This window comes from Anabrus simplex, chromosome 1 (genome assembly GCF_040414725.1).
Source record: "Anabrus simplex isolate iqAnaSimp1 chromosome 1, ASM4041472v1, whole genome shotgun sequence".
NCBI lineage: Eukaryota > Metazoa > Arthropoda > Insecta > Orthoptera > Tettigoniidae > Anabrus > Anabrus simplex.
Window position 1 is genome coordinate 687,002,551 of NC_090265.1, and position 288,358 is coordinate 687,290,908.

The following is a 288,358-nucleotide window of genomic DNA, read 5'->3' on the forward strand; positions in this document are numbered from 1 at the left end:
ACCAGCTTTTACAATCACTGACAGAAAGTTGTGTACCATAATTATTGTATTTCCAGTTTCAGATTGGTTTAATATGTTTGTTTGTTATTGAGAATTTATAGTAATGTGCTAATCTGTTTGTTTTTTACTGTGTAGTGAAAGGATATTGTTGTGTAACTTTTTGTACTTCGAATAGAAAAAAAAAATAAGCAAAGGGACACTATCATTTCACAAATTTCGTACAGACAAGGACAATTATAATGAGAGGCTCAAAGAGATTTCTCGTGATAACTTTGTCTCAAACAGTAATTCTGTAACCTGTAAGCAAAATTAAGAGAGGTTGTGTATCCTAAATATAAGGGGACTAGTACCAAGAGTCACAGAAGAAAAATCACTAAAACCACACCACCCTCATCCAGGAAACTAAAACAAAAAACCCACACAACTCTCACCCAAGAAACTCAAAAGAGCTGAAGCTGCTTTAGAATTTCAAAACCCCAATGCAAGCAGTTCAAAAACCAATAATTAAGGTACACACAATTTTGAATCTAAATTTGATAAAGGGGTAAGCCATACATCCATCCATCAATAATAATACTAGAAGCATGTGGCCTCCGGATAAGCCTGGTGCAGGTCTTTCAAGTTGACGCATTTAGAGGACCTACGCATCGAAGAGGATGGGGCCCATTTTGACTGAGCACAAATGAGTCTGGCTTGAGTCTCTCCAGGCTCATTCATTTACAATTCTGTTTCTGTTTGTTCCAGCAGCGACCTCATTCTCTGACCAAATGAGCTGGGCAGTAGAAGTGGAGATGAAATGAGCTCAAACAAGCTCATTGCATGGCTTGCTTTCAGAATTATTGTAAATGCATTCAAGAGAATAGAGCAGCTTCTCAGAATTCCAGAAAGTTCAAGACCACTAATGCCATACGTCAAAAGGCTTATCGTGAATGTCTCGAAGTTATCGCGCCCAAGCATTGGGAGGTGAGTTTCGCGCTACTCGAGCCACAGCTGAGCACATCTACTTCCCCAGCGGAGAAATTTTCAAACCTACACTGACTGACTACGTATCACACAGCGCTTATTCTATGTCAAACCTCGCAGCCGTGATTCCGACACAACAACCTTTCATTTTAAAAATTTAAAAAGACAGGAGTTTCAGACGTCGTTTCATTCTTTACATATAACACAGCTGGAAACTTCATCCTAAAGTCAGCTGATATAACATGTACCGTGCATGTACAGCAGTGATCTAATTTTGTCCACTACAGATTACATATTAGTCATTCCTAGGAGGGGTGAAGACGGTGCATTGTTTGTAATATGTAATATTTCAACTGTTTTTTTAATTACAATAAACACAGAAGAAGAGGAAGACGAAGATGTTAAGTTGAACACCAAATCAACAACAGATAAACTACAGAAGGCAGAGAAGATTTTTTTTTTGCTAGTTGCTTTACGTTGCACCGACACAGATAGATCTTATGGTGACGATGGGATAGGAAAGGCCTAGGAGTTGGAAGGAAGCGGCCGTCGCCTTAATTAAGGTTCTGCCCCAGCATTAGACAGGGAAGAATCATTAGAATAATCATCATAACATGTTTTTTAAACACCAGAAACAGAATGGCGATTACTGACGAACAAAGTGGTATACTAGGAAAGTAGTCAATAACAGACACAATGTGAAAAAGGAGAGTAGCCTTTATCTGCCACATATCAAGATTGCCAGAAACCAGGATTATGAAACAACTATGTAACTACTTTTGGAGAAATAAAACAAACAACAATTGGTTTAAAGAGATCAACGATGGTTTGGAAGAGTTAGGTTAGGTATAAAAATGCAACAAAGTGAAGGCAAAGAAGAGAAGAGGATTCTGAAGAACAGAGACATAAATTAAAAACGTTTCAACAAAAACAATAGGCCTACACCATAACTGTCAAATAAAGCCCAGCCAGGTCGGAAAGAATGGAAATGTTCTGGGAGAAGAAGAGGAAGCTGAAAGCCAAATCTCTAACAAATACTCCGAAGACTTAAATGTATATGGACTGATTCAAGTGTTCCAATGTACGTGTAAAACACGTAAATAAGCAACTGCATAATGTTGTTAAATTTAAACACAGGTGTTCATTTGATTTCAGTGTTTAATTGGGAAGCAATCAAGGAAGAAACTTTTGAAACTTGACTAATGTTATCCTTTAATTGGTGAATAAAACTCCAAGTATTTGTAACTATAAATCACACTTCGTTACACTGTCATGATTTTTTTGTTTCTCTTTTCTTTTTTGGCAATATTATTGAAACTATTACACACCTAGTTATTGAACTGAACATTGTAACTAATTAGGTTATGTATGCCCATTTACATAAGACTATTATTTCAATTTGATTTACCCCTCTCAAACAGTCCTAATAATAGCTAATAAATGCTATTTCTTCAAATAATTAATACTATAAAATGTTTTATATCACATTTGCTATAAATAGAAAAAATAATGCTACAATTTTATACTTCTAAACATCCGGGTTTCACAGTTTCACATGTTAAATTTCATAGAAGTATGATATAAAAGACGAAGAAAAATAGAATGAGACATTCAGGAAGAAACAAAACTGGAAATGTTGAGTGATAAATAGATTTAAAAGGTATGCACATATAAAATGGATGAATCTCGGATACACACTAGGGAATTCCAAATGATAGGAAAGAGAGTACAAGGAAGACGTACAGTGCAATGGATGGATTTGGTTAAGTGCAACATGATAATAGCCGAGGACCAGTGGAAAGATGGGATCAAATGGAGAAGAACCACATTTACCCAGACACAGGATAATAGGTACAAAAGGAAGGATCAAGAAAAAATTATGAAGATATTTAACCGTTTCCCTGCTGCAACTGAGTTTACATGATCCATGCTGCAGCCAAGTTTCTTGATTTGAGTGTACCACTCTCAGTGTTGCTGTCAAATAAACTCAATTTACTTGAAACCTGGCTGTATGCTGCTGCAGTCTGTTGGCTACATTTTCAACTACTCTGTTTATGTATAGAAGATGGTCGTGGGATCAATATATTTATATTTTGTTAGCTACATGTAAACACTCTGCTGTGCATCGTGGCTTCCACATGCGACAGTAGAACACACCCCAAGAAAATTCTTTTGTTTTAGAAACAGATTCATTCAGATGTGGATTTCAATAGTGATGCAAGTGATGTGCGGTATGTTGGAGAAATGTTGAACAGTTATAGTGGCAACAAGATGCCATGGAGAGGGAGAGAAGAGGTCATGAAGTTGATGTGCCATTCGGATGGTGTCTGATGATGAGTTTGTGCCAAGAGTAAACGACTTCCAGAAGCCAAACCCAGGTATCACTCCAGAATCTGCAAAATTAGAGCATTTGAACTTTTTTGTGAACCAGAAAATATTAAAATCCATTGAAATCAGTGTTTACACAAGTTTATGCACTTCCTGTATGTCTTGCGCTATTCTTCCTTTGCAGTACAGAGTACTAGAGGAGCGAGGACTTAACATATTAATATTAACAGGCTGAAAATTGACTTTGGTGATGTACTATAAGCACTCTTTGCCACCATCATACCTTTTTCATATAAAAGTGCATCCAGAAATATAACTTATTTACAGAGAAAACATACTTCAAAAAAATGAAATACAAAACCAATATCAAATAGACGTTCATAAGAAAATAAAACTACAGTATATCACAAGACAGGAACTAGCAGAATACTATTGGAGTGATCATGTGTTGCCGTCACCACCAGGAGCTCCTACGATGAACCAGAGGGACCGTGCTCTCACAGCTTCTCTACGAACAAGACGTTTTGGATCGTCCAGACACTTTCCCAGCTGTTGGACCACCTGTTACATACAATAAGACATAGTGATTATTAGGGAAGGGATTTTAAGGAGGAAGGTAGCGTCAGAAAAGGGGGAAACAAGGTTCGGAAAATACATACAAAAAGGTGTTGATAAAATCATTTCACCAAGGTTTAAACCAGTTATGTGAACTTTCTTTATACCATTTACTGGGTTCTGAAAGTTAATAAACTTGTTATATTGGATTACATACAACATTTCAATGTTTTTGACAGTCAATTGCAATATTTACTTCACAGACAGCAAATCAAAGAATGAGGCCATCAGTTTCGATAAATTGCATCTTGAATTCTTCTGAAAGTACATATAACTTCTCGTCTTTAACCTTTGGAATGATTTTGTGTTGAGAAAAATGTTCTTGTCCGGACTGGTAAAATACTAACATGGCAACAAGAGAGTAGGGGAGAATAGGGCAAGTTGACGATAATAAGCTTCTTTGGTGAAGACTACAAGTATAAGGCATACAGCAGACTAAAAACCTCCAATGATTCATCTTTTAATAATGGTGTAATTCTTACCTAACAAGAATATATTGCAAGTTTAATCTTCTAATTCATTAATATTCATATGAACATTTATACTTTGATAAATAACTTGACACTATCGTAGCAGTGTTAGAGCAATATAAATAGTCCGTTATTAGACATTATAAATTTTCCAGCTTACTCATTACTGGTTGCCAGCGTTTCGTATTATAAATTTACTCATTTGGGACAAATATTTCAGGTTCCCTAGGGGAATGAACATCTATGTCAACTAGCAGTGTTAGAAAAAACGGGAAATTTTAGCCCAATCTTACAATTTATTGGCAAATTACTATGCCTTGGGGATCAACCTCCTGTGATTAACATCTAGTCTATTATAGCCCTATTTTAATTGTTACTTCTTCCTGTTTACTTTTTATGTAGTAATGATATTTTATTGTGTAATAACATTTTAATGAACAAATAATTGTAAAATAAGGTTTAATATAATGACTCAACCTTGAGATAATCGTACAAAATGGCTGAAGATGCTTGACACAACGAGCGAAACATGTCCCATTTAATGTTTGTATTGTAGTAAATGTCCTTTTAGAGACAATAAACATTTTAAAGTATTGAATAAGGTGGATAACAAGAATTTGTAACTCTCCTTGCACTTCTCCTCCAACCATTGTTCCTTAGGTACGTTGCACTTTCTATCCACTTCATTCTTTGATCGCCTGTATTCTTTTCTGCCCTCTAATTTCTTGCATTCTTGTATTTTTGACGTTCATCAATCAGGTCTATGAGTTATCCACTGATTCTTAGTTGAACTTTTCTTTCTTCCTAACATTTCTTCAGCACCCCTACTGACTTCATTTTTCATGACTATCCACACTTCCTCTATTGTTTTTCCTTCAGCATTTTCATTTACTCCTTGTGCAACATGTTCCTTGAAACAATCCCTTACATTCTTTTTCTTTCAACTTGTCTAGATCCCATCTTTTTGCATTCTTTCCTTTCTTCAATTTCTTCAACTTCAGATGGCATTTCATGACCAACAAGTTGTGGTCAGAGTCCATGTCTGCTCCTGGGAAAGTTTTGCAATCCAACACCTGGTTTCTGTATCTCTGCCTAATCATAATGAAGTCTATTCGATACCTTCCAGTGTCACCAGGTCTCATCCATGTATACAGCCACTGTTTGTGGTGTTTGAACCAAGTATTGGCAAGGACTAAATTATGATCAGTGCAGAATTCAACCAGCCGACTTCTTCTTTCACTTCAGTTTTTTTTTATCACTCAACACAATAAACTGAAGGTAAAGTGGTGTACCATTCATACAAAAATACAAACTGGTAGTTGACAGTTGGCACGTTTATTCACCAGCGAGTCTGTCCGAACCAATGCCGAGTATTGCCGAAGTTTCGTGTTCAAGATGGCCGAAAGCGATTAGTTGCGAATGACGAGTATAACCTTGCGAGAAATTCATGCTCGAACAAAGTGACCAGAAAACAGTGTTTAATTACTCACTGGTCAGAAACATAAGACTTCAACTAACGGCTGCATGGTTACTAGAGTTACACTTCCGTTACACATTTTGTGGCGGTAACTTCTGTGACGCATAATTTCGGATGAATCCCGGCCATAAGCCATGTATGTCAACAGGACAGCTTTGAAAATTCAGTGCTCCTAGCTGCAGTGGAATGTATTACTATGCTTTAACCTAGCAATGTCCTGTCTTGTTCTAGTGTACAGTCTTTGCAGCCAATCAATGACACAAAACTCAACTTTACCTAAGCTAACAACTTGCCCCTCGAAGGCGCAATATACTCGGTGTTCGAGAATTCAAGGTCATTTCCTCTCATCGTGCAACTTTCTCCGACCGACCCGTGGCCCTATCTCTGTTGGAAATCGCATTCTGTAAACAAGGGATGAAAAAGAACATTTTCAGATCTGGCGAATATATGATTGTACTAAGTGGTAAAGGCGAAAAATCGTGACGTGTTAAGTGAGGGATTTTTTTATACAGATTTAATACGATGGGCGTCGGGACTTCAAATTTATGACGTGCTAAGCGAGAAAACATGTTAATGAGGAAAGTACTAATGAGGTTTCACTGTACAGAAACAAACAGCTGTTTATTTCATTCATAGATTTCAAAAAGGCTTATGATTGTATACACAGATCCACACTTTTAAAAATCCTCAGACCATATGGCCTTCATCCTAAATTAACAAAAATTACTGAACTAACTTTAACCAACACAATTTCAAAGATAAACTTCAGGGCAAAAATGTCAAATGCTTTTACAATAAATACAGGTCTCAGACAAGGTGATGGATTATCTCCACTGCTTTTCAACTTGGCTCTAGATTACGTCATGAAAATTTGGCAAAAAGAAAACCCACGTAAAATCAAAATTGGAGCAAAATTCTCAATAAAGACAAACTGCCTAGGCTTTGCAGATGATTTAGCTCTCTTAGCTCTTGACATGGAAGAAGTCTGCGCTCAGATCTCCAGTATCCAGAAAATTGCATTAAAAATTATAAATATCATTTGAGAAAACTGAGATATGCCGATGAAACCCCTCAACATTAACGAAGTCATCATAAATGCATCAAGAAATTAACATAATCCTACAATTTAAATATCTTGGAGAAATCATTATGCACAACTTAGGCGAGAAAGCAACATGGATAAATAGAACCAACAAAATGAAAAAAAAAAAGACAATTTTTAACCTGGTCAATTTATAACAAAAAATGCTTGTCAATAGACACTAAGATCCAACACTACAAAACTGTAACTTTGTCCGAAGCCACTTACGCTTGCAAAACCTTGTTCCAAATTAAAAATGAGAGACTGACCCAGTTACCAACGCGATGAAGAAGAAAAGAATCTCTTATTTCTTTCACATCTTACAATTACCAGAAAACAGGAATTTACGACAACTGTTGATGGGAAATCTGGGAAAGAAGACAGGATGAAAGAAATTCAAGAGGCTCTTAAAACAGTTTGACACACAATTACAGATGCAGAGAACAAGAATAAAATTATTGCCCTTCTTACGAATCACAAATTTTCAACTGAAATGATGCACTGAAGGCCTGTAGAGATTTCAGACAAATTAAGAACACTGCGATCAGAATGAATGAAGAAGTACTGGGCAGATAAGAAGAATCAAACAGTACAACCTTCAGAGAAAAAGTGTACATGGAATACTCAAGTGGTCCAAATAATAATAATAATAATAATAATAATAATAATAATAATAATAATAATAATAATAATAATAATAATAATAATAATCCCATGTGGGGATTTACCGGTTACCTCCATCGGGCGCGTCCCATGGGAATTGGGGAAGCTCGCTGGCTCTGCCGCCAGCAGAGTCAGAGGGTAGTAGGGAAATAAAATACCACCGTGAAAAAAAAAACTGGTCCCTTGCCAGGGAAGACTGGTAAATGACCAGAAGCCGAAAAACATCTTGAGGCAACCTCTAGGGCTAACAATCCTAGTTCTAAAAGGATGGGTACCCGTCCAAAGCAAAGTCAAGTCAAAAAGCATGATGGCACAACATTTTGAGAAACATACCCCAGGGGGTAAATCTTCGGATAAATCCCTCTTTGTGAACGCCACGGCGCACGAGTCTCGTTCGGATTCTGGGGGAGACTCGACATCATGCAAGAGACGAGTCGGAGCGTCTCGGTGTACCCCGAAGAGTCAAAAACTCAGGCCAAAATCTAAAACCTTTCTAGCAACTTTCAACATAAATTCACTTACACAAACTGGCAAGCTGAAAACCCTCACCAAAGCTCTTCACAAAAATCAGATATCCATAATGGCCCTACAGGAAACAAGGTACCCAGATGAAGAGATTTTTGAATACGAAGGCTACCGAATTTTCAAGAGCAAAGCGCAAAGAGGAATCCTCAATGGATCTGTGATGCTTGGAACCGTGTTTGCTGTTAGAACCAAGATCCTTAAATCGGTTGCAAATTTCGAACCTGTGAATGACAGTTTGTCTATACTCACAGTTAAATGTGCGAACAAAACCTACGCCCTAGTTAACGCACATGCTCCTACAAACGATAAGAACAAGTCTGATCCAGACGAAGTTGATAATTTCTGGGACCTACTGGATGAAAAAATAACCAAAATCCCCAAACACCATGTCAAGCTTCTTTTGGGTGACTTCAATGCCCAACTAGGTCGTGAACAGAAGTACAAGAAAGTTATAGGAAATTACCCTGCTCACAAAAGAACCAATCCCAACGGCAAAAGACTGGTGTCCATTTGCGAAAATCACAACCTGCAGGTCATGTCGACCCACTTTCGCCATCTACCCAGAAAGCAAATGACTTGGCGTTTTTCCGTCCAAGCTCTCGGAGAGTTACAAATTGATCATGTTGCAATCTCCAGGAGAAACAGCCCTGAGATTATGAATGTCAAGGTAAAGAAAGACATCAATGTGGCCTCAGATCATTATATGTCTCTTATCAAATTCAAACCAGTTCCCGCAAACACAAGGAAGACAACCAAACAGATCACACGCTTTGACAATGATAAACTTCGGCAAAGGGTCGAGGAGTTCCAGGAGAAGGCTAGACCAAATGACTGTGACTTTAACATCGCCAAATTCTCCTTGTTGAGGCCGCTAAAGACGTTGCAGAAATCAAGAGAAGCAAAAAGCATGCCTGGTGGAATGGTACCTGCGAATCAGTCCTCCAAGAAAGACTCAATGCGTGGAAACAGTACTACTCTACGAAATCAGAAAATGATTGGGAAACCTACAAAACCCAACGTGCCCAAGCAGCTAGGGTGTTCAGAACTGAGAAACGTAAATACGAAAAATCTCTCATTGAAAATATAGAACAAAACTTTAGGAAGAATGAAAGCAGAGAGTACTACAGAGCCTTCAAACGCAAACTCAGTGGCTATAAACCACCATCTCTATGCTTTGAGCGAAAGGACGGCACACTGGCGACGTCAAATGAAGAAAATTGCAGCATTCTGGCAGATTACTTCAAGAATTTACTTAATTGCTCTAAACCGCAAAGCGCCATTGAGACCAAGGAACCCTTACTCAGATACCCAGATTCCAGACCACCCGACAGAGATGAAATCAAGCACCACATTGCCCGTCTCAAAAATAAAAAAGCGCCGGGGGAAGACTCAGTAGTAGCAGAACTATGGAAATATGCCCCAGAAGAATCACTTGATATCTTGCAAAAGCAAATAGAAGAAATTTGGAACAAGGAGACCCTACCCGAAGATTGGAAAATAGCTTTGATCCATCCATTACACAAAAAAAACCAGCATGAAGAACATCAACAACTACAGAGGAATATCTTTGCTACCCGTGACTTACAAAATTCTATCACTTGCCATCCTGGAGCATTTGGAAGCACAAGTCAAACATCAAATAGGTGAATACCAAGGAGGGTTCAGAAAAGGTCGCTCAACAGCTGAACAGATCCAAAATCTCGAAACGATCATCAGCTACTGTAAACTAAGGTCCAAGCATTATGTGTCTGTCTTTGTGGACTTTAAGAAAGCGTACGACTCCATTGACCGGGAAGTCCTGCTAAACATCTTAAATGAATTTGGAGTTGATTTGAAACTGCTGGCATTAATTAGAGCCACCCTGACCGATACAAAATCCAAGGTGAAGTTCCACGGATGTCTCTCGCATTCCTTTGACATCAAAACAGGAGTCCGACAAGGTGATGGGCTATCCCTGATACTCTTCAACTGTGTTCTTGAAAAGGTCATCAGAACCTGGCGGGTGAGATTACAGGAAACCAACTATAGTCCATTGAGAATAGGAACCAAATCCAAGGGGATCGCAACAGACTGCTTAGCATTTGCCGATGATATTGCTGTTCTCTCAAACGATATAGAAACCGCTAGAGCTCAAGTTGAAATTTTAAAGGAAATTGCCGAACAAAGTGGTTTGCAGATATCGTTTGAGAAAAAAGTAATGACTAACATCAAAGAGGCTCCACCAAAACTCCATACAAAATACGGGGACATCACCCGAGTAGACAAATTCAAATACCTGGGTGAGATCATCATGAAAAGTGGACTGGACAAAGAAGCACTTCAGGAGCGAGTACGCAAACTGGAAATAGCCTACCAAACATCCCGCACAATCTACAACAAAAAATGCCTTTCCCAGAACACCAAGATACGCCACTATGAAACAGTTCTGAAGCCAGTAGTTCTATATGCAGCCGAAACACTGTCTCTAAATGCCAACAAAGGACTCCTTGAAGAACTGGAGAAAAGAGAACGCAAAATTGTGAGAGGAATCTTGGGATCAAAGTACAGAAATGGAATCCATCAAAAGAGATCCAACAAGGAAGTCTACAGCAAAATAGAGAAAATTACCGACACAATCAGAAAAAGACGGGCACGATTTTACGGTCATCTGAAAAGAATGGACGGAAGAAAGTTAACTAAAGAAATCTTTCACTTTTTTGATTCAAACCCCAAAACCACAATTCCCTGGTTTAGAAATACCAAAGAAGACCTGCAAATGCTACATATCTCAGCTGAAGACGCCCTTAACAGAGATCTCTTCCGCAAGCAATTATTGACGAACGGGCTAAACCGAGACGAGCAACCGAAGAGAAGACATGATGCCCCTTGGACAGAGGAGCGTAAGCAGGCCCACTCACAAAGAATGAGGGAAATTTGGGCTCTAAAGAAGGCCAAGTTCAGTGTCAAATGCAACAAGACTTAACGTGGTCCTTGATGGCCCCAGTGAATTATATAATAATAATAATAATAATAATAATAATAATAATAATAAAAAATAATGTTCAAATAATGCACTTGGATAAATCATTGACAAACATAACCTCATGCAACGAAAGAAAAAAATCACACGATTCAAAGACGAGGATAAACTATGCTGGTTCCCCAGTGCAATTTCATTATTTTTTTGGATTACTCTATCGTTTGCATTTTTAGATGCGTTGTACTTGCACGGAAAGTGCCCGACACCCTTAAAACTTTGTGGCTTTTCAAACTTTCCTATGATGAGGGGAGGAATTCTCTTGCTTCCGTGTGCATTGCAACAGTCTAATGACCCCAACCCCCAACCTTGTACGATTTTCCGGTTGACACTTTCTCCTTTAAAACCATAAGACCGTCTGGGCTCGGCATTAAAAGAAAGCAATGCAATTTCATCGGCAATGACTATATTGTTTGATGCCTACGATTTGATTATATGAGCCACGCTTTTTCGCCAACTGTTGGCATTGCCATTGTTCGCGGATTCTGTTTCTCTGCACACTACCTGCTGCGTGATATTACGGCGTTCCTTAAAACGTTGAATACTTAAGAATTCTGATTTCACTCAAAGTTAGCAATTATAAAGCACACTTTTGATACACCAAAGTGTGTGAAAGTGCAGAAAGCTACCCCTGCACGTTCCGGACGACACGTTCTGTCATGATGCGGATAAATTTTGAATTTAAATTACTCTGTAACATACACTATTGTTTTAAAAAGTAAAGGCAGTTTCGGATTAAAAGTCTGAATTTCGGTAATGGGGCGACATTGTACTTCGAATTACAAATTATCCATATTTTGAATTAAACAATTTAAATAACCTACAAAACCATATCTCATGTTTCCGGGGACGAGAGCTTCTTCGAATTAGGCGGCATTTTGAATTAGCCGAATTCGAATTATCGGGGTTCTACTGTAGAAGGATGTACAAGGTACAGAGATTAATATGGAACAAAGGTGCACCAATGAAGGTTAAAAAATGTATAACAAGGGAAAATGGAAAATCCGGGAGCGAATTAAAACCATCAACAATTTGGCTAAATATCACAATAATTAAATACTGTATGCATAATTATAATGTTACAAACACTCCTAAAACAAACCAAACTACAGCCCTAATAGGTATTGGCCTACCAAGCGACCGCTGCTCAGCCTGAAGGCCTGCAGATTACGAGGCGACGCATGGCAGTGCGACGAATCCTCTCGGCCGCTATTCTTGGCTCTCTAAACCGGGATCGCCATCTCACTGTTAAGTAGCTCCTCAATTAACGGTAATCACATAGGCAGAGTGGACCTAGTACCAGCCTTCATGTCCAGTTTAAAATGCCCGACGTAGCCAGGAATTGAACCCGGAGCCTCCAGGTGAGAGGCAGGCAAGCTAGACCCTGCAGCCGGCTTCAGACATTAATTACATGACTTAAAATCTTGATACGCATTCAGTTTTATCGGGGAAACTTCGTCAGTTTCCCTTGATATCTTCTTTCATGTCAGCAACTTTCATCAGCTAAGCTCATTGAAAAAAACTAATAACACCAAGCTGAACAACAGTCAATCACAAGAAGTTTTTAATTCTCTAACCTAATTTAATCAAATAGAACACATCAGATACAAAAGCATCCAACATGATGGCGAAATCCCTTCTTTTCTTATCTTCCATTGTAATTTGGTCACCGGTATACTGTTTGTAGTAAGTTTCCGGAAATCTTGTACCGAGTAAATTAGGCCTACATCGACTTTTAAAGGTTATGTTGAACTCAAGCATGAATGTCTGTGTTGCTTCTTTAAAGTCCTCCAATGCATTAAATATTCAATTCTGTCATTCACTAATCACAAACAGATTGGTAGGAGAAGAAAAATTATCATAACTTCAGAAATTTCATTTTATTCGTGACCTACAGCCCAGCTAGAAAGCGTGCTCGCTGCACAAGCCAGTGTGAGTGGAAAATGATACAAACTTTTTTTTTTGTTACTTTGCAAAAATAAAATGAGTGCTGTTTTTGTAAGGACATTTGAACATAAAAACGTAAACATAAAAATCCCCGTCTTATATTAGGACCAAAACAGTAATGGCTTTATGTAAGGTGCAACGTCTCTTCTGGTCTTGAGAGCATAATCATATCTGATCATATTAAAAAACTAGGTTCGTGTTAGGAAGGAGCAGTTTCAATTTCTGTTTGAAAGCCCAGTGACTGTTCGGCAGTACACCGAAAAAGGTAAAAAAATAAACATCTAACCCTGAACATAATGTAGATGTTTTACAATACGGATACTTGAAGCAACTCGTTCCGTCTTCAAGTAGAACTGTCAAAATGCGCTCTGTCTCCCTCCAATTGTTGTGGCCATTCTGCTTCATGATTTCCGAGGATTACCTAAACAATACCAGCCAAATGAAATGCCAAGATGGTCCTCCCCTATGCAAGTTCGCTGCCAATCGTTTTTCCAGTACTTGCAGTAATTATCGTAGTGACAGGATGTTAATGTCAAGATCTGTAGGTACGTCGTAGCTGTCCTTTCCTGAGATACTTTTTATTGAAGAATGCTTGATCAAAGATTTAGCATTTATGGGACTGAAATATATGGACCACTGATCGGGGAAATAGTTTCTTCGATGTACGGATAATGCAGGATTTTTACAACACTATTTAATTAGGATATTCGTGGGACCACATAATTAGAATGAATAATCTGGGAAAATGTAGTTTCCGTAAACGGATAATCGAGGTTCCACTGTAATGTACAAGGTATATTATTTACCTATAATGACATATGCAGCAGAAACCTGGACAATGACTCAGACAGATGAGAGGAGAGCACATGCAGCTGAAATTAAATTCCTGAGGAGTATGGCATAAAAGTCGTGGGATAGAGTGAGAAATGAAGACAAACGAAAAGAGCTACATGTGCAAAAACAAAATGACAAACTGGAACTGAACAGACTGAGGTACTAAAGCTCATTTTTGGTAACGATTTTTTTTTTTTTTTGAACTTGCGATACAGAAAACAAACTAGTGTCAGCAGCAAACTGCTTCATTACATAAAATATTCCCTAAAAGCCCGAAGTGGTCTGAAGTAACTAGCAAGGAAAGACAGAATTTTTTCCTTTGTTTGTATATTGATGGGACACGTAAAGAAGTCACAAGCAATGGAAAACAGAGTGACACGAGGTATATCAGCACAACTTGTAGCACATCCCTTCACAGACATCATTGTTAAACAATCTACCACACCAGAAAACATTATCAGGACTCTTTCAGAAGACCTCCAGTAAACTGAATCACAATCAGTACAAGGATAATGAAGCCAGGCTCATTTGATACTATGCTTGCACTTCAGCATGAAGTTGCTCAGGAAATTGTCAGGCACAGGGATATGCAGTGTGAGGAGCACCCGGTCAGCAATATGTTAAGGCAAAATTAATTTTTTCATACGATTGCAGTTCACATACCAACAATATTATGAAATGGAGGCCTGAGATTTTTCCTTGTGCTTCAAAAACTGAAGAGTACCTTTTCCATGATCAAACCAGCAGACTTGAGAATATAAGCTCGATTCTCTACCCCTGATCCACCAAGGCAGTTGGATGGATCCTAAAGAATGTATCAGGTATCATACGAGATTATAAGGAACCCCCAAAAAGACGGGAAGGGTGCCAAATTGTATTTTCCATTAACTTCTTCCATGCTACGGACAAGATATCTCGAGGATCAAGCCAGTGAAATATGCTATATGACGTAACTTGTGAAAACGTGTGTTTTCTGTACACGTTAGCTCATTCTTTTCCTTCCATCACATGGAAGTAACGCTTGCCTGACTTCTACTGAGGCTTTAGTCAACCGTTTTGATTTTCAGGTGACTTAGTAATTGATTAGAACCGATAAAGTAAACTTTTTGAGGTGAGCTGCATGTGCCATTTTCACTACATGCCAGCCCTCCTGCCATTCTTAAATTTCTAGCAGTACCAGGAATCGAACTCAGGCATCCGAGGACAGTAGCTAATTATGCTACGGAGGCGGGCATTAGACATGATAATCGATCTTTTCAAATATGTTTATCGACTGCCTATGTAAACCACGGCTGACCAGACAAAGTTCATTCATCTGGAACATGCATTTTACTTGGAAATACTCTTTCAGATGCCCATATTACAGACTTGGTGAGTCTAGAAGAATCTGGTGATGACTTTTCAGGCTTTGATGATGGTGAATGAATTCAAAAGTACAAGTAACGACAGTGAAAGTGAGATCGAGGTGAGTTAGAAGAGACACAGAAATTGTAGTGAGATATAGTAGCATAAAAGGGACAGAATTTTTAATTTTTTTTTTTTTTTTTTTTTTTTACAAGTTGCTCTATGTGGCACAGACACAGATAGGTCTTATGGTGACAATGGGACGGAAAAGGGCTATGAGTGGGAAGGAATCTTTTTTTTTTTTGCTAGGGGCTTTATGTCGCACCGACACAGATAGGTCTTATGGCGACGATGGGATAGGAAAGGCCTAGGAGTTGGAAGGAAGCGGCCGTGGCCTATATTAAGGTACAGCCCCAGCATTTGCCTGGTGTGAAAATGGAAACCACGGAAAACCATCTTCAGGGCTGCCGATAGTGGGATTCGAACCTACTATCTCCCGGATGCAAGCTCACAGCCGCGCACCTCTACGCGCACGGCCAACTCGCCCGGTGGGGAAGGAATCAGCCATGGCCTTAATTAATGTACAGCCCCAGTATTTGCCTGGTGTGAAAATGAAAATCATGGAAATACATCTTCAGTGCTGCCGACAGTGGGGTACGAAGCCACTATCTCCCGAATACTGGCCGCATTTAAGCGACTGCAGTTATTGAGCTTGGTGGACAAAAAACAAAATTGTGTACAATCTTGACAGTTACTTATCAAAAAGAAAGTGGATCTTGTTGCAGGAAGCCAAAGAATGATGATGATGATGATGATGATGATTGTTGTTTAAAGGGGCCTAACATCTAGGTCATCGGCCCCTAATGGTACGAAATGAGACGAAATGGAATGACATATTAAAAGTCTAAAATTCTCCACTGACCAGAATTCAAAAGCGTGAGAACGAAGAATGAATGGATGGACATGAATTTAAAACAATCAGTGGATGCGACCCGCAAGGTCTCACATTCACATAAACTGACGTGACAAAATAGTATTACTGACCAAGGGACTATTGCTATAGCATAACACAATCGATTATGCGTGCAGTCAACAGGGCGTCCTAAATCGAAGTTATCGGCTCCTCATAACGGTACTGATGGCTAGCAAAGTAGAACCATGGTATTTGTTCTGTTGCAGTACTAATCAAAAGTAGCAGAGACTTGCGGTATTCCACACACTATTGTACTACTCAGAGCTTATGGAATCCGACATAGAATACAGACCTATGTTTTTCTCACTTTGCGGCGCCATTTACAGGCAACGCAAACCTATGGTGTTCATCACAGAGTACTAACCACAGGGACCTCTCCCTATCCCGTGGTGTTCCTCATATAGTGGGCACTAATCATAGGCAAGGCAGAACCATGGTAGCTATCATCCCATGGTCCTGCTCATATGGTGGTACTAATCACAGGTACTGCAAAAGCCGACCGCACGGTGCTCCTGTGTGCTACTAATCACAAACCAATTTCGTACCCAATGTAGTGGTACTACGCACAAGTAAAAGCAACCCTTGGTGTTCTCCGCGTGGTGGTACTAATCACCAGTAGTTTCATGGTTCTAATACAATCAACCCTTGGTCGCCCCTTTTAGTCGCCTCTCACGACAGGCAGGGGATACCGTGGGTGTATTATTCATCAGCCTCCCCCACCCACAGGGGGTGTGTGTTTGGTCCGCGAGAGGTATTTTATTTCCCTCAAGTCCGCCGACAAGCCGGTTAGGACCCCCCTATCCGCCACCTGGGACGCGCCACGTGGGAGTATCACCTCTCCCCCTGCTACGCCTGCGTAGCAGGTTCGTGGAAGCCAAAGAATAGTGTACTTTTATTTGATGGTACCTTGAAAGCTAGTTGATTTTATTCAGAAACACATGAAATTTCATAACACTTTTTGAAACAAATAATCGTGTAATTATCTTCCAGTTCAAGGTTTTGGAATGGGAAAGAACCTGATGTCAATTATATTTATGTCTTTCTACGATTGTGTATGCTTAAGACTTGAAATAACCAATCAGAATTACATGAGTATTGGTTGAAGGATGAAATGATTTATTCGAAGATGACAAAATGAAATGGTGTACGGCTTTTAGTGCTGGGAGTGTCCGAGGACACGTTTGGCTCGCCAGGTGCAGGTCTTTTGATTTGACGCCCGTAGCCGAGCTGTGCATTGTGATGAGGATGAAATTATGATGAAGACGACACATACATACACCCAGTCCCCGTGCCGGTGAAATCAGCTGCAGTCATATCCAATCATCATTTTATCATGAAATGAATTCCTAGTGTTATGTCAACTTTTGGTCAAAAAGTATTCAGTAGACGGTTCTAAGCAGACAATTACAAACTTAGCATGCAAAGGTTTAAACTATAGTCACCACCACCACATCACCAAAACTTGTCTTGGAAAGGTGTAGCAATTTAACTGATGAAACTCACTGCTACACTAGGGCAAAACCCAGTAACTTGACAATTGAAAAGGCCTAGAGCTTGGATGTTTTTATTATTATATATATTACTCAATTAGTTAAAAATAATTTTCTCTCTCTTAGTATTACATGACAGATATTATAATACATCACCTCTTAAACTGACCTTTGTTTTGAACGGAAGAATCTTCTCCAACGGAAACTTGCAGAAGTGGTAGATGCACTTCAATGCCTTAATTCGTACTCTCTGCAACAGGAAAATGTCCATAGTTAAGCTGTGATGTTTATTGGAGAAGACAAATTGCTACCTCTATTAATAAGTGATTACACATAATAAGGGATTACATTTTATACACTAACTCAGGAGATGATATACGGATCTAGCTGAACGTTACTAAGAAAAGTTTTTTGTTTTGTTAACATCTCCAGGTTGTATGCTGCAGTACAGTGCAAATTCACTGGGTCAAACAGGAAAATTACAAACAAAAACAAAATATTATAATACGAACATCTCTTTTACATTTCAATAAGAAATGTGAACTGCTTTCACTTTAATCACATCTTTTGCCCTGTGACAGGTTAAATAAATTATTTTCTAGCACATTCCCTTGACTACTGGGTCATTATACCAGACTTGGATGACACTTTCAATCATCTTAATTTGGGTGGTGCAGTTCAACCTATGGATCCTAGCCTTTATAATGGCCCACAAATATTCTATGTGGTTCAAGTCTGGTGAATTCCTCAGCCAGCTCAACACTGTCAACTTGTGTCAACTGCCTGAAGATGATGTGGCTGAGAGCCAGATCTTGCTGAAACAGCATGTCACCATCAAGAAACTGGCGACACATTTTTGGAATCAGTTTTCTCTGCAGCACTTGGATGTACTTCTTGCTGTACATGGGTGAAGTGTCTCTGGTCCAGAAGCCATGAAACAGCTCCTAAACATCACCTCTGGTTATTTGGATGCCTGCTCAACTGTGGCTGGGTTCAATAGGTTCCCCAGGTGAGTACCAAACAAAATTGGTCCTGTATCCATGAACTTCAAAATGCATCTCATCAGAAAAATCACTTTACAGCTCCACAGTGCAGTCTTTGTATTTCTCCGCCCAGGACAGCCTTTTCTTCCTCACAAGGCATATCTGGAGCTAACAGGGCAATGTGCGCAGCAACAGCAAATGGTGGAAGCATCCACATCCATCACAAGATGTCACCGCTGATCATCTTTTTCACATCAAAGCATCATCCCTGGCCGTAGCTTTGCCCCTTCTTCCACATTGCCCTTTTCTTGACGTGTCCACAGCCCCTGAATCTTCATGCAACTTGACAATCCTTGAAACACTTGATTTCCCAACTCCATCTGCGTTTGCTATCTTCCTTATGTTCATCTACCTATTTTCACTGACAATGAAATTCTATGACTTTCCTGCTTCTGATTATCATGATACTTAGTAATAATGCGAGCACTGTGGTAAAGGAAAATTTTCAAATTCCTCCTCAAAAGATTACAACATATATCCAACAGATAAAGGAGCATGTTGGAAATAATAACACTGACGAGATGAATGTTTACAATACAGATCAAACACATGCTTTTAGTACAAACTTGCTGGAAACATGACTTAAAATATATACAGATGAGAAGATTTGTGAGGCAGTTGTAGTGTCTATCATAGGCTTGCATAAGTAGCTGCTGTTTGGCAATGTGGCCCTTACAATGCTCAGTGCAAACTCAGGGCAATTTCCTTCACGCTGATAATCAAACAAGGTAAACAAGCACAAGTTCACCTGCCTGCTGCAGGGGGCCGGATTGCTACTCTTCCTCATTCTGTGGTGGACTAGCATGACTCACAGCTTTGGCAAGTCAACAGGGGTCAAACTGATGGTATATAGGAGGCACACATGTCCACTGTCAGACAGATTAGAGGTTAGGGTTCTGGAGAATAGTCTGTCATTAAAGGTGCGAAATGTACAATCCAATTCAAACAATGCAGCATAAATTAGAAATGTTTAAAGTCCTCTAATATTCTTTTGTAGAGCATAAGTTGTATGAAAATAAATCTTTTTAGGAATTTCAACCATTCAAATGAAAATAAATAAACTATGAAACATCTTTGGCAATAAACATAAATTTGAATATTATCTAAAAATAACACAACTTGAATATTTTCGTGCAGAATTTTAAATGCTGATCTCAAATTATATGAACTAATAACAAGCAACGTTACTGAAATCACCATAAAGGTAAAAACCACATGCATTATTACTCATACAAAACATTTAAGTACAACATCTGAACAGGTGCTGCAACTTCCTGTGTAAGTACACAATATCTTGGGATAATATGCGTCAAATAATTGAATTTATGAGCAAGGGCAGGACACACTCCACTAAATTAAGAAGAGTGCAGCAAATTATTTTTCCTAAATTTAATGATGCTACAAAATGTGGAATGTCACTGCATTACTGGCACTTGATGCAATGGCCTATGCAAGCTACTATGGAGTTAGATATGAAATCTTTCAAGGCCAGTAATACATTTATTAACTCCTTTAAACAACGGTACAGAATATCTTTTTGAAAGGTTACAAAATTGTGTCAAAAAAAGAGACACTGCATGGGAGTACATTATTAAAGTGTGTGTTGCTGTATTTGGCCATAGAAGAATAGGAACATTTATACTGACACTACTCACCATGAAGTCTGGAAACTGAGCAAGGTTTAAGATCCGTGGAATAAATGTTTGAAGGTGATCCTCCAAGGCATTGTGTTTCTCTTCCAAAATACTTTCAAGAGTCTCGAGAGTTGTTAGCAAGAGAAGGCTTTCTGACTGGTCCAACGACTCCACAAGTAAGGGAACCATCTGAAATATAATTCATACATTAAAGCTACTAAGAAATGAGAGTAAGAAGTCACTACATGATCAAACAGCATTACTGTATTGACCTGAATATAAGATGGCCTTGCATATATCCTGAATTTTTGGAAGGGAAGAAAAATTTTAAAAATGCATGTAATTTCAATATATACAGGCTCTTCTTCTTCTTCTTCTTCTTCTTCGTTTTGCCTCATCACTGAGGCGTCAGTACTATCATAATATTCAGCCCTCTAGCCGATGAACCATACTCTGCCAAGCTCTACTATAAGACAATTCAATAAGTTTTAAAGTAAATCTAACAAGGGAATGAAACCTAGTATACTAGATACTGTTGTTACTGGTTGGAGAGCCAAAGCATGTGCATTACAGAGAAAGTTATCAGAGATGTCGATATACAAAATTTAACCCATTGCCATACTTTGACGGAACCTTCCATCCTGCGATCGTAAGGTGGTAACATACTTTGACGGACACTTCCGTCCTCGTGCATGGAACATTTGTAAGTTCATTATCATGGTTAGCAGGTCAGAGAGATTTATTCTGTTTGTTTTGCAGCCCACCCGATAGATGTCAGATGATACCTGAAGCTATTTTCTCTATGGAAATAGTAACTCTGAACTGAAATATGGAAAATAAAAAGCATCTCAGTTTGCCGTTAGCTGTAAACAAACATGGTGACATCCAAGTGCAGCATGGATGAGGCTATTTGTAACTGACTTGAAAATACTGATGTTGAAAGTGGAAATGATTTTCTGGAGAGTGAAAATTCTTCTTCTTCTTCTTCCAGTGATAAAAGTGATTCCAAATTCAGTTCCGAGGTAATAGTGCCAATCAAAACTACGGGACAAAACCCGAATGCAACAAGAGCGGGTGAGAACTCTAGTAATGATACTTGGAATTGGGATCTTGTTGACAATAAGCCTGTTTCTGTAACACGCAAACGAGTTTCTGAAATTCACTCTATAGTGAGGAGGAGGTTGGGGAATAATCCAAAAGAAATGGACGTAGTGAATGAATTTCTAACTCCACAGTTCTGGGATGACGTTACAAAGGAAAGCGATGTCCATGCCTCTACATTTCTTGCTAATTTATCTGCTTCCCTTGAAGCCAGTAATACTTACGAACAAAAACATTGGTTTCCTGTTACTATAGATAAACTAAAAGCTCACTTTGCTCTGTGTATTCTTGTTCTTACTGTAGGTATGTGATTCGTCAAATTTATGCTAAAGTGACTGAAAAATAAATAAATGGTATGTAAGGGAATACTTCCTTTCACAAGTAATGGTACACCAAAGGGTTAAGGTGCAATGGTCAACATGAAGAGACAATACAATCATATTCATGAGCACTGTGAGATATACTATACGTAAGTTACAGTATATAGCGAGAGAGATAGAAACACACAATAGGACAAACACAATGGCAGGTCGGTGTGCGAACAGGAAGCAACAAAAAGACGATACAAGGACAAACATAAAAAAGACAAACACCATCTCCACGACCTCATACAATGCTAATGCTACCTTCATAAAAATAGACTGCCGGGCTGAGTGGCTCAGATGGTTGAGGTGCTGGCCTTCTGGCCCCAACTTGGCAGGTTCGATTCTGGCTCAGTCCGGTGGTATTTAAAGATGCTCAAATACGTCAGCCTCGTGGCAGTAGATTTACTGAGACGTAAAAGAACTCCTGCAGGACAAAATTCCAGCACCTCGGTGCCTCCGAAAACTGTAAAAGTAGTTTGTGAGACGTGAAGCAAAATAACATCTCCTATCAATCCCAGTTCTTCTATATCCATCTCTCGTTTCTGTTTCCCCAGCTTCATCAGGACGCAGGTATCAACACTCATTGAAGGGCCATCTTAACAGATATTCAGTCCTCATGTAGGAAGTGCAGGAAATGAAGATGACCCTGATTAGAGAATGCAGTATTGTGAGTGGTTTTGGAACAAGGTGCAAGAGGATGAGGCCTTAGCAGAGAAAGTTGTTTGGTCCGATGAGGCACAATTTAAGTTAAGCAGAACTGTTAACCGGCATAACTGCGTCTTCTAGTGTGCAAACAATCCACAAGTTTTTGTGGAAAAGGCTGGTAATTTACCTGGAATTAAAGCTTGGTGTGGGTTTTCATCTAGTGGTCTAACTGGACCATTCTGTTTTGAAGGAACAATAACTGGCCAAGTGTACCTGAACATGATACACACATCCGTCTTACCCGCCATCCGCAGACTCTATGGAAATGAGGAATTTTGCTTCCAACAGGATGGTTTACAACTACGTTACCACCAAGATGTCTGTGCGTACCTTGGACCTTGATGACAATCTTCCAGGGCAATGGATAGGATGAAGAGGTCCGAATTTTCCACCACGTTCTCTGAATCTAAATCAGTTGGACTTATATCTATGGGGAATTTTTAAGGATATTGTATACCGTAGAAAACCACTTACAATGTTAAAGTACTCAGAAGTGTATAGATGCCGATAGTGAGCGTTTTGAGCAACTGTTGTAACTGGAAAACTTGGTAGGTTGAAGATGATTAGTTGCTCATCATTTTTTGTTTGTGTGAATTCAACTCGTTATGTTAACACAGTTTTTTTCTTTGCTTGAAATGTGTGTACATTTTATTGGCACCCTTTGTATTATAAACTAACACCTGAAAACAGTGAAGCACAATGCTGTATATTGGGAAGTATCACATTCATACTTAATTTCAGTACCTAATATTTAAATTAAGCGATCGTTTTCTTCAGCCTTTATTTCTAACAGGTTAACAATTGCTATCAGCCACATTATTTACACATTTATTATGAAAACATGTTCTCCCCATTCGTTTCAAACTTGAATGTCTGTTTACACAAAATAATGGGATTTATTAATCGACTTAGACAGCACTTTTCAATGTCGATGAGAAATCTCGCTAGTGCACAACAAATCGATACCGAAGGTTATCAATCATGTTCAATATAATAGCTTGAGTGCATCAATATTCATAACAGAAGAAAATAATGCATGCTAATTCACTCGTAATAACAGATGAAAGGGTTCTTGTCGTAACCGAAGGGTGTTACACAGTTTAATAGAAACAAAACAACTATCATTACAATGGGGTTCTCGTTATATGCCGCACTCGTAGCGGATTTCTACTATGGTTGTTAATTTTAAAACCAAGTTACAGACAAATGTTTTGAAGAAAAAGAGTATTTTGACGCTGGTAATGTTGCTGTTCACCCCTCAGGACAAAAATCACATGGCTATTCAACCTGGAATATGTTTTGTGGTATTTAAATTTAAAGAAGTAGTTTAGGTCAAAAATTTAATTTCATCATAAGATTCATTTTCATTGTAAAGAGAGAGAGAGAGAGAGGAAAAAGAAAGAAATTGAAATTGTTTGTGTTTTCAACATAGGTACACAGTAATGACAGAGACCATTTTATATAAGGGGACTGGGACATAAAGGATGCTCGTAATAATGTGGGAGCAAAGATATTCAACACTCATTTACAAATTAACTACCAGAAAATGAAATGCCATTGTCAAAAATCACAAACAAATGATAACAAATCAAGCTGGGTAATTACCAAAATTTACTTCCAACTTTACCTTTGTGTGCTGCAGGTAGTCACAAGTGGAAGTTATGAAATTTTGAAAGCTAGCCAACCATACATAGTCAGCCACTGATGCCAATCATTTCAGTAAGAGAAGAAAGGAAGTCCCCAGTGAAGTAACACTTAAGACTGGCGTCGTCGGCTGTAACTCGATCCGAGTATATATAACTTCTTCCTGCATACATTGGCCAGTTCAACTCAGTTTATGGATGTGTTTACGACCAATCCTGACATAAAACATACACCCCCACAAATCACACTGAATGGATGGAGGAGGGTGGGGTTGTAATTGACGGAGTTTTCCTGCTTGTCGCTTGGCCTCTTGATGCCTGCGGCATTCTCTTTCAAACAAGTTGACAGCGGTGAATGTAGTGTTCCACCACAGTGAGCGATCCACAGCACGTTCTTCCCATGTCTGTATGTCTATACCAGTTGTTTTCATGATGTGTTTCAGCTGGTCCTTAAAACGCTTAAGAGGGGCTCCACGAGGTCTTACTGCTGGAGCAAAGTTCACCATAAAGAATTTGGCGGGGAAGCCTGGTATCACCCATGCGGTGAACATGACCTAACCATCTCAGTTGATGAGCGATGATTGTTGCCTCAATGCTATTTAGCTGCGCTTTGTCGAGAACTGCTGTGTTGGTCACGTAGTGCTGCCACTGGCAATCATTCTAGAAAGGAGGGCAATTTTATCATTGAAGGGATGTTAGTGTGATACTATTTTGGTGAATGTTGTAGGTTTTATAACTAGGGATGTTCACAGAACACAAGGAGCAGGAGTGGACGTTCAAAAGGTTCAGCAGAAAGAAAGAAAGAAAGAAAGAAAGAAAGAAAGAAAGCTGTATTCCACCTCTGTGTGACATTCTTCACACTCCATTAGTAACCTACATCTTACCTGTTGGAAGTCCATGAGCAGAACTTCCTTAGGCACACCTTGAAGTAGATGAGCGAGGGCTACGAGGTAGTTCACTTGAACTGACTGGGATGCACTGCGAAAACTGGATACCAGCTTGGGCGTGACCATGAAGAACCTCTGTTTATACAAAATTCTACAAAGAGAATATTAGGAAGTTAAAAGCTCAATCAAACAAGTCAACACAAAGTGGCATACATCATGTTTCAGTTTCTTTATAAATACTCAATGTACAGAGTGTAAATAATCATATACTTTCTACAATTCATTCATGGCCATTGGAATTTAAAGTTTAGACCTTGTAATGTTATTGGTTTTATATCTGAGCACGTAAGCGTAGTCATTAAGGGACCAAGCTAATTCTTTCCCTGTTAATACTGAAGGTGCTAATTTATACTTATTTTCTAAATGCTGGGTTTGATTGTGTTGCGAACCATACAGTTTAGGGACCCTACTTGCCGATACGACGTCTCACAGTTACCGTTCATCTCGCATGTTGGCAGTATGTAGTCGTATTTCTTTTCGTGGCTTGCGAGATTATTTGTACTGTCATTGCCGTATTGTAAAAATCACTTGTTACATTTGCGAATATAAGTAGAGCATATTTTCTTTTTCTGTAGGATTGTAAATCTATTTGGATAAGACCAGGTAAGTAGAATTGTGGTGTGTTTGAATAATGCGTTTAGTAATGTACACTAGAATCCAAAAGTTAAACATAAGTTACGAGTAAGCAGGGCAACAGGAAATAGACCACAAATCGCAAGACATATGCACCTGCCAACCTTATGTGTGAAAGGAGTGTTCCCTGCTTTCACTACTGGCATAACCGCAAGATAAACACAGCCAGTGCCTGCACCCCATATTCCCTCAGTCGTGTTTGCCCTGTTATAGTGTGTGGAGTGTAGCCTTGTGGTGAACGTGACAACACAATGGCACGACGACACCATTTGAACTCCGACTTGCCACCTGGAAGCAGGCCAGACACAGACCGAAGTCGCTGTATCCTTGAATGTGACACAAAGTGTCATTTCCAGGCTTTGGAGATGATTTTGAAGCACAGGAGATGTTTGTCGAAGGCCAGTAACAGGTCGACCAAGGGTAACCACCTCACAGCAGGACCGATACCTGGCCTTAACCGCCCGACAAAATCGGAGTGCACCTGCAAGACAATTGTCGGCGGAGCTTGCAGGCGTCTCAGGGGTTGCCATTTCCTGGCAAACTGTGTATCGGAGGCTCAGAATAGCAGGGCTGTTTGCCCGACGTCCAGGGGTGTGCGTCACGCTCACTCCAGCACAGAGACGGACCTGTTTACTGTGGAGCCATCAACATCGAAACTGGACCATGAATGAATGGAGGCATGTGCTCGCTTCACAGATGAATTTAAAGTTAAAAACTTCATGATTGTTCCGTATTGAATAGAGAAATAAGAAGATGTACAATATTATAGGGAAGGATCCACCTTTCAATACTCCGTAGTAAGTTGAACTAAAAAGTAGTTACAACCTGTTTATTGGGACCGGTTTCAACACATTTCAAGTGTCATCATCAGCCAATTAGCGAAGATCTTAAAACAACTAATATATTGAACACAGGCAAAAAATTAACATTGTATCATATCGTAGCAATTCAGTTAATGTTCAATATATTAGTTGTTTTAAGATCTTCGCTAATTGGCTGATGATGACACTTGAAATGTGTTGAAACCGGTCCCAATAAACAGGTTGTAACTACTTTTTAGTTCAACTTACTACGGAGTATTGAAAGGTGGATACTTCCCTATAATATTGTACATCTTCACAGATGAATCCCACTTCAGTTTCCAGAACGATTCCCATCGCACATTACTCTGGAGAGAACGGGGTAGCCGATACAACTACAGGAACATTGTGGAATTGGGACCAGTATGGTGGTGGTCGCGTCATGGTGTGGGGTGGCATCATGTTGAAAGGCTGTATGAACCTGCACATCTTCATGGGTGATCCGAGGAACACTGTTAACACTCGGAGATACAGGGATGAGGTACCGAGACCACATGTTCGAATATTAGGAGGAGTGGTTGGTCCAGGCTTCCTCTTAATGGACAATAATGCCCGACCGCACTGCTCTGTTGGATGAATTTCTGGCTGGGGAAGATATTCATTGCATGGACTGGCTAGCGAGGTCTGCAGATCTGAATCCTATAGAACATGCCTGGGATGCATTGGGGAGGCGAATTGCATCCCGTCCGTCTCCACCATGGACCCTCTAAGACCTTCGCATTGCCCTTTCGAAGGAATGGGATCGACTGCCACAAGAGCTCTTGGGCAATCTGATAGAGAGCATGCCATGTCGCTGCGAAGCACGTGTAGCCGTTAGGGGTAACTATACGCCCTATTAACAGCTTATTTTGTTGTGGAAGACATTGCCAAGTTTAGTTAGTTGTTGTCAAAGGTGTACCTTAGCTATCAGAACCTTTCTGACACCGTTTTTTTGGACAAGTCGTGTGACATATGGTGTGTGAATCAGCTTCCGTTTGTTCAGCAATCCGTCTGATATTTCTATCAGGCGGTAAGGCCTCGTTTAGTGATTATGCTTAACTTTTGGACACTAGTGTAGTTGGTGTGAAATGACGAATGCAGCATTTTATTAATATGGTATTATTTCATCTAATTCTTCTTTTACTGCTCCTTCTTTTACAAAAACATTTGTGCAAAAGAAAGGAAAGACATTAAGTAAGTTCTGGAACTTTTGAAAATCACACCACAAAGATTTATTAAATAAACTGCATCGTTCAAAACATATCCCTCTTTTCATATTAACCTGCTGGGCTGAATGGCTCAGATGGTTGAGGTGCTGGCCTTCTGAACCCAACTTGGCAGGTTTGGTCCTGGTTCAGTCCAGTGGTATTTGAAGGTGCTAAAATACGTCAGCCTCGTGTCGGTACATTTACAGGCACATAAAAGAAATCCCATGGGACTAAATTCCGGCACCTTGGCATCTCCGAAAACCAAAAAAGTACTTAGTGGTACATAAAGCCAATAACATTATTATTAATATATTAACTTTACATATACAATGCAAAACGCATGCATGATGAAAAAAGTATGAAGTGTTTCCAAATTTTGTTGGGTAGTTTTTAATTGGATCATCATCATCATCATCGTCATAATTTCCCCTTATCCAGCTCCTGCCGGGTGGGGTATTTATGGCACTTCTCTATCTTCCTCTTTCCTTCAACCATTCCTCTTCCACGATCTTGTCCCAGACTAAATTTAGTCTTCTTATGCCGCTCTTCACTGATTCAATCCATCTTTGTTCTAGGTCTTCCTCCCACTCTCTTGCCCTCACACTTTGCCTCCAGTATCTGTCTTGGAATTCTATTCTCCTCCATCCTCTCCACATGTCCAAATCAGCTTAGTTTATTCTTTTCAATTCTCTCATTTAGCTTTCCTATCCCAACTTCCTTCCTAACGTCTTCATTTCTCAATCAATCAATCAATCAATCAATCAATCAATCAATCAATCAATCAATCAATCAATCAATCAATCAATCAATCAATCAATACTGATCTGCATTTAGGGCAGTCACCCAGGTGGCAGATTCCCCATCTGTTGTTTCCTAGCCTTTTCTTAAATGATTGCAAAGAAATTGGAAATTTATTGAACATCTCCCTGGTAAGTTATTCCAATCCCTAACTTCCCCTCCAATAAATGAATATTTGCCCCAATTTGTCCTCTTGAATTCCAACTTTATCTTCATATTGTGATCTTTCCTACTTTTAAAGACACCACTCAAACTTATTCATCTACTGATGTCCTCCCACGCCATCTCTCCGCTGACAGCTCGAAACATACAACTTACAAGTAATAAATCTCATTGTAGACCGTATTGGACATCAGATTATGAACATTAAAATAAGAATAATAGTTAACACCACCTTTCCAATACTTTCCTTATATTTAGGAAATAAACATTACAACAGGCGTTGTAAGATGGGACATGTTTTGCTTAACTGTCGTAAACATCATCAGCCGAAAATAAATCTTAGCCTAAAGTTTGGTCAGGGCCCCGAACCTAGTGTCCTTAAAATATATGCTACCCTAAGAAACAACATTTACATTTAGAAAATCAAATAGGCTTAAAACTAGTGTGAAAAAAACAACATAAAAGACACACAAACGTGTTGAAATAGAGGATAAAAACAGAAAGTACAATACAGAGCTGGTAGTGAAATAATTAAAATCATTAAGGTATCATTGCTACCAGTCAGTCAATCAGAATGTTCAAACATGAAACAAGAGTGAAAATATATAAGTGTTCATCATGGCTAAGTGAAAAAAACACGTAATCGTGTTGCCAGAGGTTAAAAACATAGGGTACAACACAGAGCTGGCAGTGTAATAATCAAACTCATAGCTGCCAGTCAGTTAATAAGAATGTTCATCATGACAAAAAATGATGATTATATTCTTTTGAATGAAAAAATAATTAAATCACACTCTTGTATAGATACGTGAGACGGGCAAGAGAAACCACATATTGTAGCAGATATGGAATAGTAACACTTCAAACAGGAATTGATCACGCCTGAAGCCGCTTCATTTTTACTGGGAGTTCAAGATCGAAACGGATAAAGTTTTTTTTTTCTAGGGGCTTTACGTTGCACCGACACAGATAGGTCTTATGGCGACGATGGGATAGGCAAGGCCTAGGAGTTGGAAGGAAGCGGCCGTGGCCTTAATTAAGGTACAGCCCCAGCATTTGCCTGGCGTGAAAATGGGAAATCACGGAAAACCATCTTCAGGGCTGCCGATAGTGGGATTCGAACCTACTATCTCCCGGATGCAAGCTCACAGCCGCGCACGGCCAACTCGCCCGGTAACGGATAAAGTAAGATGCCAAGTGTGTGAACTGAGATCTATTATGTTGGATGAGCGTTGACTGGAGACATTAGCCGTTCGAGGGGGTGTATCACGCAGCAACGGGCATACGTTTAACAGACCCCCTCGAACGGCTAATGTCTCCGGTCAACGCTCATCCAACATAATAGATCTCAGTTCACGCACTTGGCATCTTATTTTTTCCGTTTCGATCTTGAACTCCCTGTAAAAATGAAGCAGCTTCAGGCGTGATTGAAGTGTTTCTACTCCATGTCTGCTACAATATGTGATTTCTCTTGCCCGTCTCACGTATCTATACAAGAGTGTGATTTAATTATTTCTTCATTCAAAAGAATATAATCATGATTTTTTGTCATGATGAACATTCTTATTAACTGACTGGCAGCTATGAGTTTGATTATTACACTGCCAGCTCTGTGTTGTACAAATCTACCAGTCCACATTTTAGGTACACTCGAGAATGTGAGCTTTTCGATATTGAATATTTCAATTACTTCCAATGAGAATACTGTTATACATGAAGCACATATTTGAAAAGAGTCATTTGTACAGTTTTCTCTTATAAAATTCTTTCCTACAGTTGGATTTCTTGCAAATTCCATTCAACTCATTAATTTAAACTTTGAGATGTAACACTTATCTGATACATGATTCACTGACCAATGACCTGAATTTATCTTGGGCAGTGTAACCAAAGGATTGATGCCATATTGATCAATACTTCTGTATCTACATTCATGCTTGAGTGCAATTTCAAGAAAAGTATTCACTTCCACCCATGAAACTTATAGCCACATAAGGCCTACACATGAAAAAGTATGATACTATAGGACTAACTCAGCCAGAAAAAAGCATGGGAGAATATCAGATAAAAGTTATGAGATGAATACAGTAGAACCTCGATTATACGTTCCCGGAAACTACGCTTTCCCCTACTATTTGTTCAAATTACGTGGTCCCGCGAGCATCCTAATTAAATCACGTAAAAATCCTGCATCATGCATCCCTTGAAGAAACTATTTCCTGGATCAAATATCCAGAAATTTCAGTCCCATCAACGCTAAATCCTCGATCATACATTTTTCAAGAAACTGTATCTCACAAAAGGACGGCTACGGCATACTCAAGGATCTTGGTGTTAATGTCCCGTCATTGCGATAAATAGAGGAAGTATTGTACTGGAAAAGCGATCAGCGGTGAACTTGCATAAGGGATCATCTTAGCATTGCATTCGGGTGGTATTGGTTAGAGAATCCTCGGAAATCATAAAGCAGAGAGTGGCCACAACAATTGGAAGGAGACAGAGCACATTTCGACAGCTCTCCTTGAAGACTGAACCAGTTTCGTCAAATGTTCGTACTTGCAAAATGTCTACATTTTTATTTTTATTTTTTACTTTTTTCGATTGTATCGCCAATCCCTTGGTGCACTGTATAGTCACTGGGCTTTCCAGCAGGAATCTAAACTGCTCTTTAAGTAACACAAATATAGTATTTTAATATTATCGTATACGATTATGTTATCGAGACCAGAACAGATGTTGCACCTTACATACCTAAAGCCATGGGAGGTTTTAGGATTGCCTATCACTGTTTTGGTCCTAATATAAGACTGGGAATTTCATGTTTTTTGTGTTAAAATGTTATAAAAACCGCAGTAGTTTTATTTGCGCACGTTACATTTAAAAAGTTTGCATCATTTCGCACTCATACCGACTTGTACAGTGAGTGCGCTTTCCAGCTGAGCTCAATGTCACGAATAACCGTAATTTCTGAAGTTTTGATGATTTTTTTTCTATTCCCAATTTGATTGTAATTAGTGACGGGCAGAATTGAATATAATGCATTCAAGAACTTTTGAGAATCAATACTTGCATTCAAAACCATACTCTCAAGTTCAGCATAACCTTTAAAAGTAGATGTAGGCCTAATTTACGCAGTACAAGATTTCCATAAACTGACCACAAACAGTACACCGGTGACCAAATTCCAATGGAAGATTAAAATAAGGAATTTTGCCTTCATGTAGGGCGCTTTTGTATCTAGTGTGTTTTATTTTACTAGATTGGAGAATTATAAAAAACTACTTGTAGTCGATTGTTGTTTGGCTTGGCATTACCTGTATTAGATTTTTAGAAGAGTTTGATGAAAGTTGCTGAATTGAAAGAAGGTTACAAAGGAAACTGATGAAGTTTCCCTGGTGAAACTGAATGTAAAGTTTTGAGATTTTTAAGTCGTGTAGCGGTAATTAATGTCTGAAGCCGGCCCCGCGGTCTAAATTGCCTGCCTCTCATCCGGAGGGCCCGGGTTCGATTCCCGGCCAGGTCAGGCATTTTTACCTGAATATGAGGGCTGGTTCCAGGTTCACTCATTCTACGATTACCTTTAATTGAGGAGCTATCGAATGGTGAGATGGCGACACCAGTTTAGAGAGCCAGGAATAACAGTCGAGAAGATTCGTCAAACTGACCATACGTTACGTCGTAATCTGCAGGCCTTCAGACCGAGCAGTGGTCGCTTGGTAAGCGGAAGGCCCATTGGGGCTGTAGTTTGGTTTGGTTTAGGTGTGTCTGTAAGATTATACATATTTAATTATTGTGATGTTTAGCCAAATTGTTGATGGTTGAGTCTTTCCCAGATTTTCCACTTTCCCATGTTGTACGGTTTTTTTTTTTCCGTGGTCCCTCCAAAAACGGAGAATCAAGGTTCCACTGTATAGGGAGAATTCCTTCTTGCAAGGAGCTCCTGTTTATAATAAGCAGTGAGGTTGGACTTGTTTTTAGTGTGGAACAAAAGGATCTGTCTTTGTTGCTTGGATGGAGTAAGTATAAAGGTTACAGTGAGAATTAGTTTAAAGAACAGATTTCTGTTTCTAACCTTATAATGCAATAGCTGGAGGGGTTTAGGTATTCCTCATTCTGTTCCATGATCAATTTGAAGCCTGCCGCTGCTTCCATCCCCACCACCTCGTGGGCAAGAAGCTCAAGCAGGTAGTCCACCCACAAGTCCATCTGCTCGTAGCCACGCATCACAAGAGCTTTGGTAACCCACACACACAAATGAGTTGCGTTCAGCTTCTGCTGCCTTGATGTGTCACAACTGATGGAAGCTTTCACCAAATCAGACACTTCACAGAGTAACCTGGACAGCTCCTCACCTACATATAACATAAATCACTGCTTGTCAAATAATTAAGGTATAATTTCAAACAATGTAAGAGTTATGTCAATTGAAGAACATGAAAAGTTCTCTCCCAATGACTGGTCAATTGGATTAGACACCCCTTACTGTTTCTAGTTGCCATTTCCTTAATCACTCGCTTATCACAAAAGATTCTGCATTTACTTGCCTATAACACCTCCCTCGCCTATTTATATAACCCCCTTGTTTTTCAACTATTATCAAGAAAAAAAGGTATTTAAAAAACACAAAAAATCTTTCAAGTGACCAGGCAGTAATTACAACTTTTCAGTCAACGGTAAAACCCATGCTTCTGCACCACCTGTGTACTGGCCTTGGCCACCCACTCTTTTCCACTACCAAAGATTTCTCAATTACCTTCCAGCTCCGAGCTCCGTGTCACATGGCTGCATGTAGTGTGCAATTAGAAGGATTTGATACACAAACAGGAGTAGAAATGAGCTAGAGAACAAATTTAAAGTTATAAGAGCGGGAGTCATAAATATGAATAAAGGCATATAACCAGAGAGACAAATTACTGGGAGCAAAAAAAATCTAATTCCTTCTGTGGTGCAAAGAAAGGAAAATAAGAAAAAATAAATATAAAAGTTCTGGAGTGGGTTAGAGAACCAAGATACAATGGAAATGCTGTAAATCATGAAATGATGCAGTTTCAAGTGCGTGAAACTGCACAAAGTCTTGGAATTGTGGGGAAGGATTTTAAAGCAAGTAGAGGTTAGTCAGAACACTTTATGCGCCAAAATGGACTAAGTTTGATGAGGACATCACTGTGTCAATGGCTGCAATCAGATTATAACAACACAGTGACAGAATTTTATGGCTTAGTCATACGACTTCGGACATTCCATAGCACTGAACTCCATTCAGCACAGGGCAGCTGTGGTGCAAGCGCAGCATTTAGTTGTGACCAGTCAGCTGTGGTAATACAGGAGGGGCTAAAACAAAATTGTTCACAATGTGCTAATATCACATTTTTGTAAATAAATAATTTTGTATGTTGATGTAAAGGAGCTACATGCCTTTTCCTACTTTTAAACCATGTCGAACTAACTAATATTATGCAAAATTTTCACCTATTATATCCTCCCCAACATTTGAAGTTGAAAATGACAGAAAAAGGGGGTGTTATATGGTATATACAGACCAGAACTTAGATATTTATTACTACATCCTAAAACCAACTTTAATGGTGAAAAAAAAGTTTCAATCTTCTCATTAGGGCTGGTTAAGTGAAATGATTTTTTAAAAATCAGACTTCTTTAAAAAATCAGATATTAGAGATTTTAATCATTAATTTCAATTCAACCTGTGCACTAGGTTCTACACACTTGAGTTTTTTTTAACGTGTATTTCAATGAACTGACAATTTTGATTTGTATGCATATTCATTATATGTGAGTATGAAAATTAAACGTATATTATACCAATCAAGAGTACTGATATTTCTAGGGTATGAAGTTACAATAATACCCAAAAAAAAGTTCATATACCATAGAAGAGCATTAAATTATTTTATTAAAAGTAATTATTATATTACTAAAAAATACTAAGAAAAATCCTGAGGAAAACCCTAGGGCCTAGGAAAGTGGGGCAAGAACTTTGATGGCGACTAAATGTGAAGGAAAAAAAAAAAAAAAACCCAACAGAAAATCACATAATCGTTTAAAAAGAGAAGACTTTGTTTCGTGATAATGAAGTTATTTGCTTTACGTTCCATTAACTACTTTTGCGGTTTTCGGAAACGCCAAGGTGCCGGAATTTAGTCTCATAGGAGTTCTTTTGTGCCAGTAAATCTACCGGACAAGGCTGACATATTTGAGCATCTTCAAATACCACCAGACTGAGCCAGGTTTGAACCTGCCACGTTGGGGTCAGAAGGCCAGTGCCTCAACCGTCTGAGCCACTCAGCCCGGCAGACTTTGTTTCTACAGACACATCAACAGAATGCCACAAGAGAGAACAGTTAGGACAATTCTAGAATATATGGAGAGCAGGAAGACCCAAATTAACTGGCTTAAAGGAGTCAAGGACTGGGCGAGTTGACTGTGCGGTTAGGAGCGTGCAGCTGTGAGCTCGCATCCGGGAGATAGTGGGTTTGAACCCCACTGTTGGCAGCCCTGAAGATGGTTTCCCGTGGTTTCCCATTTTCACACCAGGCAAATGCTGGGGCTGTACCTTAATCAAGGCCATGGCCGCTTCCTTCCCATTCCTAGGCCTTTCCTGACCCAGCGTCGCCATAAGACCCATCTGTGTCGGTGCGACATAAAAAAAAACAGCGAAAAAAAAAAGGAGTCAAGGAGGACATGGAGGAAAATAACATAGTACAGGATGTTGTACATAGTATTTTATTAAAGGAAGATCATCAGCAAAGTTATGATATTCTGAGATCAAATGATCAACGAAGTTCACACAAGTAGGAAACGGCTCGGCAACACCTGGTCACAAGAATGTAAACAAGCTCATTCCAAAAGGTTGAAGAAATACTGGGCTGATGAAAAGAAGAATGAGAAATGAATTATGCTTAACATGGTCCACTGTAGACCCTAATGAAGAAAAAACCTATAGATTTCTTTTTTATGAACTCAATCCACAAAATCACCTACTGGCATTTCTTGATGAACACAGTGGCCAATTGCAGAAACGATGACTAGTTTTAAGCCTCAGACAACGTCTACCTAAACAACATCTAAGTTGTGGACGACATTCCATTGCATAAACAATGTTCAGCCAGTGTTTAGCTAAACGTTTAAAGTTTCAATATTGGTTCGAAAATGGAAATAAAAGTTTCTTTCATGGAATTCTTCACTTGTCGCAACCAATGAAATTCGTCAGTGCGCACGCCAAACGTTAGTCAGCTATTATCTTCCTACACATTACTGAAATATGGCTAAGTATGAACATGACTTGGCCACAGTTAAGAATATCGTTTTCAGTGAAAATTAAATCTCAAAATATTATCGGCACGCCACCATACGATGAAGTGTAGCTTGGATTATTGTGTTGTTACAGTGAGTGTTATCTAAATAGCTTCAGCGAAGGGAAGGTGAAACAATAGTACTGTGTAAGTGAATGAGTTGTATGGGCTATATAGATGTAGCTTGCATTCTGGAGATTACAGATTCGAAATGCACCACTGGCAGCCCTGAAGATTGTTTTCTGTAGTTTCCCCATTTTTACACCAATAGTATTTAAATATTTTCTTATTAAGGTCCACCTTTTCAATACAAACTGTTCAATGTTTCACATTACATTTACATTCAGGGACTAGTTTCGACCTAACTGTAAGTCATCATCAGCCTTATAGCAAATCACACAAATATATCGAAGAAAATAAACAATGTATAGACATAAGGGTCTTAAAAAACTGTATGCACAACTCATAGAATTGAAGTTAAGACTGGTTACATAAAATAAAATTCTGTTGAAAGTTCAAGCATTTTAAGACAGTGCAGTGTCAATGAGATAAAAGTGATATATACATACCATGTATTAATTACGGTAATGTTCAAGAGATGCGCGCTGCACAACGTTAAAAAGTTGCTACTTGAAAGAGATTCATAAAAAGCCGGTGCGCTGCATTACATTAAAAAGTTGCTTCTGATAGAGATCCTTAAAATGCTGGTCAAGGATGATGCATCCAAGTTCAATTAAGGCTGGCTCCTTAAATATGCTGCCTTCTATTCAAAGTTCAACTGAGCCAAAGTCAAGCTGCCCTCTTAAGATATTCATATATTCAGTATACAAGAATGCGATGCATGTTGATTGTTGTGCATGGAGGTCTAAATATATAGCAGTAACTAAAGGTGGTTGGATTTTGCAGTTCAATGCAGACCGTACAGTTGACCTGGATAAATGACAACTAAGATAGAAAGAGTTACATTAGGGGGAAGACTATAATTAAATGATGTATGTCGTAGGGGAAACGCCTCGTGCTGCAACGTGCTACACCAGGCAAATACTAGGGCTGTTATTATGGCCACGGCTCTTCTTTCCCAGTCCTTACATTTTGCTATCTCATAGTTGCCGAAAAACGTATCTGAATAAGCACAACGATTATAAAAATAAAATAAAAATACTTTCACAACCTACTTAAGCAAATATAAGTGAATCGCCACTGGTTAATGTATGTGACAGCCCTCTGATGATCAAGACAAGTAATTCTGATATGGATGTAGTCAAAGTAACCTATAATTCCATGGAAATTGTTCCACGTAAATAAAATATATTGGTTGCCAAGAATTGCAGTCAAGTTGTCAGTTACCAAGCTGTCGCTTACGTCAGTCTCAAGAAACAAGTCTCATGAAAAGCAAGGATGTATTTTAAACTGTACCTCACCATACATTTCAAATGAATTACTGCGATCTCACAGCAGACAACCCGCAGAGAGGCCGTCGGACTAAACTTTCTTCCCAGAATTGTCTCAACATGATAATACAAATGATATGTCTCATGGTACATAACCTCTGATTGTGATTCACTCCTCACATGTGAGGTTAAACAGTGTTCTCGGAAGTGTTTAAACATGGCCGGTTGAACATTGGTTTTAGACATTGTCTAAGTCATAATTAACATCTTTGCAATGCGGCAGCCATACGTAGACATTGTCTAAACAGCTGGTTGTTTGTATCAGTCCCATTTTTAGCCATGACAAGATGGAAGCTGCTCAGTAATGATGTTATGAAGGGCGCTACTCACAAGGTGGGTCATGCTGCAACAGAACTTTCTGGCTCAATGAGAAAGGCAACGACAAACTACCTCACTAGTCATCTTGCCTAGGCACGCCTCATTTTAGTGCCAACATTGGTTTCCGTGGTTTCCCTATAACCACATAACCTTACGTGATGTTATCTGGGAATCCAACCAGCCTCTGGACTGATGATTTAACCATATTTTGGGGCTGCATACTCATCAAACTAACTGTTATTGTGTTCCATTATACAGGGTAGCCAACAATCTTATCTTTTCAAATTCAAGGTTTTCCCCCCAGTATTCCAAGATGAAAAGGTAACCAATTATTATTATGATGATGGCTACGGCCTTTCTGGAAAACATTGGATCTACAGACCCTTTCGTAAGATATGGAAAAAAGGGGACATACCAGCTGATTCGAAAACAGGCTTCAATTTTAAAGAAATAAGAAATATTTCAACTATAGAGGCATCATTTTTAACATCTCAAGTTGGTAAACTTTATGAGAACTTTGGAAAGCATCGAAGAAGGAGAGAAGTTTAAAGACTGGAACTGGCAGAGAAGCCTCATTCGCCAACCAATCGCTTAAGATGGAACGATGTGGGGTATGCATGTATGTATTGTAACGTGTTGGCGGGGTAAATAAGTAAATAAATGCGCACAGAACCTGGTAGCAAAAAAAAAACACAGAGAGAGAGAGTCATCGATTATTTACACTACAATCACTCAGACACATTCGTTAGCGCCGCCACGGTCCATAGCCTACATGTCAGTCTCGCAGGTTGGGATAGTATCCGCTGTTCACTCAATCAGTCAAACTCCGCAGTCTTCACACGTCGGTACCCAGTGTTCCCTTCGCGCTACTCCAGAACACCCAAGGTTCTTCTCCAGCAGCCGGCCCCAAGAGATACATACACACACGACGTCAACGAAAGAGGAACGAGTCCTTGGCTCCAACAGGCAGATACTCCATCAGGCCGACACCTCAACCCAAGCTACCATTGACTGTGCTCTTTGCTAACTCACACCAGCGAATTCAATCTCGCTCTCACACACTCACTCCGTCTAGCTCTCACTAACTGCAGGCAGATCGTTCCTCTCTTATATACCTGCACTGGCCCTACTAGAATCGTCTGGATGTTCGATGGATCCAGGAACCTCGTGAGATAGAAGACTCCAGATTAACAGTCTAGTAATTTCCGTCGTCCCATGCGGCGCGACCACAGATAGAAGAGAGAAGGGCCGGCCCAGCGCTTAAGTGATGCCCGCGATTGGTGCGGTCGAGCGCGTAAGGGGGGTGGGGCAATGGGTGACGCCCCCGGCGCGTAGCGAGTTGGCATGGCAGACGCTATAATCATTACAGTATGTATGTATGTATGTATGTATGTATGTATGTATGTATGTATGTATGTATGTCTGTATTCCAATATGTAATGGTTTTTCTGGTTTTCTTCCTAGTTATACCCCAGCATCTTCACATTAATTGCCAATTTATAATGTGTTGAAATTTTTTCACTGCCAAGTGTAGGACTTCATTGTTATCATAAGGTAAACTTCAAAACATAAATTTATTTGAATATTTATTGCATGATTACACCAACTTTTTGCTTAGTAATACATTCCAAGTCATGTAAATTACCATACCATACATGGACTTCAGAATAACATTTTTTTTTTTAAAGGAACCAATTATTATTATTATTCACTATATTGACCACATTGGACCACTTGTGTCATTACATGCTCATTTTCTCTTTGAAGGTTATACTGTTTGGTTCTTACAATATGCCCAGTACTTTTTTATTTTTTAGATTGTAATTTTCTCATTTCATTTGTAATCTCCATAACCCCTCTATGTGGAATTTCTGCTAGAGGATGGCTGCCTAGATGTACTTCCTCTTAAAACAATAATCACCACCACCGCAGTCATTTCTGCTGAAAATCTGTGAGTCATAAGAAGAGTGTTAATTTTATTTTTGTCCTCTGCATCTGCTACCTCGAGTCCAACTGCTTTGATATCTAGGGCTCTCTAAAGACTAGGTATGCTCGCCCGCCATTATGGTTCATTTCTGCACTACGTTGGTAAGGCAGTTGACCGCCTCAGCCTTGTATATCCCTCTTTATTACTGTTCTCCGTGCTAGAAAACAATGCTAAACTAACATTCTGTAAAAATACTCATTCTCAGTATTACTCAAACGGTTACTTAACATGAATATTAGTATATTTTGTACATTACTGTGTAATTTTTACTCGAGACGGTGACTGTAAAAGCAAGGTCGTTGATAAATTACCTTTTAACAATCAAACTAGACATGTACTCTCACTGGAGCAATATTAGAAAAAATAGCTTACTAATAAAGCGGTTTATTATTATTATGCGTGAATGGTCCCTTTCGGAACACACGAAACTTTATTTATGATTTCGTTTGCAGAGGATCCAGGATGCTTTTATCTGTTGACTAAAGATCCTCTTCCTTTCTTACGCCCACTTGGTAACTGCTCTTTTTGGCACTTCGTTCTTCGGAGTAACTTCCCACTTGTCAATTTCCTTTCTGTATATATTTAGATTCAAAATTTCTTCAGGTTGAATTTATGCGTTCTTCATGTCCACTTTTGTTTGTCGTATTCAAGGGAAATTCTTCAGTTTATCAACTCTTTCAAGAACTTGGTGGGTTAGTCTGTTTTCTGGAAGCCTCTTAACATGTCCATAAAATTTTTGCCTCCTATTCCTGAGGTCTGCCACATTATTATTATTATTATTATTACTGATAAGTAGAATGGGTTGTTCATAAGCTATGCGCCACGGTATCTTCAAATGAAATGAGGGACACCGTGGTATTGATATAGGCTGCTGTCATTCTTAAATCATGGAATCTGACGTGGTACTCGGTCAGTGTCGAAGATACATAAATTGTGATCGAAGATTTTGATACCATACTTGCACGAACTTGATTCAGCGCTATTTTCAATGTTTATCAATTAAGATTATTAAAATTTTATTAGTCAACCTATTCAATACAAATGATATTTGCAAAATTAGGACTTACATCCTAAACTAAGGTCTAAAGGGACATGTTTCGCCCTTTAAAAGGGCATCATCAGCCTTTTTACACTCATGCTAAAGGTAAAAATCAGGATCCTGATTGTCGATATAAGGAAAAGTATATAAAATGAGAATAAAAATTAGAATGAATATTATACAATATGTGCAATTGTGAGTTCCCAAATGACAATTGACAATTAAAAATCATTTAAAATGTTTGCGAAAAATTAAAAGGTGGTACGGTAATTACATCAGCAATCTTAAAATGATCTTACAAAACTGTACAAACTAGGCCTTGACCAAATAAATAATAAAGTCTATGGCTAAAGTTGCCGTATCAAGGTTCATGAAATTCGGCTGGAAACAACCTGATTTTAAATAGAGAGCAAATTAGAATCCAATAGCCACTCAAGACAACATAGAACCTCTCTCGTTGAAAAGTCGTAATGAAACTGTAGTATGGCACATGTAGATTATAAAGTTGTGTCCAATCAATCCATTTATCTCATATTTTACGAAGTGGGATCGCGATCTCAGTATTTTTGTTGAAGGAATTGTGAGAAGTTAACTAATAAGTGCCGCTGTACAAATTTTGTCAACTCGTATACCGATGGTTAAATGGGAACATTCTTATGTGTTGGCCGTAGTTTTGAATGTGGATTGACTATTGAAGAATATAGTGCAGAATGTTCTCGGTTTTTGCGGTATGAACTTACAAGCAACAAGTTCACGACTTTTCAACGAGAGAGGTTGTTGTCTTGAGTGGCTATTGGATTCTAATTTGCTCTCTATTTAAAATCAGGTTGCTTCCAGCCGAATTTCACGAACCTTGATACGGCAACTTTAGCTATAGACTTTCTTATTATTTATTTGGTCAAGGCCTAGTTTGTACAGTTTTGTAAGATCATTTTAAGATTGCTGATGTAATTACCGTACCACCTTTTAATTTTTCGCAAACATTTTAAAGGATTTTTAATTGTCAATTGTCATTTGGGAACTCACGATTGCACATATTGTATAATATTCATTCTAATTTTTATTCTCATTTTATATACTTTTCCTTATATCGACAATCAAGATCCTGATTTTTACCTTTAGCATGAGTGTAAAAAGGCTGATGATGCCCTTTTAAAGGGCGAAACATGTCCCTTTAGACCTTAGTTTAATAGGATGTAAGTCCTAACTTTGCAAATATCATTTGTACTGAATAGGTTGACTAATAAAATTTTAATAATCTTAATTGATGTACATTTTCAATACGGACCAAATATGAAGTTTGTAACATGTAATTTTCAATGTTGTCGAAATAATAAGAAAAATATTCTTCGAACTAAAAATAACGCTGAAATGTGATGTACGAAGACGAACACACCCAAGTAACTGGGATTCTTTATTTCTCTTCTAAAATCAAGTCCCTTTTCTTATTTACCGCCAACTGCCATAGCCGTGTTGAAACACAGGATCCTGTGAGATCTCCGAAGTTAAGCAACATTGGGCGTGGTCAAGATTTGGATGGGATGCCATGCGCTGTTGGTGGGGGGTAAAGGAATGGAGGAGCGGAAAGGAACTGGCCACCCTACCGTACGTAAACTCCGGCTCAGACACACCTCTGCGGAGGTTCGGACCTGCCTGCGGGCAGAATACACCCTTACCTTTACCTTCTTATTTACCAGTATTTTAAAAGAGACATTCTATGTGCAAAATAAACTTTTTGATGAGTGTTATGAATCTCATCAGTTTATGCAGTTGTAATGAACGAGGATTTTAGTTTATTCAACCGAATATTCATGAAACAAATGTAATATTATTATAAATTACATTCACGAAGAGAATAGAAATAGAGTAACTACTTCTATAGCTGAATCTTCTCTCCCAACCTGAAGTATTGCACTGATAATCAGTTACCAGTGACTTGTAAGGAGAGTGACCCACGAGCTGTTGAAAATATTTTTAAAAAATTTACTTTGGCAAAGTTAACAGTACTTTTTTTTAACAGAGATTCCTCTGGTTTGATAAGAAGTAGCATGATTTCACCTTATTAAACTTGAAGGGGTCGCAACATTGGTTAACTTGCTCAGGCGGCACATTAAAAAAAAAAAAAAATTAAGTAATATTTTACAAATTGACTGTCTTCTTTTATTACAATATTTACAAAACAATAACATTCCATTCCTTGTTTACATTTTTCTCTTGTTTTCCGAAGTAGTCCCATACATTTTACCTCATTTCCGTACATTCTTGTTAAAGTCCACAACAGCATAGGATCGAATTTTGAAGAAGTGTCTAATATTTTTTTCTTTTAAATTACAGCACGTTGGAGAACATGTACTGGTACATTTATCATTCAAAATTTTCTCCATTACAAGATTTGCACCATTTTGCATTATATAATGCTTATAGTCCCTATAGAAGACCTCACAGTTACAAATTAATTTCATAACTTCACAATTTGATTTCTTTAGACCACCCAAATTAAAAAAAAAACGAATGTTTCAGAGCTTGAGCCAGAAAGCTCATAGTTTAAAACCTGTTTGTATATAGGCCTACCACAGATCTTTGTTTACAAGAATGCATTTGTTGTACTACCACCAATGTTAAACAAATTATTTCTGTCATATGAAGTTAGTTTTGACAAATATTGTAACTGTGGTGTTTGGATGTTGAACTCCTGTTGCCGGACTTTGGGGCAGAACCGAATATTGAATGATCAGTGTGACTGAATTAAGGGGTGTAGTAATGTAAGTGGGAGCTGGATGCAGGTTTAAGTCACTAGTTGAAGTAGAAGGTGTAGCAGAGGCAGTGGAGGCATAATGCAGATCAGAAGCAAATCTAAACAACCTGTATCCCGCAGCAGAGACATTACTATAATTAGGTGCAGAACGACCCACGATTATGTAATAAATATCCACACAAATATAGCACTATTCTGTTCCTGCATGCGGTGATTAAAGCAGTGACGAAGCGAGCGCTCGTAGGAGAAACTAGAGTTTGATCACATGGCCCACTGCGGATGTATGAACCAAAATGGCGGCTAAGCATACCCATCTTATATAGAGCCTTATTGATATCTTGCTGAATTTCATGGATCTGATCTGTTGTCCTCCTGTCTTCTTTCCACGATTTCTCATCACTAATCACTATAAAATCCAATTTCCTGGCAGTCGCAAGATGTGAAAGATATACTACAACATTTTTTCCTTTTCATTTTGTTGACAATTGGGTCCATCTCTCGATAAACAGGTTCGATTTTTCTATATAATTTTTTTTATTTTTTTACTTTTTACTATTTTCCTTTACATCGCACTGACAACGATAGGTCTTATGGGATAGGAAAGACCTAAGAGTGGGAAGAAAGCAGCCATGGCCTTAAATAAGATACAGCCCCAGCATTTGCCTGATGTGAAAATGGGAAACTATGGAAAATCATCTTCAGGGCTGCCGACAGTGGGGTTCGAAACCACTATCTCCTGGATGCAAGCTCAAAGCTGTGCGTCCCCAACCAGAGGCCAACTTGATCGGTGGACAGTTTCATTGAGAAGGATTCTGCAGACTCCTTCAAGCTGGTATTTTTTTTTTTAATGAATATAATCTACCATGAAATTAAGCATTCTAATCTGTTTGATACACAATTACCACTAAGCAGCAGTATAGAAGATCCTAACTGACAATTAAGTTCCAAAAACATTGCTAATTCTATTGATTCCAGTCTGCTGGTAAAAAAAAATATATACTTGGCAGACAATCCTATTTGGTTTGATTTGATTCAACTCGTGGTGATTGCCATTTCTGTCTTAAATTTAAAAACAGGGTAAAAACCACTGAGCTAGAAAGCGGTTTGATTCTATACCATTCCATTCCACTTGGTAGGAATAGTTCTTTACTTGTTCACACCAAATAAAATTGGTTTTCTTTAACCAAAGGGAATGCGAGAGATGCAATTGAAATCGACACTTGTTATCAATCACCAATAGAGTTCCTCTAGGAAGGACTTTAGTTAGTGAAAACACACATTAAAATTAAATATAAAAAAGTGCAAAATACACTTTTTAAACAAATTAAAATTTACCATTCATATAAATAACATTAAATTTTACCACATATATATATGTGTGTGTGCAAATACCTCCCCTGTGAACCATGTCACCTTGTTGCGGTAGGGAGGCTTGCGTGCTCCAATGAAGCAGATAGAAGAGCTGAAGATGCAACCATACCGGATGGGTATCTGTCGAGAGACAAAACTAATGAATGGTTCATCGAAGGGGGGGTAACAGACTTTCAGAAGTTACAAGGGCGGCAGTCTAGATGACTGACTGATATTCTCTTGTAATAATATTCAACATGGCTTAGCTGTGTTGATACTGCTACATGGCTGAAAGCAACGGAAAACTACAGCCATAACTAACTCCCGAGGACATGCAGCTCTCTCTGTATGAGTGATGTACTGGTGATGGCTTCCTCCCAGGTAAAATATTCCGGAGGTAAAACAGTCCCCCATTCGGATTTCCGGGTGGGGACTACACGAGAGGGGGCAATTATCAGGAAGATGGATACTGACATTCTGCGAGTTGGAGCGTGTAGCGCTAGAAGTTTGAATTGCTATGGGAGGTTAGAGAATCTGAAAAGGGAGGTGGATAGACTAAAGTTAGATGTAGTTGGTATAAGCGAGGTATGTTTGCAGGAAGAGCAGGATTTTTGGTCAGGTGACTACAGAATTATCAACACAAAATCAAACGGGAATTGCAGGAGTTGGTTTAATAACGAATAAGAAAATAGGGCAGTGGGTAAGCTACTACGACCAGCATAGTGAAAGGATTATTGTGGTCAAGATAAACACAAAGCCAATATGATATGTAAAAGGAGATGAGAATCTAATTGTGATGGGAGATTGGAAATCAGTGGTAGGCAGAGGAAGAGAAGGTAATACAGTAGGAGAATTCCGATTGGGACAAGGAAATGAAAGAGGAAACCAGCTGGTTAAATTGTGCACCGATCATAATTTAGTCCTTGCTAACACTTCTTTCAAACACTACAAACGGCAGCAGCATACATGGACAAGACCTGGAGACACAGGAAGGTATCAAATAGACTGCATTATGATTAGGCAGGGATTCAGAAATAAGGTGTTGGATTGCAAGACTTTCCCAGGAGCAGATGTTGACCTTGACCACAACCTGTTGGTCATGAAATGCCAACTGAACTAGAGCTGGGACAGATACAATGCAACCATTTTATCACAGTCGTTGAGCTAATTTAGTAGGTGACTCCAAATGATAGTGTCAAGTTCAGTGGCATGGCAGAGGTTATGCTGGTGGTTAATCGTAAAAGAAAATTTTACAAAGTTCAAAGAGAATCATCTCAACTTGATTACAGACAGTTATATAGGTCCAGTAAGGACCATGCTGAAGAGCCTCCATGGCTCAGGCAGCAGCGCGCCGGCCATTCATCTCTGGGTTCTGTGGTTCAAATCTCGGTCATCCCATGCGAAATTTGTGCAGGACAAAGCAGAGGCAGGACAGGTTTTTCTCCCGGTATTCCGGTTTTTGCTGTCATTTTCATTCCAGCAACAATCTCCAATATCATTTCATTTCATCTGCCAGTCATTAATCATTACCCCAAAGGAATTCGACAGGCTTCGGCAGCCGGTACGATTACTATCCTTGCCGCTAGATGGGGGCTTCATTAGCTCCATTCGTGACCCGGTCAGATGACTGGTGAAAGGTTGTGGATTTTTCAAGGAACATGCTGAATGGTTAGCGGAGCATTTCCTTGTGCACTCCAAAGAAACAAGTGGTGGAGCACTAACAAATGAGGAAAACATGTAAATCTTCTTGCGTTATGTTGGTGACCCTGGGTTTCAGAGTGAAGTTGAAGGCATCTCGGAGCACTGCGTCAAAAACATTTTTGCAGGTTTTAACATGAACATAAATGAAAGCAGACTGATAGATAAATTCCAACAAATGTTGCTTAGATGCAGGAAGCATGGGCTAAGTGAAAAGAACGTTTTAGCTTCCCTTATGCTGTCGGAACTGTAGACTGTACTCATGTAGAAATTCAGAAGCCACATGTTCATGGAAATGACTACATTTATAGAAACGGCGTCCCTAGCATTAATGTACAGGCCACTTGCAATGGAAAGGAAGAATTCAACCAGTGTAGATGTATCACGGCCTCGCTCTGTCTATGTCTCCCAAATTTGGAGGAACTCCGATGTTTGCAGAGTTATGACACCTCTGTAGGAAGTCGAAGGGATGACAACTTCTACAGATCATACAACTTGCTTTACGTCGCACTGACACAGATAGATCTTATGGCGACAATGGGATAGGAATGGCGTGGGAGTAGGAAGGGAGCGGGCGTGGCCTTAATTAAGGTACAACCCCAGCATTTGCCTAGTGTGCAAATAGGAAACAACAGAGAGCCATCTGCAGGACTGCCGACAGTGGGGATCGAACCCACTAACTCCCGGATGCATGCTCATAGCTGCACGCCCTTAACCGCAGATCTGGCCCTGCAGATCTGGCTCTTTAGAAATGGCATTCAAATGTCAATATATATTATTTTCATCATCATTAATTTTTGTTATTTACCTTATATCATTTTCCTCAATTTATTAATGTCATAATATTCAGGCTATGATTTCCTACCTTTCAAAAGGCCAATGGTAGAGTTATTCTCCCCCTGCATCAGATTCATCAGCCGCTTCTCCCATCATTTTAATGATACACATTTGTTTCCCGTACGCTTTAATTCTACTTTATATTTCAGTCTTGTTTTCATGTTTTGTAATTTTTTACCAACAGTTGTTGGACGGAAATTCTTCTTCTTATACTACCACTTTTCCAACCTACGTGAGGTCGCAGGTGCGAATTGTGTCGCACATGTGGATTTGGCCCTGTTTTACGGCCGCATGCCCTTCCTGACGCCAACCCTAGAAGGAGGGATATAATCACTATTGCATGTTTCTGTGGTGGTTGGTTGCGTAGTGTGTTGTGTGAATATGAAGAGGAAAGTGTTGGAACAAACACAAACACCCAGTCCCCGGGCCAGAAAAATTAATCAGAGGCGATTAAAATACCCGACCCAGCTGGGACCCTCTGAATCGAAGGCCTCAGTGCTGACCATTCAGCCAATCAGTCAGACAGTTGTTCGGCGGAAATGTTTAAGTTAAATTTAACAAGTAGTTCACAATGAACTGCATTTATTGCACTTGTTTTCTTGTGCTTCTTATCCGGTAACTGTGACTTTGAAAACATAATTGTATGTTCCTTTAAAATGGAGATAAACGTGGACTGGAATTCCACACTGTCGTCTGCCATGTTAAGCACTGAACTACCCGGAAGTCATCGAAGTGTTATCACAGTCTAAGGTGTTATATACATGGCAAGTGCACGACCTTGATCAGTGACACTGCGTGGCTGCTCCAGACACTCAAGTTTACGCCCTGCTTCCGCTCTACATTTTTATTCACCGCAAATACTGAGAGGAAGCTCATCGGCAGGAAGACACTCAGGCACTCAGCGAGCACACGCTCACTCGCTTAGACTTATTTTTATTCACACCATCCAATATTGTTAGTTATTTAAATTACACTCCACTCAGTCATGAAAAATAGAAGTAATGGATTTTTAGATGCCATAACATTTATCATTTAAAATTAATACGATAACACAATATGACTTCAAATCTGACTCTGTAATGACAGACACACTCACGAAGGCTATCATGAAGTTGAGAATCAATATTCTGGGTGTATGCCATGTCAAGAAAATAAGGTGAAATTCTTTACATTTCGCAGAGAAAGTACGGGCCTAAAAGCATCAACGGCAACATTAAAAACCTCTATGAGTAGGATACATTTAAGAAGGCTTCAAAATTCAGCAAATTAAGGAGGAAGAAGTCTATTCTTCCCAACTGTGTGAAACTCCAAAAGCTAGGAGAATACATCAATGCGCTAGCAAGGCTCTTGTAATCGAGAGAGTGCATTACACTCGTAAGGAACTGGACTCAGTCTCCCGAGAGTTGTTTCGTTTACACTTGCTGTTAAGCAACACCCTCTCGCAGGAATTGTGGTTATCTTTCAATCGCATTACTGCTATAGAGGCTGAACGCAAATTCAACCAGGTGTCATGCAGACAGAAATCTAAGTTCCTCCGACTAGCTCAGAAACAGGTGGTCTCTTGGACGAACCTGGATGCTAGTAAAACTCTCGACAATCTTTCCAAGAAATCCTTGGACAAGAACCAAACAGCAGCTCTAGCTAGGGGTCTTAATTTCACTGTCGCTGCCTCTACAATTCCCACTGAGCAGTTAATTACTTCCGTTGAGGCAGCCATCCACAAACTACCTACAGATGAGGCTGAGGAGTTAAGACAGAAATGTGCGAGACTCATAAGGTCCGCTGTTGTACCCGCGCACAATTTAACAAGAGGCGAAAGGAGAACTCTGAAGGAACTAAAAAATGATTCTGAACTGACCATTCTCCCAGTTGATAAGGGTGATGCGGCAGTGGTTATGGACACTGACGAGTATAAGAATAAGATCTTGGCTATATTGCCACAGCCTCTTTACAGACTGAGCTCACGTGATCCTACCACTCGTGCCACCGTGAAGCTCTTAAAGCAATCTTCAATCCCAAAAGAGGGGGCTAAACATCTGTCCCCGGGGGAATGCAGTGCCACCTAGATTCCTAAGATCCATAAAAAAGATGTTCCCCTCAGACCTATTGTTAGTGCGATAGATTCTCCCACGTATACTCTGGCTAAATACCTAAGCAAATTGCTTCAGCCACACACAGGACTACTGAATCATATGTCAGGGACTCTTGGTATTTTGTCAACAAGCTGTCAACCATAACCCTTCGACCTAATGGATTTTTGGCGAGTTTCAATGAGGAGTCCTTGTTCACTAGAGTGCCGACTGACTCGGTCATATCTCTCATTGAACACCTGTTCCCTGAGGACATTACTAAGCTATTTTACCACTGCATGACTTCCACTTATTTCTCGTAGGGTGGGAATTTTTACGAACAGATGGGCGGAGTGGCTATGGGAATTCCACTTTTGCTCGTAGTAGCTAATTTCTTTATGGAGCATTCTGAGGAGGAGGCTATTGCTTTGGCGGTTGTCAAACCTATGATATGGTGGAGGTATGTTGATGATACATTTGTGGTCTGGACAGAAGGTCCTGAGAAACTTCATCTATATCTAAACCACCTAAATCAGCAACATCCTTCAATTAAATTCGCTACGGAGATGGAGCAGACGGATGCCTTCCTTTCTTGGATGTTCTAGTAAGAAAGAAACCGGACGGCTCCTTAGGACAAACCGTCTATCGTAAGTCTACCCACGCAAATCACTATCTTCAAGCAGAGTCTCACCACCATCCAGCACAAAAACAAGGCATTCTCATGACACTCACTAAGAGGGGGAGACAAATTTGTGAGCCATCAAATATCCAGGTGGAGATGGACACACTCAAAGTTACGTTAAAGGGTAATGGTTACAGCGATTTGCACATTCATAGAGCCCTGCATCCCAGAGAAACGACCAAGCAAAGCCCACAGAAGGAAAAAGTGAAGGGAACTGCCTACCTCCCTTACATTCACCACACCACAGATCGAATTGCCAAGGTGCTCAACAAACACAATATAAAAACTGTGTTTGGTACAGTCACAAAAATTGCTCACAGTCTGGGTAAAACCAAGGACAAATTGTCCCCACTTTTACATCCTGGGGTATATGAAATTCCCTGTACTTCCAGTAAGGTATACATTGACCAAACATGCCGGTCCATTGGTACTCGTATCAAGAAACATGAACGTAATATTCGTCTCAACCAGCCAGACAAATCAGCAATAGCTGAGCACGCTCTATCATCGGGTCATGATGTCATGTTCCAAGATGCTCGAGCTCTTACCCACACTAGACACTACAGGTCCAGGATTATACGGGAAGCTGTGGAAATATGTAGAAATCCTAACATTTTCAACAGGGACACTGGCTATCAAGTAATACCTGGTTGCCAGCCATTAAGAATTTACGTAGGCAGTTCCCTACCCTCTCCCTTCACTATTGTTATTTCGTTTTGGTGTTTTCCAAATTCATACGTTCCTCATTACCAGATGTTTCATTCCAGGCTTATGTCAATGTCATAGCTTCATATGTGCGTACACCTGTTATGTCATGTAACTCTTGCAGACTGATTCTGACGGTTCCGTCAGCTTCCGCTTCGAACGCTAGCGCTGTACCATATCTGGGGAGCCATCTGGTGACAAACAAACGTACCTTTTCCACTTCTATTATAACATCTAAATTCAAAGCTCATTGTTTAAGAAGCTTTACTTGTGGACAGTCAAGATTTTCTTCTGATGACGCAGAGCAAAGTTCTCTACGAAACGTACAGAATTTCACCTTATTTTCTTGACATGGCATAAACCCAAAAGCCTATATCATGTCTATAAGTATGGGCTGTGAAAGCATCAACAGCAACAACTGAGAACATCACCATGGTACAGTTTCAGTTTCCCGGGTACTGTTAATGAGCCTCTCCACTTCTTCCTGTCCATATACAACTTGTCATGGAGAACATCATCCACTGTCCATCCTCTGGCAACTAGATCAACCTTTATCATGTCCATGCATCAGGTTTTAGTTCTTCCTGCAGGTCTTTCCCCTCCGCCTGTCTTTCCAAATTTATTCTGGCTGTTTTTATAGGCTCCAACCTCATCACATGCCCGTACCACCATAGTCTGGATGTGCCGATTCTATCTAATAGGGATGTCTTTATTCTGAATTCTTTCCTCACCTCCTCATTTCTTAACTTGTCCATCTTGGTCTTCTGGATGGTGGATCTAAGAAATTTCATCTCTGATGATTGCAGTGTTGATGAATCTCTTTTCATGAGAGTGCATGCTTCAATACTAGGTCAATATTGGTATGAAATAGCTGTTAAACATCATCAGTTTGGCCAGTTTTGAAATCTTGTCATCCCATAAAAGTGTTCTTACTTGTTGGTAGAATTCTGATACCTTTTGCACTCTGTAATTTCCTTTCTGACCAAATTATCACTGGAGATCACACTTCCAAGGTAAGGAAAACTATCCACACACTCTAGCTGGTGGTCTCCTAGTTTTACACTTGCTGGACGCCCTTCTCTGTTGACTGCCATCACCACTGTCTTGGTCTTGCTGATGTTAAGGTTATATTCCTGGAACTGGGATTTCCATACATTGAGTCTGGTCTGTACTTCCTCTTCTGTTTCACCCCAAATCGTGATATCATCAGCAAAGGCCACTGCTTCCTTGCTGAATTCCACTCTTGGACTCAAACCATGATGATTGACCTTCCCCAATTTGTACACAGCTAATACAGTCTTTGTACAACATCTGAATTTTCCTTACCAGTCCTTCAGGCACATTTCTTTTCCTCAGGCACTCCCAGATCTTATCTCTTTATAACACTATCATAAGCCTTTTCTATATCTAGAAATACAATGACCAGGTTCTTGCCTTTCTCCCAATCCTTTTCCATCAGCATGTGGGTGCTAAAAATTAGATCCACTGTTAATCTCTTACTTCTGATTCCATATTGCTCCTCCTCTAACTGTGGTTCAATGATGGTTCTCAATCTCCTTTCTATGATCTTCTCTAGAATTTTTAGCCCATGAGACAGCAGTGTTAATCCTCTATAGTCAGTGGGTTTCTGCCTGCTGCCTTTCTTAAACAGGGGAATTATAATGCCCTTGCTCCAATCTGCAGGTATTTTGCTGTCTGTCCATATGGCATTTAGTACTCTGTGCAGCCGAACAATTAAGAATATAGGTATTAATCACGGCATAATACTTTCACAGTTTAATGAAGGAAGAGAAATATGAGCATTATTCCACTTGTAGGTCACAGAAAGTACAACAGAAATTTGAGATTATTTCATTATGAATTCGTAAATTATGTTGATATTCAGATATAAATATTTGTAATTTCTATGATTTATAGTAGATTTTTAAGACTTTTCATTGGGGAGTAGGTATGGTATTAACTCGTTTTCATGTTACATCGTTTAAATTTAAGGAGACTGACAGTCCTCTCGTTCTCTGGATAAACTATTAGTAAAGGTTTACGTCACACCGACACAGATACGTCTTATAGATGGGATAGGAAAGTGCTAGGAGTGGGAAGGAAGTGACCGTGGCCTCAATTAAGGTTCAACCCCAGCATTTCCCTAGTGTGAAAATGAAAAACCATGGAAAACCATCTTCAGGGCTGCCGACAGTGGGGTTCAAATCCACTATCTCCCAAATGCAAGCTGATGCTTACGTGACCCAAGCCGCATAGCCACTTGCTCGGTGAATAAAGTTATATCCCTACTGTGGACCAAACTATTATGTTCATTCGAGTTTGGAGGTTATTTATGAAATACCTAATAGGCCTATAGAATATCCATTATTTCACGTTTGTCATGTACGTTCAGAGTTTAAAATGTATACTTTAATAAATGTTATGATAGGTGGAATGCACAAAGTGCCCATTTTTAAACATGTTTCAACCATATGTCAAGTTTAAGAAAGTACAGTATTTCTCAAAAACATGTTATCTGATCAAATCTAAATTTTAACACAATATACAATAGAATGTTTTATATATTGTTTATAAATTTCAGAATTTTATGTTCCCAAAGAAAAAAAGCTGTTATCAATTTTGTAAGGCAACTTTCTCTCAGCTCAGGGTGGTTGGAAAATTGCATTCTTGGTCTCGCGTTGTAATCTTTATAATTATACCCAATGGTTATGCTGTATGACTAAGAAATATGTAAATGAATTCAATTCCTTTATATCAGTTTGTATTTTTATTGGATAGAATGATATGCACCACTGGCTGGCCGGTACAAGGAACGACGTGAGATGTTGCCACGGTTTATGCACTACCTCATTTGTATACAAATCGGTAGAAGTACGTTATTTTGCAAACATTTTATACAAAGGTTGTCTGCGTGCAACGGTTTCGGCGACAACCATTGTCTAAAAGCAACTGTTATGCCCAGTACTAATCTGAAGCAGAAGAAATTGAAGAAAGGAAGGAATGAAAGGAGATGGGAGCTAGACAAGTTGAAAGAAAAGAGTGTGAGGGATTGTTTCAACGAGCATGTAATACAAGGAGTAAATGAAAAGGCTGAAAGGAAATACAGTAAAGGAAGAATTGAGAGAGTCATGAAGAATGAGAATGGTAAGGCTGCTGAAGACAAGTTAGGAAGAAAGGAAAGATCAACTAAGAAACAATGGATAACTCAAGAGATACTAGACCTGATTGAAGAATGATGAAAGTACAAGAATGCAAAAAATGAGGAGGGCAGAAAAGAATACAGGCAAATAAAGAATGAAGAAGATAGAAAGTGCAGGACAGCTAAGGAAGAATGGCTGAAAGAAAAGTGCAAGGATGTTGAAGGTTATATGGTCCTAGGAAAGTTAATGCTGCATACAGGAAAATCAAGGAAACATTTAGAGAAAGGAAAACTAGGTGTATGAATACTATAAGGCCAGATGGAAAACCACTTCTAGGGAAAGAAGACAAGTCAGAAAGATGACAGATGAAAGATGATACAGTTGTATCAAGGCACAGAAGTAGACGATTGGGTTCTGGAAAAAGAAGAGGCTGTTGATGCTTATGACATGGGAGAATTTTGAGGTCAGAATTTGACAGACCTTTGAGAGACCTAAGTAGGAACAAGGCACCTGGAGTTGATGACATACCCTCACAATTAAAGACTGCCTTAGGAGAAACCAGCATGGAGAGGTTATTCCATTTAGTGTGTAAGGTGTATGGTAACTGAGAAGGGCCATCCAATTTTCGGCAGAAAGTTGTTATACCTATTCCCAAGAAAGCCGGTGATGACAAGTATGAAAACTACTGCACCATTTGTTTAGTATCTCATGTCTGCAAAATTTTAACACGTATTATTTACAGAAAAATGGAAAGACAAGTTGAAACTGAGTTGGGAGAAGATCAATTTGGCTTCAGAAGAAATGTGGGAACACATGAAGCAATCCTGACTTTACGTCAGTTCTTAGAGGACCGAATTAAGAAAGACAAGCCCACATACATGGCGCTCGTAGATCTAGAAAAGGCATTACATAATGCTGATTGGACCAAGCTGTTTGAGATTCTGAAGGTGATCAGGATCAGATACCGAGAAAGGATCTATACAAAAATCAGTTTGCAGTGATAAAAATCGAGGGCTTTGAAAAAGGGGCAGCAATCCAGAAAGGAGTGATGCAAGGCTCCAGTTTGTCTCCTCTAGTTTTCAATGTTTACACAGAACAGGCATACAGGGAATTAATCTTGGGCACAGGACAAAACTTGGAAATTAAATGTCTGGCTTTTGCTGATGATCTTGCTCTCTTAGCTCAAAACAAAGAGGATGCCCAAAGGATGCAGGAGCTTCTTCATGACACTGCGAAGAAAACAGGTCTCAAAGTCTCCTACGAAAAGACGAAGTACATGGAGTACCGACATCAGGGAGAGAAAAGCATGGAAGTGAAGTGTGGAAAGGTTAGAAGAGTAGAAAAGTTTAAGTATTTGGGAGAACTGCTCCAACCTAATGGACTAGACAAGAAGGCAAACAAGGAAAGAGCTAGAAAATTAGACTGGCCTACAGACTGACACAGAACAGGTACGATAAAAGGGTAATATCCTAAAAGCCAAAATTAAACACTACAACGTTGTTGTAAAACCGGAGGGCTGTACGGTTCAGAATGCCTTACCTTAAATAAAAAAGGGGAACTGAAAGAAATTGAGAAGAAGGAAAGGAAAATTCTGAGGAAAATTCGTGGACCTCAGAAAACGACGGATGGTACATGGAGGAAAAGGAGAAATGAGGATCTCTACAAGTCTTCCGAAAAGATCACAGACACAATGCGAAAACGAAGACTGAAATTTTACGGACATCTCATCAGAATGAATGACAACCGTCTTACTAAAAGGATATTTAAATATATAATTGGATTGAGGAGGACAACAAAATGGGTGGAGGAGGTTAAGAAGGACGCAGAAGAAATTAAAATAACACCAGAATTGATAATCCACAGAAAGAAGTTCAGAACTCAAGTAGATGACCACAAATTCCATGAAGAGCAGTGGAAGAACAGGCCCAAATTTCTAATATCTGAGGAGCAGAGAAAAATAAGGAGTGAACGAATGAAGAAGTTCTGGAAAGAGAAAAGAAGAAGACTGGCCAGAAAGCATTAAGTTTCATGCGGTCCACAGTTGGACAAATTCGGAAGCAAGAAGAAAGGAAATCGAAGAGGAATTTGGAAAGGGAATCAAAGTCCAAGGAAGGGAAATCAAAACCCTGAGATGTGCCGATGATATTTTTATTGTATCTGACTCTGCAAAATATCTGGAGAAATTGCTGAATGGTATGGACAGAGTCTTGGGGAAGGATAAGATGAAAATAAATAAGTCCACAACAAAAGTAATGGAGTGCAGTCAAACAAAGTCAGATGATGCAGGAAATATAAGATTAGGAAATTAAGTCTTAAAAGAAGTAGATGAGCATTATTACTTGGGTAGTAAAATAATCAATAATGGTAGAAGTAAGGAGGACATAAAATGCATACTAGCACAAGCAAGGAAGGCCTTTCTTAAGAAAAGAAATTTGTTCACCTCAAACATCGATATAGGAATGAGAACAATGTCTTTTGTCTGACTTTTGTCTGGAGTGTGGCATTGTATGGAAGTGAAACATGGATGATAACTAGCTCAGAAAGAAAGAGAATAGAAGCTTTTGAAATGTGGTGTTATATAGAAATGAAAATGTTAGCACAGGATAGGGTGGCATGGAGAGATGTATCAAACCAGTCTATGGACTGATGACTCAAGCAACAACATACGCAAATAATCCCTGCATATTTTTCACCAAATCTGGGGTGCAGGTATTACTGTATTAGCGTCAAGATCAGTACAGGCATTTTCCCACCCACTCTCTTGCTAAATCTATTCCCACCATAAGTGAGGAGCGTGCCACGTATGTATTACGTAATTTTCATGATGTGCGTTTAAGCAGTATTACATATTTAGAATAGTCAGCATGAATTCTTGTTATAGGTCATTCACAGCTGCACATTACTGAACAGGCAGAGCAAATTGGTAATCGCACTGCAGGAAGAAAGTAAGATGTGGACAAGAGTTCCAACGTGACTTGAGGAAAAATAAAGTCTGCTCAAACAAACAGTAACGGCCAAAACTTTCACAGACAAAAAAAGTGAAGTCTTCAGAAACTGAAAACCTGATATGCAAATATGCGACTGGAAAGAAACAGTTTGGATATGCGACGATGAGAGAAATGCGACAGTTGAAAGCTACAAATATAGCAAGATTCAAAATTCAAAATTACGCTAGACGTGGATCACTTGTGCACGTTTCTGAACTAAATAACTACCATTTTCATAGGAAAACTAGTATTACTTGACAACTTCCAGTCGATTATGAAGATAATATTAAGAATTTCCCACATATGCTATCAGTCTGCACCAGAGAAATTTCTTTTTATTCTTGCAAATTGGTGATGCAGATTAGACATATTTACTGTACTGCAGTATTTACGGTTTTTAATATTAACACTTAACAAAGCTTTACATTTACAATTCTTTTTCTTCCAACATTTCAATTTCTAAAATCAAGGTGCGGAAATTATTTGCACATCAACAGTAATTATAATAGCAAAATAAAACATAATTTAATAATACAAACAAACTTACCACATTCAGCTTTGTTGATAAGGTTGGAAACTAGACGTCCAGCACTCTTTTTGGTTATGTCATGAGATGTGAGCATAGTAACCTGTGCCAGCATAACAACAAGCTGGCGGAATGAAAGGATCTTCACTTCTCTTCTAACTGACCCCAGAAGTGCTTCCAGCAGCACAACCTGGAAACAGAACATGAACTGCTATAAAGAATGTTCTTGCTCCTCTCACACTGTCCTCTTGTACAAAGATAAAATCCCATGTTCTGCTACTGAAATATCCTGTTCTAAAGCAGTCTTGTACATACATATGTATACATACACTGATCAGCCAGAACATTATGATCACCTAAATAATAGCCGGTATGTCCACCTTTGGCACGGATAACAGCAGCGACGCCTCTTGGCATGGAAGCAATGACGCCTTGGTAGGTCGCTGGAGGGAGTTGGCATCACATCTTCATACACAAGTCACCTAATTTCGGTAAATTCTGGGGAGGGGGGTGATGAGTTCTGATGCCACGTTCAATCACATCAGAGATGTGTTCGATCGGATTACGATGTGGCGAGTCGGGGGGGCTAGCACATCAACTGCAACTCACCACAACGTGCCTTGAACCATATCATACTCATGGCCTTGTGACATGGCGCCTTATCTTGAAAAATGCCACTGCCATTGGGAAACATGATCGTCATGAAGGGGTGTACGTAGTCTGCAACCAATGTACAATACTTTTCGGCCGTAATGGTGCCTTGCATGAGCTCCACTGGACCCATAGATGCCCACGTGAATGTTCCCCAGAGCATAACTGAGCCACCGCCAGCTTTACCTTTGTCCTGCAGTATAGGTATCAAGGAGCTGTTCCCCTGGAAGACGACGCATTTGCACCCTCCCATTGGCATGATGAAGGTATCAGGATTCATCAGACCATGCAACGCTCTGCCACAACACAAACGTCTAGTGACGATGGTCACGCACACATTTTAGTCATAGTTGCCAATGTCATGGTGTTAACATAGGCACATGCATGGGTCGTCAGCTGCAAAGGTTCATCCTTAGGAGGTTCTTTTTTTTTTTTTTGCTTCACGTCGCACCGACACAGATATGTCTTATGGCAATGATGGGATAGGAAAGGCCTAGGAATGGGAAGGAATCTACGTCGCACCGACACAGATATGTCTTATGGCGACGATGGGATAGGAAAGGCCTAGGAATGGGAAGGAATCGGCCGTGGCCTTAATTAAGGTACAGCTCCAGCATCTGCCTGGTGTGAAAATGGGAAACCACAGAAAACCATCTTTAGGGCTGCCGACAGTGGGGTTCGAACCCACTATCTCCCAATTACTGGATACTGGCCGCACTTAAGCGACTGCAGCTATTGAGCTCAGTCTTAGGAGGTTCAATGTACTGTGTGTTCAGACACACTTGTACTCTGCCCAGCATTAAAGTCTGAACCGCCATAGGTTTTTTTTTTTTTGCAAGTTATTTACGTCACACCGACACAGACAGGTCTTATGGCGACGATGGGACAGGAAGGGGCTAGAAGTGGGAAGGAAGCGGCCATGGCCTTATTTAAGGTACAGCCCCAGCATTTGCCTGGTGTGAAAACGGGAAACCACAGTAAACCATCTTCAGGGCTGTCGACAGTGGGGCTCAAACCCACTATCTTCCGAATACTGGATACTGGCCGCACTTAAGCGACTACAGCTATCGAGCTCGGTCTGCCACAGTTTGCCGCCTGTCCTGTTGTACCAGTCTGCCCAGCCTACGACGTCTGACATCTGTAATGAGGGGTGGCCGCCCAACCCCTCGACGTTTGGACGTGGTTTCAGCTTGGTTTGGTCACTTGTTGAGGACACTCACCACAGCACTCCTCGAACACCTGACAAGTTGTGCAGTTACTGAAATGCTCGTGCCGAGCCTCCGCGCCATCACAATCTGCCCTCGGTCAAACTCAGATAGATGGCACGCCTTCCCCATTCTGCACACGGACAGCACATTCACTGATATTACATGAACCGTTTGTGTGTCTGACTAGCAGTCATTCCCCATCAGGTGACGCTGCTATCGCCTGGACGGGTTTATTTCAATAGAAGGTAGGTGGTCATAATGTTCTGGCTGATCAGTGTAAATATACATGCAGTAAAACATCATTAAGACGTTTTTTCAGGGGACAAGCAAAAGGAATGTGTTAAGTGTGAAACCGTACTACTGAATTAATCACGAAGGAACAAGAGTACATTGAGAAAACCGAACAATTTTTTTGAAATCACATCCAAAAAACAAAAAAAATAAGAAGATCCAACCAATAATATCCCCCCAAAAAACTTAAAACAAGTTCTGAAGAATACATCCGTCATCCTAAATGACCAAGAAACCTGTAAACTTATAAACATGAATCCCAGTATCCCTCTAGCAAGATATTTGCTTAAATTTCATAAGAAAGGCATTTCCATTAGAAATATTTACTATTAATTTTAAAAATAGTCCTCCAACATACAAAACTTCAATATACCTGTATACTCTAATATACCTGTTAAGAAAACTATAAACTTAAATCAAAATAATCTTCTTAAAACAGAGAATATTAGGCAGAAATGAAATTTATGAGTTTATAAATATTCTGAAGTTCGTTTTATCCAATAATTATTTTTCTTTCAACAACACGTTTTACCAGCAAGAAAGTCTACCTACGGTAGCTCCCACTTTGGGAATACTGGCCGAAATGTACATGGACCACTTAGAAAAGACCAAAAATCTCAATAACATTACAGGAATATTTTTCTGGGCCAGATTTTTTGACAATGTTTTCACTATAGTGAATGAAAGGGAAACAAATAGTGAATGAGACACACCCATGCGTTAGGCTTAGCAGGTCAGCAGATGAGTAAATTTGTACTTGCTTTCAACTATAATACAAGCCTCAGATGGAAGTTTAAAAATGGAAATTGAATTGACAAGTCTCTGGCTACAGTTGCACAGTATAATGGTAATGCTGAAGTTCGTGCAAGTGATAGATCAGAGAACAAAACCAGATTTGGAACAATAAATATTTTAACAATGACTGGGAAGGAAAATTAATTGATTGACCTAATGGAGAGACAAAAACTCGACATCCTGGGATTAAGTTAAGTAAAATGGAAAGGGAAAGGAATAAAGAAACTAAGAAAGGGGTACACCTTGTACTGGATAGGTAACAGTAAAGTGAAAATAAATGGAGTGGGATTTATAGTGGATCAGAATGTTGAACCAATAGCTGAAGTTGAGTATGTAAATGAAAGAATTATAATAATGCACATACATGTAAACAAGGAACTACTGAAGAAAGTACAGGTGTATGCTCCACAGACAGGATGTAGCATGGATGAAAATGATTTCCTCAATGAACTGGAAACACATATTGTTGGAGATGGGATCATGATAATGGGAGATCTGAATGCCCATGTGGGAACTGATAGAATGGAAAATGAGAATGTTCTGGGCCCACACGGGTGTGGCGATAGAAATGAAGATGGAGAGAAACTGTTGGACTTTTGTATCAGAAATAACCTGATAATAAAGAACACATGGTTTATGAAGAGGAATAGCCATAAGATCAGCTGATATAGTTGGGATGGACAGTATGGAACACTCATCGATTTTATAATACCAGACTAAGAATGGGGAAGATACGTCATGAATACAAAGACAATCCCCAGTGAAAGTATGGAAGGCGATCATAGATTATTAATTGTGGAATTGAAACAAGTAATAAACCCTAAAATTGTACTGAAGAAGAAACCAAAGATCAGGATTTGGGAATTGGAGGAGGAGGATAAAAGAATGGCATTCCAAGAATGTACAAAAAGGAAGTTGTCTAACATAGAAATACGAAGTGGTGAAGAAGAGTGGGACAATTTAAAACAGACATTTGTGGAAGCAGCAACTGAGGTATGCGGAAAAACAAAAGCAAAAGTTAAGGGAAAGGAGACACGGTGGTGGACAGACAAAATAAAAAAAGAAATAAATGAAAGGAACAAGATGAAGAAAGAAATAGATAAAGAAAAGCGAAAAACATATCAGAGGGATGAGAATATCATAGAAAGATTACATTTGCAATACAAAAGATTGAAACTACAAGTAAATACGAGTATCAAGGAAGAAACGGAGAAATGTTGAGGAGTGTTTACCAACAAAATTGAGCAAGATAGTCGAGGAAATCAGAAACTATTATAGAGAGTAATAAAGAAAAAATCAAGGCATTAGAGAGAGAAGATGGATCCATAGTACATGACGGAAAGGGCCTTCCGAAGGTGATCACAAAATACAAAATACTTTGAAGAACTTTATAATGAGGATGACTGCTCAGAGGAAGAAGAAGATAAGAAACAGGAAATACTAGATGGAGAAAAAGAAGAGAACCCAATAACATGGTTGGAACTTGAAAGGGCAGTGAAAGCAATGACCGAAGGTAAAGCGAGTGGAAAAGACAAATTCAATGCAGATATAATTAAGGCAGGAGGAAGCAGTGGACTACAGTGGCTATACCTAGCCCTCAATGCCATATGAAGATTAGCAACAAGGAAACATTGTACCACTGTTCAAAAAAGGAAATAGGAAGAAATGTGAAAATTATAGAGGTATAACTCTATTATCACACGGGCTAAAAATAATGGAGAAAGTCATAGACAAAAGACTGAAGGATATAATAGAAACACAGTTAGAAGAAGAACAATATGGCTTTAGACCAAACTGATCATGACTTTAACCACACCCGGGTGACTGGAGTGGGTCATTGATGATGATGATGATGATGATGACCGAATTGATCAACAACAGACTTGATATTTACAGTAAGAACGATAATGAAAAGACACCTGGAAAGAAACAAGGAAATCATCTTCAAATTTTAGGATTTGGAAAAAGCTTATGATACAGTTAAGAGAAAACATGTATGGGAATGCCTACGGAAAATAAATGTACCAAAATCATTAATTAACAAGATAAAAATGTTGTATCATGAGAGTAAAAGCAGTGTACAAGTGGGGAGTGGTGACTCTGAAACATTTTATACAATGAAAGGTTTCAAGCAAGGAAGTGCACTGTCGCCATTATTGTTTATTATATTGATGGATGAAATCATGAAACGTGTAAAACAGAGTCTCAGTAGTGAGGAAGTGAATGCTTTGGTATTTACAGATGACATGGTGATTTGGGGAAAGGAAGAAGAGAAAAGGAAATACAAAGCAGACTGGACATTTGGAATGAAAATCTGAAGGAGTTTGGAATGGTAATTAGTAAAAAGAAAACTGTAGTCATGCACTGTGGAAAAGAAAGAGAAGCCAAGTGAACATAGATGGAGAACAGTTAGAGAATGTAGAACAGTTTACATATTTGGGTAGCATTATTAGTGGAAGTAATGAAATCAACCCTGAAATTAATAACAGACTAAGAAAAGGTACAACATTTTATCATCACGTCAGAAAGCTTTTATGGGATGACAAAGTACCCAAGAGAACTAAATTAACATTATATAAACAGTATTTCATTCCAATTGTAACACACAGACTAGAAACACTGCTAACTAATAAGAAATAAGGTAGTAAGATCCAAGCAGTAGAAATTAAATTTTTAAAAACACGGTTAAAAAGACAAGAAGAGATAGAATCCAAAATAATAAAATCAGAGAAGAGCTAAATATAGAACCGTTAGTACAGAACATACAGAAAGCAAGACTGAGATGGTTCGGACATGTAAAAAGCATGGGAAAGGAACGGGTATCAAGAAGAGAATTAGAAAGAGAAGTTAAGAGAAAGAGACCAGTTGGAAAACCGAGAAGAAGGTGGATGGATCAGATTTGAAGGACATTAGAGAAGCTAGATTGGATGTGGCAGAAGTAATGGAGCAGGAAAAGTGGAAGGACAGAAAGGAGTGGAGGAGGGTTGTCAACCACACCCGGGCGACTGGAGTGGGACATTGATGATGATGATGATGATGAAGATGATGAGAGACAAATAAGTTAAATTCACATTGGAATCAGAAATCAACAACTCAATCAATTTTTTGGATGTAAGCAGATGGAACAACACATTTTCTTTCAAAATATTGAGGAAACACACACAAACTATCAACACTATTAACACTAGAATATCAGAAGGGGTCCAAATGACACCCACCTTCAATTTTTCTTTAATAACGTGGGCACTCTTGTATCATTTCTCTTCAAATATCTTGACTTTTCATCGTTTTTCGCCCCAAAATTTACATTTTCATTGATTTCTGATATGGCAAACCCTGGACAGCAGGAGGGGTCATTTTGACACTTGTATAATATTCCTTATTACAGCAGTTTGCACTGTCAGACAACAGTGTATATCCGGCCATTATTATTAGTATTGTTGAGCTCTTACTGTCAGATAAGCCGGGCTGAGTGGCTCAGACGGTCGAGGCGCTGGCCTTCTAACCCCAACTTGTCAGGTTCGATACTGGCCCCGTCCAGTGGTATTTGAAGGTGCTCACATACGTCAGACTCGTGTCTGTAGATTTACTGGCACGTAAAATTCCGGCACCTTAGCGTCTCCGAAAACTGTGAAAGAGTAGTTACTGGGACGTAAAGCAAATAACATTATTACTGTCAGATGAGTGTTCCAGTTAGCGGGATTATTGTATTCATCTCATCATTTAGAAAGTGTTCTTCTTACAGGCATGTCGTGCTACAATTGTCTTTCTGCTGACGAGATGTCTCGTATGCTAGAAAATTCAAACGTTCAGTCTGAAGGTGAACTATCCGGTTCAGATGGTGATTTTTTGCTTGAGACAAGAGAGACAAGTGAGGACGAAGATAACAACAAGACAGAGGATGAATTATCCACAGGAGAAGTTGAAAATGCTAATCTATTTCCGAACTCGCCCCAAATGTCTCGGTCTCAGGTGTTTCATCAGTGAAGATGGTTGCCTGAGACGGAACTGAGTGGGAGGTCTTGGATTCAAACTCTTCACCTGGAAGGCGGGCTTCAGTGAACGTCCAGAGCGAGCTGGGAGGTCCCACAACATATTCTTACCACTAAGTTCACGACTCAGCCATTAGTGCCTTCGTCTCCTCCATCTCCTCTTTGTTGAATCGATGCTTCGTCTAATGAAACGACACACAGAATCAAATACTCAGAAAGAACTTCACAGACTGGACCAAGTCGCTCGAGGAGTTGGAGGCTATGATTGTCATCATGTATACCCGCAGTGTCCTGTGTTCGAAAGATGTGTCTGTGGATGAACTATGGTCGCGTTCTTGTGGACAGCAATTCATGAAGGACACAATGTCAAGAGATAGATTTCGAGAGCTTCTCAGATTCCTCAGTTTCGACGAGAAATCAACCTGAGCTGAGCGCCTGCCAGCTAACAGGTTTGTTCTTGTCCCTGAAATCTAGGATAAATTCGTGGAAAACTGCTTTCAATGTTACCATCCAAGTGAAAATATTACAGTCGATGAACAATTACTTCCCAGCAAAGCCAGGTGCAGATTAACCCAATTTATGACAAACAAGCCCGAGTGGTCGACCAAATGTGCTGTAAGTATATCACCAAGGATGCATGCAGGAGGTGGCCAATGTATGTCTTTTACAATATCCTAGACCTAACAGCTATGAATGCTTGGGTCATTTACAAGCAAGTAACGGGTAGGAAGATAAAGTGCTTCTTGCACACAAACTTTCTGAACGGTTTAACGTGCATGGGAGACTCCTAGCTCTACTTAATAGCTTTCTGAGAGAAAGAATACAGTGCATGGTCCTTGTTGGATGCAGTTCTTCTCCCACCACCACCCTCTCTGGTGTCCTGCAGGGCAGTGTCCTAGATCCACTTCATTTTGCCCTGTTTATTGATGACCGTGTCGATACTGTTTCCCAGCATTCATGTAAAATCCTTCTCTTTGCAGATGATTGTAAAATCTTCAAACAGATTGATTCTCCTACAGATACAATCCAACTGCAAAATGCTCTTGATTCACTGTCAGGTTGGTGTACTACATGGCGTCTTAAACCTCATCCCACCAAGTGTTCCACCATTTCGTTCACACTTCGTAAATCCCCTGTCCTACAAGAATATCACCTAATGAACCAACCGATTGCTCTTGTTGACAATCAAAAAGACTTAGGAGTATATTTTGACAGTAAATTGTTGTTTGTCTCGCACATAAACAGGGTTACCTCACGTGCTATGTAACTCCTTGGTTTACTCTACAGGTTTTCTGACATCACAGATGTAAATGCCCTCAGAGCATTCTACGTTTCCTGTATCTTACCTACTGTTGAATATGACTCTCCAGTCTGGTCCATTTCTGCTTCTTCAAATCTCAGCCACCTTGACCGTGTACAATCTTTTTTCTGTGCTATCGTCAGAGCCAGGGTCCCTGCATGTCTCAACTTAAGCACTATCCAAGTGCTTGGGAAACTGAAACTCAAGACTCTTTCTACTCTGAGAAAAGTAGTCGACCTAAAGCTGCTATACAAAGCAGCTTATGGTCTATTTAGGTCTCCAGATCTAGTTTCCTTATTCCCCCTCCACGTCCCACTCCGTAATACCAGAATGAAGACCCTATTCCATAGTCCTTACTCCCGGCTTTCTCTCACCCAAAGGTCCCTTTCTGTACGTTTAATGTTTAATACATTATTTATCAACAAGAACCTAGACATCTTCGTAACATTTCCTTCCTTCTGTCATGATATTTCTCATATAACTTAATTTTCCTTCTTGTTCTTTCCTGTTCTGCTCCTGTATTTACTGTAAATGTATTTTTCTTTGTTAATATCGCTGTTTATGTAAATATTATTATATTATATGACTGTACAGTTTTTATTGTCTATATCTGTGTCCTTTGTAATTATTTATATATCTTTCATTTTAGATTCATATCTATTGTACATAGCTCGGATCTTTGCAATTCGGCATTTTGCTGTTGCTGATCCTGAATACATAAATAAATAAATAAATACCTGAAACTAGTCCTATTCGTAAAAAATATACTGTATGTATTGATTAGGCGGAATAAACATCAGGTAACAAACTAGTATTGTAAAGAGTGAGTTACACCCATCAAAACAGGCAAAAATTAAAATAATAGCTTACATAATAAAATCTATCAAATTACAAACTATTCACAGTAACAATAATAAATACATGAACTCTGGAGTATACTATACAAAATAAATTGCTTACAATGTCAAGACCAAATGGGACATAATTTTCTTATTCTTACAAGGAACACACAAACGCCAAGAAGCACAATAGATTTTCTGTCATGAGCTCCCACATGTCGGACTCAAACCATTCTTTTTCTATAACAGAACAAGATCTTTCCATCCTCCAAACTGCTAATAAAGGTACCTTACTCAACATTTACGAAAATAATTTCGTCAACATAGAGCAAAGAACAAAACAAAACCCAACGACAATAAAAGCCCACTCTACTTCTTCCCCCACTCACCATTCCCCTCGACCCTCTCAAGGATTCCCCCACTTGGCTGTTACCTACAGCCATCAATAGACAACAATCCAACTTGTGTAAGAGTCCTTGTCATAGTTGCGTGATAACAGGAAAAGGCCTTGAAACTTTTAGAAATCTCTCTAAATCACAGGAATAAGTTATGCTGTCAGGATCAGCAGCACTATTTCCTTAGAATTGTGTGAATATGAGCATAATCCTTTGTTTTATAAGTGTAATGTCTGAAGCACTGAAATTAGATTGCATGATCCTTTCTAGCAGGTAGCATTTGTGATGGTGATAAAATAGTCGGCACAACTGCACTATATGTACTGCAGGCGAGACTACTACAGACTCCTGCAGTTTGATGCTCTTTTGTTACAAGCAGATTGTAGCTCACAAGTCTGTCAGTCATTCTATCAACTGTTAACAAGATGCCTCTTAGTGATAATTCAGATTGTAGCTCACAAGTCTGTCAGTCATGCTATCAACTGTTAACAAGATGCCTCTTAGTGATAATTCAGATTGTAGCTCACAAGTCTGTCAGTCATGCTATCAACTGTTAACAAGATGCCTCTTAGTGATAATTCAGATTGTAGCTCACAAGTCTGTCAGTCATGCTATCAACTGTTAACAAGATGCCTCTTAGTGATAATTCAGATTGTAGCTCACAAGTCTGTCAGTCATGCTATCAACTGTTAACAAGATGCCTCTTAGTGATAATTCAGATTGTAGCTCACAAGTCTGTCAGTCATGCTATCAACTGTTAACAAGATGCCTCTTAGTGATAATTCAGATTGTAGCTCACAAGTCTGTCAGTCATACTATCAACTGTTAACAAGATGCCTCTTAGTGATAATTCAGATTGTAGCTCACAAGTCTGTCAGTCATGCTATCAACTGTTAACAAGATGCCTCTTAGTGATAATTCATTGGTCTACACTCTTAGTGACTTTTTTTTTTTAATGCTTTGTTTTAATACAAGTAAGAAGCTTTAATAGTTCCATTACAACATCCGTAAAGACTTGAAATCAAGTTGAAATATTTAAGAATACACTCAAATATTCTATTAAAGGATCCCCCTGTTCAATACATATTGTTACCCTTACTAGTACATGTTTCGTCCCCTAGGTGACATCATCAGCTAGAGTATGGCCAATTCCAGGCATCACGTATTTACATTTGTACATTTCTTTTTAACATAAATATGAGACTTACCATCTGTACACATTGGGATTTATGAGTAATAACGTCTAGATGATACTTGAAAATCCGTCCCATGTAAACACCGATCGCTACGTTTAAAATTTTATAAAATCACATGCATTATGTTTACAACAATGAAATTTGTGGAGGTTATTAACTTCACATACCTTTACAGTACGATTTTCTAAATTCTGCGAATTGTGGTAACTTTTATTGGTAATGTTAAGATATTGTTTACAAGAAGGACAAAGGTACATTCTGAAAAAAAATGTGCAAGCTGCGTAATTTCTGCGTAATATAGTTAAAAGTGCTCGCCGCATGTTTACTAGACAGCATCCCGGGATTACACACACAAATCAGTGCTATGGTAACATGGCATGCGGGGCTAATAAACCTTAAACTCCGCATCAAATACGATCACTGAATGATAAAATGTATATTTAATATTGCAATAAATAATAACGGAGAAGGGGTGCGATGACGCAGCGGCCAAGCTGCTTGCAACCATCATGACGAACTGGGTTAGAGTCCCAGTTAAGGCATGTGTGATTTTCAATATGAAAGTCACGTCCAGTGGTTCGGATTTCGCGTAAATGATGATGTCCCATGGCTTATGATCGCAAGATTATCAGCCACGTAAAACTACAAGCTTCCTTCCTCCCAATCATAACAATAATACTGACATGTGGCCTACTTAATAAAGTGAAGTGCTTTTATGAATTGTCACACATTTCACACTAATAACTGCGAATATAATATGAACTAGAACATTTTAAAATACTGAACATTCAACGCTTAATGCAGTTTGAATGAAAGCTTGATCAGAAATACCAAATACAGTATAATAAAATGAAAAAAAAAAAAGAAACAATTTTTGTTCATTCTGCTTCCAAGACTTGTAGAACAGGAAGTAATTGTTAATAAGCCCTGAAGTTTCTTCTGAGCTCTGTGTGTTTCTTCACCGATTTTCGTACCTGTTGGCGGCATACGCGTAACTGGACACGTGCCATCTTCCTTCTCCTTGCATGGCTTTCCCTTTCCTTTCTTTTAAAATCCTCATCGTCCTTTTTTCTTCTCGCGATACCGTTTACAACGTTCCCTGTGAGTAAGTGACATTAAAATTCACCTCAGCCTGAACACAGAAAGCTGTTCTAAAATATTTCCCTTACAAGTGTGGGTAATGCAGAAACTGAATCCTGTGGGCAGCGTATTTCATCATAATGCATTCCTGTATACACGCGGCTCCAAGTGACAGGAAACTCCCCGGTCGCCTGCTTGCGAAAGCATCGTAAACACGCGACGTGTTTTACCATCAGCTTCGCATAAAACCATTTGAAATTTTAAACAAATGATAGAGCAGTATGAAAGGGTGTACAGTATCGGCTTTTCATAACAAATTTTATTAAAATTGAGCCACACACTTTTCGTCTACAGAAACTTTCATACTTTTTTTGTCGTGTGTTTACATGGCCTGCAGCAATAAATTTGTCGCCTTATTATACCTTATATAAACTGTTAATATCCTAAATAAGTACTTTATTACGAAGAGAAAGAGCATTAGAATAACATTTACCATAATTATTTTGATACCTTTTCATCATAATAAACAGCAATTCCTAAAACATTGAGAAATATCAAATGAATTTAGACCGCACATAAAGGTTCAATTAACCACACAATCAAAAATCGAAAGATCAAAGATCAATACATATCATAAAATTAATAAAATTGAATGTTTTATCTATCATAAAAACATTATTAAAAAACATTATTAAAAATCACCTCAGTCTGAACACAGATTGCTCTTCTAAAATATTTCCCTTAAAAGTGAGGGTAACGCGGAAACTGAATCCTGTGGGCAGCGTGTTGCATCATAATGCAATAAGAAATCCAAACAACTACAGAGGTATTTCCATCCTTGACTGCATGTATAAGATTTTCTCTAAGATACTGTATAATTGGATTGATCAAGAGTTAGGTGAATACCAGGGAGGCTTCAGACCTTGGAGAAGCTGCTCTGAACAAATAATAACTTTGAAGCTAGTCATGGCATATTACAGAAAACAAAACAAGCCCCTTTCAATAACATTTATAGATTTCACGAAAACTTACGACTCCATCCACAGTCCATCATTATTAAAAATTTTAAGACATTTCGGACTTCATCCAAAGCTAATCAAATTGATTGAACTTACTCTAACTAATACAATTTCTAAAATTAAGTTCAGAGAAGAACTTTCTGAACCATTCTTGGTAACAACTGGTTTAAGACAGGGTGACGGATTGTCACCTCTTCTTTTTAACTGTGCACTAGAGTACGTTATGAGGGACTGGTACAAGAACAACTCAAAAAATATAAAAATTGGAACCCAGACGGATAACATACATTTGAACTGTCTAGGATTTGCTGATGATCTAGCTCTTCTGGCCAATGATATTCAAGAAACAAAACAACAAATAAAATCTTTACAGGATATATCTCAAAATATTGGTTTGAAAATTTCGTTTGAAAAAAAAAAAAAAAAAAACAGAAATTATGCTAATTCAACTTCCTCTTGCAAACAAAATCAGGCTGGGAGACCAAGAAATAAAAATTGTGGAAAAGTTTAAATATTTAGGTGAAATAATCACATATAACCTGAACGAGAAACCAGCATGGCAAAATAGAATAGATAAACTGGTTACAGCACAGCATGTTACAAAGGATACACATTATAAAATGTGTCTCTCAATAGCAACCAAATTGAAACACTACAAAACAGTCACCCAGCCACAAATTACATATGCAAGTGAAACATTATTCAAAACAACAAACACAGTTGCAATAGACAAAGTACTCAAGTTAGAAAGGAGAATAGTGAGGACTTGTTTAAATAAAAATTATCAAGTAAACTGAGTCTGGACACTAGCTTCCAATGAGATAGTTTATAAAGAAATAGAACCTGTGACTAGCACAATGGAAAAGAAACGAATATTATTCTTAGGCCAGCTAATGTGGTCACCAGAAAATAGAATCAATAGAAAAATAATAGAAAAATAATGGAAGAGTAAGAGTAAGAATAATATTAGATGGATCACAGAACTTAAAGAAGACATGAGAGAGTTGCATATTGCAATAGAAGATTTAAAATACAAAACCAATACACTCAAAATATTGAAAGATAAACACACTAGACTACAGACAAAAATCAACAAGCAGAGAATAGGAAGATTGATTCCAGAAGCAGAAAGAAAATTACGTTCAGAAAGATGAAACAGTATTGGGCTGACAAAAAGAAGAAAAACCTCCATAAACCTAAGTAGTCCTATGTTGGCTAAAAACATTAAATAAAAATAATAAATAATAAAAACCAATTGTTGAGTTTAAAATAAAATTCTATTTTTTTCCTTCTTGGGTTGACAATTCTCTGGAATCAGCTGTATACAAGAAATAAAATTTATAAAAATGGTGACACACAAGCTAAAAATCATGACATGAAACATAACATTTAAAAACTGGATGATAAATTGTGAATCTTAAAATAAAAGTTCTGAGTCCTCCTGTAGTTGAACTATGTTAATTTTTCATTAAAGTAATCAATATTGGTGGCTCCATAAAATTCTTGATACAGGACTTGAAGTCTGTTGATTACATTAAGGTACTAAGTTTAATGTGATGTTTACATTAGAGAAGAGCAATATTGCTGATTAAATTTCTTCTGTGTTTTAACATGTTGAATACACATACAAATAGCTTCAAAAAATTATTGTTGGGAAAATAGCTTCTTAAAATTATTGTTGAGATACACTCCGTAGGAATTTCTTTCTTGATTTATTTCTTGATTTGAAGTCAAAATGAAATGCGATGATAAGAAAATGGGCCATGGGTCCTTAATTGGAGTGTGTTTTCTCTGTTGTTGGGCCGGACGAAAAATGTGAACTCACCTCATGTATTGAACAAGCGGATCCTTTAACCCTTAGCCCTCCCTTTTTTCTGAATACTCCTGCCTCTCCAGCTCCATTTAAGGATCTGCTTGCAGAGGGATAAGTGACAGCACAAACATACTGACAGCATATTTATAAAAATCAACTAAAGCAAATACAAAATAAATATAATACAAGTACAATACAGTATTTAGGTGCAATGTTCAGCATTTTCAAACCTGTCTCAGACAGTCACTTTTTGTCTGTAATAGTGCACTGTGTGGACTTCCCAAAACACTCGCCGGGATGAATCCAGGCATTTTTCTACAAGTATTGCTGAAAAGCACAGTCTCACATCGTAATTCAGGATTACTGTTCATTGCCATATTTAGGATTGTGCCTAAAATGCTTTGAATTGAGGAAGAACATCTATCCACGACCTCCTAATAGACTCACGTGTGAGGGGCGGAACCTTTTGAATGTTTACACTACCATACCGGTTAGTCTCGCGCAAAAATTCCCAACAATAACTCGCCAGTCATGAATAATTTGAAAAATTCATGTTCACTCAACCTTGCGGTAGTTTATAACCTGTCATACCTGTGAATGGGCTTCTTTTGAAGTCCAAGTCAGTGTCATGATATTCCAGCCATTTAGCATAATTTTCTCATTATCGGGATTTTCATCACTCAACTCACCAACACAATCTCGTTCCGCAATATATTCCTCACCACTTAATTGGAAATCACTCTTACTATCGCTGAAATCAATGTCACTTTAACCTAAAAGTCTCGCTATTTCTTTCTTTCTCATGCTGCTCGAACGACGCCATGTTGCTAAGCAACGTCTGTTTGCAAACTCACATGGTCTTCGAAGAACGCGCACAAAACCTGATTTCAAAGAAATTACAGCTATACATGGCTTCAAATTGTCGTCGAAGGATGGCAGTAGCTTACTGTACTTGTAAATTCATGCACGCGTAACCCAACAAAGGAGTTATATAGGGAAGAACATATATGCGGGATATTCTCGTTGTCGGGCATGGCCCGCCGTGTGGGTGCTAAGGCTTAATATTTGAGTGTATTCTTAAATACTTCAACTCTAATTTGCTTTACATCGCACCAACACAGATAGGTCGTATGGTAACGCTGAGATAGAAATGGAAAGGAAGTGGTCATGACAATTAAGGTACAGCACCAGCACTTGCCTTGTGTGATAATGGGAAACCACGGAAAAAACAGTGGGATTCAAACCCACTATCTCCTGAATGCAAGCTTACAGGTGCAATCTTTGTGACATACCAATGGTCCAACTCATCAGATTCCACGATAAGGGGCCTACCCGATGACAGAGGGTTGTGGCATAGTTATGCACATCATTTTAACAGAAGCTTTAGCCGATTCGTTTGTCACAGTTGGCAATCAAACCTATTTGTAACTGAATTCTGGGAGTGGCATTGTTCTTCAATGAATGACTGCCAATGACAAATGACAAATGAAAAATGTTATGGATTTTATAATATTTTGGTATAAAAGTATATTTCTTGGGGTGGGATGGTGCCAATTCTGACTCAGTCTGGTGCTTATTTGATGGTGCCTATATATGTCAACCTCATATTAGCAGATTTACTGACATGCAAAAGAACTCGTGCAGGACAAAATTTGGCAATCCCAAAAACCGTAATATGTAGTAGTTAGCAATACGTAAAAATCTATATTATTATTTATCTTTTTAAGACGTTTCTGTAGGGGACAAAGAAAGAGAATATGTTAAGAAAGAAAATGTGCTATTAAATACACAAACACTATCCAACAGGGATATGTTAACACTCAGTACTTTTTTTTTTTTTTGACAGGCATGCATTTTACATCGTGTATGTACGGGTACAGTGTAAAATATACGCTATCTATCGTTTCTTAGAGTCCAAAGAGAGTATTAAAAGGAGCAAAAAAAAAAGAGGACAAATACGATAATTTTCTTCACTGGGGCTTATTAAATAACAACAAAGGTGTGTAAAACACCAGACAACAAATATGAAAGCATTTGTTCTGGGGCCCATAGAGTATCAAAGTATCTTGCAGAACATATTCTTTCCCAAACAAATGTTACCTGAAGACTTATTTTTCAAACCAGTGGGTTATTAAAAATTGTATTCCGGTCACACTCTTTGACAAAAAATTATTTGGAGGTTATTCGGCCGTGTGCGTGACAATGACTTTGACCACTATCTTGAATGTGACAGCACTTCGAATTGCTTCAATCCACTACAGTCGAAATTCGAAGGTGCAAGTTTCAACATATGCACCTCCGCTGAAAGATGTGGATGCCTGTCCACTTCCTGGATTTCAATTTTGTCTTCATTAGTAAGTGATTTCACAACTTTTTCAGTATCCATAACTGGGCTACCACAAGACAAATAAGCAGCAGGCTAGTTAACTTCACACCGAGCTCGATAGCTGCAGTCGCTTAAGTGCGGCCAGTATCCAGTATTCGGGAGATAGTAGGTTCAAACCCCACTGTCGGCAGCCCTGAAAATGGTTTTCCGTGGTTTCCCGTTTTCACACCAGGCAAATGCTGGAGCTGTACCTTAATTAAGGCCACGGCCGCTTCCTTCCCACTCCTAGCCCTTCCCTGTCCCATCGTCGCCATAAGACCTATCTGTGTCGGTGCGACGTAAAACAAATAGCAAAAAAAAAAGTTAACTTCACATGATTACTCGATTATTCAGCAATATCACTGAAAATCGGCAAACAAAACTGAACTCTCCTGAGGCTAACAGCTTATTCCCTGATGGTGAAATTTACCCTGTAAAGTTCAGGAATTCAGGACCATTTCCCATTTTTGTGCAACTTTCCCTGAAATGCCTCCACTGGCGAGGGCTGTTACCTGTGTTGAAAATCACGTTCTTTTCATAAGGGATGACAAAATACATTTTCAGGGCCAGGAAAAATGTGATCATACTAAGCGATAATAGCAAAAATTTGTTGATGTGATAAGTGAAGTTTTTTTATATAGATTTAACATGATGTGAATCAGGACTTCAAATTTATTATTTGCTAAGCGAGAAAATGTCTTAATGTGGAACGCACTAATGAGATTTCACTGTCTTATATCAGTCTCCTACATGTAATGTGAGGTACGATTTATATGATTTACTTTAGAAATGATAATGTAGTTTAAGCTGTACTGAGTATAGTACAATTTTACATCAAATAGTCTTTCCAGGTTGTGTCAATGTTATCCAAATGACAAAAAAATAAATAAATGAAGGTTTTGTTAGGCACTTACAAGCTGTGTATGCTCCCACGGAGAAGAGGGATTTAAAGGATTTATCTTGCAGTCTTGCGAGTCTGAGTTGATGAACAATGGTACATGTTCTACCACCACTGCTGTCTGGGACCTAACAACATACAATCATGATGATGATTAAACAAAATCTTCATCCTCACATGCATCTTTAGATAGACACTGATGAAGTGCACAGATGATGAATGATACTCACTCAGTGGACTGAACTCTTAAGATGACATTGATGATTTTCGCAGTGTGTTGCATGAGCTCGACATGACCAAACAAGAGTGGTAGAGCTCCTTGCCTCACCCCTTCTGTCCACCACAGCAGGAGTCGAGACACTGTATTACATTTCAGGTACAAGTAATTCAATATACTGACGTCTGTCCCTGCACTTTCCACAAGCTTTCTGGAAAAGTATAAGATTTTATTTTAAAAACATTACTATCTAGGTGGAAATAACTTCTGAAATTATTTCTACTTTTCTGTCCAGTAACATAGCAAGCTATTAAAATGACCACGTAAACAAACTGTTGTGTCTTGATAAGTGAAAATGTCCCTTTATTATTATTATTAATTTTTTTTTTTTTACAATTGGCTTTATGTCGCACTGACACAGATAGGTCTTATGGCGACAATGGGACAGGGAAGGGCTAGGAGTGGGAAGGAAGCGGCCGTGGCCTTAATTAAGGTACAGCCCCAGCATTTGCCTAGTGTGAAAATGGGAAACCACGGAAAACCATCTTCAGGACTGCCGACAGAGGAGTTCGAATCCACTATCTCCCGAACACTGGATACTGGCCGCACTTAAGCGACTACAGCTATCGAGCTTGGTAAGTCAGTCTTTCTCTGCACACTGAGAGAGGTGGTGGTGTTGGTAATGTATTACTGAACAACGGACCTTTCTTAACCCAGCAGAGATGCTAATCGGAGGAAAGCAATGGAAGAGTTTGGCCAGTTGCAGAATGAGGGTACTGGCGAAAGAGAGGAAAGGACCATGAGCAGTGAGGAAATGAAAGACACCCTAGGCCTCCCAAACCTAATGTTGCCAGTGTCAGAAGAGAACAAGAGTGAGATAAGAAAGCTGAAAGTAAGGAGGCTGGCACAAGTAAATTCAGCTAGGGACTTTGTGGTCACAAAACCATGCTCCCAAAATAAGAAGACCTAGAGTTTCCCATTCTAGTCATCTCTCATTTTTTTTTTGCTATTTGGCTTAACGTTGCACCGACACAGATATGTCTTATGGCAACAATGGGACAGGGTCTAGGAAGTGGAAGGAAGCGGCCGTGGCCTTAATTAAGGTACAACCCCGGCATTTGCCTGGTGTGAAAATGGAAAACCACGGAAAACCATCTTCAGGGCTGCCGACAGTGGGGCTCGAACCCACTATCTCCCGATTACTAGATACAGGCCGCACTTAAGTGACTGCAGCTATTGAGCTTGGTAGACATCTCTTAGGACAGGCAGGAAATACTGTGGATGTTTTCTACCGCTCCCACCCACAGGCAGAGCATCAAGAGAGCTATAGTGAAGTGTATGAACTGTAGTAGGTTTAAGATACTCCACTTAGTCAAGCTTCCTCCATCAATTAGTGGCCTCTGGATCGATCCCTAGTTCACAGGATCAAACACTGCAGGGGAAATCAAATTTTTGAAGGGTAGGAAAAAAAATCTGTATGGTACTCCATGTTGTATAAAGTCAGCATGTCAAATACTTCTGATGACAGCTGAAAAAATATACTGAAACTCGATATCAGGTGTCCAATAGAGTACTGGTTTCTCTGCCATTTTGTACTATAAAATGAAACTTCAAAACTAAGAACCGGGCAGCTCAAATCGTGTAAACTCTAAATGCCTGCACATGGTAACTGACGTCAAACCACTACAGCTACTACTACTACTTATTACAAGAACAAGAAGAACGATGCTGCTACAGTAATGATAAATTCAGGGGATGAATCATGGTGGATTGAACAGTGTGATGAAGCTCCGAAAAAAAGTCTCAAGCCTGGAATTGCTGGATTGAGACAGGAAACATTGAAGGATTCTTTGTCCAACATAAAACGGCAGCTAAAGTGGTCCCTGAAGCAAAACGTGCTTATTACCAAAACACGCAACCTCAGACAATTGAAATAACCTTCAGAAGGAACAACACGCATGATTTTTACCATACTTTCAAATGACTGGGAACAGGTTGTGAATTTTCATTTTTACTCTCATTTTAAAAGCTCTCACTTGTTATGCCAATGGCCGTAGCCGTGTTGAAACACTGGATCCCGTGAGATCTCCAAAGTTAAGCAACACTGGGCATGGTCAAGATTTGGATGGGTTACCACGCGCTGTTGGTGGGGGGTAAGGGAATGGAGGAGCAGAAAGGAACTGGCCACCCTACCACACGTAAACTCCGGCTCAGGCACACCTCTGCGGAGGTTCGGACCTGCCTTCAGGCAGAATACACCCTTACCCTTACTCACTTGTTATGAGAAAGTGCATTTGTCTCGAGTGCCTAACACCAGAATATCCCAAAAAAATTCTTGATCTCCTCATAACTCAAAAGTGTGCCACTCCACAGGCAACCCCAGTGAAGGAGGATCTCACAGGTGTCTCTGAGACACTGGCTCAAGAAAGAAGTAAGTTCAGGACCTGGGTACATGGGATAAAGGATTTTTCAGAAAGAGGAAGAAGACGACATGGCGCTAAGTGGTCCCAAGAGTAAAAAAAACTGCATACTCGATCCAGATGAATGAGTAATTGAAATCCAGAAATTGATAACCATGTAAATTATAAACAGGAGAGCTTTCCACCTATTCAATACATAGTTGTATTTACAATCTTATTTACATTACAATGTAATACAACTATATATTGAATAGGTGGAAAACTCTCCTGTTTATAATTTATATGTTATCTCAGTTCAATACAGACTAACAACATGAAGTTCATAACATAATTATTAAATTAATGTAGTAATGGTCCACCTTTCAATACTATAATATGCAATAATCTAAATTACATTAATTAGGGACTAGATTCGGCTGGGGCTGGCCATCTTCAACCTTAATGTAAAATATCTAATAACTAAACAATTGTACATGCACACAACTGACATTAAACAAATGAAACAAATATATACAAATTGACATTAAAAACTGGGATGAAATTATGAGTAAATTTGAAAATAACTAGGTTCTAGCATCTTGAGGATGCTCATCATCGAGATTTTTATGTATTAACATACACAGAACTGTTAGTTCTAATACTGCTAATCATTAATAATTCAATTGTAAATGGGAACTGGTAAGTGTTGATCCCGTAGTTCATCACCAAATCTATTTGAGTGGTGTTAGCTATATGCAAGTCATTGGACACTGCTGTAAATAACCACTAGCTGACGGAGAACTGTTAGATGTTGTTTCATCATCACTCAAAGTAATAAACTGAGATGCTCTCATGGTGCTTGTTAAATCATGCTGAAATGTTGTTGGACATTGTCAGGACAGCACATGACGGCCTAGAAACTTGCAGGTTGCAGACTAGACACCTTAGTAAACTGCAGGCCTGTGAAATGAAATTTCTCAGGAATGCCACATAGAAAACACGGCATGATCATGTGAGAAATGAGGATATCAGATCATTTCTGTGAAAGGAGCACTCCCTGGAAGAAATACTAATGCCTGCGAGACAAGGGCAAGGGTAAAAAAGACATGACAGAAAGGAAAAAGAGAAAAAATACATAATCCTCCAACATTTTGATAATAAATCTTCATCAATGAAAAAGTTGAATCCTGTCTAACTTTAACTCACGAGTCAAATCAAGAAATATACATAAAGATAGGTGTATAAAAAGTAACACATAACAAACAGGACAGTGGGAAGCAAAATGAGCTCCTGGGGGCTGAGAAGAGATAGATATAGAAGAACTGAGATTTTTAAGGAGATGGGCTATCTACTCGAAAATGTGGAGACTGTCCTTACGTGACTTGAAGTTAGTCCTAGAATCCTCCTTCAGTTGCTCCCTTTTTCCACACTAACCTGACATTGTTTCGATCCTATTAAGTATTCCATTTCATGTTACTAGCTTTCTACTTATCTTTTGATTTGTCACTCGTTTGTTCCTTTCCACTGTGTCATAGAACAGACCGTTATATTACTTACCTTAAACATTTCACTCCTATCAAGCACTTGTCTAGCTGATAAGACTCTGTAATGCACTTCAATATGTGAGGTAAAACATAGCTTGTGAAGGGTTCTCTGCTTGCAATTTCACACAGCGCATCCATACACAGGAACATCTCAAGCCCATTGGTCCCATTCAAAGGCTCAGATTCTAAACAAGAGATAAGAATTATAATTTACTATCCAACAAGAAAAGCCACATACTACACAGAATACCAACAAGAACTTACCTAGTCCTGTGTTCAGCCCAGCCTGCACAATTGTAGTCATCACTTCCTCTGGATAAACCCTGGAAAGTTCCTTTAGGCAAGCAAGAACTTCTCGTCTGTTAACAACGTAACACATTGACCATTACTTCCAATTACAGACTTATTACCAAAAAGAATATTTACCTTAAATATAGCCCATATAGAAAAATATCTACAACGGAAAGGGTATAAACAAGTATACAAATAAACAGTAAAGACAAGAAACTGGGATGGTGGATAATAATGAGCCCAATGGATAAATAGGCATATCATACATCTGGGATTAGCCCAGACAGCCTCGGTTTTGGAATGGAGTCCTGGGCAATGTCCAGGTTTTCGGGAATCTGAATACTGAAAATACAGTAGCTGATGAATGTTTGTGACTCACAAGGAAAGTTGAAAGAAAGAATATTTTTAATTACGGGAAATATTTGGTCTGCAGAAAGAGGAAGACTTCTAGCGTCCACTGATAAACATTTGCTAACCGTTACCAATAAATTCAAAACTTTCATGTTGTGAATTTTATGATGCTATTACGAGTGTTGCAAGGCTGAAGTGGCTAGGACACATTAAGTGGGTGCAGGTGAATCGAACACCAACAAAATATTTTGAAAATTGGTCCAGGACGAAGACCAAATGGACGCCCTAGCAAAAGGTGGTTAATTAAATCAGATGAGAGAAGATGTAGAGAAGAGAAGAGAAGAGAAACATGAGATGTCCTAGAGAGAGAGAAAAAAAAGCATACCAAGACCACAATAAATGGAGGCACATCGTTCTTAAACATCCTACCCAGCTCACTGGAAGGAATCCATAATGATGATGATGATTACAACAGATACCTAAAATAGAATGGTAGTGCGGTCAGCATCTGTTTCAGAGATCTTTGCTAGAAGGGAATTCATTGCTAAGGGCATTAATTCATTTAAACATATGAGAATTGATTGATTATAGATGTTAATTTTTTTATTTATTTTGCTCACAAATTCTAAGTCAGGTGATTTTGCAGCCCAATCGAGATGTAACAGGGTGGGGGAGTGTTCATAAAACCAGTCACATACGTGTACAGCCCGATGAACTTTGCTGCTGTCATCTTGAAAAATCAGGGTATCAATAGCATACTCATGCAGATGTTGACTGAAAGGCAACACCTGATCATCCAGAATGTTTAAACAAACATGCTGGTTCATGTTAGTGGTTACCTCAGTGAGCAGGCCCTATCCATGATACAAAAAACCCAAAACATCACAGACCCACCTCTGGCTTGAACCTGACCCTGCACACATCCAGGATGAAATGCTTCATTTGGCCTTCGGTGCAATCGACGATGTGAGTCATTGCAATACAGGCAAAAACTTGATTCGTCAGACCACATCATGTTCCGCTAGTCAGCTACTGTCCATGTTCAATGATTTCTAGCCTATTGAAGGCGTGCAGCTTTATGTACCTGTGTGAGAAATGGCCTCACGCGAGTAACTGACTATACATGTTCAATGCATGCAGTTCCCGTCGCAATGTTCTCTTGTTAACAGGTTGGGATGGCTTCACTCCCTAACTGCAGTAACTCCTGTCGGGTTTGGAAGAGATTTTGATTCACAAGTCGTGAAACGTGTCTCCGGCCCCCTCAGTCAGGATCTTTTTCCGACCACAATTCTGACGTTGCGTTTTGTGGCCATGTGTAGCACACCACTGCTTGTAGACACGGTGAACAGTCTGCTACAAAACACCAACAAATCCAGCAACTTCACGCACCCTATGGCCATGGGCACGGCCAAACATGATTGCCCACTTTTGCCACTCTGTCACATCCTTACATCTATCCATTTTGATGTACATTGTTCGCTTGAAATATCACTGTCTCATTGATCACTACTACCTCATGCTCATGTAGAGGCAATGCGCATGTGGTTGAGCATAGGACTCATTCATTGCGCCATCTGTACATGCTTAACGATCCATCTGAGCATGCGCATTAGGGTGACTAAACTTTTTTGTCCGGTGGACTTATCTACCTTAACTGTTCACTTGTTATCAAATAAACATGTTAAGTAAAAAACATAAGTTATTTTTGTAATATTAGGAAAATCAGTAAAAGTCTCTAAAAATACTGAGGATAAATTCAGCGGTAACAAGTCAATCACAAACGTATCTGGTGTTAAACCCCCAAATACAGGGTAAGCCCATAAATATAATGACCAGTACGAGTAAGGAGAGTTTTCATTCCAGCATCCTACAGTAGGTAGTGTGTGGGGAATGGTTCCTCTCCATTTAAAACTCTACCCAGCACTCCTGGTCCATTAACATATTTGAGTTAAAATTCTGTTGACTTACACTGTTCTTAACTAGATCTTCCTAACACTGTCTGAATCTTCATCAGCCTCCTTTTTCTTTTACCTTTCCTCATATTTATCCAACTTCTGACTAATCCTATACTTCCCATATTAGCCCATTCACATAATTTGATGAGCTGTGGCGGCGCGCAATGTTTTGGTGCATGAATAAAATGACGAGCTGAACTCACAATGATGCAGCGTCATGCTTATCTTTGTATAACAGACTCCCTTTGCAATATAAGCTCTCACAATACACACTGTAAGGAACTAGAGGCATGTATTGTTGGTAAACAATGCAGTCTGTATTTGTGTGTGACACTGGGATTGTTGAACAACAGTTTATTTTCATCGGTATTCAATATGCAATAGACCCACATCGCAGTAATGATGACAAGAGTTTGAAAGTGCTTTAGATGGAGATTATGGCAAAAATGACGTTTTGGAAAATGAATTAGAGTTCGAGAGTAGTGATAGCTACAGAGAAAGTTACTCAAGTGTGAAGAGCATTGAAGAAAGTGAGAATGAGCGCCAGGTCCTTCTAAATGTGTGTGCGTGGTGAAATTAAAGAACCGTAGTGACTGGAAATTGGAGAATAAAGACAATAATTTTATATATATATATATATATAATATCCTTTTGGTGGATATAGTGGTGTTTCTGAAATACTTACGAATAATTTAGGTTCTGCCCACCGCCAGAACTTGCAAGGTTTTTAGACTACGCAGACCTGCTCTTTATGAAATGATTTCAAATGAAACATTAGTATGATAGCCAGCAGTAATTAAAGGAATGAAGAATGGGTAAGTCATAACTTTCAATGGCATGAATGTGCAATCTGAATCTATTAGTTTCATTCAACGAGCTAGAAAGAGGACTATAGAGTGGCTAACATGGCTGCTACAGCGCTCTGGGTGGTGCCAAGGCGAAATAGCGACTCCATAGTTTAAGCGCCATTCTTCCGCTTACGATGCGTTACTTTTAATAGATTAGATCGAATAAATTATGCTCTCTACGTGCGTGGCAAGCTAATGCATAAATCGTAGAAAAAACACGAAGAATGTAATCATATTTCAACTAAGATTTTTTTTTTTTTTACTAAAGTACACAGTTACGGGCGATTAGCAGAATTACGTTGCCTGTGTAGCACAATCCAGCACGTGTAGGGTAGGCCTAATCTTATTTTCTTGTAGGAACTGACCAGACAGCCAGACACGATAAACTGTATCCTGCCTGGCTGAGTGGCTCAGACGGTAGAGCGCTGGATTTCTGAGCTAAGTTGGCATATTTGGTATTTGAAGGTGCTCAGATACGTCATCCTTCTATCAGTAGATTTACTAGCACGTAAGGGAACTCCGGCGGGACACATGTCCACCACATCAGCGTCTCCGAAAACCGTACTAAGTAGTTGGTAGGACGAAAAACTAATAACACTATTTATTATTACATTGTATCCTACAGAGCACATTTCCCCAGCATTTTGAAAAAGAAGTAATGTGAACAAATACTTATTTTTCGTAAATAATTATTAGATTTACGTCCTACTAACTACTTTTTCTGATAAGCCGAGGTGCCTGAATGTAGTCCCGCAGGAGTTCTTTTGCGTGCCAGTAAATCTACTGACACGAGGCTGAGGGATTTGAGCACCGTCAGATACCATCGTATTGAGCTAGGATCGAACCTGCCAAGTTGCTTTGTGTCCGACTCCTTGGCTGAATGATCAGCGTGCTGGCCTTTGGTTCAGAGGGCCCCGGATTCGACCGAGTTGAGGATTTTTACCGGGTAGATGACAGTTAATTCCTCTGGATCGGCGACTGGATAACCTTCTTCATCTACACACAACAGAACATACTACAAACCACCACAGAAACACGTAATAGTAAATACATTACCCCACGTAGGGTTGGCGTCGTCATCAGGAAGGGCATCCGATCGTAGAATTAGGCTTAATCCATACAAATGCCAAATCCAGGTAACTGGCAAAATACCAGGATTTATTATTATTATTATTATTATTATTATTATTATTATTATTATTATTATTATTATTATTAGGTAAGGGTTATACTGCCCGAAGGCAGGTCCGAACCTCCGCAGAGGTGTTTCTGAGCCGGAGTTTACGTGCGGTAGTGTGGCCAGTTCCTTTCTGCTCCTCCATTCCCTTACCCCCACCAACAGCGCGTGGCAACCCATCGAACTCCTGACCACGCCCAATGTTGCTTAACTTCGGAGATCTCACGGGATCCGGTGTTTCAACACGGCTACGGCCGTTGGCATTATTATTATTATTATTATTATTATTATTATTATTATTATTATTATTATTATTATTATTATTATTAGGTAAGGGTTATACTGCCCGAAGGCAGGTCCGAACCTCCGCAGAGGTGTTTCTGAGCTGGAGTTTACGTGCGGTAGGGTGGCCAGTTCCTTTCTGCTCCTCCATTCCCTTACCCCCACCAACAGCGCGTGGCAACCCATCGAACTCCTGACCACGCCCAATGTTGCTTAACTTCGGAGATCTCACGGGATCCGGTGTTTCAACACGGCTACGGCCGTTGGCATTATTATTATTATTATTATTATTATTATTATTATTATTATTATCATCATCATCATCATTATTAAAGTTATAGGAGCCTCCGTGGCTCAAACGGCAGCGCGTCGGCCTCTCACCGCTGGATACCGTGGTTCATATCCCGGTCACACCATGTGAGATTTGTGCTGGACAAGGCGGAGGCGGGACAGGTTTTTCTCCGGGTACTCCGGTTTTCCCTGTCATCTTTCATTCCAGCAACTCTCTCCATTCTCATTTCATAGCATCCATCAGTCATTAATAAATCACTTTGGGAGTGGCAACTCCATCGCACTAACAGCCTATATCTGCTTCATTCATTACATTCCTGACCCGGTCAATGACTGGAAAACAGGTTGTAGGTTTTCATTTTCATTAAAGTTATATGAATTATTTCTCAATGTTGTTATATTACTTTGTTCAAGGTTTTCTGTTCTATATTTTCATTCCCTGTATGTAGGTCTCAATTTGTTTAATGGCAATGTACTATTGTGATATGTTTTGTAATTTAGGGCTACCGTACTGGAAATTCACTAATTTTCTTTCTTTATACAATATGTAAGATGGAGCTCGATAGCTGCAGTGGCTTAAGTGCGGCCAGTATCCAGTATTTGGGTGATAGTGGGTTCGAACCCCACTATCGGCAGCCCTGAAGATGGTTGTCTGTGGTTTCCCATTTTTACACCAGGCAAATGCTGCGGCTGTACCTTAATTAAAGCCACGGCCGATTCCTTCCCATTCCTAGCCCTTTCCTGTCCCATCGTCGCCATAAGACTTATCTGTGTCGATGCGTCGTAAAGCCAATAGCAAAATAAAATAAAATGTAAGTATGTAGTCTGTACCTTGTATTTCCAATGTCCTTTTAAACAGGCATTATGCATCTTTGAGTGCTTCTCTAATAAAGAAAACTGTGAAACTGTATTTATTCCCGCAGCTTCTGTACTTGCTTCATCACACGCCCACTCGATTTGGTCGCTTACAATATGGTGGACGTGGCTTTCAAGTAGATTCAAATATGGCGGTCCAATAGCCACTCTATAGTCCTCTTTCTAGCTCGTTGGTTTCATTACTTAGTATTTTATGCATGTTTCTATGTGACAGGTACGCTCAAACTACTGGCAGGCAAATTAAATCTGATTCCACAGTCAACAATGTGACCATTTATTATCACCTGAATGGGTTAATACTGAAGATCTCCCAACAATAGCCTACTAATTTCCCCGCACTCATTGATCAAGTCTGGAAAGTAGAAACAAATCTGTCAGGGGATGAGAAGAAATGGATAAGCACAGAGTGAGATTGAAGAGAAAAGAGTTCATTCATGAAGGCATAATAAGAGAACTTGCAGTTTTCCAAAACTGTTGATATTGAGTTCATAGCCAAGGAAATCCGAATCATTTTCATCTTTCCTGACCTAAAACCCCCGGTGAACTCTTGTTCCTTTCTGACCACAATGATATTACATTAGCGAGGCCTAGGGAGTCGTTTTCACGTTCTTTGTCATCCTTCCCTTTCTTCATTCTTTGAAGAGCTGGACCTTTTTTCTTGTCTGATAATAAAGCGCTAAGGAAGAGATGGTCGCATAATTAAACTACTCCTTAAAACAAAAAAAAGAACAACCACCAACCTCAAACACATCAGTGTAATCTTAGATGCATTTGTCATAGATATTTGAACTGAAAATCTCTTTTCGTTAATCCGAAAGTCCGGTTAATCCGAACTGAAATATTCAATTTTTTTTTTTAATTCTCCTTATTAAAATGAAAGAACATACTATAGAATGAAGATTTACTTGCATTTTATTAGTCATATTTTACTACAATAACTTAATGTAAACATACTTACACATCATAAACCATCAATCACTGGTCGTTTATCTTTACAAAGTCTGTTAGTTTCTTTTGTCGTAGTGATTGGAACCTACTCGAAGACACAGTGTTAAACCAGCGTCTCATAAACATTACATCAATGGGCGTAGCAGCGGAGTGTTGCTTGACGTAGCGTACGGCACGTTCTAAGGCGGCCGCGGCATTTGAATGTGGCACTAGTAGTTCATTGTGGTCTTCTCCGTCGTCACTCTGTTCCTCATCAACTCCAGATTCTTTCTCCACTATAGCTACAATTTCTTGGTCTGTTTGTAATCGATGACAGTCAGCTTCCATCCACTCGCTAATGTCATTTTCATTGTCGTTTTCTTCTCTACGGGTTCTTAACTACCCTACTGTAAATTTATACAGTATTTTATTAATGCAACTGCTGAAGAATGGACATTTCAAATTACAGTATGCACTGTACTGTATTGTAGAAACTATTTTCCTCAGACAGTTGAGGCGCTCGCATTCTGACTCCAACTTGGCAGGTTCGATCCTGGCTCATTTAGGTTGTATTTGAAGATGCTCAAATACGTCAGCCTCGTGTAAGTAGATTTACTGGCACGTAAAAGAACTCCTGCGGGAGAAAATCCCGGCACCTAGGAGTCTCCGGAAACCGTAAAAGTAGTTACCGGGACGTAAAAACAATAACATTATTATTAGAAAATATTTTCCGGTTAATCCGAAAATTTCGTAATCCGAACAGACTCCTGTCCCAATTAGTTCGGATTAATGAGACTCTACTGTATTTAAAATAGTTTGTGTTGGGTTCAACTTGTCAATACTTGAAAATTATTTATTTATTCATTCATACATGTTTCAGGAACATTATGCATTCCCTTCTTGAGTGAAGTTGAATCAAAGAATAAAAACAATATAACACTATCTTTTTTTAGCCCACAGTTTAACCCTTTGAGGTGAAAGGAACATATGTATCCTAAGCTTTATTTCATTTACAGTTCACATATTACAGTAAATTAATCAGCTTGGTGAATGATGCTGCGATGCTGTAGTCTCATATTTAATATATCTGTCACTTTTGTTGACTATATTGAATCTTAATACTGTTTTAAAAACAACTGAAATTATAGATTATTCAATCAACTGGAAGTGAATCATTCTACAGTCACTATTCATTGTTGGAGCTACTGTTAACACTAAGGTTAATCATATTATAACTAACAGTCTTGTGAATGTTTATTTCAATCATTTTGAAGATAATCCACGTATACTTCAGGTAATTGCACCTAAAATTACTCACTGGGACACCAATGTCCCTGTGTACCATAAAGGTAAGTAACCGTATCCTTGTTAACATTTAAGTGTGTAATGTATGTACTGAATGTATGTGTTCATAATTATACCGAGGGATAGAACTGATGATAAACTCATACGGCTGGTAGTTTTTGTTTTCTAAGTTTTCACTTCCTACCTGAAGAACTACAGTATATCACAGTCTTGAAAACTGTACAGAAGAGATGGATGAAATATTTTTTACTGTGTTCCAGAAAATGTCCTGACATCGTGAATTCCTTATAATGGATGAAGACATAATTCAGTTTTTGGAAGCTGAGACCAGTGATGATAAAAACTCTCTCACCTTTGATGAAGACCAACTGTTCATTGTGAAGATATTGAATCATGACTGTAAAATAAATATAGAGAACTTCTTCAGCTCGCCTAATCTGCAATTTATTCCTGCAGAAAAATATTGAAAGCTTATGGAACAGTGCGCATAAACACAAAAATGCCAAAAAATTTCCTGGAGGACAAAGTTATGAAGAGAGGGGATAATCACTTTCTGACTAGTAATTGCATGTCTGGCCTCAAGTGGATGGACAATAAGCTAGTGTATCTAATATCCAATTTCATATCATCACTTGAGGTAACTACAGTAAAACGGTGCATGCAGGGTTCCTCTGATTCAGTTTTCGTTCCCTGTCCTGTCACGGTTACTAAGTATAACAAGTGTATGGGGGGTGTAGATGTCGAGGATCAGAAAAAGTTATGAAAGTGACCGCAATGAAAAAATTAACTACCACCTTCAGACTTTTCTTTGAACTGACAGACATTGGAGTGAATAATTCATGTGTAGTGTACCTCAGACTTTGCAAGGTTATTGGCCAAAATTCAGAAATACCATTGACCTCACTGGAGTTTTGCCAGGGTATCGCTTGAGGATTGATCGGCAGGAGAAAATTATTACTCATCGTGGCAAAAACCAGAAAGAGTTGTAGATTTTAAAACACCAGAACAATGCAGGACAAACACCAAAAACAGGAAACAGGAACAAGAAAATCGCACTAATAATCTCTGCTCAATCTGTAATATTCATCTTTACTCTGTGGCGGGACAAAACTGCTTCCAAGAATACCATGCCTAAAACTTTATTGTTGAGAATGATATGTATAGAAATAGTGAATAATAAATACAATATATACCCTTAAATAACAAGTATACTTTTCCTGAAATCCTGCCAATTTGTTACCTCTGACATACATATATAGACATGTATGTCCCAATCATTTTTTCAGAAAATGGGATATTTCCTTCAAAACAAATTATTTCATAATTTAAGTTGGTCCCAAATAGACAAGTATATCATAAAAATGCCATGAATATATACAGCAGTTTTCTTGTGCACTTGAAATGGTTAAAGAAGTATTATATCATAATTCACCATACCAATTAATAAACAATCCTATCCGACTCCCTTGGTCAAGTCATGTTCTTTTCCAACCCTGACAGTATTAGAGCATTAGGCTTAGGGAGTCTTTCATTCTCACCCTTTGTGGCCCTAGTCTTCCTTTGGCCAATACCTTCATTTTTCGAAGTGTCAGACCCTTTCTATTCCTTTCTCTGAATCATGATGATTGCCTACTTGTACTTCTTCTTAAAACAATCATCACCATCACCACCACCACCTGGAATTAATGTCATGAATTTCCCGACACCACTGCAACCATGGCAACCAGGGTTCATCATCTATGTATTCTAGGTCAGTAGCATCATCTATACGTTGATTTCAGAATGCAATCTCTTAGTTCAACTCCAACGTCCGTAGCCGTGTTGAAACACCGGATCCCGTGAGATCTCCAAAGTTAAGAAACATTGGCAGTGGTCAAGAAGTGGATGGGTTGCCACGCGCCGTTGGTGGGGGTAAGGGAATGGAGGAGCGGAAAGGAACTGGCCACCCTACCATACGTAAACTCCGGCTCAGGCACACCTCTGCGGAGGTTCGGACCTACCTTAGAGCAGAATACACTGTTACCTTTACCAGACAATAATGAACTTCTAGAAGCATTGCTTCTCGCTAAGCAACACATTCTACTGTGAATGGAGGAAAACTATTTTGCACCGGGCATAGCACAGAAATCAATTAGTTTTAGTGTTCTCCCTAGAACCTTTCTAATGGGCAGATTGCCCTGCTCTTTTTACAGACCGTCCGGCTAACATAACCCAAATATGTGCTAGTTCCATAATATTAATATATATTTGAGTCATTGGGTGTTCCAAATTTAAATACCGTAAAACAGTGTATTTAAATGACAAATTTTCATTATTGACAGAATAATTGCATCAACTACATCGGAGTTTAAATGTTTAGCTTGACTACCAGATAGTGTAGTGCGTGAGCAGTGCCTGGATTAGCGTGGAATCGCGTGCAATTCCGCATGACGTAACAAACCTGTATGGCACTCCACACCAACGAAATGGTAAGCCCCCGTGTTACGTGATTTGAACGAACAGTAGAAGTTCAAAATACTCTGTTATGCCTTGTTTGTGATAACACTAAAATAGTTCAATTTTGCAGTTAATGTTTACCTGCCTGATATCATTAATGCCCAAATTTTATCATAACCCTTTTTTACGCCCTATTTCTCGCCCGGCTACTCATTCCTGACACACAGCTGACGAAAATTTCTGGAGAGAAAACTGTATAATGAACATGCCTAAGAGCTTTCGTTCCTATGTATCTACCTCAGTGAACTGTTTATCATGACTACGAGTGAAATTCGTAGGTGAGACAGACGCTGACTGAAGCCTGAGCATGTCTTGTACATGGCCATGACCGAAGGTCTGTCTGCCACATTCAAAACCACTGGTGATACAGCAAACCTTACTCGTGCCGAGGTACAAGACAAGAAGTTTGTGGAGGCCTGTATTGAACAGAATCCCTTGTTCCTCAAATCGATTCCCAACTCGACAGAGTAATGGATGCAGTAGAAGGAGGACGTGTTTGCTATGATTCGTTAGCTAAGTAAACCCACTGCATTCTTAACTTTGAGCACAGAATTGTGGATATGAACTCACTCTCTCATCTTCTAAGCCCAAAAACATATCCACGATTCTATGCCTTTCCATGTAGCGGAGAAAATGTACAAGTGTGAAGATTTTTGAACCATAATTTATCAAATAGGAGTCTCTGCAGTCCTTGTGTTTCATCACAGCTCAATTGTTTACTTCTGAACAATGATAGGAGCCAAGGGAGTATTGTATTCGTGCAAAAATTCAAACTCCAAAAGGTTTTTCAGAGGAACTTGACATTTCCTGATCCCTAGGCACCAATAAAGTAGGTTTCACAACAAATCAGTAATTTAAGAGGTAATAGGGGTGCCTTTCAAGGCAATTCCAAGGAAAATCTGGGAGCAATTCAAGGGAAATCTGAGTCACAGACCTCGTCTAAAACTACATTACATTATTTGCCCTACTTCACTCTGTATGAAAATAATGAATTTTTTAAATGAAAATAATGACTTGGTTCATTCCATTTCATTGGTCCAGATCCCTTTAATAGCCTATGATTAAGGTAGACGCACCAGTAGCTGATACTTTAATTTTTTTTTTTTTACATAATCCAGGGAAAAAAATTTGCTGAACATGTCACACATTATCCTTATGTACCACCAGATCTCTTTATGCCCAACAAGATGCATAAAAAGAAAATATTAATGTAATCAATAATTATCCCTTAAAATTAATTTTTAAAATGTGTGTTTTCATACCGGTAACTGTCACCTCACTTTTCCTCATCTCCTAAGGCTGACACTTCTTTCACCTACAGCTGACAGATTATATACTGTATGATATCACAAAATATATTACCCTTTAATCAACTATTCATAGTTTATAAGTTACAGCCTAAACATTACAGATATCCTGTACATATAGTAGAAGTCCGTTATAGTGAGAATTCACAACAGCGAAAAATTTACTTGCTATAGCGGATTGTCATTATATCCGATTTTTGTATAAAAGTCGGAAAACACCCATACACATGAAAATCGGTATGAAATGGCAATCAGTTTGTTCAAAACCTGCATTTCTGCGGATGATACCCACACTATGACTTACTTGTTTGTTATTTTCCGAAATCTGATACTATGTGAAAGTGTATGTTTAATTTCATTCTGAAAAAATTACAGTACCGGTACCGTATTTCTCCGAATCGAAGACGAACCCCACTTATTCCTTCAAAACATTTAAATCAGGCTCAAAAAGTGCTTTGTAAAATCATATGAATGCCTATGTTGTAGAGTACGCATTTTTAGACGCCGAACATTGGCTTTCATTATGCCGCATTTTTTTTGCGGCTGCACAATTATTCTTTATTTCTGCAGATTTAATGACGATTAACTTAAAATTGGCATCATAATACCGACAAGAACCCATTGAAAATTTGCCGGCAATACCTATTCCATGCGCCTCTCCAATACGGCGATCCGTCAGGAAAATATTCTTGCTGTCTATAAAACTGTTATGGTACTTTTACTCAGCGTCAGATATAACCGGCTACCACTACATGCACGCCTCGCTTGCCGGGTTTGGCCAAATTCAGCGGCTAGCGATGTATAGGCCTAATCGCGGATGTTGAAGGCCAATGAACGAATTTATTGTGCCACGGTAGGGCCATTGTATTTTTCGTGCACATACCTCACAATTTCATTTTCGACTTCTTTAAAGCGTCCTTGTTGCGGACCACTGAATGCATTTTTTGTACAGTACACATTCTTTTAGGTATCTTTGTCTTCACCCTGACACCAAATACAATGGAACCTCGATTCTCCGTTTTTGGAGGGACCACAAAAAAAAAGTACAACACGGGAAAACGGAAAATCCGGGAACGAGTGAACCATCAACAATTTGGCTAAACATCACAAAAATAAAATATGTATACTTAGAATTTTACAAAGACCCCTAAACCAAACCAAACTACACACCGGTGGGCCTTATGCCTACCAAGCGACCGCCCTCGGACCGAAGGCCTGCAGATTACGAGGTGACACATAGTCAGTGTAACGAATCCTCTCGGTCGTTATTCTGGGCTTTCTAGACTGGGGCCGCCATCTCACCATTCAATAGCTCCTCAATTAAAGGTAATCGCAGAATGAGTGAACCTGAAACCAGCCCTCATAACGAGGTAAAAATGCCTGACCTGGCCGGTAATCGAACCCGGGCCCTCTGGGTGAGAGGCAGGCAAGTTAGACCGCGGGGCCGGCTTCAAACATTACCGGTACGTGACTTAAAAATCTCGAAACTTTACATTCAGTTTTACCAGGGAAACTTCGTCAGTTTTGCTCTGAAAACTTCTTTCAGTTCAGCAACTCTGATCAGTCAGAGCCAAACGCTTCGAAAAATCTAATACCCGTAACGGTAAACCAAACAGCAATCGACCACAAGTAGTTTTTAATTCTCTAATCTAATGAAATAAAGCACATTAGATACAAAAGCGCCCAACATGATGGCAAAATCCTCTTTTTTATCTTCCATTGTAATTTCGTCACCGGTATACTGTTCGTAGTCAGTTTATGGAAATCTTGTACCGCGTAAATTAGGCCTACATCGGCTTTTCAAGGTTATGTTGAACACTGGAATATGGTTTTGAATTGTTTTGAATATAAGTATCGATCTCCAAGTTCTCAAACGCATTAAATTCAATCCTGCCTGTCACTAATCACAAATTGGAAAGAGAAAAAATATCATTAGCACTTCCGAAATTACGATTATTCGCGACCTTGAGCTCAGCTGGAAGGCACGCTCGCTGTACAAGTCGTTTCGAGTGTGAAATGATACAAAACTTTAAATGTAACATGCGCAAATAAAAGGACTGCGGTTTTTACAACATTTTAACACAAAAACGTGAAATTCCCATTCTTATATAAGGACGAAAACAGTAATAGGCAATCCCAAAACCTCCCATGGCTTTAAGTATGTAAGGTGCAACATCTGTTCTGGCCTCGATAACATAATCGTGTATGATAATATTAAAATACGACTGTAAATTTGTGTTACTTAAGAACAAATACAGCAGAGACAATACGCGACACTCAGCGAGATATCGAGGGACAGCTGTTAGAGCTCTCTCTAGCAGGTAGACCTGAGAACTACTGATTCTGCCATAAGAGCACGTGTATTTGTGTGTGAAGTGTTTGGTGTTATTTATGCGTTTTCAGTGAGTTGACATAGTTGAATAGCAGCGTGTGTCATTCCTTGATATCTCCTCTCAACATGAGGGGAAAGGTATGTGCTGTGTTTGGCTGCAGTAACTATGAAGTAGAGAAGAATGCGCTCTCTTTCTTTCGCTCCTCTCTGGAGAAGAAAATGTAAGTAATATTGTGTTTGCATATAAATTCTTCCAGTGACAAAGATATTTTTATATTACTTCATAATCTTCTGACCTGCTCGACCCATATTTTAACTGGCTTAAAATATTATACGCATATTTCATTGTATAGTGCAGCAGTTAACCTTTAATACCGAAGTGTTGTAGGTGTGATCTGTGGGTTTTGAAATGTCACGGAAGTGATTTGGATAAGGTGTACAAGAAAGAAGGGAAGTTACGCTTATATAAGAATTAAAAGATCTGTTCAGATTATTTCCAGGCCAGCGACTTTAGAAATCCTCAACTATACAGCCAAGGGTATATTACATTTTTTACTCTAACTGTAAGTAAATATTCCTCAAAGCATCACTATCGACAACATTTTCATACTTTTCTTTCTTTTATCCCTCTTCTCAGATTAAAGCTGGGATTTTGTAGATTTTCTTTCTGTTAGTAGGCTTCATGTTAAGAGGAAAATTGTCCAGCTTTTAAATGTTAATTCAATGCATCATGTGTGTAAGGAATGTGTGGATATTTTTATTGACAAGTGTCTTAATGTGATGATACAATATTTTTTAAATGAGAAAAAAAAAAAAAAAAATCTAACCTTAAAGTTCAGGCAGGAATGCTAAAGCAAAAAAAGTAATACATAAATGAAAGATCAAGCCATTTCACAGCAGTCCATTTCATATCTTGTTTACATGTCTAATTTCAGTCTTTAAATAATAACCTTTTAAATAATTCTTCATTCACTTATCCAAAATTGCTTTCGCAACTTCGAAGTTAATATCTCAATAATACTTTCTATCTAGACGTAATTCATTTATCCATTTTTGTATATGCATTTCCTTTGATATTTGAATTTAGCACGACTTTTCAGGTCAAGTCACTAGGAGCCCCACCATCGAATTATCTCTCATTTTAACAAGGCTAAATCCGTAAGTGTCGCGTATTGTCTCTACTGTATTTGTTAAGAAGGAGCAGTTTCGATTCCTGCCTGAAAGCCCAGTGACTATACAGTGCCCAGAGGGAAATGCCGAAAACCTGTTCGGCGACACACTCGAGAAAAAAATAAATATATATATATACATACACATCTAACCCTGGACATAATGTAGACATTTCGCAAGTACGAACATTTCAAGAAATTCGTTCCGTCTCCAAGAAGAGCTGTCGAAATCCGTTCTGTCTCCTTCCAATTGTTGTGGACACTCTCTGCTTTATGATTTCTACGGATTCTCTAAACAATACCACCCGAATGTGATGCTAAGATGGTCCCTTATGCAAGTTCGCTGCCGATCGCTTTTCCAGTACCTTACAGTACTTCCTCAAATTACCGCAATGACGAGACGTTAACACCAAGATCTGTAAGTATGCCGTAGCCGTCCTTTCGTGAGATGCAGTTTCTTGAAAAAAATGCGTAATCGAGGATTTAGCGTTGATGGGACTGAAATTTCTAGACGGTTGATCCGGGAAATTGTTTCTTCGAGGAACGGATAATGCGGGATTTTTACAACGTGATTTAATTAGGATGCTAGCGGGACCACATAATTTGAACGAATAATACAGGAAAACGTAGTTTCCGGGAACGTATAATCGAGGTTCTACTGTATTGACTTTAGTTAGGCCTGAGCCAAATTTTCTTGCGGCTGCACAATTATTCTACATTTTCGAGTGTTTAATAACCATTAACTTAAAATTGGCATCATAATATCAACGAGAAAATTTGCTGGCAATATCTGTTCCACGTATCTTTACAACTATAAATCACAAAAATATTCCTGTTGTCTATAAAACTTAATTTTATTAAGTCAGGTACAGTAGACGCGTTATAACTTTGCCACTTAGTAGCCGTGGCCTTTCTAAGAATTAGAAGGCTCGCATGGTTTGATGCCACTTTGCAGATTTGAGAAACGTTTTTGTAGAGGCCAATAGAATGTCATTCTCTCTTCACTATTTCTCAAGATCCAGTGACGTTACACACAGGCACTGTACAACCAGTTGTCGCGGTTAGCGATGTATTATAAAGAGGCAGTCGTTTATTGTCAATGAATTTTGTGTGTGAGTGCGCGTGCGGGGGTGAAAAGAAGCAGCGTGGTTACCGCGGTAGTTGCCTGTGGTATTCGTTACTGTTAGGCCGCGAATACAAGACCACCCTTGATATTTCGCACAAGATTCTGAAGAAAAAAACGTCGTCTTGCATTCGAAGAAATACGGTATCACTCCAGAGTTTTCTTCAAATGGCGTCACCTAACCTAACCGTAAATGTGTCATGAAAACATATTGAAACGCTTGTAGAGAAATTAGTTATCCTCGCTAAAAATTTACATGTGAATAGCCTTTCCAAAATTTAACTAGACGCGAGAAAATATGAACTATCCTCCGAAATCAGCGATGTACTCTGCTATATCTTGAGGTGTATCACATTCTTACTTAATTTCAGTATATACGGTAACATTAAAAATGAGAGATCATTTACTTCAGCCGTTATTTTTAACGAGTTAACAACTGCTATTGGCCACGTTATTTACGCATTTATTACAAAAACTTGCTATCCTCTTTCATTCTGAATTTTCTTTAGAGAACAGCAGTCGTTGGGTATTTGTAATCGACACCAACATCGCCTTCGAATGGCGACGAGAGAGCTCGCAAATGCACATAGTGAGAAAACTATACCGTACCAAAGATGATCGATCGCATTTTGTGGCAAACATTTCAGTTTCCTAACTTAACCGTTCTATACATATGATGAAAACGTACTTCAAGCGTCAGTAGAGAAACGATAACCTTCTCGCTATAAATTTACATGATAATAACCTTTCCGTAATTTAAACAGATGCGAGAAAATATAAACTAACCTCTGAAATCAATTATGCACTCTGCCATATCTCGAGGTGTACCCCTTTTTTACTTAACTGTAGTATTTAGCATTAAAATTAAGCGATCGTTTAGTCTGCCTTTATTTTTAACGAGTTAAGAACTGTTATCGGACACGTTATTTACGCATTTATTACGAAAATATATTCTCTTTCATTTCAAATTTTCTTTACGAAACACCAGTCGACGGGTATTAATAATCGACTCTGACATCGCCTTCGAATGTCGACGAGAGAACTTGCTAGTGGACATAGCGAGGAAACGATACCGAAGATAAACGAGTGTATGCAACATAATCGCTGGGGTGTATAAATATCGGTAATGGAAAAAATCGCGCACGCTTAATCACTCGTAATAACGGATGTGTCAGTGATAGGGCTCTCGCTGTAACCGAGGGATATTACACAGTTTAATATAGGAATTTTGACGGGACAGCAAAACATTGTCGGTATAACAGGGTTCTCGCGAACCAACTGCACAAACTCCACTGCCATGCGTGCACATACACACACTGGTCACACAATGATCTGCTAAGCGAAGCAGTACTGTATTTATATCCGATCCATGCCTTCACATCCCATTCCATAACTTTGTCGTCTCATGTCAGATTTACGTGAAACTTTGCAGGAACGTAGATAAAGGGTTGGGCTACACGATGATGTGGTTAATTTTATCTAATTATTATTGAAAGTTATTATCCATAGAAACTCGAGGAACATTCCACACTAGTCTAGGCTCTCTGTGTTGCGGTGAGGCAAGCTGTGACGTCACTCGTTCTACGTCACACGCACACAGCAGCTGCTCACTGTTCAGTCAGTCTTTCGCTGCCGGTCTGGAGTGTAACGCGTAAGTTTTAAATTTCCATTACGGGGACTTAGTTTTGTACCGTTGTTACGGGTACAATATAGACTTGATGCCTTAACGATCACGGATACCATATCTATAATTTGCTACTATAAACTGAATGTTTCTAATTTGAAACCGACCAAAATAATTTTTTAACCCTCTCAAACCTTATTTAACTTTCAGAACCCAATAAACCAAATATAATACCTTATTTACTTTCACTAACAACCTTAAGAAAAATGCTACGGTTCCCTCCAAACTTTGTTTGCTGATGCTCTCCTTCATATAAAGTACTTGCAGATCTAGATCATAACTTTAATTACTGCCAACTCATTTTTTCTTCCAAAATATAGAAACATTTTAACTACAAACTGATGCAAAAATTTAACTATGAGAGGAGATATTCTCAATTTTTTTAATATCTTAACTTAGGCTGTCACCTATAGGTACAGGGTCAGGCATAGGTCCATCTACCTTTGTGGATGGTATTTTTCCTGCCCTCTTTATAGTCAACAGACTCTTCGATTGTGAGCTATGAGAGAACTTGGGTGTCCAGAGTGGGGTCTACCTGGGTCGTAAGGGGGGGGGGAGGTGACTGTAAATTGTCTGTCCTTTGCAGATAACATAGCGCTGATTGCAACAGCCCTAAGGCAGTCGAAGAAGGACTCCCAAGTGTCACTGGAGAAAACCAAGTACTTCACCAATATCAAAGAGACTACTAACAGAGGGATGTCACTGGAACAGGGTAAAACGAAGAGAGTGGAGAAATTAAGTACATCAGTGACTGGATTGAACCCAACTTGTCAAAGAAAGCAGCCCTCTCCATGAAAGTCAGCAAGCTGGAACTGGCCTACAGGCTGACTTAAGAGGCCGACAACAAGCGATGACTGTCGCGCAATCTGAAGTTGAAACAGTACACCAGAGTCATCCATCTGGAAGCCGTGTATGCCAAAGAGTATCTGTCATTAAACAGAGGAGGCTTGATTGAGAAGCTGGAAGTCAGCATAATTCTGAGTAAGATCCTAGGTCCACTACTAGATGACAGAGAGTATCGGAGACATTACAATTCAGAGCTCTACTCCCAGTCACAGAGGCTCTCTAACTATACCAAGAAAAGGAGAATAGTTTTTTATGGTCATGTGGCAAAATTGACTCCCAACAGACTGACCAACCTCCTGTACACCTTCTAGCACACCAGGCTGATGAAAACTATAAAGGACATAAGAGACTTACAAAATAGATAGACTTAAGGCTAGTTTATACGACGATAGTAGGTTTTGCAACTGGCTTTTATTTGAATGTGCATGTGTGAATTGCAGACACTACATTACGAAATTAACAACTTTCGGCTCCTTCCAACTTTTCATGAAACTAAACTGGTAATATTGAGGTTATAAATGTTTTGATATGTTACTTGGTTTGCAAAATGAAGTGAGAGATACAATAAAATAGTGAAATGTCTCCACTTGCACGCAGTCCAGACACATTTATAGGATTTTAACGATGTTATATTAAAAATAAAGTCTAATTCACTACTGGTATTGAACCTATTCTGGAAGGTAGTTGCTGTCCATTCGGCTCATTGCTTAGGAATACTCGCCATCACACAATTCGCGGCCTTATTGCAAAAGCCTTTCGCAATAACGGGTGGGAAGTATATGATGAAGTGAACGGCTTAGCTGAGAATGGTACCATGAGAAGAGTAGATATTCTAGCCATCAATAAACAGAGAGATTGTTCCGTAATATCTGACCCAACAGTACATCTAGAATCAGGCAAACAACAGCTGCACGATGTGCACTCTGAGAAGCAATCAATCTTCCAGTATCCAATTACATCATGGAGAAATTTCATGTAAACTCTGTCAACGTTTACGGATTGTTAGTGGAAGCAAGATGTACCATACCAGGGATAGGGATGATGGCTGAGCTGGTTCTTGTGTGCCGGATAATTATTATGCTAATTATTGCTCCATGCAGGAATAATGAACTCTAGCCCGCCTAGTGACCATGATCGTTAAGAAGTGAAATCTATAGGATCTGCCACCGTGGTTAGCCAGTTTCAAGTTCTGTTGGTCAAAAATTTTCACCATCAGAATGTTGGACGGCAGGGTAGAAGAGATGGTGGCATACAATTTCTAATCACTAGATTGCATGCCAATAGCTTGTGGTCAATTCCAAACCTCTCCACAGTGTTCATATGGAGTGGGGGCATATGACACTGTTGATGGTGATTCGTCTGTTGGATGGTGACATTAAGCCTTGAGCAGACTTCTTGATGCTATTCGACACAAGAACACTATGTGCCGGTGACAGGTTTCACCCTCTCCTTTCCCTTTCCTACTATCATATATCACGTAATTCACTTCATCTCATTAACTCCTCTGATGAGGTTGAAATCAGAAAAGACATCTGGTCATCAAAATCATCTATGGAGATTCATTTCACCCCCCTGCCAGGCTGAGTGGCTCAGATGATTGAGGCGCTGGCCTTCTGACCCCAACTTGGCAGGTTCGAACCTGGCTCAGTCCGGTGGTATTTCAAGGTGTTCAAATAAGTCAGCCTCGTGTCAGTAGATTTACTGGAATGTAAAAAAACTCATGCGGGACAAAATTCCGGCACCTCAGAATCTCGGAAAACCATAAAAATAGTTAGTGGGGCGTAAAGCTTTTCTTTTCTTTCTTTTTTTTTTTTTTTTTTTTTTTTTTTGCTAGTTGCTTTACGTCGCACCGACTCAGATAGGTCTTACGGCGACGATGGGATAGGAAAGGGCTAGGAGTGGGAAGGAAGCGCCGTGGACTTAATTAAGGTACAGCCCCAGCATTTTCCTGGTGAGAAAATGGGAAACCACGGAAAACCATTTTCAGGGCTGCCGACAGTGGGGTTCGAACCTACTATCTCCCGAATGCTGGATACTGGCCGCACTTAAGCGACTGCAGCTATCGAGCTCGGTCGTAAAGTAAATAACATTATTATTAATATCACTAAACGTGAGGACTTCATCTTATTTGCCCGTATTGAACTGAGATCACAATTAAAATAAAAATCTTTAAGGTTCCACCTTGTTCAATACAAATACACTGTTGTTAGATGACTTTTTACAACATTATTTATTGCAGTACTAGTTTCGGCGCTCTATTAAGGCACCATTATCAGCTGCGCAATAAGTAGAGAAAACTTAAAGATATAACAATACAAAACAACATACTGATATACTTAACTCCTTAATTTTTATCTAATGGTAAGTTTAAAACTCTTTAAGTTACAAGCAAGATAACCCTTGTGAGTCGAAATTGTAAAATCTCATGAGTTGTCCTTAAAATTCTGTGACGGCTATAATTTTTTACATTCGTAAAAATCAAGTTCAACAACATTCCTAAAATTGTGAAATTAAAGCTGAATTAAGTCCTAAAATGTTAAAATGTTCATTTCACAAATGCATTAGTTCGTCGTGTTCATTAAATTGCCAGACTGTGCATGAACGCATATCTGACGCCTCTAACACTCTGAATAATCTCAACACAATCGATACTGATATAAAATTTACTTTGGAATCTGAAATAGAAAAATCCATTAATTATCTAGACTTAAAGATTAATAGACATCCCTCTTCATTTTCATTTAGCATTTACAGGAAGCCCACACAAACTTCAGTTACAATACGACAAGACTCTACACACCCTGCAGCTCATAAACGCGCGACCTATAACAGCCTGGTTAATCGCGCGTTTAGCGTACCAATGTCCAAGCGAGACTTGGACAAGGAACTGAACATTATTCGAGCTATGGCTAAGGCTAATGGCTTTAAAGGGAATTTCATAGAGCGGATAATAAGTAAATTTAAATATCACCCCACCACAACCCTGACTAAAGATAAACTTGAATCAAAAGAAATCGCAACCTTTACGTTCAACAAAGAGGTTTATAAAGTTACCAACGTTTTTAAGAAACGTAACATTAGGATTGTGTTTAAAACAGATAACAGAAGCACTGAAATTTTGCATAATGCATCAGCTGTTAATAAGGTCAACCCATACTCTAAATCAGGTGTATACAGGTTCGAATGCAAAGACTGTGGGAGCGGATATATAGGGCAAACTGGGCGCAGCTTTAATGTTAGATATCAAGAACACCTCAATGCTGTGAAATACAATAGATTTTCAGCCGTAGGCCAACACGTCCATGAATATAAACATAAATTCACAGACATAGATCACGATCTTGAAATAACGGAAACACTATCCAAGGGACCGAGGCTTGACATCACAGAAGCGTGTCTAATACATCTAGACCAGTATTATAACGCTAACCTAAATTTAAAGGAAATTTCCGAGAAACCCAAAGTATTATACAATTGCTTGATTCTATTACTCGACAAGCTAAAAATTCCGGAAAATTCGTCCGTCTTTCAAACTTTACGTAACAGTTTCTCATTCTACTGTATTCGTCCGCAACACCCCCCGGACCCTCTCCTACATTGCCAACGTTCCAGAAACATTCCCCTTGCCGCCCCTACTTCCCCTTCCTTAGCGCTTCATCACATCGCACTCGACACGAGCATACACACTCGTCGTCCTGCAGACGCTGCGCAAAGTACATAACCGTTGAGGTGAGTCAACTTCAATAACATTTTGATTCAATCAGGTTCTTAATATCTTTATCTAGCTTTTCTATTAACAGAGGACTTTCATTATTACAGGGTTATTGAACTGAGAGGCTATGCCCGCTTAATAACATCAGGGCAGATAATCAGTTCCAACCACTAGAAACAAACATAAGAACTAAGCTTCCACATATCAACAAACATCGGAAGGTGGCATAGTCTGGCAATTTAATGAACACGACGAGTTTTTATCCAACACATGGCAACTAATGCATCTGTGAAATGAACATTTTAACATTTTAGGACTTGATTCAGCTTTAATTTCACAATTTTAGGAATGTTGTTGAACTTGATTTTTACGAATGTAAAAAATTATAGCCATCACAGAATTTTAAGGACAACTCATGAGATTTTACAATTTCGACTCACAAGGGTTATCTTGCTTGTAACTTAAAGAGTTTTAAACTTACCATTAGATAAAAATTAAGGAGTTAAGTATATCAGTATGTTGTTTTGTATTGTTATATCTTTAAGTTTTCTCTACTTATTGCGCAGCTGATGATGGTGCCTTAATAGAGCGCCGAAACTAGTACTGCAATAAATAATGTTGTAAAAAGTCATCTAACAACAGTGTATTTGTATTGAACAAGGTGGAACCTTAAAGATTTTTATTTTAATTGTATTAATATCACCTCACTTCATTCCCGACCCCCTATAGAAACGGAACGAGGGACAGGCGGACGGGGAGGGAGAGAGAGAGACACCCCCCTGCGCGCGTGTGACTAGTGAACTCAAATCATTATATGCAATGAACTCTATGTGCATTTGCTGGCATAACAGCATTGTACCCTGTGTACACTACTGCAGCCACACTTTGAGAATATAAGCAAAGCCACGTCAGTAGCAGCTATGCTTTTTCCGAGTGAAACTATACCAATTGATTACAGTGCCATCAACTTACTTCCCCAAAGCACTACTACAGCCACACTTTGAGAATATAAGTAAAGCCACGTCAGTAGCAGCTATGCCTTTTCCGAGTGAAACTATACCAATTGATTACAGTGCCACCAACTTACTTCCCCAAAGCAAGTGACAATCAAGGATCTGTATACAAGGGTCCAGAGTCTGCAAGGCCACAAGGGGCAAAGTACAGCCTGGTTCATATTATTATACCATTCCAATCCCTGCCTTCACAATGGATGAAACCCAAAAGAAGATGCGTGACTCGTGTCGGAAATTTTACAACCAATTCTTCTGTGGTTAAGTGCAAGACAGGACTAGGGGCCCAAATTTCACCATGAGCTATAAAAGAATCTAACAGACTACCGGGACTTTCAAATGAATGAATCTTCAGTAATATCTCTTGATAAGAACATTCTAATTTACCTGATGGAGTCTTGATCCTGCTGCTTCACTTGCTTGCACAGCAATGCGTAGAGCTGCTCTCTGTATCTGGGCTCTAGGGACTTAGCAGCCACAGTCAAGCCGTAGAAGGCTTCCCTACGGATCTCAGGATTAGCCAACTGCGCAGCTGTCAAGTACAAACTTGGAACATCTTTCCAAATCTCAAAGACCTCAGGTTCACCTAGTATTGAAAAAAGTAGTAATTATAGTACATGAAGTGTTTTTAAAGGCAATCTTGCACTGCAATTAGTGCAGAGGTCCAGGAGAATTTCATAACCAAAATGTCACTGATAACAACCAGATATAATTTTTAATTATGAGAAGGATCTTTGAATTTGAGGAAACCATGAAAAGTACAAGCTTCTTGTTGTTGCACTACATAACGAACATTTTGATTGGTAATAAGGGGAGTGGATAACCTGTGGCACTAATTGCTGCAGTTACAACCAGATGTTTTCATTTTATTTTTTACAATTTGTTTTATGTTGCACCGACACAGATAGGTCTCATGGTGACAATGGGATAGGAAAGGGCTAGAAGTGGGAAGGAAATGGTCTTAATTAATGTACAGCCCCAGCATTTGCCTGGTGTGAAAATGGGAAACAGCAGAAAACCATCTTCAGGGTTGCCAACAGTGGCAAGCTCACAACTGCGCGCCCCGAACCGCACGGCCATCTCCCTTGATAACTTATTCCAATCTCTAATTCCTCTTCCTAAAAATTAATATTTGTCTCAATTTGTCCTAATGAATTCCAATTTTCTCTTCATTTTATGATTTTTTTTTTCTTTTTGAAAGCTCCCCTCAAACTCTTTCTTCTGCTAATGTCATCCGAAGTCCCGTTTTCACTGACAGCTCAAAACATTCTGCTTAGTTGAGCAGCTCATCTCCTTACTTCCAAGTCTTCCTAGTCCAAAGTTTGCTACATTTTTTTAACGTTACTCTATTATTGGAAATCACCCAGAACAAATCGTGCTGCTTTCTTTTGAATGTCCAGTTCTTGTATCAAGTAATCCTGGTGTGTGTACCATAAACTGAAACCATACTCTAACTGGGGCCTTACCAGTGACTTATATGCCCTGTTCTTTACATCCTTACTACAACCCTTATATACCCTCATAACCAATGAAGAGATCTGTAATCCTTATTTCCAATCCCATTTATATGATTATCCCAATGAAGATTTTTCCTTACATTAACACCTACGTACTTGCAGTTAATAAAAACAAATTTGTTTTAGCCCACACCAGAAGACACTGAGCACTATAAATGCAATGTCTCACCAAGCAAGGGCAGTCATTGTGACTACAATTATGAATGAAACTACAATATGACATACATCATTCACTGTAAACACTGTACAAAGATCAGTATGATTTCTCTAAAGATGAAGAACGTCTATTAAAGCAACATACTGTATTTACTCGTGTGTTAGAACACTCTTGTCTTTTCGAGACGAAGAAACTGAAATAAATAAATCTTGCATACAAGACACCCCCAACGTAATTCATCAGATAACAACAATTCTATTTCAAAGCGGGTACAAGCCTTACTGCAGCTCTGATGACATCACACAAATTTATGACTGGTTCAGTCCTTACGAACCACGCAATTAAAACACGCGTCGAAGTCATGCGGTACATCTGTGTTTCATAGTTAAGAAAGGTCCACCTCCGTAGCACAGGCCTACTGCAGCTCTGATAATGTCGCACAAATAGGTGAATAGTTTTGTGTCTGACCCGCGCATTACAAGCTCGCATCAGTCATGTAAGTATATATGTCTGTGCTTTGTAGTTAAGAATGACCGTCAGCGTAAGGGTTAGCACAATTAGCTGTCATTCTCGGAAGCCCGAGTTCGATTCCCGGTACCGTATTGCCAAGGATTTACGAATGGCAGGAAGGTTGACATGCGGTACATGCAACTCCCTTCTACTGGGGGCCAGTCTAAAAAAGAACTGTACCACCTCGGGATAAGGAAACTAGTTTACTTTAGTTAAGAAATATTCACGGCTGTTGCTATTAATACAGCAGGCGAGATCATTAACAAAGTGATCGTTTAATACCTCGAAACTCGGGCCAATATAGGTTCTTTTGAGAAAAGTAGGCTTAAAACATGATAAAAATAATCCAATCATAACGACTGTTTTACTCGTCAAAGTAACTCACGAATAAATAATAATAATAATAATAATAATAATAATAATAATAATAATAATAATAATAATAATAATAATAATAATAATAATAATAATAATGATAATAATAATAATAATAATAATAATTTTATTTAATTTATTTATAATAATATTTTCGGAGACAGCAAACAAAACATATGCATTATTTAAAAAATGGAAACAATGATCGTATAAGACTAAACATTATGATAATAAAACGCATTACCGCCACACCTGTAGACATTCATAAATGCGGTAAACTTTCCTGTTATATATTTTTAATCTTCCCGTCTTGAAACTTATAGCACTATGCAGGCACTTGACAGTATAACTAACCTAACTTAACTAACCTAAAAATGCGATCTCACTTATCTCATTTTGTAACCCGTAGTGGGTGACATGGTACATGAGCTGCAAGAAAAAGTTTAAGTTTTTATTCTGGATGAATCGAACTATTGGACGGTGATCTCAAGAGTGTTTTCTATACATCAAGAAATTGTAATTTAATTTTGTTTTCTCGGTAAAAATGTTTTGTGCATCTGGAGAAATTGTTTTTTTTTTCTAGGTAAAGACTATCTGAAAATTATTTTGAAAGAAAATTATTTAGAAACAAACTCTTTGGACATTTGAACGAAAAATGTGTTATTATGTTTTGTGTATCCCAAGAAAGTTATGTTATTTTTCTTAAGGTCAAAAGATTATTGGATAAGACTGTTAAAGAACCTTTTAAAAATGCCTCAAGATATTTAAGATATTCATTTGATTATTCAATTATTCCAGTGATAACTAGAGAACTTGAAGATTGTATAATTTGGTCTTGCTGATTTTATATTTTAAAATTTTGGTCCAGTTTAAAAATTAACTCCCTATACTGACACGTGTAAGAAATTGAAGGTTCAATTGTTGCGTCAGCAATTTCTTCATGGCTTGTCGTTTGCTTGATGCCCATATAAGGTTAGGGTTTTTGTAATTGGTTGTGATTAGAAGTTTTGTAATTGGTTTAACATGGAGGTGTTTTCCGATTGGCAGTTTGATATCGAACGATTTCCGGTATGATGTGAGGTACGTGTGTGCTACCGTTTTCTTGTTGTCTTTCGTTTTAGATCTTCGAAGAGGTCGGACGCGCGGTGCGCGCGGTCCGGGCCTACGGGGCCAACCTACCCTAAGGTAAGCACGTTTAATTATTTTAAAATTTTGTAATATGTGATTTTGTTTTTTTCTTTCTAAATTTAACTTTCATGTGTTTCGGCCTTTCTTATTAAATTTCCCGAAATGTAAATGTTATCATCCTGCCAGGAAATCACCTCGAATCTTAGTTTGGGCTATTTCATTTATGCCTCTGTGTTACACGAGGCCACCTTTTGTTTGGAGGTTTTCCTATTTTAAAATTTATATTATCCCTTAAGTTAGCTCTGTATAATGAAATTACAAGAAAAGTCTGTAGTTGTGCTTGGATGGACCATCCAGAAGATTGTTTGTTATATCCTATCTGGTTTATTGTTCAAGATTCAAGTTGCAGTTGTATTTCTGTTTCTTTTCACGAACTGTGTTCTTTTTTTTTTTTTTGCTAGGGGCTTTACGTCGCACCGACACAGATAGGTCTTATGGCGACGATAGGATAGGAAAGGCCTAGGAGTTGGAAGGAAGCGGCCGTGGCCTTAATTAAGGTACAGCCCCAGCATTTGCCTGGTGTGAAAATGGGAAACCACGGAAAACCATCTTCAGGGCTGCCGATAGTGGGATTCGAACCTACCATCTCCCGGATGCAAGCTCACAGCCGCGCGCCTCTACGCGCACGGCCAACTCGCCCGGTGAACTGTGTTCTATAGGTTTCCGTTCTTGTTTTTCTAATTATATTTTATACGAAGGGTATGGGCGAGTACGTTCTTTTCCGTACAACATCCTACGATCTTACAGCCTCATAGGGTCCTAGTCCGCTTTCCACACTATTCCTATCTGTAGTTGTCATTTAGACCTTTAAGCTTTAAGTATCCTATCCGTATCTTATATTTTATTTACGATTTTATTTTTGATGTATGTAGCCAACCTTATCCTTGCTTCTGTTGGGTTTTGCGTTCACATTTTATGCATCTTTTTGGTAACCGACCGGTAAATGTCAATAAAGGCTACATTTGGTAGCAAAGCAGAGGTTGTAAAAGAAAGGGAAGTACTCACTAATACCCTTACTTTCTACATTTTCTGTAGTTGTATCAGTTAAAGTAATTTTTTTTAACCTTTTGTGACCATGCTTGAATTGGCAGTTATAATGTATGCATTTTTAAAATTGATTACCGGTACCACGAATGTAAAGTTCAAGCCACCTTGTGGTTAAATAATGTGCGTGTGCATTCTTAATTTCCGTTTATTTAAGTTTTGTTTTTGATTTTTGTTCGTGTGAGATATCTTTGTGGGAAGTCTTTGAATGTCTGCCCGTTTGGCAGATGTCTTTTGCTGTTGTAATTTGAATGGCTTGCGTAGAAAATGTAGATAAGTCACTACCTACAATTTTCTTTGGTTTCAGTGTCTGTTTTATTTTGTCCGTGGAAAGCCTTCCGCTGACCACGTGGTCGTTTAAACTCCTGTATCATATTACGTGTGCCGCGTGTTCTAACCTAAGATCTTCGTGATTAATTTCTAAATTATTTAGAGATGGTTTTGATCTGTTTTCGATTTGTAATGCGATTCCCAAATTTTTTAGACAACATCTTTCCTGATGCTGAGTGTGGCACTATTTTGTGCGATTGTATGGTTATATATTTGCGGGAGACAGCTGATTGCTTGACAAACTTCGAGTTTTAAGCGCGCTAAAGTCCATCTTATGAATTGTACTCGTGTCGTTGTCATCTGTTTCTCCTCCTGTGTTTGTATTGGTGTCGAACTGTCCATCGTGTTCGTGTTAATTGCAGTGTGGTGTCGCATTAAGTTCTCTGAAAATTTTGTTTATTTTCGGCATAATTTTGAGGTTATCTTGGTAAATTTCGTCAGTTTATGTGATTTGGTATTTTCCAGTTCTTGTGTTTTACTATATTCTTGTCAGAATTTCGTGTTTTTTCACCTGCTGTGTTTTTCTTTGTGTGTAACCTGTTAAAATGATTTGCTGTTCTGTTGTGGCTCAGTGGATATTTAAATTTCTGGTTTAAGTGTTGTTTTGATTGACTACTGTGCTTGGGATCGTGTCTAATTAGGTATGGGACTAAATTAGAACGATGCCCAGCCAGTTACTAAATTTCCTGAGCAAATTAGAAATTATGGGGTTTCTGCATCTGTGCGAAAGTCTTCTTGGTTGTTTTATTGAGCGTTTCCATCGTGCTGTTTCTGTTTCCTTGTCTTGTATATTTTTATTTACCCGTGTGCCCCTATATTTGGTAGGGAGGGTCCATGTAGACTCGTGTTGTCTCGTGGGGTGATACTTGCTCACCATATTTTATAGTCCAGGAGAAACCTGAGGTCATTTATGACAATTTGGACGGGTTATGGGTCTGCACCTCGCTCTTGACAACGTTTTATTCCTTATGTGCATCTGATAGAGATTATCTGTAATCTTTGGCTCAACTATTGGGTGACATGGGTTGTGAATGGTTGTCTGTTGTAAGTAAAAATTATGTACCAGGAAAATTTTCTTCAAGTGTTCTTTTGGTTTCTATTGTCCTCAGCTATGCTTCTAAATTTTTTTAAGGTAGGTTGTGGAGAAATTTTGCAGCGGTGATCATTTAGTAAAGTTTTTCGATTAGTTCTAATTCCTTTTTGAAAATATATGTCATCTTTTGAATTTTCATCTGGTTGTGGAATTGCACGCTCTAAATTCTATTACTCCGTCTGCTCGGGTATGGGACCTTGTGGATTGGGTAATTTTTCCAAAATTGAGAACCTTGAAGTCTGTTTGTCCTCATTTGTAAATAATCGTCGTGTGTGTTTGTTACCTGGTAGAGGCATGTAAGTGTGTATTGAGACTTAGGACCTGAAGTGCTGAGAGGCATTCCTCTTCTGGGAGTACAGTAATAGGCCTAGTCGTCTCATCATGGTGTGATGGATTCAAGGGTACTTGAGGTCATATATTGTCCTTTTTATTCTGGGTATTGCTTGATAGGGATCATCACACGCATCCGTTTCATGAATGTCTTGTGCGTTGTATGTGTGAGTTGTCGTGTGACTGTAACAGCAGTATTGAGGTCTTGTCGTACCTTTTCGCCCTTTGGGTTTATGCTACTGAGAGTTAGGTCATCGCGCTTCTCTTTCGTGTGTGCTTCGGTATGGTGTGTCGGAGGACAGACAGTCTTGGTCATTTTGATGTGTCATGCTATGTCTGGTAATCTCAGGTATGAAGGTCGTTCTTGTACCTTTTTTTTTTCTATATCAGGGAGTTGGATTTTAGTATGCACATGGTAGAGTGACTTCATTGTATCTTCAGATTCTGTTGTCATGGTAATTTCTTTTAGCTCCTTTTCTTTTCTTGCTTGGTTTTATTGATGACACGTGGTGCGTAATGTGTGGTTTATCTATTCAAAATGTGAAGTATTAAGTACATGATTTGGTAAGTGAATAGTGATTTATCTCATTTCGTTGAACTTGGAATTTAACTGTTTCCTTTTCTGTGCTCCTATGAAGCTTGCAAATTTTCATTCCTTCTATTAAATTTGATGTAAGACTGGGTAATTAAGAATGCACGTAGCAAGTAAAATCTAGGAAATGTTCATTGGATATTGCAGTGTTATGTTGTGATGTGCCCAATGAGGTAAGTTGTGTGTGGTCGTGTGGTGCTTCAGTCAATGAAGGTTTAGTTTTGGTAATTGTTATTACCTGGAGAATTTTCTCTTTTTGCTGAACCTCTCATCCTTGTGGTGCTTGGTGTGGAAGATGGAGATTGTGTGCTTGTATTGGGCAAATCGTAACTTAAAGGTTGTAACCTGCACAACATGTTTTCTTGAAAATTAGTTCTTTGGTATCCTTTTAAATCGTGACTTTGTAATGTTATAAGTACTGCAAGTTGAAAGCAAATTTAGGCATTTATATTTCCGTTAGCCTTTGTGGGTTTCTTTTTTCTGTAAGAATGTTGTTCTAGGTGAATTCCTGGATTGTGGTTTTGTTCTTTTCATTTTTCATTTGTTTTCATTTTCTTTTTTGTTCATTTATTTTAAACGTGCGAGCCTTGGGGAGGGCTTGATTGCCCCATTTAAAGACCACAAGTTATGTTGTTCACCAGTTGGGTGACAAAGTTGTTACAAAAAAAAATATAATAAAAAAACCTCCCTTCGGTTTCCTCATTGGTCTTCTGTTTTCTTCTGGATATGTTTCTGCTGCTTCGTTTGGTCATGTTTCAGGGGCAGTGAGGTCCCCAGCTGTCTAAATGTAACCTGTTGTGGCTAATGGAGGCCACCCTGTACCAGCTATTTGCTAAGTTCTATGAGATATGGAGTGGAATCACATTTTCTTTTGGTGATCGAGATGATTTGGGATTGGGCCACTGTCCATGAGATGGCAATGAGGACATCACTGAGCACTCTAGCTCAGGCTTCAAGAACATTGAAGAGTGAAGAAATTAAATGTGGTGAATTCGTTGTCAAGAAAGGGTGACACCTCCCCCCCCCCAACTGTGTTTTCTCGAGCTGTGCTCGAGTTTGTGGGCGGGAGTATGTAACCCGTAGTGGGTGACATGGTACATGAGCTGCAAGAAAAAGTTTAAGTTTTTATTCTGGATGAATCGAACTATTGGACGGTGATCTCAAGAGTGTTTTCTATACATCAAGAAATTGTAATTTAATTTTGTTTTCTCGGTAAAAATGTTTTGTGCATCTGGAGAAATTGTTTTTTTTTTCTAGGTAAAGACTATCTGAAAATTATTTTGAAAGAAAATTATTTAGAAACAAACTCTTTGGACATTTGAACGAAAAATGTGTTATTATGTTTTGTGTATCCCAAGAAAGTTATGTTATTTTTCTTAAGGTCAAAAGATTATTGGATAAGACTGTTAAAGAACCTTTTAAAAATGCCTCAAGATATTTAAGATATTCATTTGATTATTCAATTATTCCAGTGATAACTAGAGAACTTGAAGATTGTATAATTTGGTCTTGCTGATTTTATATTTTAAAATTTTGGTCCAGTTTAAAAATTAACTCCCTATACTGACACGTGTAAGAAATTGAAGGTTCAATTGTTGCGTCAGCAATTTCTTCATGGCTTGTCGTTTGCTTGATGCCCATATAAGGTTAGGGTTTTTGTAATTGGTTGTGATTAGAAGTTTTGTAATTGGTTTAACATGGAGGTGTTTTCCGATTGGCAGTTTGATATCGAACGATTTCCGGTATGATGTGAGGTACGTGTGTGCTACCGTTTTCTTGTTGTCTTTCGTTTTAGATCTTCGAAGAGGTCGGACGCGCGGTGCGCGCGGTCCGGGCCTACGGGGCCAACCTACCCTAAGGTAAGCACGTTTAATTATTTTAAAATTTTGTAATATGTGATTTTGTTTTTTTTCTTTCTAAATTTAACTTTCATGTGTTTCGGCCTTTCTTATTAAATTTCCCGAAATGTAAATGTTATCATCCTGCCAGGAAATCACCTCGAATCTTAGTTTGGGCTATTTCATTTATGCCTCTGTGTTACACGAGGCCACCTTTTGTTTGGAGGTTTTCCTATTTTAAAATTTATAATATCCCTTAAGTTAGCTCTGTATAATGAAATTACAAGAAAAGTCTGTAGTTGTGCTTGGATGGACCATCCAGAAGATTGTTTGTTATATCCTATCTGGTTTATTGTTCAAGATTCAAGTTGCAGTTGTATTTCTGTTTCTTTTCACGAACTGTGTTCTATAGGTTTCCGTTCTTGTTTTTCTAATTATATTTTATACGAAGGGTATGGGCGAGTACGTTCTTTTCCGTACAACATCCTACGATCTTACAGCCTCATAGGGTCCTAGTCCGCTTTCCACACTATTCCTATCTGTAGTTGTCATTTAGACCTTTAAGCTTTAAGTATCCTATCCGTATCTTTTATTTTATTTACGATTTTATTTTTGATGTATGTAGCCAACCTTATCCTTGCTTCTGTTGGGTTTTGCGTTCACATTTTATGCATCTTTTTGGTAACCGACCGGTAAATGTCAATAAAGGCTACACATTTACAGCTGTTTAGGTAAATCCTGATGTGATAAATGTGGAGAACAAGCATGAAATATACTTAAAAATAAGGGTTTGACTTTCAATAGCCACAGTTATGCAAAGAACGCTTCCAGTCACTAGGTATTACATTCAGAAGTACAACTCGTAACGTACGCTAGTTATCAGCTGGTGGTTTGGTACGCTTTCTACCGAAGCACGGCTTTATTTGGAAGGAGTGGCTTCTGCTACACATACACCAACTGGGAATATCAGAGACCGTCTCCAGAAACCATTTGGGAATAGATTTTCACTGTTTGGACTCTATAGTCGGGAACGAAACTATTTTTTAAAGTTTCAAAAAAGACGGGACCTCAAATACTCTCAATGCATGGCTGACGAGATGGCAGTGAAGATGACGTCATTTGGAATGATGACATGCCAATAGCAGGGAACTTGGTTGCACAAGACGAAATGAAAGCAGTCATTAGGTTTACGCAAGTTTACTGTGTGGTAGGCCTACTGCTCAACTGATAGAGACAAATGACTGTCCATTAAGTTCTTTTGTATCAATATTGCATAATATGATAATACGATACTCTTATCCCTTTTCTCTATGGGGTCGAGTATGAAGTGAGAAAAATTTTCGTAGCGAGATTTTATGACTGTATGCCCTTCCTGACGTCAGCCTAATAAAAGGAATTAATGAGACAAAACGAATGACGTGATATGAGTAACTAAAACTGACTATATTTACTTTATATTTATTGTCCTTTTACATTTAGAAATACTCTCTTCCAACGAAAATAGCTAGTGTAACTCAAATACATTCATAAGTTTGTTAAAGAATAGTGTAGAATGTTTGAATGTATAATTTATAGTTCATTATATCCTAGAAGTCCTGTGTTCACTGCACAAAATTTGAGGTTATCGCATATTGGACCCCCCTTACTTTTTTGGGCTGTAAAAGTGAAAGAAGAAAAGAAAAAGAAGAAAAAAAAAGAAAGGGAGGTCTAATACGCAAGTAAAGACATATACCTCTTAAGCAAATGGTCAATGAAGAATGAGTAAATAATTAGGGGGTGTAAATAATCCAACACAGGTAAACGGCCAAGAGGAAGACCAAGAGACAGGTGGATAAAAGGAGTGGAAGAGTGCGTACAGAAAAGAGGAGAGGACTGGGCGAGAGTGATTAGGGAGAAGTGGTGGGAAGACAAGAGGAGATGGAGAGGCTTATGTTCCAAGCAGACTCGGCCAACAGCTGGAAACTGCAGATGATGATAATGATGATGAACAAAGACTGCATATTTAATTAAATATTTTTCAACTCCTCACACAAATTCTCCAAACTTTACCATCTAAAACAAGGACATTTTATCCAATAAATCTTATAACTCCTACAACCTACATGGCTAATTTTGAATGGTAAAAGTTCAAAGTTCTTTAAATGAATTTGTTATTGTTAAAGTTTCCATAACAAATGAACAAAAGCCTTTGAGCTGAGGAAAAGAAAAGGAAAAGCACAATTTTTCTACATGTAAAATATTACATGAAGAATGAATGTCAATATGCCTACCTATTGTACCTTAAAACTCAAGAATGGTAGAATCATTGCATTTGACATTTTCAGGGAAAGTTTTAACCCATATACCAGCAGTAAAAGAATATATTTGTAAAAGTCAAACATTAAATTCAATACAGTGGTTCAGAGAATACTGCAGGCATTCAAAAGAGAGAAATAATACCCTCTAGCACTTTACACACTACTTTGAGTTTGCCAGAAATTCATGCACGAGCTGATCAGCAGTCACCTTATAATTGAGGGGCTCAAATAATGGTAAGGGACATGGCATGTTTAATTAATTCATTCATTCATAAATAAATACATAATTAAATAAATAACTAATTCATTAATAGTATAGGACATGGTATGTTTAATAGAAACCATAAGTGAACCACAATGTTGACAAGTTTGTAGTTGCTATTAAACATGCCATGTGTCTTACCTTTATTTACTCCCGAGCCCCTTAATTACTAAATGTTACAACATTTCGGTATGTGGCTACAATCATTACCTGATAAAGTAAAATTATGATGCTGACAAACAGCTAAGAAGTTAGTGAGAGCTCGTAAAACAGTCACTTGTTGCTCAGCACCAGATTCCTTGTAATATTGCTGGATGAGGACAGGAATTACCTGAAACAAAGAGTTCAACCCAAATCTTTTACCATTCTTTTTTTTTTTTTCGGTCCACAATCTCATTCTTCTATTTAAAGCATGTGTAAGAACATGTTTCATGGAAAGTAGACCTACACTCTTTTGGAGAGAAACCACATGGTCAAAAGCAACATACGGAAAGAGTTTATCAACTTCCATACAGTACGTGTATGTCCCTGCCATCATCACTGTTACCAGAAATCGGCACCATCGCTAAATGGTTAGCTTGCCCACCTTTGGTCTAAGGATTACCGGGTTCAATTCCTGACTGGGTCAAGGTTCTTAGCCCTCACTGGTTAATTCCTCTGGATGTTTGTTTCGTCTTCGACATTAGAATACCTATCAGGTAGGGCACCATCCTTTCGGACACACAGGTCGCCTATAGGGCGTCATCACCTCAAAAGATCTGCATCATGCCTGAACAGGTTACCACAAACCACTGTTAAAAATAACTTTGAAGTATGAAAAATAGCCTAATTATATATTCATAACATTTAATTATACACTGGCTAAAGTACCTGTTCTTCATACAGATTTATGAGCGAGGATTAAAGTGGTTAAATTAAGGCAGCCCGTAAGTATATGTGTCTTACAACACGCTCTTGTAGACAATATTCATGACCTTCTGATTGGGTACGCTGGCCCCATGGGGTAGGGCTAGCATGCCTGCCTCTTACCCAGAGAAGAGGGTTTGAATTCCTGGCCAGGTCAGGACTTTTACCCAGATCTGAGGGCCATTTCAAGGTCCACTCAGCCTACGTGATTACAAATGACGAGCCACCTGATGTTGAGATAGCGGCCCCAGCCTAGGAAGCCAATAATAATAATAATAATAATAATAATAATAATAATAATAATAATAATAATAATAATAATAATAATAATAATAATAATAATAATAATAATAATAATAATAATAATAATAATAATAATAATAAATAATTAATAATAATAATAATAATAAAAAAACAACAATAATAATAATGGTCGAGAGGATTCACCATCATCATCATCAATGTCCCACTCCAATCGCCCGGGTGTGGTTCATAAACATGTATAATATAATCAGAAAGAATTATTTCCTAGAGTTTACATGCAACACATGTCAAGCTGACTGGCCTGTAATTATATGGCAACTCTCCATTCATTTGGTATAGCTCCTTCATGCAAACAATAATTAAGTAAGTACTTCTTTCTGACTTGCTTAAACCCTACAGAATTTCAAATGGAGAAATATGTAAGAGCAATGAAGAATGGTTAAATTTTGTGAATATTACTCCAGAAAGCTAATGAAGATAAATACCTGCTTAAGTATTTCTTGGCAAGCCGCAGGAGAGGCTTCGGAAACAGTCAGAAACATTTGTACAGCTGGCTCAAATAAATTCAGTTCCACTTCCTTGAGGGAATCTAGACCTGCTGTATACAAACAAAAGAGAGAATTACAGTAATTCACTTACATATTATATAACTGGAAAGAAAAAAAGAAGGAAAAAAAAGCATTAAGACTTTAATGTCAAACTCAAAACACAATATGGTCCTTGTTACAGAACTGGTTAGGGGGTAAAGACTATTTCACTAGGTGGATGCTATTACTTGCAGGTTATCTATGTAAGGTATCACTGCTTGAAAAGTTTCTCTGACCTGGTGAAAGATGTAACAAAAAAAATTCCAAGTGTTGGTTAACACTAATTCAGTGTTTCTTAACAAGAGAGTGCCAAACAAGACGTCATTCAAAATGTTCACATCGTTATACGTTTAATTGGGTTACGTGAATGATGTTGATCCACAAAATATCACTGTAATATTTGTCACAAATGGAAGATAGTAATTGCTTTTACTCAAATATAGTCTCAAATCCCAGGTTGATTAAGAAATAATACGAAATATTTTATTTTAGAGAATACATACTTTACTGCCTTAAAACAACTATTTCTGCTATGTCACAGTGCTTCCGTAAGTGTTTTGTTTGTCCAACACTGTCGCCTGTGATGTCTTTGCTCACTGAAGTTCTTTGGTGTCGTTTTATTGATTTTTCTCATTCGATGTAATATAACGGGCTGTCACTTCATGTGCATTAACTGATTCATTAAACGATTTATTGGTCCAGGGATCATATGAAACGACGGCCGAGCAGCGGAATGCAAGACATATGACCAAAGATAACAAAAATTGCAGGCATAGCACTCCCATTCATCGGTGCCAGCCCTGGACCTCAAGAAAGAAACAAAAGGCGGCGCAAGCAGCGGAATGCAACACCATGGACTCCTATTTACAGCCAGTAAATACGTATACATATTTCTTGCTAGTAACGACGGTATTTCTTAATCAACCTGGGATTTGAGACTTTACTTGAGTAAAGCAATGATTGCTTTTCGTTTGTGACAAATGTTACTGTGACATTTCATGGATCAACATCGTTCACGTAACCGTTTAATTGCACTGTAATTAAAACAATGTTCCAATTTTAATAAAAATAATGTTATTGGTTTTACGTTGCACTAACTACATTTACAAGTTTTGGAGATGCCAAGGTGCTGGAAATTAGTCCTGCAGGATTTCTTTTACATGCCAGTAAATCTACCAATATGAAGCTGATGCTTTTGAACATCTTCAAATACCAATAGACTAAGCCAGGATCAAATCTGCCAAGTTGGGGGTCAGAAGACCAGCACCTCAACCGTCTGAGCCACTCAGCCTGGCTAATAAGGTTACAAACATGGTACCGGTATAAAAAAAGAGTTGGCAAGAATTTACAAACTTAGGCAGGAGGGAATACCTATCTTCCTTCTAGCTATAGTAATAACAGCTCAAGGAATAACTTCTCTTTTGCGCCAGGAACAACCGAGTCTGTCACCAAAACATCCTCTGCATACTGCCACTCTGTAAGAGGACTTGTTTCTCATTAAAACTAAGTCGGTGAATTAGATCCTTAGCAAAACAGTCCTGGATAATGCATCATTCAAGAGAAAGTAACATCTAAAGAAAAGGCTGCCATGGGGTGTGTTGTGAAATTTTCCCTATATTTGGGCATCAGGTACGGAGGACTATGCACTGCTAGATAGGTTTTCCTGCCTACAATCGCCAGTCAGTCAGTTCAATGAAAATCCACAGCAGGTTCTCATAAAGCCCATCACTCCAACTTTTCCATTGCCTACCTAGAAGTCTCCTTCCCTAAAAAATGAAATCCGTTAATACATTAGGCCATTGATGGTTGCTGGCCTGTGTGACAATGTCCAGCCCATTCAAGTGTTCTCTGATCAGGCCCACGATGTTCCTATCATTATAGAGCTCCTCCAACTCGTGATTATTTCAGATGCTCCTGCACCGGAGCATAAATCTCCCACAAGACATTCCTCTCGAAGATTAGGAGCTCTAGACTCTGGTGAGTCTAGTGTCAGACCTAAGACAAAACGCTGGTTGATAGAGCAAACGCCTGAAAAGCCTTACATCTGATCTGTGATTAGGAGCTTGTTGAAATCTTGCTTCTGCCCACTCCAAGTCACGCATCCGAAAAGTAAGTCCAGCTGAATCAAGGTTCTGTACAGTCGGATCTAGAACAGTCTCAATAGGCTTCATGACTTGGGGAGGTGGCTGAGGCTGTAATAACACTGGTTGCCAGCATGGACTCGCATAGTGATCTCTCCCTCACATAATGCAACCTGCGTAAAATTTTAGAAATTAAAGTTTTATGCCATGTAGAAAGTCTCTATAAAACATATTTTATTTTATCATGAAGCCGTAAATACGGCATATTTTATTTTGAGACAGACTGTACGAGTGAATACCTGCAATAATGGCGACAGCACCAATATGACCAAAATGGTCAGAACTGGGACTAATGAGGAGAGAGCCCGTATATTTGAAGAAAGCAGCGTGTAAAGATGACGAGACCGCCCTTGTCCTTTTGTATTTTCAGGTTTGCTCTCACCGAGCAAGTTCAGCTTCGGTTAGGATCGCACAGCGGTGAGCTTGCATTTGGAAGGTAGAGGGATTCGAACCCCCACTGTCAGCAGACCTGAAGATAGTTTTCTGTGGTTTCCCATTTTCACACCTTTTCCTATCCCACCATCGCCATAAGACTTATCTGTGTTGGTGAGACGTAAACCAAATTATAAAATTTAAAAAATTTGCTATCATCTCCTCATTCTGCCACTGCTCCTCCACACAATGACCTGTTACCATATCTATTCTATTAGGTTGTTACTTTTGTGACAACTATTCTTACTGATTATAGTGACTATTTTATCATTTCAGACTCTTTACAAAGAATTTTAAGTGCAAGTTTGTACGTAAAGCATGCGCGGTAGGCAGCCCCCAACTGGAAGATGAGGATGAAAGTATTATTCTAAATAATAAGAAACAGAGAGGAGAAAACAAACTACCAACCACTAATAACATATGTAACCAAAGTGGTGAGGAACTTGGACTCTTCTTTATCCACAGCTGTGACAGATGCCATGTGTACCATGGCTTTGAGAGCGGCCAGGCCAGCAGTCCGCACCTCCCTGTCCGACCCTGGCAGAACCTCCTGCTGGATCGCCCGCCATAATTCTAATACATAGGGTTTTATACTTCGTATTGTGAACACATCACAGCCGGCAACCTGCAACAACACACAAGATAGACACAAATAAGGCAAAGAGGAAACTGCATCAAAAAAACTGATAGTCACAGGTTTCTCAAAACACACACACACAAAATCTGTTCCACTACAGTGTCAGTGGGATTGTCAAAACATGGAAAGTTAAGTCTTAAAGGGATATCCTAGTTGATGAGTGAAAACATAAAGCCATATCGATCAATTTGCTGATCGATGTATGTGATAGGATATCCCACTGGAACATCAAGCGATATGTTTTCACTCAACGATTAGGATATCCCTTTAACACTTTGAAGATGAGTGCCGTATGTTGATGGTAATGTTCCATGGAGGACGAGCGAAGTTGAGTTCTAATGCTTATATATCCACTTCAATGTACTACAAATATTAGCAGCATGCTAGAACACATTCCGCAGAGCTTGTAGTTCATTAAGCAAATACCAGGTAGCAGCACATTATCGGAACCTAATTCTATTATGATGCCAAGTTGGTATTACCGAGGCAGCTTCATAGCCGCATGGTCTCACGTGACTGACAACTAGAGCAAATTTCTACAATATTATTAACGTATTTTCATCATTTCTCAATGAATGATTAGTATGTACAGCCAAAACTGGTTAGGACATTTTTGTGGGGACTGAAAAAAAAGTAAACATTATACAGAAGGAACATACTGAAATGAAAAATAAAAATTTCGCTGTTAAACTTAAGGTTAGGTTTGAATGTAAAAATAATTATGATGAAAACAAAGAAACAAGTGCTTAAATTATAATTAATGAAATAAATAAATAATACATTTTAAGAACACCAACATAGTAAAACATCAAGAAGAAACGTTCTTAGAAACACGAATTACATACATTGCAGCCGTCTTTCACAATATTATGTTTAAAGTTGTTACAGGAAAGTCCAACATCTGGGTGATTTGCATACGTTTCATGTGTGGTTAAGGATCCACTTCCTCAATAAACTTTAATTTTTCATCATCTATAAACTGTCCAGCTTTCTTCTTCTCCATAACTGAATGTCATGCAAACCACTATGTGCAAGTATAGTAGGCCTAGGCCTAATTTTTGTACTTTGTTACACAATTCACTTAAGAACGTAAAATTAAGCGCAAACATGTCAGCCATATACGTAAGTACAGTAGGCCTAATTTACGTACGTTGTTACATACGTAAGTACAGTATGCCTAATTTACATACGTTGTTACAAAAGTCACTCAGGCCTCTTTCAGACGGCGTGGGAATAAAACGCGCCCGTGTGTATGGACGGGTGTGCGGTACCCGCTTCCGCTGACTCTTGCACACACAGCGGGTCGAGCGGTGCAAAAGTCCCCGCGCTTTCCAGCGGATCCTTTTCAATACACTTTTCATTCTGGGTAATAAATATGGACCACATCATAGTCTTCGTTTACCTTCTACACTTAAGAAAATACAAAAATAGTTCAAGCATGCTGTATCCTTCAAATTTCGTTAGAGAAGGAGATGGGTACAATTTTGAGGATACTCTCTCAATAAGGGGTCTAAAATAACATCACGCTTTCCCAAACATGAGACCACTGGTATTTCTGCCATTAGAGTTATTAAGTTCTCAATGTCTATTTCGGGTTTCATAACAACCGCTGCAAATCACACAGGAAACGAAAAAAAGCACACGAATGACTTTTAAATTGAAAATGAAAAGTATTAAATGAGTGAGAGCAGGCCTACTTTTGTTTATCGTCTAAATCCATTTCTACTTATAGGTACACTAGTGGGTTCTAATACAGGTCGCAGTACTGATGTCGCGAGCACAGCCGATCTGCTGTGTATGACGACATGCACCAAAACTAATGTCAAATAACAAATAACTGTGGGCGTGGGACCACGTCTCACCATGGACTGCCCGCTCAAACATTTCTCCTGCGCGCTGTTACTCTCCGCCTCCGCATTATCAGAAAGATTCTGTTTGAACAATCAGTTCTTGGTTTCGGCCTAAGCAGACCGGCGGCTACGTATTGAAGCGGGTCAAATCCTCAGGTCTGAAAGAGGCCTCACAAACGTAAAATTAAGCACCCACACATCACAGTAAATAGAGTCAATACTGTGTGTTAAATTTTTTTCTTATATACATTTCACATTTACATTATATCTAGTACGTTTCGAGAATCTGCACATACTCTTCTTCAGCTAATTAGGTTAAAATTTGTGTATTACAATAACACCTAATGAAAATGGGGGCCCTCTTTAAGAAAGCTAAAACTATGACATATTAAAAATTGGTGGATAGTGGCATGGAATTAAATTCCATCTTGTCATTTCAATATAAACACAGTATGATGATGTCTATATGGATAAAATGTCGTGCAATGAGCACTGTTGCAATGTGATGGCACTGTGTCCTTGGTGATCCAATACTCCCTTATAAAATTCAAGTAGGATGAAATTAAGAATACTATAAAATGATGAAAAACCAAGCTGTCAAGCCGATACCCCTCAGTTAATAGGTGTTTATGCAGCCAGGTTGATATGAACTTTCTAAGGTCTGTAAGAAGGAAAGCTAAAATGAAAACTGTAAGTGCAAGAGTGTAACAAACAAAATGAGAATACAACGCGAACAAAATGATTAAAACTTACCAATGTTACAAGTGGTGCACAAAGCTTTCATGTGACTGTCAGGGTAGAAGCAACTGAAGTTGTTCGATGACTGATTGCGGATTGCAGTGGGAGGTGCGGCGGATGGAAGGAAGGGTGGAGAGTGCCGTCTAAGGGTTGTTACCGTCATGTTTCCTCCCTTACGTGCTTTCCCTCATTCTCTTTTTCCCCTCATTCTAGAATATTGGGTCACCAATTTAAACAACTGATTATCCACTGTCATGTGTTCATTAAGGCTATTATCACTATCAAATTTTTGTAACTTGTAAATTTCTAACTTCTCAAGGACATTCATTTGTTTACCTTTATTTGACGGGTGTAATAATACCATTTCCCGTTCAATATTAGTGAAATGATGATTGTTTTCATACATATGTTTGCACATGGCAGAGTATCTGGAATAGCATTGTGCATTCACATGCTCTTTATAAAGTACCAACACACTTCTTCCCGACTGTCCTACATAATTTTTTTCTCAGTCTTGACATGACAGTTTAAATACTCCTAACTTACTGAAAATATTATTGGTGTTTACGCCATTCAAAATGAATAAGATTTTATTATTATTATTATCATCTTCTCTAAAGTATACGTGGATATTGCGTTTCCTAAAGAGTTCAGCTAAGCCGTATGATTGTTTATTGATATAAGTGAATGTAGCAAAATTCTTTTCTTTCCTACCTACAAGTCAAGTGTTTGGTTTATTTATGCCGTTACTCTTTATCCTATTGACATAGCTCTTAGGGTAACCATTTCTTCTGGCAATATCGTGGATGATGTTTAATCTCTTTATTATATTTTCATCTAGTGGTATATTTACTGCTCTGTTGATCATGCTATAAAATGCCGCTTGCTTGTGTTCTCCCGGGTGATTCGAGTCTTTCCTGATTATAACATTTGTATGTGTAGGTGTTCTGAATACTTGGTAAACCAGATTTTTATTAACTCTAGTTACTGTTACGTCTAGATAATTCAGACTTTTATTATCCTCTGATTTGATTTAACAGTATATGTTTATATTATTTAACTGGTCTAACAACTCATTTGGTTTGAGCTCCTGTTCATTAATGATAACGAACGTATCATCAACAAACCTTAACCATAAATCTAATCCTCTTATTTTGCTTACTATTTTATTAGATTCCATATGGTCCATATATATCCCCGGCAAGGATACCGTATGCTGGTGATCCCATGGCCAACCCTTTAACTTGTTTGTACACTTTGTTACTAAAAGTAAAAAAGTTGTTTTCTAATGTGAACGTTAATAAGTTGATGAATTCAGCTATTTCTACTTTACTCAATGGGCTGTATGTGTTTAAGTTATCCTTAACAATGCCGATAGTCTCCGTAATGGGATGTTCGAGTACATATCCTTAACATCAAAGCTATGGATAATATTATGTTCTGATAAACTTACATTTTTTGTCCTATTACACAAATCTATAGTACTGCGGAGACTAGTATCTACATTAAATCTGTAATATTTCTTTAAAAACGTGTGTATAAATTTGGCCGTTTTATATGTAGGACTAATTCTAAAGTTTACGACCGGTCTAGTGGGTATGCCTTGTTTATGTACCTTAGGCATTGCCCTCAATTTAGGTAAACCTGGGTTCATGTTTACAAATCATTTTGCTTCTTTCAACTCCATCAAATAGATAGTATTGGTTAAAATTTGCTTAAATTTATTTTGCATAGTGTTGGTGGGGTCCTCTTTTATCTGACGAAACTTATCTCCTTTTTAAAAAAAAAATCACTTGTTTTACTAATGTAATCTTTTCTATTAATGAAAACTACAGTATTACCCTTATCAGCCTTCGTAACAATTATGTTGTTATCTTTGATCTTCTTGTTAATCATTCGGAGATTATTATTCGTTTTGACATCTGTGATAGTCTTGTGTTCCATTATTTTACAAATTTTCTTTTTGGCCTCAAACCTCATAGTCTCCTGTTGATCTGCAGGGACCTCTGCAATTGCTACTTCAGATTCCGCTATCAGTTTCACTAATTCCCTATTTTTAATGGTCTTACCCGTGTGTGGCCAGTAATGTTTAGGACCTTTACTTAAGATCTCAACTTCATCATTGTTGAAATCAACATTGGTCAGGTTTTTAAATGGCGGATAAAATGTGTGTGTTGTTGTGTGTGTTACATTGTTGCACATTTCGCCTCTGGTAATGCGTTTGTCCTCAATGAACTTCTGGTATTTTCTATCTAAAACTTCTCGTTTTTGTTTAGTATTGTAAATATGAGAGGTCAATGTTAAACTGAGCCTCCTCCCACTCCATAACCGAAATTTGACTAGTGATAAGTAAATGCAATTCATAAAGTGTGTTGTTCATCTTCGTTTTTTTTTAAGGTTTAAAAACCTAATTTCACCTTTAATCCAAATGTGATTTACTTTCCGCTGTGTTCTCATCTCGTGGTGCTGCATTCTACCCCTCTTTTGTACTGAATTCAAATGTTTGGGTATGACATTACCTTTAATACATTTCTTTAGAAAGTTCAGTACGGACCCAATACTGGCCATTATGGTCAAGATTGACAGCAATACCAACACATCAGATGCAAAGAGAATAAGACTGGCTTGGGACTGATGCTCTCTGCAGCTGTAAGCCAACATGCAACCGCACTCCGGGCCCTTGAAATTAAGTTCTTTACCAAATCCTTACCCAAGCTAGTTGTCGCTGGCCTGCCACGCGCGCAACATGGCCATGAACGCTAATTTACATTTCTTATGGTGGGAGTTACGAACGTACTAAAGAGTGACGTAAATGTGGTATCCAAGTTTCTTTAGCATGTATTTAATAGGACACGTCCTGGGACTTAGGAATAATGGTGTAATAACCAGGGAAACGCGCTATAGAGCGTTCCAACCTTAAATTGCAGTACAGTGTAGATGGAGCGCGCTGTTGCGAAATCGACTCGTGAAGATCACGCTCGAGTGTGACTCAAACAGGGCGTCACAGTTCCACATTTTTCGTTTGTAATTTTATAATTTTAAGTTCATTTGTTCATAAATTAATATTCGTAGGATGGTAAAATAAATACAACATACCTTAATCACTGGCGTTGCTCTGAGACATTAGACGTACACCTTCTAACATTTCTGCAAGGCCTGATGTTCCCGTTTTGGATGAAACGGGTTTGGGAGATGAACTTGAGGATGATCCGGACGATGAAGAAAGGCATATTAAAAACTTTTCATCGTCGACATCGTCCTGTAATTCGTCTGCTTTCCATAAAACTCTTTCATTTTTCTTTACTTCGTTCACGTAATTTGCCCAATTGTCTTATGCTTTTATGGCATAAAAATTTTAGTTCAGCATTTGGAACAAAACCATGTTCATTACCCGCGTAGACTAAGGCAAATCACAGTCCTCGGCTTTTCGGTGGCCTAAGTCCCGAACTCACCCCTTCAAAAGCGGCCTGCCATGCACTTTTTACTGTCGTATCCTTCCATTCTTTTGTCACTGTCTGCCCAATATTTACCCACGATTCATCTGTGTAAATTATAGCTTTATTTTGTGCCCTCAAACGTTTTATCTCCCTGAGATATCTGTGCCTCCAATTAATAATTTCATCAGTTTCAGTGAAAACTGCTTTATTACCCCGTCTTAAATAACGGAAGCCTATATCATGTAAGAAGCGATACAACGTAGTTTTGGAAAATCGTGGCAAAGAATCTTCTCCATTTACGCGACTCAAAATCACGTTCATTGTCGGTGGTATGTTAGCAAATAAAAGAGAGTGAACCGCCCGACGCATCCACTTCTAACAATTTCATCATATTTAATTTTTCTGTCGTCCTTCTCTTTTTTTTTTTTTCTCCGAGAGTTTGCAAAGGACCATGTGTGTGTTCCTTCCTTATAGCGTAGACTGTTCTTTCGGAACAACCTGTAGCTTTAGCTGTTTCACTGATTGCGCTGCTCATATTCATAGTCTTTAAAAAATAATCCAGAACACTCATTATAATATTGCGTTCTTTTCCCCTGAGTTTACCTACGGAACGTTTCTTTTTAATTTGAGGATCCATTATACATCCTTCTGCGCTTTTTCTTCGAACTAAGAACTATACATTCGAGCATGAACTGACAACTACACAGACTACACAAACACAATCCACTTGTCCTCAAGAACTATACATTTATCACTGATCTTGTCCGGCTCCATGGCTAAATGGTTAGCGTGCTGGCCTTTGGTCCAGAGGGCCCTGGGTTCGATTCCCGGCCGGGTAAGGGACTTTAACCTGCATTGGTTAATTCCAATGGCTCGGGGGCTGGGTGTGTGTGTGCCGTCTTCAGCATTAGAATTCATCACAGGTAGGGGCCCCATTCTTATAGACGCGCAGGTCGCCTATGCGGCGTCAACACTGGAAAGACCTGCACTCGGCCTCTTCGGAGGCCACACGCCATTAAATATTATATATCACTGATCTTTATTTAATCAATCTTATAATACTGATTAAATGAACACCACTGCACACGGCTGCCAGTATATTTAAAAGCTCAGCCAGCCGAGTCACTCCTGAAACGTAAACAAACTAGACGTTCTCCCTGTCATAAATTAAGAGATAACAAGATAGGGACTTGAGGTACGATTTAAAAATCGGAACTACTGAGCCATAAATTTTCATTGTATTATTATTATTATTATTATTGTACCGGGCGGTACACCTCCATGCCGCTAATTTAAAATTTGCGCCAATTGAAACTCCTCTGCTGGAGGAAGTCTGAACTTTATCTACGGAATTAATTTTCAAGTTTCTCTGAAGATGTCACTACTGGGAAATTTTGTAGTTTCTGAACTGGGTCGTTTTCGACGCATTTTTGTTTCCCTATTGTAAGAAGTGTGAACTTTCTCTTCTAGAGGACACTACTGAAGATCAACAATAGTGCACCCTAGTGCGAAGTGAAAGAACTGTTTTTTTTTGGAGAAAATTTTTATTTCAAAAGTTTGTTTCTTGTTAAATTTCTTTCTGTTATTGTTTTTAAGTTGGCTGTATACCCCTTTCTTTCCCCTTGTTTTGTATTTAGCCAATCCCGAATTTTAAAAATTAATTTCTAACCAATCAGGTGTATCTTCTCCAAAGGGGATATGTTGCTGTACCCTAGCCAATAAAGTGATTGTGGGCGGGTGTTTTCTTACCTGAAACGCCTCTAACTTTCCGCGAGAGTATATAAACTGCTGATTTTTGGGTCTCTGCGCCACTTCTGTTCCATCTTTCAGTGTGTAAAATACATAGCAGGGGGCGGGAAGCGCCTCTTTCTCCGGCAGCGGTCAACAACAAGGTAATGGCCGATTAATAACTTCTTTCTTTGCTAGCTCAGCAGTTTAACTCTCGGGGCGGGTCCGAAGCTTTTCCATAATGTAACCTTCCTTAAAATGTAAAGACCCTTGGTATCTATTCTATCTTTAAACTGCATATCAGGTAGAGAGTGCTTAACCCTCTCGAAGTCCCACTCATATTGTTTTGAGGTGAACTTATTTTTTTCTCAACCTATTCTTCTTTAACGTAATGTAAATTGTTTCTTTCTTAAGTCACCTCTTTAGTATGGGATTAGCCCTTGTATTAACGGCCTAGTGCCAAGTAGGTTTTAAACAAAGCGTATTAGGAGCGCAAGTTCGCCTCCTCTCAAATTGTTATTTTAGAGGTCATGTAATTAATCTTTTTCTCACTTAATAGACCTCAGTAGGTTGGGTATTTTACCCCTGTGTCTATGTCCAGAGAGGACAACTTGAAGGTGGAGTTTGGTGTGGCCTTTGAGAGGCTTAAAGTTTGAGAGCGAGCGGCTCTTTCTTGAAAATTGAGTGTTGTATGCCACGAGGAGGATTTTCTGTGTAATTTGGAGCAAGTGCTCCTGAGCATGAATGGGGTTTTCTGCCCCTCTGTTAAAATTTATTTTGAAGTAAGGTTGGGCTGATTGCCCAAGCATTGTGAAGTCGGGGCGCGAAGCCCAAATCCAGTAAATATTGTAATTACATTTTGTTGACTTGCTACTCTGTACCTAACATGCTTGTTATTTCTTTATTTTGAAAAGAAAATATAACCTTGTTAATTTTACATGAACTCTAATTTCGTAGCTTGAGACCCGTTCACACCCGCACCTTCTTTCACCTCTAACTACCGCAAAAACTCGGTAACACATACTACTGACGAAATGAGCACTGCACTGCATGCGACTGTCTGGAAATGTTAAAAGCGCATGTTTGGAAGATCACTACCAGTACTTCAGCCAGCCAGCCAGACAGCCAGCCGAGTCACGCGCGAAACCAAAATTCAAGGAGATATTCTTTGTGTCAGAAATTAATAACTAAGCAAGATAGAAACTTCGGGATTGTTTTAAAAATAACTTCCATATCCGAGGACCATTTGCCTCGCTTTGACCCCCCATGCAAATTCAATAGGAAAGACGCTGGCCAGCGACTGACTTTTTCGTGCCTACACATAAAATTCACTGAACATGACTGAAAATAAACGCATATACTGCATTTTGTTATCATTTAAATTTAAAAATAAACTTATCTACATCGAGCTGAAATCTTTCTTTACCAGCAGTGAAAAAATTAGGAAAATAATGAATATAAAATAGGGGGTTATGACATGATAAGTTCTATGCAATGAAGATTTTGCATTTGGCGAAACTTTCATTATATTACAATTTTCACACTCAATTATTTTTTACATTTTTTTTTTTTGTTAACGGCATCAAATGCGCCTTGAAATTTTGTACATAACACAATATTCACCCATTTTAACCGATAACATTCTGATTCACGGATATTTGGCAAACCCGCTGCATTAGAGTAGGACAGCGCTACCCGCAAAACATGGGAGAAGGAAAGAGACGGAATTATCCCATTACTGCTGTACTGCAATTTAAGGTTGGAACGCTCTATAGAGAGGGATGTCTTAACCAGTTTTGACTGTATGTTGTGTTTTATAAATGCATCATGGTGTATGTGAATATGTAACTTTTCCTGTTTGTAATATGCATTGTGAAAATTTAAGAAAATGAAAGTAGAATAAGGGTTTTTTAAATTTATTTACAAAAGTTAGTGGTTTTGCTCCAATTCTGAAAAACAAAGGTATGTATGTGTAGCACAAACTTTCCTGAATCCAAAATAGGTTTGTGACTGTAAGTAAGGTTATCAGTTATTTTTGTATAAAAATGTGAAAATGCACTAAAATGATCAGTCCACAATGCAAGACCTAACTTCACCTGCTCAGTCTTCATTGTGTTAAGAATTAACTCTACTAGTTCAGCATTAATTTCGATGTCATTACAACCTTGGATTAAAATAGAAGACTACAGCTATACACAGAAGCCTTGTACAATCAACTATTGTCAACCAGACACACAAATCTGACATGCACATTTTATTTTTTTATATGTTCAATCAGAAAACAACAGTGAAGATGTTCAGTGGACTATTTAAAGTGTGGTTGTCACATTATTTTAATTAGACATCAAGATTTTAAGCCAACATATAATATTATGGACTATACACATAACTTATAGAATCATTAAACCATTGTTTGTACATACTCCCTTGTCCATTGTATTCTTCTCTTATAGGATTTTCAAAGTCCCATTTGACTCTTTTAAATGGATATTTCAATAATTATATTTCAGGATAGCTATGTTTTAGTCTTGGTTGCATTATTTAAATCTTGTTTGATTTGCTGAAGATGATCATTACACTGTCCGAAGCTAGTCCAAAAAGCTTTTGAATGAGTTAATGCTAATTAGATGGGATTCTTTTTTCTGTAAATAAATGTAGTATGTCATTCCAGAGGGTCACCATGTTCCATCATCTGGAATGCCATACTGTACCTGAAAAGCTTCCAGTAATTCAATGGTTTACTAGCCACTGTCTTGGAAATGTTTGGTTTCCTCACGTAAATGAAATTCTAAGAAGGTACTGATCTGCTAGAACCGAGATTAAAAGTAGAGGCACCTGCATTTTGCAAAGTGCAAGATTGTTAAAAGTTGGCAAACTTTTACAAATTTGTCTCAAAAATGCAAAACTATTTATCTTTAACAGACGTACTGACTTTCAAAAGTATAAATTCAGGAGAAATTTGGCAGCGAATCGCGACATATTACGACAAATCACTGATGGAAGAACATGTACTAATTCATTATAATTCAATACATTAACAACTCTATTTGGCCTAATTTTTTTTTTTTTTAATTATTTATATGTGAACACTAAATACTAGACATACCTAAACTTTAGGAACATGTGACTTCTCATCCTTCAAGATGCTGAACACATTACGACTAATTGTTGTTCAACACACCCATAGCTGACTTAGCCTCTTCAGAAACTTGGAACTAAATTTATGCTCAAAGAAGCCTTGCAGAACTGATTTTAAGGTTAAAAGTTTCTCCAAAGTTTGTTCAGACAGCAAAGATCTGAACTATGTTTTTTGTCTTTGTGACTCTGCTAAAAATCCTTTCACATTCTGCATTGCTATGTGGAATTGATAAAATAGCAAGCATCACCTTGGACAGTCTGTCATATTTAAGTATTTAAGTGAAGCCTTCGAGACTCAGGCGGCAGTGCGCCGGCCTCTCACCGCTGGGTTCCGTTGTTCAAATCCCAGTCACTCCATGTGAGATTTGTGCTGGACAAAGCGGAGGCAGGACAGGTTTTTCTCTGGGTACTCCGGTTTTCCCTCTTCTTTCATTCCAGCAACACTCTCCACTATCATTTCATTTCATCTGTCAGTCATTAATCATTGCCCCAGGAGTGCGACAGGCTTCGGCAGCCGGCACAATTTCTATCCTCGCCGCAGGATAGGGGCTTCATTCATTCCATCCCTGACCCGGTCACTGACTGGAAAACAGGTTGTAGGTTTTTATTTTCATTTAAGTATACCAATGCCCACTGAACATCAATTCTTCCTTTTGCCAGGTCTGTTTCGTCGAGCTGAAAGTTACTGAACTGGGAGTGCAGTGTATCAGTTTATTTATCTAAATGTTCCATTTCACTTGTCAGAATGTTCGGAAACTTGTTAATAAAAAATCGAAGATTAGAAACTTATCCTGTACTTATAGCAGAAAAGTTAGGAACTTCTGCATTAATTAAAACTTCATCTTTGAACAGAAATTTGTGTACCATGTAGTCACATGATGAAGAGAAACACTTTCTAACAGACGTAAAGAATATGCACTTTTCCTCAGATTTTAAAGTGTTCACCAAGACAAACGCAGAGTTCCCTATCATCAGATCACAATCATCCTTTTGATTTGCTGGAATATGATTATTTACATCAAGGAGAGAGGAGGAGCTTTTATTAACGTGTGGTTTCAGAAATCTTGCCATCACATTCTTCAATAGTTCCTCCACAATTGACTTCAAGAAGTGGATGTACAGCATACTTGACTAAAGAACTATGTTTGGATTCTCAAAGATATCACAAAACTTGAGAGAAAAAGGCAAAAAGATTTATGTACATTTGATGAAAAGACTGAACAGTCCTTCTTCATCTAACAAAGCATGGCTCTGAGTGTCATCCGTAGTTTCATTTTTTTTTTGGGTGAAACTGATGACTGGGTTTTCCTTTTAACTGAGGAGTGTGATGAAATGATATGACAATGCTTCACCAAAACTGATGACTGGGTTTTCCTTTTAACTGAGGAGTGTGATGAAATGATATGACAATGCTTCACCGTTTGAGACAAACAAGACATCTTCCCTTAGTCTGTGCTTAGGAATTTTGTAAGTCTTCAAAGTTCCCATATGCAAATCCTTACTCATAATTTCGCTTCTGAAAAAAGTAACCAAAGGGTCCCACTGCAGTAAAACCCTATCTAAACACTTCCTTAGTGATAACTATCAAGTAGGCACATGCTTCAGAATTTTCCTGATCTTTGCGTTGTGTAAAGTCTGAAATTCTCTGAACTGTTCTTTCCTCTTTGCATTCCTTTCTACATAATAAACTATATCAATTATACTTTCATCTACATTTACAAGCAAGCACACCGCACCGTTCTCTGCAGCAAGATTAATTAGGTGACAAGAGCAGCCTACGATGATTATGTTACTATTTTCCTGCTTCAAACATCCTGCCACACCATTCTTTAATCCTACCATTACTGGAGCATTATTAGCACCAAGAGCTAGGCAGATTTTTAATGGAATGCGGAATTCCTGAAAAGTTGAGAGCAAAAGATTGACAATGTTAGCTCCAGTAGCATCCCTTTCTAAATTAGGCACAGAGAGTAGACAACTCTGAATTTCATTGAGTTCAGGCCTAAAAAAATCTTACAACAATAGGATACATTTTCAAATCACTTTTACTGCTACCATCAATAGCAACAGAAAATGCATTCACCTGCAAATAAGATACAATTTTCGCCCTTTCTTCCATGCACATTTCTGTAATGATAGCCGCTATTTTCATTCTAGCACACCCATATCGTTTAACCCCTCAGCGTCGCAGCCATTCAAATAGCTTCCTACCCTGAGGCTGGATGAGATTTCAACTACGCGCGACTGAAATACATCGATTCACTTAAAGCGTTACTACAAGTATAAGAGTAGCACGATTTTCACGAAATTTGGAATTCCTTATGACAGAACTATGTACATGCAGATAATTACATAATTGTTTCACATTTCCGTAGTAATTTAGTTCCGTGTGATAGAGTTCGAAGCACTCTTTGAGACAGGGACTCAAGTCACACTCCTGGAAGCAGTACACTGACGTCTTCTTTTCGCCATGTTTTGAACACAGGATACAATGTCTCTGAGGTTTGGATTTCCAACTCTTGGGTGCTAATTTCCTGATAAAATGTCTTTCCTGCAACCTTGGAACTGTATTATCTGATGCGCGCCGGCCTTGAATATTTCGTTCCCCTCCCAAGCGAGCGTATTTTGTAAACAAACCTTTCACCAGCTGAACTCGATAAGGTAATTGCTCAATATTTGCCTCTGTGGCCTGTGTGAGTATTATTAGAGAATTTAGCAATCAGAATTCACCGTTGAAAACTTCTCTTTGACCTGTATAATTATCTATAGTCTCTTACACGAAATTTCCAAGTACTGGTTCCTCCTCATCGTCACTCTCATCATTTACCACTGCTACATCATCTATTTCATTATCACTGCTGCTTATACTGTCACTACTACTTCTGACTAAACTTTCATCTGAATTATACAATATTTCAAGCACGTTACTGTCAGTCATACCATGGCTGAGCGCGGCACGTCACACAGACTGGTGAAGCTGCAGCGAGACCGAAAGCAACAGGACGAAACTGAACGAGGGAAATAACATTTATGACGAAACAAACCAACTCGATACATATTTCAGATGAAAGGTCGAGGCATCGTCTTTCAAACGAGATATATACCATGAACAACTGGTTCTCGTATCGTAAGACAAAAAGCAGCACTAACTGATGCCTACACAGAGCGCTCGTGGAGAGTTACGAAAATATTACAAGCTGAGAAATAAAGACAAATATAATAAATAAACCGCACTCCCAATGTACAAATAGAACAAAGAACATCACATGAAAAGACAAACTTCTCAGATCATCATTTCCTTATTTTATTCTGTGGGAAAGAGTGAAGCAAACAGACTTTTAAAAAAGCAAGAGATTAGTGCTCAGACTTATTTGACAAATAATTATCCTTGCACAAACAACTACATTATAACGATTTTTCAATTCTTATTTACAACGCTGATAAACCCGAAAATGTCTTCTTGGAAACAAAACAATTTGCATATCAATAACTCCAAAACCCTTCGAGCTATAGCCGTAAATGTGAAACCATGTATGGGTCTATACTACGTATAGAGGTCGGCGGCTACGGAAGAAAAGAGGGTCTATACCACGTATAGAGGTCGGCGCTGAGGGGTTAACGATTTCCGAATCAGGAAACATTTTGCGAAACAAAGGCTCCGCGTGGTCGGCGCAATTTACAGGCAGGTTATTTTCTACAATTAATGATGTACAGTAAATAAAGCTTCGGCATTCATCACAGGATTTACATCTTGGGTTTTACATGAAAAGTTCAGTTTCTGGTTTCTTTCTACACACTGGACACTCTTCTTATTTTTCGTTCGCACGTGTTTAAGTATATCGCACTTCCCGCCATCGTGCAACTGAAAAATCACACCTACATATGGTACACAATGTGAACGTTGGTCCCTTCCACGGAAACTCTTCCCTATAAGACCTTTTAAATATTGTGTCATATTTCTTTTTTGAAATTTTGTACAAAACAAATATTAACACATACAACCAAGAAGCACTACTACGTGACGCAACATGAGCACTTATGCAGGTCCTGCCCTAGGTAGACGTCTATGGCGTGCTATTTCTGAGGTTAGGTTACTCGCTTGCAACTTCCACTTTCTATTATTAAGTTATTTGAGTATTTGACTGTATTATAGACCAAAGAGGACAACATGGCTGGGAGACATTCAATAAATTTCCAATTTCTTTGAAATCATTTAGGAAAAGGCTAGGAAAGCAACAGATAGGGAATCTGCCACCTGGGCGACTGCCCTAAATGCAGATCAGTATTGATTGATTGAATACACCGTGCCATGTATTGGCATCCGGTTGTGATTATTGGAACTACTATTGACCTGCCATACTCAGCCGTATATTGACAGAATGAGGAAACCCACGGCAGTTTAAAATAGTACAAAATTACTGAAACTGCTCTGAAAATCGGGAGTCTCGCGCTTAAATCGGAAGAGTTGGCATGTCTGCTTTAAGCAGCAAAGTACAGTAAAACCTCTATTTAGCATTTTTACAGGGAACTGAATGTTTTAACCTTAAATGGGGGGTTACCTTAAATCGAGATTTCAGTAGAAAGCACAGCTTTCCCAGTAATCTTTGCCTGTACTGTATCTTATCGCATAATTAACGCCCTTGCATAATTTTTTCCTCCCAATATTTTTGGGTCCAAAGTGAAGAAACAAGAAATGTTTACGTATTTAATGCACCCACTTCTTCAAACATCCATCACACAGCTCTGGATGCATTTCCAAATAAAGATGTCAACTACTCAAGTAGCAGCCTTTCCATTGCAAAACCAGGCATTCCAAATACTGGGCACCGTACTGTTATCAGCCGGCAGGAAATACCACCACACTAGTTCAGTGAGAGGAATCAACGTGAAGTGACTAGTAACGTTCTATTCCAGTCTGGTACAAACATATTTTACAAGTGTTTCTGGTACGGGATATGTGTTTTCTGTGATCACAAAATTGTTTGTTAGTCCATAGCAAGCAAGTATTCGATTAATACTGCATCATATACACTAATGGCAATCAGTTAAACTTATGCCGAAACATACGGTAATAGGGCAGCAGGCCGTAAGTATTCAGTGTCCGAAAAAATGCAACCCGCGCTACCACGTTAACAGAGAAGTGCACTTGAAGTGACCAACAAGTCTCGTAAAGCATTTCGCGGACTAAAAAGCAGCAAGTTTCCGCAAGTAGAGGAGGATCTGCTAAAATATATCATTTCGTTATGCAACGCTGGATATGCTGTTTCTCACGAAATGCTGCATTTTAAAGGACAAGAAATAGCTGCCGCACATGGAATCAGTGTCTTGGATTTAAAGGTTAACCATGACTGGATGATTACTTTTATGAAGAGAAATGGACTTTCTCTTCGCCGAAGAACAACATTATGCCAAAAAATGCTGAATGATTTCAATCAAAAAGTAATTGATATTCATCGCTTTGTGATTCAGAAAGATGAAGTGAAGGAATATTTAATTTCCCATACAGGAACCAGAGGTCAGACGCCAATCAGTTTTCATATGCCACAAAGTTGAACAATCGATAAAGAGTCATCGGGTGTTATCGTACGCACTAACGAAAGTGAAAAACGATATACTGTAACGCTTGCTGTAACAGCTGATTGCAGAAAGCTTGCACCTAACGTCGTACTAAAGCGAGCCATCTACGTTCGTATCCAAGAAAAAGGGTGAATGGACACGTCACTCCTACAAGATTTGATACGAACGGTTTGGGGAAATCTAGCAGGGTCCTTCCTTCGATGCCCGGCCTTTCTGGTGTTGGATAGTTTTATTTTTATGCCGGTGTCATTATTATTTACTTATACGAAATGTACTTTTATTAGTTCATGTTTATTTCACTTCAAGTCGTATTGTCAGCTCGAAAAGGGAAGAATATTTTTCCAGTGTCAGTACTTCAAACCCACGTGTCCAGCTTACCTGACACACCCAATTTGACTTTTCAGAAAAAGTCTCACGGCGGAATTTTATGCCAAATGACGATAACTGCAAATTAGATGAACCACTAGTGTTTATATAATATTATATATTTTTTTAAATATAAATTAACTGTAATTTTTTAAATATCTGAATTCCTTGAATATTTTACGTTTTTGGCTGTATTTGACGTCAAAAAAGTGCATTAATTATGCAAGAAAATACAGTATTACATGAACTGCATCATCGCACATTATTTAGACAGTGACAGCAATAAAACAAGGAGATATCTACCCTACGCACTACACAGTAGTTACAACATTGTACACCAGGCGAGTTGGTCGTGCAGTTAGAGGCGCACGGCTGTGAGCTTGCATCCGGGAGATAGTGGGTTCGAATCCCACTGTCGGCAGCCCTGAAGATGATTTTCCGTGGTTTCCCATTTTCACACCAGGCAAATGTTGGGGCTGTACCTTAATGAAGGCCACCGCCACTTCCTTACAACTCCTAGGCCTTTCCTATCGCATCGTCGCCATAAGACCTATCTGGGTCGGTGTGACGAAAGCCACATAGCAAAAACAACAACAATAACATTGTACTGTATGTGTTGAAGATTACACTTGTGATAAACTACCACTGGTATCTACCTAAGCAAGGGACCTGTAACCTGTATTGCACCATACTAAGCTTCAGCCTTTTTTCAGCGCAGACATCCAATACATACATCTTCATTGTAGACTGTTGTGCCTTATAGCATTCAGTCTGAAAGCCTCTGTGAACTAAATGCTTCCATAATCCTCTATTTGTAACCAGCTCTGTAGCCTTAGTTCTACACCTCTTAAAACTGATCACCTACATCTCCCTCTACATCTCTTAGTTGGGTAAGAAATTTTTTCAATGTTACTTAGGAATATGTTCACTACTATTCCTGATATTGGTGAGCCCAGGGTTAACCCTTCCTTTAGACATTGGATTTTGCCGCTGAATACAAAACTGTTTCGGTATGAAACGGAAATCAGTTTGTTCAAAACTGTTCGCAGATGTTTTTCATACAGCAGCTTACTCATTACTACTGTATTTTTTAATTCCAATAGCCTGCGAACTCCCATGTACAGTTTCGTTCTTAGAAATTGTAATAGCACCACTCCAGAAGCTTCTGTGGCAAACATTTCCATTTTCTTACTCCAAACGGGGCACCTAACCTAGGTTTACCGCACACATATTACGCAACATATTTCAAGCTCCCTGCAGAATAATGATAACTTTTACATAATAAATTTACCTAGGAACAGCCTTTCTGAAATTTAACCAGGCGCAAGAGTATATAACCCAATCTCTGAAATCAGTTATGCTCACCGCTGTATCTTGAGAAGAAATATCACGTTCTTATTTAGTTCAGTACCTAGTGTTAAAATTAAGCAATCATTTACTTCAGCCTTTATTTTTATGGAGTTAACAACTGCCGTCAGTGGACTTACTGTGCGATTATTATAAAAATGCTCTCCTAATATTATCTTATGACCAGTTGGAGTTATTAATCGAAGTTGACTGCACGTTTGAATGTAAGCGAGAGCTCGCTCATGCACCTAGCGAGGATTCGATATGGAAGATGATCAATCACATTCAATATAAACTCTGAAGTTGAGTGTATGAACGTTGATAACAGAAAAATTATCACGCCCAAATTTATTCGTGATAACAAATGAATCAGTGAAAAGGTTCTCATTGTAACAGAAGGATACTGCACAGATTAATATAGGCATTTCCAGAGGGCATAACGATATTGTCATTACAATGGAGTTCTCTTCTACTATACTACAGCGCCCGCAGTTGAACGTGTATGTAAGCCTGACATCTCACTTTAGCGCTAAACTCCCAGCTCTAAATCCCTCTTCTGCCTGGAATCATACATAGCAAGCTTATGACGTCTTTTTCATAGGTTCTTAATGCCACATGACCATAACTAATACAAATACATATTTGAGAATTCTGAAATTTCCTTACACTAAATGCCTGTTTCGCCCTAATGTGAATTATGTTAAATCAAATATAAAATGACATTACTCTTATGGAATGATTTTCGGGACTTGAAATTTCTTCCGTTAAATGCAGGTTTGCGCTAAATCGAGGTCGCGCAAAATAAGGGTTAGACTGCACTGACGGAATGATGTGGAATCACTCTTTGATCCAAGAAGCATAATGAAAAGTGAATTAGAAAATGATGAAGTCTCTCATCTAAAAAAGGAAATTCCCATACTACAAGAACTTTGAACATCAGAATATCCTGAACCATACACAGTGTTTAGAGACCTAGTTTGTAGTTCATGTAGAGTAGGTAAAGATCTTCTTTCCCTGGAATCAGAATAAGGTCATTTTGTGGAAGCTGCAGTGAAGGCTTTATGGATCCCAGTCAGTAATGATAATAGTGAGAGGTCAATTTCAATGCATTGTAATACAGTAAAAGTATGTTATAGTGAGAATCCATAACGGGGAAAAATTTACTTGCTATAGCGGATTGTCGTTACATCCGATGTTTCGCAAAAGTCGAGAAAAACCTCCTACACATTAAAATCGGTATGAAATGGCAATCAGTTTTGCATTTTTGTTGATGATGTCCACACTACGGCTCATTTGCTTGTTATTTTTCGAAATCTGTTACAACGTGAAAGTGTGTTTAATTTCATTCTGAAAAAATTATAGTATCACTCCAGAGGCTTCTGTCGCAAAGTTTCAGTTTTCTCCTTCAAACGGCGTCACCTAACCTGACCATAAAAGTATCGTGAAAACATATTTCAAGCACATGTAGAGAAATGATAACCTCCTCACAAAATATTTACATGGGAATAGTTTTCCGAAATTTAACTAGACGTGAGAAAATACAAACCACCCTCTGAAATCAGTGATGTACTCTGTCATATCACATTCTTACTATATATCAGTATATAACATTAAAATTAAGCGATCGTTAACTTCAGCTTTTATTTCTAACGAATTAACAATTGCTTTCGGTCACGTTACTTAAGCATATGTTACGAAAATGTGTTATCCTTTATCATTTCGAAGTTTCTTTAGAGAATAGCAGTCGACAGGTATTACTAATTGACTCCGACATCGCCTTCGGATGTTGACGAGAGAGCTCGGAAGTGTACATGACGAGAAAACAATACTGAAGATGTTCAATTGCATTTTGTGGCAAACGTTTCAGTTTTCTTATTCAAACAGCATCACCCAACCTGGTTTAAACGTACTATATGTACGATGAAAACATATTTCAAGCGCCATAGAGATATGATAACCCTGTCGCCATAAATTTACGTGGGAATAGCCTTTCCGAAATTTAATCAGATGCGAGAAAACACAAGCTAACCTCTGAAATCAGTGATGCGCTCTGCCATATCTAGAGATGTATCCCATACTTAATTTCAGTGTATAGTATTAAAATAATGGGGGTTCTCGTTATATGCTGTACTCGCTATAGTGGACATCTACAGTAATATAATGTCTGATAGGAGAACAGCTCTGCTCCCAGTAATATGGAACTTATGATATCTTGGTCTTTTACAGACTAATGGTTTAGCTTTTATGGCTGAAAAGTGGAAATAAAATTAAGCAAAATTACTGACAAAATAAAATAAAAAAAGCACCAATATACCAAAATAACTTTAAAAATTGATAAAATTACGCAAAAAATTTCACCATGAACAGGTGCCTCTAATTATGATGAAGCCTATCCATGAAGACAGTAGCATATGAATATGCAAATTTTGTCCTTCTTTTTTGTCTTCTTGTTTGTTCATCCTTACTATTGCTCTATCTGCCCACATCAGCTTGGCATTGTGTTTATCATTTATCTACAGTACTTATATTTGAAAATCAGAATTTTTCAGACTGTGCACACAACTATTTAATATGACAAGAATATTGTTCTTTTAACATAAGAATATTAAGTTTACATATCTAGATGAAAACTACTTGCAGCATGAACTTACCACAAGATGAAATGAGTCCAGCTTGGCCAACTTCAGTTTAGAGTCCAGCTTCTCCACAAGAAGAGGGATACAGTACTGTGCGAAGTCTGGAATGGCTGTAAGACATGGGGCAAGTGCTTCAGCCAAGCTTTCCCGAGATACTGCATTCTTTTGGTTCTCCTGATAATAAACAACATAATTACTTTTAAATTTACAATTAGTAACACACAATATACCAAATATTTAGTAATATATTACAGCATTAAGGAAAAAGTACATGACATAAAACTGTACCAAATGATAAAAATTGAATGATGATCCTTATTGACAGTTGTTACACTTCGTAAGTAAAATAGGTCCAACTATTCAATACAGAGCTAATGACACAACTAAATTTCCTCAATAATTAGTTACATTATCATCACAATATTAGCACACGGGACTAGTTTCAGCCACTCGGGCCATCTTCAGCCACACAGATTTAAAAAACTAGTGTAAATAAAATACTGGAATATACAAAGACATCTAAGAAAGAGGAAATATATTAAAATCAGTCTGTGATGGAAAACCTGATGACACTTATGTCCACATGTCACAAAACATTATACTGTAAATTGAAGATACTAGCAAGGTATTGTGTAACATTCAATCTTGACTAGTTTGGTCTTGAAAAATAACCTTTATGCACTCTTAAATGACGAATGAGAGAGGAGAAGGAGGAGGGGGGCAAGATCTTGTTGTACATTTCTCTGCCTTTTCGTTTCACCATAGCGGTTCAGAATTTTTCACTTTTTTTTTCCGTTTTCTTTACAGACATCAGGCTGATCCACACTGATAGATTAACACCTACTGGGCCACTACTCATCTCTGTATTAATTACAGATTACGTCCACCCAGCGAGGGGGCAATGTTCTTTCCACTTTAATCCTCTTCCTGTTGGAAGTTAATTCTCTATGCACACACGATGGAGTTATTCCGCCCAGGTAAAAGAGCTATCTGTTGGAGTAGGTTTTAAGCAACCTGTAATCAACATGCAAGTTTCACTGAGGATCGTTATCTACCTGTCTGGCATGAAATGAATTGCACCAAAATGGGGATGCATATTCAGCACCAGCAGAAAAACACAGTGCCTTTGCTGAAGTGCAGATTGAGGATTGTGGCCAATTGTGACCCCAGTTTGCCAATAGGATTGTTTCATGTGGATATTTTCATCTTATTACTCTTACAATGCGGTTTGAATGTAAGAGCTCTATGAAGTGTCACTGCCGGATATTTCAGATGACCGCCAGCCATAAGGAAAAGCCTGCATGGTTGCTAGGTTACACCATCTGTCCGTCTGCCCATCCATACTTTACATCATAGCCTGTCTGGTTGCTAGGTTACAGTTCCGTTACACATTTTGTTACATGACACTATTTCGTTACACAACTCTGAGGCATGTCAAAATGGCAGTTCCCACACTTGTGACCACAGAAGTTTGAGGGAAAAAACTTTTCCTTCATCCATGCCATGCGCATACATGATAAAAAGGAGGAGGAGGAGGGTAAGATCTTGTTGTCCATTTCTCTGCCTTTTCGTTTCACCACAGTTGCTCAATCTCAAGTACCCATCTATCGTCCTGGAGATCTTCACAGGCTCTAATTTCTGTAAATTTTGCTACGTTTTGTAGGATATTATGATCCAACAGTACTAAGCACTCGAGAAAACCCCAATGACTATAAGTTTCTTTTTATGACAAGTGGATTCCAGAGTTACCAGCAGCTTGTTGCGATGCCCAGAAACTTAGAAGACAAAATACTGTGTAGTCGATATACTTTGTCCTTGTGACAGCCTCCTCATGGGGGAAGTTATATTAATAAATAGCCTAAAATAAAAATGAGAACAAATGTGAAGGCAACCTACAATATAATCAATGAACTGAAAGAAAATTCTAGCAGTTCGTTAGTTTAAGAATGTAGTGAAAATTCAGTTGTTCTTGGTGTAGCTACTCTATGTCCCATCAACACAGTTATTCAATAACACTGTCATAGGAAAGGATTAGGACACAAAATGAAGCAGCCATAGTATTTGTTAGGGTACAGATCCACCATTTGTCTGGTGTGAAAAAGGGAATGGATGGAACACTATCTTCAGGGAGGCTGATTGTGGACTTTAAACCCATCATTTCCAGAATGCAAGCTTTGCAACCTGTAATGCATAACCAACTCATTTCTAATTATGCATTGAGCTGAGTGGTCAAACAACAGGTTTAAAATGACTGGTTTACAGAAAAAGGAACAGGGAATAAAGAACAAATTTCTAGGCATGCTAAACTACATAGTACAGGTTATAAAGAGAAACAAAGAGCAAATGAATTTTCAAAGTTTTCACACAATACTTACTGCCCTATAGTCCACAGGGAAATAACAGGCCATGGTCTCAAACATGTCTTCCAACAGGTGACCCAAAGGGAAAGTCTTCAGAAAGAACGGCAGCATTCGAAACACAATGAGGAGATTTTGAGCGTCCCTCTCTCCATCGATTGCTGTCATGAAGCCAAATACGAAGTCTGGACCAAGCATCTTCAACTCTAGATAAACAAAATATTCTTCAATAATCATCTGGACGATTTTTAATAACAATCTTCAAAAATATAATTAAGAGGTTAAAAAAAAAGGTAAACGCTCAGATTCCTCTGTCTCGTTTTCCTGAAGAACTTATTTGAATAATACATTCATGGTCGACTGTCTAAGGTGTCACCTTGAGAGGAGGATAAAACCTTGAATTACACTTATAAATGTTATTTAGAAAGGTGAAGATGAGAGATGATGATTTTATGAAATCGTGAAGAAGGCTTTCTCTCTTATTTCATCCTAGTTGTTCAGGACTGGGAGTAGGTATTTCCTCCATACCCCACAAACATTATGGGCCGATTGCAGAAACGGTATTTAGACGATGTCTACGGTTAAACAATGCCTAAGTATGGCTGCCACATTGCAGAGACATTATTTATCACTTAGACACTGTCTAAAACCAATGTACAACCGGTCATGTTTAAACACTACCGAAAGCACTGTTTAACCTCAAATGAGAGGACTGAATCACAATCATAGGTTATGTACCACGAAACATATAATTTGTATGATCATGTTGAGACGATTCCGGTAAGAAAGGTTAGTCTGTGGGTCCCCCACTGCTAAATTGCAGCAATTCGTTTGACATATACGGGGAGAGAGATCTTAAAATAAGGTTTCGTTTTACGAGAGACTTGTTTCTTGAGACTGACAAAGGGACAGTTCGGTAATTGTCAACTTGAATACAATTCTTGGCAACCGATATATTTTATTATATACATGGGGTAATTTCCATGGAATTATGGGTCACTTGGACTAGATACATTTCAGAAATAGGTGTCCTGATCGTCAGAGGGCTGTCACATACATCAACCAGGAGGGATTCATTTATATTCACTAGCAAGTAAACACACATAATAATGAAAACTAAAAAGTAGGTTGTATGGGGTTTTTATATATATAATCACGTAAGTTTTTGGCAACTATCAGATAGGAAAAGGCAAGTTGTGGTGATGGTGGTGATTATTGTTTAAAGAGGATTGGGGAAAAAGAGCCGTGTCCATAATAACAGCCCTAGTATTTGCCTGGTGTAAAAATAAGGAAACTACGGAAAACCATATTCAGGGCTGCCGATAATGCGTTTTGAACCTAGAATCTCCAGAATGCAAGCTACATCTATATGGCCCGTACAACACACTCGGTTACACCCTACTATTACTTCATCCTCTCTTCGTCCAAGCTACCGTATTTATGAGTAGATTACACTCACTATAACAATGCTATAATCAAAGCTACACATCCCCGTACAGTGGCGCGTCGCTTAGTGTCGATAATATTATGAGATTTAATTTCCACCGAAAGCAATACAGTACTCTTATCTGTGGGCAAGTCATTCTCATGCTTAGCCATATTTGAGTAATGTGTAGGAAGACAAACAGCTGACTGACCTACGGCGCACGCACCGACGAATTTCATTGGTTGCAACAAGCAAAGAGCTGCGTAAAAGATACTTCTATCCTCATTTTCAAACCAATATTGAAACTTTAAGCGATGTCTAGTTAAACATCAACTGAACATTGTTTATGCAATGGAAGACCGTGCTAGTTTTAGATGTCGTTTAGGTAGGACGTTGTCTATGGCTTAAAACTAGTCATGGTTTCTGCAATCAGTCCTATGGTTTTCCCGCCAATACTCAGGTAGCTGATTGCAGTGATTTCCCACTGGGCAATGGGGTTGCCACATCCCTACGCCTACAGTACAACCTTCAGAGAAAACGTGTACATGGAAGACTCAAGTGGTCCAATGTGGCCAATAAAGTTGTTGTTAATAATAATAATAATAATAATAATAATAATAATAATAATAATAATAGACGTAAATAACTTCATAAATCGAAACACCAGCGTATACAGGCACACTTCATAAATATTAATAATAATAATAATAATAATAATAATAATACTAATAATAAACCATATGGCCTACATGCCAGTAAATTTAAAAAGGTCATATTTCTCATTTTTACACCCGGCAAATGCTGAGACTGTACCTTAATCAAGGCCATGGTTGATTCCTTCCCACTCCTTGTCCCACTCGTTGTCGCCATAAGACCTATCTGTGCCGGTGTGACATAAAGCAAATTGTAGAAAAAGGTCATAGTTTCTTTTTCCATGAATGTAAGTCCTTACTCGCCCAATTCTACATCTAGCGCTTTATAGCGTTTACGGTGCATGGTGTCTTCTGGTATGGAAGACTGAGTACAATGCTGTTTTTTCTCTGAAAACTGAAGTTATTTCATTCAAAAACACCCATGAGCTATCCACAGCTAGCCATAAAACCAGTCATTGCTATCGCCGTAGCTTTTAACATACACATTTCACTTAAGACCACACATCCAAATTGTGTCTTTTTTTTTCTTTTTTGAAGCCAATTCTCTTCAGTTTAAACTTAGTCAATTTATAAGTGTGAGGTTCTTCAGTCTGTCAAAACCAATTCAGTGTAACAGAAATTAAGAAAATACCTGAAAAAGAAAGCATTCATTAACAGATTTCATCTGAAAATTATACCATTAATTATTATTTTTGACAGGACATGGTTAAAATAATCAAGAATGAAGCAGCTCGCAGAAAGGGAATTTTTTGTCTTTTTTTGGTCATATATTCACATATTCTCTTTCCAATTTATGGAAAATTTGCTTCATGTCCACAAAATGCCCAACAGTTACCATTAAGGGCCCCATACACGCGCAGACTTACGCCCGACTAAGTCTGCGCAAACCAGTCTCTTTAGACATGTATCTGTGTGTATGGCCGATAAGTCTGCCGACAAAAAGGCTGCAGGCAAGTCTCTGACATTCTGGCGCTGATTGAATTCAGCTGGAGACTTTGCAATGAAAGCACTAGCTCAGAGAAAATGTAAACGTGGCAACCTATAAATATGAAACTGCAATTTTTTTTAATTTTTTTTTTGCACGTCTTCTTTGTGCAGAGCGCTACATTATGTCCAAGTAACAACTCATCTTCTATACCGTCTATCTAAATAATTTCAATTCGTATACATTTTTCAACCATCCGAAGCGCATAATCTTAAATAGAAAACAGCTGAGCGTGACGTATTCAACTTCCTCCGTAAATAATCATTTAGCCTGAGCATGTGTGGGCAACTGGATACTTCCGACTTACCCTCCAGGAGGCAAGTCTGTGCAGCTACATATTCCAGAAGTCTGCACATGTTTGGGGCCCTTTCAAGACAAGCTTCATTTTTTCGCCAAACCTGTACCGCAACATTTGTCCACATCATACTTTCTTAATATAATATAAAACAAGAGCCAGCTTGTAATGAGCACTCAAACCAGCCATTCTAAACACACGCTACTAATTAACCTCTTAACATGAAAGCCCGAGTATACTCGGGGTTTTATATATTTATATAAAATAAAATCCCGAGTATACTCGGGAATGTCTCTCATTGGTCAGTACCTAATTTAAAAGCCCGAATATACTCGTTTCTTGTTGTTTCTCAACATTTCCGCCAGATGTTTGTGAAATTATTACTTGAGGGTCCTATTTTTGCCAACAGATGTCTCTGACTCAACCGTACTGGATATCGGTGACTCGGGCAGTTCGTTTTCGCGGCTTTCCAGCGATGTAGCATTGTGTGTTGATCCTTGTTTTAGGGCATTTCACACAGCCACAAACATTTGAACAGTATTGAGTGTCATGTTGTATTACTTGCCATCTGTTTACTGCTGTGTTATTTATTTTAGAACCCGTAAAAAATATCACGAGTATACTCGGGATTTTAAAGCAGGAACTTTTTGGTGGCTTATATTTCATTGTTAAGTTCGAAAAATGTATTTTTATTGTTACCACTGTCATTAGTTTTCAATAAATAGCCCATTTTAACAATTAAAAAATTAGGTAAAAAAGATCACAATTTTGTAAATAATTGGTATGTTAAGAGGTTAAACTGATGTCATGCAAATCACACAGTACGTATGCAGCACACTTTTCGCCAGTGACGGGAACAGAGTTGCCAACACTGTGTGCAGAAAAATAGCAACTTTTCTGTATGTCAGAAGCAACATCACAAATAATTTCCACGTCCCAACTTTTGCCACCAGATTTTGAAAAAAATATATATAGGTATTCCTTGACTTGTTCCTATTCATGTTCTCATCTTTCTATACGTGACGCAACCTGTTGTGTATTTGTTTATTTATATATAAGTAGTATCATCTCTTCGAGTTACCCTAGGTCTCCATTCAAGTATTATTATTAAATATTTACTCCTAATTAGTAGCGCTCTGAGTTTTTAACTTACCTTCAGTATATTTATGAATGAATAACTGGAAAATTTGGAAGACACATCTCCGATTTTCAGGTTTTAATGACTGACACGAAACATGTTGAAACATCACAGTAAGTATATTTACCGCCATATCTTTGGGAGCATTCTCCATCTTTGCCTGTGTACAAAAACATTATAATTTTCATTATCAACAAATACAAAATTAAAATAATATTGTCAAGTAAATAAAGATTCTCTAACTGACAGTGAAAGCTTCAACTCTAATGATATCTCACAAATAAAGTTAAGAACTGGAAAGAAACAAATGACATATCAAGTCATAAAGAGAAAGAAAGGAAGTAACATGAAAGGAGTACAAGAACAAAATGACACGTCAGTGAGGGACAAGGAAGCTACAGAAAGAGGAGACTAAGACCATCTGCATATCTCCATACACTGCCGCCTTCACATAGACAGGCTCTCTCCTTATCAACCCCAATTCTTCTACATTCATCTCTTCTCAGCCCCAGCAAGTTCATTTCTGACCAGGCCAGTTGGCCGTGTGGTAAGGGGTGTGGAGCTGTGAGCTTGCATCTGAGAGATAGTGGGTTCGAACCCCAATGTTGGCAGCCCTGAAGATGATTTTCCGTGGTTTCCCATTTTCACACCAGGTAAGTTAATCAAGACCACGGCTGCTTTCTTCCCACTCCTTTCCTATCCCATCGTCGCCATAAGACCTATCTGTGTCGGTGCAACGTAAAAAAAAAAGAAAGAAAAATGGTTTCTGCTTCCCAGCTTCATTAGGAAAGCAGGATTCAACACTCATTTAGGGGCTGTCGCGACAAATCTTCAGTCATGATGTAGGAAGTGTAGGATAAGAAGAAAACCAGATAAAACAGGAAAAGACTAAATGATAAAGTCCCCATGGCACAACAGCCCCAGAAGTCCATGACCTAACAAGCGACTGCTGCTCAGCCCGAAGGTTGCAGATTATGAGGCATCATGCGATCAATACTCAATACTGCACTCAATACTGTTTGTGCTCGTACTTCTGATGACTGAACAAGTCAGTTCTATAGTTCAGTTATTATGAGTTTCGACTTGACGTTTGAGCGCTGCCTTTTGGTGGAGAGTAAGTGCATTAATCAACTGCCAATCATAGACAGCTGATCGCTCCGATAGAGCCCGTTAGATTCCAGTTCCGGTTAGCAGTGTTGTCAAGCTGTTGTTTACTGTAACCACGTGCTATCAGCTGTGTGTTGTATTGTGCTCAGTTCTTTTGGCGGTCTTTATGCTCGGCTGTTCGTTTATATTTCGTAGTGTAGAGTTTGTAGATTTGTTGCTTAGTATTATTTAATAGTATAGCGCGTTATATTGTAGTGAATAGTGTGTAACAGAGTACAATAGTGATATAGTTAATGTAGTAGCTTACCGGTAGTTTAATATTTCGATCAGTAGTTATATAGTAGGTTAATTTCAGGCCTGTGTGTGAATTTCATATTCTGTCATGTCGACGCCTACGTCTAAGGATGAAGCTCCCAAGAGAAGAAAGCCGTTCGGACGCGGTACTCCACTAAGGAGCCAGGCCCGAGAAATTGTTTGCAATTGCCATTTAAATGCCATAGAACTGATTTGGGCCCAAGTGAAGGATCGTAAGTAGCTGAGAATAACCGACTCTAGCACTAGCCATGCATCTTGGTGGGTGTGTTATTTACCAACTGATGAGCCCAACTTAGCACACTGGGGCAAAACGCTGGCAACCAGGAATGAGTTAGCTGGAAAATTTATAATGTCCAATAACGGACCAACTATATTGGTATTATAAATTTACTCATTCGGAACAAATATTTCAGCTCCCCTATGGGAATCAACATATTTATCATCTTCTAGCTGGCCAGGGAACTTCGTAAAATCTTGGTATTATTTGACAGACAGCCGTACAACTATTTTCAGTTGGCACTGCAGCCAGTCACCTGAGCCTAGGTCAACTGCCCATGCATTAGTAAACAAAGAATGGCTGAATGCAATAAGACAGATGAAATTAGGCAAGTTTTTTATGATACTGGCGACATATCTGAATCGGAAGCCGGTGAATGGGGGTGTAGTATGCAACGAAAGTGATGACAAAAATACTGATAACAGTGATAGTGATCAAAATAAACCAGAATGCAAGGAAAGTGAAATAGAACATCAAGCTAACGCTGATGGTTAACATACATATGATCCTCAACACAAAGCTCCTTCTAAAACACTAAATGGTACTACTTGGGGTGCCCAAGCCGACACCCTCCACTCAGCAGGAATGGTGTTACCGTTTACTCTGTGGCCTATTATTGTTCGCCAGTATGGTACAGAAGTGCCTGCAAAAGCAAAGTCGATACACAATTTAACAAAACCATGAGGATCATAAGAGGCACCATAAGATCAACACCCAAGATCTGGCAGTATGTGCTGGCCACTGTACCCCCATCACAGCTCAGTAGACAGCAAGCAGCTGCACATGAATGGAGGAAGTACAATTCTGTCGGCTTCAAGAACCTGCCAATTTATTCGATATTAAGTAACCCAACTCATGTCTAAACTCAAGGAAGCCATTTTGGACTGATGACGTTATTAAACAACTGGAGCCATTCCAGATCAAAAAAATGTGGAAGGACATGTGGAAGCCAATCCCAAATCCCTCCATGTCCAACTAGAAGACCCCACACAAACTATTCCAAGAACTCTACTGTCAAGAGTTACATGGTGCTGACTGAACCGTGCCCGAACCGACTATGGAAGATGTCGTGCATCACTTTATAAGTGGCGCATACTCTCTTTCTGCAAGTTGTGATAGTGCAGCCCAAGAGCAAACAATTACCCACATCATCCAAGAATACCCAAATCAACTATCTGAGGGTGACTGGAATGACCCAGTGAATGCTTCTCCTCTACCCTTGTCCAGGCTGAATGCCCTCGATGTTCGAACATAACATTTTGTGTACATGTATTTATATAGTTTACTTGGACCATAATCATAGATTATAAATAGCATACCTTAAATACATAATAAAATCTCTAAAAATGGACATTATTTTGTGCATATAACTTTTCTTATTGACACACTGAAAACTATGATGCTACTATCATGATTTACACCTATAACAATATTGTGTACAGTGATAATGACTTGATGTGAATAATGTTCCTAATCACAAGAATCTATGCAAACAGAAAATTAGTTCAATTTTATAGGTATAATTTATGATAATAATAATTAATAGAGCTAAATAATTAATAATAAATTGTGCAAACTGTTTTCATTTTCCCCCAGAAATGGTTACAAAATTGTATAGGCCTAAATGCATTATTTATTAAAAAGAGAGTTTTAATATATTTAATTTTTAATTGCAAATTCTTAAGAACTTATTTCTTTAGACAAATAACCTGTTTTCACAGAAAATATAGCAGACAGACTCTTGATTTTTTCAAAGTTAATTTATAATACCATTATGATACTATACCTCCAGAATTGTAGAGATAGCTTGTATATTTGCAGTAAAATGCCCAAAACTGTAAGGAAAATTTCCAATAAAAAAACGGAAGAAATTCTATCCCAACTCCCAGAATATGTAACCTACTGCAATCAAACTAGAGGGGTAAGTACAAGAAGTATGTATAAGAAACTTGCAAAAGTTTCATTAAGCTGCATGAAGTACTTATTTAGAAAATGGGAAAACTAGAGAAAATTTAGCAAATTCAACAGTAGCAGGCTACCATTCATACTCCCCTTAAAGTTGAATGCAAGTAACACAAAAGAAAATTCAGATTTTAAATATGACTAGTGGAGAAAGTTTTGACGGATAAGGGATTGAGTAAATTCAGCTTCATATGTTTACATTTTTGTAGCTTTTACTGGTTTAATGACAGTATCTCCAATTTTTCAAACATTTACTTCAGTGAATACTTGACCGAGCCGTAGAGTAAAAAATGCAGCTGTTGGGCTATGGACTGGATCTAATGTTTACGGCTAACAATCACACTGGTATGTGTGTACTGAACTCTTATACTATTTTTAACATGTTTAAATATTTTGTGATATTGTAGATTACTAAAACTAAACAAACTTTATAAGCCAAATCAGTTTTGAGATACTGTACCAAACAAGATGAATCTGAAATAATAGTACTAAAATGCTGGATAGGCCCTTTATTTTAATCTATCAATGTAATCGACCGTTGTGTTTCCCAACCGAGGGTCCAGTCCCAAACAGGCGAGTTCAGAGGACAGCCACTATATACAGGCTGTAACAAAGTTAGGGTCAAACTTTCACGACACATTCCTCACACATATCATCATCATCGTCATCACCATCATTTCTTCGCTCCAGCAAGCCAGGTGCGGTTGTGTACGAGCCTCCTCCAGTTTGTTCTATCCATCCACAGATGCCGCTCATATATGCGACACCAACATTGTGGTCAAAGTATGTTCGAGGAGTACTGTGAGGGTTCATTCTTTTCATGTGACCATACCATTGCAATCTCTTCACTTCTAGAGTCTCCAGCAAGCTTCTTTTCAATCCAAGCTGTTGTCGGATATCCACATTCTTTATTTTATCCATTTTTGTTTTTTGTAGACAAGAACAGATGAACTTCATTTCTGATGCCCGAAGAAGACTCTTTCTTTGTTGGTCCAGTAAGTGTGCTGCTTCCAGGCCATACGACAATAAAGGTACTAGATATATTTTGTACAAGCTGATCTTTGAAACTAACGGAAATGTTTCATCCCAAAGTATTTGACGTACAGCATGATAGAATTTGGAAGCTTTCTGTATTCTGTTACTAATCTCTTGATGTATGGTATTGTCTGATGACAGAACACTACCTAAATACTGGAAGTTGCCTGCAATATCCATCTCCGTATCTCCAATTCTTAGATGAACAGATGGAGAGTTTCTACTCATCACCAAGCCAACTGTCTTCGTTTTGCTGATTTTGAGACCTAAGGTTGTAAAAGTTTCATGCCAGAGATCTAGTCTAGTTTGTACTTCCGCTTCTGTCCCACCCCATACCATTACATCATCAGCAAAAACCAGAGCGTTAGTTGTTGGATCCTTTCTCTTAACCGCTTTTAAAACTTTATCCATTATGATTATGAAGAGAAGTGGTGAAAGACAACTCCCTTGCTGGACTCCACTCTTCGTTTCAAACCAACCTGACCTTCCATCTTCGATCTAGACACAACACTTGGTTTCATCATATAATCGTTGTGCTCGAGCTATGATGTCATCAGGCACTTTCTTATGTTCTCAAACATTCCCATATATGCCTGCGTGGTACATGGTCATATGCTTTCTCAAAGTCCAGAAAAACAGTTATAAGTGTTTTACCTTTCTCCCAATACTTCTCATAGAGCATTCTGGTGGCAAAAATGAGGTCTATAGTTGATCTATGAGGTCTAAATCTATGTTGTTCCTCCTCAAGTGTAGGTTCAACATATTTTCTAATCCTGCTCTCAAGGATGGATTCGTCGATTTTGAGGCCATATGACAGCAGAGTTATACCTCTGTAGTTGGTACATTTCTTTCTATCACCTTTTTTCAACAGCGGGATGATGACTCCTTGCTTCCAGTCATTGGGTATTACATTCTCTTTCCAGATTCTATTCAGTACCCTGTACATCCACTGTTGTCCTACCTCTCCTAGTGCTTTGATCATCTCAACACTTAATTCATCTGATCCAGTTGATGTGTTGTTTTTCAGCTTAGATATTGCTGTCTCTACTTCCAACCATGTCAGACTAGTGGTATTTGTGCTGCCAAAATCATAAGGTTCGTCGTCTAATGGAATGACATTTTTATAACAGTTCAGCAAAGTTTCAAAGTGCCTTTGGAACTCCTGTAATATTTTAGTCTTATCCCTAGTCACCTCACCATTAGAAAGTTCTACAGATTGGATAGATTCATTTTGAGTTGTTCTATTCTTAACAATACTGTATAACAGTTTTTTATTTCCATCCCGCATTATTTTGGTAGCCAGATCTTCATTGCATTTCTGCTTTTCAGCTACAATCAACTGTTTGACCTGTAATTTTTTCTTTCTGTAAAGTGACAGCTTCTCTATTTCATGTTGATCTCCCGGCGTTCTTGCTTGATATAAGGATCTTCTTGCACGGTTTCTGTCATTGAGAGCCTTTTTAATATCATCATTCCAACAGGCAGTTTCTTTAGGTTTTCTTATTTGACTCTGTCATCCACATACTTTTTCTGCTGTAACAACCACAACCTTCTTTAGAGTATCCCATTCTTCATCTACCTATTTCAGTTCTTCTCTCGACAACAACCTGCAGACACCTTCCCTGAATTCTTCCTTTACACTTGGCTCGGTTAGTCGCCAAGTTTTTATTTTTGGGACTCTTTTGTTACAGACTTTTGGAGGTCTTTCATCTGCAATAACTGCAACCAACAGTCTATGGTCTCCACCAAGGTCTTTACTTGGAATGACCTTAACATCATTGACATTTTTCCATACATTTTGATCTATCAGAATATAATCTATTACTGTACCTATTTTATCATCCCAGCTATACCTCGTGATTTTATGGGAATCCCTTTTCTTGAACAAAGTGTTACTCACTATCAGGTTGTTTCTCATGCATAGATCTAGCATATATTCTCCCTCTTCATTTCTGTTTCCCATTCCATCAGGGCCTAGTATGGATTCATATCCTGTTTGTTGTGAGCCAACTTGTGAATTAAAATCACCCATTACAATTAGATTGTCATACTCAGTGTGTTCTTCCAAGTTATTAAGGAAGTTGGCCTTTTTCTCTTTTGAGCATCCTATCTGTGGAGCATAGACTTGGATCACATTGTACATTTTCCGTCCTAAGTTCACAGATAACTTAATTATCCTTTCACTAACAAATTCAACTTCACTACAAGCATCTATGTCTTTATGTATTAAAACTCCTATTCCATTCTTAGACCCTACTTCATTTCCAGACCAGTAGAGACTATAGTCCAATCTGATATTCATTTTCCCAGTTTTCTTCCACTTTGTTTCACTCAGGTCCATGATCAAAAGTTTCCCCCTTTCCATGAGGTTGACAAGCTCTTCAGTTTTGTTTGTCAATGTCAAGATATTTAATGTTCCCACTCTGATACTTTGTCTTCGTTTGGTTTGGGTAGCTGGTGTAACATCGGGCTGTAAACCGTCATTCGCACTAAACTGATGTCGTCGTCATGAATTCCTACATCCGAGGCTTGTATTATTCTTGAAAGCAACTTCTTCAGTAATCCTTCTGTTGACCTGCTGAGCCTAACACAGATGGAGATTTTCTTTCAGGGTTTTCTCACATAGCCTTTGGTGTCCAGTCACCTCAACGTACAAGGCAGCAGGTTGTACTCATATTAATCCCTGAATACAGGGCTGCCTCTTCTGCCATCTCCACCATACCGAAGTCCACTTCTCCGCTGTAGAAGTCGTTGAGGTCTTCACTCGTAACCCTGAGCTGGGACCCTTACCAGATGTTACACACCGGGTCAGTGTGCCCTGGGACTCACATAGGCAGGGGCACCACTCCCTGGGAAGGACTGCCTCCAAAAAGGTTCCCTACCTGCTATCTATTCCTCACACGTACAAGAAGAATATATGTTATATGGACATGGGTCCAGAAATGCTTCATTTCTACAACTCTACACAGTACATTAATAATGCAAAACACACAGGAACAAAACGTACCAGCATACGATATGGAACTCTTTCTTACATGAAATGTTCAAAATACCATCCATTAGCATTCATACATACATCAACCTGCCAATGCATTGAACCTCAACAGCGCTGTTGTATTCCCGAATGCATGTATCAGTGCTAACGGAGGATATTTTGAACATTTCATGTGGTATGCTGGTACATTCTGTTTCTGTGTGTTTTGCATGGTTATCCCTACAAGCGCCAATGCTATATTCTGTAGTGCCATGCGTTAATGCTGGAACTGTAGTGGTTTAGAAAATATTTTATAAAATTTTGGTAAATATTATCAGAAATATATGCACCATTTTGATTAGAAAGAGTTGTTTCACAATAAAAAGACATATTAAAAAATGAAAATATTAGATCCTTTATGGAAAGCAAACTTTTTGTTGGTTTGAATTTTTGTTATCTTGAAAATACAAGTGATATTGTACAAAAAATATCATAACCAAAAAAAAATTACAAAATGTTCCCCATATAAAGCTGAAATAACCCTCAAAGTTTCAAGGAAATCTATATGTAATTAGACAACTTCATGTCACAACAAGGGAAAAAGAAAACATTCACTTTTTTCCTTGCAGCCTATTCTGATTCTACTTCCTCTTCCTAGGCTTTCTTCCTTTTGTGTCACCTTGCTCTGAAGAAGAGCTCTAATTGATTCCAGCATGTTTCAAGGACTCCCACATTACATAAATCTTGGACACCAATATCTGGATCGCCCTCGCTTTTCTACTGTCATCGCACATACAGCGCACTTCCTCAGTTGTTTGCAATGGTGTATCCACACTTCCTCCAGCCTCACCTGGATTTTCAATATCCTCAGAATCATTTTCACTATCAATTTCACTAAAGTCATTACCCCTCATCAAAAGCTTGTAAAATATCCAATTTATTTAGCAATGTTTTTGATTTCGAATGGTTCATGTTTGTGGGTTACTGTAGTCACGTCCTAGTTCGTGAACCATGGGCAACGGCTGAGTGGCCTAGTAAGTGGTCCTGAGAGTCGGGATACCAGTTGCTATGGAATGGGAGTGGGCATCTCGGACATATTCTGAGTCCTGGCCCTCCTTGTGCTCAGGCGGCTAGGACTATACAATTCACCGGTGGTCCATAACCCGTTAGAGGAGAGATCCTCACTTGGACTATGTGCAAGTAGGGCAGCATCCTACTTCATGAATCTACCGAGCTCAGAACACTTTAAGCAAGCCTCGGACCTATGGGAGTAATGGAGTCCCACTCCCATTTGACAGGCGAGGGACTCCTTGGAAACAACTTGGAGAACGAAATGGAATTCGATGGGGAGCTATCAATATTAATGGGGCTTATGGAAGAAAGAAGGTAGAACTGGCTGAGTCAGCAAAGAGGATGGATCTGGATGTGCTAGGAGTAAGTGATATTCGGGTAAGGGGAGATAATGAGGAAGAGGTAGGAGATTATAAGGTGTACTTGACGGGTGTTAGAAAGGGAAGGGCAGAGTCTGGGGTAGGGCTCTTTATCAGGAATACCATTGCACGGAACATAGTTTCTGTTAGGCACGTAAATGAGCGAATGATGTGGGTAGATTTGTCAGTGGGAGGAATTAAGACAAGAATTGTGTCCGTGTATTCACCATGTGAGGGTGCAGATGATGATGAAGTTGACAAGTTTTATGAAGCATTGAGTGACATCGTGGTCAGGGTCAACAGCAAGGATAGAATAGTGCTAATGGGCGATTTCAATGCGAGAGTTGGGAATAGAACTGAAGGATACGAAAGGGTGATTGGTAAACGTGGGGAAGATATGGAAGCTAATGGGAATGGGAAGCGTTTGCTGGACTTCTGTGCTAGTATGGGTTTAGCTGTTACGAATACATTCTTCAAGCATAAGGCTATTCACCGCTACACATGGGAGGCTAGGGGTACCAGATCCATAATAGACTATATCTTAACAGATTTTGAATTCAGGAAATCAGTTAGGAATGTACGAGTTTTTCGGGGATTTTTCGATGATACAGACCACTATCTGACCTGTAGTGAACTAAGTATCTCTAGGCCTAGGGTAGAGAAAGTGAAATCTGCCTGCAAACGAATAAGGGTAGAAAATCTCCAGGACGAGGAAATTAGACAGAAGTACAAGGATATGATTAGTGAGAAGTTTCGAACAGTAGACAGTAAGCAGGTTCAGGATATAGAAAGTGAATGGGTGGCATACAGGGATGCTGTAATAGAAACAGCAAGGGAATGCCTAGGAACAACTGTGTGTAAAGATGGGAAAAGGTGAACATCTTGGTGGAATGATGAAGTGAGAGCAGCCTGTAAACGTAAAAAGAAGGCTTATCAGAAATGGCTCCAAACAAGGGCCGAGGCAGACAGGGATTTGTACGTAGATGAAAGAAACAGAGCGAAACAAATAGTTGTTGAATCCAAAAAGGAGTCATGGGAAGATTTTGGTAATAACCTGGAAAGGCTAGGTCAAGCAGCAGAGAAACCTTTCTGGACAGTAATAAAGAATCTTAGGAAGGGAGGGAAAAAGGAAATGAACAGTGTTTTGAGTAATTCAGGTGAACTCATAATAGACCCCAGGGCATCACTGGAGAGGTGGAGGGAATATTTTGAACATCATCTCAATGTAAAAGGAAATCATCCTGGTGGTGTTGCAAACAGCCAAGTTCATGGGGAGGAGGAAAATGATGTTGGTGAAATTATGTTGAGGAAGTGGAAAGGATAGTAAATAAACTCCATTGTCATAAGGCAGCAGGAATAGATGAAATTAGACCTGAAATGGTGAAGTATAGTGGGAAGGCAGGGGTGAAATGGCTTCATAGAGTAGTAAAATTATCATGGAGTGTTGGTAAGGTACCTTCAGATTGAACAAAAGCAGTAATTGCACCTATCTATAAGCAAGGGAACAGGAAGGATTGCAACAACTATCGAGGTATCTCATTGATTAGTATACCAGGCAAAGTATTCACTGGCATCTTGGAAGGGAGGGTGCGATTAGTCGTTGAGAGGAAGTTGGATGAAAACCAGTGTGGTTTCAGACCACAGAGAGGCTGTCAGGATCAGATTTTCAGTATGTGCCAGGTAATTGAAAAATGCTACGAGAGGAATAGGCAGTTGCGTTTACGTTTCGTAGATCTAGAGAAAGCATATGACAGGGTACCAAGGGAAAAGATGTTCGCCATACTGGGGGACTATGGAATTAAAGGTAGATTATTAAAATCAATCAAAAGCATTTATGTTGACAATTGGGCTTCAGTGATAATTGATGGTAGAATGAGTTCTTGGTTCAGGGTACTTACAGGTGTTAGACAAGGCTGTAATCTTTCACCTTTGCTGTTCGTAGTTTACATGGATCATCTGCTGAAAGGTATAAAATGGCAGGGAGGGATTCAGTTAGGTGGAAATGTAGTAAGCAGTTTGGCCTATGCTGACGACTTGGTCTTAATGGCAGACTGTGCCGAAAGCCTGCAGTCTAATATCTTGAAACTTGAAAATAGGTGCAATGAGTATGGTATGAAAATTAGCCTCTCGAAGACTAAATTGATGTCAGTAGGTAAGAAATTCAACAGAATTGAATGTCAGATTGGTGATACAAAGCTAGAACAGGTCGATAAGTTCAAGTATTTAGGTTGTGTGTTCTCCCAGGATGGTAATATAGTAAGTGAGATTGAATCAAGGTGTAGTAGAGCTAATGCAGTGAGTTTGCAGTTGCGATCAGCAGTATTCTGTAAGAAGGAAGTCAGCTCCCAGACGAAACTATCTTTACATCGGTCTGTTTTCAGACAAACTTTGCTTTACGGGAGCGAAAGCTGGGTGGACTCAGGATATCTTATTCATAAGTTAGAAATAACAGACATGAAAGTAGCAAGAATGATTGTTGGTACAAACGGGTGGGAACAATGGCAGGAGGGTACTCGCAATGAGGAGATAAAGGCTAATTTAGGAATGAACTCGATGGATGAAGCTGTACGCATAAACTGGCTTCGGTGGTGGGGTCATGTGAGGCGAATGGAGGAGGATAGGTTACCTAGGAGAATAATGGACTCTGTTATGGAGGGTAAGAGAAGTAGAGGGAGACCAAGACGACGATGGTTAGACTCGGTTTCTAACGATTTAAAGATAAGAGGTATAGAACTAAATGAGGCCACAACACTAGTTGCAAATCGAGGATTGTGGCGACGTTTAGTAAATTCTCAGAGGCTTGCAGACTAAACGCTGAAAGGCATAACAGTCTATAATGATAATGTATGTATGTAATGTTTTGATTTCGATGCTGCCAAGTTTGTTTACTACAGTCACATGACAACCAATAGATACAAGACTCATATAGACATGAAACTCCAACAAATACTACCAAACACGACATTAGTGCGGATAAGTATGAACTAGAGACATTCAAGTTGATGTAGTACGATTGTTTCACTAACAGATGACATAACAGTCACGAAAACATGCATTTACTGAGGATCTCAAAAAGCAATCCTGGCACTACAGGAAGGAGCGATGAGCACTTTTTGCGATTCTGGCACATCTTGGGTTAATGTACTGTGTAGCGTTGTAGAAAATTGGTTCTAACATGGAAATAAAGTGTTTCCGGACCCACGTCCTTATAACATGTTTTCTTCTTCTACATGTGAGGAATATGTCCTGAAAATTTGGCTATGCCTTATTGTTACACCCTGTATAAAGCCTATTTTCTCTAGTGCCTACTCCTACAGAAAGTTGGCAACTATCAACGAGTCATTGTTTCTATTTTGTCCTTTTCATAACAATGTGAGACAGGATTAGGGACCCCCATGGCACCTACCAATGACCTACGAAAAAAATAATGAAAGTAAGAAATATGATATATATACTTACTAAAGCTAAAACTCCTTGCAATGCTGAAGGTGTCACAACATGGTAATCTTTTAAACGATCACAGAAAAACGTTGACAGGTAGCTGCACTCCATCTGTGACAAACTATCTGTTGGTAAATGCTGCAAAACTTGTGAAAGAACATGAGTGCCGCGTGCTCGTACAGCTGCGTCTGTGTCTGTCAGAACACCCCCGAGCCTCTCCACGAGAGTTAAAAGCTTCAGTTTATTGCCTGCAATATCTGAAACAAGAACACAGCAGTGCTTAGATCTTTATTATAAATTTTTGTCTGTTCAGCAAGTAAGGAGCAACGGAAGAGAGACTGTGATATAAGGAAGGGGAGGGGGAGTCAAGGAACTGCTCTATATAATGACTTCTTCCTGTGCCCTCTTCCACAATAGTCCAGCCTCTTCCTGTTTATAACTGTTCGGTGGCATCGTGTGTAGGGGTCACAAGGAAACTTTGTTTATAGCCAACATTATAGGCCACTGAGTTGTTACCTACATTACAAGTAATCAAGCATATTGGTCCATATTGACTATATGACTTAAATATATACACTTATTTGACAAAATACTACATTTGATACAGCTACTATTCACCTATACACTTTACATTCTTCTCTATTAAATTATTGCATGGCTGCCCTGCAGCAGCTCAAGAGTGAAGTTCTCATCTTTGGTGTATTTAATCTTAATATTACATATTCAGCCATCTTACGGTTAATTTACGTACTTTTTATCAATGATCTACAATATTTTGTTTTGAATTGCCTCAAGTATCAAAACTGCATTCATGATCTTTCTTTCAAACATATTTATGTTAAAATCATTTCATTCAGCTATAAGCTAAAGTGCTTTTAATCTTATTTAAGTGTTTGTGTGCTGATGATGGCTCCAAGAGCCAAAACATGTCCACTTTTGTTTCATAAATAATCTGTTTAGATTATAATATAATTTAATGCAGCCAATGGCCATGAAATAGATATATACAAAGTATATAAATAGATTAATAAATGTTCACTTAGAATACAATATGTAATTCTCTGTGTTAATCAGTAAGATTTGGTCAAAGACACCACTCTATTCCCACATTCTTGGAGGTGATACCTAACGATCACAATGATTCTCGCATAGCCGACACATACAATCCTCCTGCAGATCATGATGTTTCATATTTAAACCTAAGAATTTCATTTTTGTCCGTATTGAACTGAGAATGGAAGATAGGAAAACTTAAAGGGTCCACCTTTTCAATACAAAAAATGTATAAACATGTATTTGCACTTGGAACTAATTTCGACGCTGTTTGGCGTCATCATCAGCCAAAATGTGGGAAATAGGCCAGCATGTAGGCATTTATATTACACAAGGCGTTACATTAAACAATACACATCTTACAAGGAGATAAAAACAGGGACGAATATAGAAACAAATGAATCGTTGAGAAAGCAAAAGTTATACATATTAAAAATAACCTTAACCACACATCTTGCTTTCTCAACGATTCATTTGTTTCTATATTCGTCCCTGTTTTTATCTCCTTGTAAGATGTGTATTGTTTAATGTAACGCCTTGTGTAATATAAATGCCTACATGCTGGCCTATTTCCCACATTTTGGCTGATGATGACGCCAAACAGCGTCGAAACTAGTTCCAAGTGCAAATACATGTTATAAATAAACTATAACATTTTTTGTATTGAAAAGGTGGACCCTTTAAGTTTTCCTATCTTCCATGTTTCGTATTGTCACATATTCTGTGATGAAGGCCGTGTACCGCAAATCGTGTCATGACATGTCGTACCTCATAATTTGATTGTTTCCGATCTTGAGTCATCATGGCATCCATGGTACAATACATGCTCCACATTTCCTTCTTCTTTGAATAACCTTACTCCTTGTGGGTGGGGTTAACTTCCAATAAGTAACCAGGGGAACCTGACCCCTACAGAGCGCGTCCCCAGGTGGCGGATAGGGGGCCCCTACAGTATGTAGGGCTGGTTGAAATAACCAATACAACCCGCGGACCAACAGGTAGCCCAATTCCTGGGGGTTTTAAAATACTGGGACACCCTCTCTCCAGGGGTCATAAATATGGAGGGCCCTTGCCCTGGGTTAAGGGTGAAGACCTCAACGGCATCTACGGCGGAGAAGATGGACTTCGGTACGGCGGAGATGGCGGAAGAGGCAACCCATCCTTCTGGGGTGTACAGATGGAACCTACTGCCTTGTAGGACGAGGAAGGCATCCTCAAAGGCTAAGGGAGTAAACCCTGAAAGAAAATCCTCTTATGCGTTAGGCCTAGCAAGTCAGCAGGAGAGTATGGAGTACAGTTGCTTTCAATAAGAAAAAGAGCCTCGGAAAGAATATTATAGACCGGACTGACACGTCCTCTCAGACAATTGTAAAGTATGATGACCGTAAGAGGCTGATGATATACAATGTTCTGAAAGGAAACCCCAAATAAAAAAGAGACCCAAATACCGAATTGGAACTATGAAGATTCTATCATTAACTGGAAAGTCAGAAGAACTCCTAGACATGATGAATAGAAGAAAAATATCAATATTGAGATTAAGTGAGACCAAATGGAAAGGGATTGGAAGTAAGACACTTCGTGGAGGTTATAAATTATACTGGAGTGGACAGGAGAAGGTAGCGAAAAATGGTGTTGGATTCTTAATTAATGAAAGGACTGATGCTACAGCTGAAGTTATCTGCAAAAGTGATAGAATCATTCAAATGTTCATGAAACTGGAGAACACTAAGTACACCATCATACAAGTGTATGTCCCACAGACAGGCTGCAGTGAGGAAGACAAAGAGAAATTTCGGCAAGACCTGGAAGATACAGTTAATGAGGAAAATGTTATTATTATTGGAGATCTAAATGCGCAAGTTGGGGTAGATGGACTTGGGTACGAGAACATCATTTGTCCACATGGATTTGGACAAAGGAACCCAGAAGGAGAACAACTATTAGATCTGTGCAGAAGAAATGATCTTATAATCAAAAATACATTCTTCAAAAAAAGAGACAGTCACAGAATAACAAGGTACAGTTGGGATGGCCAGTATAGAACATTGATTGACTACGTAATCACAAATAAAGATGGTGGCAGGTACATCACAGATGTAAAGGTCATCCCTAGCGAAAGCATGGACAGTGACCACAGATTGTTGGTAGTAGACTTCAAACATAAGGCAAAAGAAACGCAGAAACTTATTATGAAAAAACCAAGGGTTAAAACTTGGAAGTTGCAAGAAGTCCAAATAAAGGAAGAATACAAACTAAGGATTCAACAGAGTTTGCCGAAGTGTGAAGTAACCAGCGTTAATGAAGAATGGAAGGCCTTCAAAGACACCTTTGTGGGAGAAGCCAAAAATCTATGTGGAGTTACAAGTTCTATCAAAAGAAAAAAGGAGACACCATGGTGGAATGATAGAGTGAAAACAGCGGTGAAAGAAAGAAACCAAATAAAGAAGGCACTGGACAAGGAAAAACAAAAACAGGGACAAGAACGAAATGAACAAGAAATACAAAGACTTCAAGGAGTATACAGGAACAAGAAACTTGCTGTAAAGAACATTGTAAGGGAAGAAAAAGAGAAGAAATGGAATGAGTTTGCAGACAAACTGGAAGAGGACAGTAGAGGAAATATGAAATTGCTATACAGAGTAGTGAAAAACAAGCGAAGGGATCAAGAGACCATAAAAGCAATAGAACGTGATGATGGAACTCTGGCACAAGAAGAGGGAGAAATTAAACAGGAATACAAGATCTATTTCGAAAAGTTGCTGAATGGAGATACAGAAAACGTAACAACGGATAGAGGAGAGCCAAGCCGAGGAACCACAACTGAACCACCAATTACATGGCTTGAGGTTGAAAATGCGCTCAAGAGCATGAAGAAAGGAAAGGCAGTGGGCATAGACAAACTAAGTGCAGATATGCTGAAAGCAGCAGGAATTCCAGGAATCCAGTGGCTCTACAGACTGCTTAACAAGATATGGGAGGAAAATACTATTCCTGAGGACTGGAAGATGGGCATCATTGTACCTCTGTTCAAGAAAGGAAGCCGACGAAAATGTACTAATTACCGTGGTATCACACTACTGTCTCATGTCCTGAAAATATTGGAAAAAATAATAGAGACCAGAATCAGAGATATTGTTGAACCAATTTTGGAAGAAGAGCAGTATGGTTTCAGACCAGGTAGGTCAACTACAGACCTTATATTTGCAATTAGGATGCTAATGGAAAAATACTGGGAGAAGAACAAGCCTTTATTTTTAATATTTTTGGACATTGAGAAAGCATACGATAGTGTACCAAGGGAAAGAATTTGGCAATGCATGAAAGAACTTCAAGTGCGAGTCAGCCTTATAGACAAAGTGAAAATGTTGTATAGTGGAAACAGAAGCTGTATTCAAGTAGGATGTGGTTTGTCGGACTGGTTTGAAACAAAGAGAGGAGTGCAGCAGGGCAGCTCATTGTCACCACTTCTATTTATTATTGTAATGGATGTAGTAATGAAATCTATTAAAAGGAAAGAACATGGAGATATCAAAGCCTTCACATTTGCAGATGATGTTGCAATCTGGAGTGACTCAGAAGAGGAATTGGGAGAGAGAATACAAAGCTGGAATGAGGAGTTTAAGAAATATGGTTTAAACATCAGCAAGACCAAGACGGTGGTGATGAAAGTGTATGGGGAAGGAGCAGAACCAATAGTCATGTTAAATGAAGCTCAACTGGACAGCGTTCCAGTTTTCAAATACTTGGGTAGCGTTATATCAAATGACAACCTAGCAAAACATGAGGTGAACAATCGAATCAATAAGGCAACACAATTTTACCATCAGGTAAGACACCTGCTGTGGGATGAGCAAATACCCATGAAAACAAAAATGACATTGTACAAGTCCTATTATACACCAATTCTTACATACAGTCTCGAAACCACAACACTGACCAATAGAGATAATTCCAAACTTCAGGCAGCTGAAATGAAATTCCTACGCACTATGATCCAGAAAACCAGGAAAGACAAGATTAGGAATGAGAAAATTAGAGAAGAAGTAGGAATAGATGATTCTCTCCTCAATAAGATTCAGATATCAAGACTGAAGTGGTTTGGTCACATGAAGAGGATGCCAGTAAACAGAACTGCTAGGAAGGAATTTGACAGAAAGGTAGAAGGAAGATGACCCGTGGGAAGGCCACGAAGGAAATGGATAGATTTAGTTAAGAGCGATGTACTGCTGAGAGGTGATGATTGGGACAAGTTGGTGGAGGAAGAATGGTACAAGGACAGGATGAGATGGAGGAGGCTCATATACCACACCCGGGAAACTGGAGATGGTTTAGGATGATGATGATGATGATGATGATGATGATTTGAATAAGGTTCTTGTAGAACACTGTCGTAGGCAGGTGCAGAATGTAGTAGCATCCCAGGCACTTAAAGGAAGCAGGCATCGATAATCTCTCACTCTTTCAATACAATTTTCCCTCCTTGTCTGAATGTCAAAACTACACTGACTTACCAAATGTCATGGGATAGTCAACTAATAGCGTGTGGGCCTCCTCTGGCCCTGCGAACTGCAGCGAGACACCGTGGAAGTGAGTCGACAAGTCCCTGGTAGTCCTCTGGACGCAGCTGACACCAAATCGTTTGCAGGGCGGCTGCCAATGTTGGTCTGTTAGTGGGTGCAGGATCCATGGCACAGAGCCTGCGTTCCAGGACATCCCAGATATGCTCGATAGGGTTCATATCGGGGCTCCTGGCTGGCCATGGCAGTCATTGGACCTCCGCTGCATGTTCCTGGAACCATTCCCGGGCGACGTGGGAGTGATGTGGCAGTGCGTTATTATCTTGAAACACCGCAGAACCGTCTGGGCGCTGGAAGGCCCAAATGGGTGGAGATGGTCTCCGAGCAGCTCAACATACCGCGTACCATTCAAAGTCTCTTCCAGAACAACTAGGGGGCCCATTCCATACCAGGAAAACGCACCCCAGACCATAACAAAGACACCAGTGCCCTGGACCACACCTTCGAGGCAGGCGGGATCCATCGCTTCATGTGGTCTGCGCCATACACGGTGCCTCCCATCGGCATGGTGCAGTTGAAATCGTGATTTATCCGACCATATCACGTTGTGCAATTGTTCCAGTGTCCATCCCTGGTGACTGGCGACAAATGCGCATCGTTGTGCCCGATGACATTGGGTTAACAGTGGCACACGTGTGCGGCGCTGGCTCCCATACCCAATAGAACCCATGTTTCTACGGATTGTCCACTGGGAGACGTGTCTAGCACGGCCTGTGTTGAATTGAGCCATGACTTGTTGCGCGGTTGCCCTTCTGCCACTATTGATAATCCGTCTCAGATGTCACCAGTCACAGTCATCGAAGGTGGCTGGATGGCCGGTCGTTCATCTGTTGTGGACAGTGACACCCGCATTCAACCATTCACAATACACCCTGGACACGGTTGATCGTGTGAAGCCGAATTCCTGCACCACTTCCCATCCGTCAGGCACTGACCACCATATCCCGTTCAAACGGTGTCAGCCTAAGACGACGTTCCATGTTACACTGTCACATGCACAGTCACTACTCACGAGGTCTCCTATACAACTGCCGCTGGCACTGGGGGTGTGTGGTGCACGGCCAACACACCTGCGTATCAGTGCTCCGCTATTCCATGACATTTGCTCAGTCAGTGTACTGTTTTACTTGTGTTCAGCTGTAAATCATTTCTAACTGCCCAGTCCACTAATCCATCAAAAGTTGCTTGTAGATCTTCACTTGATGAAGATGCAATTGCCACATCATCCGCATAGACATAAATTTTTACATTCTCCCCACTTACTCTCCTGATTGCGTTCATGGTCACTGTGTTGAACAGGATTGGACTCAACAGGTCCTCCTGAAGCAGTCCTGTTGTTTGTTTTACCGCAAAAGACATTATCAAACAGTCATCAATTTGTATGTAGTTCTCTGGAAGTATATTTCATATCAGAACAATTAGAGCATTATCACTTCCAATTAGAGGCTCCAGTTTTCCTGACAGAATGCTCTGTTGATCGAGTCAAAGACCTTTGAAAAGTCGATGAAAGCAACATGTAGTTTCTGTTTCTGTCTCCCTGTTGTTTCTAGTATATCATTTTGTAAGCACTGAACAGCCTGTAGAGTAGAGCTGTGCCTTCGAAACCCAAACTGCTCTTCCGGTATCACACGGCCCACAAGTTCTGTTAGTCTTTTTTCAAGGAGCTTAGTCAGTATTTTAAATGGAATGCATTCTAATGCAATATCCCTGTAAGCATGTGGATTCTCATGATTTCCTTTCTTCTTGTATAGTACTTTTAGTGTGGCGTATCTCCATCTGTTCAGAATGGATCCTTTTATGAGGCATTGATTCGTGACGGATGTCCAAGCTGCTTTGAGCTCCGTAATGTTCTGTTTCAAGTGTTCAATAAATAGGTTACCTGGACCACAAGCCCCGTGGTCTTTTCTTTTCTAAATTGCCTCCTCTACCTCGTCTTCTGTTAACAACCCAGTAATGGTAATATTGTTATTGTCATTCTTCTTGGATGGTCTGGAGTCCTTGAGCTGTAGTGCCTTACTGAAATGTGATGTCCACATTTATATTGCCATATGCCTTGGAAATTTTGATCACCTTGGTTGCAGAACACTGTAGGGATCTCGTTCCACTCTTTCTATCAATTTAATTTCAGTTAAACGCTGGGATGCTTCCTTGGCTTCTTTAATCACCTTCTTGTAAAGCCTCCTTAGTGTTGAATATGTTTGTACGTTTGTTTCTATTTGAAATCTGGCCACTTTATATAGAGCATCTAATGCATCCTCCTTGCCTCGTAGCAAGCAGCACTGAACCATGGTTTAGCTCTACATTTGTTTCATTGTTCTGTTAGCTTTGAGTTTTCCAGCATATTTTCTATGATACGTACTGCTTTGTTCAGATTTCCCAAACGTATCCTCTCTAAGAGATCCGGTGTTCTTGCTAATTCCTCAGCTATGCGGGCGCAGTTAATCATACTCTAATTCGTCTCTTGTGAGTGTAGGACCCCATCATACCCTCTGTCTACAATGAAGGTCGTCTCTACTGGCAAGTGCTTCTTGACAATTATGTCTTCAAGAACCATCTGTTTCTTGAGGTTGAGTCCCTGTTTGAGAAGACGAGATTGGTTGTACTGGTCACGTTATATGAGAAGTATGTTTTCTTCTCTAGATCATTAAGTTCATTTTAGATTATAATACTGTGTACTGGTTAGGTGGTTAAACTATATATTTTTTTCTAAAGTTAGCTACATTTTGGAGATGGTAGGTTCAAACCCCACTGTCAACAACCTAGAAGATCTTGAAAAGACTTTCAGCTTATTAGGTCATGGGATCCCTGCCAACAGAACAAATTTGACCGATGCCCCTGTAGCTCAATCGGGAGAACATCCCATGCAAAATCAGAAGGTTGTGGAGTCACTGGTGTCCAGCTGGCCATTTTTGTTGTACTAAACATCTCTTTGGGATGTACTATATGTACTTAATACAATCTAATAAGCTGAGAATCTAGTTTAAATACAATGCAGATGTGAAAGCTAAATACTCAATAAATTTGAAGGAGTTTAACAAACACTGTTTTCATGTTCAGACAGAACTTGAGCGCGGTCACACCAACTAGAGTATGAGGGTGTACTGAAATGGGCACAGAGGAAAATGCTCTTTTCCTCCCAGTGGCTACATCACTTGCGTAGACTGGTTTATTTTCAGCACAAGAGGTTAGAAAATTCACCACCATAGGATTATCTGCAGTACCATAAGGGGTTAGACTTTTGTGTATGTGCGTGAGTAACCTACATTCATTTATCACCATTGGTTTAATAGGTGTTTTTATTGCATAGTAGTCAGCAATGACACCTATCTAGGTAAGGAATAATGGGAGTGAAGACTGATGAGATAATGAATGTATTCAGCAAATAACAGCATTCCATCATCTACTTACTTTCCAAAATGTTGCAGTTTTATAATATTTGACTATAAAAGTAAAGAAACTTTTTAGGGCAGGGTGGTGGGTCCCCAGCAGTGACAATGAACACTTCTCTCTCTCTCTCCTGCAAGTCATACAAGATTTGTCATATTCCACGTCCTAAGTTTCAAGATAGGCAAATGGAGGAACTGTAACTTTATTGAAGTCCTGGCTGCTTCTGGGTCAGTCCTAACCCTTTCCCATTCCAGCATAACTGAAAACCTGCAGTGTTAATTAGTTCCTACCATGTTAAACTGCAAGGGGGAAAAGAAAACCATTATGACTCCCTAGCATGTTACTTCATAGCTTTAAATTAGCAGATATCAATTTTCTCTTATAACTAACATCTCCTCCCAATATATCTGGTTGTCAGAGATGGATTTTGGGGTAGACTGAAGATGATGAGACTAGGCTAATTTTGTTTGTGGCCTTTCAAGTGAAATTAAATTCCCTCTGCTATTCATTTCATGTGGTTATTACTAGCCTGGTGGAGCCCTTGTAAGTCAGACCCTCCTATGCTGGTGTGGGAAACTCTGTGTTATTGTGGTGGAGGATAATGTTGGATGTGGTGTACAGGTTGCAAGGATGTTGGTGACAGCACAAACACCTAGTCCCCAAGCTAAGGGAATCAACCATTTAAGATTTGAAACCCTGACCGCACTGGGAATCAAACCCAGGGCCCTCTGGACCGAATGACATTATACTGACCATTCAACCATGGAGTTCAACATTCCCTCTGTTAGGCAGATGATTATTACTCCTAATTGTTTCTAACCTCATTTTTTCTCTAGATAACGACACCTGCCTCAGATCAACAACTACTATAGGCTATCTAAATTTAAAGTCATAGTTATAGTCATGTTTTAAATGACTTTTATTAATTACTATCTAAGGTTATAGTCATGTTTTAATTTTTTTAAATTTATTACTATCTAAGGTACCCATCCTCCGTATGAATTTATGAACAAGGATCAAAGTGATTAAATTAAAGTGCTCACAAGTATATGTGTGCCCAGTTCTCAAAATGGATACACACGTTTAGCACTCACAGCAATACAACTCTAGCTTCCAATCGCTTTCCGCAGAATGGCATGGTCATTCTTCGGCTGGCCTGTTAACAAACAATTTTACAAAAATGATGATGAACATGGCTTCACGAGACTCCTATTTACACACAAAATGAGTAACCTATTCATTAGTGAAGGTGACCACAGAAAAAAAAACCACAAGAAAGCTGAATTTTCTGTAAAACTGTTATAAAGAAAATGCACATGCCGTTTCTTGCAGAAAATTTAATTTCAAGGCACTAGGTGCATTACATTTTTTAATGGAGGCAATTGTTACGCTTTGTTTTAGTTGATATTTGGCAAAAACTGCTCAAATTTGGGAAATAACCCTGTAAAATCTCCACACTAGTTTGAAACTGTGATTATATCAAAATCAAAAACATCTCTTACATGACTTCAGATTACCCAATTTCAGCTCAATTGGTCCAGTAATTTTCAAGCCTATCCAGAACAAACAAAAACAAATAAAACAACGGCATCTCATTTTTATTAACAGTATAAATAATCATACTGTTTACAATACACGTGGGGGGAGGGGGATGTGATTAACCAAGCTGTTGGCTTCCACCCAAAAGGCTGAGGTTCGAATTCTGGGTCAAGATTTTCATCTCAAAAAACATGTGATTCGGGAAGGGCATCCGGCCTTAAAAATCCCAGCATAAAAAAACAGGAAAAAGATCCTTGATGGCTCCCGGAAACATCAGAAATACCTGGGATAAGTTGAAGAAAGTTGTTTTAGTGTTTACAATGTATATGATCTTGTTGCCTAATAGTGAGCAGGAGTTGCACAATGTTTACCGTGCCGAAAGCAACTGCTGCTGCGCATGCAAGTACCATCAGTAGGCTGTCAGAAGTAGTGTGTGGCACATGATCGGAATACAAAGAACACAAAGTTTTTAATGCACTTAAGATGCTGAGGTTTAGTCACTTCTATCACGAGCACAAAGATGCACACACGAGAAGCTGTCAATTGTGTACACTGTTTTATTTAGAAATTATATACACATTATACGCACACATTAATGAACCACCATCTTGAACTGAATAGAAGGAGAAGAAGACTGCCACATTCGCATGTCTACCAACTACAGAACACTACCAACACAACATAACCACTTCAACAACACAAGTTCTCATACTCGACTAACGATTCTCAGTAACAACTCAACTTCCAAGATGATCCTTTATATACCTTGCCTGGCCAGGCTTCTAGAAAAGTATGACATGACATGCTTTCTCGTATCTTCTCGAGTCTCCAATAACCTATGTACAAATGGATAGAACATTCTATACAACTCAAGTGACATAGGTGCGTTGTTCTAGATTATTACTCTGTGTTGCACAACATAACAGTGGATTTATACAACATATTTGCAGGTAATAATAAATTATATACTATTAATCACATGTTCTTACATTAAATTAAATCGTATTAATAAACATATCGCAGAAGTATCATGACATAACCTCACATGTTCTGTTACACAAGACAGATCATACAACACACAAATAATAAACGATATGACCACAATTTATACCAAATAAAGTCCATACTGACAACCTGCCATATAAAACTACATAGATAATAATAATCAAAATAACAATAGATGTAAACACCTCACAAATAATAATAATAATAATAATAATAATAATAATAATAATAATAATAATAATCCACAGCCCATTTCCAGTCATTCGACTGGATCAGGGATGGAATGAATGAAGCCCCATCTAGCGGCGAGGATAGGAATTGTGCTGGCTGCCGAAGCCTGTCGCACGCCTCTGGGGCAATGATTAATGACTGACAGATGAAATGAAATGATGTTGGAGAGTGTTGCTGGAATGAAAGATGACAAGGAAAAGCGAAGTCCCCACAGAAAAAGCTGTCCCGCCTCCACTTTGTCCAGCACAAATCTCACATGGAATGACCGGGATTTAAACCACAGAACCCAGCGGTGAGAAGCCAGCGCGCTGCCGCCTGAGCCACAAAGGCTCGATAATAATAATAATAATAATAATAATAATAATAATAATAATAATAATAATAATAATAATAATAATACCTACTAATTGAGCTCGATATTTTCACGGTTTACCCATGGGTTTAGAGAATTGTTTCCAAGTTATACTAGTCCATTACATACTTGCATCACTTCTAAGACAACAACTTTGATGTGAAGAACAAAGAATACCCTGGTCAGACATCAGTGGAAGAGGATTAAAGTCAGACGCTCAAGGAGTTGTCCTAAACACTACAATACATGCTGATAATTCAACCATCAGCAAACGTTTAAAGGCAAAGAGAATGATCCAGAGGCTCAGACAATGGGTCCCAGTTGAACTGTGGGAAAGAAACATTGCAAAACGTTCAAACTTCTGTGAACTGCTGCTGTGGAGACAAAAGCAGAAGTTGTTTCTGCATTGAACAGTGACCGGCAATGCAAAATGAATTCATTACATCAATCCTATGCACAAGAAATCATGTGTTGTTACGAGCTCCCGATCTCAACATTTTTCTTACCTTAAGCATACTTATCTGCTCCATTCTGCTACACATTATACTGCTCTGCCTGCTTGCTAGTCTGCCTCACTACTGCTTGCGCTGTCACTTCTCCCCACGCCACCACCTGACGTCACCTGTCTCCAGCATTTTCTAGACTTGCCTTCCCTGGCATATATATACTCGCCGCTTTCCTTCGACCAGCGATCAGGTGTGCTTCGTGTTTTGTAATAGGCAGTGGGAGCTCCTGCATTCCGCATGGCTGGACCGTGTGCTGTTAACCTTCTTCTTCCTCTTCAGACCGGGTGAGCAGACTAGTATTTTACATTATGTTTTCAATACTTGCCTTTTCCTTGCCTTGAGAGGCTTTACTACTATTTGATTCTGAACTCTAGTCCCTTCAGAACTCAACATCAAAATACAATTATGGTGCACAAATTTTCGTTCTGAGACTTCTTCTCCGAGTGTGTAAGAAGGGAGTGGTGGACTGCCGACCTTATCAGTGACTTTGAACTTTGCGTGTGGTGTAATCAACGTTATTATTTCCAACCGGGACTATGCAGCCTGATCCCTACTTATATTTTCATCCTCCTTGTTTCGCTTCCTAACATATTTTTCTCTTTCTCGTGTTTTCCCTTGTCCTTTCCCCTTTTCTTTCTTTCTACCTTTTATTATGAAGGTTTTAAAAAACTAATCACTGTGAAATTGTGGTCTGCGAATCGAATAGTGTATTTTCTCTGGTCTTTGAAATGTTCTGTCATCTTTCTTATTTGAAGCAAGCCTGGTTGACCTTGGGGGATTAGACATTGTTTTTACTTGCACTTATATTAATTTCCAGAATGTTCCATTCTGTTTGTGAAAGATTGAGTATGCCTTTTCAAAGTTTTGGTACTTTAGTGTGAATGACTCCAATTTATGTAAAAACCTGTCCAAATCTAGTCCTTGGAAATTTAACTGGATGTGGGCGTAAACTCTGTGAATAAATAACAAAGAAAACTGCCAACTCCTAGCAGACTATTTCAAAGAGCTGCTAAACTGTGAAGAACCTCTGGACAGACTAGAGACCCAGCAACCAATCCATGAGAACCCAGATTCTAAACCTCCAAATCTAGACGAAATCAAACAGGTAATCAAAGAGCTTAAGGATAACAAAGCGCCAGGTGAAGATGGCATAGTGGCAGAAATGTAGAAGATTGGAGGAGAAATCACAGCGGAAGCAATTCATCGCTATATAGAAGATGTATGGAAAACTGGGAAGATCCCTGCAGACTGGAAATGTGCACTTATACATCCGCTTCACAAGAAAGGTAACCGAACAGACCCGAACAACTACAGAGGGATCTCTTTACTGTCAATTGCTTATAAGATATTCTCTAAAGTTCTACTAAACAGAGTTCAGGAACAGACTGACCACCTCATTGGAGAATACCGAGCTGGTTTCCGAAAAGGAAGGTTGTGCGCAGAACAAATTTTCAACCTCAAAAGTATACTGCGAACAAGAGCAATAAGGAGTCAGAACACCGTAGTCATCTTTATCGATTTCACAAAAGCATATGACTCAATAGACAGACAAACCTTATTTAAAGTCCTAGAGGAGTTTGGAATTGACAAAAAACTAGAGAACTCATTAAACAAACCCTGACGGATACCATTTCGAAAGTCAAGTTCCTCGGAGATATATCTGACCCGTTCGAAATCAAGACAGGGGTCAGACAAGGAGATGGACTGTCCCCGATCCTCTTCAACCTAGTTTTGGAGAAAATAATGAAAACTTGGGAAGAAGCTCTGAAATCGGAAGGGATAAGAGGAATACACCTTGGAAGAGAAGGACAGAACTTGGAAATTAAATGTCTAGCTTTTGCCGATGACCTTGCCGTCTTAGCTAAAAATCGAGAAGACGCTATAAAGATGATAGAGAAACTGCACGAAATCGCCGGGAAAGCAGGTCTTAAAGTTTCTTACGGAAAGACGGAGTATATGGAGTGTAGGCACTGAAATGAGAAGTACATGGAGATAAAGTATGGGAAGATTAAAAGGTCAGAGAAGTTCAGATACCTGAGAGAATGGATCCAACCCAATGGGCTAGACAAAGAGGCTATCAAAGGAAGAATCAGAAAATTAGAATTGGCCTACAAACTAACCCAGAGTATGTACAACAAACGGGCAATATCCTACATGGCCAAAATTCGACACTATCATTCAGTAATCAAACCAGAAGGATTGTATGCCTCAGAGTGTCTTATTTTGAATAAAAAAGGGGAGCTACAAGAACTGGAAAAGAAAGAAAGGAAGATCCTAAGGAAGATTCTGGGACCCCAGAAAACTACTGATGGAACCTGGAAGAAAAGGAAAAACAAGGATCTTTATAAACATACGGAAAAGATCTCAGACACAATGAGAAAGCGAAGGTTGAACTTCTACAGACATCTAGTAAGAATGGATGAAAGCAGACTGACCAAAAAGATCTTTAAGTACATTGTAGGATTGAAGGCCACCACTAAGTGGGTAGAAGAGGTCAAAAGAGATGCAGAAGAAGTAGGAATTACACTAGAGGTGATCAATAAAAGGAAAGAGTTTAGAAACATAATCAACAAAATCCAATTTTTTGAGGACAAACCACCTAAAAAGAAGCCCAACCGGATAATCTCTGAGGAGGAGAGAAAAATACGAAGCGAGAGAATGAAAAGGTTCTGGGAAGAGAAGAGAAGAAAGGCCAACAAGCCTTAAGTTCTATGCGGTCCCCAGTTGGCCAAATTCGGAAGAAGAAGAAGAAATAAAACATGAGTTTGTGTGGCAAAAAAAGAAAATTAATTCAAGCACCCTTTACTATCCTGAAGATGGTAAATCTCATCATATTTTGATTAAAGGATGCATAACGAATAATAATTAACAAGAGACTGTTTAAGAAAACAAAAAAATTGTATCTGCTTGTTATTTATATTGAAGTGTTGTGGAGCCACCTTTACATTTCCTAGAATATTGTATAACTTAAATCCTAAATCTTGATCATAATTCTAGTCAGAGATATGTTCTTTAAAAGCCTACTTGAAAACTCAGAATGTGAAGAATGCAGGGCCAATGCAGGTAAGCAGGTATGAGACACTTTTTTAAGAGATTCTGCCCCTAGGTCAGAGGAAAGGAAAAAACGGACTCCAGTCAGAAATTCTTTGGGATCATTAACTTCTGAACACACCAGCAGAGACCTCCAATGGGTGACAACTTTTAACAATAACCGAGCTTTATGGGATGAATCTATGGCAGACTATTCATTAAGACATACCACACAAAGGATATTGTATGTATATTATCTAAATGTACAAGAAGACCAAAGATGAACAAGGTAAACTGCAGAGATGGTTCACTGAAAATCTAAATTTCATCAAGGGTTTTGTGGTACAAGCAAGATTTACCCAGGTTACAATGAAATTACACTTTTAAAACATAGCTGGTCATTTCTCAAACAAGTAAATTTTTTCCTCCTCATAAGAACTTGCCATACAGAATATTTTCTCTACCAGCCAATAGCATGCAATACCGTACCAAAGTACAAATAATTCAAAAAGTCCCACATAACATACCTTAACTTTAGATATTTCACAGGATCCTTTTTTCAACATACACGTCTCTGGTAAAACCACAATTGAATCGTTTATTTTAGAAAGGGGTCAAGTGACAAATTATGACGAAATGAGTTATTTGTGGGAACACGTTCTGCAGGGGTAGACACATATTTTAGTGCAGAAAAAAGTCAAGTTCTGGCCTGTTATTACTTATGTTAAAAATTGCGTTTAGTGCAGAAAGGGGTCAAGGGACGCTGCTTGACTCGTTTCTGTTCTAAACTGTAGGTAAATTTTGTGGTGGACCTAGGAGGTTGGCACCGCTTCTTACAGAGCCATATGTTTTACGTTCTTCTTCTTGTCAGCTGAGCTTCCTGTTCTGTTTGGTTTGTTCTAAATGCTGTTTGCAGTTATCTAGTAAAAGCCTGCAGTGGTGTGGTGTTTAATATTGTGCCATGTTTTAAGTGTTTCAATAACATTTAAACAATGTCGGACAGCTCGGAAGACGAGCCTGTTATAAAAAGAAAACGGGGTGTAAGAAAGGATGAAACATACAAACGAAGTATTATTCGTGAAGCTAGAGTGACAGGCGCAGGGTATGTCTCTTACTCTGGTGTTCAAGTAATCCCAAAGAGAAAGCCCGAGAACCTCCCATGTAAGGGTTCAGCCAAACGTTAGATAAATATTCATGAACATGTAATAGATAATAATTGGAAATATTTTCACAATCCCGAGAACAAAAATGCACAAGATGCCTACATTCAAACTTTGGTTGAGGTTAAGGCGGTTAAACGTAGAAAGAAAGTAGGCCTAGGCTTACAGACCCCAAAGAATGAAAGTGACAATGATCAAACTTTTAAAAGAAACCGCACTTATTTATGTAATATAAAGATGGTGTTCTACATAATGTCTGCAAGAATGCTTTCATGAAGATCCTTAGCATTTCACGTAAAAAGCTGGAAAAGATTTGCCGGCCATTACTTACAAATACAACTCCTAAAGACAAGAGAGGTCAGAACAGGAGTGGCAATGCCGTTCCTGGAAGTGTTTGCGTGCGAATGCATGAGCAAATTTCAAAATACAAAGTTAAAGTGACCCACTATGGTGGTAAAGAAACAAAGTATTTGGATGCTCGTCTTTGTGTAACAAAAATGCATAAAATGTTCATCGATGAAAAACCTGACTTGAAAGAAGTTGTTAAATACAATTTTTATTACAGATATTTCTTGGAAAACTTTGGTTACTCTTTCGGTTGACCACAGGTTGGTGTATGCAGTATGCGCGAAAGTCTTAAAGCGAAACTTAGAGATCCATGTTTAAATGACAATGCCAAGCGGGCTGCAGCAGCAGAACTTATGATACACAGAAGATGGGCAAGCAAGTATTACAGTACTACGAAAGAAATATCAAAAAATTTGGATGAAGATACTGCTGCTCTGTGCTTTGACTTCATGCAAAACTTGCCGCTCCCGAATATTCCGGTCCAGGAAATATTTTACATGCCACAGCTTGGGTAAACATGTTTTGTATACACGGTTTGAAAAGTCAAAACTGTATGTTTACCATGAGGGAGAGGGTAACAAATCTCCAGATAAAGTGTGTAGTTTCTTGTTGAACTATATAAATACAGAAGTGCCTAACACAGTAAAAAATCTCATCCTGTTGAGTGATGGACCATCAGGTCAAAACAAAAACCATACCGTTGTGAGGTTTTTGATGAACCTATGCGACAGAGGGAGATTTGACACCATTACCCACAACTTCCCAGAGCGTGGTCATTCATTCGTGCCTTGAGACAGAGACTTTGGAGCAATAAGGCAGATTGCCAAGAAAATTGATCGCATTTATATTCCAGAGGAGTATATTGAGCTGATACATATTTAATTTAATCGTATGGTGATTTTATACAATATATATACAAGGCAAAATCAAACTTTAAAGTCCATCCTTCTCAGCCATTCAGTTAAACCGAGTGTGAGAACGAACAAATCGTCAGGAGTGCCAGGGTACGAATGAAGAGGACAGCGTTGGATCAGGTGCTCAATCGTCTGTTCTTCCAGGTTACAATCACACATTGGTGAACTGATCCAACCTCACTTGTACCTAAAATAATTGCAACAACCATGTCCAGTCCTTAACCTGTTAATATGGCACCAGAGGTTCCTGGGTAGGTCAAAACCGTTTGGCTTCTTTGTGGGATCAAGATGGTGGACACTTGTTCCCAATGTTTTTGCTGACCACTCATGCGTCCAGCTTTCATTTAGGTCGAATCCATCTGCAATGAGTTGCCCTGCAGTGACACTTACTGTCTTCTTGATTGCAGTCGCTGCAGTGACGGATGACAGAATTCTTGATGTAGTGGCAAAGAGGGTGACGCAAAGACTTTCTTAAGCTTTCCTTAGTAGAGCTTGCTTTCACCTCAAGTGAGGTGGAGGGATGTGACTCAGCACAGGTAATCAGTGACATGGAGTTCATTTGATGGTACCAGTAATGCAACGCATTGTATCGTTCAATTTTGTGTCTACCTTCTTCACATGTACACTTTCCAACCAGACAGGAGCACAGTACTCAGCTGCCGAGTAGACAAGGCTGATGCCAGTTAAAGGTGGACAATCAGCAGAGGCTCCCCAGGAGGTACCACAGAGCTTATGCAGTATGTTGTTTCTCGTGACGACTTTATGAGAAAGCTTAGTGATGTGCTCTTTGAAGTTCAGGGTTCTATCTAAAGTGACGCCAAGATATTTTGGGAAAGGATTGTACCTCAGCGTTTGTCCATTGAGCAGGACTCTTGGTTTGTAGTTTGCAGCACGATTCACTAGGTGGAAACAAGAGACTTCAGTTTTTGTTGTGCTGAGGATCAATCTACAGGTCTTAAAGAAAGTTGACATCTTCTTGAGGTCCTCTGTACGAATTTGTTCACCGTCTTCAAAGTTATTACTCTGCGCTACCAGTATGATGTCATCAGCATATATGAACTTAGTTGATGTTGTGGTTGGTAAATCATGAATGTACAAATTGAATAGCAATGGTGCTAAAACAGATCCCTGTGGTAGACTGTTATTTAGTTTTCGTTTGTGGCTTTTAGTGTTGCCTAGAAATACTTCGAATCGTCTTTCAATAAGCACGCTAGATATTAGATTCACGATTTCTCAACTTGGTACAACTTGCAGTAGTTTGTAGATTAGTCCCTGTCACCAAACAGTGTCATATGTACCTGTTAAGTCGATGAAAACATCTGTTGATTTTAGCTGTCCTTGAAAACCAGCTTTGATATGTGTAGTTAGGGCAAGAACTTGATCAGTGCAGCTGCGTCCACGTCTGAATCCAACTTGTTCAGGAGGAGTAACTGCTTCAATGAACAGATCTATTCTGGTTAGGAGGATTCGCTCAAGAAGCTTGAATATGCAACTAAGCAAGTACTATTGGTTGATAACTTTCGGGGCTGTCCTCAGGTTTGAGAATGGCTATAACTTTTAAGTTTGAATTGTCTGGGCAATCTGCTCTCTTGGAGTATGTAAGTGAAGAGAGAAATGAGCCAGTATATACAATGCGGGCCCATGTTCTTAATAAATTCATTATAGATATTGTCGGGACCAGCAGCCTTGCCGATTTTCAGTTGTTTAATTGCATTTTCTACTTCAACTGTGGAAAAGGGTCTGGAAAGCGGCTCGTTTCTTGGGGCACTGCGCTTGAGTTTAGAAATGTTACATTTTACTATTCTGGTATGATTCTTGTCCCTCTTTGTCCTTGTGAGGTCTCCGATCCTGTTGGCAATAATATCAGGACTCGGTTTAGGATGCGGCTTTTTGGGGTGTTGCTTGCCAATTAGCCCATTCAACATTCTCCAAGCTTTCCTGCTTCACTTTGCGAAGTTCAATTCTTTGAGTGTAGCTTCCCATTTCTACCGCCTGTTCTTATTTAAAGAGTGGAGTAGCTGTGAGCCCAGTGTTTGATTTCCAGAACTTTGGTATTCTTGGTATAAAGCCTCACTATCTTCATTCCATCCAGGTACATATTCTTTCTGTAACCCCTAGGAATGTTGGACTTAATACTGAGAGCCAATAAAACCAATTGTTTTACAGTTCACAAAGTCATCCCTATGCTTCAAAAAGTGGTGGCCAAAATCATACAAAAAGGCCACAAACTCTGACAAAACCTCTGGCAGAGGTGTTCCCAAGAAGCACAAAGAAATGTTTAAAATTTTGCAATACATCCAGTTCTGTTATAATAAAAATACTTGTGGAAAAGTGGTGGTTCTGCCATTCATTAACACTGCTATTCATTCAACATTCACTCTGCTGAAAGTAGCTTCTCCTCCCAACTTGCCGACTGAGATGGCGTATCCCTCAGGGAAGGTAAGTGTTTTTACAACAAGATAGGCCTTAATTATTATTATTATTATTAGAAAGGGGCACCCAAATGGGCATTAGGATTTACAATATTCACACATCGACACGATTCTCTTGTTGCAAGTCGTGATGTGATACCTGTCACACTGTTTGCCACATAAAACGCATATATATTTGTCATCTGGATTATGAAAAGACTTCACAGTGCACATCTTGTGGTGAAAACCATGAATGGAGAGACGTGTTATGATGTGTCATTGATCTTGATTTTCTTTGGTCCAGTTTCTCACCAACATGGCATCTGAGGTATAAACGTCGGGGTCGATTTAGTTTTTCTTTTCTTTTCTTCCCTTCTGCGTAGAAGTTCATTGTAAGCTCCAGTGGATGGCAGATGGAGTCGCATTCTAAGGTTCTGAATGTAAAATGTTTCTTTGGCCAATTCATGGATGATGGAGCCGATTTTCCAACTCGTAAAATACATTTAAGAAAGTGTGCTTTTACTTTCTCTATCCTTTCGAGATCTCCGAGTTTGAGATGATCCCAAATTAATTCCAATCCGTAAGTCAAGACAGGTGATATTACTGTGTGGAATAACATTAATGCCGTAGATAAAGATAGTGCTGCGAGATCTTTTATCTTGCAGATGGCCCTTATCACTGCCGCTGTTCTTTCTTCTGTGTGGTACCTAAAGGACAGTGCTGTTGTTTGAAGAGTTATTCCTTCCTAAGTACTTAAATTTGTTGACTGTTATTAGATCATTGTTACACGGAGTGTCTTTTGTTGAAGGTCTCCCTCCTTTCTTAAGGTCATTTGGACCGTCTTCTGAAGATTGATCGTGAGCTGATATTCATTAATCCACTTTTCTAACTCTAATAAGGTGGCTTGTAAGCTGTCTTTGTTTGATGACCCTAGTACTATGTCATCTGCGAAGAGGATAACTGCTGTGTCAGGTGAAGATTTTACTGTATTCGTAATGTCGGCAGTGGTAATGTTGAGCAGTAAAGGGCTCATCGGGTCACCCTGCAGTATTCCATTCGTGTGTCTGATCAGATCCGAAGTGTCGACTCCATCTTCTATCTCTATGTAGTTCACCATTAAGATGTTATTTAGCAACTTAATAAGGGGATGATCTTCGCTGATCATGTCTTTGATCATGATTAGGAGAATTTCTCGATTTACTGAGTCAAAAGTCTTCGTGAAATCCACGAAAACTGCATAGTACTTCCCTTTGGGTTATCTTAATGCTTCTTCTACATCCTGTAACAGATAATTTACAGCATGAAGTGTGCTTCTGGGCATAAATCCAAATTGGTATTCCGGAATTATTACAGAATCTTGTAATTTCTTTGTAAGGGTCTTCATAAATATTTTGAGGATGTTGTTTTCCAATGCAATACCTCTATATAACAACTGGGATCATTCGTCTGTCTTTTGCCCTTGTATAGGATTTTCACTGATGATCTCCTCCATTCCTCAGGTATAGTTCCAGATCTTAGGTAGGCATTGAATAAGTTCATCCAGAAAGGCAGTAACATTTCTTGAGTTTCTTTGAGATGTTCGGTATGAATAGCATCTGGGCCGGGGGCTTTCTTGACTTTCGACTGATTCACAGTTGCTCTGACTTCATCAAGTGTAACTTGGATTATATTTCCGTCTGAAGTCATGTTGATTGCAGGGAATGCCTGGGTTTCATTTTCCAGATTCAAAACGCCTTTAAAGTGTTCTTCCCATTTATCCATAGGGATTTCTTGAGACCTTGAAACTATATTTTTTCGAAGGACTATAAATGGGTCATGTTTTGCTGCTGTAGCTAGTTTCTTTGCTTCGGCTTCCAAATATTTAGATCTCTTGGAATGTAGGAGTTATTTTTACTCTCTTCTGCCTTGTGCACAGAGATGAAGATAATTGAGCCAACAGTATGGGCATTGTGTAGCTGTTCTAGGGTTTTCTTTAGTTTGAGATAACACTCTTCGTCGAACCAAGGTTGAGCTATTCATTTTCTGTTTGGTAGCGAGGCCTTGTGTAGTTGGTCAGTTACAATTTCTAGTGCTTCATCTATATGTCCTTCAGTTGCAAGCAGTTCTGCCTTGACAATTTCCTCATCATTGAGAGTTCTTGTATCTATTCTTCTGGAATACTTTATCTTGTTGTTGCTCGATGTTGAGGTTTGTTGTGGGCAATGGAGAATAATATCTGTTACGATTGGTATATGTTTTCTTATCGGAGCTGCACCTGTGGTCCACAGACCTTGATTTTTTATGACGATTCTATCCCCTTTATAGAAAACGAGATCGATAGTGCTTGATCCAATGTAGGCAATGTAGGTCTTCTCTTCTCTCTTATTTATTAGATTATAGTCTTTTTCTATTAACATTTCGAGCACACAATCGGATTTTCGAAGCTTTTTTTTTTTTTTTCCTATTTGCTTTACTTCGCACCGACACAGAGAGGTCTTATGGCGATGATGGGATAGGAAAGACCTAGGAATTGGAAGGAAGCAGCCATGGCCTTAATTAAGGTACAGCCCCGGCATTTGCCTGGTGTGAAAATGGGAAACCACGGAAAACCATCTTCAGGGCTGCTGACAGTGGGGCACGAACCCACGATCTCCCGATTACTGGATACTGGCCGCACTTAAGCGACTGCAGCTATCGAGCTCGGTCAAAGCAGTTTATCAACACAATAGTTTAGATCGCCTGCTATGATAATGTTGGTGTTATTGTTTGTTTTTGAGATAGCTGTGGAGAATTTCTCTATGACGTCCCCTGACGAACTTTCAGGACTGATATATACACCAATTATGTTGATGTCAGTTGTTTTTACTATTACCATATTGTCCTCTTTGTATATTTCTTTTAATTTACCATTCATAAGTTTCAGAAAGCATGAAACTCCCCCTTCTGCTCTGCCTTCAGTTGGTTTTGCGAGAGTAGGAATACCATAGAAGTCTGGAATGTCTATTGGTTGAAGTAGGAAGGTCTCTGTAATTATCAGCGCATCTGCTTGATTTATCGATTCTTGTGATATCAGTGAAAGTGCATTTTTCAGGCTTTCTGAATTCCATAATATTATTTTGACAGCCTTGGTTTTACTCGAGGGATGCCCCATCATTTCTTCTCTGTGAGAAACAAAAACGTCTCACTAGCATTCCTTTAGGCCAGAATTAAGGATCCGATGTTTCTTCCACGTTAGTGAAAGGGACACCAATTTTGAAGGCTTTCTTTTCGCCAAGCGTCTTCAATTCTTCACACATTATTTGTCCTGTGCCTGTAGTGATATTATTCTTTAGTTTTCCTACATGTAACCACGCAGTTTTGTCAGCTGTCCCCACCTTCCTTTATTCCAATTACTGCCTGTGTGCGGTGTTTTTTCCCTCTTTTGGATTGGGCCACGGTCCAGAGTTGATTAGCGTTTCCCATTGCATCATCAGGTTCATAAGGTTCTTGAGATTTTTCCGGATTTATCACATCAATGTCGGTATGGTTCGAGTTGTGTGATTTGAGATGAACGATTATTTTTGTTGTATGAGGGTGTTTTAGTGTTTCTCAAACATTTGGGTTGTTTAAGACGATCATTAGATACCAAACAGGGGTTTGATTTTGAGTCTCCTATTAGAGTTGGGTTTGGTTTTAGCGAGGATTCTTCCAGTTCCTCTCGGATTGTGCATCTAATTATTTCCCATATATTAGAATCATTCTTCATCACATGCTCTAATATAATATATAAGCCTTAAGAAAACCTATAAATATAATATTTCAACCAGTATTTCTTGTAGCCTATGTCTACTTTTGGCCTAGGACCTACAAACAGCTTCTGTTTCAGGTTCCCATTAATGTGAAGAAGATAAAAGACCTCACTAACCTCAAACCTTACCTTGTTGGGTATGATGAGTTCTATAACGATATACTGTATTGCAATGGCCTACTACGGATGCAAAATGTGGTGTGGAGTTAGAAGATGAATGAAACAATGTACTACCAACCAGATAATATATGGCTTTGAACTTTGAGACTGATCAGGTTAAAAGAAAGAACCAGTTATTTTTAAACAGGTTTTGTTTGTTACAATAATGATTTTCTTGCATTAATAATGCTATCTAATATATACATAGGCCTAAATAGTTTTGCATACAATTCATTTTCATTACAAAACCATAAAACATGCCTCCGTTTTGCTTAAAAAAATATATCCTTGTTCCACTTCTTTCTTCCAGTTCTGTTTCTGTAAAATATAAAAACACAAAACAAATATAATTTTTGTGATTATGTTTAAAATGCATAAACAAATTTGTGGTTTTTAAGATCCCTAAAAAGTTCTTTGTATGAGATATTAAGTATTCTATGTTTTTCTCAAAATGACTTATTTGTCGCTCGACCCCTTTCTGAAATAAAAGATCCAATTAGAGTATGGCTCTAGTGTATGGGAGACTACTTGAATTGAGAACTGGAAAAATTCCCACGAAAAACAGAGTGATTTGTTCTGGATGATTTCTGACAAAAGAGTAGCATTACGAAAATACTCCCCCCTGTGGGTGGGGGCGGTAGAATAACACCCACGGTATCCCCTGCCTGTCTTAAGAGGCGACTAAAAGGGGCCTCAGGGGCTCTGAACTTTTGAGCGTGGGTTGGCGACCACGAGGCCCTCAGCAGAGTCCAGGCATTGTTCCACTTAGTTGTGCCAGGCTCCTCACTTTCATCTATCCTATCCGACCTCCCTTGGTCAACTCTTGTTCTTTTCCGACCCTGACACTATTAGGTTTGCGAGGGCTAGGGAGTCTTTCATTTTCACGCCCTTCGTGGCCCTTGTCTTCCTTTGGCCGATACCTTCATTTTTTGAAGTGTCGGATCCCTCCCATTTTTCCCCTCTGATTAGTGTTATATAGAGGATGGTTGCCTAGTTGTACTTCCTCTTAAAACAATAATCACCACCACCACCACCACTATGAAAATACTGCAAACTTTGGGCTGGGAGACTTGGGAGACTGCTTGACTAAATGGTATGTTCTGAGCTGTCAATAGAGAGATTGCATGGAATGACATTATTATTATTATTATTATTATTATTATTTATAATGATATAATAAAGAAATTATAGATGAAGAAATAGCTGATAAACAGTTTGGCTTCAGAAAAGGAAAATCAATGCTTCATGCGGTGAAAGTTTTATCAAACGACATAGAAAACAACCTGAGGTATCCAAAAGGGAAATATCATGCAATCTTCATAGATTATACTAAAGCCTTCGACTACGTAGACCGCGGAATACCCATATCAAAACTCGCAGACATGACTGGAGAAAACCATACTATAACCAAAATCATACAAAACATTTGAACATACGACATGCTTCAGATCAGTGATGAAATCACAGTATCTAACAATATTGTACAAAGAAATGGAGTCCTAAAAGGGGACCCCATTAGCCCCCTTCTTTTCAACATTGTACCTGCCAACATAGGAAAAATGTTAGAAGGAACTAAAGAAACATTGCCATTAATGCTTTCACGGCCGTACTTATAGACATGATACTGTATAGGCTTTTGGGCTTACGCCGTGTCTAGAAGAAAGGTGAAATTCTTAACGTTTCGCAGAGAACTGTGCTCTGCGTCCTCAGAAGAAATCTCGACTGTCCACGAGAAAGGCTTCTTAAACAATGACATTTTGAATTTGGACGTTATAATAGAAGTGGAAATGGTATGTTCATTCGCCACCAGATGGCTAAGCGGTTCATATAACGTGTTTGTGTAACATATGACATTGACAGGTGTATGATATAGACACAAGCCTGGAATGAAACATCTGGCGACGAGGAACGTATGAATTTGGAGAGCACAGAGACGAAATAACAATAGTGAAGGGACAGAGAAGGGAACTACCTACGTAAATTCTTAATGGCTGGCCACCAGGTATTACTTAATTGATAGCCGGTGTCCCGGTTGAAATTGTTAAGATTTCTACGTATTTCCACAGCTTCCCGTATAATCCTGGACCTGTAGTATCTAGTGTGGGTAAGAGCTCAAGCATCTTGGAACATGACATCATGATCCAACGATAGAGCGTGCTCAGCTATTGCCTATTTGTTGGTTGGTTGAGACAAATATTACGTTTATGTTCTTTGATACGGGTATACATCGGCCAAACATGCCGATCTATTGGTACCATTCAGAGTGTCATTGTTTAAGAAGCCTTTCTCATGGACAGTCGAGATTTCTTCCGAGGACACAGAGCACAGTTCTCGGCAAAACGTTAAGAATTTCACCTTATTTTCTGGACACGGCATAAGCCCAAAAGCCTATACAGTATCATGTCTAAAGAAACATTGCTTATTCTATATACTGACGATATGCTCCTAGGTTCGTCCAACAAAGAAGACCTGCAATCAGCTTTAAACAACCTTGAACAATGGGCACAGAACAACAAATTGGAAATAAATCTAGATAAAACGAAGCAAATGACTTTTAGAAAAAGGGGAAGAACCCAAGAAATAACATCATATTACTAGAAAATGAACCTTTGGAAAGTGTCAAAAAATTTAAATATCTTGGAATAACACTACAGATAACCACTAAATCCTTCAGCATGCATATCGAAGAAAGGACAACAACAGCCATATGTGCAATTTATAATATTAAGAATTTAACATCCCTTGCACTAGCGACAGCTATGACGCTTTTTTGAAACCATAATAATGCCTATAGTTACGTATGGGCTCACTCTCATTTGGGAGAAACTAACCATCTCTGATCCTAGAAAAATTGAAAATGTCAAAACAAGATTCCTGAAAAGAACAACTGATGTGGAAAATGTGCACCAAACAGAATGACCTATGCCCTGACGAGAGAAATGTTCTTCCTAGAAGAATTAAGGATCAAACTACAACTACCTTCCACCAGACTGAACAATGAACTAATAGCAGAAAGAAAACGGAAAGCAGAGGAGATAGACAACAATTTCTTTGGGACAGACACAATGATATACAGGGATTGGACTGGAACAAACCAAATACAAAGACATGTTACCATTAGGCTAGCGATACATGGGTTTCACCATAAACTATGTGTTAACAAAAAGTTTCATCAAGCAAATGATCAATGTATTTGCACATTATGCGGCCAGAAATGTGAACGGTATCATTTTACAGTTTGCAAGAGTCTAACAAAATCTATACGCTCTTATAACACAGAAAATTAACTGAATGTATTAAATGCCCTTTTCATTAATAATGGAATGACATTAGAGGATGAATAAGTGTTAGTGGTATTTTTAAACTTCTTACAAAATGTTTAAAAGTAGGAAAGATCACAATACAAAGATAAAGTTGGAATTCAAGAGAACAAAGTCAGGCAAATATTTGTTTATAGGAAGAGGAGTTACCACGGAAGATGTTTGATAAATTTCCGAATTCCTTGAAATTATTCAAGAATAGACTAGGTAAACAACTGCTATGCAATCTGCCACCTGGGTGACTGCACTAAATGCAGATCAGTGGTGACTTATCAATGAACAGGATATAGCCACTAGCTGTCATTTCCCCAAAACAGAGTTTTAATTACGGAGGACACCAAAGGGTTTCCACCATCGTATATTATACAGCGCAAGTGCATTTATAAGTACAGCAGGTGTAGGCAGTTCATTTTTATACGCCAATCATCCAGAGAGGGTGCAACAAAAAGCATAACAAGTATGATTGTCTCACTAATGGCTAGTTGTTTTACGTCGCACCGACACAGATAGGTCTTATGGCGACGATGGGATTGGAAAAGGCTAGGAGTGGGAAGGATGCGGCCGTGAAAATGGGAAACCACGGAAAACCATTTTCAGGGCTGCCGACAGTGGGGTTCGATCCTACTATCTCCCGAATACTGGATACTGGCCGCACTTAAGCGACTGCAGCTATCGAGCTCGGTGTGTCTCACTAATAATATAAGTTGAAAAAAATGACATGAAAATAGAACCGGTTACATCCCTGTAAGTATTACCACCTATACGTGAAATCAAGTTATTAGACGTCAGTTATATCACCTCCCAATGTTCCTTCTAATAGTATGAATTAACAAGAGACACAGTAATGAATGATTAACGTAACGATGGAAATCATATGATGAATGACAGAGCGTTGAAATGTACAAGTATTATGATGAGGTAATAATGACATAGTTGCAACAAAGTAGAATATATTTATTGGACAATACCTGAGGCTATGTCGTGACCTTTATCCATAAGTTTTTCATCTTCTTTTATAGCATCGGAGAGGTTATCATTTAGCCACGGTGCCTCCATCACTTCAAAAACTTAGAACTCCCAGAATTACACGTATATATTTTACTGTCGGTGCTCGTTCAGTAGAGCTGAAACGTTATTTATAAAAGCTATATACAATAACAACACTTGTAGACGATTTCATTCCGGTAATTTAAATTTTATATTCACGAAACATAGGTTAAATAACGTGGTTTTGAAACAAAATAATGATGTTATGGAACTAAGGACAGCAGAGACCTCTGATGGCTTTCGGACGTCGTTGCGCTTCTGTCATTGGCGAAGAAATGCGAGCGATGCATTTGGAATGATGATCGGAAAATGGAAGAGCAAGCATGTGAAGTGCTAAGAAATATTGCTGAAATGCCGCTAAAATTGAGGCTCTCAGAATGGGAGGGTGCATAGGAATTAGCCGATCGAGAAGTGATGCTATAGAAGAGAATTCAGGAAATGTTACCAGACCAAGTTCAGGTAGAAAGTGTTATGAAAAAATGTGTTGCTTTGTAACCTTGGTTTGTGTTTGGTTCCATTTGGGTCAAGACAGGAATCTTTAAATGTTGCTTGTTATAGCGTGTGCATGCTTTGGTACTTTGAGTGAAATACAGGTAAACTGTTACCGAGCTGGTAACAGTATTTTTTTGGAAAGAAGTTTAGTACAAGGGGTAGAAAATCTTCAATTAAGGTTAGTATTTGTTAGTGCTCAGAATTGTAAAGTCAGCATATTCATTTTAATTATAACTTACAGGTAGTACCCGTAAAAACCATCCTTTGTGCCATGAAACTATACGATGGAAATCTGATGTGCCATTGACTGAAGGCCAGTTGCGCAGCAAAAGGGATGAATTCTGGGATACAGCTCCTGCATTTGATGGGCGTAAGGAGATTTGGGATGCATTGCGAGCTGCAGCGGTAGCAGCTGAAGCACTTGACTATGAACTTGCACAAGCCATCCTTGATGGAGCAAACATATCAGTTCCTAATGGTAAGTGTGTAGTGCATAAGCAACTGCAGAAATTCTATGCCATTGTAATGTAGTAGTTTCCTAATGATTACATTTATGGTCATATCATTTTGTGTTCTCTTTCTTGATGGGTTCTCATACCTTTCTGAGATAACCTGACTCGATCAGAATCCCTTTCAGTGTACTCTCAAAACAGGCTTGTCATAACCTGACTCGATCAGAATCCCTTTCAGTGTACTCTCAAAACAGGCTTGTCATATAAAGCATTTCTAAAGCTGTAATCTTTATCTTGACCATAAGTATCACTTGATAATACAGCAGAACAAGAGCATGATTTTTGTTTACATTGTCTTAGAACAATTTCTGATTGCACCTCTCGGTTTTAATGGATTTGTTATGTACTGAATTAATTTCCCATATATATGGATGTGATAGCCTCATGGCATTGCCATATTTCTCACCTAGGCAGCTGTTGTTTGAATCCCGGCCAGTGTATTTAGATTTTTTGAAATGAAAAGTCACTCCTCCCGTGGTTTGGGTTCCACATACTACTGGAGGTTCCGTGACTAGGTCTCGATATCAAAAATCGTGTAAAATTACAGACTAGCTTGTTATTTTACCATATATTGCTCTCAATGAGTGCCATATGAATGATTTATTGAATTGCTCAGTCCTTGGTCACTACTTGCATCAATATTTGAGATTGTTTTATGTGAGGCGAATGGAGGAGGATTAGTTACGTAGCTGAATAATGGACTGCTGTGGAGGGTAAGATATATAGATTGAAACTAATGATCTAAGGAAAAGAGATGTGGAATTAAACGAGGTGATAAAATTGGAGCCTGTCCCATTTCTTTATCTTGAACCTTAGGATGTGGAATCTTATAAATCGTACTTCTTACTGTCCCCGTTTCTACCACCAAGGTAATTTGCCCCAGACTAGTCAGCCGCTCTGAGGCGCGCTCAGTTTGAACTATGATGAATAATAACTTAAAAAAGTATCCACCCTGGATTTTGATGGGGAATAATAACAAGTATGGATATGGATTATAATTTTACCTTCCGCAGCCCAGCACTCGCTACATTCAGCTGCGTGCTGTACGACTGTCGTTTGTTTGCACACTCGGGTAGAATGTTGTCGAGAGGCGATCAGGGCTGCCAACCTCTGTACTTAGGAACTAATGAGTGGTACTGTTACTGTTGCTGGTGGTGATTATTGTTTAGGATTCTTGCTGTGGACAAGACCATTGGTCTGGGCAGTTAGGATTCTTACCGTGGACAAGACCATTGGTCTGGACGGTTAGAAGCCGCGAAGCGGCCTTAGGCACCTAGTTTCAGTGAGGAAACACGATTGGTCTGGGCAATGTATTTCACATTGTTTCCTTTACATTGTGTTTTTTGTTTGTGCTTTTATTCAGCCAGGGTTGGTAACACAATGTACCTATCAGCATTGATGGCAATGATGTCGCATTCCGTTCACGTTCACCAATAAGAATTACATAAAATCAGCTTCATGGTCCGTATCGCACTTCAATAGATTCACAATTAAGTATTTATTTATTTTCCACCTAGTCGATACAATGATTGCTTAAGGCAATTTTTAATGGTCAAATAACTGTTATTTGTTTGTTTTAATCTTGTCAATCTTATGTTAATTTTAAGGACACTTCCTCTAAAGCATTACTTTGTCAATTTTATATATTTTTCATCTAAACAGTGTTATGTGGCTGAAGATGTTGATAATATACGAAACATGTACCACTTTTGACCATTAAAAATTGCCTTAAGCAATCATTGTATCGACTAGGTGGAAAATAAATAAATACTTAATTGTGAATCCACCAATAAGAATGCGAGTAGTTAGGCTAGCCATGGCCGATGGCGGCTGCTGCTCTTATTAGGTTATAAAAGTAAATGTACTTCTGGGGGCGGGATGGTGGGTTCCTAGACATCGCAATGAACACATCTCTCCTCTACAAGGTATTCCAAGTAAGATTTGCATTATTTTAGCTTCCTTATAATGTTATAAACTCTGGGCTGCAGAAGGAAAAATTTTGCCGGATATGGTGAGGTCAACTAAAAGCTATAAATAAAGCAAGGCGAAGCATGGCGTCAGTTTAGAGAAAAATATGTGTTTATTAAAAATAAACAAGAATAAAAAGTACGACAAGTAGCAAAAAAAATAATGATCAAAAATTTACAAGACTCAGAGTTACTCTCTCAGCTTGATAAAGTCCATCTTGAGAATCAAAATATCGTACAAATATACAATTGTATGCTGACACACATACTTAACATTACAAAGCAAATTTCGTGAATTTCATTCATTTTAACACATTGGCTAACGTGCTCGCACCACGCACCTGGATTTTGTTTTTGTTTACTCTTTCAACTGTAGATGAGTATGTTCCCCTTTCCTGCATGCTTGACATTGCAGTGGGGGTCCCTAACCTTAAGAAAAAGACATGATTTAATGCACAAAGGGGAGACAAAACTAATCTGACTGTACAATATAAACACGCTGAGTGGTAAAACATCCTACGCACAAATATATACACCTCAGTCATGAGCACCACAAAACACTGTGTATCGGAACCACACATAAAATCATATAAATGGCAAATATACACAATCAAAGAAACAAAAACATGTCATATTTCCCAGGGGTCACCAAGAAAAGCATGCTGCATTTACGCGACTCTCACTCACTCAAAGTCTCGATGGGTAATGTAAGGAAATAAATTTACACTTTAAGCAACACTTCCTATTCAACGTACCCCCTGCGGGTGCGGGGCGCACATGTAGAATACACCCGCGGTATCCCCTGCCTGTCGTTAGAGGTGACTAAAAGGGGCTCTCAACTTGGGAGTGTGGATTGGCGACCACGGTGCCCATAGCTGAGTCTTGACATTGCTTCCACTTACTTGTGCCAGGCACCTCACTTTCGTCTATCCTGTCCGACCTTCCCTGCTCAACTCTTGTTCTTTACCGACCCCGACGTTATTATAGCATTCAAGGCCTAGGGAGTCTTTCATTTTCACGCCCTTCGTGGCGCTTGCCTTTCTTTGTCCGAAACTTCATTTTTTGAACGGACGAATCCCTTCTTTTTCTTCTTTTATCTCTATCTACCCCTGTGGGTGTGGAACGCAGAAGGAAAATACACCCACGGTATCCCCTGCCTGTCGTGAGAGGCGACTAAAAGGGGCGACCAGGGGATGATTGTCTTAGAACCATGAAACTACTTTTGATTAGTACCATCACACGGGGAACACCATGGGTCGCCTTTACTTGCGAGTAGTACCACCGTATTAGGTACGAAATAGGTTCGTGCTTAGTAGCAGCAGTGGGTGTGGTCTGGGTTTCCAGTACCCATGTGAGCAACACCACGGGTCTGGGCGTTGCCTGTGATTAGTACCACTATGTGAGGAACACCCTGGGAATACCGGCGCCTGTGATTAGTACACCTAGGTGAGGAACCCCATCGGTTTGCTTTGGCTCTGAGTGGCGCCATTGTGTGAGAAACACCATAGGTCAGCGTTACCTGTACGACGTACAATACTTGTGAGTAGTACCATCATTTGTGGAACACCGTGAGTCTTCGCTCCTTTTGATTAGTACCCCAACATGACACATACCATGTTTCTACTTTATTAGTGATAAGTACCATTCTGAGGGGCCTTTGACCTGGATTTTGGACTCCTTTGGACATTAAGTATCCTCGATTCAGGATTGTGCTTTAGAAGTGGTCCCTTGGTCAGTAATACTATTATTTATGATAGTTTTTTGAGTCGGATCCACTGATTGTTTTAAATTCATGGCCATCCATTCATTCTTCACGACATTTTTTATTTTGGTCAGTGGATGATTTTGAACTTTTACTTTGTCATTTCGTACCGTTAGGGGCCGATGACCTCGATGTTAGGGCCCTTTAAACAACAAGCATCATCATCACCTATTCAACGTAGGTTCCTGAAATAAATTACATGACACAAAATCAATCAACTGGTGGACTCTTCTCTAGTTAACGTGGATTCCTGAAATAAATTGCATGACACAAACTCATAAAACTACCAGAGTAGGCTTTAACTTTCAACACATGACTCAGCGTTGGTTCCTGGAAAAGATTACTTGACACAAATATTTCTCAGCGCAGTTATATCATTTAAAAAATCCAAGCTAAACGTTGCGATATAAAAATCTCATCTACTGCAACAACCTCTCCTCGGTAGACACACATATATCACCCTCGCCAACACACAGCGGAATGACTCAAAAGCGGAGATTCAGTCTTCCAAAATAATGCAGCAAATATCAAAACACACAGGGTCCAACCCTTAACACACGCTGCTCACCAAGTCTACCCGAAGCAAGTCACAAAATCATGAGAATGCAGGCCTTTCAAATGAGGAACGTGTCCTCTTAATCATAATTGCCAAATATCACATGTCCTAAAGTTGCCATAAACTGATACAAATATAAATGACGTCTTCTAACATTCACTCGTATGAAAAGAAACAAGACCGCACTGGTCACAAATCAAAGCACTTGCGCTCATAAAGTTAAACTTGAATAATAAAGTGGCCAACTCTGTAATAATACCTAAAGACAATGCAGAAATTCTGGCTAAACATTTCAACAAGCTTTTAAATTGTGAGGAACCTACAGAACTCCTTCATTTGGACACCAACACCCCGATAAAAACATCACCAGAAAACATCAATCCCCCCACAATAAAGGAAGTCTACCAAGCTCTGAATAAATTAAAAAACTACAAAGCGCCAGGAGAAGATCAGACCTTTGCGGAAATCTGGAAATATGCAGGAACCTCAGCAAAAGTTGCCCTCCATCAACAACTTGTCTCTATCTGGATTAAAGAAGAACTACCAGAACACTGGACAACAGCCCTCATTCATCCTCTGCACAAAAAAGGGGACAAAACCGACCCTAATAACTACAGGGGAATCTCTCTCCTAGACATAACATACAAAATATTTTCAATAATCATCCTTAATAGGATAAGTTTACAACTTGAGAAAGAACTAGGAGAATATCAAGGAGGTTTCAGACCCTGGAGGAGCTGTCCTGATCAGATCATGAGTCTTAAGTTGATAATGGACTATAACAGGAGAAGAAACAGAGATATGGTAATAACATTTGTAGATTTCAAGAAAGCTTATGATTGCATCCATAGAGAATCTCTGTTTAAAATTTTAAGACACCTTGGACTACACCCCAAATTAATAAACATGATAAAATTGACTCTCACCAATACCAAGTCAAAAGTGAAGTTTAGGGGTGAAACATCAGAGACATTTGAAATTAAAACTGGACTACGGCAGGGAGATGGGCTCTCACCACTATTATTTAACTGTGCTCTAGAAATGGTAATGAGGGAATGGTTTAGAAAATGTCCCCCCAAAATAAAGATTGGCCGAAAAATCAAAACAAATTGCCTGGGTTTTGCTGACGATTTAGCATTACTAGCAGTGGACATAAAAGAAGCAAAAACCCAGATATCAGAACTTCAAAACATTGCAAATAAAATTGGCCTCAAAATATCATTTGAAAAAACAGAAATTATGCCCCAAAAACCAACACAGCTAAAAGAAGTCACCATAAATGGTAATAAAATCAAAATAGTAACTCAGTTTAAATATCTTGGAGAAGTAATAACACATAACTTAAATGAAAAAATCTCAATCCAAGTAAGAACAAATAGATTAGCTAAAGCACAAAAATTAACATGGGATATCTACAAAAAGAAATGTCTATCAATAAATACAAAAATAAAACACTACAACACAGTTATAAAACCGGAAGCTACATATGCAGCAGAAACACTCTTTTACCTGAATAAACAATCAAAGACTGACAGACTTCAGAAAATTGAAAGGAGGATTGGAAGAACCTGTATCAACAAAAAATATCAGAAAGATGGACAGTGGCGGTTAATACCTAACAAAGTCGTGTACAAAGAGCTAGAACCCATTACAGATACTATGCGAAAGAGGAGACTGGGATTCTTTGGACATATCATGAGGATGCAGGACTCGAGACTTCTGAAACAACTAGTACAACACAATCTCGTCTCAAAAAATACCACAACAGGATGTAAATGGATCAGAGAAGTAAGAGAGGATCTGAAGGAAATAGGCCTTACAACAGAAGACACCAAAAATAAGATAAAATTGAATACAAAACTCAAGAATACAAACCTCCGCTTTACCCTTACACAAAACAAACCAACAACACGCACATTTTCAACTGAGGAAAGGGCACGAAGATCGGAGCGTCTGAAGAAGTACTGGGAGGACCGCAAAGCCCGAACAATCCCTTCAAAGAGACCTGAACAACGGACTGACTAAAGTGATCCTATGTGGTCATAAAAGAAGAAGAAGAAGAATACCATAACTTGAAACTAAGAAACTGCCACATAGACATCTATCATGTCTGAACATCTGAAAGTTACTGAAATATCTCACCCTTCAACTGAGGCAACTCGTATTAATAATAATAATAATAATAAATTTACAGAAAATTTATTCTAAATATTCAGAACTTGGAATAAGAAACTGCATTCGAGGAACTCGTGAATCAATCACTAATTTACTATCATCTTGATATTCAAATAATCATGAAGATGACGCTACCAAAATTTGTGGATCCAAACGCCACTATTTCACACATTCTCATTCACACATCATGCTATAAATCCCAGAAAATGTGACAGCATGTTTCCGTACACGTACACTGCGTCTCAAACGTCAAAGAAAAATAAATAAATAATATATGAGGCTAAAACAAGACGTTGACTCGTAAAAAGAATGATGTTAACCACTCAACTAAAAATCTGAATAAAATGAAAAGAAAGCAAGCTGTGACCTCATGCAATCGGTCCACATTTACGTTACAATAATACATTTACAAGACAGGTTGCAATATAGAAGTTTCTCGAAGACCTAGAAGAGATCATCAGTGAAGAGAGGGCAGTCATCATCGGAGACCTCAACGCACAGCTCGGGATAGACAGGAATGACTCTGAGAAGGTGATGGGACCACATGGCAATGGGAGAAGGAATTCAGAAGGTGAACATCTCCTAGACTTCTGTATAAGAAACTGTTTGGTAGTAAAAAACAGTTGGTTCGACAAAAGAGTCAGTCACAAGATTACCCATTACAGCTGGGTTGGATAGAGCAAGACGATCATTGACTATGTCATTACAGATAAAGAAAGAATTAGACTTGTGACTGATGTCAAAGTGATTCCAAGTGAGAACCTCAATAGCAACCACTGGTTATTAGTAGCAGATCTGAAAGACATTAATGTACCAAAGATAACAACCAGGAAATTACATAAGATTAAGGTGTGGGAACTACAGCAGATTGGAAAAAGGACCGACTATTGGGACCGTATAAGAGGACGACTGCCTATGGAAGAAGTGGTGAGGTAGAGTGGACAAGATTTAAAAACGCCTTGATAAAAGAAGCGGAAGACAAGTGCGAGAGTAAGGGAAAAAGAGACACCCTGGTTAAATGTGAGAGTAAGATCCTCAATAAAGAAAAGAAACATGGCACAAAAAGAACGAGATAGAGAGAAATCCAAGCCAGAACCGGTAAAGGACGAGGGGAAGATCAGAGACCTCAAGCAAGTTTACCAGGACAAGAAATTGAGAGTTAAAAGAGTAGTAGAAGACGAGAAGATAAAGTGCTGGGAGAAATTTTCTCAAAAACTGAAGGAAGACAGCAGAGGCATTATGAAACTATTGTTCAGAGTGGTCAAAAACAAAAGGAATTCAGTTGAAACCAACAAAGCAATTGAGGATCCGAATGGAAACCTGGCCAGGAAAGAATAGGACATCAGAGAGGTTCTGAGGAATCATTTTGATCACCTGTTGAACAGGACAGAAGCAGATCAGAGAACAAAAGAACCAGCTGTTGAAACGTGCACAGAGGTACCTCCCATTACATGGGCAGAAACAGGAGGAGCCCTTAAGAAGATGCCGCAAGGGAAATCCCCAGATATTGATGAAGTCAGCACGGACATGATTAAAGCAGCAGGAGTCCAGGGTTTACAGTGGCTACACAGAGTGCTCAATGCAGTTTGGAAAGATGGCAAGATACCTACTGATTGGAGCAAGTGTGTCATTATCCCCCTGTTTAAGAAAGGAAATCGCCGAAAATGCTCCAACTACCGGGGAATAACACTCCTTTCTCATGGGCTTAACATTCTTGAAAAAATCTTAAAGAGCAGATTGCAAGTCATTTTAGAGGTACAGTTTGAAGAGGAACAGTGTGGCTTCAGGCCTGAAAGGTCCACAACAGACCTAATCTTCAGTGTCCATATGTTTATGAAAAAATATTGGGAAAAGGGCACAAAGATCTGTTTATGGTTTTCCTTGACAATGAGAAGGCATATGACAGCATTGCAAGAGAGAAGATATGGGAATGCCTGAGAAAAAGGAATGTGCCAGAGGGACTGGTGAGGAAAGTTCAGATGCTGTATGAGAACTATACCAGCTGTGTACGATTGGGTGACAGACATTCATCCTGGTTCAAGACCAAAAGTGGAGTCCCGCAAGGCAGTGCACTATCCCCATTATTGTTTATCACCATCATGGATGACATAATGAAGAATATCAAGAAAACCTTTGCTGATGTTATGATCTGGGGAGAAACTGAGGAACAAGTACAGTTGAGACTCAATGAATGCAAGGTTAAGTTCCAGGAGTTCAATCTCAAGACAAGCTAACTCATAACAGTAGCGATGGCAATAAACAGAAAGGGACGATCAGCGAACATCATGCTAGGAAACCATCCACTAGAAAGTATGGAAAGCTTTATGTATCTCAGCAGTGTAATATCTCGAGATACACTAGCCACAAAGGAGGTGGCAAATGGAATGCACAAGAGCTCTCACTTTTACCAGCAAGTACGAACACTCCTCTGGGATCCCAAAGTACCAACAAAATCAAAGCTGGTGATGTTCAATCAGTACTTCATACCAATCTTAACGTATGGTATTAGGGTTGCCAGATTTCCAGATGGCAAATAAGGAACAGTCGCTCGATTCCAGATAGCAAATAAGGAACACTTCCATTTCCTTGCCATATAGTGGTTACTAATTAAGGCACCATAGCCATGGTTAAGAGAAGAGACCAGGGTTACAGTATATTAACAAGTAAATACCAATTATAATATAACAGCATCAGCATGAAATATGTAGGTACTTAATTTATTACAAATAATGCATTAGTCTTTACATTGAAATGAACATTTCACAAGTACTTGTCATTTGAAGAAGCAATTTGTAACAGTTTCTTATTCAACAAAACTTCCTTGAGAAATTCCTTACAATTCTCATCGTAGTTGAAGTACACAAGAAGTTCATTTGTTTATAAATATACTGAGCATCCGTTTGTCATCTCTCCATTTTATCACCATTAGTGAAAATACTCTTTTAGTTTATGAATTCAATGTAAATTTATTTAAGACAAACGTAAGTACCATAAAAATGTTCTTCAGTATTTCTTGGCCAATTAACTCGGTGATACATACTCACCTATCTGGTATTGTTTTACTTAGGAGAGTTAGTTTTAGCTTCTCACCAGCACCACTCTCACCAGAAAACAAATTGACAATTTCTACAACTTCTGAACACATGTCATCAATATTCAGCTTTTCCTATAAACCTAGTGTCTCCACTAACTAAAATCTTGCTGAACTGAGGTGAGTTTTCTAGAGTTATACAACTCATCAGTGAAAAAACATTAGAAACATCACTAAAAATCAAGCCATTTACATAGATAATTAACACAAACCTCATAGACATGTATAAAATCATTTTCACAGACCTTAATTTACCCCGTAAACAAATCATTCAATTTACTGTATTGTGCAAGTCACTTTGTAACCAAAAAATGATTTCCCCATTCAAGACTAAGAACTGCCTTATTGAAAATATCTGCTAAATGTAACGAAAAATGTAGATACAATTCTACCAGAAGTCTTTGCTAACCAGAATCTGATTCTGAGGAACCTAACAAGTATTTCTTAATGAATACTGGACAGTCATCAACACTCGAAAAATAAGATACTATCGCTAGGAAGTTTCTCAGCAGTCTTTCAATAGCAGGCTTTATAGAAAGCCATCTTGTTGGCACATGTCTTAACAACTTAGTGTATTCAATATCAAGAAACTGAAAGAATTATTTTAAGTGTGAAACTGTTTTTGCTGAATTTGAAAATAAATTGAATACTTTAACTATCGACATTTCGATATCAGTTTACATAGAATTCATCCCAGCTTTACATGAATTGTGAACAACATGTGGACAACAATTAGACTTAACCAAGGTTGGATTTTCTGCCTTTATGTGTACATATACAGAATTTTTTCCCAAAACTAGAATTTGTGTTGTCAGCAGTATAGCTTGAAATCTGGGACAACATTAAACCATGTTCCAAAATTTTGTTATAAATTTGTTGAGACATTTTTATAGAACTTTCGTCCGCATCTTCATAGAAGTCTATAATTCTGTTACAAATACCTAGTTTTTCATCGAAATACCCCACAGCTGTTGGGAAACATTTTTGGTTTCTGACAGAAGTTTGACATTGCAGTCTGTGCTGACATAACTTAAGTGGTGTTTTGCAGCATGGTATACAAGCGGAAGTTGCGATGAACTTTTCTGGAAAAATTAGGCGTACATTAGAGTCTACTCATTTAAAAAATGTACGCTGGCCCATCTCTTACAATGAAAATGTTGACTTAAATTTTCTGACACAGAAGAATTTTTCTGAAAGTATCTTTTCAATACACTTGCATGCTATGCTGAATTCTAACACTCATTATGCGAAGCACTGTTGAAATGTTGTCGTACATCCGTTATTCCGCCATGACTAATAGAAAAGCCTTCTCCAGCTATTCCAGAGCGCACTCTGCATCTCGCTTTGTAGTTACTACACACGACGTGCTGTAATTCTGGGAAATCTTTTTCCCAGACAGAACGATACTGCTGCAACCTCCTGTTCTTCTTTGTGTCATTCTCTTCAACTTCATCGACCTCTTCTTGTTCTTGTTATTTAAAAATTTATCCATTATGGTTATTACTCAAAATATTCCATGTGGTGAATGAAGCTGTCGTTTATATAACACACTATGCGAAAGCAATTTCTTGTTTACCGCACACGTCCTGCGTTCGCTCACAATGCAAGTCAAGAACAAAATGGAGGAGACTCTTGCTCTACATGCCCGCTAGTACCGTAAGCACACTTCCAGACGTGCTGTTCTCAACTGTGATGGCTGATCATTGGTCAGAAATCAGATTACAGAATATTTTGATCATAACCGCGCACTTTTTCGATACTATACTATTGTCTAAACCGCGATATTTTAAGAAACAGAACATTGGGCGTACGGTATAAAGGGTGCACCGTACACGTAACAAAATGAGAAAAAAAGTATTGTTCCGGGCAAAACCGTACATCTGGCAACCCTATAAGGTACTGAAACCTGCACCCTCACTAAGAAAGACTCATCAAGGTTGCAGGCATCTGAAATTAAGTTCAACAAACCAAACTTGACAAGTTGAGGAATGATGTGGATAGGAAGGAAGCCCGGATTATTACATCATTGTTAGATCAGATGAGTATGTTCAGACAGGTGGTTTGGGCATGTAATGAGGATGGGGCCAACAAGGACAGCATATGTTAACTTGGAGCGACATGTGGCAGGGAAATGGATGGTGGGAAGGACAAGAACCCACTGGATCGTAAAGATGGACATTTGCAGATCGGAGGACAATGGATGACGTCATTAACAAGAGAACGTATCTCAATCAGATAGAATGGAAAAGGCTCGCCAACAGTACCCGGGAAACTGGAACTGTAAAATGATAATGATGGTGAAGCTTCCTAACATTTACTTTAATAGGACGTAGTCCTTCCAAACAAAAGCTAAAACTACTGAAATTAAATATCACTGCTAACCTATCCCCTTTTGCTACATTAAAACGCATGCACACATACAGAATTAGTTTGAAAATTTAGTACTCATCTATTTCGTTGACCTTTCGCTGCCTGCCTTCGGGACAGCCAGCTCGTCATCGTGTTATCCAGCCATATTGAATGTGGTGCCTTCAGAATAGAACTGGGTCAGTCCTTGTGTCTCCATCCAGCGTAGATATGTGATCTCATAGTCTCCATCGCTGCTTCTGGATGTTGTCTAAAACATCCCCTCGTTCACGTTGAAGAAAACTGGGTCAAGATTAACCTGCCAGTTACTAGAATACTACCGCCGGGGTAATTTCCACTGACCGTGAAAAACCCGTTCCCATTCAGCCACGGAACAACTCTTCTCATCTAACTCCATAACTAGGTCAAATATTTCCCATTTAAATGGTGGACTGGACATAGTGAAGTTTATGTGCTTGAAAAATCTATCTAAACGGGCAGGCTACTATGCATTGAAATTATTATCTGAAACTATTCTCTCCCGCTGCAAATTGAAAGATAAATGCCATTCTCCCAAAGTTTAAAATCTTGAATAGTTTAAATGCAGTCTAAGAGTCTTCAACAAAGTTACAAATCAACACACGATCAAAATACATAAGTCCTGACTTGCACTTGCGTAAATAATACTTCTTCTCACAACGTTACCTGCACAGAATCTTGCCAAATAAAGAGTCGCTAGCCCACGCCCTAGTCGCTTTTATTAATTGCCCTCTCAGGTGCGGTAGTGTGCTCGATTGGAGCCATCACTTACATAAATCAATGCCTAGCCAAAATGACTGTGACACTATCATATCATTGGTTCAACACATAGTGTACCTGACACTTAATTCAAACGTATATTGCAAGGCTTCTCTAGCCTCTTGCTGGGCTTCCGAAATGCATAATAAAGAACCTGCATGGTGATAGATCATTTTAATAAGAGCCTTGGCCAATTCATTTATCGCAGGCAATCACACTTACCGGTATAGAATTCCGGAAGCAATACTGTACTGTTATGAATTTCAGTCAGTGGCAGAGACTTTTGATCCAAGTGGATGTGAAAAATATCACCTTGTACCTTGTAAATATGACAAGGCAAGTTTGCGGTTCAAGGCATGTAGCTGTTAACTTGCATGTAGGAGATAGTGGGTTTGAACCCCACTGTTGACACCTGAATGTGGTTTTCTGTGGTACCCTTTTTCTTCATACCAGCCAAATGCTGGGGATCTACTTTAACTAAAACCACAGTTGCTTCCTTTCCAGTCCTTGTCCTGCCCTAATCTATCATCACTGTAAGACCTTCCTAGAACCGTAGCCATAGCAGTATTAGTACGAGGTAAGATTTATATGATTTACCTTTCAAAGTAATGTAACGTGTGCTGTGTTGCATATAGTACTGTTTTAACCTTTTAACATTGTACATGTCTCAGCTCAAAAGACCTGCACCAGATCTCTTTGGAGGCCATATGCTGTTATTATTTATAGGCCCTACTCTTTACAAATTCATTGAAGGATACTTAGATCAAGGGCTGAGATAATTTTAGAGAAGAATTTCACATGTTATAGATTCTTTTGTAAGGCCCTGGTTATAGGAAGAGGTTATACCAGCCCTTCAATCACACACCGCTTTATTTTATTTTCCTTCTGTTTGACACAACACTTAGAAGTGATTGCTAAACAAAATTCTAGTGCACGTTTTGAGGAAAGATGAACATTCTCACTTTTTCTGTTCTGTTTGAGTACTTGTTTGTCGACCTCTAATTTTGTAATTGTTTTGATGTAGGTTTCTTAACTGAATGTTACGACGAGCTTGGCACACGGTATCAAGTGCCTGTATATTGCCTGTCATATCCCATCAACATTGTAAAAGAGGATAATGGACGAGATTCACCAGCAGAGTGTTCAGGTTTGTGTTACTTTTATCATGTATATTATGTTTATTCCTTTGTTCTTCTGAAACTAATAGAAGATTTCTTCTTTCAGAACCTGTTGATGGAGGAGCAGAAATGGTGCTTAAGCTACGTCTATCTTCCACTTGTACTGATGTTAAGTTACCTGTGTCCAGTAAAGACACTGTTGGTATGGCCAAGAAGAAACTGCAGGTATGATAATACAAGTTGTTCCAAACTGTTTACTCTCTTCGAACATTAATAACTAGAAAACAAATACCAGGAAGCATGGATTTTTTTGTATGTCACAAACCTTACAGTTACAAACATTCAGAATGATCTCCTTCAGCAGCATCACATTGGGAGCGGATTCACAGGCGGTCACAATTGCATCTCTCATGAAATCCTGTGTCGGTAGCTTCATAGAGATACACAGTTCTTCTGAGTTCCCTCCGATAAAAATCTAACAGTATTAAATCAGGTGGTCGAGGTGGATACTTGAAACTTCTCATCGGCCTACCGTCCCCGTCCTCCTGACAAATGTTTCTTCCAAGAGCACGGATACATCTCAGTGGTAACAATAATAATAATTTTGTGTTGCTATTTCTAGCGTGGTACAGCCCTTTTGTACCAATGTGGGTGGGCATTGTAATCCATATACAGGGTCTCTCTTATAAACCCAGACCGTCCAGCAACATTTGTACTCTCCAAGAGTTAAGCAGCATTACGGAAGGTGCACACATAGTTCTTGACCTTGCAAGGAGCGTGCATGTGTTCGACCTAGTGGCTAGCATCAGTAGCCAGTCTGAATCTCAGCTGTTAACATGTTGAGACAGTTATCATTGCAACACCATATTTTTATATCTAAAAGCACAGAACACCAATATATAACACAAGTGCACAGTCCATGTTAGAGCTTGGAAACAAAGATGACAGCAGTGCTCCTAGTGGTATGGCTGCCAAGTGATAGCACGGCCGAATGGATCCCTCGCTGTGCTAGCGAGAGCGATGGCATCACGATGGCCGCGGTTATAGGTATGAGAATCTTAGCTTGCAAAGTACCTCCTGGTATGAAAACTTTCGTTTTGTTATATAGAATATCCCATCTCCCCACATGTTTCTCAATATCTTAACATGTTGAATAACATGTAATAGTCAACATTTTTTCTCTCATAATGAATATGACATGACTGAGCAATATGTTTTACTACTGGTTCATAAATTACTTTCAGACTTTCGTATACATATTGAAACAAAATTCAATATGTTAAAATACTGAGAAACGTGTGGGGACGCGGTATATCCTAAAAAACAAAACGAAAGTTTTCATACCAGGTAGTACTCTGCAAGCTAAGATTCTCGTACCTATCACCGCGGCCAGCTCGCTAAATTCGGAAACCTACAAGCTGAAAAATAAACTTTGTCATTGGGAACAGGATCACAATGTTGCATATAATGACATTGTGTGTTCAGTTTGGAATGAGGAGCTTTGAGTGGTTTGTATTCTGTGGGAGAAACACTAACATAACCTTATTAATCCATAAAAACAATATCATGATGACATTTGAAGTTTATTGAATTGTAACTTAATACATTGAAAACACTACAAACATTATAAATGACAACAGGAGAAGCAGATGAAACTGATCTTTCCTTCGGTGAAAGGATAGATACATGAAAGAAGACAATCAATCATCAGCGATCTGCGTTTAGAGTTGTCGCCGAGGTGGTAGTTTCATTACAATGTTCACCACCACACAAGTCTTAAAATTGCCTAGTTAATGAAGACTACAGTACCATGTTTTCAGCAAAAGTACAAGCATCAATAAAATACATATATCTTCATTATAGACGGTTATGCCCTTCACCGTTCAGCCTGCAATCCTCTGTGAATTAACTATGTCTCTTCAAAGCCCTCTTTTCACAACTAGCTCTGTGGTTTCGTTTAGTTCTACACCTCTGACCTTTAAGTGGTGGCGATTATTGATTTGAGAAGAAGTACAACTAATCAACTAGTTGCACCAACCCACGCTCCCAAGTTTGGAGCCACTAGGGCCGCTTTGAGTCGCCTCTTATGACAGGCAGGAAATACTGTAAGTGTTATTCTACATCCCCCCTCCCACAGGTGAATCTGACCTTAAAATCCCTGAAAACTCTGTCTAATCATCGCCTTGGTCTCACCCTACCTCTCTTACCCTCCATAATCAAGTCCATTATTCTCCTAGGAATCATCTTCATCCATTAGTTCCTCCCGTGGGTGGGGGCGATAGAACAACACCCACAATATCCCCTGTCTGTCATAAGAGGCGACTAAGAGGGGCTCTGGAATTGGGAACGTGGGTTGGCGACCATGAGGCCCTTATCTGAGACCTAGCATTGCTCCCACATGCTTGTGCGAGGCTCCTCACAGTCTCTCCTATCCAACCTCCCTTGGACAACTCTTGTTCTTTTCCAACTCTGGCGGTATTACATATGGAGGTCTAGGGAGTATTTCATTTTCCTGCCCTTTGTGGCCCTTTTCTTTCTTTGACAGGTTCCTTCATTTGTCGAATTATCAGATCCCAGGACTCTTAGGACCACTTGCTAGACCACTCAACCATTGCCCATGGTTTACGAACTAGGATGTGACTACAGGAACCCACACCACGAACCCATGAAGTGTAATACAGATAATATTTACAACCACACAAGTCTTAAAATTCCTCAGCCTACATATGACAATGTTTAACCTAATCAATGAAGGACAAGCAGTATACAATAGGCTGTACACATACAATGCTTACAACCACACAAGTCTTAAAATTCCTCAGCCTACATATGACAATGTTTAACCTAATCAATGAAGGACAAGCAGTATACAATAGGCTGTACACATACAATGCTTACAACCACACAAGTCTTAAAACTAAATTGCCTAGACCATCATATGGCGTAGCAAGCCCAATCGACCAATAAAGAAAATATATTGGTGCCAGCAAAAAGGACAAGCAATCATACAATCTATACAACTGCACAAGTCTTAAGACTACCTAGCCCTGCATACAGCTAACCTTATAATAAATTCTAGCAAAATGAACACTGTTTACAAACACAATTGTTACTGGGATTTGAATTTTTTATTAAATCTCTTTTGTCATGTCCAACTGAATACTTTCTCTTGACCAAATGTTTACACTCTTTTAAATGAGAAATGTAAGAGCTGCCTGCAAAATTACATTTTCAAGACAATGTTTCCTATAAAAGCAGTAGGCTGGCCTGGAGAATACACCTTTAAAGCTATCTTCTAATGCTTCTGCATGACCATATTTGTCCAAAAATATATACAATTGGTCATGAATATGAAGCAGAAAATCTTTCAGTTGTTAACTGGCATACTGCAAGTTAGCTGGTGAACTATTTTCTTTGAAATGTGTAAATAAATGGCTTTCAGTCAAGTTAGGTGAATATAGATTTCTCTTGCACACATCACACTCATTATTTATACCTAAAACTTTCAAAATATATCCTTCTACATATGTCACAGCTTGAATGTCCTCCAAAAGTTCAGAGTAGGATTCACTAGTCTGACTTGAGACAGTAATATATACCTTCACGATCAACAGAGCCAGTGCCACTTACGTACTCCTGGATTGTCATCATCAGCACTTTTAAAAACTGATATAAATTGCTAAGGGGAAAACAATTATCTCTCTCACACTTACCCATTGAAGGGCAAAGCCATATTATTTCCAATACACGTTTTTAAAGGTATTACAAACTGAAAACATGTAGGATTTGTGTTAGAAATGCCATGTGTCATATGCAACATAATTCTTTCTCTAAATGGTCCTGATTGAGAGCTTTCATATTAAGATACCTGAATCCTACTATACCACAAAAACATAACAGATCTTATAGTAATCTGCCACCCATCAATGAAACTGAATGTGCATGTCTTATCTCTACCAGTTTTAAGGTCTCTTATTTTCCAGGTACCCATCTCTTTTAGAATAGTGCTCCAAAACTCAATGTATGGAGAATTTCCTGAAAGGGTACTTCTATACATCTTACTTTCATGGGCATTCTGGTTACACCTGTTCAAAGAATCCAGAAGGTTGTCACTTGCTTCTACAAATTCTGCTGTGTATATAGTTCTGAGGGCAACACTTTGAGTAGCTACATATGTTTCAATTACAACTACCACAGTATGGCTTAACTGTGCAGCAGCAACTTTAACTTTCATTCTTACATAGCTATCCTGGTAGTTGAAATGTTGTTTTCTCAGTTTGGGCAAAGTTTTAAATCTTTTCGCTTGGTCTATATTGAATATTGAATGTACCGGTATTTAAAATTTACCACCCCGTTATCATTAACCTGAATCTTATTTTCAATTAAGGCACTTCAGGTATTTTTCAGAAGAAGGGGAACATCATATATGACAACAGTTGGTTCACTATTCACAAGAAAATGGAATGGACTTGGGTCTATCTAAATTACCTTGACAACGGTTTCTGATTTTTCGAGCCATGGTCACAAATTGTGCAAACAACTTTCAACCCTTACTTATAACAAATTGAATCAGCTGTTATAAGGCTACATTACTTGCTGGTACTGAATTTGTGGTGAAATAATAGGCAATTACAGTATTTGTTTCTAAGTTGTATGAATACCTCTTAACAAGAAAACTAATGCATGATTTGCTAGAGCAGGTGACCTTCCTAAAGGACCAAGATCTTCATACCGACATATACCTTGTTTATTAGCCTCATTTTCTAGTGACATTTCATCAAATAGGAGGGCACAGTATTTGAAGGGTCAGGGGGAAAAAGCAGGAGGTCAATATTTGTACAACTTGAGAAAAAGCAACTTTTGTGCTTGACTTCCCTAGTTCTTTCCGCTAACAGCAAAACTTTGAGTGCTAATTTCTCCTGACTTGCCTGTTTTTTTTTTTGTTTTTGTTTTTCTCCTCTAAATAGATGCGCATGGTCACTCCAGTGCTGGATTAAGGTGTTTGGGGGCCCTGGGCTATTTAAAAATGTGGAGCCCCTTCTTCGTAACATCACGTAATTGAAGTCATTAAAGAACTACTTCCACTTAAATTGATGAATAGGGAAGTGTTGAAATAGACTACAATTTTTCTCTATTTTTCATGTTAATATTTCATAATGCCAAAACATATATTATATCACTATCAAATTGATATACAAAACAGAACTTACATTTTTTGGCACCACTAGGATATTTTCTATCCATTTTACAAGAACATTACAGTTGTAACTTACGAATGGTTCAATAATCAGAGGTGAACTGGAAGTTCTCTTCCTGATGCAAAGATATAGTATAGCATGCGCATTCCACCGTACTTCCCCTGGCCCCTCCTGCTCACTTCCCAGACCACTTCCCCATCTGCCCATACTCGCAAGCTGCCAGATTTAAATTTTCGTCAACAATAAACTTTACAATAATTACAATGCGTAAGTAGCGAGGATTCGTGTCTCCGGACGGTAATTGATTCTAGCAGTGTTGAAATACTAACGCAGGCAGCTGATAAGAAGGAAGGAAGAGTGAGTGTTCGATATTTTGCGAGCGTAAATATTCATATACATGCACGGAGGTGGAGCAGCAGGCCTGTTTATACAATTTTAGGTTCGGCCAAGGGCCGGGCCCCCTTGGCATGCGGGGCCCGGGGCTGCAGCCCCTTTAGCCCCCCCCTTAATCTGGCCTTGGATCACTCTGAAGCGGACTGTAACAATATCTCAATTTCGGTGAAAAAATTACTTACCTGGTCCCCCCCCCCCCGACCCTTCATTTGTCAATATCAGACATTTTAGAACCTCTACTTTCAGCACTTCAACTATGGATGGATTAAGACCAGTGTCATAAGGTATTTGAGATGGTAAAGAGTTCAAAGGCCTGACAGAGGGAAGATTATCAAGTAACCAAATATCGATATAAACGAGGCCCACATTTATAAATTGAAAGTGCCATAATCTTATCCTCATTCTACCACATACCAAATAGAGCATTCTGTAACTGAGCACTAATAAATGATTTACTGACAAAAAATGATACTCACCTTCATCCATAACAGTTTGTTTTCTCCAATCTCAATCTCTTCAACATCACTTAATACTGAAATCTAGATTACAAATCCTGTTTGTGAAATTACTGAAATTTCATTTAGGCCTACATTTCTATTTTATGCCATGTTATTACCTGACACAGGCATGTCTAAGTTACAGGGATTATAGGGGACAGTTTCCAGATGTTTAGTATGAATATAAAGTTGGAATTCAAAAGGACAGATTGGAGCAAATATTAATTTATAGCACGAAGAGTAAGGGATTGGAATTAATTATCAGGGGAAATGTTCAATAAATTACCAAGTTTGTTGAAAATATTTAAGAAAAAGCTAGGTAAACAAATAGGTAATCTGCCACCTGGGCAACCACCCTAAACACAGATCATTGATTGATTGATTGATTGATTGAACAACATCATAATTTAATTGGTGCCTAGTGTGCCGGTAGTTAATAACGTCCTTTTCAAGAAAATGTTCACAAACATAAAAACTAGAACAATTTACACCATCACTCACACGACACACATGCTTCCACTGCTTCAGAGAATCCTTATTTATGAAAATGCTTATTCTTGATGTTGAGATTGTCAGTCATATCGACATAACAGCCACTTGTACATGCTGAAAACTTGCAGAAGTACTTTAACCTCAAGGTGTTACCTCTCTGAAATAAAGAACATCACATTTGAAAACAAAGTTTCAAAACTGAAAACAAATGGAAGGAATGAAAAAGTATGATTTAATATACTATTTATAAGTACATTTCCGTAACTTACCTTCGCTGTGCTTAGCATCTTTCAGCAGGAAATATTATCTCACATGGTTTATGTTCTGACTACATGTAGCTTATAATGAAATTGCAAAACTACAGAACTCAAACATATACCAATACTTGGACATTAATTGTACCCGAAAAAATTGAGACTCCTTCTTCGTCGCAACTTCTTCTATAGTGTTAAGCCGTATAGAACTCATTCGCAATCGTCATTTTCCAATTTATGACTGTGATTATGAGCAAAGAGAATATTACGAGCATAGGCCACGAGGCCAAGCCAGCCAATCGCAACGTAACTCTTCCCCTTGCAGCGCCTCCAAGTGGTATGGCCCTGAAGTACGGCCTGTTGCAGTTTTGTCGTATCTCACCTTCACCCCTGTGTGTAAAAGTTATCTTAAGTACGAGTCAGTTCGACGGGTTCGCAATGCATTTGTTCAGTAAATTCCTGATGAAATGCCACCTTCACGAGCACAGATTCATGTAATTGTAAATAAATTTAGAACTACTGGCTAAGGGCTCAAAATACATGTGCGCACACAAACAGTTTTAACAGAGGAAAAGCTGGATGATATTGGTGCGAATCTTGAACGGTCACCAAATAAATCACTCACAAAATTAGCACAACAAGTAGGGGTTCAGTTTCTTCTGCACGCAGAGGTACAAAGCTGTTACACATCAAACCTTACAGGTTTACACGGGCCCATTGTTTAAAATCTGCTGATCCAGCCACAAGAGTGAGATACTGTGAGTGGTATCTTGCATAATTGAATGGTCGTTTTTTTTTTTTTTAATATATATATATATATATATATAAGGCTTGTTTTCATCTTGATGATCGTGTGAACAGTCATAATTCTTCCTCTTGGTGTACAGAAAATCCTAATGCTGTTTATGAAGTCCCTCATTTTGAAGGATGACATTTCCAGCCTCTTTTATAAGGTAAGATTTCATATAAGATTGTATACACGCTTAAAGCTGGGCGGCTGCGCACAACGTAAGTTAGGCTGAGGCAGCTGCTGTAGCGCAGAGTACAAACGTGTGCTCATTCTGGATTTATAAGAGAGACCCTGTATAGCAAGCTGCATGTTAATGTGGTGGATGATCATGTTGTATGTGATGTATGAGTTGCAAGATGTTGAGTACAGATGCCCAGTCCGTTAGTCAAAAGAATTAACCATTTAAGATCAAAATCCCTGTATCTGCGTACACACGCTCTCTCTCACACACATAAACATTGCCGTTATAGCTTGCAATACAAACATTCCCATCAGATTGTCTTTAATTAAATATAACAAAAACTTGTCAGTTTGTCAAACACAGTGCAATTACAGTATAAATTATAACACTATAAACATACCTGTAAAAATACACACAGTTATAAAAAGAATGACATGTTTCGTTCTACAAGAACATTCTCAGATTCTATCAAATCACTTAAAACATGCTTATACAGTAGAAGTCCGCTATTACAAGTACGGCATATAATGAGAACCCCGATAAACCGACAGTGTTTTGCTGTCCCTTCATAATTCCTATATTAAACTGTGTATTATCCTTCGGTTACAGCGAGAACCCTATCAGTGACGCATCCTTTATTATGAGCAATTAAGTGCGCACAATTTTTTTCCGTTACCGATATTTATGTACCCCAGCGATTATGTTACATGCAATCGTTTATCTTCGTTATTGTTTCCTTGCTATGTCCACTAGCGAGTTCTCTCGTCGACATTCGAAGGTGATGTCGGAGTCTGTTATTAATGCCCGTCAACTTCTGGGATACAGTACACCTCGAGATATGGCAGAGTGCATAATTGATTTCAGAGGTTAGTTTATATTTTATCACGTCTGGTTAAATTACAGAAAAGTTATTGTCATTAAAATTTAAAGCAAGAAGGTTAGCATTTCACTACTGACGCTTGAAGTATGTTTTTCATATGTATAGTACGGTTATGTTAGGATAGATGACGCTGTAAAATAAGGAAACTGAAACGTTTGCCACAAAATGCGATCAATCATCTTTGGCACAGTATAGTTTTCTCACTATGTGCATTTGCAAGCTCTCTCGTCAACATTCGAAGGCGATGTTGGAGTCTATTACTAATACCCAACGACTGCTATTCTCTAACAAAAATTCGAAATGAAATAGGATAACAAGTTCTTGTAATAAATGCATAAATAACGTGGCTGATAGCAGTTGTTATCTCCTTAAAAATAACGATCTCTTAATTTCAATGTTATATACTGAAATTAAGTAAGAATGTGATACACCTCAAGATATGGCAGAGTAAATCACTGATTACAGAAGATAGTTCATATTTTCTCGCGTCTAGTTAAATTTCAGAAAGGCTATTCACATGTAAATTTTTAGCGAGGATAACTCATTTCTCTGCATGCGTTTCAAATATGTTTTCATGGCAGGTTAGACGACACCATTTGAGAAGAAAAGTCTGGAGTGATACCGTATTTCTCCAAATCCAAGACAATGCTTTTTTTTTTTTTCCCCTCAGAATCTCACACGAAAAATCAAGTGTTGTCTTGCATTCACAGCCTAACAGTAATGAAAACCACTGGCAACTACCACGGTAACCACGCTTCTTTTCACCCCTGATGAGGCCAATGACCTTCGATGTTAGGCCCCTTAAAACAACAAGCATCATCATCTTTTCACCCCCGCATGCGCATGCACACACAAAATTCGTTGACAATAAATTACCGCTTCTTTATTATACATCACTAGCCATGACAACTGATTGTACAGTGCCTGTGTGTAACGTCACTGGATCTGGGGAAATAGTGAGAGAAAATGGCATTCTATTAGCCTCTACAAAAATGTTTCTCACATCTGCAAAATGGCATCAAAACATGCGAGCCTTCGAATTCTTAGAAAGACCACGGCTACTTAGTGGCAGAGTTATAACACGTCTACTGTACCTGACTCTTAATATAATTAAGTTTTATAGACAGCAGGAATATTTTTGTGATGGTTAGTCATAAAGATACGTGGAACAGGTATTGCCGGCAAATTTTCAACGGGTTCTCGTCGATATTATGATGCCAATTTTAAGTTAATGGTTATTAAACACTCAGAAATGTAGAATAAATGTGCAGCTGCAAGTAAATATGGCACAGGCCTAACTAAAGTCAATATTTGGCATCAGCATGAAGACAAAGATAGCTAAAAAAAAAGTGTATCAGTACTGTACAAAAAATGCATTTAGTGGTCCGCAACAAGGGCGCTTTAAAGAAGTCGAAAATGAAATTGTGAGGTATGTGCACGAAAAACGCAAGGGGGGGGGGGAGTTCAAACCCCACTGTCGGCAGCCCTTAAGATGGTTTTCCGTGGTTTCCCATTTTCACACCAGGCAAAGGCTGCAGCTGTACCTCAATTAAGGCCACGGCTGCTTCCTTCCCAGTTCTAGCCCTTTCCTGTCCCATCTTCGCGATAAGACCTGTGTCGATGCGACGTAAAGCCAATAGCAAAAAATAAACCCGCAAGGGCGGAATGGCCATGTGCTCACAATTTCACAGACCAGATTTTTTTTTTTGCTAGGGCTTTACGTCGCACCGACAGATAGGTCTTATGGCGACGATGGGATAGGAAAGGCCTAGGAGTTGGAAGGAAGCGGCCGTGGCCTTAATTAAGGTACAGCCCCAGCATTTGCCTGGTGTGAAAATGGGAAACCACGGAAAACCATTTTCAGAGCTGCCAATAGTGGGATTCGAACCTACTATCTCCCGGATGCAAGCTCACAGCCGCACGCTTCTACGCGCACGGCCAACTCACCCAGTCAGACCAGATCAAAAAAGTTTTACACAACGAAAATAAAAGTAAATCTTGAATATAAAGGAAGCAATCGAAATTTACATTGCAAAAATTGCTAATGTAACCAAGCCAAATGACCATACACACTTAAAAAATTCCCCCTCTTCACTCTACTCACATAACATCTGGACAACACATAGGCCTACTCATTAAATTAGCTTTTTTCATAATAACAACATTTAATAGTTGGTCTCTATTTCAATTCCTTACTTTATTCACCTAAAAATCATTAACTTGCAATCACCCATATTACATAAAAGTACATTTTAACATGAAGTAGGTTAATAACCCCTCTCCAGTGTTGATAGAAGATTCCACAGCACTCCACTCGCTCCGCCCTATTTCCCTCTCCCTCTCCACGGTAGAGTATACTAGATTCTAACATCCAATATGAGAGATCCACAACGCTCCACATGGCCCCTCCCATGCTTACCCTCCCCTCTCTGCGAGTAGTGTGCTTTATGATATAGATGTTGTTGATACACAAACCTTTCCATGACCACAGTACTAAAATAGTGTTTGGTGACAACGGACGCAGCATCGGCAGTCTAGATAAGTACTTAAGTTTTTCATTTTATATACCGAGCTCGATAGCTGCAGTCGCTTAAGTGCGGCCAGTATCTAGTGTTCGGGAGATAGTAGGTTCGAACCCCACTGTCGGCAGCCCTGAAAATGTTTTTCCGTATTTTCCCATTTTCACACCAGGCAAATGCTGGGGCTGTACCTTAATTAAGGCCACGGTCGCTTCCTTCCCACTCCTAGCCCTTTCCTGTCCCATCGTTGCCATAAGACCTATCTGTGTCAGTGCGACGTAAAGCAACTAGCAAAAAAAAATTTTTTTTCATTATATTAATACTTGTAAATTTATTTTTTGTCATTACTGGTTCATGTTATCACTAAACTCTCTCTCATTGACAAGTTTATGCAAAGTAAACAATACTGTACATGTATAATCATGTTTTAAGTGATTTGATAGAATCTGAGGATGTCCTTGTAGTACGAAACATGTCATTCTTTTTATAATACCGTAGTGTGTATTTTTACAGGTATGTTTATAGTGTAATAATTTATATTGTAATTGCAGTGTGTTTGACAGACTGGAAAGTTTTTGTTACATTTAACTAAGTCTACACTGAAAAGTATGGCTTCATTCTTAACAAAATGTCTTTAATTGTTTTCTCTGTTATTGAAGTTCAGAGAGTTGTAACATTGTCAACTCACCTCTGCTGCATTCATCATTTTCCGCTGCTTTCTTCCCAATATTTGACATCCACACACTGCCACAGCTACGGGACTACTGTCAGCCATTTACCTGCATCAAACCTGGATGACGTTATCGGCTCATCAACTATACACTCTTCATGGATGTTCTCGGCGTTTCTATGCCATGTGTCATGATTTCCCCTGTACCTCCCCTCTCCAACTGACCTATATAAGCAGCACTCTGCCTACTACTTCAAGGCGTTCTTCCGCTGTTGGAGAGAGGGGAACATCTTTGTACTATGCTGAGGTAAATTTTCACCTCAATATGGGACTTTACTATTCGACCATGAGGTATTGTAAACTTCTCATTTGTAAACCTTGCATGACTATGTTTTAGAGTAATTGCACTCGTTCATTATCGATAAGAGAGAAGTGGATCTCTGATTCCTTAAATACATGCTGTTGGAATATACGTGAAGATGAACATTATTTTGTCAATACACTCAAAAACCTTTCGTACTTCTGTGCTTTAAATATTTTTCTACTTTGAAGATCTCTTATATTCAACTTCTGGATTGTTAACTTCATTCTATTGGGCCTAAATGCATCTCTGCTGTATTGACTGTTTTCTAGAACTCATCAACCATAACGCACTATTCTCTATTCAGGTCAAGTCTTATGCTATGCCTGTACTTGGTATTTTATAATGCTGTTGTTTGGTTCGCTTTCCTATTCAGTTGTTTTTCCTATTTCCCTAATGTTTCTTGTTGGTTGGGAAACATCTGTGTTGTTTCATGTCCATGTTTGTTATTGCCCAGCACTTGAATATGTCCCTTCCACGATTCCTTTCTATCTTTCATGAAATAGTAATAATAAACAACCCTACCTGTCACAGAGTGTAAATATTAATGTTGGAGACACTGTATTTTAGAGGAAACCAATACATTAAGTCGTCTTTTCAAATCCCTGAATGATTGATGCTTTGAAGCTACTACAGATGTACGGACATTGAAGGCAAATAGGAAAGGTATGTTAACTCATAAAAGCATTGTATTCCATAAAGACAGGTCACTGGAAAGAATAGGAGCATATATGAAGAATAAACACATTGGCAGATCAGTGGCAGGTCACCATCATCTTCATCTTATTCCTCCTCCTCTTCCCTAGCAGACACCAGGTCAAGATCTGTTCTCAAGCTGCCATGCCACTTGTTTTGAGACTTCATTAATCCTCTTGTTTCCAAATTTTTCGGTGTGGGCTTGGCTTATTTATTAAGCCGCAGGTTTTCCGAGTCACGGTCAGTCTGTTTATCCCAGGTCGTCTTGAGTGTTGTCCTTCGAACCATCAATGGTGCTGGTTGCTGCCACCAAAGGAATCTGTATGGTAGACATAGCCAAACCACCTAAGTCTACTACACCTTCAGTAGTTGTAAGTACCAAGCAAGTTGGGTCATGTTTTTTCATGTTTTCTCATTTTCACACCAAGCATATGCTAGGACTGTACCTTAATTAAGGCGACGGTCACTTCCTTCCCAATCCTATCCCATCATCGCCATAAGACCCGCCCGTGTCAATGCGACATGAAACAAATAACAAAAGTAAAATTGTAGCTGTAAGTAATGGAATGGAACAGACAAGTGCAAATTAAGCCATATATAGAAAGATAGGAACACATAACAGGAAAAGGGGGAACATTGAAAGGAACGCATAACAGGAAAAACACAATGACAGGTTAGTATGGGGAAGAGGAAGAAATGGTAAACACGTCCTTTTGTGTTTTCTGTTTCTCCCTCTTCCTTTCTTTTCGATGTTCTTCAGTAGTTGATTGGTCATCAATTTGTTCCTGAATATTTCTTTTTTTATTTGTTCTTGGAGAGTAGCACTAAGAACATCTCATCTGAAAGACTTCCAGCTTTTGTAGGTTTTGTTTTTTATATTTCCATGTCTCGTACGAAAGTGATGGATCTCTGTCTTTAGCGTGATGTTGTTTGCCCACAAGCACCACCTAAGTGGTGCGATTGCTGTTCCTGCTGCCTGTCCTGTTATGTATTTCTACACTTAGTGCACTTCCTTCTCCCAAATCAGTGCCCCACAGGTATTTGAAGTACTGGACTTGTTCGGTTTACATGCCATTGAAGTAAAGCTTAGCATGCCTGTGTCCCATCCATCGTTAGGGTGTTGTCAATGCAAATTAACCCCTTAAGCGGGGAGCTCGGTACATACCGGCTCACTCCCAGGTGGGGAGCAATTTCCCTGATTGAAGAAAATATTTAGTTACTTGATTAAAAACAATCTTGGACTATAATGAACTATTGAAGGGCCCTAAGAGAAATATTTACTTGAATATAATGTACGTATTTAATTGTTGGAAAATTCTATTATTTTATTTCTTCGATACTTTGTGCAAGAACGTACTAAGTGCTTTCACACTGTGATATCAAAGTTACTTCTTCCTAATAGCAAAACTCTGGTTTTCGTTTATACAGTAACTTTATATTTTAGGCAGTTTACTAACAATCTCTGCCTGGAAATAAATGTTTCCATATATGCAAATTGCAGATTTACAAAGTTCACATGTACTTAAAAGATTTACAATGGAATAAATTATAATACTCGTGAAATTTTCTGTTATGTTGGTTAGCGCTTTCGAGGGATCAAGTTTATATAGCCTACCTACAATTCATAAGTGACACACACAGACTATGTATATTACACTACAATACAGGTGATATTTACAGTCTTCACGGTGTTATGTTGTTATGATACACACGGAAGCAGAACATGTTATATAACCTGTCTCAACGTTGCATAATTTATATGATTCCATTCCGAAACGCGATTGTTTTCTTGGTATGTAAACTTCCACCCTAGCCACACTTTCCATAGCAACAGATTCTCATCAATTGACACTTTGCCATCAGGGGTATAAGCTTCCGAAAATTTTGCTAACAGGTTGTCAAATACTGGATTTATCTTATATATTTTGGGAGGAATTTGTCCATTATTTACCTCATTGTCAGAGAGATGTAAAAAGCTGTGGAGGAAAATATAATAATAATAATAATAATAATGTTATTGGCTTTACGTCCCAATAACTTCTTTTGGGTTTTCGGAGACGCTGAGGTGCCGGAATTTAGTCCCGCAGAAGTTCTTTTGCATGGCAGTATATCTACTGACAAGAGGCCAATGTATTTGAGCACCTTCAAATACCACCATTCTCAGCCAGAATCGAACCTGCTAAGTTGGGGTCAGAAGGCCGGCCAGCACCTCTACTGTCTAGGCCACTCACTCCGGCGAGAAAAAATATCTTCTTGGATCAACATTTTCAGTATAAGTTGACGAAGAACTTGCACTGGTTGAATTGTAATCAGTATTATCTTCACCACTGTCACTGTCATAATCGCCAATTGAACTGGAATCGAACACATACTGCCTCTTTTGCGACTGCTGAACATTCGCATCAGCTGGGCCCGAACCCTGTACATTCGAGCCTGCAGTACTTATTCCAGGTATGTTCCTGTCACTTACGAAGTCCCCTTCGGCAGAATTTACTTCACTAATATCACCATTCTCCCCACTAAATTCCAACATTTCGTTTATCATGGCCCGTAAATCGTCTTCCTCTAATGGTGGGGGCCAGTAATTCCTTTTAGACATTTTACCGGAAAAAGGATCAAATAGAACCCTGGTCTCTGCAGTTTGGACGGAAATCATGAAATGAGCCTGTATTACGGATGCGTACGATAATAAATGTTGTGTAACTCGCGGTAAACACACACTCCAATCGTGAAGGAAGAACTCAAAACTGGGGATAATAAATCAGGTCACAGTTCCAAAATGTCATCAGAGAGGTCCGTTCAGTATCATAATTTCTAGAAATCCCTTCTACAGCAATATTATTACATCCAAGGGATGATTAGGCGATGAGCTAAAGCTTCAACGCGAAGCTATTAGGCCTTAGGTCGTTCTTGCCCGGACGTAAGCTGCTGCCTTTATGTTGCAACTCATGGATGACACATTGGTATTGGGACAACATAGTTGAAAAAATTCACATCAGAGGTCAGACTCATCCAGAATACGCTGCTGAAAAGGAAATAAACCTCTGCGGGCAGGCAACTGAGAAAAAAAATGTAATCTGAATCGGCGGATATATCTGCGTTTCCCGCCGAGCAAGCGACTTGCAGCTGCGGATCTCGCCGCATGGCCCACCGAACGGGTTAAGACAAGCACAGACTTCAAAACACAAAGGGGCGAAGACAATTCCACATCTTCTTGGTCCATTTCTTCTCAGCAACAAGCAAGCTGGTCTATGCTTCCTAGCTGCATCAGAGAGACACGTATCAACTCTCAAATGTGACTAGCCTTAACACTTTGTGCACTATTGCAATATGTGATATGGACGCGTTGCCTTTCCTGATGTAGACGGTGGCATGTCTGGGCCCAAATTTGTCCTTCATTTAAATGCTATTGCGCAGATGTGCTGTTCACAGCTGGATGGTTGTAGCTAATTTAGTGTCCATTAGAATAAGCAGTTATCGAGATTGCCAGTCATCAGCCTAGATATACCGGTAGTTTGCGAATCCACCTCCTTGCCATGACCTCTACTGAAGTGCTCTGTATTCAGCACTATGAGAAAACACAGCTGTGTTACTATGTAAACATGTCATCACGCTGGCTCAACGATAGTGATATTTAGGATATTTTGTTAGATCGATGATGGTGATGAGGGCCCATCTGGACATATCTTCAGTCTTCACGTGGGAAGTGTAGGATAAGAAGAAAGTAACTGAGCTCGATAGCTGCAGTCGCTTAAGTGCGGCCAGTATCCAGTATTCGGGAGATAGTAGGTTCGAACCCCATTGTCGGCAGCCCTGAAAATGGTTTTCCGTGGTTTCCCATTTTCACACCAGGTAAATGCTGGGGCTGTACCTTATTAAGGCCACGGCCGCTTTCTTCCCACTCCTAGACCTTCCCTGTCCCATCGTCGCCATAAGACCTATCTGTGTCGGTGCGATGTAAAGCAACTAGCAAAAAAAAAAGAAGAAAGTAGAGGAAGAGGGAAGAAACGTAAGACAAAAATAAATGTAGGTGTTCTTATATTCCTGCCCTTTCAGTCAAGATGGCCCCTCAGTGAGTGTTTGATGCCCATCCTCCTAATGCTGGAGAGTAGAAACAAACTTGTCAGGGGCTGAGAAGAGATGGATGTAGAACTGGGATTGATAAGGAGAGGGCCCATCTATCAGTGGCAGCTGGTGGTATCTGAAGCTGGGTGTTGCACCAAAATGATGTTGCATTTTTAAATGAGAAGCTTACAGAAATAACAAGAAACCCTATTATCATTAAGTAATGAACTGTATTCCTATTAAAATTTATATATATATCCAGCATTTGAAACGCAGGAAATAAGAGGCTAATTATACAGTATGACTACAGTTATTCTTACCTCACTTGGATTGAAAATTTGCCCCCCCCCCTCCCTGTTTTTCATTGATGCTAACTTCTGTCACCCTTTGATTGAAGTCTGCGATCTCCATCACCAGATCTCTTTCAATGGGAAACATTGCCAAGGCCGACAGTCTTTCCTGGGTCATCGAGTTCCTTAAAGTTTTTATTCTCTTCAAAGTAGAAAAACATCTTTCTGCTTCGACAGACGTCATAGGAATTTTAAAAATTAACTTGAACCGTTTCAAGCACTCAGTGAACATCCTCTCTGGGTTGGTGATTATTATAAACTCTGCTAGACTAACAGCACCCAAGTGATCTGAATTCTTGTTCTAAATAGATGGGGAAATAGTTCATGGCGTAGTTTCAGTTTGTCCAAAACCATATACACTGGACACACTGTCTGTGAGATACCTTCAGGGAACTTAGAAGAGTACAAGGGGAACTTCTCTGAAAGAAACAAAGAAGCTACAAGATGACCTGAGAAACTAAGAATGATCTTTAGCCTGGGAAATTATCACATCGCACACTTCCTTTGCTTTTGTTTTCTACTCTGTCTTATCCCATTTCTTTTTCTGCAATAAACAATCGGTAGGTTCGTTATTGCTCGTGAAATCAATTTCTTCTCAGATCTTGGTGGTGATATTTACTTCAAATGCTGAAACGGCCGTATTTGCAGAACCCACATCCGTGTCTCCGTGTTGTAGCTGACCGAAGAGAACGTCGATTAGTGGCATAACTTTACAGAAGAACTCCAGCCAATAATTGAAACTACAACTGAAATAACCTTTTCATGACCAAGAGCCTGACAAATTGTAGTTTCATTTACTAGAGAATCACCTTCTAATTTTTGGTTCATACACTCAATAATGTCTTCCTTGCAGTCATTTATTGTATTTACGCATTGTGATTGAAAATTTCACCTAGTAGGACAAGCCCGTGGCAAACGTTTCCTCACCAGCTCGTCAAGTATCGTGGGCCGCTGTGGACTGTTGTAGAAGTATCGGTGGTGCAGTACAGCGTAACCTAGTGGCGCGCATATTACCGTTGCGAGAGAATAGGAAGTAGGGATGAAGTCACCTCTGCAGGGTGGTGCAATCTAACGGGGACATTTGAAATTGTTTCTCGATAGGGGACATGCTTGTCTCGTGCAACTCCCTAGGACCGGTACTGGCGGGCATGCTACCTGGTGCTATACACTGTGTACAGACTTAGGCTTGTCCCTGCTGAAACTACATTGCGGCACATTGTGCGCTAGGGAGTTGTTGTAGGAATGCAAACCCCCCGAGTTTGATTCAAACACGGCAAAGTTTATTGGTATGTTACGAAGCATTAGTACATCGAACGACCAAAGATGGTTGGTTTAACACATTTTAGTATATATGTTAGGTTTATTAAACTACAAAAAGGGGGGGGAAAAGACGACAAATGAAGTGTAAAATGATTGGGAGTTGTGCAACACTGCAACAATACCACGCATTGCCCTTGCTATATATTTGAAGGCAGCAGTGTATGAAGATGTGGAGATTGTCCTTTTCCTTTTGTATTTTAATGTTTGTCCTTGTATTCCCTTTTCTGTTGCTCCCTCTTCACACACTGATCTGCCATTGCACTTGTATGTTTACAGACATCCTAAGGGTCATCTTTCTAGTCTGCATAGGACAGGCCAAGATAGCAGCACAGTTAAATGACATGCAGGGATGATGCAAAACTTTTTTTGTGTGTGTGTTTATGATCCCCTTATAGTCATGTAAAACTACAAGCATACTTTTTATTACTTAAGGAAAACACTTAACATTTAATATCATTTATTTATTTTATTTATTTATTTATTTATTTATTTATTTATTTATTTATTTATTTATTTATTTATTTATTTATTTATTTATTTATTTATTTATTTATTTATTTATTTATTTATTTATTTATTAATTAATTAGTGCCTTTTGAGTGGCAGAGTTAGGGCTCAAGGCCCTCTTCTTACTCACACTTTTGGGTTAGGTGCCCATATATCATACAGAATCACAAAATTTTGTTTTATTCTGAAGCCAAAGGAGTATCTCGGTATTTTAAGTTTCAGTTATATAACATAAGCTACTTACCAATTGGATTGTATGTAATTAATCACAGTGCCAACTTAAGCCTAGACAAAATAAAAATGTTATATATTGTGGACTGAAAATCCTAAAAGTCATAAATGTGATATTTCCATGCAAGTGCACAGGTAATCTTAAAAAAACTGGGACAGAAGGATGAAAAACAGATACACTTGCATAACAGAAATTTCCTATGGCTTTATTTTCAGGGCATTTGTGACATTTAACTTACCGCATAATCCCAAATACCACCCGCCACCGAATAGGACCCATGCACCTGAATTTCTAACGGTAAAATTTGGAAAAAATTAAATCACATGTTGGCTTCCAATTTTTTAAATTTCTGAAAATGTGTCACAAAATTTCTCATTTAAAACACTTTACAAGTAATGAAAACACTAAAAACACCACAGTGAGAAATAAAACTAGTTCAGTGTACAAATCAATCACGATTCAACGTCATCAGAACTACCACCATTGGAACTTTGATCACTGTCACCTTCATATACATAATCATCCTCGCTACCATCCATAGAAATTGAATTTCCACATTTCTTAAAAACATTTACTCACCAAGTCATTGGAGATGCGATCCCATGCAGTCTTTATCTATTTGCATAGAAGTTCCACTTCAGGTCGTTTCACTCATCCAGTTGGTGTCAGTGCATGATTGCCAGCAGATGCCATCCACTCAGTGTAGAACTGTATCAATGCAGCTTTGAAAGGCCGGTTCACTCAAACGTCCAATGACTGTAGCATAGAGGTCAGTCCTCCTGGAATTATTGCCAGATGTATTTCCTTTACTTATCAATTCCTTTACACTGTCTGTAGTATGCCCGCAATAACTGTTGAATTTAAAGATAAAAATTTCATTGTTCCGTATTGAAAGTATTAACGTTAAAATTGAATAACTGAAAAAGAGGTTCAACCTATTCAATATATAAGAAAAAGAAATGTAGTGATTACATTCTTATTTAATAGTAATTAGAAATTGGGACTGGTTTCGACCATAGTCCAGGTCTTTTTCTTTTTCATATGCATTGTTTATTATGTTTTTTATGTTTTGATCGGGTGACGATGACCTGAACTATGGTCGAAACCAGTCCCAATTTCTAATTACTATTAAATAAGAATGTAATCACTACATTTCTTTCTCTTATGTATTGAATAGGTTGAACCTCTTTTTCAATGATTCAATTTTAACGATAACTGTTGAATACAAGCACGCTCTTCTTCTGCAATAAAACTCCCGAGCAATGCTGCCAATCACTCTTCACCCAGCCCTTGATTAGCTCACAGTCCATCCAGCCAGATTCTTGGGTTTGAACGAAAATATCAGATGGCAAATTTCCTTTTGGAAGGGTTTTTCTTTTCAGAGCCACATATTGAGAAAGTTTGGTTCTGTCTGCTAAAGTGCATAACATTACAGTACAGCATTGCTTTTCATTACCACCTGTCCTGATAGTAACTATTTTAGAGCCCTTAATATGAACTGTATTGTCTGGTGGCATTTCAAAATAAACGGGTGTCTGATCAGCATTCCCATTTTGAGAAATCAAATAGGAATTTTGCTTTCGCAAATGTACGTCTTTGCATACACAATCCGTTTCTTCAATAAAAGTTCCATATCCATCCATGGCCTGCAGTAAAACCCTCCTTTTCAAGTTCCTTTGCGATCTCTAATTATTTTATCTTAGAAGTGAAGCTTCCACGGTGTGAAGAATTATTTAATTTAATTTCCGGGTTGAACCGTGTTGTACTTGTGCGCATATCATGTACAGTTTGCCGACGTTTCGAATACATTGCAGTATTCTTTGTCAAGGCGACTGAAATACCCCTACTCGATCCGAGGTAATCAGTCTCCCAGGCAGAAATTACACTACTAGAGTGGCCTTGATCTTGGCCTTTTATATCCTAGCCAGGACGTCAGCCAGAAAGGCTAGGATATAAAAGGCCAAGATCAAGGCCACTCTAGTAGTGAAATTTCTGCCTGGGAGACTGATTACCTCGGATCGAGTAGGGGTATTTCAGTCGCCTTGACAAAGAATACTGCACTGTATTCGAAACGTCGGCAAACTGTACGTGATATGCGTACAAGTACAACACGGTTCAACCCGGAAATTAAATTAAATAATCTTAATTATTTTAGTTGACACATTTGTCGATGCACCATAACCTAGTTCACGTCTTTCGGTCACGTATTTATCAAGCCGTTCTTCAATTTCAGAAAAGTGTGCACTCTGCAAACGCTTTTTTGAATTCATCACTTCTTACCACTGATGCTTCATCACTTAGAACACAAAGTATTAATCAACTGCCACACCATGTGGTTCCGATAACTCTGAAGTAAGTGACAGAGCAAGATTTCAGCCTTGCCGAGTGTCATGAAACCGTTGTTGGCGTGTCTTCGGAACAATGTATTACGAGACCACGATATGAAAGGCTTAAATATGACCTGCACCTGAAATTAAGGAGCAATATTTCTGTAAAAAAGTGTGGGTGGTATTCGGGATTATGCGGGACATTAGTCACCGAAGAAAAATTTTGATACCTACCTAATGTTCACAATAGAGTAAAATAATATATTATTGGTCCACCTTTTCAATACAAAATGAAAATTACATAGGGACTAGTTTCGACCTAGTAATAGGTCCTCATCAGCCTGAAGTAAATTAAAGCGTAAATATTGAAGAAAACATAAACAATGTAAACACAAGTACAGTCTTTTTAAAGGTACATACTATGTGGGAAGTTCAGTAGAGATATATTAAAAATAATAACTCTTCCAAATGACGAAGCACTGAGCGGAAGTTATGTAAAGTTCGGTGCGCCGTATATTATAAAAGACCACTGTGCACTAAATGATGTAATAAAGAAGAATAGTAGGTTGAATGCTGGCTTCTTCTTAGCTGTTGTGTATTCGAAGAAGATTACGTCGTATTTTATAAGGTATTGAAAGACGTCAAAATACATGGATGTTGGAAAGACTCCTTATTTTTTGGAACAAGGCAATTGTTGCGCGAGGAGGCTTAGGAAACCAGAGAAGCGCTATATTATGTTAAAAAATTAATTTATCCAATGTTCCTCTGAATGATGATGTTAATTCAATTTTAGCCAAAGGTCCTAATCACAATTGGCCTAATCTTAATAAACTTGACAGCTCTACTACTATGATCTTAGAATCTGAACTAGCCATCAGTAAATTACCTCTCGAAAAAGAGGATGAAGTTAGGTTCGAAGTTAAACGTAAAATTAACGACATTCTTAACTCAAGTATGAACCCCAACATCCCTATCGACATTAAAGAATCATTCATTGATCAAAAGCGATTACGCGCTCTCAAAAAGAAGATTTCTGATAATAATCTTATTGTCACTAAGGCCGATAAAGGCAATACCACTGTTATAATGGAAAGAAACAATTATATTAATAAGACTAAAGAATTCTTTTCTGATAGTTCGTTCACTGTTGTTAAAAAAGACCCTACTCAAAAAATCCAACGCCTTCTTAAACAAACTCTTAAAAACACTTCATTCCTTTTAACTGAACAAGAAAAAACTAAATTTATTAGCATGAATCCAAGTCTTCCAACCGCTAAAGCCCTTCCTAAGATTCACAAACCCGGCATCCCTATCCGCCCGATCATCAATTACAGACCAAGTCCTCTTTATAATGCTTCTCAATTCATTCAAAAGTTTCTAAGAAGATATTATCATTTTTTGTCTAAAAAATCTATTAAAAATACTACAGAGTTGATCGAGAATCTTAATAACTTTCATATCCAACCTAACCATTCCCTTCACTCTTTTGACGTTGTTAATATGTATCCTAGTATTCAAACCTCTAAATTATACCCTATAATTGAAAACAATTTAGGCAAATACAGTCACCTAAGTGCTTTAGAAATACAAGACTTTATGTCTATCCTGAAATTGGTTTTTTTTCACTTTCGACGGTATTATCTACCAGCAGGAAGGTTTGGCCATGGGATCACCGGCTTCGGGCATCTTAGCTGAAATCTACTTAGATTTTTTAGAACATACTAAAATTGATAATAATAATAACTTCATTAATATTCTTTTTTGGGCTAGATATGTTGATGATACTTTGATAATTCTAGATGAAAGCACAACAGACGCAGCTTCTACTCTTATCAACCTTAATAATATCGACCCACACATAAAATTTACGCTCGAATCTGAATCTGAACAAAGAATAAATTTTTTAGACTTAACCATCATTAGGCAACTATATTCCTTAAAATTCAACATCTTCAGAAAGCCTACCCAAACTTCTTCCACTATTCATCAAGTTTCTTCTCATCCACAAATCCATAAAAGAGCGGCTTATAATAGTATGGTTCATCGAGCCTATACAGTCCCAATGTCTGAATGTGATCTTAAAAAAGAATTAAACAATATCCGTATGATCGCTAAACTCAATGGTTACAATAGTTCTTTCATTGAAAGTATTATCAATAAATACAAACATCGTCCTATAACCACTCTGAAAAAAGAAAAACCAAAAATTTCTTCATTTTCTACCTTCATGTTCAATAAAGATATTTACAAGGTCACTAACGTTTTTAAAAAACATGATGTTAAAATCTCCTTCAGAACCAACAATAATAACGCTAATCTCTTACACAACTCATCATCTATTAATAGAACTGATCCTTTTTCAAAATCTGGTGTATATAGGTTCAAATGCAACAGCTGCAATTCTTCTTATATCGGACAAACAGGAAGAAGCTTTAAAATACGATACCTTGAACATGTCAATGCCCAAAAACACAATAAATTTTCTGCAGTTGGTCAACACATGAATGATTATCATCATAAATTTACTGACATTAAACAAGATATGACAATTCTCAAAATTATGAATAAAGGACCCCTCCTTAACATAACAGAGAATTGCTTTATAAATTTAGACCAATATTTCAATCCCAATTTCAATCTCAATGACATTTCCGAAAAATCAAACATTCTTTTTGACCTGCTAATTCAACTTTTCAGACAATCAAAACCTAATATTAAAGGTCCGATTGTTCATTCAATTTTTACTACTTTTCTTAATCATTCTTCCATATTCCCACATCCCTCAGCCCCACCTTAAAAAAAAAACCTCATACCTTTATTTTCCTTCCTTCACCTCCTAAAAAAAAATCCTTTGATCCTTACCTACCTCCGTTTTTCTCTCTTCAGCTTAAAAAAAAATCTCATACCTTTATTTTCCTTCCTTCACCTCCTCAAATATTTTCCTTTGATCCTTACCTACCTCCGTTTCTCTCTTCAGCTAAAAAAAAAAAAAAATCTTACTGTCTCTTATTCAGAAACAAAATTTCCTTTGATCCTTTCCTACATCCGTTTCTCTCTTCAGCTCATCACATCATGCTTAAATTTTTCCTTTTGACATATTAAAAAAAATTAAAAAATCTTACTGTCTTTTATTCAGAATCAAATTTATGGTCCGCATTGAACTGCGAATTTATATCCACCTTTATTTAACTCCATATATGTTATTCCACCTCGTGAAACATCCATCGTCCTTCAAGATTCCAGAAGCAGAAGAGCTTTCTCCTAGTATCATACTTCGCATCGTCTATTAATTCTAGTTTATAAACATCTTTAAGAAGACAATGTTACGATTCTTTATTTTCAATTGATCTCTGAATGAACAACATTATCACTTAAGAACCAAGTTTTTTCGATTTCCATTTCCACAATTTATACGACGCACGGAACTTTTTTAAGGATCTCTATTTTTTAACATAATATAGCGCTTCTCTGGTTTCCTAAGCCTCCTCGCGCAACAATTGCCTTGTTCCAAAAAATAAGGAGCCTTTCCAACATCCATGTATTTTGACGTCTTTCAATACCTTATAAAATACGACGTAATCTTCTTCGAATATACAACAGCTAAGAAGAAGCCAGCATTCAACCTACTATTCTTCTTTATTACATCATTTAGTGCACAGTGGTCTTTTATAATATACGGCGCACCGAACTTTACATAACTTCCGCTCAGTGCTTCGTCATTTGGAAGAGTTATTATTTTTAATATATCTCTACTCAACTTCCCACATGGTATGTACCTTTAAAAAGACTGTACTTGTGTTTACATTGTTTGTTTTCTTCGATATTTACGCTTTAATTTACTTCAGGCTGATGATGACCTATTACTAGGTCGAAACTAGTCCCTATGTAATTTTCATTTTGTATTGAAAAGGTGGACCAATAATATATTATTTTACTCTATTGTAATCACAGTTCAATACGGATCTATCATTATGAAACTTATTTCTTTTAAATACCTAATGTTCTTCTAAAAAAACAGGTTTTATCAGTTTTTGAAAGTTTTGGCCATTTATTTTTTAAGGATCCTTTACAGTCAATTAGATTTCTGTACTTAGTTTCTGCTATACAGTTTTGTATTTGGAAAACTTTCTTAGCACCCTTTGTTCTGATACCCTGCTAATATTTCTGTTTTCCTCAATGATTCCTGGATGTAGGTTGGGGATAATTTGATATTTCTCTTGATGGGGAAATGAAATTTATATCAATCTGCCAAGAGAGTTTCTTTCAAGTTTACTCTCCTTGTTCTGTGGAAATATTGTGTATGTGTACAGAATTAAACTTGCTTTTTATCTTACTATTAATGTAATACTGTATGTCTTTCTGTGTATTTATATGTTTTTCTTTTTCTCTCCCTCCCAGAGTCAAGAAGGACTGGAACCTTCTCGACAGCGGTGGTTCTTTGGTGGCAAGTTATTAGGGGATAAGTTACGCATCGAAGAAGCTAAGATTTTACCTGGATACGTGGTACAAGTTATAGTGAATCATGACCAAATGTCCCGTGTGGAAAGTTGAGGTGTGAGAGCGGAAACACAGTGACCTGTGAGGAAGGATCCCTGCATTTAATCTTCTCATACTATTTATGAAATATAAAAAAATATATATATATATATTGCAAATTTTGAGGTGTACAGGTATTAATCTAACATGAAAAACGGGTGTTCATCAATTACTAATAATTTTATGTTGCAATTTTATTACACCGAGAGCATAGCGTTCGTACAGGAGAATTGAATGTATTTATTGAACTAATACTCAGTTTTTATTTTATTTAGGATAGATGGAGATGTTGCTGATATCTTGACAAGATCTCTGTTGAGTGCATCTTCTCATATCTGTTGTACTCCTTTTGTTATACATTATCTTACTTTCTGTTTTCTGAGATTTTTAAGAAATTTATCCTAGAAATTTAAAAATAACTTATTTTATATATAAAATTATTTGTCTTGGCAGATATTTTAATTTTGATGATAGAGTAATTAGCAGTGCGACAATAGTTCATTGTAAACCTACAGGTATATATACATATATATACCATAATCACAGATTTCATTGTTAGCAGTTTTGCTGCATAATGAAGTTGAGTTTGATTTATGTAAATCATTGGTGGTTTATAGAGCGGTATTCATCTTAATTGTTGATGTTAGGTTTTGAAATATTTATTGCATATTTGTGCAGGACATTTGTTTTAATTGTAACTGACTTTCACTTGCTTCTCTATATTGGTCTGAATTATGTGCCGTACTTTGTGTCTTTATTCCCATCGTCTTTCATTCTTGTGACACTTGTCAGCTGTTTTGAGGCTACTAGAGAGTATATAAGTAGTGAGGTTGTGCCATTTAGTTATTGTCTTTAATATATTTTAATCACTTCTGTTCCAAGGAGCATTACTTGTCAGCACACATTATATCCACATGCAATACTTGGAGTCTGTCCAATATATATGATGTTTGTACTTAAGTTTCTTAATGCAGGCAATGGAAATTATTTTGTTGTATATCTTTTTTCACTTTGATTTTTATTTTTTTAATTTGTCATCAACTTGTAACATATGTCTGACAAAACATGTTATTTCTTATGCCTTGAGGTGCAGTCTGTTTACCTGATATTCATCAACTGCATACTGTAAAAACTTTTTTTAAAGTAATTCCTAGCAGAAATTATTATTTTCTGAATGTTGATTTTTCTATCATCTGAGTAAGGAATTGGCATTAACATGAGAATGGAAGAGTTGCAAGTAGAAAAATGTAGCTTATTTTTTGACTACCAGTACATCCAAATGACCCATATTAACTAATGAATATGAGCGCATTGTCACAACTTTCCATTTTGCCAAACCTGTAATGAAATCACAGTTGTGAACCCACTGATTCCACAGCATTCATGCTGTGATTGAAAGCTCTCAGCATTACTGTTCACAGGTTTGAGTATTATTTCAGCCGATTTACTACATTCAGGAAACCGCAATATCCTGTATGATAAGGTATTGATCGGTACGTACTGACAAGTGTTCCGCTGTACTAGACCATTCATCATATCAAAATCAATCACAAATGCTGTGATCTGATGGAAAATTTTCCTAAACAGGAGTTTGCATTTCTTAAAGAAAATAATTCCGAAATTGAGATTCCTTAAAGCAGGAATCACTTACATAGTTTTCATGGTACAATGATGTTTTACTGTATTTGCAGTCTTTTGTACTTCTTAATTACCGGTTTAAGAGATTTTAAACAAAGGGAGGAACTAAAATAATGAACGTATGTCCGAGAATAAAGCAGAAGCTTATAGAGCCTGGCCCATATGGCACATTGTCTTCCAGCATCTAAAAGTAATTTCCAAATATCAGTAATGGATTAATTGCAGTTGTTGGGGAGTTTTTTCAAGTGTAATCACTACAGTACACATGTATTTACTTTAGTTGATGAAAGTGTAAATCTGTGACTTGGGCTAAACACAGGTAATACTGATGACAGATACCATCAAACAATTTGTATACTTACCAAATTAATATTTCACTTTAAAAGCTACATTGGCATTCATAAATAAGTAAAATTCAAGTAATAATCAGCAGTTTTGTAGGGTATCTTTGTATCTCCACGTCTCCATTCGAATGCCAGTAATATGACCTTGAACTCTGGCCTACTGACATAAACATCGAAATGTTGTATTTCCCACATATTTATACCAGACTAAATAATAATTACATTAAGAAAATGAACATAACTATATTTTATTCTCCACTGTTTTCATTATCAGACAAGTATGTGCTGCGAGAATACTGAAATAACATTGGTTCTACACCCGATTCATTTCCTGAACATCCCATTTACTGTCCGACAAAAGCAACAACTTTTGTAAGATAAACTTTGCCAGAACTGCTTTTTATTGTTCACTGTGTACAATACTTCATTTCCCTTCCTTTGTAACTGGCAAATTTTTTGAGAAACTGGGGATTGTCTTCAAGGGTTATTTCTGGACTAGATCGTCTTGAGCGGCATGTAGTTGTGTGGTTTCTTATATCACATGTGTGTATGCTAACATATTAAAACACAGTTATTGAAACCATAAGGTGCAAAACATGCCTCTCTCCCTCTTTCTTTCGTTCTTTCTTTCTTTCTTTCTTTCTTTCTTTCTTTCTGTTGCCTTTATGAGTTTCACTTCAGATTTACTTTTCTACAGCTATAGTATGATATCACTATGCCACTTTGTCACTTTCTCGGGGAAAACAGCAATTTGCAATCCCCCAGTTATTCATATTTGGATGAATAGAAAACCCTTTGCGTAACTCCTGATAAATGCCTTGATCATGGTGTCAAAGCAGCAATGTTTTTTTAGTATTGAAACCTTCATAAGGGTTTCTACATTTTCATCATCATCATCATGCACAGCTTCCAGTGATTGGCCAGTACTGTTTAGAAGATAAGCCTCTCCATCTTCTATCTTCCCACCATCTCTCTGTCATCACTTTGGTCCAGTCCTTTATTGTCTTCACCTGTTCCTACTCCTTTCAACCATCTGTCCTTTGATCCTCCTCTAGGTCTCCTTCCACTCCCATCTCATGTGTCATCCTGGGTATTATCTTTTTTTTTCCCCATTCTCTTCACATATCCATACCATTCAATTTTTGATTCCTATATCCTATCCTGGAGTGGTTCCACTTGTACAAGTTCTCAAAAATTTCATCTGACTGGTCTGGATCCTACTTTTCTCTCTTCCCCTCATTACCCAACTTTCTAAAGCATATGTCTGTATTGGGATATAGTATGTCTCGTATATCACTCTTCCGATGTTTTGAGGGACATCTGTACTCCACACCAAGCTTCTAAAAATTTTGAGGGCTTGTTTCCCCTGTTCACATATTTCCGTACTGTTTCTTCCATTTTCCTGTATTAAGCTGCCTAAGTACCTGAAGCTCTCCACCTTGCTCTCATTACTACAGTACCCGGTCTATCAATCTCCCTGGTTGTAAGCACAATCTCACTCTTCTTGTACACAGTTCAAAAAAATTAGGGGGAACATGTTTTTGAACATATACCATGCTCTACAAAACGATACCTCACACCCAGGTATATTACCATCTTACCATTGAAGTATACAAAAGAACATCGATGGAATCGCGTTCATTTTCAGAACACAAACGGAAATGTCCAAATAGGGGCGAAAACAAAGTGAAAACAGTCCTCCAGGGTGATTTTTATTACAGTTGGAGAGCTTTAGTATGGTGTATGTCCTCCACAAGCATTTATCACAGGTAGGCACCTACGTGGCACGCTCCGTATAAGTTGAAGAAGGTCACGTTGCGGTATCAGGTCTCATTCTTCAATGAGAGCCTGTTCGAGGTCTTAGAGAGTCTGTGGTAGAACAGGACGCCCACAAACACTTCTGTCAAGCCTATCCCACACATGCTCGACCGCAGTATTCTGTATACCTCACAACGACACACGGATGCACTGCTATTCACTTTGTTTTGAGGGATCACCTGACAGTTTAATGCATGGCTACGCCTACAGATGGAGTATAACTTCAATTTGACATACCCCGAGTAGCTAAGGTCTGAAGGTATGCTGTACTACCATTGGAACCCCACTTACCAAATTAACGTTTACAAACCAAACGTTACAAAACATGTTCCCCTAATTTTTTTGGACTATGTACTAACCATATCCTTGTACCACCTTATTCCTTGCATCCAACTGCTCCTGAACTTCCTCCTTACTATTTTCCCACACCATCAAATCGCCTGCAAACACCTTTGCTTTCATCTTTTCTTCCTCAATTCCCGCCACCACTCTCGTCATTGTATCATCCATTTCTACTGTAAAAAGCACTGGTGAGACTGCATTTCCTTGTTACAGACCATTCGTCTATTCTAGCCACTGTTCTCTTTCCTCCTACTTTCACACATCTCAAAACCTCTTGATACATCTCCTTTACCCTCCATATACAGCCAAAACTGGTTAGAACGTTTTTGTGGGGACCGAAAAAAAAGTAACTTCATAAAGAGGGAACATGCTCAAGTATGAAAAACAATTATGCTGTTAAATTCAAGGTTAGGTTTGATCATAAAAATAATTATGATGAAAACAAAGAAACAAGTGTTTACATTTATAATTAGTGAAATACATAAAGAAATAATATATTTTAAGAACACCAAGATAGCTAAACATCAAGGCAAAATGTTCTTAAGAGATGTGAACTATACACGTCGCTTACAATTATGTTTAAGGTTATCATTGAAATGTCCAACATCTGGGCAATTTGTACATGTTTCATGTGTGGATTAGCATCCCTTTCTCAATAAACTTTAATTTTTCATCATTTGTAAACTGAATGTCCTGCAAACCACTATGTGTAAGTACAGTGGGCCTAATTTATGTACGTTGTTACACCATTCACTTACTAACATAAAATGAAGCACCAACATGTCAGCTGTATACGTTCCGTACGTACAGTAGGCCTTATTTACAAACGTTGTTACAAAACACACTTACGAACGTAAAATTAAGCACCAACACATCACACGAGCTGCTGTTACGTGAAATGAAATTAAGTTCTCTACTAAATCCTTACCCAGGCCGGCGGTTGCTGGTGCAACGTGGCCAGGAATGCTAATTTAAATTTCTCATGATGGGGAATACTTACTCAAAAGGTATAGTCAAATGTTCCACCTTTACAATACTAAAATACTAAAATATTTTTTATTTAATTAAGAAATATCGGTACATGTTTCGTTTATCTTTTAGACGTCATCAGCCGAATAATTGTAAGAATAAGTATTATCGGCACACTTTATCTGGATGCATTTACACCCTAGTGCTGAATCATTCGACTTCTGCAATCTTCGAGATTCGTACTGGCAACCTTTGAAACACAAACTATGAATCGCTTAAGCATCGCTGTGCGACATCTGGCGTACATTTTACGTACTAGTACTGTTGTTGTTTACACAGCAAAGCCAAACTTTAGAATTCATGCTAGGAACAAGATTCGCATCAAGAAATGTTATATAATGTGTATGTGACAAAGTTGTTGGCTTAAGATAATAACGGTTTAGAAACATCATATCGATCGATCATATTCTCGATTCAATTTAGATTTCATTTTCATTCAGTTGGCAGCACTACCGGAACCGGGACAGCTCCCTCCTTACTCCTCAACCCCGTACACAAATGCATCCAGATAAAGTGAGCTGATAATACAATAGGCAAGGACAAAAACACATTAAAATCATTCGGATTAACGGATACGTCAGTTCAAATTCATGCTAAGAGAGACAAAAAAGAAAGCAAATAACTATGCCACCTTCACTTACACCACTAAAATTATTTACGAAATCACAAATATTCTTAAGAAACATAATGTTAACATTGCTTTTTAAAACAATCAGTAACAATGCTAATCTTTTCTATAACCAGTACAAAGTCAATAATATCAGCAACAATACCACAAATCAGGTGTATACATGTTAAATGGTGACCAATGTCCAGCGAATTATGTTGGTCAAACTGGAAGAAGCTTTTTAATTAGGTATAAAGAATACGTCAACGCCTCCAAACATAACCAATATTCCGCCATGAGTACTCGCATAAGAGTCCAATCACTCCATCTCCATCAAGCAGGACTTATAAATTATTCGCATTAATAATAAGGACAATTTACTTAACATCTTAGAAAACATCTTCATTAACATAGACCAATGCAATCCTGTTCACTTTTTTAATGAGATTTCGGAAACCGTGAATGTACTTTTCGAGGCATCACTCAACAGTTTCTCTTTGAACAGCCTCACAACAAACCTTTACACACTCACTCCCCGCCCACTGGACGCAACCCTCCCCTACTCTCCCTTCAAACTAGTTTGCATCACGCATGGCCTCCACAGTTCACCTCCAGTCAGGCATCAACATTAACGTATGTTTCGAGCTAACCATTCTTGGGCAGGCAAGGACATAAATAGTCAGATGTATCACATAGTATTCCATTTTCACTTGTAATTATAAGATGCTTTAAGCTTGCCTACTTTTAACATTGCTAATAGCCACCATTTTCGTTCTAGGGATTCTCAGCTACACACAGTTTCTCCATCTATGAAATCACAGTTAAATATTCCGCCTGTCTTATAACTAAGAATTGTTAACAAGATCATCATGCCAACAAGAACAACTCATTTTATTTTTTTGGATCATATGTGTTTAATATCTTTGTCTTCGTTTTATTACAACCAAACATTTGTGCTCCAGAACATTCTCCAAACATAAGTTTTTAATTGACATATTCGGCAATCCGAATCATATTTTAATACATCATCATGCCAAGATGAACTCTATTACCACACTTTATTGAACAGTCACATGTGTTCAATATCTTTATTCTTCATTTTAATAGAACCAAATATTTGTGCTCCAGAACATTCTCAAAAAAAATTTTAACATGAATTTTAACTGACATGTCCGGTAATCCAAATCATTTTAATGTGTTTTTGTCCTTGTACCAATGTTTGTTAATTGTTAATTAAATAAAAGTATTTTAGTATTGTGAAGGTGGAACATTTGAGTATACCTTTTGAATAAGTATTTGAACGACAATACAGGCTTTATAATGAAATTTATTTTATGCAATATGGTGGGAATTACGAACGTACTAAAGAGTGACGTAAATGTGCTATCCCGGTTTCTTTAACATGTATTTGGACTGGGACTTTCTAATAACTACGTAATAACAAGGGAAACGCGCTAGAGAGGGACGTCTTAACCAGTTTCGACTGTAGTCTGTGTTCCAGTACATTCCATTATTACTTTCAATTTTTGGTTACATTACTAGAATTATCATCAAATGATGGAATGTGTGTCATTTGTGGGAAGAATTACACTGGCTAGTTAAGTGCAAATAAGTGACTGAAGAGTGGCAAACATTAATGCAAAAGTTCAGTTTTCACTCAATATATCAACTATAACATTCATTCCTCACTATCCCTTATTGTATCTCTTCTATTCTGAGTAGCGATTGCCTTGTGTAATGGACCATTGCCACAACCTTTCTATGAGTAGGGAACATACCGCACAAAATAAATATTGTGGCAGTGGATACGGTCTGATAAAGCTCATAAATGCATTCACATTTTACTCTAATAGATGACAATAAAAAAACTTACATAATGTATGTATATATATTGTATTATATTAATTATGCAATCTTAAAACAACTCTGTCCTGGAATTATTTCCCGTGACTTAATGAAAATTATTGACAGGTTTTCTCTAAAGTATTTTCATTAGGCTTTGCACTGGTTGGATTATCTTTCATATAATGCCTTTAATTGTGTTCCATGATGATGCAATTTCATTTAGATGTAATGGTTTGAACAGCCATTGCCACAACCTACTGTGTACTCTCCATAGTGGGGAAAGCATACACTTAGCAACAGGAGGTATATTTTCAGCCCAGAGTTGTCGTTACCATCATCATCATCATTATTATTATTATATTCTTGTGATAATTATCTAAAATACCATTCATTCCTGTTTGTCAGTCATATGTATATATTATTGTAATAAGCGTAATTGAGCATAGTGCACGTGTATTACCATACATGTTTTCATGAATCAAATTTTAATTTGTAAATAAACATAAGTAAAATTAACAGTTGTATGTTTTTAATTAGTTTCCATAGCTAATAAGAATACATTTTCTCTATTTTTTTTTTTTTTTCCATCAGCCATTACAACCAATTGTTTTCAGCAACAAAGAAGTGAATCCACTGGCCTAGTCAGGTGGTAGTTGTCTTGGTTTTCCATACTACTTCAACAAAATGCTGGGACGGAACAATATTTCTAGACCAAAGACAGGTTTCCATATAGCGCACAGTGGTGCAGACAACATTCTACGCAGTTTAGTGTCTATTAAAGCTAATGACTACATTATAGCAAGCCCTTTAGTCAGACAATAGGGTAGAAATTTTTGGCTGTGTTAGAATGAGAATATAGTACAGTAAGCTCCCAGGGTTAATGAAAAATCTATAAACGTGGATAATCCAATACGTTAATAAAATTTTTGGCGACATAGCAGGTTATTTTGAAATATAACAAGAATAAATAATAACAACCAAATGGCCTCAGCTACCTCATGCAGACATTTTAATTTGATGCCATCTAGGCTGCCTCCACATCAGTTTAACATTTTTGTTTTACTGTACCAGATAGCAGAGTACTGGATGTACTGGAAGTTTGTGGCTGAGTTTTAATTAATTTTGTCAGGGATACACCAACTGTGTCACCAGAGATTTTTTACTACTTGCCAATATTGTACGACAGTGAGTGTCGAATTTACTTTTTCTACCCTTCAAACATCCGACTACCTCTACCGTGTTTGACTCCGCAGAGACCGATAGTCTACCACTGATCCACAGAGGCCCAATTTCATCAATGGGGGTTAAATGTTATCATGTTATCATACACTATTTTAAGGTTGGGATTGGGGCTGATAACCTAGATGTTAGGCCCCTTTAAACAACAAGCATCGTCATCATCATCCAGGTTGGGATTAAGTTATCTACTTTCACCTGGGATAAACTGTTAACTTGAGGCTAAACACAAAATGGGCTCTTAAAATCAGGCGTTGGATGCAGAGTTGCTGTATTTAGAAATGTTAAATGATGTTCCTCACAGAAATTGGCGTATAACGAGGAGCGATAAATCTATGAGAAACTATTTCTGAAGAGGTATAGAACATCAAAAAAAGTAGAGGTTGGAATACACAACAGATAGAAACAAGTGTCTTATCTCCTATACTGCAGGTATTGATTGCATTAAGATTTTACACCACAGGGTTGTTTCATATATTGATCAGAGACAACAATGGAGTATCAAAAATATGGTCAGCAGAATGGTCTTTAAAGTGTCTGCAGCTATAGCAAATACATTTTTGTAGAACTGTTTTTTAAGTTCCTTGCTAGTTCGCACTGTCACTTGGGCAGTACTCTACTATTAAATTCCTTGTAATTTTTTCCCATGTGTTCTCTTTTTCTTTTAATCTCACTCGATCAGTCTTCTTGCATTCTGTACTGCTTTGATTCTTGGGACTAACTTGGTGTGTAATGTGTTTTCTGAAGTAGAGAATTGTGCCTCCGTTTCTCCTCTGAATCTCTTCCATTTTTTCATTTATTGCTATCACGCCTATTACAAAAGAATAATATATGCTATCGTGGAACTGTGGATGAAAACAAAATACCCACAAAAATAAAGAAACAAAGAAAATATTCAAGAAGTATATTCATAAATTCCAATTTTCAGTCACAGCCTCCTTGATTGGTACGGAAGACGTTTCCAGCAAGGGTAAATGTGGTGTTAGCCGAAATAGCTTAGTGCTACTTGTAACTCCCAAGAAAGAGTGACCTTAAGTAACAAAGCCAGGGTTAGACCCTATTTAATCCTCCTTGGTGAAACCGGACCAGAGAGATCACTACTGTTATCTTCTTCTCCCTTCTTGAATTCTTCTATAACTTCCAATGTTTCTGTCATAAAAGCTACAATTCTTAACAGTTCAACTTATGGAAAGCCTAGTTCAAAAACAGGAAAATATAAAGTACACTACAACCTCTTTTTCTTTTTTAGGTTACACAGATATCCCAAAGAGCAAATAATTTATTGTATTTTAAAGCTAACAGTCTTTTCATTGCTTCATATTGATAATTTCATTCAGCATATTGCACTCTATAAACTATTTAAAGTTAAAAACTTCATATTTAGGTTCCGTATTGAAGCAGAAGATAAAACATTTAGTTAAACACGTTTAACTAAATGTTTTATCAACTTTTAACTTGTAAAACATGGCTATATGTCCCGAGTGTTAAAAATACCAAAACTAAGCCTACAAACATATTACTATAACCTCAGCTGAACTGTATCACATATTCTAAGTGGAACACCATTTAACTATATGTTTGAACACTTTAACTTGTCAAACACAGCTATATGTCTTGAGTGCCAAAACTCCATAGATTTACACCTATAAACACCTCTGCTATAGCTATAATATAACAGCAAGTTTTTAACACGTTATTTTAATTAGAAATTTTATAAGTGTACACCCTACAGGACTATGATTTTCTTAAATCGTGATTTTTTACTTGGACATGTTCACACCTTTTTGTAGATAGATAATGTATAATTTTATATTCACTGTTATATCATACCTGAAGTATTGTAAGGTTTATTGTCCTCGATTAATTGTTCTTGGCTGATGATGACAGGTACACTGTCGAAACCGGTCCCGAGTGTATAAAAATGTGAAGGTTTAACTGTAACGTAAAACTGTCACATAATATAATGTATTGAAAAGGTGGAACTTATTGTACTTTTCTTTGATGTGGACTCTATAAACTGTCCGGCTCCGTGGCTAAATGGTTAGCGTGCTGGCCTTTGGTCACAGGGGCCCCGGGTTCGATTCCCTGCAGGGTCGGGAATTTTAATCATCATTTCATCCCCATCACGATGCGCAGGTCACCTACGGGTGTCAAATCAAAAGACCTGCACCTGGCAAGCCGAACATGTACTCGGACACTCCCGCCACCAAAAGCCGTACGCCATTTCATTTCACTCTATAAACCTAAAATGGTTTTTAAAAACCTGTTTATTCTTTATGGCTTTTCTTCACTGTTGATGTTCTAGTTCATTCCTGTGCTACTGTCTGTGTGTACTGTTCTTTCTCTATCCACAACAGCCATTCTAGAACAAAGAAAAGAGAAAGAAGTGCTCGAAAAATTTATATTTTTTCCATTCTAAACTGTAGAATCAAACATCACTTGTCGTGGACAGCAAGTATATATAATCGCTAGAGCCCGGATTTCCATGCAAATGCATGTTTTTAAATAAGCTAGCTACACTTCTTAGTCTTTGCAAATATTCATTTTATGGCTTAACGATTCCAAATAACCGTTCTTTTTTCATGCATGTTTGCATGTTTTGGCCTTTTTAGAAGAAAAGTCATGCATAATGCATATTTTGAAGATTTTGGATATAATAGTGAATATTTGGACATTTATATTGCATAGTATGACATTTCTTCTGATTTCGGTGCATATATAATGTTAAGTTGCACGATAATGCCTTTCATGAATGTTGGTTTGCAGAATTTGGGACCATTTTTCTACATTATACAGTATGTCTATTACTGAGAGACGGGGAGAATGTATTCCTGGCATCCTATCTGACAACCAAAATCAGTACATATGGCAGAGGTCCTATAATCCAATTACCAAAGCACTTTCTTATCTGTTGCTTGAGTAAACATTGACATAAGCCGGAAGTCCCCACCTCGATCTTTGTAATTCTTAGGAATAAAGGTGTCCCAGTTATACACTGCTATAAACTGAACCTTAAATTGTGCATTACTCATTGACGGCTCATGTGTTATATCTCTTGTATCACACTTCTATGACTCCACGTTACGGTACTGAGGTAGCAGCTCACAAACCTTGATTTTGCACTGAACCCTCTTCTGTTGTGATCATGGAATATCCTACCCGGAACTCTTACCCCTCACACGTCTTCGTTATCGCAGCAGTCAATCGTTACCAGTTATTGAGGACATTAAAAAGTGTCTGCAATCACCACACGGATAAGTAGCTGTGAACAGAGTGATCCGTACAAATCCCGACTTTGAATTCATCAAGCTTGTATAAGACAGCTTGTGGTAAAAATGCAAAATACATACAATTTGATCACAATTTGTCCCTAATGTTTTCATTTAAGTGTGCACCTGTTACTTCTGCTGACGTAGAAAGTTCATTTTCTGTGTTTAAGAATATGCTGACAGATAAAAGGATGAGCTTAAATTAAGACCATTGGCAGAAATTACGGTAGTTGTACAAAGTTTCAAGAGAAAATTTTGATAGTGCATATTTTCCGGTTTATTGTGCATGTTTTGCCATATAGTGCATTAATGCATGCATATTTTGAGATCTGATAGTGCATGGAAATCCGGGTTCTAATAATCACATTAACCCTAGAACTAGACCACATATTTTCCAAGAAACTGATGTTATATGTTTAATCAATTTACAGGCATTACTTTACAAACCCAAATCATAATAAAATTAACAAGATGAATATGAAAAATTAAGAAAATTCTGTCATTTGAATTTTTCTGTCTCCGTTTATTCACTATCGCTGCCATTTTCACAACGTCCACATAGGTTTGTTCTTTTACTGTGCTTTCCACACACGCTCTTGTGACACTTCGAGCACATCATTGTTGTCATTCACTATCACTGCCATTTTCACAACGTCCACATAGGTTTGTTCTTTTACTGTGCTTTCCACACACGCTCTTGTGACACTTCGAGCACGTCATTGTTGTCATTCACTATCACTGCCATTTTCACAACATCCACATAGGATTGTTTTTTCGTATTTTAGTCTTGCCCCATTTATGCAGACATAGCACCGACCTTTGTACGCCTTGGAAGTTGAAGTTGGTTGACGTTGAATTTCACGCAGTGGCCCCTCTAATATTCCTTCCTTGGCTGTCTTGATGTGTGCCTGTAACCCGTAAATATTCCTGGTCCGAATCTCAACTTGTGGCTTTATAAACTCAAGACTAAATTCTTGTAGAAACAATCGTCGTCGATTGGATTTGGTAATATTCCAGTCGGGAAAATTGAAAATAAAAAGTGTGTACACATTCAACATAGCAATATCAATCAAAGTAGAGAACATTGATTGTGGCCATCTTCGTGTACCTCTTTTGGTAGTCGTAGCTCGTATCATTTGATCTACAGCATCAACACCCCCTTTCGTTCCATTATAATAAAGGTTTATCTCGCTCTTCTTCTTCTCCTCCGTATCGGTTACAGCAGTATTACTGTGCTGAGTTGATAAAAAGGGTACTACACGTTTAGGGCTACCGCGCGCTATTTGAGAAAACAAAGTTACTGGCACTTTTCCACGTTCAGGTTGAGAAAAGGCAAATTTACTTGAAAAAACTTCCCTACAAACTGTTGTCTTCAATTCATTTGGTATGTACTTCCTTGTTGCTTGAGTCATCAGTCCATAGACTGGTTTGATGCAGAACTCCATGCCACCCTATCCTGTGCTAACCTTTTCATTTCTACGTAACCATTGCATCCTACCTCTGCTCTGATCTGCTTGTCATATTCATACCTTGGTCTACCCCTACCGTTCTTACCACCTACACTTCCCTCAGAAACCAACTGAACAAGTCCTGGGTGTCTTAAGATGTGTCCTATCATTCTATCTCTTCTTCTCGTCAAATTTAGCCAAATCGATTTCCTCTCACCAATTCGATTCCGTATCTCTTCATTCGTGATTCAATCTATCCATCTCATCTTCAGCATTCTTCTGTAACACCACATTTCAAAAGCTTCTATTCTCTTTCTTTCTGAGCTAGTTATCGTGCATGTTTCACTTCCATACAATGCCACGCTCCACACGAAAGTCTTCAAAACCATCTTTCTAATTCCGATATCAATGTTTGAAGTGAGCATATTTCTTTTCTTAATCTGCCATCGTTATTTTACTACCCAAGTAACAATATTCATCTACTTCCTTTAAGACTTCTCCTAATCTAATATTTCCTACATCACCTGCCTTCGTTCGACTGCACTCCATTTTGTTTTGGACTTATTTATTTTCATCTTGTACTCCTTACCCAAGACTTCATCCATACCATTCAGCAACTTCTCGAGATCTTCTGCAGTCTCAGATAAAATAACAGTATCATCGGCAAATATCAAGGTTTTGATTTCCTCCCCTTGGACTGCGATTCCCTTTCCAAATTTCTCTTTGATTTCTTTTACTGCCTGTTCTATGTAAACATTGAAAAGGAGAGGGGGACAAACTGCAGCCTTGCCTCACTCCTTTGTGGATTGCTGCTTCTTTTTCAAAGCCCTCCATTCTTATCACTACAGACTGATTTTTGTACAGATTGTAGATAATTCTTCGTTCTTGGTATCTGATCCCTATCATCTTCAGAATCATAAATAGCTTGGTCCAATCAACATTATCGAATGCCTTTTCTAGATCTACGAATGCCATGTACGTGGGCTTGTCCTTCTTGATTTGATCCTTCTAAGATCAGACGTAAAGTCATGATTGCCTCACGTGTTCCTACATTTCTTCTGAAGCCAAATTGATCATCTCCCAACTCAGCTTCAACTTGTTTTTCCATTCTTCTGTAAATAATACATGTTAAAATTTTGTAGGCATGAGATACTAAACTAATGGTGCGGTAGTTTTCACACCTGTCAGCACCGGCTTTCTTGGGGATAGGTATATCAACATTCTTCCGAAAATCGGATGGGACTTCTCCTGTCTCATCCTTGCCATGCTGGTTTCTCCTAAGGCAGTCAGTAATTCAGAGGGAATGTCATCAATTCCAGGTGCCTTGTTCCTATTGAGGTCACTCACAGCTCTGTCAAACTCTGACCTCAGAATTGGGTCTCCCATTTCATCAGCATCAACAGCCTCTTCATGTTCCAGAACCAAATTATCTACATCTGATACAACTGTTGGATATGCTCCTGCCATCTTTCTGCTTTGTCTTCTTTCCCTAGAAGTGGCTTTCCATCTGAGCTCTTAATATTCATACACCTAGATTTCCTTTCTCCAAAGGTTTCCTTGATTTTCCTGTATGCAGCATCTACCTTTCCCAGGACCATACAGCCTTCGACATCCTTGCACTTCTCCTTCAGCCATTCTTCCTTAGCTACCTTGCACTTTCTATCCACTTGATTCTTTAATCGCCTGTATTCTTTTCTGCCCTCTTTATTTCTAGCATTCTTGTATTTTCGTCGTTCATCAATCAGGTCTAGTATCTCCTGAGTTATCCACTGACTCTTAGTTGATCTTTTCTTCCTTCCTAACATTTCTTCAGCAGCCTTACTGACTTCATTTTTCATGACTCTCCACTCTTCCTCTATAGTGTTTCCTTCATCCTTTTCATTTAGTCCTTGTGCAACATGTTCCTTGAAACAATCCCTAACACTCTTTTCTTTCAACTTGTCTAGATCCCATCTTTTTGCATTCTTTCCTTTCTTCAATTTCTTCAACTTCAGATGGCATTTCATGACCAACAAGTTGTGGTCAGAGTCCACATCTGCTCCTGGGAAAGTTTTGCTGTCCAACACCTGGTTTCTGAATCTCTACCTAATCATAATGAAGTCTATTTGATACCTTCCAGTGTCTCCAGGTCTCGTCCACGTATACAGCTGTCGTTTGTGGTGATTGAACCAAGTATTGGCAAGGACTAAATTATGATCAGTGCAGAATTCAACCAGCCGACTTCCTCTTTTGTTCCTTTGTTCCAATCCGAATTCTCCTACTGTATTACCTTCTCTTCCTTGGCCTACCACTGCATTCCAGTCTCCCATCACAATTAGATTCTCGTCACCTTTTACATATTGTATTAAATCTCCTATCTCCTCATATGTTCTTTCGATTTCTTCATCATCCGCTGAACTAGTAGGCATATAGACCTGCACTATTGTGGTGGGCATTGGTTTGGTGTCTATCTTGACGACAATAATTCTTTCACTATGCTGGTCGTAGTAGCTTACCCACTGCCCTATTTTCTTATTCATTATTAAACCAACTCCTGCATTTCCCCTGTTAGATTTTGTGTTGATAATTCGGTAGTCGCCTGACCACAAATCTTGTTCTTCCTGCCAACGTACTTCACTTATACCAACTACATCTAACTTTAGCCTATCCGTCTCCCTTTTCAGATTCTCTAACCTACCACAACGATTCAAACTTCTGACATTCCACGCTCCGACTCGCAGAATGTCAGTATCCATCTTCCTGATGATCGCCCCCTCTCGTGTAGTCCCCACCCGGAGATCCAAATGGGGGACTAGTTTACCTCCGGAATATTTTACCCGGGAGGAAGCCATCATCAGTACATCAGTCATACAGAGAGAGCGGCATGTCCTCGGGAGTTACGGCTGTAGTTTCCCCGTTGCTTTCAGCCGTGTAGCAGTATCAACACAGCTAAACCTTGTTGAGTATTATTACAAGGCCGTATCAGTCAATCATCTAGACTGCCGCCCTTGCAACTACCGAAAGGCTGCTACCCCCCTTTCGATGAACCATTCGTTAATCTGGTCTCTCAACAGATACCCATCCGATATGGTTGCACCTGCGGCTCGTCTGTCTGCATCATTGGGACACGCAAGCCTCCCCACCGCAAAAAGGTCACATGGTTCGCTTTCCTATTAGCTTGAATTGTTCCAACTAGTGTTAGGTTATGTTCAGTCCATAGTTTATGTGCTAAATCTACAGATGTATAGAAGCGGTCTGTTGTTATACTTCTACCGGTATTTGAGCAAATCTTAGGACAATTGCAGTAGGACCTCTTTCACTCGCGGGAATGCTATCTGATTTACCAGCATATACTTCCATTCTTAGGACGTAGCGTTTTTCTCAATCTGTGATCATTCGTATTAGCATTTCGTACCTTCCAGGCTTGTCCTTTAGAGAGACCTTGAATGGGCTTAGTTCCAAAGAAAGATAACATTTCGTCTACAACAAGATGAGGCCCCATTCTGTAAAAGGAAAGAAAAGTTTCATTCAGTTTCTCAAAAACTTCCCTTAGTGGAGCAAACTTGTCTTTTTGTCTTCGCTCCAGCCTAATTAATTTTTCATCAAATCTGATATATTTGTGAATATCTAAAAATCTTCTATGACTCATAGTACCATAGTACACACTTCTTCCCAGTAATCTTGACCACAAATCACGTACATGGAGTTTTTGATCATTATTTACACCCATAAAAATAAATAAGCCTATATAGGCTGATATTTCAATGTCATTAGTCAAGCTGATGTTCCTTGTCTCAAGTTCCTTATTTTTCCCGAGCACAATCTTACCTATAATGTCACCATTGAAAAACTTAGAGAAAGCTTCCACAGGATTGGGCTCATGTAGTTTACCAGGTGCAAGAAGACCTTCGTGAGCTGTAACATTATTCTGTACATGTCGCCGATGATGTCTGTGTGGTTGCCTGCAATAGATTCTTGAATTCTTCCACTAGTTGTAATGAAAATTTGTACATCAGTGGTTTCATTTGATATAGCACTAGTTTCATCTACACTATTGTCCTGATCTTCACCCAACATAACCTCATTCTCTTCATTTCTTTCTCGAATATCTTCTATATTCAGTCCCATCTTCATCTTCACTTATTTCAGAAACCTTACTATCACTCACATCTAAACGCTCTATTTCTCTCTCAGTACTGCTGTCACTCAAACTATCATCCATTTTCAAATATTCCACTCAATCAACTGCTCTCACAACAACAACTGAACTCTTACAACAATGGAAGCGTGTTAATTATAAGGTATTATTGAACAGCAGGCACACTGTAGCATAAGGATGAAAAATGTTTAAAAATGAAATGGCGTATAGCTTTTAGTGCGGGGGGTGTCCGAGGACAAGTTCGGCTCGCCAGATGCAGGTCTTTTGATATGACTCCCGTAGGCGACCTGCGCGTCTTGAGGATGAAATGATGATGAAGACGACACATACACCCAGATCCCGTGCCAGCGAAATTAACCAATTAAGGTTAAAATTCCCGACCCTGCCAGGAATCAAACCCGGGACCCCTGTGACCAAAGGCCAGCACGCTAACCATTTAGCCATGGAGCTGGACTAGGATGAAAATAAATAATAAGGGATACTACAGAAATGCATAATTTTCATGTATGGTACCATTGATTACCAAGGTGTGGCATTTTGTGACCAAAGCTCAGAAATCAATTTAAAAGGATAATTGGGGGGAAATATACACAAATATAACAAAGTTGAAGGTATAACACTAAAGAACATTTTTTTTTTTTTTTTTTCACAGAGGTAGAGGATTGACCTGATGATACAAGATCGTAGGTTTGCTCCTCATCATTATGGTCACATTTCAGAAGGGAGGACGGTCCATTACTATGTTATAACTCAGGATGCAGAGGTACCATGGTAGCTCATCTAGAAACTAACACTTCCTACCACTAGAGTTCTTGGTTTTGGTGTAATGTTGCTGCAAAAACAATTTGTCAGTATGGTGTACAGGTCGCAAATGGTGTTGCTTCAAAAGTTCTGGTACGCAAAGACATGCAGTTGGTGGTGGTATTATTCTTATTGCAGTAGAGTTGGGAAACTCGACTCTTTGTAACATGGCATTCCATAACACTCAACATCTTGTTATAGTGGAAGCCATTTCTTTTCATTTTTAACTAGTTAACTGTTAGGTTCTTCAGACTTTCAAAACTAATTTATGATTACATAAAATTTAGGTAATGCCTGGAAGAAAAAAAAAGAAAAAAATGAAATGGCATATGACTTTTAGTGTTGGGAGTGTCCAAGGACATGTTCAGCTCACCAGGTGCAGGTCTTCTGATTTGACGCCCGTAGGCAAACTGTATGTCTTGATGAGGATGGAATGATGATGAAGACGGCACATACACCCATCCCTTGTGCCAGCGAAATTAACCAGTGATAGTTTAAAATTCCCGACCCAGCTGAGAATCGAACCCAGGAACCCTGTGAACAAAGGCCAGCATGCTAACCACGTAGCCATAGAGCCGGACACCTGAAAAAAGAAAATCTTTAACAACAGATTATGCTTGAAAAATAAACAATGAAACTGGATGATTTAGACTAAATATTTTTTATGTACATGTAAGTTGTTTCATTGTCCTTCATTTTTTTTTTTTCATTTTGGTTAAATTGTTTCTTAAGTGTTGCAATTAATTTATCTACATCAGGATAACTTACTCAAATTGCTTTGGCAACCCTTTGTAATGCATGTGCAGGGCATGTTAATTGTACCATTTTAGGGTACAGAAACTGCAGACCTTTGCCGGCTTTCACCATGTGTAGGAAGCTACTTGGGTCATTAGAAAAAGGTGGCCTCTTCACTCCCTTAGGCACAAGGTGTTCATAAATGAAACAGCAATTGTTGAGGAGTGATTCGTCCTCTCCAACCTTCCACAAGAAAGGACTTTTTTATTTTTTGTTCGGTCTTTCCGTATAACCCCATCATTTGTACCTCCCTTCAGGGTGAGTGATTTCATTCATAGAAACCCAGATCTTATTATCAGGAATGCAGGATCTTATCCTATTTAAGGCAGTGTTTCAAAGTTTGGTGAAAATGATGCAAAAACTCCATTTTTGGATTTTTACATTTTTACTATGTTTATACCTTGTACTTTCTTTTTGTGCTTTGTTTTATTTAAATATCAGCCATTTAAAGCCCTTAGTGGCCATTTAAATAACCCTGTGCAAGTGGGCATTGCCTCACAATTGTCACTATTCTCGTAAATATCTTTAGTTTTGTTTTTTGTAGATTAAACAAACATGACGGTAGCAACATGAAGACTACACTATCTCTACAGTTAGTATAACGTATAATACTCGTGTATCAAAGACTTGCTTCGAATGATGTTTTAGAGCACTGAACAGTAGGTAAAACACAAAATGCCAATTAATTATTTTTGCATAGTGTAATTTGGGCCCGAAAAAGGTGTCTGTCAAAGAAAAAACTGGAGACTGCTGTAACACCAGCGGTTGATGAATTCAGTATGAGTTGTGAAGCAAGTGGGAAACTAAAAGCTAGTGTTAGGGGTGTTAAGTTAGCAGCTCAGTACAGAAAATTAGTGTAATGAGGGACAAGCATAGACTTGACTATAGTGAAGAGTCGGAATGACAAGGGTTCAAAATAGCCAGAAGGAAACTAAAACTCTCAAAACTGCTAGTGAGACCAGGAAGAAGGCAGCAGATGGTCCAGCATATGGTGCTGGGAATTTTAAGTTAATTAGATTCAGGTACTGTACTGGACTATTGTTCATCTCTAAAGTTTCAATCTCATTTTTCTCAGAATTTTTAACCAGCAATTTTCAAGATTCAGAATGTTCCTCATGCCACAATTTTCAACCAGCCTACTTGAAACTCATAGGATAGTTTCAGATACAACAGAAGATGTGCATATTTTACAATATATGCAACAGTTCAGGAGCAATGTTTTTTCTCATCATAAAGTATAAAAAATCTGTTACGCCTATGTGATTTTTTCTTTTAGTGTAATTAAAATTTGTCAAAACCCATACATCACTTCTTTTATATTAGTAAACTGAGATAAAATTTTCAGCCAGCTCTGTTGAGCCGTTCGGTCTGAGAATCATTTTATAAACACATTGAAAAGTTTTAAAAGCGTTGTTAAAATTTTCAGTATCACAAAAACTGTTGTTGATAGAAACTTGAAACCTTGTATGTTGTATCGTATTGATACTGACATAAAAATGATCAAAATTCTAAGATGAAAGGATGAAAATTTTAGATTTTAAGATTTTCACAGATGCTTTGTCTTAAAACATCTTTATAGCAGTTAGCCACATAGCTGCAAAGTGTTGGTGCTATAGGAATGTGCTGGTTGGTGTACCTCTGTAAAAAGTTGTTGAACTGCTGACTGTTAATGTTTTAATAAAAATGTTTCAGCAGATATCATTTCGCACAGATCCTTGTTGAAATCAGAGGTTTTCGTTGTAGTTGGCCATTGTTGAAATTTTCTCAAACAAGAGTTGCTGGCGGTTGTTTCACATTTTGAGTCGTACTGTTTCCATGTTTGCCGTACTGCACTGTTATACGATACATTAAAGTGCATTTTAGTTTCCACTTTGCACAGCTAACAGAAAAGTAAAGTGCGATGTGTACTAAAATGTTTATCTTTGAATTTGCACACGAATTCTCACACCTTATCACTTCAGACCAGTAGCGTAGCGTGGATTTCAGTTTGGGGGGGGGGGGCCTTCATCCAGAATTTTATTTTGATAGGTGTCCAAACTTACAGAATTTAGGTGGTGCAGAATACCTAAAAAGGTAATGAGTGTCCTTGGATCCAGTAAGAGTGACGGATTCGTGCAGATTCCGGAAGTAATCTTCTTCCTTCCCACACCTGTGGGGTCGCCGGTGTGAACTGTGTCGCACATGTGGATTTGGCCCTGTTTTACGGTCGGATGCCCTTCCCGACGTCAACCCTATATGGAGGGATGTAATCACTGTTGTGTCTTTCTTTGGTGGTTGGTAGTGTAGTATGTTGTCTGAATATGAAGAGGAAAGTGTTGGGACAAACATCCAGTCCCCGAGCCAGAAGAATTAATCAGACGCTATTAAAATCCCCAACCCGGCCGGGAATCAAACCGGGACCCTCTGAACCGAAGGCCTCAACACTGAACATTCAGTCAATGAGTCGGACTCCGGAAGCTAATATTAATATACATTATATATAAAATGCTTAATAAAAGTACATTCGTTAAAACTCCTGGGGTATCTGGACTCCTTGGACGACATATCCCCTCTCCGGTACCTCTGTTACTCCCATCTCAACATAACAGCAGCATTCCATATATTCCAAGTACAAGTGAAATGAATGCAAGAATAAACAGTTTGAGTAAAGATGCAATATTCTGCTTTAGAATAAATACGGTAATGTTATTATAATAATGGTCATGTGATAAGCAATAAAGTGACATTTTATACAAATAATGCAGCAAAGAAATACACACACACACGTCGAATACAGGTTTCTCGCCCTTCTTGTCCATGGATAGATGATGAAGCCAAGAGAATGATGGCTCACCGTGACACGTTATTTCGACATTATAAACAAACCATAGATGACACAGACTTCGAATCTTACCGCATCTTAAGAAATCGCACAAAGCAGTTAATCAGAAATAAAAAATATATATTTCTGGAATTTAGCCAACAGCTTAAATTTTAATCGCGCATGAGACTAACTTAGAGCTCTGGGAAATAGGAAAACATCAACAGAGACATACAACTCCTGACATTCCACTTGACGAACTGAACGATTACTTTAGTAGAATAAATATTTAACACTCCTCTAAGGGCCTTCATGGCCTGTACGGAGGTGTCTTTGTCTTTTGTGTTTGTCTTTGGTTGCATTATTTAAATGTACGGTATTGACTTTGCCGTTAAAGCGTAGTACGACGTGGCAACACTGAGCATCTTGCTCTCTTAAACGTCAATCCCATTCTAATTCTGCATGGGCTATAGTACACCTTCATTAAAAGGAAATTTTCTTTAGTGAAAAATTTCGCCAAGTCCCTAGAGATTCCGTTGAAGACAGATTTTACTGTTTATAACATTGTCTTTCTGTCTGCACATTTTGAATATCAACATGATACACAGTTTTTACACCAGAAAGGACATAATGGTCTATGAAGGGCTCAGGTAAATTTTTGGTCTGTTATAACATCCCAGAAAAACGGATTGGTAGGTTTTTCATGAAATGTTATATTTAAGTTTAGAATAAGGGTGAGTAGGATCTTAGATATATGTTGTTCAAAAAGGATTTACCTGGAGGGGTGCTTCAAATGTAGACTGAACTATAAAACCCAATCTCTTTTCTTATAGAAAAATTGCTCATGACAAAATATATGATAGTTAGAATATTGTTTATAAACTTTGTTTTGTCCATGTGGGTACTTGGGAAAATAAAGGAAGTATCAGTGGAAGTCCAAGAGCTGATAACCAACTCTATGGAAATCATCCAGGTCACATTTTAAAACACTTTGTATATACATCTGAATTTTGTATATCTCTGATTACAGTTAATTGTGTCCAGGTTCCGCCTTGTCAATACAATTCATCTTCGTCATGTTAATAGATATACATCTGATTGTATTTGTTTTTAATGTTAACCTGATACTTGGTTTTTATACTGGAATTTTGCGATCTGTGTGGAAGGAAATGAGGAAAGAGAGGAAGGCTTGAATACAAAGGAAATCTAATATGCTACTATGTCCATTCATAAATTTGCCACATTGTATTTTCCAATAAATAGGACAATTACAGATTTCTGGAAGATGTTGAACACTTACAGTGAGTTTAATGTTGAGAAGTGTTTTGTGATCATCAGATGGAAATATTACTGGGCACCTGGAAGTCATCACTAGTTAACTACTCTAGCAATCATAAATAGTTATTTAATTAATGTTGGTTTGTTTGTTGCAGTTAAGGCTATACAACCTTCTCTTACACTGAACCAAGTTTAACTACTACACAAAAGGCTATGATCCTAACATACACACCCATCATCATCATCATCATCATTTCTTCACTCCAGCAAACCGGGTGCAGTTGTGTACGAGCCTCCTCCAGTTTGTCCTATCCATCCACAGATGCTGCTCATACATGCGATGCCAGTTCACATCTCTAATTTCAAGGTCCTTCAATATCTGTTTTTCCCAAACATCACGAGGTCTTCCTCTTGCTCTCTTTCCAGGAACATTGTGGTCAAAGTATGTTTGAGGAGTCCTGTGAGGGTCCATTCTTTTCATGTGACCATACCATTGCAATCTCTTCACTTCTAGAGTCTCCAGCAAGCTTCTTTCCAATCCAAGCTGTTGCCAGATATCCACATTCCTTATTTGATCCATTTTTGTTTTTTGTAGACAAGAACGGAGGAACTTCATTTCTGTTGCCTGAAGATGACTCTTTGTTGGTCCAGTAAGTGTTGCTGCTTCTAGGCCATACATCAGTATAGATACTAGATATATTTTGTACAAGCTGATCTTGGAAACTAACGGAAATGTTTCATCCCAAAGTATTTGACGTACAGCGTGATAGAATTTGGGAGCTTTCTGTATTCTGTTGCTAATCTCTTGATATATGGTATTGTCTGATGACAGAACACTACCTAAATACTCAAAGTTGTCTACAATATCCACCTCCTCATCTCCAATTGTTAGATGAACAGTTGGAGAGTTTCTACTCATCACCAAGCCAAATGTCTTCGTTTTTCTGATTTTGAGACCTAAGGTTGTATGATATATACAGAGTGGTCAGAAACAACATGAACCAGGTATGTGAGCATTACAGTGTTGGTCATAACGATAAATAATAGGAAAAAATAATTCGATATCTCATACGATTGTAATTTTATCTGCTGCTGAAATTAGCGAATCAGATTGCTTCCCAGGCAAATTCGAATGGGCTTTGCGCAGCAGTGTTACTAAATCTGCAGGTGGCTTAGATAACTTGAAAGTCATGCCGAAAAGCATCTTTCTAATTCTTACATCCATGTTCAAGGTTAGCAAATTTCTTTTCTTAAGAAAGGCCTTCTTTGCTTGTGCTAGTCTGCATTTTATATCCTCCTTACTTCTGCCATCATTAATTATTTTACTACCTAAGTAACAATGTTCATCTACTTCCTTTAAGACCTCATTTCCTAATCTAATATTTCCTGCATCAGCTGCCTTTGTTCAACTGTACTCCATTACTTTTGTTTTAGACTTATTTATTTTCATCTTATACTCCTTGCACAAAATTCTGTCCATACCATTCAGCAATTTCTCCAGATCTTCTGCAGTCTCAGATAAAATAACATCATCATCAGCAAACCTCAGGGTTTTGATTTCCTCTCCTTGAGTTGTGATTCCCTTCCCAAATTTCTGTTTGATTTCCGTTATTGTCTGTTCTCTATAAACATTGAAAAGGAGGGGGGACAAACTGCAACCTTGCTTCACTACTTTCTGGATTGCTCCCTCTTTTTTTAAAGCCGTGATTCTTATCACTGCAGACTGATTTTTATACAGATTGTAGATCATTCTTCGTTCTTGGTACCTGATCCCGATCACCTTCAGAATCTCAAATAATTTGGTATAATTAGCATTATCAAATGCCTTTTCAGAATCTACGAATGCCATGTATGTGGGCTTGTCCTTCTTAACACATTCACGTCCATCATCTGAGCAGGCTATTTAAATGGCTGGCCAAAGCTATTCCAGCTGTTAGTGGCACAGAAAACAACAATTAATTATTTTCACAGTAAGTTCTAAACTAAACAAGATATGGAAACAACATTTTGCACATACCTTACAGAAGACCTCTAATATATCTGGAAGGTGTGGTATCTATTGTTACATCTTCAGGTACTGTGCTCTCTGTCATGTGTCCAGGAGAATCTTCTTCACTGTTGTTACTTTCACTTAGTTCAGGAATTAGTTCATCACCTGAGACCTCATTGAATAGGATGTTGGCAATTTTGTCAACACTTATATTGTCCCTAAGCGCCTTGGTTATACTTCAGAACATGACTATACACACGCTTGTGCAATCACAAACCAACTACGCAGCTAGCTTGGCCAGCACTAGCCTTCATTCAGAAATGGAATTAAAAAATGCATTGGAAGGGAAAATCTCCAAGGCCATGTGGTTTCTGGTGAGCAGAAGCAGGTAGAAGCAATTGTAAGTGTATTACCCTCATTTCTGCCACACATATTTATAACAAAAATAAACCACAGCTGCATACTAATGGCTATAATTCAAGGTTGTGCTTATCCGGGATAACTTGGATATGGTCCAGAGCATGGACATGCGCTATAGGCAATAACTCAGATATGGGCGTGAATGTGTTAATTCGATCCTCTATGATCAGATGTAAAGTCAGGATTGCTTCACATGTTCCAACATTTCTTCGGAAGCCAAATTGATCTTCTCCCAACTCAGTTTCAACTTGTCTTTCCATTCTTCTGTAAATAATGTGTTAAAAGTTTGCAGGCGTGAGATACTAAACTAATGGTGCGGTAGTTTTCACACTTGTCAGCACCAGCTTTCTTGGGGAAATCTGATGGCGCTTCTCCTGTCTTGTGCATCTTACACACTAGATGGAATAACCTCATCATGCTGATCTCTCCTAAGGCAGTCAGTAATTCAGAGGGAATGTCATCAATTCCAGGTGCCTTGTTCCTATTTAGATCTCTCAAACCTCTATCAAATTCTTACCTCAAAAATTGGTCTCCCATTTCATCAGCATCAACAGCCTCTTCTTGTTCCAGAACCATATCATCTACGTCTTTGCCTTGATACATCTTTTTGATATGTTCCTGACATCTTTCTACCTTGTCTTCTTTTTCTAGAAGTGTTTTTCCATCTGAGCTTTTAATATTCATACAGCTAATTTTCATTTCTCCAAAGGTTTCCTTGATTTTCCTGTATGCAGCATCTACCTTTCCTACAACCATACAACCTACAACATCCTGGCACTTCTCCTTCAGCCATTCTTCCTTAGCTGCCCTGCACTTTCTATCCACTTCATTCTTTAGTCACCTGTATTCCTTTCTGCCATCTTCATTTTTTGCATTCTTGTACTTTTGTCATTCATCACTCAGGTCTAGTATCTCCTGAGTTATCCTTGATTCTTAGTTGATAATTCCTTTCTTTCTAACATTTCTTCAGCAGCCCTAGAGACCTCATTCTTCACAACTGTCCATTCCTCCTCTGTTGTGTTTCCTTCAGCCTTTTCATTTAGTCCTTGTACAATGTGTTCCTTGACACAGTCCCTCACACTCTTTTCTTTCAACTTGTGTAGATCCCATCTCCTTGCATTCCTTCCCTTCTTCATTCATTCATTCATTCATTCATTCATTTATTTAGCTTCCATAGACTGTACAATTACATATTTTGAAATATGCCAACAGTATAGGAGTTGTCAAGTGATTTCCTAATACTAACAATAATATATGCACAACAATGAACATTTTGAAAAAGAAGAAGAACAGAAACACCACATACCTCAATGTTAGGACAGCACATCTTAATTTTTTAAAATAATATTAATAACCAATATTTACAAGACAAAATAAAAATATATTGGTGTGGTGTTAATAATGTAAACATAGTCAATGTGACATTAACATATTTTTAAGGCTATATACTAGATTACAAGTTAATAAGTAGTAGCATCATTACCAGCACTTCATCATGTATTCTTCTGTACTGTAGAAGCAGCTACTCAGCAGGAGATTTTTTAAAGCTGTGGTAAATGAACTGACAGGACTAATATCTTTAATCGTATTTGGAAGCTTATTATACAATCTGATTCCAACAGAGTCTACATGTCTCAAGGCAATGGTTTTACTCTTGTGATCAATAAAAATATTATTTCTTGTTCGCGTCTGGTAATTGTGATTGTCAAAATTCTTTCTGAAGTGATCAATATTTTTTTTCACGTGTAGAATGCATTGCATGATGTATATACTTGGTACTGGGAGTATCCTTAGTCTCTTAAATAATGGTCTGCAATGATCTAACCTGTTACGTCTCAGTATAATTCTGATAGCTCATTTCTGTATTCGAAAAATAACATCAAGATTTGATTTGTAACAGCCCCAGAGACCAATAGCATAAGTGATGACTGAATGGAAATATCCAAAATATGCCATTCTAACATATTCTTCACTACAACTATTAGACAAAATCCTTAAGGCAAAACAAACAGAACTCAGAGACTTCCCTATTTTTTTAATATGACAATCCCATCTTAATTTTTCATCTATATGGACACCTAAAAATTTTGTGGTCAACGTATTTTCAATTGCATTTGCATTTAATATAAGGTTGTGTTTTTTTGCAGTTTTGTCATGGTAGTTAGATGCCTTGAATTCCATGTATTGGGTCTTTTTAAAGTTCAATGTTAATTTGTTTTTTCTGAACCATGATTCTAACCTAGACAGGACTGTATTTGCTGTAGTTTCTATAGATGTAGGGTCAGGATTATTAATAATTATGTTTGTATCATCAGCATACAGAACTGCTGTTTCTACTTGATTGTTGTGAGGAAGGTCATTCACATAGATCAAGAAAAGAACAGGCCCCAAAATACTACCCTGCGGAATACCTAAGTCTATGCTTTTTACCTGAGAGTGATATGTCTCATTATGCCCTTTACTGTTACAATGTGTAATTTCAACAAGCTGGGATTGTTTATTCAGGTATGATCTAAACCAGTCATTAACAATTCCTCTAACTCCAATCTGATATAATTTGTGCAACAATATTTCATGATCAACAGTATCAAATGCCTTTGAAAGGTCAAGAAATAGTCCTATCACAGTTTCATCATTGTCAAGAGCATTTACGACCAACTGTGTAAAATGTGATAAAGCAGACAAAGTACTTCTGCCAGCTCTGAACCCATGTTGTGCATTATTTAACAAGTTATATTTGATTAAAAATTTAGTAAGCCGATCTTTCATAGCACATTCAAATATTTTTGAAATAACAGTAAGTATTGATATTGGTCTGTGGTTATGTAAATCGTGTAAGTTTCCACTTTTAAAGACTGGGATAACTTTAGCTATTTTTAGGAGATTAGGAAACTGACCACTAGAAAATGATTCATTGATGAGATAAGTTAAAGGCTGTACCAGATAGGGAGCACATTTTTTAATGAGTTTTGTGGGAACTTCATCTACACCTGTGGAAGTTTTGTTCTTCAAAGATTGTATGATTTTAAAAACTTCCAGTTCTGTTACTGGAGTTAACTGCATAGAGTTTTGCACAAAGGTTGGGAGTTCTGGTAATACATCTGATTTATTTGCATTTTCAAGTTTGTATGGTAGGGATAGAAAGAAATCATTTATATAATTAGCCAAATGATGAGGGTCGTTCATTTGTATTCCCTTAACATTTTTTTTGGCAGCAACTTTATTTCCAACTGCATGTCTGTTGGTTTCTCCCTTGATTACCTTCCATATGGTTCGTGATTTATTGCACGGCTCTTTAACTTTCTTGTTATTGTGCATTATCTTAGCCATCCTAAGAACTCTTCGATAGACTGATTTGTAGTTTTTAACATACTTACAAAAAACCTGGTCACAACTCTGCTGTGCTAATCTACTTAGTAATTTACATTTTTGACTTGAGATCCGTATACCCTTCGTGATCCATGGCTTTTTTGAAGATTCATTAATTACTGCAAGTTTTTTTGGAAAATGTAATTCAAATTCTGTTAAAAAAATGCTTAAAAAGGTTCTATACTTTTGGTCAATGCTATGACCGAATGTTATTGGAGTCCAGGTCTGAAGTTTAAGGTTTTCAATGAAACTGCCACATGCAGCTGCAGAGAAAAAAACGAGTTAATTGTGCTTGCTTTATTTTGGTTGAATGCTTGCTAGCATTCTCAAATTCTAGTTGTAAAATTTGAGCATGATGATCTGATAATCCAAAATTTATATTGGATGCTTGCATTTTAGAACAGTGGAAATTAATACAAATGTTGTCTATCGTTGTAGCTATCGTCTATCGTTCTTCAACTTCAGATGGCATTTCATGACCAACAAGTTGTGGTCAGAGTCCACGTCTGCTCCTGGGAAAGTTTTTTCTTCATCATCTGCTGAACTAATAGGCATATAGACCTGCATTATCGTGGTAAACATTGACTTGCTGTCTACCTTGACAACAATAATACTTTCACTATGCTGGTCATAGTAGCTTACCCGCTGCCCTATTTTCTTATTAATTATTATTAAACCAACTCCTGCATTTCCCCTGTTTGATAGTGTGTTGATATTTCTGTAGTCGCCTGACCAAAAATCCTGCTCTTCCTGCCAACATACTTCACTTATACCAACTACATCTAGTGTAACTTTAGTCTATCCATCTCCCTTTTCAGATTCTCTAACCTACCACAACGTTATGTGATACAACCAAGATATTCTGAGCATACGAGAATAACACAAAAGCTCAAAGGCATTTAACTGTTTAATTATTGTGGCCATGAGTGTCCAAGCCTCTGCACCATAACACAAAGTGGAGAAGACCTAAGGATTCGAGTTCTAAGATGAAGGTTGATGTTCAGATTATATAATACTGTCTTCATCCGATGGACTGCCATCTGCGCTTTCTCAAATTTGGATTTTTATTTCCTGATATTGGTCCCATCTCTCATTTAGTGAACAGCCTACATAATCTATCCTCTGTACTCTTAGTAGTTGTTTCTTATTTACATAAATTGGGTTATATTTGTCACAGCTCTTACTTATGACCATCATTCTTGTGTTAATTTTTGTGTTAAGATGCATTTCATATCTTTCACCAACACTTACTACTCGATCAACTATTTTTTTCAGTCCTACCAAGCTCGATAGCTGCAGTCGCTTAAGTGCGGCCAGTATCCAGCATTCGGGAGATAGTGGTTTCGAACCACTGTCGGTAGCCCTGAAGATGGTTTTCTGTGGTTTCCCATTTTCACACCAGGTAAATGCTGGGGCTGTACCTTAATTAAGGCCACGACAGCTTCCTTCCCCCTTCTTCATCTATCCCTTCCAATCTTCCCATCCCCCTGATAATGCCCCTATTCAGCATAGCAGGCCGCCTGGGCGAGGTACTGGTCCTCCTTCTGAGTTGTATCCCCCAACCCAAAGTCTCATGTTCCAAGACACTGCTCTTGAGGCGGTAGAGGTGGGATCCCTCGCTGAGTCTGAGGGTAAAAACCAACACTGGAGGGTAAACGGATTAAGAAAGAAAGATTATTTACTCACAATAACATATGTTCATCGGATCATGGACATCAATGCACATTTTGCTTATGAGCACTCTGGAAGGAGTGAATAAACGTCACATATGGCACCCATCTTGGATTTATGACGTCATGAAACCAAACGGCAGGTACTACACCATTATGTACCATACAATAAAGAGATTCCACATTAGTCGCACCTTCCCTTCACAGAAAATCCCACGGGATGCGTTATGCTCCTGGACGATTTTGTCCATCGCAGGAGAACTTCCGCCCAAAACACCTTAACTTCTCTTTTGTATTTCTGCTCTAGATCACCTGAAATACCTTGTATTTTAAATAACGTACTGCATATCTGAAAATTTCATCTTTCCTCGGCTCCGTGCTGCTCCGGTATCATACTTGAAAAAATGCATCCTGGATATCCTATGCAGCGCGACTGAAATAAATTGCTCTTACTAGCGCAAATAAGCGCAAAAATGTAATGCTTATTTCAAAAGTTTACAAGTTCACTGATACAGTCATATATGGTTTTAATAGGGACCTATGCTCCATTTTTATAACTTTATTTGAAGTTAGCGTTAGGAAATGAATAATCTTACGTTTACACCTTAAAATGTAATCTTCTGTGCGGGAGTCTGTCAACGACATTGATTTTCGCCTCATGCAAAACTACGTACCTGTATTATTTATTGCCGGGCTGAGTGGCTCAGACGGTAGAGGTGCTGACCTTCTGACCCTAACCTGGCAGGTTTGAACCTGGCTCAGTTCGGTGGTATTTGAAGGTGCTCAAAGACATCAACCTCGTGTCGGTAGATTTTGGGACGTAACGCAAATAACATTATTATTAATGCATCCCGACATTCCTTGTACAGTCAAGAAAAGAAAACAGTACACATTTCGGCCTAAGCTAAGAAGCTAAAAATTATTTTTGTCCAGCTAGATCGAGAAGATTGCACACTGTCCAGCAGTGGCGTATGCTGGTATCAAGACGTGGGCTATCACTAGACTTAGGTTACCCCCTTTCGATAGTTGAGCTGCAGCCAATAGCCAACGGAGAAACCTGCTGTGTTACCAAGGCTGCTTTGCAAGCTACTGCCCTGCGGTCTGCTACTGCCAATACTCAACAGCTGATCAGTGGAGATGATAGCCTAAGGTTTAGCAAATTAAAGTCTGGGTTTGTGGCTAAATGGATAGAATGCTTGCCTTTGGTCTGAGAGCCCCGGTTCAATTTTCAGAATCAACCCCTTCACAATGTTAATTCCCCTGGCTTGGGGACTGGGTGTTTATGATGTCTTCACCATTCATTTTATCTTCATTAGGTCACCCCCAAGCCTATACAGATGCCATGCACTATTATATTAAATAAACATGTTGAATTTTACAGCAGTCGTACCCATCGTTCACTGGTTAATTAGCTTCCTCAGGAGATCAGTGGTGGTGTCCGACCCATGATAACGGGTTTGATTCCAACCAACAAAAGAACACTAAACCTGAAGGAATGCATTTCATTTTAGCAGATCTACCAATAAAAAGAAAACTATGTTGCTGCTATAACAGCAGCCCTGCAGTGTCTTCCTACAAGGATGTAGAAGTAAACGGGAATGAAATTCCAGCGCTCTGTTATCTATATGATTAAGTCAGAAGTATGAGGTGAGGAAGTACATATGATGAGTAGCGCATGGTTGATAGCAGTGGCGATCTGACGGAACGAAGCCTAGCACACCTATCACCCTGGTCATAGCACCTATCGGACATACGTCAGCAAGCCGCGTGAAGTGGATTGAGGGGAGAGGGACAAGAGTCTGGGCTGCAATATCAGTCTCCGATGCCTTGCTCTCAGAAATACGTGCCGATGTTTTTTCTCACTGCTTTCAAGTTTTGTGAATGGAACAATGTGTCAGATACTTGCATTATAATGTGCTTTAGATTTCCATCATTCTCATTCGAGGTTTGGGCTTCACCGATAGCCTTAGTAGCCCTCAGTATACGCCACTGCTGTCCAGTCTATCACCCCCCGAATGCAGAGATGTAGAGCCGAAGGCACTCTGCTCGGTATGGTGGCTGTCTGCACGCTGCGGCTTTCATTTTTTTTTTTTTTTTTTTTTTTTTGTTAGGGGCTTTACGTCGCACCGACACAGATAGATCTTATGGTGATGATCTTTCATATTTTAAAAAGCAAAGTGAGTGAGAGAGTCAACGAGACCCATCGCGCTAATTAACAAAAGATTCTAACCGGGCGAGTTGGCCGTGCGGTTAGGGGCGCGCATCTGTGAGCTTTAGTTCGAATCCCACTGTCGGCAGCCCTGAAGATGGTTTTGTATAGTTTCCCATTTTCACACCAGGCAAATGCTGGGGCTGCACTTTAATTAAGGCCACGGCCGTTTCCTTCCCACTCCTAGACATTTCCGATAGGTGCCGTAGTCGCCATAATACCTATCTGTGTCGGTGCGACATAAAGCCATTGTAAAATTCAGCGATGTCTACCTATTAGTCCCGATTCATGGTATTACTAGCATGTTCTTACGGTCGGATGCCCTTCTTGATGCCAACCTCAGTGAGCTAATGAGTATCAAATTGAATGATTGTGAATGAAATCGGGGAATGAGGTGGAAGGAGTCGAGACGCAGAGAGAGGCATGTTGGTCCCCCTCCACAGGCGTAGCTTGTACCAGGGCCTTGAGTGCTTCGGTGAGGTGGATGACTTTGTCAGTTTCTGGCACCGGGAGAGCTTTTCCATAGATTGATGGCATTAAGTTCCTCAAGGCATAGGTGGGTGGTTGATCGTCGGCTGGGTCTGGGTGTTCAGGCTGGTTTTCTTCGGACTGATGAGAAGTTGCGTCTTCCTCAGGCTGCTGACGGATGTTTTGGAGCTCTTGCTAGAGGTTGAATTGCCCGGCCCTGAACTGGACGGCCTGCAGGAGCGCCTGCAATGTCTCTTGTGAACTGGACATGTCGTTCTGGTCCGGGTCCGGAACTAGGCTGGACTGGGACCTACTGCACAGTAGCCGTCCTTGCACGGGTATGCCCGTTGCTGTAGATGTGGCTTTGCTGGAGCGCGACGTCGTTCTAACTTTTGGTAAGGTGATGGTGGTCTGCTGAGGCATGGGGTTGCCCGTGCCTTGCTCGTAACTTGCTGGGAACTCGTCACCTGAAAGAAAGCCGTCCCCTCGACCACCACGAATTGGCCTATCAATAGTTAATGTCCCGGCATTTGCCCGCAAGTGAACATAGGAATCCACAGACGACAATTCCCAGGACTGCCGACGGTGGGGTTCAAACCCACTCGTCTCCCGAATGCACATCTTGGCTCCATAGTCGTAGCGCTCTAACACGCACGGCCACTCCGCTCGATAAAGGATTCTATCCAGATACGATTCTTAAATATTTTCCTCTTCATAAACACTTTCAGTGCCAGTACCGGGCGTTATGCCCACTCATTTTTCGTCTCTGGTGCAATCTGTCTTTTCCAATCCAAAACTATAATTTATCATCGCTGATGACCTTACATTACCCTCATTCTCGAAAAGTAATCCTCTCTTTTTTTACGAACGAATAGTTCAAATATTTTCTTTAGTTAGGAAGATGCCATTTATGTGGATAGTGAAGATCAGCATAGCTACTAGTTTTCTCCTTAGAGAAAGATCCTGCTGTAGATGATGATAATAATAATAACGTCCGCCCTGCGGCGTAGTGGTTAGTGTGATTAGCTGCCACCCCAAATCCCGGCTCTTGTCACGAAATTTGAAAAGCGGTACGAGGGCTGGAACGGGGTCCACTCAGCCTCAGGAGGTTAACTGAGCAGGGAGAGTTCAATTCCCTCCTCAGCCATCCTCGAAGTGGTTTTCCGTGGTTTCCCACTTCTCCTCCAGGCAAATCCCGGGATGGTACCTAACTTAAGGCCATGGCCGCTTCCTTCGCTCTTCCTTGTCTATCTCTTCCAATCTTTCCATCCTCCTACAAGGCCCCTGTTGAGCATAGCAGGTGAGGCCGCCTGGGCGAAGTACTGGTCCTCCTTTCCAGTTGTATCCCCGACTCAAAGTCTCACGCTCCAAGACACTGACTGCCCTTGAGGTGGTAGAGGTGGGATTCCTCGTTGAATCCGAGGGCAACCCTTGAGGGTAACCAGATTAAGAAAGGAAGAAATAATAATAATATCTGCAGCCTGGATGAAATGGCGCCGCTTGCGACCGGAGGATGAAAAAGAATCTCAGATCAAAAATCTACCGTACTGTCATCCGACCTGCTTCCAGTAGTGGCAATTGGAAATTATATGTGGGGGTACAGGCCTATACATCAAAAATCGAAGGGAAAAAAAAGGCTAGAAAATGGTAAGTTCTTTATGCTGTCTGAGCGAATTTCGACAGAGAGAAAAAGGTTGACAGTTACAGTTTACCAACTTAAGTGCGGTAATAATAGATTTTTGAGATTTTGATTCAGTACTATACAACATATGTTTCACCAAAGTGTAACGGTTCAAATCCCGTTATAAAGTGATATCTGTATTTTCATTATTATTATTATTATTATTATTATGTCCATACTATTATTATTTTATCTGTGAGATTACTATTATTGTATTATAATTATTATTCAATTCCATTCTGCAATGCTTGTCGCTTGCGTGATTGTAGTTAAATGTATGCATATATGCGTGTGTGTAGATTAACACTAAAAACATGTACAGTGAGAATTGCTATATATCAGATGTTGGATGTGACATTGCTACATTGTGCAATACTGCTGGAGTAAATGCACAGTCATCGTTACGTCATCGTGAGCATTTAGCGATGAGCTCACTTTCTTTGAGTAACCCAGGGAGCCGCGGGCGATTTCGCCTTAGGGTGTAACAGTTTGTCGCGAGGTGGGAGTTGATCATAGTTATTTCTGGAGGTTACGTAGGTGTGTCAACCTATGTCTATAAAAGGTGGCTGTATCTTATAGCGTCAGTCATTGTTCTATTGGAAGGAGAGGCCACCGTTGGCCATTAAGTGAACGGGATGGAGTAGCCTCAGTCAGTCAACGGGAGTCATTAGTTAAACGGAAGCTGAACAGTGAAGGAGTCATTATTCCATTGGAAGCAGAGACCACAATTGGCCGGAGTGTGAACGAGCTGGAGAAGACTCAGTGAGCGATTGGTCATTGAGAGAGAGGGGCTACAGTTGGTCTGTCACTTAGTTGAAGATACGGACGTGAAGGCTTGCCACAAAGTCATAGAAGGATAGACTTGCAATGAAGTCATACAGTGCAGACTTACCAACAAGTCATATAATATGGAGAAGAAGCAGTCACAAGGATGCATCACCAAGTAGGCGTGACACATCTACAGTAAACACCAGATCTAAGGAATACGTCGTCATTACACTCAAAGTGTTGAAGGTACAGTCAAGTGAACCAGTGAGGGATATATTTCGTATAAATTGTTAAATGTCCGGTCAAGAAGAATTCAAATTCATGCCTAGTTTCTTTCAGTTGCAATGTCATAATTTTCATATTCTCATCTGTCTTATCGCAGCAAGACTTACTATTTTTTTTTCTATTATTTCAAGAATATATATTTTGTTCTACCAAATTAAATTTTCGTTTCATTTTTAATGACAGAATTAGATAACCTCAAATTAAATGGGCGAACCGAACGCCAATCTCCTTTTCCCAGAACTTATATGGTATGTTGTCAAAAGTAAGCTTATTACCCCACACCTTAGAGATTGTCAAGATTCGCATTCTATTATTGCTGCACTGAGTTGTAGCTGGCGCCCATCAAATAACATAAGTTATGTGTAAGTAAGCAGGTAAGAACCAAGTGTGAGTACAAGGTACGACGATTGTCTATTTTATTTAATGAATATAATTTTTTCACATTTTCCATTTTAAATGCAGTTTGATAAATTTGAAAGTTAGTAAAGGAGTTAGGAACATTACAAAAGGAACAATATTGCACATGTACTAAAATTACACAGAAGTTCGACATGATTATTCAGTTAAACTAATAGGCACTAAATAGACTGCCAGACTGACGAATGCACGCGGCAAGCTGGTGAATCATACCTCAGTGTCCATGACCTTGGCAAAAGAATAATATACCCCTGCTACCCTTCTTCACAGCGCATGCAAAGTTTCCACTACTTACAGTGGCGCTATACAAATCGGTTAGCCGTGACGAACGACATTTTGTGCGTATTTCCGCTAATCATTTTGTTAATAATTAAAAGTAAGAATGAGCTTATACGACAAATTGCTTTAAAAAAAAAAGATAATTCCTGGTTTCAGGCTGCTATAATGGAATAAAAATGTAATGTTTTCTCCACAAAGTGGGGATCGCCATTACTGCCTGTTGCAATGTATGGTTGCGAATGTTGGCCGACTGAGACTGGGCGTTATGAAAACTAACGTAAGATGCTGAGGTGGACAGTTGGCGTCACCCTAATTGGATTATGAATCCATCAGGGACAGATTTGACGTTGCACCGATTCAAGACAAAATGCGCGAGAGTCATCTACGATGGTTTGGACATATACTGAGGACAGGGGCCGACATCATGGCGAAGACGGGTTACATGTTAGAAGTCGCCGGTAGGAGATCAAAACTGCGATGGGCCGATACTCTTCAAAAAGATCTGAAGAGCGTCAGTCTTCATCCTGACATGATACAGGACAGAACTAAATGGAGACAACGAATCCATGTAGCGGATCCCGCCACCAGGAGGGACGAACGCCGAATAATAATAATAATAATAATAATAATAATAATAATAATAATAATAATAATAATAATAATAATCATTGCGTGTGGCTATTGCTAACCTGGTGCAGCCCCTGAAGGCAGACACTCCGACGAGGGTGGCGGCATCTGCCGCGTATGGACAACTGCGCGTTATTTTAGTGAAGGCTAATCCGTGTGACTTTCAGGAATGTTAGGGACACCACAAATATCCTGTCCCCGAAGCAAGGAAATGAACTATCAAGGGTTAAAATTCCCGACCCGGCCAGGAATCGAACCCGGCGCCCTCTGAACTGAAGACCATTCAGCCAAAGAGCTCGGCTTGATCGTGTTGAGATACAAGCAGTGTGGCAAAGCGCCAGATACAGCGTACGAAGGTCGCCCACTCTGCAGCACAGAACAGTGTTAAATAAAGCGATCGAAATGCGGCCGTCCATAGCTGGACACCCTCCCAGTCAAGCCAGGGAGATTATTGCGCCTAATCTGTTGGTTCGGTAATTAATAGTTAAACGAATATACACTCACTCACATTCATAGGTCATGTTTGTCAATAATCGCACTAGAAGAAGTGCATCATACAATGCTTAGAAACGTTGTTCTTCATTATGACATGGACCACTATGGACCACAGAATAACAATTCAGATCTTCTTCTTCCATTGGCCAGTATACCTTCATTCCTCATTCCTTCGTTTTTCTTAGAAGACCATCTTTTTAGGTTTTCTTCCAGCTTCCTCTCGGAAAACCTTGAAATCTGATAACATTTTCCTAAAATGAAAGGGGCCGATGACCTAGATTTTAGGCCCTTTTAAACAATAAGCGCCGGGCGAGTTGGCCGGGAGGTTCGGGGCGCACAGCTGTGAGCTTGCATCCAGGAGATAGTGGATTCGAACCTCACTGTCGGCAGCCCTGAGGATGGTTTTCCGTGATTTCCCATTTTCACACCAGACAAATGCTGAGACTGTACCTTAATTAAGATCACAGCCGTTACCTTCCCACTCCTAGGCAGTGGCGGCTCGTGACAAAATTTTTAGGGGGTTCACAACATTATTGTTCATGTCTCAAATCAGCAAAAAAGTAACATAGGTACATAAATCACTTCACTAAAAGTTCCTTGTACGATTCCTTTTTCACAAATAATATGGTAGAACCCCTGCAACCGAGGATAAATTTTATACTAGACTAATCTGTTAGTGTAGACAAAAGTAAATTTCATAATAACTTTATTACACTGCGAATATTGAAGGATGCGAGCACTATTCTTGGTTTTAAAATAGCACGAAGTTCACCTGGATGTTAGTGTAGGAACAAACCAAACTCCAAGGCCTACCAAGCGACCGCTGGTCAGCCCGGTGGCCTGCAGATTATGAGGTGTCGGTGTGGTCAGCACGACGAATCCTCTCGGCCGTCATTCTTGGCTTTCTAGACCGGGGCCGCCATCTCGCCTTCAGATAGCTCCTCAATTGTAATCACGTAGGCTGAGTGGACCTCGAACCAGCCCTCAAATCCAGGTAAAAATCCCTGACCTGGCCGGGAATCGAACCCGGGGCATGCGGGAAGTGGTAGGCGCGCTACTCCCACACCACAAAAGTAAAATTCATAATAACTTTACTGCACTGCGAACATTGAAGGATGCGAGCACTATTCTTGGTTTTTAAATAGCACGAAGTTCACCTGGGCATGACGAGAAGCATAGAAATAATGTGTACCGCATTTACCGGTCGATTTTTTAAAATAATTGTTTCCGAATTGACCCCAATAGTCTCTACAATATCTCGGTTATCAGGGTTCTGCTGTATCACATGTTAATTATTCTTGCCTTGGAAATTACAGACAACACTAGCATAGGGAATTCAATACTCGCGTTTTTGTGTGCATAAAAATTTTCATGTTAATTTATTTTTGCACTTAAATGAGCAAGGTCTGTGCACCCAGCTAAATTCCATACACTTCTTTCTTTGTTGAACAATAAACAGGGCAAACAAAAAAGCGCACTCCTAGACCTACAGCCACAGAGCCACTTGCGTGTTTCGTACATTTCTTTCTTAAACTTACGCCTATAGTCGCGTTTGTCAGTTTTTGTAACGTTCTCGATAATCAGATCTGGTCCAAGCCTTTTAATTTCTAAGTTATCCTGATAGGCTAATGTATGTTTAGTCCTCAGTTCATAGATGGCCTAGGCATCACTGAAGAGGTGAACTAGGGAAATTAGGAGTGAGGTAGTTTCCCATTGCTTTCCTCGCCGAGCCAGAAGTTGCTATTAGACTACATATCAGTCTGCCAAGCCCACTGAAATGCATTCACCAACCGACCCTATGAGCAATATCTTCACACCATTCATAGCAGGAACTGGCTGCAGAAGGAATGGCATTACTAGCATCACTCATACCTCAGTCACTTTCATTTTGTCAAAGCCAAGGATAAGACTGAGACAGGTCAATGAAAGTAACAAAATTGCTCTAGGACATTAGGTCGGGAGGATGACCAGTACCTCGCCGAGGCGGCCTCACCTGCTATGCTGAACAGGGGCCTTGGTGGGGGATGGGAAGATTGGAAGGGATAGACAAGGAAGATGGAAGGAAGCGGCCGTGGCCTTAAGTTAGGTACCATCCCGGCATTTGCCTGGAGGAGAAGTGGAAAACCACTTCAAGGATGGCTGAGGTGTGAATCGAACCCACCTCTACTCAGTAGACCTCTCGAGGCTGAGTGGACCCCGTTCCAGCCCTCGTACCACTCTTCAAATTTCGTGGCAGAGCCGGGAATCGAACCGGGCCTCCGGGGGTAGCAGCTAATCACACTAATCAGGTATTTTTACCCTTGAATTTTTTTCATAGAACAATCCTTTAGGCGGTGTCGTATTTGCCACATGACAGCAACACAACACATTTTTATCCAAGATTATCTGAACTTTAACATTTAAACATTGACAAGTAAGGATCACTACTGCTATGACGGTAAGGCCAACGAATGAAGTGTTGTTACCTGAGCAATGGGGCCGATGAGCTAGATGTTAGGCCCCTTTAGACAACAAGCATCATCATCGAGCAGAGAGCAGTTTACAATTTATTTACTCAAAATACTTTTCTCTCACTAAATTTTTATTTAAATTCTTCTTCTTCTCCTTTTTTCGCTATTTGTTTTACGTCGCACCGACACAGATAGGTGTTATGACGCCGGTGAGTAGTATAATATACGGGTTCTGCCGCCACCTCCACCTCAGGCTCCCAGTGGCCACCTCCACCTCCACCTCAGCCAGAGGCCTCCCAGTGGCCACCTCCACCTCCACCTCAGCCAGAGGCCTCCCAGTGGCCACCTCCACCTCCACCTCAGCCAGAGGCCTCCCAGATGCCTCCTCCACCGCCCGCGGGAAATTTGAATTTGTAAACAAAGCCACGTGCTTTTTGACAGACAACAACGCATCGCAAACCTCAGTACTGCCATCTTGACGGGCCTAAACCTCAGTAGTGCCAACTTAACCTAACTAGCGCGAGGTAAACAAAGCCACGTGCTTTTTGACAGCCACGTGCTTTTTGACAGATTTGTAAACAAAGCCACGTGCTTTTTGACAGCTCGCATCAACAACAACGCATCGCAAACCTCAGTACTACCATCTTGACGGGCCTAAACCTTAGTGGTACCAACTTAACCTAACTAGCATGAGGTAAACAAAGCCACGTGTTTTTTTGACAGCCACGTGCTTTTTGACAGATTTGTAAACAAAGCCACGTGCTTTTTGACAGCTCTCATCAACAACAACGCATCGCAAACCTCAGTACTACCATCTTGACGGGCCTAAACCTTAGTGGTACCAACTTAACCTAACTAGCATGAGGTAAACAAAGCCACGTGTTTTTTTGACAGCCACGTGCTTTTCGACAGATTTGTAAACAAAGCCACGTGCTTTTTGACAGACAACAACGCATCGCTAACCCCAGTACTGCCATCTTGACGGGCCTAAACCTCAGTAGTACCAACTTAACCTAATTAGCGCGAGATAAACAAAGCCACGTGCTTTTTGACAGCCACGTGCTTTTTTGACAGCTGTCATCCGCCATCTTTGAGCACTGTGCTGCCCTCTTGCGTCACCTTCATCGGCAGTGCTGCCATCTTGACGGGCCTAAACCTTAGTGCTACCAACTTAACCTCACTAGCTCGAGATAAACAAATCCACGTGCTTTTTGACAGCCACGTGCTTTTTTGATAGCTGTCATCCACCATCTTTAATCTATAGAGCACAGTGCTGCCCTCTTTAGCTACTTACCTTTGAAATGTGGTGGCGGATAATTTGAAAAATGCTTTTCGACAAGCAGCCATCTTTAATCCAGAGAGAACAGTGCTGCCCTCTATGTGGTGGCGGCAAATTGAAAAATTCCACGTGCTCTTGTTTGAAAACAAACTCACGTGCTTTTTTGACAGCTGTCATCTGCCATCTTTAATCTATAGAGCACAGTGCTGCCCTCTTTAGTTTGAAACGTGGTGGCGGTAAATTCCACGTGCTCTTGTTTGGAAACAAAGCCATGTGCAGCTGTCATCCGCCATCTTTAATCAACAGAGCACCGTGCTGCTATCATGCGGGCAATTTCATCACCTGTCATCCGCCATCTTTAATCCACAGAACACCGTGCTGCCCTCTTTATGGCTACTACCTTAAGCATGTAGTAGCGGGCAATTTGAAAAGTTCTGTTAGCTATCATCCACCATCTTTAATCAAGAGAGCACCGTGCTGCCATCTTTAGTTGAAATGTGGTGGCGGCAAATTCCACGTGCTCTTGTTTGGAAACAAAGCTATGTGCTTTTCTGACAGCTGTCATCCACCATCTTTAATCAACAGAGCACCGTGCTGCTATCATGCGGGCAATTTCATCACCTATCACCCGCCATCTTTAACCTACAGAACACCGTGATGCCCTCTTTATGGCTACTACCTTAAGCATGTAGTAGCGGGCAATTTGAAAAGTTCTGTTAGCTATCATCTACCATCTTTAATCAAGAGAGCACCGTGCTGCCATCTTTAGCTAGATACCTTTGAAATGTGGTGGCGGCAAATTGAAAAATTCCACGTGCTCTTGTTTGGAAACAAACTCACGTGCTTTTTTGTCAGCTACCATCCGCCATCTTTAATCAACAGAGCATAGTGCTGCCCTCTTTAGTTTGAAATGTGGTGGCGGCAAATTCCACATGCTCTTGTTTGGTAAACATAGCTACGTGCTTTTTTGACAGCTATCATCCGCCATCTTTGAGCACCGTGCTGCCCTCTTTATCGCAGTAGATGTAAATTCGTCACCTGTCATACGCAGTGCTGCTATCTTTAGCTAGATACCTTTGAAATGTGGTGGTGGATAATTTAAAAAGAAAAATTCTACAGCAGTCCTCTCTCAACGCTAATTGCATAAGATGGCGGCTATACATGACTCCTTAAGGGTGCTTACGCAAGATGGCTGCTATACACAGGTTCTTATGAGACGCCCTTGGGATGCTTGCGCAAGATGGTGGTTATACAAGGCTCCTTATGAGACGCCCTAGTGATGCTTGTGCAAGATGGCGGTTGCTCTTATGAGGCGGCTTAAGGGTCCTTGCACAAGATGCATAGAGACGCCCTAAGGATACTTGCGCAAGATGGCGGACACAAGATGGCGGCTATACACGTCTCCTTATGAGACGCCTTAAGGGTGCTTGCGCAAGATGGCTGCTGCTCTTAGCTTAGAGACTAACGTGTCGTGCTAGTTCGATTCATTAAATTTAGGGCTTAAATGCAAAATGTTAAATATCTCGAAAGCAGTGCATCGTAGAGCAAAACGGACAAAAAATTTTCCGCCCAATACCTCGGTTTGCAGTACGAGGATCAAGTAAAACATAGTCTAATGATGAGATCAACGGTTCGGTTCCTACTTAGGCCCTTTGGCATTCACTCTGTTTTAGCTTGTATTGAAGTAAGTCTTCGTAACATGATCAGGTCTAGCTATGGTAGAGAGTATAACGTGCCGTGCAGGTTCGATTCATTAAATTTGGGGCTTAAATGCAAAATGTTAAATATCTCGAAAACGGATAAAATTTTCTACCTGATACCTAGGTTTGCAGTATCAGGAACATGAAAAAACATAGTCTAATGATGAGATCGACGGTTCGATCCTTACTTAGGCCCTTTGGCATTGGCAGCTATCTATTTCTACAAGATGGTGACTATACATAGCTTCTTATGAGACAGCTTAAGAGCGCTTGCACAAGATGGCTGCTACTCTTATGAGACGCCCTAGGGGTGCTTGCGGGAGGTAGCAGCGACAAGACAGTGACTATACACAGCTGCTTATGATACGGCCTAGAGGTGCTCACACAAGATGGTGGCTGCTCTGATGAAGAAAGTTAGCTTTGCATCGTGCAGGTATCTTTACAGCACTAAACCTCATACCTTTGAAATGTTGTAGCAGGTAATTTGAAAAATTCGACGTGCTTTTTCTTCACAGCAGCTATCTTTAAACAATAGCGGCTATACATAAGCTGTTAAGGCCTCCTCTTATGTCAAGGTATAGCTCTATCGAACAAGTTTAAACCTGCATCGGGATAGCTAGAGTAAGCATGTGCTGCAGTGATGACGTCATTATGCATGTTTAGACTTGCAAATCACTAAAGAAACATAACAAGACTAGAATCGAACACCGCACTCTATGCCGTTAACTTTATCATGTGATCGGAACATTGATTGAAGTGTTTAGAACACTAAATAAGTGATCAAGACTATAATAGAACACTGTACTCGATACAACATGTGTTTAGAACATGTCAGGGGATACCTTTATTCTAAGAAGATTAGATTACCGCACATTCCTTGGCTAAAGGGCTAATGGGCTAAAGGGCTAATGGGCTAAAGGGCTAAAGGGCTAAAGGGCTAAAGGGCTAATGGGCTAATGGGCTAAAGGGCTAGGGCGCCTCTCCTCTCTTTATCCGGGCTTGAGACCGGCTCTACAACTAGAGGCGGAGTTAACACCCTAAGGAAGGGAGAATGTTGGGAAATAATCTATACGAATATAGCTACTCGATCGACTATATACTACAGATGGATGACTTAGGTGAGGGTAAGCGCTTACTTAATAATACCAACACGACGTAATTCATGCTCTATTTCAAAAATATCTTCTTTGTACTGTGTGTAACCAGCATCATGATAGGCTCTTAGCAGTTGTAAACGTTTTACCAGTACGTTGGGGTCTTTACAGTAGCTTATATCTACATAGGGTAACAGAGGCTTGTTGTGAACTTTGAGTCTATATGCAGACAGTTGATGTGCAGGGACTTGTTTTGATATAATACGTGCTTCAGCAGTAGCGTTTCTAGGTACAAACATAACTTGTTTCGATAGCGATGAAGCGTTGAAATTTCCTTCGTCTTTACCTTGCATCTCTTCTTGAGATGTTTGCACTTCGACAGAACGTGTAGTAGGCTTAGGAAATGAAGTAAAATCATCAAGCTGTAATGGCAATGAATTTTCTTCTTCTTCTACTTTCCCTTTACTACTGTTTTGATCAACATCATTATCCTTATTATCATAATCATGATCTTGCCTCTCTTTATCTTGAAGTTTGTGCTCAGTAACAGAACTTGCAGCAGGCCTAGACAGCAAGGGAGAATTAAAAATCTCTCGCAGAGGTGTACTTTTTAAACATAAATCAGTGTTCGCTGGAATATGGTTGAGCTCTTTGTATTTTGTTCCCGATGAAGCTACATTACACGCGGCTTCATGACGTTGAGCGTTGTATGCGTTCTTGAACTCTCTTCTACAATGTTTGCATTGAAAAATCATCCTACATGATATCTCATGACGTCTCCTGTGATAGCTTCGGGAAAATGCTTTTCCACACTCTTCGCAAATATACCTAGAAATAGGTTTTTCCATGACGGACTTTTATCTTCTGCTAACAGATTCTTCTTTAAATCTACTCGACATTTGTTACTCTCTACTTCGATGATGCGAACAGCTTAGCGATTAATAGTAAACTAACACAAAAGCGTATAACCAAGGTAGCAACAGTAAGGTTTAAGCCCATCAAGATGGCAAGAGTGAGGTTAGCGACGTTCTGCTGTTGGATTTTAAATTCCGCGCTGTAACATGCATAAGGTGGCAGCCTTGAGGTTTACTGCCGTAAAGATGGCAGCAGTGAGGTTAGCGACGCTCTATTGTCCTTCAAAGTGAGGTTAGGGTTCGTCAAGAAGACAGCTGTCAAAAAAGCACGTGGTTATGTTTACCAAACAAGAGCACGTGGTCGTAACGTCACGGTCACGTAGTATGCTGCTTCAGCATGCAATGTTCAATGTCTACACCTACGTAGTAAACACTCTGCTATGTTCACAAAATTTTTACTCACAACTATTTTTTATGCTTTAAGTTCGTGCACATAGGTTATGTTAAGATAGCAGCACACGTACAAGTGATGGTCACGTGCTCTAGTAGAAGATGCATGCATTATCAAAAGGTGATACGTACACGCTTTTAAACCTTGCTATTCTTACTGCTACTATGTTCGCAAGATTTTCAAAGATCACTATTCTTTGTGCTTTAAGTTCGTTCGCATAGGTCATGCTAAAGTAGCAGAGCAAACACATGCGAACGTTGTACATTCTAGCGGAATGTGTTTAGTACGATAGTTGATGCATGCAAAATCGATAGGTGTTGTGTACACGCTTTGAAACTTAACTATTCTTCGTGCTTTAAATCCGTGCACATAGGTTATGCTAAGATAGCAGCACACTCTAGCGGGAGAAGTTTAGTACTCTAGTTGATGCATGTATAATCGATGGGCAATGCGTACACGCTTTTAAAACATTGCTATTCTTACTGCTGCTGCTATGTTCACAAGATTTTTATACATCGCTATTCTTTATGCTTTAAGTTCATGCGTATAAGTTATACTAAGTTAGCAGCATACTTATAAGGTCTTTGCACGCTCTAGTGGAAAAGTTTAGTAAGAAAGACGATGCATGCAAAATCGATAGGTGATGTGTACACGCTTTGAACTTGGGTATTTTTTGTGCTTTAACTTCGTGCACATAGGTTATGTTAAGATTGCAGCACACACAAGCGATGATCGCACGCTGTTGTGACAGAAGTTTAGTACAAGAGTTAATGCGTGCAAAATTGACTCGTGTTGTGTACACGCTATTCTTTGTGCTTTAAGTTCACGCACATAGGTAGCAGCGCACAATTGCGAACGTTGTACACTCTAGCGGTAGAAGCTTAGTACGATAGTTGATGCATGCAAAATTGATAGGTGATGTGTACACGCTTTGGAGCATAGCTATTCTTTGTGCTTTAACTTTATACACATACGTTAGCAATACACATATGCGATCGTTGTACACTCTGACGGTAAAAAATAGTCGATGCATGCAAAATCAATAGGTGATGTGTACACGCTGTTAAACATCGTTCTTTTTGCGCTTTAAGTTCGTGCGTATAGGCTATGCTAAGATAGGAGTACAATCTAGCGGAAGAAGTTCAGGGTGATCTGTACACGCTTTGAAACATGATTATTCTTTGTACTTTAAGTTCATGCACATAGGTTATGCTAAGATAGCAGCACAATCTAGAGGAAGAAGTTTAGTACGAGAGTCGATGCTTGCAAAATCGATAAGTAATATGTACACGCTTTGAAACATGGCTATTCTTTGTACTTTAAGTTCATGGGTATAGGTTATGCTAAGATAGCAGCGCAATCTAGCGCAAGAAGTTTAGTACGAGACTCGATGAATGCGAAATCGATAGGTGTTGTGTACACGCTTTGAAACATGGCTATTCTTTGTACTTTAAGTTCATGCTAAGATACCTGCACAATCTACCTGAAGAAGTTCAGTACGAGATTCGATACATGCAAAATCGATAGTTGATGCGTACACGCTTTGAAACATGACTATTCATTGTACTTTAAGGTCATGCGTATAGGTTATGCTAAGATAGCAGCACGATCTAGCGGAAGAAGTTTAGTACGAGAGTCGATGCATGTAAAATCGATAGGTGATGTCTACACGCTTTAAAACATGGCTATTCATACTGCTGCTCTGTTCCTATGATTTTTAAACATAGCTAATCCTAATGCTGCTCTTAACGACGTAGAGCTAAGGATTGATGAAGTGACCGTGACGTCACGACCACGTGCTCTTGTTTGGTAAACATAACCACGTGCTTTTTTGACAGCTGTCTTCTTGACGAACCCTAACCTCACTTTGAAGGACAATAGAGCGTCGCTAACCTCACTGCTGCCATCTTTACGGCAGTAAACCTCAAGGCTGCCACCTTATGCATGTTACAGCGCGGAATTTAAAATCCAACAGCAGAACGTCGCTAACCTCACTCTTGCCATCTTGATGGGCTTAAACCTTACTGTTGCTACCTTGGTTATACGCTTTTGTGTTAGTTTACTATTAATCGCTAAGCTGTTCGCATCATCGAAGTAGAGAGTAACAAATGTCGAGTAGATTTAAAGAAGAATCTGTTAGCAGAAGATAAAAGTCCGTCATGGAAAAACCTATTTCTAGGTATATTTGCGAAGAGTGTGGAAAAGCATTTTCCCGAAGCTATCACAGGAGACGTCATGAGATATCATGTAGGATGATTTTTCAATGCAAACATTGTAGAAGAGAGTTCAAGAACGCATACAACGCTCAACGTCATGAAGCCGCGTGTAATGTAGCTTCATCGGGAACAAAATACAAAGAGCTCAACCATATTCCAGCGAACACTGATTTATGTTTAAAAAGTACACCTCTGCGAGAGATTTTTAATTCTCCCTTGCTGTCTAGGCCTGCTGCAAGTTCTGTTACTGAGCACAAACTTCAAGATAAAGAGAGGCAAGATCATGATTATGACAATAAGGATAATGATGTTGATCAAAACAGTAGTAAAGGGAAAGTAGAAGAAGAAGAAAATTCATTGCCATTACAGCTTGATGATTTTACTTCATTTCCTAAGCCTACTACACGTTCTGTCGAAGTGCAAACATCTCAAGAAGAGATGCAAGGTAAAGACGAAGGAAATTTCAACGCTTCATCGCTATCGAAACAAGTTATGTTTGTACCTAGAAACGCTACTGCTGAAGCACGTATTATATCAAAACAAGTCCCTGCACATCAACTGTCTGCATATAGACTCAAAGTTCACAACAAGCCTCTGTTACCCTATGTAGATATAAGCTACTGTAAAGACCCCAACGTACTGGTAAAACGTTTACAACTGCTAAGAGCCTATCATGATGCTGGTTACACACAGTACAAAGAAGATATTTTTGAAATAGAGCATGAATTACGTCGTGTTGGTATTATTAAGTAAGCGCTTACCCTCACCTAAGTCATCCATCTGTAGTATATAGTCGATCGAGTAGCTATATTCGTATAGATTATTTCCCAACATTCTCCCTTCCTTAGGGTGTTAACTCCGCCTCTAGTTGTAGAGCCGGTCTCAAGCCCGGATAAAGAGAGGAGAGGCGCCCTAGCCCTTTAGCCCATTAGCCCATTAGCCCTTTAGCCCTTTAGCCCTTTAGCCCATTAGCCCTTTAGCCCATTAGCCCTTTAGCCAAGGAATGTGCGGTAATCTAATCTTCTTAGAATAAAGGTATCCCCTGACATGTTCTAAACACATGTTGTATCGAGTACAGTGTTCTATTATAGTCTTGATCACTTATTTAGTGTTCTAAACACTTCAATCAATGTTCCGATCACATGATAAAGTTAACGGCATAGAGTGCGGTGTTCGATTCTAGTCTTGTTATGTTTCTTTAGTGATTTGCAAGTCTAAACATGCATAATGACGTCATCACTGCAGCACATGCTTACTCTAGCTATCCCGATGCAGGTTTAAACTTGTTCGATAGAGCTATACCTTGACATAAGAGGAGGCCTTAACAGCTTATGTATAGCCGCTATTGTTTAAAGATAGCTGCTGTGAAGAAAAAGCACGTCGAATTTTTCAAATTACCTGCTACCACATTTCAAAGGTATGAGGTTTAGTGCTGTAAAGATACCTGCACGATGCAAAGCTAACTTTCTTCATCAGAGCAGCCACCATCTTGTGTGAGCACCTCTAGGCCGTATCATAAGCAGCTGTGTATAGTCACCGTCTTGTCGCTGCTACCTCCCGCAAGCACCCCTAGGGCGTCTCATAAGAGTAGCAGCCATCTTGTGCAAGCGCTCTTAAGCTGTCTCATAAGAAGCTATGTATAGTCACCATCTTGTAGAAATAGATAGCTGTCAATGCCAAAGGGCCTAAGTAAGGATCGAACCGTCGATCTCATCATTAGACTATGTTTTTTTCATGTTCCTGATACTGCAAACCTAGGTATCAGGTAGAAAAATTTTATCCGTTTTCGAGATATTTAACATTTTGCATTTAAGCCCCAAATTTAATGAATCGAACCTGCACGGCACGTTATACTCTCTACCATAGCTAGACCTGATCATGTTACGAAGACTTACTTCAATACAAGCTAAAACAGAGTGAATGCCAAAGGGCCTAAGTAGGAACCGAACCGTTGATCTCATCATTAGACTATGTTTTACTTGATCCTCGTACTGCGAACCGAGGTATTGGGCGGAAAATTTTTTGTCCGTTTTGCTCTACGATGCACTGCTTTCGAGATATTTAACATTTTGCATTTAAGCCCTAAATTTAATGAATCGAACTAGCACGACACGTTAGTCTCTAAGCTAAGAGCAGCAGCCATCTTGCGCAAGCACCCTTAAGGCGTCTCATAAGGAGACGTGTATAGCCGCCATCTTGTGTCCGCCATCTTGCGCAAGTATCCTTAGGGCGTCTCTAGCCATCTTGTGCAAGGACCCTTAAGCCGCCTCATAAGAGCAACCGCCATCTTGCACAAGCATCACTAGGGCGTCTCATAAGGAGCCTTGTATAACCACCATCTTGCGCAAGCATCCCAAGGGCGTCTCATAAGAACCTTGTATAGCAGACATCTTGCGTAAGCACCCTTAAGGAGTCATGTATAGCCGCCATCTTATGCAATTAGCGTTGAGAGAGGACTGCTGTAGAATTTTTCTTTTTAAATTATCCACCACCACATTTCAAAGGTATCTAGCTAAAGATAGCAGCACTGCGTATGACAGGTGACGAATTTACATCTACTGCGATAAAGAGGGCAGCACGGTGCTCAAAGATGGCGGATGATAGCTGTCAAAAAAGCACGTAGCTATGTTTACCAAACAAGAGCATGTGGAATTTGCCGCCACCACATTTCAAACTAAAGAGGGCAGCACTATGCTCTGTTGATTAAAGATGGCGGATGGTAGCTGACAAAAAATCACGTGAGTTTGTTTCCAAACAAGAGCACGTGGAATTTTTCAATTTGCCGCCACCACATTTCAAAGGTATCTAGCTAAAGATGGCAGCACGGTGCTCTCTTGATTAAAGATGGTAGATGATAGCTAACAGAACTTTTCAAATTGCCCGCTACTACATGCTTAAGGTAGTAGCCATAAAGAGGGCAGCACGGTGTTCTGTAGATTAAAGATGGCGGGTGATAGGTGATGAAATTGCCCGCATGATAGCAGCACGGTGCTCTGTTGATTAAAGATGGTGGATGACAGCTGTCAGAAAAGCACATGGCTTTGTTTCCAAACAAGAGCACGTGGAATTTGCCGCCACCACATTTCAACTAAAGATGGCAGCACGGTGCTCTCTTGATTAAAGATGGTGGATGATAGGTAACAGAACTTTTCAAATTGCCCGCTACTACATGCTTAAGGTAGTAGCCATAAAGAGGGCAGCACGGTGTTCTGTAGATTAAAGATGGCGGGTGATAGGTGATGAAATTGCCCGCATGATAGCAGCACGGTGCTCTGTTGATTAAAGATGGTGGATGACAGCTGTCAGAAAAGCACATGGCTTTGTTTCCAAACAAGAGCACGTGGAATTTGCCGCCACCACATTTCAACTAAAGATGGCAGCACGGTGCTCTCTTGATTAAAGATGGTGGATGATAGCTAACAGAACTTTTCAAATTGCCCGCTACTACATGCTTAAGGTAGTAGCCATAAAGAGGGCAGCACGGTGTTCTGTAGATTAAAGATGGCGGGTGATAGGTGATGAAATTGCCCGCATGATAGCAGCACGGTGCTCTGTTGATTAAAGATGGCGGATGACAGCTGCACATGGCTTTGTTTCCAAACAAGAGCACGTGGAATTTACCGCTACCACATTTCAAACTAAAGAGGGCAGCACTGTGCTCAAAGATGGCAGATGACAGCTGTCAAAAAAGCACGTGAGTTTGTTTTCAAACAAGAGCACGTAGAATTTTTCAATTTGCCGCCACCACATAGAGGGTAGCACTGTTCTCTCTGGATTAAAGATGGCTGCTTGTCGAAAAGCATTTTTCAAATTATCCGCCACCACATTTCAAAGGTAAGTAGCTAAAGAGGGCAGCACTGTGCTCTATAGATTAAAGATGGCGGATGACAGCTATCAAAAAAGCACGTGGCTGTCAAAAAGCACGTGGATTTGTTTATCTCGAGCTAGTGAGGTTAAGTTGGTAGCATTAAGGTTTAGGCCCGTCAAGATGGCAGCACTGCCGATGACAGGTGACGAAAGAGGGCTGCACGGTACTCAAAGATGGCGGATAACAGCTGTCAAAAAAGCACGTGGCTGTCAAAAAGCACGTGGCTTTGTTTATCTCGCGCTAGTTAGGTTAAGTTGGTACTACTGAGGTTTAGGCCCGTCAAGATGGCAGTACTGGGGTTAGCGATGCGTTGTTGTCTGTCAAAAAGCACGTGGCTTTGTTTACAAATCTGTCAAAAAGCACGTGGCTGTCAAAGAACACGTGGCTTTGTTTACCTCATGCTAGTTAGGTTAAGTTGGTACCACTAAGGTTTAGGCCCGTCAAGATGGTAGTACTGAGGTTTGCGATGCGTTGTTGTTGATGAGAGCTGTCAAAAAGCACGTGGCTTTGTTTACAAATCTGTCAAAAAGCACGTGGCTGTCAAAAAAACACGTGGCTTTGTTTACCTCATGCTAGTTAGGTTAAGTTGGTACCACTAAGGTTTAGGCCCGTCAAGATGGTAGTACTGAGGTTTGCGATGCGTTGTTGTTGATGCGAGCTGTCAAAAAGCACGTGGCTTTGTTTACAAATCTGTCAAAAAGCACGTGGCTGTCAAAAAGCACGTGGCTTTGTTTACCTCGCGCTAGTTAGGTTAAGTTGGCACTACTGAGGTTTAGGCCCGTCAAGATGGCAGTACTGAGGTTTGCGATGCGTTGTTGTCTGTCACAAAGCACGTGGCTTTGTTTACAAATTCAAATTTCCCGCGGGAGGTGGAGGAGGCATCTGGGAGGCCTCTGGCTGAGGTGGAGGTGGAGGTGGCCACTGGGAGGCCTCTGGCTGAGGTGGAGGTGGAGGTGGCCACTGGGAGGCCTCTGGCTGAGGTGGAGGTGGAGGTGGCCACTGGGAGCCTGAGGTGGAGGTGGCGGCAGAACCCGTATATTATACTACTCCGGTGGAACAGGAAAGGGCTAGCAGTGGGAAGGAACCGGCCGTGGCCGTAATTAAGGTACAGCCTGTTGTGAAAACGGGAAACCATGGAAAACCATCTCCAGGACTGCCGACAGTGGGGTTCGAACCCACTATCTTCCGGATGCAAGCTCACAGCTGCACGCCGCGCAGCTAACTTGTTCCACGCTACTGTATTTCAAGTAAAAATTATTGTCTGAATTTAGTACGGCCAACTTGCCCGGTATTTAATATTCTAGTGAAAGGTATGAATGAAATGTAATCTGAAACTATATATATTGAAATTAAAATTTAAACATGTCTGAGTCAAAATTTTTATGTTATGCATACAACGAATATGGAAAAGTAAGATTTTTATGTTTTGTCCAGCCCCCTTCCTGAGGGCAGCGCGTGAAGAATTTTAAAACTCTAATTGAACAATGACTCTTAATCTCAATATTAACATCAGAAGACCAAAGTATTCTGGTAATACTTGATAATACATGATAATAAAAACGATTACTATTATTCCTTACAATTAGGAACGCCAGTTGGACTACTCCATCCTCCGCAGTTTCATGAAAGTAGCCTTTAGGATTAATCATTTTAACAATATTAGTCAATGTAACATACTATTTTATTCCCTAAATTAAGATACATCGGCAATCAGAGTCAATATCAGAACGTCAGCTGGACTAAGTCATCTCCCCGCAGTTTCATTTCACGACATCATTTTGGCAAATGTCAACGAAAGTAACCTTGACGATTAATAATTTTAACAGTATTAACGTATGTAACATTAACTCTAAATTACGATAAATCGGCAATCAAAGTCAATATATTTTCCATAAAGAAGTATGCATTTCTACCACAAATAGGTCGGCAGCCAGCGCCACGTGTCGAGCTGTGTAACTACTCCGATATACTGTGTGTGGACCCGATTGTCAAGGCCGGTAAGGAGCTAGCTAGAGCGACGTATCAAGTCGGCCGTGGGTTCGCGGATTGCTCAAGCAATCAAGATGGCAAAGCACGTACCTTCCCGTGCTCCTCGCTAATGGGAATATCAGTGCATAAACCATGACGTCATCTGCTTTGCGCATGCGAATAGTCTTCAGCACAATAGCGCATTACCCAGTGTGCTCGCTGCACTGTCAGTCAAAGGACCGCCCATATAGAGGTGGTGGTGGTGGTGGTGATTATTGTTTTAAGAGGAAGTACAACTAAGCAACCATCCTCTATATAACACCTTTTTTTTTTTTTTTTTTGCTAGTTGCTTTACGTCGCACCGACACAGATAGGTCTTATGGCGACGATGGGACAGGAAAGGGCTAGGAGTGGGAAGGAAGGGGCCGTGGCCTTAATTAAGGTACAGCCCCAGCATTTGCCTGGTGTGAAAATGGGAAACAACGGAAAACCATTTTCAGGGCTGCCGACAGTGGGGTTCGAACCTACTATCTCCCGAATACTGAATACTGGCCGCACTTAAGCGACTGCAGCTATCGAGCTCGGTTATATAACACTAATCAGAGGAAAAAATGAAAGGGATCCGACACTTCGAAAAATGAAGATATCGGCCAAAGGAAGACAAGGGCGTGAAGATGAAAGACTTCCTAGCCCTCGCAAACCTAAGAGCGTCGGGGTCTGAAAAGAACAAGAGTTGACCAAGAGAGGTCGGAGAGGATAGATGAAACTGAGGAGCCTGGCACAAGTAAGTGGAAGCAATGCCAAGACTCAGCTGATGGCCCCGTGGTCGCCAACCCACGCTCCAAAGTTCAGAGTCCCTGGAGCCCCTTTTAGTCGCCTCTTACGACAGGCAGGGGACACCGTGGGTGTTATTCTACTGCCCCCACCCACAGGGGGGCGCCCATATAGAACACTAAAGGGCTATGATGGCGGAATCCGTTTGTTGATATGACGTACTGTTTAAAAGCAGTAAATCTCGAAATGAAGGTCTTCACTTATTAAGGTGCCCATACTTACAAAATTGTAGGGGGTCCGCTGTCTGTAATTGTGTTTATATTGCCTATTTTTCAGATATGTATCCGATTTATGTCAACTCAAGACCGGATCAATGGTTTTTAGGTTTCGTGTCTGTTTGTCCGTCTTTTCCACCATCACGGCGAAACGGCTGGATAGATCTCGACCAAACTTTATATATAGAATATACTCATCCAGGGGAAGGTTTAGATACGCATATATTATTAAAATCACTCAACAGAATGAGGATTTATAGGGAAACCACAACATGTTACTTCCGCTTTCTCTTATACTACTGATTTTTCTGTAAAACCCGTTCACTATAGGTGAAACGTCGCTTCATATTAAACAACTTTTGTTATGTACATATTTCGCTTGGTCGCTGGACACTCTTCCGTCTGAGGGAAAGTTCTAGGCTGTTCAAATATACAGTATTACTTTTAGGCCCCGGAAAATGTTGATATATGGAGGCAATTTCAATGATTTGCCGTTCTTCGTTTCGAGGTAACTACTTTCTAAGCGGTAAGTCATTTCACAAAGCCGTTTACACAATCGCTGCTCAATTTGGAGAGATCTTCAACTTTGGTCCTATGCCTTATAGTCGTATCTCGATTCTTTATACTTTAGATAGCGCAGCATTTCTCGATTTTAATCAAATCTCTCCAACTCGATTGTGACTGGGATTAGGAAATGGCACCTGCCATTATTATAAAACTATCCATTTCTATTTTGAATAGCACTTGGTAAGTGAACCTGCCTTTATTGTAGAAACTCTCGAACTCGATTGTGAATGGGTGTAGGAAATGCGACGTGTTATTACCATCAAATTTCTCCAACGTGCACCTTACATCGGAAACAACGTATGGGGTCCTGCCCGTTTAGTTTCTCGGATAGCGCTAAGAGACAATTTAATGTAATCTTACTCACTGCGTGTTCAGTAACTTACATAGAACTCCGTATACAAGGTACAATATCGTAGCGAAGCACGGGTACACTTGCTAGTCAATGCATAAAACCACTCCTTCAACCCCAGATAACCACGGAAAAGCAGGTTTTGTCGCTGGTAAAGGAGCGCGAAAGTCAAACGTAAACATAAGGTAGATAATTGAAAACTGTCGCGAGTTTTGTCACAGTTTTTGTTTCCTTGACTAGAAAAAGGCTTTTGATTGTATTATGTGGTGCGAGTTGTGGCTGGTGCTCAAGGGATTTGAGGTTCCATAGCATTTAATATCGTCATTGAAAGTCTCTACAACAACCATGAAGGTGCACAGTGATATCATAAGATTAGGCCTACCGGGCGAGTTGGCCGTGCGCGTAGAGGCGCGCGGCTGTGAGCTTGCATCCGGGAGATAGTAGGTTCGAATCCCACTATCGGCAGCCCTGAAAATGGTTTTCCGTGGTTTCCCATTTTCACACCAGGCAAATGCTGGGGCTGTACCTTAATAAAGGCCACGGCCGCTTCCTTCCAACTCCTAGGCCTTTCCTATCCCATCGTCGCCATAAGACCTATCTGTGTCGGTGCGACGTAAAGCCCATAGCAAAAAAAAAAAAAGATTAGGCCTATTATATTTTTGTTTTGCAATCTGCTTTATGTCGCATCGACACAGATAGGTCTTATGGTGACGATGTGATAGGAAAGGGCTAGGAGTGGGAAGTAAACGACCGTGGCCTTAATTAAGGTACAGCCCCAGAATTTGCCTGGTGTGAAAATGGGGAAACCACGGAGGGCTGCCGACAGTGGGGTACGAACCCACAATCTTCCGAATGCAAGCTCCCAGCTCCACGCCCCTAACCGCACGGTCAACTCGCTCGGTCAGACAGTTTCAGTGGGAAAGGTGGAGAAAGGCAAGATTGTATATTAGCACCTGAACCCTACAAACTATGCACAGTATGTTATCAAAAGACCTTTCGAGGACTGGGCTGGTAGAATCTCCTTGACGGCAAAAAAAATCAGCAATCTACGCTTTGCAGATGACATTTCCCTTACTCCCGGAAGTGAAGAACAACTTACTGACCCGTTTACAAATGTGGAGAATGTTAGACTGGATTATGGTCTAGGTGGTGGTGGTGATTATTGTTTTAAGAGGAAGTACAACTAGGTAACCATCCTCTATGTAACACTAATCAGAGAGAAACAAATGGAAGGGATCCGACACTTCGAAAAATGAAGATATCGCCAAAGAAAGACAAGGGCCACGAAGGACGTGAAAACGAAAGATTCCCTAGACCTCGACACCTAATACCGTCGAGGTCGGAAAATAATAAGAGTTGACCAAGGGAGGTCGGATAGAACAGATGAAAGTGAGGAACCTGATGCAATGCCAGGACTCAGCTTAAGGGCCCAGTAGTCGCCAACACACGCTCCGAAGTTCAGAGTCCCTGGGGCCGTTCTAGTCAGCCCTTACGACAGGCAGGGGATACCGTGATGATTATTCTACAGCCCCACCCACAGCGGATTATTGTCTAGCGATAAACATGAAAAAACTAAATGGTAGTTGATCGACAAGTGCAAATTCAGCTTACAAAATGCTTAGAGGACGTGGAGGTAATAAGAGAATTCGTATAGCTATGCGGGGTCAGTCACCCGCGTAACTGTGAAAAACAGATAAAAGGACATTGTGCCCTAGGCGAGCTGCAATGGTTAAATTCACTAAGATCTTGCAGAATCGGAGAGTATCAAAAGCTACGAAGTTCCTCTTTATTGAATCATTAGTTGTTATCCGTCTTTTTATAGCTAATGATGAAGGTCAATTCGATACCTCTGACATGTGGTGTTGGCACAGAATACAAAGTATCCCCCGGACGGAAAAAAGAACAAATGCTTTCATTATAGACGGCCTAAACATCAAGAAACATCCATCTTTGCGTGTTAAGTTACTCCAGTTCCTTGGCCACATTTTCAGAAAAGGACACGATTTGGTAAAGACCATTTTGCAAGGCAAAGTTGAAGGCAGTAGATGAAGAGGAAGAACAGCAAGTTGGATGGTTCGATAAAGGGAAGATCGCTGGCCAGCCTCTTAAGAAGAGTTGAAAAGCGCGTTGGATGGAGACGTCTCATCAAGGATGAACATTATAAAGATAAAGAAAATGAGAACACGACGCTCAGCAAAAA

General features: G+C 39.0%; 2 protein-coding genes across 2 annotated transcripts; one reads left to right on the forward strand and one right to left on the reverse strand.

Moving 5' to 3' along the window:
- Nucleotides 1-2,149: 2,149 nt before the first annotated feature.
- Nucleotides 2,150-189,365, reverse strand: Mms19 (MMS19 nucleotide excision repair protein). The gene is made up of 19 exons (XM_067135913.2): nt 189,084-189,365; nt 160,373-160,611; nt 147,829-147,973; nt 143,335-143,522; nt 140,975-141,133; nt 119,914-120,130; nt 116,831-116,943; nt 115,386-115,506; nt 104,030-104,228; nt 79,925-80,019; nt 79,674-79,845; nt 75,731-75,928; nt 75,517-75,628; nt 57,680-57,848; nt 32,877-33,156; nt 25,102-25,255; nt 20,425-20,592; nt 17,896-17,976; nt 2,150-3,852 (listed from the first exon to the last, which is right to left on the reverse strand). Exons 1-19 carry the CDS (start codon nt 189,169-189,171, stop codon nt 3,733-3,735), a joined length of 3,018 nt encoding a protein of 1,005 aa, XP_066992014.2. The 5' UTR covers nt 189,172-189,365; the 3' UTR covers nt 2,150-3,732.
- A 74-nt stretch (nt 189,366-189,439) lies between these two features.
- On the forward strand, nt 189,440-232,074 carry LOC136857325 (ubiquitin domain-containing protein 1). The gene is made up of 5 exons (XM_067135914.2): nt 189,440-189,621; nt 189,896-190,132; nt 203,886-204,008; nt 204,086-204,204; nt 230,110-232,074. The coding sequence occupies exons 1-5, from the start codon at nt 189,540-189,542 to the stop codon at nt 230,260-230,262; spliced, it is 714 nt and encodes a 237-aa protein (XP_066992015.1). The 5' UTR covers nt 189,440-189,539; the 3' UTR covers nt 230,263-232,074.
- The last annotated feature ends 56,284 nt before the right edge of the window (nt 232,075-288,358 follow it).

Excerpts from the sequence above, each read along its gene's own strand:
- Mms19 (XM_067135913.2), bottom strand. The coding sequence starts at position 189,171 with ATGGAGGCACCGTGGCTAAATGATAACCTCTCCGATGCTATAAAAGAA. Across the intron at positions 147,974-160,372 it reads TGCAAGGAGTTTTAGCTTTA|GCAAAGATGGAGAATGCTCC; the intron begins GTAAGTATATAT and ends TTTTGTACACAG. Across the intron at positions 33,157-57,679 it reads TATCAACAAAGCTGAATGTG|GTGAGGAGCTGTCCAGGTTA; the intron begins GTAAGTTTGTTT and ends TGTTATATGTAG.
- LOC136857325 (XM_067135914.2), top strand. The coding sequence starts at position 189,540 with ATGGGAGGGTGCATAGGAATTAGCCGATCGAGAAGTGATGCTATAGAA. Across the intron at positions 189,622-189,895 it reads TGTTACCAGACCAAGTTCAG|GTAGTACCCGTAAAAACCAT; the intron begins GTAGAAAGTGTT and ends TATAACTTACAG. Across the intron at positions 204,205-230,109 it reads TGGCCAAGAAGAAACTGCAG|AGTCAAGAAGGACTGGAACC; the intron begins GTATGATAATAC and ends TCTCCCTCCCAG.